The sequence below is a fragment of the Neopelma chrysocephalum genome, unplaced genomic scaffold, assembly GCF_003984885.1.
Source record: "Neopelma chrysocephalum unplaced genomic scaffold, ASM398488v2 Primary Assembly neopelma1_147, whole genome shotgun sequence".
Taxonomy (NCBI): Eukaryota; Metazoa; Chordata; class Aves; order Passeriformes; family Pipridae; genus Neopelma; species Neopelma chrysocephalum.
Window position 1 is genome coordinate 14,527,566 of NW_020897809.1, and position 288,358 is coordinate 14,815,923.

Sequence of the window (288,358 nt, forward strand, 5' to 3'; positions counted from 1 at the left end):
ACAGGTGGGATGGCAGTGCCATGAGCCAGGTGTGCTGAGCTGTCCATCTGCAGGACTTTGATTCCTGCCAGATACTTGGCTTGCAGGAGGGTCATCAAAGCTGTGCCTCCGTTTACTTCCTCTCATCTCTCCCATCTATTCTGAAGTGGGTTCTCTGCACGGCTTCAGAATTTCATACCTGGCTGCAAATTTTGGTTGGTGGTGCTTCAAATGTTGCTCATCAAATTATCCCTTTTTTTTTTATTGTGTACTGAAAGAGTGCAAACTATTTCAGGTGTCTTATTTGCAAGTCCTTCCAGCAGATGCACTTTAAGTTTTAATGACAAGCAAATGCTGAAAAGCATGCTGGGGTGGGAAGGAATACACAAAAAATGTGGTTTGAAAGTTCTGAATTGAGTAGAAGTGGAAAACTGAAGTACCCCAGCAACACACGATGTAGAAGCAAAGAATAGCCAAGATAAATGCTTTTTAATTTCTGCCCTCACTGGAGTCTGTAGAACTGCTCCTGTGCTTCAAGCTGCACATGCAGCATGAAGGTTTGTGTGACAGAGCTTTATGTAATGGGATGAGGCTCCTTTCAGATAATTATATATTTATTTTTCTTTTTTTTCCCTCCTGTCTAAAGCCACTGTAAAGGAATGTTGCAACACGAGCTGGTTGAGGTCTCTAGATAATTTCTCCTAGTATCCATCACTATGTTCTCAGAAATCTGTTTCTAGGTCTAGTCCTGATTCTGTATTTCTTGAATCATTAATTAAAATAAAGTGGTCCCCATGTATACAAAATGTAATAAATAAAACAAATACAGCACCTCTGAGTTAGTTTAAATGTATCCCAGGTAACTTTAGTATTGTTTAGATCATGTAGTTGGAAGTGTTTAAATGGTCTAATATCCTTTTATGCTACTGCACAATTTAAATGAGAAGCAAAGCCCGGGCTATTTCTCCTTTGTTTTTATTATTTTACTTGTACCTTTATGCCCCTAGAAAGTGATGGAAATGAATGCTGTACAGACCAATGTTTAATTCAACAAAACCTTCTGTATCAGTCTTTGTGAAAGCTGCTTAAAAACATTTCTGTCAGGATTAGAGCTTGCAGTTTGTGACTTGTTTACTTTTACAGCCCTTTATGTTAAGTTGCAATCATACTTTCATCTAGTATTTTATCTATTTTTGGTTCTCCTGACTCAAAAATAAACTCTGACAAAATAAGTTACTCTTGTTACTCAAAAGATTCCCTGTAGCTGTAACCAGGCTTGTTCCATAAAGTTTTATTTTTTGGGGAGTGAGAAAGGAGTGCTGATTTTTTTAAAAAAGGCTTGCTAACTTTTTTTTTGAGGAAATAATTTGATTTTGCAAAATGATCGTGCTTCTGAAGAGATGCCTCTTGCTGAACATACAGCAGCCAGTGACTGATCAGCAAAATTCAGCAGGGCTGTTTAATGAGGGATGAAGACAATACGAATGCAAATCCAGGGAACAGTTGCTTTTTCACAGTTGGTAGGCTGTGTTGCAGGTGCATTTTCTTAATGAAGGTTAATTTGTCTCATATTTTAACCTGACAACACTTGGCATTGTTAGTATATGGGCTTCCTTAAAGAGGTAAAAGGAAGGTTTTCTGACGTGAGATTGGGTGTTTGATTTTGAGTCATCTCTTAGTGCTGAATATTAACTGGAGTTATTCAGCAAAGTCCCATTACTTAGATTTTGATGAGAGAAAGGGCATTTTGATTATTTTGACAAATTGGAGCAAGGCCAAATCCAGCTCTTTTCTTGGATATAAATACTGAGAGACTGAGATGAGATGGAATAGACTGCTGCTGATCAAGATTTACTGAGAGAGAACCAGAGCCAAAAGCAGGCTCGAGTGTCACAAGCAATAAAAAGGGCTTGTGGTACTGTTCCTCTTCAGCATGTGCTCTTTAATACTAAACCCCACAATTAAGTAGAAGGAGAGTCCCTGTAACTTTTCCAGTTGAGCGAGGGGGAGGTCATCTGTTCTTTAAATGGGAATGCTGGAAATGAAAGGTCTACAGCCCCTCCCTGAGGAAGAAGGTGTCAGACTGACTCAGGCTGTGGGGATGGGCAAAACAAGCTTTCCAGACTCTCACTCATTTGCTACTGCTGCTGCCAAACAAGATGCACTCACAGGAAGAAATACCCTGTGCTGCTGGGTGACCTACTGCCACATTAAACCCAGAGTATGAGCTACTGGCCTGGCTCAGGTTTGCCAAGATAAAGTTTGCTGTGCAACTGTAAAGAAAAAGAAAAATTACCCTGGGCGTAGGCAAAAGAAAAAGCTTTTCTGCAGTTGCTTATTAAGCATCATGTGTAAATTATCCATTGTTATCCTACTGTACCTCGTAGCCTTTTAAATCTCTCATGCCTCTTGTATCGACTTGTTTTCATCCAATATGAGCTCTCATGAATGCTGGATGCTGAAGGACTGGCTCAGAAATCAATTCCAGCCTTCTGAAATATTACCTCGATGCCAGTGACTCCTGCTTCAGGGAATCTAGCTCAATATCCTATCTTACACTCATATAGATGACTTCTTTAGCTTTCCTATTTCTGGAACATGCAAAGGGGTATTTCTACTATTGTAAAGTAAATAACACCAAAAATCAATGTGTGAAAAGGGTCTGTGATATCTCTGGCAATGGGCAAAGGAATTTAGAGGGGGTTTTTTCCCCCCTCCCTTGACATGTGATCCCAGTGGATAATAACTGAAGGCACTATTGCTGTGATATTTATACAATAAACCAATGACTTTAGTTTGGTCCTTAATAGATACTTATGGAAGAAAAAGCACTTGAGTTGAGAGTCTTGGTGAGGAGGCAACAAAAAATTAGTGGAGATGTGTTAAGCTGTTTCTCACACTTTAGGCACAGCCCTTCTGGTTCGGGTTTGGTGCATCCACTGGCATTTTCATGTTACTACACTTGCCCAGACACAGAATTGCTATTGGGATATTTCTGTGGGTATTTGTCCAGGGTTGTGCTTAATTCACCTGACAATTTTTTTTTTCTGACTTACTCAGAAACATTTTTGACAACGATCCCTCACTTACATCAAGAGACTGGTTTGAGCATTACTTTTGGCACTTATGACTTCATCTATGTACTGTGTGTGTTCCATCAGTGGGAGTTACAGTCAGCCCTACTTGAGGAATCACAGGGAGAAGATGATGTATCTGCTCATGTTTAATTAACAACCCAAGTCCTCAGTTATGCAGGAAGAACCAAGACAGTTCCTTGGCAGAGTCAGGGCTTGTATGAAAACTGAGGATAAAGGGATTTTTGATCAATTGCAGGGATTAAAGCAAAGGAAGCAGTTTAATAAGGTGGGATTTTGGAAGCATGAATTTCTTTGAAAAACAGAGGCTCTGAAATACCCACATTTTCAGAGCTGGAGTTTCTCTCCCTCCTCAAAGACTCTGTTCCTGCAGAGTCCCAATGGCCTGTGAGGCCACAAGTCGAAGACTTAAAATTATTTGAGACAGTGAGGTATGAAGATATTTTGCTTTTCAACAGGAATTATTGATCAATCCAAATTTAACTTCAAAATACAATAAAGCAGAACAGCCACAAAGCAGCAGAGTTAAGGACAGTGAGTGCTTGTGGCTGTGGCTGCAGCTCTGATGTGCAAGGTACCACTGGAGAGGTGAGTGTTGTCAGTGCTGTGGGTTGGAGGGGATGCAGGGGCTGGTGGTGACAATCTCAGAAGCCAAAGGGTGGACTCAGAGAGGCCCAGGGCTGACAGAAGCACGACTGGAGAGAGGTACATGGTGATTATGTGAGGAATCAGCAGCTTTGCAGAAGCTGGTTTTGTATTCCCAAGTACTGTGATAGGTTAATTTATTTCTGTCTAGTCAGGGGAATGATGGGCACAAATCTCACCTCTGACTGAAACCAAATAAAATCATTACTCCCCTACAGCATCTGGGGTGCTGACAATACTTTCAAGAGGCATATCCATCAGGAGTGCAGCTCTAAAATCAGATTAGGATGAGGTCCTGCTCAGAATGGTACTGGAATTCCAAATAGAATACAAGTACTATGCTTCTGGTTTTAAATAATTTTGTAATAACCCGGGTGATCCTTTAGGTACTCCATTTCACCTGGCTTAGAGAAAAGAGGTTTGTTTCATAGACTGTGAGATTCATCTCTTACCTTTCAGATGTAACAGTTCATTTTGATGTGTCATACCAATGTTCTTGAAAAATGTGCTCTTATTCCATCATATTTTATGGTCATATATAATAGCTGATGCCTCAGGTACTACACATAACCTTAATGTTTCATGTAATGCACTTTTAAGCTACAAACTTGCTTTATATTCTGATTAAATTTCTGATAAACTTGCTGGTGAATAGTGATTAATTTTTTTTTAGCAGTAAGTTTCCAGAGCTTGTTTGAGGTGTGATTAATAGCACACTAGACTGCCCTACTGCTCATAATCTTGCTTATTTTGATTAAATGCGGAGTCAAGATTTCTCATTAAGCAAAGTTCTGTCTCTTTGAATTACAACCTGCTTAGCTGCTTTCTTTACCCCTTTTGTAGGAAGCTCAGATGTGCTTAGTGTAAACAGTGAGGGTGTTATCTGTAATCAGACACCTGTCTGATTCACCTCTTTACACCTATCTATTCCCATGGTCCCATCCCTTATAATGAAAGCTCTAATGCTTTCATTAACCCTTTTGAGGAAGGTATGACAGTTAGCTGATTAAAATAATGGGCTTTGGAAGTTTTCACAAACATGAGACCTCAGAGGAAATAATTCACTTTCACATGCAAGTTATCCTTAGAAATTAGGATTAACGTGGTGGGTGCTTTAATGTTCAATAAAGTCGCCATGGTCATCATGTGGATCAGGCCCTGTATTAGCCTGGGTATTTTTATTAAAAATATCTTCTTAAGGAGATGCAGTTCATGATATTAACCCAACTGTTCTTATTGTTGGAGGCAGAGGTTTTTATATACACAAATCTAGGTTGGTTGTTCCTGCAAGTAGAATGTTTCTGCAACACTATATTTCCAGGGCTTTTGTGGATCAGAACATATGAGATACTCATAGGTTTTTCTCATATGAGAAACTCCTGTTTGAGTTGAAGGGCTCAGTGCTGGGTTTGGTTGTCCTAACAGTGATATTTGAACCCAAAATGGCTGTTTGTTTTTTTACTGAAAGATGTTTGTTTTGAATCACGCTGGGCTGAGAGAGTTGGGGTTGTTGAGCTTGGAGAAGAAGAGAATCCAGGGAAATCTTAGAGTCCCTTCCAGTACCTCAAGGGGGCTTACAGGAAGGGACTTTTCACAGGGGTGTGCAGTGATAGGACAGGGGTTAATGGATTTAAACTGAGAGAGGAGGTTTAGATTAGATATTGGGAAGAAATTCTTGACTAGAAGGGTGGGGAAGCCCTGGCACAGGTTGCCCAAAGAAGCTGTGGCTGCTCCATTCCCCTGGAAGTGTCCAGGGCCAGGTTGGACGAGGCTTAGAGCAGCCTGGGCTCGTGGAAGGTGTCCCTGCCCATGGCAAGGGGGGTGGAATGAGGTTCCTTCCAGCCCAAACCATTCTGGGATTCTATGACCTATTGGGAAGCAGAGACTCCTTTTACTTTGGGCACATCCATCATGGCACACAATGGGAGTTGATGTTTTGGTGGGGGAGTTCCTGACCAGCTCTTCTCAGGGTGGTGGCAGGCTCTGTCTGAGCCTGGCTATTGTTGTGTGCCTCTTGTTTGCCAATTGAATTTATACAAACCTGAAGACTGTTCTGGTTGAAGCTTTTTGGAGTGTGATGCTCTGCACTCTGATGCATTGCAAGAGGACAACTGTTACACAGCTTCCCCTCACTGAATGCAGCTGGTGAGACTGAGATTGTAAATCTCCTGGATGACAAAACATAAAATCTATGTGGAAGATCTAATCTACCCTGTTCTGACTGATAAAAAAAAGGAGGGTCGCTGGTGGGTAGTAAATTAAGATGCACTACAAAAGTTTTACCTGGAGGTGCTAAATCATGGAACCGTATCGGGCTCATAGGCCTGTCCCTGTTAATAACCACAGAGCAGATTATCTGCCACTGGGGTGGGGAAGAACTCAGGGGAAGGTCAGCATCTGCCGAGCCTTTCCTGGATAAATAACGGCTCCTGCAGATCCTTGTGGATTACTTTTGTCATGTCTGTGATTATACAGTTTTTCATCAGGGTATCATCCCAGTGTTGGGCAGTGTGGCAGTGTTGCCTACCTCTAACAGCAAGGCAGTGCAGATGAGTGGGCAGAGAAGGGCTGGCTTCACTGGGGGGGGGGAACAGGGTGTTTTTGGTTAGAGTCCTAAACAGACAACTAAAATCACTGATATAAATGGAGAGTTTATCCATATATCTGAGCCTTTGTGATAAAGCCCATTTTGAACAATCTGGGCATTCTCTGATCATTCACATATAGATATATATATTTAATCTTTAGCCTTGGTTTGCAGAAACATGTCGAAGTGTTGGTGCCTCTGTTATAACCAGTGTCACAAGCCAAGCTCCCAAGCCCTTGTTGTGTGTGCAAATGCACAGGTGCACATGCAGCACACTGTTAATGGCTGCAAGCCTGGCTCTCGGTAGATCTTGTTTATAATTCTCCCTCTTCACTTTAAAACCGAGTTGTAGCATTTGTCCTTGCAATTGTATGGAAATCCTCACTGCAACAGACTGTTCCCTGCTGAGCCCGGGCTGCACGCGTGAAAGGAAAGCAGGTGGTGAGCGTGCTGTGGCTTGGAGGATTTAGGCAAAAGATGGATTATGTATTTCATTGAAATTTTAAGCTCTTCCTCCCTTCTCTTCTTTCAGAAGCTGAAAAGATCAGATGGGTCCTAAAACTAAAATCTTAAAGCGTACAGCTGAAAATCTCTGCTTCAGATCACCAATGTGGCTTTTTTTTTTTTTTGTATTTTACAAAGGACTTTGTTGAAACCAGAAATTCAGCTTCTGGACTGAGGAGGAAATTGGTTCTTTGTAAAACAAATAAGTGTGTGCAGGGGTTTGTTTGTTACATAAAGACCCAGTGTTTTGGGATGCAATTAGACTATGGCAGCTGAGGAAGGGTAATCCAAGCATTTTCCAAAATCTGATAGAGAAGGACCTGTGCAGAACAAAAGAGCTCTTCTGCTCTCTGGTACTTTGTGACTGAAAGAAGCTGCGCAGGTTAATGGTATTCAAGACCCTTCTGAGTTTGTCCCTGCTGGCTGAGTTAACTTAGACCTTGATTATCAAAGTAGCTCACGGTGCTGACCTAACTCTGGTCCTGCTGAAATCAGAAGGGATTGGGGTGAGGTCAAAGCCAAGTGCCTTTTGGAAACACTCCTGGACTCTGTGTGCCTCTGCCCAGCCTGTGAAAAGGGAAGCACTGTGCTATACGAGAGGCAGGTTACTTGGAATTGTTTGTCTGTATAGCGTGTTAAAGAACACCTGAGAAGAGATGGCAGGTTCTCTTCAGTCATCAGAACAGACTAAATATTCCAGTTTATTCCAGTATTGGTGGGCATTGAAGTTACCAAGGTAATTTTTACCAGTTGTTTTAATCGACTCTGCAAGCAGGAGAATAAATATTATCAGGCCTTTTGATTCATTTACCTGATGAAGGAAAGGTGTCCAGGAAGTGTGGAAAAGCTCGGCTTCATCCCATATTCTGATTCTTTCAAGGCCCAAAATGACATGAATAACCAATGGTAGCTTGGGAGTGCAGAGTGAAACCCTGGACAGGAATATTGCAGTGGGGGAACCCCTGCAGCAGGGCAGTGTTCTGTGAAGTTGTGCATGTTCATGGTGAGGAATCAGGCAACCAACAGCTTTGTGAGATTTTTGTTGGTCTTTTTTTGGACTTTTTTTTTTTTTCTGCTGCAAATGGAGAGAAAAAGTGAGCTGCTTCCCCTGCTGATCAGTGAGGGTGAGAGATGCTGGAACTCTGCCTGGGAGGTGTCAAGGATGGAGCAGAAGGGTCATCCTCTGGGAGCTGTGGCTTGGGCCACATCCAAACAGGCTCAATGAGACATAAACATAGTTTGTCAGGGTTCTTGTCCACAAATCTTAACTTAATTTGGGGTTGGCAACAGAGTGTACCAGCAGGAGGGTTTCACTTGGGATCAATATGAAAGGTTCAGATTGCTTTGGGGGCATCTTGCTGCAGAGGAGTTAAAAGCTGTGTCTGGAAATTCAACAAAGTTGCTTGAAATGTCCTGTGGAAAAAGAAGAATCACAGAGAGCGATTTTTGTATATTCAAAGCAGCGTGTTTGGAGTTTCAGTTTCTTGAGGCATTTCAGCCATCAATTTTTAAAAGAAGAAAATAATAAAATTTTTAAATTAGAATTAGTCAATATTTCATTGCAAGTGTGCTTGCATAGAAACAAAGGGTGAAAGCTATAAGGAGAGTGAAATTACTTCAGAATCCAATCTCATCTTTTCACCTTCTCAGCCCCCTTCGTTCTTCCGTTTGTTTGGGATGGGAGATGCCTCATGTCAGCTGCTTTTTTTTGAATGAAATCAAGGGGAAAGAAATAAACACCTACAAAATATTCAGTCAGTGCCAGGTCAGGATGATCACGTCACTTCATGCTGACACCTCTCCTGAAAAACAAAAGCAGTGGAATTGAGGTTGTCCTCGGCAGATGGATTCATCTGTGGCATCCAGCTGAATCCTGGCCTTCTATTGCCCCTCCTTCCCCTGCAGAATGTCGGTGTTTTGGAGCACCAGAAGAGTCAGTGCCAAGCCATGGCAGGGATTTTTCCAGCACTGGCAGTTGGAGGGTTCTTGGTCTCCCTTTGGCAGCCGAGCTGCTCCCCCAGGTCGGTTTGCAGGGCTGTGAAGGCTGGATGGGCTGCCCCAGGGCTGACTGGCCAGGGTTAGCCCCCAGAGCTCTGTTTCCCTTTGCTTTCTGGGTTGAATGGACTGGTATTTGTGCTGCAGCTCTGTTCTGTGCCCGGTGGCACTATCACAATGAAAGATCTGTCAGCATTTTCAGGCAAAGGTGCTAATTGCAGGCACTTACAACTCAGCAATAAAAACTTGCTTCAAGCAGGAATACGAGATACAAGTGCTTAGCAGTGGTGTTAATATTTATGCCCAATCTCTCATAACGAGGGCTTAACAATTTAAAAGAGATTTCAGCTTAACTCTCTTCTCTGACTGCACTTGAGAAGGTGATTTCCTTACTGGCCATACGGGCACCACGTATGTTTTACACTAAGGATGACAATTTGCCTACAGGGGACAGTCATTTCTGTGGCAGCTGAGAATCCAAAATTATGGATGCCAGCCATCGTGGCAGTAACTAACAATTCAGTGCTAGAACTCCTCACAGCTTTCAGCACCACAGGATGCCCCGCTGTGGCTGAGTGAGGATCCTTTGGGGGGAAAAAAAAGGCAAAAACCACCAACACACGCTACATGGAATAAATCCCTTGCTATTCCGTTTTTTAGTCCAGTGAGAGTTTGGCTGAGGCTTCCAATGCATTTGCTTTTTTTGGAAGTTTGCCAAAGGTTTCTGTACTTATCCTTCAGTTTGCATCACATTCTCCAAGTTGTAATGCTGATTTGATGTCTTTTCATGTCAAAACTGTAGTATTTTATTTTTTAAAAAAAGAAAATCTGAGTTTTTCACATCTCCCGCCATTTTGAAGCAAATGGCAGCAGTCAATCTTTGGGAGACTTACATTGTCAAGGACTAATTGCATGGACAGAATCTCAGCTTTGCTCCAGTATGGCTGTCTTGATTTAACCCAGCAAAGGAACCCTGTGGAGGATGCCTTCTCCAGCCAAGAGTGTCTTAAAAGCATAAGGAATCTTTCCTACCATGGCCATTATTTCATATTAGTAGTAGCAGAACCTGAATTTCAAATATAGCAAAATTTGGGTGAGTTGATGTTTGGTTACTTCTTACAGTAGCAAATATGGTTAAAGCTGAGATTTCTGATGCAGAGAAAGGGCTCAGCTCCCATGTGGTGTCACTGAGCCATTTCCAGTCACCCAGAACCAAAGATCCTCTGGCTGATTTGGAGTGATGGTCTCCCTTGGAGCTTCCTGGGTAATGATACTGAATATAAGCACACTGTTCATGGTCTGCTTTGCCCAGACCATCTGGGAATGCTTCCAGTGGTGGCAGCAGCACTGCACAAAACTCATCACAGAATATGCTGAGTTGGAAGGGACCCTCAAGTATCACCGAGTCCAACCCTTAGCCCTGCACAGGATCATCCTCAGGAGTCACACCCTGTGCCTCAGAGCATCAAGGGTTCATCTCCCAGGAGTCTGGAGGGACAACACAATTTACTGAGAAATCAGGTGAGTCTTGGCTATGATTTTCCATCAGTGTTGCTGATGAATATGTGGGATAACCTCAGAACTGTACAGGAATGTGATTTTTGTGGTCCCGTGTCTCATGTTAGAAAAGCAGGTCCTGCAGAGCTGCACTGGTGTGTGCTCTGTGTTCTGGCTCTGATGGGGTCACCTGCACAGATAAAGGCCTGTGGGGTGTTCAGGGTTTTGGAGGTTGCTCTCACCTCTATGAGCAACAGAGCAACTCCTACCTCTGTTATGGCCTCTACCAAATCTGGGCCTGGAAAAATATCTTGCAACCCTGTCTCCTTCGATATTTTCCTGAACTGCTTGGCACATTCCTTTCTCTTTACCTTTTCCATGCAGTAAATCTTGCTCTTGCTGACAGCCCTGGTAATTGCCTTATGTAGAATGAAAATCTTCCATTCTCTTTGTTTTTATAGCATGCAGCCTTCCACAGCTAAGTTTAAAAGGACAGAAAAATTCATGGTGTTTGCAGTAAGAGCATGTTTTATGCTTCCCTGCTGCTACAGCAAAGGGAATACTGCCCTGATATGGAGATGTCAGGGGCACAGGGCTGTATCTAAGGCAATAAATGTTTCTTTTATTTCTTATTCCTCTTTATGCTGGTTGCTATTCATTTTAAACTTTTCTTGGCATTTGCAGTAATAAAAGAGATAAAATCCTGAGGCTTTGTTCTTCTGCTCCTGAACCAAGCCTTCAAACTTCAAATGGGACTTGGGCATATTCTGCTTTCAGAGACAGCTGGGAACTCTTATAAATATATGCAAGCATTGGAACACCACTGCCTTCAGGCTGAAGGCATTATCTGTTTCTGATGAACTCCACACAGAACATGCCCAGTGTGGATGAATAGAGGCAAATGTCTGAAATCACCATATGAAAAAAATAAAACCCGTCTTCCAAACCTTTGTGACACTGGCCAACTGTGGTCTTAAGGCTGCTTTGTGGGCTTTAGCCACAGCCCTCTGATGTGCAGCAGCTAAAGAATGTGCCTTTGGCTGCAGGTCCCAGTGCAGAGGATGTGCCTGCCTCCAGTGTGCATCCTGAACTGAGCTCTGTGTCCTGTCCAGCACCCCAATCCCCTGCTCACACCAGAGCTGCAGCAGATGTGGGGGCAGAAGGTTCAACACCAGTCACCACCTTCGTGATGATTCATTGTAAACTTGTCCTGACTCTTGCAGCTCAACCTCGGAGCACCCAGGGGAAACAATGACACGCTTGCTGCTCTCACCTGTGCGGTCTCAGGGTTCCAAAGGCTGCACCTTGAGCTCAGGTTGAGGAATACGTGGTGCCTGGCAGTGGTCCACGGGGTTGGAAGATAAATTCAGTTGTATGCAACTGCCAGACAGATTTCCACAGCCTTTGATTTAATCACTGGAGTATTGACAGGAGGGTTTGGCCCAGTGCTTCCCCACTGAGCTCTGCTATTTGGGTACTGGACTGGAACAGCAAACAGCAGGTATTGTCATGTCAGTGAAAGGCCTCCCACAGCAAGTTCTGCCCTGGTACAGAGTCTGAGCAGAGAAGAAATAACAGTTCCTTGCTTGACCCAAGACTGTTTGTGATATTGTGCTTGCTGGAACACGAAAAGCTGTGTTGAACTCTTGTTAGTGTGCAAGAATCCCTGCACTGCTCAGGAGCTGGCACATGTGAGCCCACCCTGACCTGCAGTGTAGGCACAGTGTTGAATCCTGACAGTGTGAGTGAGACCAGTTTTGTGTTGTTCCTCCTCTACTATTTTATTAATTTCAACTCTTTAAATAAACATTTGTTATATAATTATGTAGCGCTGATGAACATGAGCAGCCTGGTCTAGTGGAAGGTTCTCTGCCCATGGCAGGGGGTCAGATTCATATTTAAGGTCCCTTCCAGCCCAAACTATTCTGTGATTCTGTGATTTTACTGTCAAAGTTTTCAAGAGACCTTTAGCCAAGATGATGCTCTGTTATGTCTTGGGGAGGAAGAAGTGGAACATTCTTCTTTCTGAAGTGAGATTTCCATTCTGTTCTGTATAAATAACCATAGAAATGCTCGTCCTTTTTTCTGATATTACACCAAAGAGGATTTATATGTGAAATAAATCTTTGTAAATCTTTGCAAGGGTGCCTACATTATTTATGGTGGTTTTAGTTTGGTTTGCATGCCATATTGCTCTCTTCTGTTAAACACTTTATTCACCACCCAGCTTTTCACATTAATCACTGCAGTATGTGCTCAGTTGTCCCAGCTGAAGAACCATCTATTACATTCCAGTAGCCACAGCCAAATGGCCTAATTTTTCTGTTGGTTGTTTTACCCAATGGTTCATAAACCCATGGCTGTTATTACACCAGCAAGGATGTTTTGTTATATCACACTGATGCATTTGTCATTTTCCTGATTTTGTTACTTTCTTCTCTCTTTTCACAGAAGAAATCATGGTTGAAATGGGAGCTTGTTCACTCAGTGGGTGTGGGCCCTGTCCTGAATTTCTTTGTCTCTTTATGTGTAAATAGGTCCCTGGTATTGCACTTTAGGCTGTTTTCCAAACCAGGTGATGACAGGTTTTTTTTTTGGGGAGAGTGTCCAAAATCTTACAGACATTGCAACCCTTTCTCATTTTGATTGGAAAAAAAAATAACCTTGAAAGAGTCACGTCTTTTATGGTGCTATTGGCACTGAAGTGTGGAGACTGATGGAGGTGACATCAGCTGCCTGGGATGAGCTGCACTAGAATTGGCCCCAGTCCCTAAATCTGACCCTGTCTGGCCCAAACTCTTTCCCTTGTTTGATATTTAGGTAAGTCTTCCTATGTGTCTCTAAGTGCTATGATACCCTGAACCATAAATTGTGCATTAATCAGCATATGCACACAAAACAGGATATACAAGGCTTTATTGTCAATGTGAACTCCTGGAGATGATTAACAGGATGAAGATGTGCAAGTGATGAGGATTTAGAGTTGTACTTTCCTCACGTACAGTTGACAATGTCTTTGAGTGTATTTTGATAACCTCTCGGAAGACTGAATTCATTGCCTTTGTGAAACCAAACTGTTGGACCTTAAGGATAGTGCAGCTGGGAGAGGCTTGGCCCTCTTGCCCTCCTCCCATGGATGACAGTCCCGGTGCTTCCCTTCACCTGCAACACACAGTTCAGTCCTGATGCAGTAAAGCTCATCAGCTTTAGATCCCCCCTCAGCAGTGCCAGGGCTGTCTGACAACAAGGGAATCTACAAACACCAAATCAAATACAACTTTTGCAGGAACAGCCAAAATGATTCATGAAAAATACATGAACACAGATGGCTGTAGTGTAAGAAAGTCACGACTGTTTGCTCTCTTACAATTTTTAGGAACATGTTTTTAGCTAAGGTGCCTGAACCACCTTCTAAAAATAAGGGAGGGGGAGGCCAAGAAACCTCCTGCCTTTAGGAGAAAAGCATAACAGGAAATGTTGTTCTGCTGCAATTCATGGGGGTGTTACTCTAATCTGTAAAGCACAGCCATGTGTTCAGATCCCAAAGGGGCATCATTATTTCATGATAACAGCTCTCCCTAGAGTGGCCTTACTGGTATTTTAAAAGGCAATTCTTGTGGAGAAAACCTATATTTTTGGTGCTGACAGTTTTAAGAATATTGAAGGGGTAGTTGCAGCTGAGATAGTGGCTCACAGAGATTAATGCAGCTCTTCAGACTTCCTTCTTTCCAAGACAGAAGGAGGTGGGGGGAAGAAGAAATTCTTTACATAAACATTTATAGAAGTATAGAACTTTTAGCCCCTTCATGCAAACATCAGCACTTGCCAGCTCTAGAGAGGAATTATTCATGCTTTTCTTTTAAGAGGGTGAATTGTGGAGTTCTTTGATCCAAATATCTACACACCAGGGCTCTCTTAGAGTTTTCCAGGTGCTCTGGGAAGCCCGTGAGAGCAGCAAGCAGAAAGTGTAAGTGGCATTTGCTTCGTGAGGGAGGGGTCTTGATGAAAACCTGCTTTTTGTGGGAGGTGAGATTGCAGCTTTCTAAATAGCCCACAAATAATTGCAACACTGGAGTCTGGATTTGCACAGCATCTTCTGCAGACACTTGTCCTCAGGTGGTGGCAATACCTTACACAAAACTGGCTCAGCTCTTGGTGAGATGCTACAGAAGAATTTTACTTTGACAGGCTTTAGAAAGCACATCTCAAAGCTCAGAATTCATTGTTCTAGAAAGATTCCAGTGAAAGGATGTATATGAACATTTCCTGAAGTTGTTTTGTATTAATTCTTCAGTGATACACTTTTCTCCAATGCAAAGAGAGCATGTACAGAACTGAGTGAGTGGGATTCCCTTTGGCTGGGTAATCTCCACATTTCCTCTGTCCCAAAGAGGTTGGGATATAAATGCCCACCACGGTGGTCTTGGCTGGCTGGAGTCGCTCTAAAGGAGTCCTGAAGTCTGGAAGTCTTTCACCACTAGACTAAATTGCCCCTCCAGGTGGCAGGTGGAATATGATGTGGTGCAGCAATTGTTTTTGTTTGTTTTTAATAACAAGCTTTAAGGCAATAACAGGCAGGCAGTGTCAGCCTGATGTATTCTGGTTTGATTTCAGGCATTACACAAGGGACCAGACTATTTTCACATCTCCCCCTAGAGCTCTTTAGCAACAACAGCAGCAATAATAACAATCCAGGTTATTAAAAAAAGAAAAGTAAGGAGAAACCATCACATCAATTCCCTTAAGGAGCAGCACAAATCCATGGTGAAGGTGCATAGGGCTGGGCATCTTTGCTCCCAGTGTAAGAATAGTGCACATAAATAACAATTTCCAACAGTGTTGCACAATAAGCATTTCTGATGTTCAGGAGATACAGGTTTCTTTCAGTTCAGGAAAAATACAAGGCTTTTCACCAAAAATGCCATATTCTCAACCCTTGCTTTTGCAGGAAAACTAATTTTTTGTTGTGTGTTTGATCTCCTTAGAACAAACATTGAGAGAGCTTGTGGGGTTGCAGTGAGTCAGGCTGATGCCCGGGGTGCCACCTGGAAAAGAGCTTTGCCTCACCTGAAGTGCTGGGCCTGGGGGCTTGAGAAAGATCAAACAGCAGTAGAAGGAAGAGCTGATGCCTTTTTAATGGAGAAGGGTCGGTGGGTTGGCAGGAGAACTGATGAACTGCCTCTGCAATATGCTCTGTGTAACACCAAGGCAGTGCCACGTCTGTATTTTAGGAGGAAATGGCACAGACTTCCCTTTCTGCTGAGTGAATCTCAGACTTGCCATCTTGTACAGCTGCAGTTAGGCCTTTCCTTTCTGTATTTCTTTTTTTTAATCTAAAATGATTAAAAAGACAACCTCTAGGCTCTTTCGTTGCTGGAACTCTCGGAGGGATGCAATTTTGGATTTCCTGTGTGGTTATCAGGTGTGTTTGTGTGGTGCCAAAGAGAGGAGGTTATGAGAGGAGGTGAGGAGAAGGGGGAGCAGTGCTGGAGGGGAGAATTGTGCAAATGTTTGGTATGAACATTTCATCAGAGCAGAAACAGCAGAAATGAAACTTCTCTCTTATCAGGTTGGAGGAGGTTGGCAGCATTGCAAAAATATTAAGAGTGTCTGACCTTATTTTTTCCATTCAGAATCAGCTGTAGGGATAAACATAATCCTCTGAATGGGCAACCAGGTAGGAAGAGAGGGAAAACAATACAGTGGAGCCAGGTACAGAGCCATTATCTTCTAGGTTGTTGCAGACATGGAAGATTCCTCTAAGTTTTAAGCCATCATCTGCATCCTTGATGCAGGCAGAAGATATTTTTGCAGCAGTAGTTATCATGATTAATTGCATTAATTGCAAAGTTTTTGCATTGATTTGGCTGGGCTGACTGTCCTCAAAGCCTTTGAGGCAATAGTTAGCAAAGAGTTAACAGAAAAACCCTATTTTGCAGTGGATCCATGGTGGGGATGGCTGCACTGTCAGCTGAGAATTATGCTAATGGAGAGGACAGAAGAAACAAATGTGGAGTGTACACATTAGTGAGCACACTTGTAAATTAGTGTTTTAACATGTGCATTGTGGTGTGATTCAAAGGCCCTAAAAGATCTCTGACTGCATTTCCACTGCAAGGCATTTTGCCTTGTATGAAGATGTTTTAGAAATGCAGCTTCACCTAAAATAGCCACTGTAATTTTTCAGATTGAGAGAATACAAAAAAAACCCCCAACAAATCCTCTTTGTTTCTTTCTTGGTTTCACCTTCTCCTTGTTCTTCAAAACAAGGCATTAATCAGTGACAATAGAAACTGCTACTCTTAGTGCTGTCAATGTTTATAGCTTTGGGTTTAATAGCAAGGACATAAATATATACTTTTCATTACATTTTTGCTGTTATTTGCTCATCATCCACAGCATCTGATATTATCATAACTCTTTGGTTGAAGCTATTAAAGTTGTGGTTTGCAGCTCAGGCTGGCATGAAGCAGACAGAGAGCCATAAAAGAAAAAAAAAACCCTCACAGACTGAGATTCAGCTATTAGGCAGCATCGGCTGTTTGCTCATTGTTCACATAACAACAGCTCCAATCTTGGTGGATTGTGTTTTTAACCTTCCTTCCTTATCCTGCCTGCTCTCTCCACAGTAAAATTTCTCCTCTTCCCTTTCAGCTCAAGTCATGTTTGCTGGTGCAAGGTGATGTTTGGCTTGTGGTGAACTAACACAAAGAGAGTCTGTTCATCTGCTGGACAAAAGAACTTGATTAGGGCTTAGAGCAGAGTGGACTTAAAGCTTTGCTTGAAACTGGTCATGGTGGTGCCCACCCCAGTTCTGGGCTGGGAAAAATCTCCCCTGGGTCACTTATTTAGGAGGACAATCCCCAGTGGAAAAATCTTTACAGAGAAACTTTTTCTTTCTCTTTATTTGACTTTGCCTGGAAAATTTCTCCACTGGGGTTCCATCCATGAGCTTTTCATCTTCACTGGGAGGACTCCTTGCTGTCAATACTTTGGCCTGTTTACAAGTGAGTGGGTAGAAAGACAGTGAACTAATAGAACCAACTCATCAATTAAAGATGGTCAATGAGCACATACAGCCCTGGCTGAGACTTGTCAGGATAGGAATGATCTGAGATGGTGACTTCACGGGTATAAATCATTCATCCTCTGGCAGAAGATGCCTGGCTTCCTTCAGCTATGGTTTGAAATAACTAGCAAGACATTCTAGATGAAATTCTGACCTGATTTTAGCGATGCTGATTCTTGTAGTGCAGCCAGGCTCTGATAGCCAAAGTGGGAGGAATCCTCATTCACAGGGGCCTGATCAAAACTCACCTCTGAGTTTTGAACTAACTTCTAAGGACTCCCAGCCATTTCATGCTCTGTATTAGTTTAAATTTCTGTTTACACACTGTATTTCTGAATATAAATTTACAAAGAGTACCAATGCTCTTTCATCTCTCCCCCTTCAGAACTAGTCAATCAGCTGCTGGCAGAGACTTCGTTTTGCTGGGTTTTCCCAGCTTTCTACAAATAATCCAGGCTAATCCTTAAATAGCCTAATTCTGTGTCAGAGCGTTTTAGGATTTATTTTAGTGTCTAATATTTCATGCAACTATGGAACAAAATAAAACATCATTTAAAAAAACAGTCTTTATACAAATCTAATTGTATTTCTCCCCAAAGCGGCATCACATTTAACAGCTTTGGAACAAGTTTGATTTCTATTTCAAGTAAGGTTTATTCTTTATAAGCTGCTAAATGCTTGTAGTAGCTCAAAGAGAGGAACCAGAAGCGATTGCATTTCCCTTCTCCTTTTCTCCAGTGCACTTGCTGCTTCTTCACCTGAACCAATACCTTAAGGCTCTCTCTGACTGTGGGGTCCTTTTGTATTTGTTCTGTTTGCATATGTCACCATGGTGTGATGGCTCAGTCCTGGGACAAGCCCAAAATCCACATCCAGTCTTTTCTCTCTAATTACACCATTCAGCAGATGCTTTTGAAAAGCACGTGCAAACCAGTGCTGTAGCCTGGGTTAGCCCTCACAAGTTCAGGCAAGTAATGGTTTGGGAACTTCCTGAGCTGGCAGGTCTGTCTCCTCATGGAGACTGGCACTGAAGCTCCTCAGTAATGGTCATTGTTTGGGTGTAACAGCTGTTCTGCATTATTCAGGTTATTTTTATTTTTTTATAGAAACCTTTCCCTTACTTTTTTTTTTTATTTTATGACAATTCCTGTCTCATTGTCTTGGTAGCCCAGTGACCCTCATACCAGTTTTTAACATATCACCCCTGAACTCTTCTGCTGCTGCCTTTCCCTGGAGTTTGTAAAATGCATACTGTGACCTCGGGAAGGTGTGAGGGTAGAGGTGGAATGCTTTGCCTTTTCTCAGAACTGTCCTCTGAAACTTGTTAGGTTGCAACAGTGGGCAAGAATGGAAACTCTTAATTCACCTCTGTGGAGGTCTACTTATATGCCTCTCTGTCATGTATACTAAGGTGAACAGTGCTTTTCCTTAAAATACTTTTCTGTTGGAAAATGCTTGTTCTTCAAAATGGGAACTTCAGGCAAAAGGTGGGGAGGTACAGCTGTCTTTGTCTTTCACTCTGAAGATTTTAAGATTCAGGAAGGACTTCCCAGCTGAAGGGAGATGGTGAGAATACCTGTAAATAGCCTGGCAAGGCTGAGATTTGGAACTCAGTGGCTGAGTTTGTTGTTGTCTCTTTCTATCCCCTATCTTACCCTCAGCCTATTTTCTATCCCATGGAGATGAGAGCTTTACATTGAGCAAGACCAGAGCTGGTTTTACCTGTTCTGAAGGGTCCTCAGGACAGTGGTGTGATGCAGCTGGAGAAGGGGTTCCTCCTGCTGCTGCACTTTGGTGTCCAGGTCTCCTTTTCCTGTTCTCACCCATGGTGTCGCTGCAGAATTTGTGTTTCAGTACCACCCTGAGGACAATATTTACTTTGAAAGAGAATAGAAGTGTCTTGCAGGAGATGAGACACCTCACTGTGTGTCCTGGCACGTGTGGTGATATCTCTGAGGGTCTGATGTGTCAGCAGTTCCCTTTTCCTTGCTCCTTTCAATACCAATCAGTCACAAAAGGGTGGAATTCTGTGGCCTCGTGAGGAGCCCACTGTGGTGATTCCCCAGCCTGGAGGTCTGTGTGAGTGAGGGCCTTTGTGTCAGTGTTTAAACAAGCACACACTCGTGGCCATGTGTGTGAGGGAGTTTGGTTGTGCAGGGAGGAGCAAACAGAGAGTGACCAGGGCACTGTGATCCTTGGCTGAATGAGACCATTACAGATGTTATATTCAGCGCTGGTGTTTTTTTAGCTGGTCACGTCCTGTCCTGGTTGAATTCCTCTTGACATCTGACCACTGGCTGACAGTCCTGAGGATTTGCAGCAAGACCTCCCACAAGACTTCCACTCCTGAGAAAGGACAAATTTCAGATTGGTCCAAGACAAGAATCACAGACTAAAATACAGGGCCCTTGGAAGGCTTACAGTTACTGCCTTTTGCAATGTTCTCTTCTCACTATGGGTGTCATTTCAAACCCCCTTTAGCCCTATCATGTGTTGTAGCTTCACTGGGCACTAAACTGCTTTGTAACAGTTCTTCTACCCCTGCAGAGAAGGACAGTGCACCTCTGCCTGGGAATGGAGCATTCCCTTTGGCTTGCCACAACCATTTATGTATCTGAAGACCACAAGAACGTGATACCTGATGTATCAGTCTTCAAAGAGAATGGACTTACCTTACGCAGGAAAGTGCTGCCTGTGTTTGTGAGTTGTTGGAGTGAAGATTCTTAATTTGGTCCAAATGGATTTAAAAATAACTTCTGATACTTTTCCAGAAGAGTGATATGCTTGGTCACTGAACTTGCAGCTCTGAGTTATGTTCCTCTTTGTTTTTAACAAATGGTTGCTGTTCCCTGCACGGATCAACCAGGAAAGTGAGAGAGGAGTGAGAGAAGTTTGAGGGGTTGCTGGTAGAGTTAAAGGGGGAATATTACGAAGTTCTTTGCTGGGGTCTGTTGCTGCTGTTTGTGGGTTGGCACACGGGTAACCTGAGTTGGAAGCAGGTCTCCTCCTCCTCCAGAGGATGAAAATTTGAACTGCATTGTTAAGGCAACCTTGCTGCCTCAGATGTTGGTGATGACTAGAGGTTTAAAGCTGTGCTGGGAATACACAAGTCCTTTGGCAAGCACTTGTTATTTAGCAGAATTACTGCGTTTTGGGCTCGTGTGCCCCTGCTGATGGCACTAATCTCCATGTTAGGAGACAAAGTACCAGCTGTGCCTGGTCCTGTTTGTACTACTTTAGCCACATGGATGTTCATCCATTTAATTTGGAAATATTTCTCTGCACTCATCAACAGCCACATGCAGGCAAGTGAAATTGCCACATTTATTCTGATTTAGTTTTGAAAACGACAGATGCTGCATTACTGTAAAACATGGTGAAAGGGTTTTCTAGCTTTGGTTTTGTTCCTCATTTGTGTGAGAGTGCTTGATATATGAGCTATTAATTCTGATGAATGAAGCTACTTTTCTTCAGTGAGGTTGGCTCCTTCTCCCACAGGATCCAGTGAAGCTTCCACTGAGGGACTGATGCTGTTTATGCTTAGACAAAGGACTTAGAAACTGTGTTGGGACTCAGGAAGGAGAACAGTTGGCACACGAGTGACTCGCAAACACAGGCAGATGTGTTATGTGCTAGTTATTACTTTTTCTTAATAATGTGACTTTTTCCCCAGCCTGAATGATTCAAAGGCACAATTCTGTTGTGTGTACGCCCGAAGGCGCAGAACCTTCTCCATCCTCTGGGTGTGTGGGGTTTGTGCTGCTTCCAGCGCAGGTACTTTAAGGGGATAAATACAAAACCATCTGCCAAATCTGGTGCATCAAGTGTAAGCCTTGTACCACTGCTTCTCTTCTCTTTCAGGGCTGTGGTACAAATGTTTTGCAGCGTGATGCCAGCCTTGTTCCCACTCCTTGACCTCATGGACCAGCTGTGCTTGGGGTCACCAGTGGGGACAGGGACTGTGCCACTGTGCTCCTCACCAGGGCCATGGGACCCAAAGGACTCTGTTCATACAGGCACTGCCCTGTCCCACACCCCAAGGGCCACTTATGTCACTTTTCAAAAACCTGAGCTCCTGCCTTTGTTTGCATCGGGAGAGCTGGTACTTAAGCAAGGTGCTCAATGAAAAGTCTTGCAAGACCGGGCCATGAGGGCATGTTGTAGTGTCAGCAGAAAGTGCTTGTGGAGGAGAGAGAGAGAGCCTCTCTTGAAACTATTAACCCCCTTTTTAGTGTCTGGTTCATTGTGCCTTTGGGATTTGCCTTAAAGCTGCATTCTGTGGCACCTTATTTATTTATATTGTGTTTAGCAATCCTCGCTAATGCTGTGTTTGAGCAGTGAATGGGGTGAGAGGATCTCCAGAGGTCCCTTCCAGCCTCAATTATTCTGTAATGCAGATGCACAGAGATGCCTACAAAGACTTCTGGAAAGAATAAATGAAGCAGAACCTCTTGGCCTCATTGGAAAACACTGACACAGGAGAAAGCTCTGTGGTTGTACAGAAAGGGCCAGTCTTTGCTTACTAGAGATGGGTTTGCATGACTTTGGAATGAAATACTGAAAAAGGCTCATCAGTTCATTACTAAATGGTCATTCAGTGCTTGCCTCTGCCTTGAGCTCAGTTTGTGGAGAGCAGTTTGTGGAGTGTCTTTGAACGAGAGTTCAAATACAGGAGAGCAGAGAGGTGTTTGTGGAATAGCTTTGTAAAGTTGGCTTTGTGCATTTTTACATTTGGAATCTGTGTTTGCTGAACCTTATGGTGTACCTGAGTCGTGTTTCTTGTGAAAGTTACTTGGATGTGACCTCACTCCTTTTACCTGGGCTTACATCTTGAGTCCTAAGGACTTCAGATGTTGGATGCTCACATTTATTTGGAATGAAACAGAAATTTTACCAACCTCGGGTGCCTTCAATTTGCAGCCTTTTGATTTACTTTTATTAAACAATTATAGCTGGATTTGCCTTTTGGGGAGTCTTTGTTTACGGCATTCTGAGCTAACAAAGCCCAGCTAAGCCGAAAGATGGATTATTGAAAATCAAAGCTAGCTCTCCTAATTGGGACAATGGAGCCTCTCCACGACACCTGGGAGGCCCACGCTCCAATATGATAAAGTATTTTCTTTGAGAGAAGGTCACCAAAAGTTCACTTTTACAGAGAGGTTCTTATTCTCAGTTAATGGGGCTCCCCGTAGCATGGTCCTGCAGTTGCTTCACATAAAAAGGATGGATTGTCAAAGAAATTACCTTTAAAGTTCCTCCCCGGCAAACTGATTTGAAAGGACAGCCCAAGTGCTCTGTCCTGGCCAGCAGAGCAGCCCATGGCCCAGCCACACAAGCTGTTGTGCCTCTTTGCCCTTCTGCAGCTTAGGATTTGTCAGCAGTTTGATTGGGACCCCTTGTTTCTGGGCAAGTGCCACTCTTTGGGGTTGTGTTTTATAACAGAATCTCCTGCCTGGGTTTTAGAGCAAGTCATTTAATCTTTTCATGCTGTGGAAATGAAGACATTTCCAGACCTTTGGGGATATAATGTGCTTCTCATATCATATGTGGGGTAGGTCCTTTTTTGGTCCTGAAGAACTAAAGACAAAATCAAAACACATAAGCAGAGCCAGACTTGGCGCTTGTTTTGTGTGTGTTACGTGTGTAATTTCCTGCACATGTAACTGATCCCCAGTCATAGCTGGGCCCAGGCCCAACTGTAGAAGACTGTGGGGATTATTCTTTCTGATCCCTTTCTGACTTAGCTGACTCATTTTTCCCAGAGAGGGGAGAGATGGGAGTAGGGTGAGAGAAGTGTGTGACTTAAAATCAACATCATCTGCTGGCAGAAATAGGTATGGGCTGTTTGGGCTCGCTTTAACTTGATTATTCATAGAAGTGCTTGAAGAAAATTTTATAGAAATTAAGTTATCCTTTTAAAATTACTTCAGTTTTGCACAGAAGGAAAAAATAAGAATATCAGCCCAAATGTTAATTTGGGCTTTGGCTCCAGCGGAGCTACAGTGATTTTTTTTTATGCTATTGGCATTGTACTTTTGCAAATTAGAACACTAATTGGAGCATTGTTACCAAGTCATTATTTTCATTATTAATTGATTAGATTAAATCTCCTCTAAGAAACATTCTGTGTCTCAGAAGATGACACAGTTTTTCATAGGAAACTGGTAGAACTTTATTCCCATTTCAAACTTGCTCAGTAAAAAGCATCAAGTATGCTCTTGGATCCATGATCTTAATGTACTAATTTAGGCAACGGAACTTAGATGAATTTAATTCCCAATATTTAAATCTGATAGACTGAATCCAGTAGAACAGACATGTGGCTTTTTATTTAATTCGGGGGGGGGTGTTTCTACCTAGTTTTTAGAGCAGACAGTTGCATTTTTTTATGCTATAGAAATGAGGATGTTTCTAATGTTTTGGATGCTTAAGGAGTCCAGCAAGAAGGTTGGGGACCCAGCTGAGAGGAGGAGTTGACCCAAGAACACTCTGAGCAGTGCATGATAAATGGGAATCTGCTTCATGGTCAGTCATGCAACAGCTGCAGAGTTCATTTTGCAGCATGAGCTCGGACACAGATCTCCTGGAGCTTCTGGAGGAGGGCACAGGTTGGGGTGGCAGTGCATTAGCAGGGCTGCAGGATGATTTTTTAAAAAGCAGTGACCATTAGGAGGTATCTGGGAAGTGTGGTTAGCAGTAGAAAATCAAGCTGTGCTCTGATGTGCAAAGCTGGGATGGCCCTTCCTTTTATATGCTTCACTAATACAGTTGAGGATAATTAAGTATGTAAGTTAATAGACCATTTTCAACTCCTCTGGGACTGCTTGGAGTCTTTCAGATCACGTCAGTGGGCTTTGTGGCAGGCCTGTGTACTAAAGCCCTCATGCTTGAGTGTGAAATCAGCCCAGCCAGCCTTTATATGTGACCCCCCTTAGTTTTTTCACTTCAGTCCCCCCACTACCATTAGTTTTTCCAGTGGCTAGTTTTGTGTTTCTGATACCATAAACTGGGACTGAGAAGATTTCCCCACAGAACCCCCTGAATCTGGTGCTACTTTGTGCCATGACAGACACCTGGAGAAAAGGGGTGTAAATTCTGCATGTTTGCATTCGAACAGTGAACACATCTCCGTAAACCCTGTGTGGCTGAGGTGCTGCACTTGTGCAGAAATCACCCCTCTTCCAGCTGAACTCTGGCTGGGAGCTCACAGAAACTGTTCTGATGAAACCCCAGGCAGAATCTTTGGTATTTTGTCACATTAAACAATTTACATTCAATAAACCCAGGGGCCTTGGGATGGACGTACAGCATCTGCTGTGTCAGTCTCTGCCTCACTTTTGTTTTTTGAGTTTTCTAATTAGTTTATATCTTAATAAATCCTTAATACAACAACTGCTTTAAAACAATTGAAAATAAAACAAGGAGAGGAATTTAAATTGCTTATGGCTTGCTTTGTATGGCTTGCAGGCATTTGAGCAATTTTGCTTACAAGTATCCGGTAACCTATTTCCAAAGGCCACTAGCAGATAATTATATTTGGTTAATTTACATACTTTCAGTTTATAATCCTAATTAGTTCTCCAACCAGCAGTCCCTAGGCAATATGTAGTCTTACCTCATTTTATTTGCCATCCCTACTGTGCAAGTTCTTTTAATTTACAAAAAAATGCTGTTAGGTCTGGTTCAGGGCTTTCCCATTTCAGAGCACATCCAACCTGGGTGATTCCATGCCGATTTAGACCCTATTTGCAAATAAGTATTTTACATTTTTATGGATTTTACATCTGGGAGACATTCTGCAATTTAGGGAAGCTGACCCCGGTTTGACACAGAGCCTGCTTGCTTTGCAGAGAATCAGGTCAAATTCTGCACCAACCTGTACCCACAGTGTCCCATTGTCAGCTCTGGTTTGATGAAGGGAAATGTGCAGGTAAAGGATGGGGACTGAGGTGGTGGTCTGTAAACAGGGAGCAGGGATGGGTGTGGGACAGCAGGAATGACTAATGGCTGCATGAGAGTTCTGGGGAGCTGCCCACAGGCACTGCTCAAACCTCTCAGGCTGCTTGGCAGTTGCTCGTTCCCTTTTTGTGTATTTAGGATCTCTCTCTGTTTACTTATTATTCTGGGATCAGTTCTCACCCAAGCCTGAGATTGTGCCCAGTAAAGTGACTGAGGAGGAAGGGAAAAGGAAGAGGATGGAAATGAAGATTAATCCTTTCAGGTGACACTCTCTTTAGCTCCCATCAGGTTAAAATGAACTTCAAAGAACATGTGGAATGGAAGGAACACATCTCCCAGAGCTGATCCCTGCAGGAGTCTGAGTATCTGGGGCTGAAGCTGCGTTTCCAGCCAGGAAAACCCACCACACTGTCCCACAGCTGGATGGTGCCCCAGGACCCCATGCCCAGGTGTGAGGAGGTTCTGCTGCTCTGCAGGGGTGTGTGGCACTGGTGGATGGTGTGTGGGTTTGGGTACAGCCTGCAGTACTTCAGGAGTCACAATCTCCACTGTTCCCTGGAGATTTCTTGCCTGAGATGTCCTGTGGACAACTAAAACAATTTCAGTGTTACCTTTTAAGCACTGGGGGATGGACTGCAATGTCATTTTTAGAAAGCTGTTGGATGAAATATTTCCTCTTAGGTATCCAAGGCTGCTTTCTGGTCAGATTCACTGCACTGAAATGAGGCCAGGTTTGGACTAAACACTATGGTCATTTCCAATGTATTCTTGCAGGCAGTAAAAAGACCCCAAATCTCCCTTTTCAACACCACATTAAGCACTTTGATAGGGCAAATGAAAACTGAAATGATAACTGAAAAAGGAAAAGGAAGATCTGCAATTTGCAGAGCTTTTCTTCAGATTTCCAGGATAACTCATGGATTCTGTGAACTGATGCTAACTAATAAGTCATAGTGCTGGAGGATAGAGTTGATTTTTAACTGTCCAAATATAGCAACAACTACTTAGGGAGGAAAAACTCAAAAGGTGTGAGAGTAATTCTTGGCCAATACTTTTATTTCAACATCTTAAAGAATGTAAATTTTATACTGTTGATTCTTTGGTGTAACTTCTGCCCATCACACTTGAATTCCCAACTACGTTTCTGCTGTTACACACATTTATACAATGCTCAGCATTTATGTTACTGGTGCCATCAGCTGTGAGGTTGATCCAAAGGACCCTATTTTTATGAGGAACACCTTGATCATTCTTTATTAGAACATCTCAAATCTTACTCCAGTATTTAGAGTAGATTTAATATTTAAACCATCTAGACCAAGGATGGTTTAACTGTTCTTCCATGCTTGGTTTAAGGATTTTTATTCCACACTAATCAGAGCTCTGCCTGTGCTTCTGACTGTGTGCTTTAGTATTCTGCTATGACTCTCATGCCTGCAGTTGGGATGAACAGAACATGAACTCAGAGAAAAGCAGATTTGAGATAGAAAATGTCTTGCATTGAAAGCAGTGTGTGTGCAAATCCTGTATTCTTCTCACTGTACCACTTGTGATGATAATGGCTGGCGTATGTCAGGTGAAATCCTGGCTCTAACAAAGTCAACACCAAAATCTTTCACAGGCTACAGCAGGACTAGCACTTTATCCCAGAGGAAAATAAAAGAGTTTGAAGGTAAATTTGCAGAGGCTTATTGACATGAGTGCCAGATTACGTGGGCTGAAGGTGCATTTTTGGGTATGTAGAAGTTTACTGTGGAGTATGGCAGACACACATTCAATGGCAATTCAGTGCTAGTCCACAGAGGGAGGGGAAAAACCCCCGAAAAAATCTGTTGTTTCCTTGTTGGCGACAGACAAAACAGGCACCGAGAAGCTGTTAATCTCTCCCCTTCCAACTTTTTACTTCTATCAGCAAGATTTTAATTTTTGTTTTGTATACTTATGACAGAAGAGTCCAGAACAAAAACTTAGAAGGCTTTGGAAGCAAGTTTTCAAGGGAAAAGGGGATGGGGAATCTTGAAGCTATTCATGAGTCTACATCACCTGATCCAGCATGACATTCCAATTTATATCTGAATTCTTAATCAGAAAAAGAAAAAAAGAAAAGAAGTGTGATACCTCTTTGTCACCACTTTGTCTTTTTTCACCATCTCTTTTAATTTGTATATTTATTTGCTATAACTTATATATGCTTTAAATTATATATTGTCTGTTTTTAATGCACACCCACACAGAAGTCTGTAGGTGGGTCTTATATACTGCTAACCAACCACAAACCACAGCAAATCAGGAGAGTAGAAGTCCTATTTCTTTCTTACAGTTCATCTTAAATACCTTGTGAGTTGAAGACAAGCATTGCTTGGTTCTGCTCTTGGCGGTCCTTGCACTTCTTCCTTGCCTCTTCCCTCCATCTCTCCTTCCCTCAAGAAAAACCTTAATCCAAATTCCCCCCAAAGTCAGGATGCTGATTATTCCCTCAGGTTTGGCTCTACTGGGTATCCAGGCATTTCTGCAGCATGGGAGCTACGCTGAGAAAGAATATTCTTGGTGGTGAAACCAGAAGGGAACAAAAAGAATTTAAAATAGTATGAAATATAAAACAATAATTTATTTTACTTCATTTTACTTGTTAACGTTTGTAGCTAATGATGATTTCATGAAACTGCTTTTATAATTCAATACATTCAAATCTATAAAGCAAACAGTTACTACCATGGGCTTTTCAAATTCCACAAACTGTCGTATATAAACAAATTAGCTGTACATGCACGTTTCTTCAATAGGTTGCAACATTTGCAAACATGCTTTAAAATCCTTTAAAGCTGCAGTATAGTGTACTTTGCCTCAGGCTTTTCAGATGAAACCTATATACTTTCTTCAGAAACCTTAAAAAGAAAAATGTTTAAATGTTGAGCATAACTCTAAAAACTGCTGTTTGATAAATGTTAAATATTACAACAGAATGACTCTGAGTTTAAACCTTGAGCTAAGTATTGATAAATGACACTCTGTGTAGAAGTGAACAACAGCAAAATAATATCACAAAATATGGTTTCACAAAAAAAAAAATACATAAGTGCAGTTGCTCTTGTGGGTTTTTTGCATTTTTTTTAGGTAAAGAAAAGCACGGGTACCTTTTAATATGAATATAGTTTAAGCAAATTACCTGTGTAAGTATGGTTAATACATTTCTGATATTTAAACACTTCATGTAAAAGGTAACAAGTAAAAAAGTACAATCAGTATTCCAAAAAGCACTGCTAATATTGCCTTTGAAGGAGATGGGCAAGCTTCCTCTCCACTTTATAATGGAGATCCTGGCACCCACAGTTGCAGAGTTCAGTATTTGAACTATAAACTGGTGACTGTATCTTATATACAAAAATCTTGCCACATTGAACGAGGCATTGATTCCTACCCCAATGGTAGTGTTTTATGTACATAATTTAGCACTGGTGATTATACAGTAGTCACTGACAGGAAGGAATTGTACACCCGTGTGCCGCCCGGTGACTTTGTTCCGTGGGTTAGCAGTTCTTGGATTGTCATCCAATTGTCAAATATTTTTTTATTCCTCTTCTTCATCATTTTTTTGTGGCTCAGTTCAATGATGTTCATCTCTTTCTTTTCTTCCGCACCTTGCTGCTCCTTTAAGCACTCTAACCTGCTCTGCATCATAAACTCACGCCTCCTCCTCTGCTCCTTCGCCTTCACCAAATGCTGCTTCCGCTCTTCCTTGCTCCAGTAACGGCCCATCTTCATCTCACTTATGGCATCATCATCAGTGGTCATCCCACTGCGCTCCTCCTTGATCTTTATGGCGCGTTCCCTCAGCAGCCTGTCCCTGACCGGCCTCTTGGTGATGTACCGGGTCCCGTCGCTTCTGACCTTGACTTTCCACTCCATCCTCGGCTCGCTCTGGCCCGAGCTGAAGTCTTTGCACATGCTCACCAGGCTCATCTGGCTCTGGGCGTACTCCACGGCGGATTTCTGCTGGATCAGCTGCATGTAGCTCTGGTAGTGCTGTGCGTGGGCAGGGATATGAGCGTGTTTATACGGAGAGTGGTGATACGGGGACGTGTAGGAGCCAGAAGGCTTTTGACCGTGCGTTGGGCTTTTGCTTCCGTCACTGGCTTTTCTCTCCTTGCTCTCCAGCTGCTTGCCGAGGTCGGGATCTTTAGCGGAGGCGTGGCATTTACCGGCGCTGGATTCGTGGCTTTCCGAGCCGGCAAACAAATTCTTTTGGGAGGCGTTATGTGCCGCTGCCCCCTCGTTACCTTGACAGCTAATGCCTTCCGCAGTTCTGCGCAGGGAATTGTCGGGGGAGATCTCCAGCGTGAGGGGCGTGCTCCGGCAGCTCTCCCCGGTGTTGTAGGCGCTCGAGCTGTCCTTGTCGGACTTCTCCGGGAGCTCCGTGATGTCCGAGAGCTCGTGCCTGCGCACGTCGATGCTCGTGTTGTAGTTGCGGAAGCCGCTGTTGTGCAGCATCCAGGGCTCCCGGTACTGATCCTTCAGCTGCTGCATCTTGTGGGCCCTCACGATGTTCAGGCACTCCAGCTCGATGTTGCGCAGCTCCTCGTTCAGCATCTCCAGCTCCCTGTCCACGCTCTCCTGGTCGCTTTTGCTCATGTCCAGGGTGCTGTTGTGGTAGTACAGGCTGTAAGGGTTGGCAGACTTCACCTGGCACTTCAGCTCCAGCAGCTCTCGGAACCGCTCGCACTCGTCCACGGGGATGCCCAGGAAGTCGACGTCTGTGCAGTCGGCCGAGATGAACGACTCGTTGCTGAACTGCATGTCGCCGCTGCCCAGGGTGTCGTGGCTGTAGGTCAGCTTCTTCTGGCTGCCCAGGGTGTTGGAGGACGTGGTGTGATCGTCCCCGTTGTTCTCCTGCTCGGAGCTCTCGTCATTGCGGGTGCTGTCGTCCGTGCGCCCCACGCCGCTGTCCTTCTCGTGCTGGTTGGATAAAATAGTGGCTGTGTCTGTGGTACCTCCGTCCTCCTCGTGCTTCTTCTAACAACAAAACAGAAAGAGGAATTACTGCAAGGACACGAAATATTTCAGGGTGTTTATTTTTTAATAGTTTTCTTAATCTGTCGCTTTTTATACTTTTTGCATCTTTATCTTGTATGGAAGGAATATTATTAAGAACTCATAGAAATGGTGACCAAGCCCACAGCCTGCTGTGGATGCCCCTTTCAGAAGAACCTGAGGTCTGTGTTTCAGTTATGTAGCAACGATGGTAGAACACAAATTTTGAAATGTTTCTTCTCCCACTTAATTGCACAACAATATCCAGTTCCACAGCAGTGCCAAACTGAGAGCATGTCTCCACTAAATGTGGATGCCACAGAGGATGTAGAGTTTTAGAAAGCTTTAGAAAAAACTCTAGGCAGAAATTGAAAAACTGTTCAAGAACTGCTTTGATCATGGCACAACAATGGGGAATACAGGCCCAAATCTGTGGCCCTGCACAAACTTTGCTATGTAAAACCTTTTTCTTTGCCTTTCTCCCCTCATGTAGATCTTACTTCAGTAATTTGCCTGAGTTCTCCATTTGGATTTTCAGGTTTTGGGAGGCAGGCTGTTCTCAGTCTGCATGCACATCAAATAGGAAATTCTAAACCCCAGCTCTCTGCCTGCTCTGTCCACCATACACCCAGTACTTCTCTCAGTGACCACAACGAGAACAGTGGATTTCTAAGAACTGTGACTGTGTTTTGTAAGGGGCAAAGCACAAAAGGTAACATTTTAAAACATTTTGCTCCCTGAGATAAGAAGCTGTGGATAGTCATGTAATATTCTGATTTTACATGAAGTCCTTTTGCCTTGATCTTGACTTAGTGTCACTTGAGACACACCAAGTGTATTCAGTCAAGTTCAGTATTGGAATATTGAGTGCAGTGGGAAGTTTGACAGCACTGCACACCAGAAGGGCAGTACCTGCTGAAGCATGCTGGCAGTAAATTGCATTGCCTGGTGGTGCTGTTCCTCCAACATGTCCATGTGCAAGTCATCCAGAAAATCATTTCTGTCATCATCCATCCATCCTTCATCCAGCTACGTGAAAAGGGAGGGAAAAAACAAACCAATTGTTGTCAAAAGAATGAAGACTGACATAAATTAGATTTTTCTTTGTGGAAAGTGACTGGGAAATCTCAGGGGATTCCTTCCTGTGACAGTGCTGCCGTGTCCTGGGAAGGAGCACACGTGTCCCTGTGCTAAGTGTGGGTATTGACTGTCCTACCTCCCCCTACAGCTGCCTCCATCTCCAACAGCATGGTTTTATCTTCCACAGCCCTTTACATGTGGTAAAACTCCAGCCTCTTCATCCATGGAAATACTTCTAAGAGTTGGGGGTGTTTTGGTTTTTGCACAACTTGATTATGATGTGTAAAAACACTCCGAGCCCAAAGCTTGAACACATCGCTTGTCAGGCAGCATCAAGGGCCAGAGGGAAAATCTGGCTGGGGTCTGTAGGACTTTTTTACTCCTATCCCTGATTATCCCTGTGGGAGAGATCAGAAACTCCAGGCTAACAGGATAGTGATGATCCTGACCCTGTGTCTCCAGGTGCACTGGCAAGGGCTGCTCCCACAGCACCAGGAGCAGAGACAGATCAAACAATAATGCTCCTGGCTGTTTGTTCAACACCTTTGTTGTGCTAATCCCTGCTCTACAAAGGGATCTGGTTCAACCTTTTATTACAGCTGAGGAGGCTTCTTGACAGTATTCAACTGCTTTAAGAGATGGTGTATGCAGGGCTAAATAATAGGTGTTTTAATGAATGAATAATCGATGGCTATAGGAGTTAGAGTTCAGTATGTTCTTCAAAACTGTGGCTTAAAACCATCCATAATACCTTGCACTGATGTTTGTAATAACATTGCAGCACATATAAATCACTAAATGTCTTAGAAATTGAACTTTAATATAAAATATATATATATAAGTACCACGACTGCTGAATTCCATTATTTTAGACCATATATAAGTCCAGTCAAACTGGTCATATATATACTAAAATATGGTTTTAGATAGATTGGTAGATTTAGGTAGGTCAGAATTCTTTGAAAGAACTGCTTTCTACAAAATAGCAACTGTTTTAATTAAGACTCAAGTGAGGGTTTTTTTTTTTTGCTGTTGCTACAGTACCTGAATTTCTGGTCTTGCCACAAGCAAGGAGATATTCTTGCTCTCCTCACTGCTCAGAAGTGCCACAGCTTCCTCTCGGTTCTGCACCTCTATGCCGTTGATCTTGAAGGAAAAGAGCAACACCATGAGCTATTCTCCCAGGGACACTTGTGTGCTGCTGGGATCTGGACAGACCCCGGTGCCCACGTGCACATCTCCAGCCTTGTGCAGACAAGCGTAGGGCAAGAGTGTTGGTTAGGACACGAGATGCCGTTCCATCCCTTTGCCTGGCACGTGCAGAGCCTTGTTATTGAGGGCAGGAACTGGATTATCCCGTGTCAGCAGGCCTGGAACCCTCCCCACACGTACCTGGATAATGCGATCCCCTTCCCGGAGCCGCCCGTCCTTGGCAGCGATGCTGTTGGGGTCGATCTACAAAACAAGGGAACTGTGAGTGCTCTGGAGGTTTGGGAGCTCAGGATTTACTTCCCCAGTGTGGGTAACGTGACTGATGGTGTAACCAGTGTGCCTGTCATTGCTGCTCCACCTGTGCTTGTCACATCTGCCCCAGTGACTGCAGGACTTCCCCCTGCTCGTGTCAGACAAAGTGAAATGCAAATTAAAATGATCAAGTCAATCCCAAAACATTTCTGAGTATCCTGAGCCGCATCTTCAGGGAATGTAGGTTTATAATGTTTGCCTGGTATCGAGTTAACTCAAATTTTAACACTTTGCTTCACACAGTGCTTTGATTAGAACCAGTTTTTGCATAAAGAACAGGAAGGATTATTTGCTAAGTGGGCCATTTTAATGGAAGATTTTAGATTTAGTTATGAGTTTCTTTCCCCAAACTGCTGCTATTAATTTGTTAGAGATCTGCATGATAAAAAGTTGATGTATAAAATGCTACTTATTTCGTGGAAGGGAGCAAAGAGAGACAAATGGACCTCAAATATTTGCAAATGAGAATGTGTGGATTTTTTTTTTAATAATTTGTACTGATTCCGGAATAATTAAGAACAAAAACTAATAGGGAGAATATATTAAAAATACTTTGAAGGCATTATCTGAAATTGAATGCTGAGTCTGTGCTGGGGGAAAATGAACACTAAATGTTAATATAACCAGGTTTGACTTCAGTGGGTGCAGGACTTTGGAGAAAAGGAAAACAATTAGATTTCTTCAAATTACTGCACTCTGGCTGTTTTTTCTAACATGGTACAAACAGAAGACAAATGTCTTAAATGCCCAACAATCAAGTTTAAAAGACAAATCGTATCTTAGGGAAATCAGCTCAATCTTACCTCACTCACATAAATCCCCATGTCATCTTCATCATCGGTCCTGTAACAGACAGTGAGGCCAAGCTTGTCCTGGCTGTTCACTCTATGTAAATCGACTTCCTGGGGTTTAAAAAAGAGAGATAAAGGAAAAATACACTGTCAGTGAGACACCAGTGACTGATGGAAGCAATTTTTCAAATACAATGAAAATATTTTGCTTAAGTGATATAGTGGATCTCTTTTCATTTTGCTTGTAGACGAGGTTAACTTACTGAGCAAAACGCGATTATATGCAGACAATCAATACCTGGGGCATTTTTGACCCTTCAATCAATATGAAGTCATTTTGAAAATAGACCTTTTATTGATCTTAAGGAAGAAAAATTACCTATATTTCATGTCGTGGTAAGACTTCAAAGGCTAAAATACTTATAAAGTATGATTTCAATATTTGTCACAGCTGATACATATTTCTTTATAAGCAGGGAAATTCTCTGGCTTTTCAGAGAAAAATATAATGCTCTATTACCTTAAACTGTATAATTTTCATAAGATGATCTAATAAGTTTCTCAAAAGTATGACTGAAGATCAATATATTCTCAGCAAAGCATTTGGTATTGGTAATAGAAATATAATAAGCACTTCAATATCTTGCAAGGATTTGGTTTCAGCAGGTCATGGTGGTCTTGTTAGTCTTGGAGATGTTTAAGCATCTTAAAAATACATGTTCTTCCTCTATGTTTCTTTTGCCAGGAAGAATTCCTGAGGAGGCAGCTGTGGGGCTGAAGGGAAAAAGTGGGACCAAGCAAAGGACAGAGACTGAGGAAGAGGAGGATCGAGGGCTGCCCCAGCCCCAGGACAGACCCTCCACCACGTGTTTGTGCTTGGACCCGTTGCTCCAGTGGAAAAGTCCTGATAACACAACTCTTTATCTCTGCACGTCTCTGTTGTGACCCACACTGTGCCATTTGGAAGGGGCAAGACAATAAAACGAGCTGATGTGAATAATTTATCGGCGCGTCTGGATGACAGCTGCCAAGATCAGCAATCTCGTGTTATTTACTTGTCAACATGTGTAATTTCTCTTTTTTTTTTTTTTCCCCCCCTAAAGAAACGTAGCTGTAAATGTCAGTGACATTTCAGCTGGTATTTAAGTGGTTTCAATCAATAGTATCCATGGTGAACTGCTGCGCTTTTTCTCCCTCTTTTGTTACTTAAAGGTTTGAAGACAATGCTTTAATAGAGGGGTTTTTTCAGGTTTCTAGAGATGGAGATTCTTCAGAAGAAAAGATGAGATCAAGAGGATTCAATTCTGATCTCAGCTGATCCTTGGGAATGCCACTGCAGCCAATGTGTTCATCATGCACTTAATCATGGGGATGAGGTGAGAGTTTGTGGATTGGGCCTGATTCAGGTCTAGAATGATTCCCACGTTCCCTGCATAATTAACAAAAGTATTTCATGTCTTCAGGAATGTTTTTATATACTTTACTGATTTGAAAACACAGTAATGAAATGGTGGCAAGAAACCAGTGCTGCTCATTCTACTGCTTGTCATAGTGGGAGTGAAAAAATATACATGTAATGTTAACATTCCCCCCAGAACAAACAGAAAAATATGGTGACTTTGGCCATTATTTAAATAACCACAGACACTTGCCAGCACCTTTAGGAGCTGAAGGAAAACAGGGAGCAGGCTGTTAGTTTCATTTACCTGCCACCTATTTTGACTAAACAATAGGTGTTTTTCCAACAGTGTACAACTATAAAGGGTATCATAATTAAAAATAAAGTATGGATTTGCATTCAAAATGTACCCTCCGAGACACCACCTGTAATATACTGGAAGGTAATAAATCATCTGGTAAATTAAATAATATATATTTTAAAAGGAAAAAAGACAGTTGTTTAAAAACACACAAATAAAGAACAAAAAAAGCCAGAGCAAACAAAATATTTATAGAGCAGGTGTTTAGAACCTGAATTTTTATGAGTAATTAGATGACAGACTTACTCTTGGGTACAATCCCTCTAGTCCTTGGTGGGAATAACATAAGTGGGTTTGATGCTACCCAAACATGATAATTTTATGAATTCAAAGATAGGAACAGCTGCTTTCTACGGGTCTTTGTGTCAGTGAAGTTTTAATGCAATCGTAAAGGTTTGAAATATTTGAGAGATAAAAGTGTGCAATTCCAGTTGGAGTTGAAGAATCAACACCAGGGTCTTCAAAGCAAAGGTTTTTTTTCCATATTCCGAGGTGAGTCTGTATAATGCAGAGATACATGAAAAGGGGAAAACAGAAAACTGGCACCTACAAATACAGGTTTTATGGCAGCTTGTGTAAATGCACCAGGAAATGATTAAATGAGAGGAATTAATGTGGGCCTAGAGAACTTCGAAGGTGTGAGTTCGTGTGTTCGCAACGCCACAGGACCTGCCAGTTCTGACCGTTCTGTCTCAAGGGCTGCATTTCTGGGCAGCCCAGGGGCCTGATCCTGCCAGCCCACAATGGTTCCGTGCTCCTGCTGCTGGACTGCTTCCAGAGCCTCTGCCAGGCACCGGATTAGTCTGGAGATGAAAGTGTATTTAGTGCTCAGCCGGGGCTCAGATATTATTGAAATGAACTCTATAAACCCCTCAGCCACCAGCCCTGCAGAAGGGACACACTGAGGTTGTTCAACACCTGGTGTGGATCCACAGAAACCAGCTGGCAGGCAACGGTGGAACCCACCAAGTGTGGGAATGTCAGGGCTGTGTTAATGTGTTAAATGTAAAAACTTCATCTATGACAATTTTTACGTTCACAGATGATTCAACTCTGCTTCTTCAGATCAGGTAAAAGTGACATTTTGAGAGACGTTCCAGAGAAGGATTTGGATGCTCTTTCAAAATAGTCTGTGCAAGAGAACTGTCTGAAAGGTTATTGGCTCCACATCAAATGTGGAGCCAAGGAGGGCTCAAAGAGCTGGTTGCTGAAATCCATATGGCATTTGCACGAAGACAAGATGAAATGAACGTGCCCTATGACATTATACCTGCAACTACTCATAATAATGAATTAGGAGCAAGTGATAATAGTAAATTAACCTCTATAAGCTCAGAAGATCCTTCATTTGCAAAGGATGATTGAATTATTGTACTGCTGATTTAGAATTATGGCCTGCCTGCAAATTTATAAAAATCAAAGTCCTTTCTCTAACAAGACAGAAATGAGCAGTAGAAATCTGAAATGAGAGGACAGAGACGGGTAAAAAAAGTTCAAACATTGACAAAGCCTTATCCACAGCTTGCAGGGTAAGTACTCTGTCCCTTCCCTCTCTCTGTGAAATGTGGTAGGATTTTTTTCTGTGCTGACCTCTGACATACCTGACCAGCAGGGCCCACTTTTTTGCTATTCCATCGATAGGTTTCACACAGAAAAGAATGTCAGGGAAATAAAGAACTATTTCCTTTTATACTGTGTGAGGCCTTATCACCACTTTTTAGCAACTGACCCTGGTACAGCAAGAGGAAAAATCTTGTTCTTGCTGTCTTGAACCTAAGAAAGGGATCTTTACACTTGTATTTTCACATAAATGTGCTTTTCATCATGGGTAAAAAGCAAAAACCTCACTCTTCTGCTCTTCAGAGGAGAAAATTTTATGAACCACATTTTCTTTCCAAAATTCTTTGCCCTAGAGAAGAAGCAAAAATCCCTCTGGAGATTTCTGTGCCCACTCAGCTCTGTGATGGTAATTCTCTGACAGACCACAGAGACTGAACCAGCTTTAGTCATCAGTGGTGCTGGGAAAGGCTAAAGAAAAGTGTTTCTCACCCTGATGAAAAGATGTTTGGGACAGTAGGATAACTTGAAGGATGCCCAGGCTCTCTGCCAAGCAGATGGGCAGTGGTCCATGATTTAGACCTTTCTCATGCAGTATGAGATGTTAAGGCCAGGTTTAAGCCCTCCAGAGAACTAAGGAAGGACAAGCCTTTCAGTACTGGCTTGGGAGCAAGCTGAAATGTTTCACCACTTTTGCATTTGTTCCAAACAAAGAACATACAAATATTTGCCTTAGAAAGTACAGCTGTGAAGCTTTTTAAACCTTTACATATTCAATCACTGCCTGAAGCAGGCCTGGGCTGGAGTCCTTTGTATTCAGAGACACAGCAATGCCTTGAGAAGCTCCTGATCTGTGCAACTCCCTGCAGAGAGGGAGTTTTCATAGAGAAAAAAATGTATTCACATAAAAGATGCTTTGAAATGCTTTACAACCAGGATGGAATAAAAATTGCAGAGTGCCTGTGATGGAGCCTACCAATTCCCACATTCAGACAGTTACCTCCTCCCCTCCCCTGCAAACAGATTATTGGAGAAGTAAAAGAAAGATTTCAACCAAAGCAGCAAAGTGTAGCGAAGGGGAAAGCTTAAGAACCAGGTACTCAGATTTTATTTATGGTTTCCTAAAAGCAGCAAAGCATTAATTTCAGATTTTGAAGCACAGGTTTGGTCGCTTGGTATGTTCGTTTTTTGACTCATCAGCTGTTGTGGTTTTGTGCTGGGAACACTGGGTGGGCAAAAAGCTCTTTGAATGAATCTGTTGTCCTCCTTCAGCCTTTTGACATGAGCACTTCGTGTCTGTCCAAGGCTGAGCGAGAGCATCAGAAGGAAATATCTCAGCAGTTACCAAACATTTCGTGTTTTCATCTTCAAGCTCTACTGAGTCTCAACCAACCACTCAGCTGAGTTCAGTTCTCTGCTTGGAAAGAAGGAAGACCTACAACCTACAAGTTGCATATTGGAAAGGGCGAAGACAAAGTCAAAAGGGAGGGAACAAGCCCCTTTTTGATGTAGAATGTTCTCCTTTGTAATGTGAGAAAGTTACACTGAGAGAGCCCTCGCTTGGGCTGTGTCTGACAGCTGGCCAGACTTGTTTGAATAAACATATTAATGCATAACACTGCTGGGGAATCCTGGAGTGACATTATTCTTCCTTTATGAGCCTGAAATGACTTCTAGCTGGGCCTCCCTGAAGAATGAATGTACTTTTAATTTATAATAAAACAGGAGTTCAGGATTTAGTCCCTCTTTACTTGTGGCATGTAAACTTCCAAAGAAAAGAAAGGGTATTTATTTATTTTTGTAATAAGGAATATATGGCAGTTACCTCTGAGTCATCAATTTTAAGATAAATGTTGAGAGAGAAAACCAAGAATACAATTTTGGCATCTCAGCAATACTGCCAACATAAATTCCTTCCTATGGATATTTACATTAGAAGGTTGTTATGAACTTGGGTATTTCACCTTTTTTGTCTTGTTTACTTGTTACAAATCACTAACCAGTCAGCTACAGACCATAAAAGTTTAGATGAGGAGCTTCTGATTTAAATTCAAAGCACATTTTATGGACAGAGAAACCCAGAAGTCTGACTTGATGGCTTTCTTACTTTCGACATTCCTGCTGCAGTCAATGAAACAGTGCCTTTGTGGTCTTTTAAAACATATCTATCAAAAGGCAAACAAAAAAGCAACCAGCCAGTTGAGTCCCTGTTAGCACTTTGACCTTACCATTGATCATAGTCTTTATAATTTGAACAGGAATCTTTAGTGGTTTTTAAGAAATACTATTAGGGTACAGAGACTTTTCTAATGTTCATCTCCCTGTGTTACTGAGCTGACCACCTTTTGCCATCAAGTACTATATCAATGTCAAAATTATTAATGTTGTGGTTTAAGGCATATTAACGTTTGGCTACTGGAGTGTGTGTTTTTAAACTGTTTTCGGCTCAACTGGTTGACCTTTTAATGGAAGCAATATAACTTATCCACAATATCAGATTTCCTAAAAAACAGATTTTGGAAAGACACTGGTAGAAAACACTGATTTGTTCTACATTTTCCTTTAAGACTCAAATCTATACTGTATTTGTTTTTGTATAAGAGAAAAAAAGGCTCTTGTTTAAAAAGTGAGGCCTTGAAGTCTGCTAAGTAGCATTTGTTTTACTGGCACTTTGATTTCACCCTGCCTTTGATTTAGGTTTGTATACAGAGATGAATTGCTACCAGATCTGCAGAATCTGAAAACAGCTTGCAAACTTTTTATGGGGTTTTAGTCCTTGATCCTGCAAACACTTTTACAGGAGGGAACAACTTCATGCTCATAGAATGACTGAACTCTGCTCTCACTGAAGCTGCTGATAAATCCACCCCTGATTTAAACAGAGCTACAGGCAGGTCAGCATTGCCTGCTTTGACAAATAGGTGTTAGCAGGACCAGGATCTAAGAAATCAGAAGTGCAAGCCAGCTAAGGGTAAACTATTCACTTGATATCTTGGATAGATTAGCTGGGTCAGACATAGCTGGCAGTGTTTATAAGTATTGGGATATTTTACTGCTATTTATTGCAAATTATTAAAAACACTTCACTGGGTCAGTACTGCTTCAGTATCTTGCAGAACTACGGCCCACAATTTATGTGCTGTACTCTGAATGGCTGGGAGCAGGTTATTTAAGCATGAGACAACTGAAGATGAACTTCTGATGGGATACACAAGTGCTAAAAGCAAAAGTGACTTTTAAAGATTTGGCAGGAAAATGGACTTGCATACTTTAGTGACTGGTTCAACTTTTATTATCTGTAATTTCATATATATACACATGTCACTTTTAAGTAATGAAAAAGGGAGGGACAGCTTAGTATAGTGGCAAATCTATCCTGGTCTTGTCTTGTAAACTTAGCATACTTCTAAACTGTATGATCAAGAACATCTGTTTCTCAGCTGGGGAATATTTAAGAGAAACTCACACATTTTTGCTGTGGTTATGTGGAACAGGTCCTGCCACTCAGCAGAGTCTTTCAGAAAGCCTAAATCAGCACAGTTACACGGAATTTAATTAATGGAATCAATGACTTCATTATTTATGGTAATTTGTTGGCTGAAGACCATGAGTCCCTGGCTCACAGTTCAATGAACTGCTAAAGGTACCAGCAAGGTTTGCAGCTGCAAAGTAACTGGTGAGCAATGTTATCCCAAATATCTGCTTTGAAATGTCTTTTCACTTTAGGTGCAATACGAGGACCAAGATGTGCACATGCTAAACCATCAGTAAATGAAACAGTTACTCAGAGCAAGTACCTCTAATTCCAGCTCATCCCGGTCCATTTCTTGATGAATTCCTCCCATGTAGTCGTTTGGATCATAGTATTCATGCACTGATGGATGGCTGGAAAAAAAAAAGCTATGTTTTAGGACAGCACTCAGTGCTCTAATGAGCATGTTAATGCATTCCAAGCTTGTAAGGAGCAATCATGACCATGATGGACTAATCACCACACCAAGGAGCTGCATGTGCTTAATTCTAAATGCTACACCATCTACACCACTAAGTGTTTTAAACAAAAATTATATGTATTGCAAGAGGACAGCCTGCTGCTTTTTACAGCTTCAGCTCTCCCACACTTTCACTGTCTATACTTTGGAAGTTTAAGCACTGTAATGCTCTTGTGATCACAGTTTTCTGTGCTGGAATTCTTTTCTGCAGTGAAAGTAAACGCCCTTTAATTCTCTGTTAACTAGATACATCTCTGAGGCTATTTATGTAACAGCATCTGCTAATTGGCTAAGATACCCAAGTTGTTAGAGGCAGGGTAGATTAATCTGGATGGGATTTGGAGAAGTCAGAGGAAGCATTAGGAAAAATGACTGTTTGCTTGCACATGCTGGGTGACAGGATACTGGAACAGCTGCCTGCCTGCTCTCACACGAGATGGGCTGTGTGGGGAAGACCAACATCTCCAGCTCTGAGTGAGGATGCTGCTGATGCCAGGAGTTTGTATCTGTCTCATGATTAAGCAGCGTTATGAAGTTGACAGGGCTGAGCTGGAAGAATGCAGGCATGTTGCAACCTAAGTCATAGAACTGCAGTCTGGTTTGGCTTGAAAGGGACGTTAAAGATCATCCCATAGGCAGGGACACACACCTTCCACTAGACCAGACTGCTCAAAGCCCCATCCAACCTGGCCTTGAACACTTTCAGGGATGGGCATCCACCACTTCTTTGGGAAACCTGTTTCACGGCTTCACTACCCTCACAGGGGAAGAATTTAATCCTAAATGATTCATCAGGAATTAATATTTGCTGTTTTCCTAATGTAACTGGTTTTGAAGTTGGCAAGTTGGAGGTACTGAAAATCCCCCTTGCAGATGTGGTTGGGGATGTGCAGTGTCAGGGCTCTAAGAATAATCATGTCCTCTCCACAGTGCTCTAAGCCCTGCTGCTTGTTCGCTGCAAGAAAGCTCAAATACAGGCTTTTGTCAAATATTTCCACTAAATGGTGCTGCTGTGCTTGGATTTTCAATGGGCTGGGAACAGGTGGCCATGCAGGAATATCTGCTGGAACCATCTTTCAAGTATCAGCGGAGTCAGGGAAGGAACAGACATTGCACACGGAATCCCAGTTCCTGCCTGAATGTAGGAATGTTAACGTGCCATGAAAGTCACTCAGGAGCAGCACAGGATCAGTGCCTGTTTGTAGCCAAACCCTATTTCCTAGGAGTGCTGACAGGGATGTCTGGAGAGGTGCACTGGGGTAGTGTGTGTGTGTGTGTATTGATGGATAATTCCCCTCCCAGAGTGGTCCTGCACACCAGTCCTGCCTCTCACTGTGTGCAGGATCACCCCAAAGCCAGGTACTGCTGTGCCCTGACCACATCAGCCTCTCACACACAGCAACTGAGACAGTCAGAATCCTTTCTGTCCCTTGTTCCCTGTGGAGATGCGTGGCAGGATGACAGGCAATTTGCAGGGGTTCCTTGGGGAGCTGTTTTCCTCTCGAACAGCATTTGAGGGCGGGGGGTGTGTGCGCCAGGAGATAATTGTCATTTGTATTTGTAAGTACAAAAGCATCAAATTACCATTAACAATAATTAAAATTTGATTCTAAAACATCCTTGACAACACTGGTAAGTAATTTTAGCCCTAGAAAATAACTTATTTGAGTAACAGCGCTGCAGGGTTATAATAAAGTAATTAATACGCTGGAACAGAATGTAGCGGCTCTTAGCATTACACAATTTATGGCAGCCATAAAAAATAAAGTTAAAACATAAGCAACCCAAAGAGGCAGTGAGAGGAATTACAAAATGCAATAACTTTATCCATCAAATGCCAGCAAAAAAAATGAGCTTTATGAGGCCATGTTGTGACTCAGTGGCATTACTCATGTGAGTAATGGCTTGCTAATGTGAAGGAAAAATGAAAATGCTGTGAGTTATGGCTGAATGGTTGCATGAATCCTGGCTGCTCCTGGGAGCACACGTTCACCAGCCAGTGAAGGTGAGTTTGTGAACTATACTAAGGAACACAAGGGTTTTTCAAGGGCTTCACAACTGTGACTTACTCTTCAGGCAGGAGGTATGGGTCCAGCACGGAGACGGGAGGGGTGGGAGAGCCCATCTTGCTCAGAGCCATGATGTGTTCGAAGGTGATGTCTGTCTGGGTGCCCACATCCACCAGCTGGGAGTCGTGAGCAGGAGGGAAGGCCTTGGAGCGCGGGGTCCTCCTCAGCACCTGCACCATGATGGGCTCCTTGGCTGTTTTGAAAGCCTCCACCGCCTGCTCGTGCGTGGCCTTGGACAGATCCTTCCCATTGACCTGCAGGAGAGAGGCACCGTCAGCAAGAGCAGGATGCCCTTGTTGGCTTGGGCTGTTTATCTACGAGTCTCAGCTTTCAACTCAAGGTATCTGCAGCCAGTGCTAAGAATGACTTCTGCACTGTTGTGCATCTCTCATTTTCCCCTTTCACTGCAGTAACTTTACAAACCCTCTGCTCTGCTTTTTGTTTTGATAAGATTTTACCAGGCCTGCTCTTTGAGCTGAATTACAAGCCAGCATCCCATTTGTTTCTTGCAGATTAGAAATCCCCCAGCCCTTGTTCAAATAGAACAAGTTATTCATTCTCCTGTAATTTTTCTAGTTTTTGTTTGTTTTTTTTTTGGTCTTGTAACCTTTTTGCTGAACAGAACTGAAATTACAATACTATGTTTTTGTGTCTGATAAACAATTGTTCAGACGAAAGACGATGGTGGTACTCAGTCACTGCAATAAAAAACCTCTGTTCTAGGGTAGTGAACAGAAATAATACTAAACATGCCAGGCCTTGGAAGATGGGGGGCTGAGAAGAAAATTAGGACACAGGTCCCTCCCGTCCCAAAGGAGTAGTGAATCTTTTGTTCACAGGAGCAAACCCAAAATGAGACATTCAGTTCCACACACAGATTCAAATCTTTGGCAATCAGAGGTGTCATTCCTGATCCAGAGAGAGGCCTTGAGCCCTCCCAAATCACTGTGGCTTTGCATTTAGCTCACACTTCCTTCCTTCCTTGCATAGTTTCTAATGAATCCTTCCTTAAGTCCCGAAGTCTACCAGTGAAAGAGATGAGCTCATATTTGTCAGAGTTTTCATAAAGCTGCCAAACCATCATTCTCATTTTGAGTTTTGGTTTGTGAGAAATTTTATGTCTCTCTGACTGCAAGTTTTGTAATTTTAAGGGAGCTAAATGCAATGAACAGTGTGGAACAAACTCCAAAAGGAGTTCAGTCCTGTGTTTAAAGGACTGAAAATATGTTTACTTCTTGCTGTTTCCAGCCTTAAATGGAGATCTGGTTTGTTTGTTGAGAAATCTGAAAATCCAAAAACTCTATGGGCTTACATGCAAAAAAATATGCTACAGACATCGTGGGAATCACTGGTAACTCCAGTTTTTACCTCTTCTAACCTGCAAACTGTTGGCAATTTAACACAGATGGAAAAAAATAAAAACAAACAATTACAGAGAAGCTGCCCAGAGTAACCTGTTTGTGCAAGCTGATAGTGAAATTACAATCCTAGAGCATCAAGCTATGGTGGATCTGTTACCATGTTCTTTGGGCTGGGACAAGTGTTGGCTGGCACAGAGATAAATTGCAATCTGAGATGCTCCTGGCACTGACAGTGAGAGCCCCTGTGGTATCAGTCCTCCTCATCAATTCTTTATTTCACATCATTCATCCTTGTGAGGGTGGGGAGGCCCTGGTACAGGTTGCCCAGAGAAGCTGTGGCTGCCCCTGGATCCCTGGAAGTGTCCAAGGCCAGGTTGGACAGGGCTTGGAGCAACCTGGGCTAGTGGAAGGTGTCCCTGCCTGTGGCAGGGGGTGGGATGAGATGGTCTTTAATGCCCCTTCAACCCAAACCATTCTGTGATCAAGGACCATACTTTGCCTATATATCTTTATGAATGATGCCTCACATTGTACTCTTCCCAGTCAGACACTATGCACTTGATAATCTGTATTATTATATCCATAACCAGAGGTGTGAGTCTCACAGTGGCAATGATTGCTTTCTGCACGGAAAAGTAGCATATTTTTTCCAAGGCATAAAAATAATGAATTGCCTTGATTGGACACAGTTACAGTAGCCCCAGGTGCTACTGGTGGCTGCTGCTTTGTCATTTAATCATTTTGTACATGTCTGAAACGTGCACTAATGTGGTGACTCTGCCACATTAACTTCTTGAATATGATTGAAAACTCTAAAATACACGTCCAGATTCACTCATCTTTACTTGTATCACACTGCCCTTAGTTCACACTGTGCAGTGCCATGTTTAGTCTCATTAAAGCAAGTGGGACACTGAATGAGTAACATTACTCAGCCAGTAACTAAATTTAGCCCATACTTAACATATTGCCCACAGCAAAAAGCTGGGTGCTAATAAAGAGGGTTAGCTCAAGTGCAGAATAGATTGAAAAGGCTAAATTCCTGCTGAATTACCTTGTGCACATAACACTTCTTAGGCTGTCATCTTTGGTTTATCTTAGAGGGGTGATGACACCAGGTTTTTTGTTAAGCCAGCTGAGAGTGGAAGGTGTTAGCAAGGCATTTATGTTACAGAAACACTTGCACTGCACAGCACTGCTCACAGTAACACACAGCATGTAAAGTTTGGCCTGGTCAAATTAAACATCATTAACTCGCCCAATTGAGCAGATTACTTTAAAAGAGTTTGTACAGCTGTAAAATTCAGTTCAGCGTAATGTTTTCTCTGGAAAAAAGGAAATGCTGATTATGGTTTGAGTTTTATTATTTGCTGCAAATTAAACGTTGCACGTTTTACTGTGTGCATCCTATTTTTTTTTAACAACTAAATCCAACAAGCAATCAAAATAAAAGAATCTAAATTGCAATATGTAGCATTTTTCAGAAATGTGATCAGAATAACTCCTGAGCAGGAAACTATTCGTATGAGATGCTTTCTACATCTTTATGGTAAAACCTGGCAAAATCCTGCAGAGGACAGATTTCCAGTTTATTCCCAAACGTTACAATGAACTTGGATCACAGTTTAGTACAGGCCTGCATTTTAGTTTAGGTTCCTTAGGGCACTTTATTTATGCAAACCCATGGACTGGCATCCTCTTTGTGCTCTCCTATGTAATTGTTACATAAATAACCATAACTTTAAAGACAGGTTGATGTCATGCAGGGAACAGGCGGTAGTTGGACTGTATCATAAATTGTAACTACAGGAATTATTTCCAAGTAGTTTCCAGACTATGTTTTCTGCAGGCTGATAATGCCATGAAAAAGAAGTGCTGCACAGCCAGGCAGAAGGACACAGAACCAGATTTTAGAACTGGGGAGAAGAGCCAGCTAAATTTTAATGTAAACCCTCTCCTCCTACAAAGGGGACCTTGTGTAGAAAAGGTTTGTGACTTTTGGTTGGTAAATTAATAACTCTAAAAGCAGATCTATATTTGATGTGAATACAATTTTAAATCGTGGCTTTGGTAAGATGGCAATGATTAAAGTAAAATAAAAGCATAGCTCACTGTACTGCTGTTATTATGGGTTTCTTAACCCACTGCTAAGATATGGTTGGGGATTTTGTCTCTAAAATTAGTAATTCTATGAACTATGGCAGCACCCACATAATATCAGGCAAACAGTTCTCTGGGCAGTGGCTGTCACATGATGAATGGTCTTAGGGTCAGCCCGTGGATCCCGTACAAGCGACTGATTCCAAACTCCAGCTGAGTGGAATCCTTTTAGCCCTGCAGGTTCCCGTTGTGAGCAGCAGCCTTGGCCACTGGTGGCTGCTGACCTGTGAGGTGTGGTCAGAACTGCACTAACAGAGTCAGACTTGATGGGCTGCACAGACATCACCATTAACCATTTAGATCCTGAATGTGGAACGATGGAGGAACATGCAATGATGCAAAAATATGCTTTAAAGTGGTTTACAGCAGGGAATTACACTGTCTGAACCTGGCTCCTAAAAACCTGCAGGAACTGCCACATTATGTGGTAAATACTGAGCAGTGAATAGTTTGTAATTACTTTTTTTTCAGTATTTTCCATCCCACCGCACAAATAATACAATTTTCCATTGAAGGACATGAGGATGGGGGAGCTAAATATTTGGATAATAAAAAGCAGTAATTCTCAAGTCTGCTTATGTATAACAGAGAGAAATTGCTTTTTGGTCTAGAAAAAGCAGTAGGTATCAGTATTTTATTTTTAGCAGAAAAATCACGTGGAAGAAAAATATACTGGCATCATCTCAATGGTCTGATTTCTGGGGTCTGTGTACAGTTAGTACTTGTGGCTAATCTTGAGTCTAGCAAAGGGGTGATACTAAGATGTTTGCTTTCTATATTGAAAATATGTCACAATTGACAAACAATTACTGTCAGTGCTTAAAAGCCAATAAATATATCTGTACAGCCTTGCTTTGTTAAAAAAAGGTGGCTCTACATTCATAGACTTTACTCCTAATGCTGCTGAATTGTCCTCAGCAATTTTTTTCCTTATAGTTACATCTGAAATAAGACAGAAAAAAAAATTCATGCATATGAATGCTTCAGAAGACTGCCAAAAACTACAAATATGCATAATTTCTTAGGAAAATGCCATGTGACAGAGACAATGGGATCTTTCATGGCACAAAAGATGGATAAATTAACTTGTCTGAAATGGTGAAATGCTTAGCTTTTGGACCTTCTTAGCATTGGGAATATACTGAATATGGAGAAGCAGAGTGTGCCATTGGTATTCCATTGGCATGGCCAAACTGGGATACTGGAATGAAAAATGCTGTCATGGTCAATTAAGGTAATATGTGATTGTATATTTGTATTTGAGAAAAGGAGATGATGTAAGAAGGTAAAACAGACAGAAACCCAAATGGATGGTCCCACCAAACAGATAAATGGAAATGGTGTCTTAAACTCTTTCATTAATTGCTATCTCCAGGAAGTAAACAGTGAGAAAAAGAGACAGGAATTAATAAAAAGAAAAAAAAAGAAAATAACCAATATGCTGCATCTGACCCCAAGTGGATGCAGCAGATGGACTTCACTGTTGAACCCTAAACATGAGGTGGAACTGCTGAGGAACATCCCATGACAGTTTAGGAGGTGTGAACACAACAAATACAGTGTGACTATAGTTTAAGATTCAACTTCTAAAAACATAAAAGGCTGGAAATGTTTGAGTGCTACCTCAGAGATAACAGAATATGGGCAGCAGGATGTTGTGGGGTGTAGTGGTGGGAAGACCCAAGTGCCTTCTTGAGTCTGTTCTCGAATCTCTCTCAAGTTGGGAACTACATGTTAAGCAGCATTTCAGATGCCACAGCAGCCATGGCCACTGGAAAGGGGGAATGAACACATCAGTGATGATTTGTGATCAGTGATGTCCTTGTCAACAAGGAGAAAAGGGGAAAAAAAACCAGGAAAAATCCTCTTGTCTCTTTAGGCATGTAAAGAATCTGCACTGCTTTGCTAGGACGTGGCTTTCCACGCAATTTTCCGGTGCTGCAAGTGTGTAAGGTATTGGATATACAACGGCTCCTCTCCGTGTCAGAGCTGTGTGAGGCATTTGGCATCCTTCCTGTTGACATCTCCTTCTTCCTCTACTAATTCTGGGTATGTCACAGCGAAATACCTTTTGCAAGGACAGATTTTCTCATGTTTTATACCTTACATATGTGCTATTACCTTAACAATTATTCTGCTGAGAGGTTTGGGATCCTCCAGCAATTCCTGAGCCAACTGCCACTGTTTAGATGTAAGATTTCCAGCCAAATCATCCTGAGGTCAGAATTGGCACAGGGTTGGGAGGCTGGAGCCCTCCAGCCTTCACGCTGTGAGGACAAGGCTGGACCTCCTGTGAAATCAATGGGAGTTTGCAGCCAAGACTGGGCTGACAGAATTGTTCTCTGTTACTAGAAAACACACTCCTATTTTTATTTGAGGTATGAGGCAAGATAGTACACTGCTGTGCTATTACATAAATGTCATTTTATCAATAGCTGCTGTTTAATAATTGAGCAAGGTAAGTGATTTACATGTTTTATTTCTCTGGGAGGACAGAGAAGACGAATTAATTGCCACTTTTTAAGGGCAGGCATAAATTAGAGGCTTTCAGGTACATCAAAATATGTCACTTGTTTGCATGGACAAAATTTCCTCCTGGTTCCCACCAATTCTTACTACGTTTTCCTTCTGAAAATTTTCTGGAAACCCCACTATTGGTTCTCTCTCTTTCCCTGTGACAGCAGAACTTACACACTTGGGTTATTTACATGAGAAAGGTGTTCCTGGAACTGATTCCCAGTTTCCCACTTGCAGTGAGAGTAGGAGCACAAACAGGAGCCTCTGGGAGCCTGGAAAGGGGATGCAGGAGCAGCAGGACAGGGCTGTGCTAGGAAGGGACTGGCACAAGGGAATGAGGGGAGGATGCTCAGTGAATGGAGGTGAGGAATTCAGGAAGGAGCAAACAGCATCTGCAATAGTACAGCTGAAGGAACTTTGGACACTGGCAGAAGTAGTTACTGAAAGGATGAGAAAGCCAGAAAATCCCTGTGCATGAGTTTACTGAGTGTAATTATAATTATTTAGTACTTTATTTTTGCTGAAATAGTGTTTGCTGGATGCTGGTACTACACAGAAGAAACCAGAAACATTCCAGTAAAAGAAAATTATTTTCTTCCATCAAGTTAGACTGATTTCTATGAGTTTAATGCCATGAATGGCAAACATTTGTATGCATTGTACAGCTTGTTGGCTCTCCTATGCCTCACAAATGTCACAGAGAAAAAACTTTTTTTTGCCTAAGAATGAGTAAGCAGCTTTTCTTTGTAGAAATTCATGCAAATCCTTGGGAAGTGCCCTATAAAAATGCTAGTTCTGTTAGACTACAGACGTCTGTGCTCCATTTAAAACACTCTTTATGGTCTGATTCACTTCTTTAGCAAGTTCTTAAGAAGTCTGCATATTAAGAAAAAGCAGCAGAACTTTAAAGATTTTTACAGAAGCTAGAGCAGCAAAAAGCCCATTTTCTAAACCCCCTTTTCCTCAGGAATTGGAGAAAGAAGGTTCGAAATATAGGTTAATTCTTCTTGCAGCTCCATTTAATCCCTCTTTTATTTCCCTCATATGTACAGTCTCCCTCTCTTTCAAAAACCCAGAATTACATTGTTTAGTAATAGACTGTTTCCATGTGTGTGCATTTCCCTTCTGCCTTGTGAGCCATCCATGACAAAATAGTTAAGACCAAGGAAAAATTCTTTTACTTTAAGAGCACAGAATACATTTGTTCTCTAAACCGTTAACTTGCAAATGGAAAATCTTGGGAGAAAGGCCCTGGAAATAAAGGAATTTTTATTTTGCTAGTAATTAGCACATTTACGTATTAACAAGGCAGCACCAGTACTGCCTGTAGAATACTAAAATGTGCTGCTCTTGCTTGGGTTCTCAGGCTTTGCTCCTGTGGATCACAACTCAAAATAAAACCACGGGGAATTTTATCGTTTGCTTCAATGAAAACACATTTAGAGCAGTGCTGGGGCTTCTGAGACTCTTGCACTTTCTCTAAAAGCAAAGTTTTGTTGGAGCCCTTTTTTCTTAAATATGCATTAATCACGTTAAATGACTTTACAGCAGGGCAGAAATACTTTTCCATATTTCTGTTTTAAAACGATCTTTTGTGTATCTGTCCATGGTTTAATATCCCAGGTCCACCTAAAACACAGAAGTTTTCAGGCCTCCCCTTTTAATGACTCTTTCTGCCATTTCAGCAGCTTGACCCAGAGGGAGACAATCAATGGTATCTCTGAGTGAGGTACAAATGACAGCCATAAATAATCATGAATTACTAATGACTGTGATTCAGCAAGTGCAATTACCCCATTTCTCACATCCTGTAGCTTTGCCCACCTCTAACACTGCCCTTCCAGCCTGGCACCTCAGGCAATGCTCTCACCCTTCTCAAATGTGCTCCTCCCAAGAGGCCAAAACCTATCTCTAGGGATTAATTTAGGGCAGCAAATGACAGATTTTTATGAATGAGAACTTGTTAAAAAGCTGTGTATTCTATATCTATGCCTAAAATAACACACCACGAGAGTAAACAGCATGAAAAGATTAATCTGTTTAGTTGAGGGTGCAATGTTACATGGATTCAAGCTAAATTGGAGTAACATAAGGAAACCAATTCGTGTTCTGAATCAGACCAGAAGTCCCCATAGACCAGCCCCTTTCTCCCACAGTGCCATGAAGAGGGTGCTTTGAGAATGATCTAAGAGAAAGACACATTTGGAAGGAACTTTCCCCTTACTGTGGCCTTCCAGCACCTACAGCTCACACAGTTCAGCAGAGCAGTATTTAACACCACACCTCAATTAAAATCAGAGTAGTACAAGGTGGTGCACAGACCAGGCCTTCAAATAATAATTATTTTAGTAGCATATCAGACTATGTAAACACACAACAAAAGCCAGTGCTGCCTCTGGAGATGTGCTCCAAGCAAACAGACAAAAGGAATATTGTACAGATGAGAAGATGAAACACAGAACAAGTCAGTGACCTGCCTGAGGTCACCTGAAAGCATCTCCTAGACACCGTGTTTAAGGCCATTCTCATTCCCAGCATCCTCATTTCTGCACTGTTGTCCACTGTTTGTAGTTTTTGAGCCCATCCTCCCATTCCCTCCTTGTGGGTCCCTTCCAACTCAGAGCATTCTGTGATTCTGTCATTACTCAGAGTAAATGCACATGATCCATGAAAATGGACAGGCCAAACATGGTTTTACACTGAGTGCACAGTGACTCTTTCTGTGAAGAGAACTCTGACTTCCTAGGTGTTCCCAAGGCATCTGATGGATCTGATGGCAGGTTTGAGACATGGCATGACCTCAGCTAAGGTGCTGTCTCAGTGTAAAGCCAGGAGATATTTCAGCAATTATAAATGAAATGAAAGGCCCAGTTCTGCCCAGTTCCTGTGCCAGTGGACAACGTGACCAATCACCCACTGTCCCTGTCCAGGATTATCCCTGTAGGGACACAAGGAAGAAAACACTGCCGTGATTCTGACCACTTGTATTTTGGATGGTGGCATCTGGCTTTTTGCCTAAAGATACCCTGCGTTAATAGGAAGCTTTCCTTCAATAATCACCGACTAAAGTAGTGAATATTGCTGTATGGTTTAAAGTTTATGCTTTAAATATTTGATATTATTTATTCTGCCCCTCTCCTGTCAAATTCCTGACTTGTTATCAAGTTCAGGAGGGTCAGCTGGATCTGCTCCCATTTACCCACTGAGTCTCTGCAAGGACCAATCCTGGTGTACATGTAACTGTAGAGGTGTTCTGTCACAGTGAAAATGAAACCTGACCTTTTGTTTCATTATTAATCAACACAACAAAACACATTTATCAAATCTGCACTTTTTCATTACTCCATATGTTTCCTTTTTCCCAGCCCCTGTCTGACATGTGACAGTAAAGCCCAGAGTGATTGTCCCTGGTGCCTTCTCCCTTGTGACTTCTTGCCACCTGCTTCATAGGATTAAACAGATGTATAAGTGTAAAGCATTACAAAACTCATCCCTTCAATCATTTATCACTTCTAAAAAAATCCAAATAAATCCATGCTATGGCCAAGCATTTTATCTGCCCGATGTAAAGAAGAAAGGCACCATAGGTTTTAGGAAGATTATGAAGCAGTAAGACACTTCATGTGCAGAGTAGGTCAAATTATCCATTTATATCACAGGTGACATTAGGCACTTGTTTATTTCATATCACATCCTGTTTATGTTCCTTTAATGGCCAAAATATTCCTGTAACTTTACAATAAAGAGTATCTTCCAGAGAAGTCCTAACAGAGACACTGCATTATTCATCATCAAGTGATGAGGAAAATTTCAACTGCCAGTTTCTGGTAAATGTCTAATTAGGAAAGGGGACTTGTGAGCCACAGACAGGCGCCACGATCATTAAAGGGCAGTTTTCTGAAGATTATGAGTCTCCAGTCTGTCAAGCAGAGTTTTTCTACAGCTGAACTAATTTAGCAGCAGAAAACCCTGTCTAGAACAAAGCCCTTGGAATTAACATCTTGTTTAAGCAAACACATACCTACTTTGAAGTAAGTGTGATAGGTCCACGACTGTTATTGAGGTCAAGTTCAATGGTAGTGAAGTGACAGAACTTCAACACTAGTCTTAATTTCAGCTGCAGCACAGGCTGCACATACAGAGCACTTGAAGCCATACACTGTATTTCAAGTAGAGCAGTTTCCTATAATTGGCACAACCACTTTGGTCTTAACATGGAAAACTACTGAAATGTAGAGCAACTAATTCTCTGGCTGCCCAATTAAATTTGAGGGTGTGAAAAGCATATGTACAGAGGCAATTATTTCTGTTTTCCAAATCTTACAGTTTTGATTAGAATTTTTTTTTTTTTCTGAGCTGAATGTTTATTTTGGCAAGGCTTCATTTCGGCCCCGATTTAGGATAACATCATTGCTCAGTAGGTTTAAGTCTAGTTAGGCTGTTTCCTTGAATCAGACTTTCTTAATGATTGATTGCTTTAGTCTCGTTTTTGCAAGTCTGAACATGTGATTGGAATTCTAATGGAGGAGGGAACTGCATGGGTGATCAGCTCAGTGCAACTGGTTTTTGTGTGAGTTCTGCTAGAGAACTGGCTCCTCCCAAGTGATGCTGCTGGAAGCTGCCAGTGGAACATAGTGTGGGTTTGTTCCTCATCACCACTGACCTCTCATTAGCACAGCAATTTGTATCTGACCTTGGTGCTTATATAACCTGGGCCACATCCCATCCCAGTCTAGTTTAAAAGACAAATCCAGCCTGCCCACTATTGTTTTTACCAGCACTGTCATTTTTACTTGTCCCAGAGGTTGTGCCAGGCCAAGAACATGTGAGAGGCTTTCAAGTTACCGAAATGCTGAAAGGTCACTGCAACAACTGTTTATTTATATATGAACTTTAGTATTTGTGAAAGATGCCAGCTCAACAATCACAGAGCAGGGATCTTCTGACCTCGGCTCATCTGAACCAAGGGCAGTGGCAACATGAGCTGGTTTCCTGCCAGCATTTCTGTCCTTATTCTGGAGGGACAGCCTGGAGGAAGGGATTAGTCTCCACACTCACTTATTGCATGGTTTCTGAGCTGGAAGTGCCAGTTTTGATGGGTTGTTTATATGACATCTTCCCAGCGTGAGAACTGGATGAACTCCACCATCTTAAATCCCAGGAAAAAGCTCTGAGTGTTGCCCGTGCAGTTTAGAGTCATCTGTGATTTAAAATTCTGTGTTTGTATCCTCGGAAATTCTTCTAGTGGAAGGTGTCCCTGACCATAGCAGAGGGTTGGAACAAGATGATCTTTAAGGTCCCTTCCAACCCAAACCATTCTATGATGATTCTATAAAATACTGTGTTCATTTAGGAAGTTATTTTGCTGCGTGCTTTCCTCCCAAGGTATGTGTAACGTGCTTAATGCAAAATAGGTACTGAGAAAGTTACTTAAATTGAGAGCTTAAAAATTTTTTTCAGTTTATTTTACAAACACAAGAACTTTATCTCAGATGACTCAATCTTCTTATTTCTGCAAGTAAGTTTCCTTTAATGGAAGTTACTTTTTAGTCCCCTTGGAATTTTCCTACAAAGGGAAAAGCCCTTATTTCTGTTATTGTTTGTGTAGAAGCTGATGACATTGAGAAAAGCACGCTGGAAAACTGGTGTGAAACATCCTCCCACTTTTCTGGTTTTCTTCCTTTCCCCTTCTCCCTCTGTTTTCCCAATCTTTAAAATGTTCTGAAGAAGATTTCCATTTAACCCGAAACCCCAAAATCTAGTAGCATATAATTACAGCATTTCCTAAGCTGCATGCAGCCAGGAAGTAAATACATCTAAGACAGGATACACATCCCAAGTGTGCCAGGAGCACACTGACTGTTCTGCATCAGGATTCCAAGCTGCCACAGTCCCCTTTGTATTTGTACCACAAAGCATTGATATGCACAGCTACAACAGCCTTTAATGACGAGGTGTCTTAATTTGGTTTTTATTATGTGATTAAAGGTACAATAAGGTAAGTGCTCAACAAGAGGGAAGACCATTGTTCTGCATCATTAAGCTCACAGCGGCCCAAAAAGAAATTGTAGGCAATGTGCCAAAGCCCTTAATGAAGAGGATCTCTTTGAATTATCTATGGATGAGGAAAGGATAAAGCCTGAGCCCTGGTATATTTGATCCTCTTTGTGCTCACTGTTACGAGGACTTACAGAGCCAGCCCTACCGGACCTTCTGGAATTGTAATTTTTTTGAAGCATTAATTTCCCAGCCACGCTAAAGCTCTTGGAATAATAGAGAAAGTGAAGTTATGTACTATTATTAATTCCTTCAAGTGTTTTCTGAATTCCTATATCTTGGAGTCATGAACTTTTAAACAAAAAGTCTAAGGGGATTTATTTGTAATAATGCTCAATATTCCCTAAAACCAACTTATGCAAATTTTGTCTAACTTAGACTTCTTAAATGGCAATGTCATCTTATCACATGATATTAGGGTTACATGGGTGACAAAAAATAAAACCACTCTAAGAGGTATTTTCTACTGCTGGCATATTTTAAGAGTTCTATATTCTGCAATTTTAAATGACAATGATCCTTCATGTCCCTCACTGTTAAATTTTAAGTGATTGCTCCGATGTGTAGGTTACATGAGGACATATTTTTATAGTTACAGTGACATATAATTATCTGGATGTGCTCCATAAGCTATAGAATTCCCTCCCTCCTATCTTGTGAAACAGGGAAATCAAAGTAGTCCTGTTAAAATAATTTTGCACAGTTATTTATATTTTAGAATAATCAGGGATTATAGTCTTAAATAATTCAAGTTTTACTATGTTGGAAATCCCAGTTTTACAGGATTACATGCACCTTTCACTTCTGTAGAAACTAAGGCTATTCCAACAGTGGTTCCCTGAGGACTTCCATCCTTGAAGTCAATCAGGAGCGCTGGGCACTGTGCAGGTTGATTTCTAAGTCCAAACTCCTGCCAGGGATCTGCACCTGCAGCCAGCACCGGATAGTTCAGACATCTCAGATATCAGGGGGACTGTTCCTGGGACTGATTTAAGGACATGTATTTAAAGAATGCTGTCCTGCATCTGTCGGGAGATGTCAGTAAGTTGCAAAGGTTCTCTGTCACCTTTCTTTCACAACAAAAATTAGGCAAGTTTCCTAAACAATCACAACGTTCAGAATCTGTTGCTGCCTCACTTTGTCCTGGTTGTTGCACTCCTGAATGTGACTCACTGGCAGTCCTCAAACCCAGACTGCACCAAAACTTGGTGACTTTGGGGGATAAGGAATTATTAGCACAACCACTGCTTGATCTGAGTGGAGGATTCACACAAACCACCCCTGGCCCCAGGTGTGCTGCTGCAGCATCTGGGACCAGTGCTCAGCACAGAACAGGGTCCAAGAAATCTGATTACTTCTCTCTAAAATTCTTCCCACTATCACATGCACAGCAGCTTAGTGGAAGTGTGCTGGTATAAACAGAAATGACAGTCAACATGTCTTTCCATTTGCTCCCACAAGTTTTTTTTATTCCACCAGGCGTCAGCGTCCCTTGGGCGACCGAGCGAGAATTAGATCAGAACTATGTGGTTAAAATTTAATCACTTCCCTACCAGCATAACATACAGACCGCATCTTTTATTCACTTTGTTGTCGGTGCCATCACTATCTGGGATCAGCTGCAGGTGGGAAGGCACCAGGACACGGGATTGCTGAGCAATTCCCTCTGCCGGCAGCGTGGAACACGGCAGCGCTGGGAATGTCACCCAGCAATTGTCACTTACTCCAAACCACCTCAGGAATTGCAAGGGGGTAGAAGTACAGCTCAAAGGACCTGGGTAGTTTCTGTTTATCCAGAGCCTTTGTACAGACAACCCACTTCACCTTTTCAGTGTTAACTATGAGTATACAACCTTAAGAATATTTCCAAAGATTCATATTCTGCAGGAATACACCCTGAAACACCTAGCCATGGCTTTGCATGGTTCCATCCCGCTTTCTCAGTCCAAATCATACTTGAGATGTGCCAGAGTAAGACATTTCAGAGGCAGGCAGAAGGAAAAGCAGAAACAGCAGCTTTGTAATAGAGGTTGATGTGTTATTACATTTATAGAAAACTTCTCAGAAGCTTAATATGACTAATTTGGTGTGTAAGGATCTGTAGGGCAGTAGTTTTAATCAGCTGTCAAATCTAAGTGTCTGTTAACTGGTAATTTTACATGCCAAGGTGCAAAACCCACAACAACTAGACTTAAACTGACTGGAACAGGCACTTACAGATCAGACTGAGCATTAGTGAATGCACTGCACAGAAACAAGTGGCTGCAGGTGCTTATAAACAGGTACAAAACAGTCCCTGTGCATCCTTCCTAACTTGGGTAAAGAGTGTGTGACTTGTCAAGAAATTTTACCTAATATACACTAGATAAATGAACAAGAGTCTTATTTTGTGATGAAAGTTTTGTAAAAAGTTTGATGTATAACAGCTGCGTTTAAATATTTGATGCTCTGCAAGTGTAAATGGGAAGGTACATCCTAAAAACATAATCATTATCACACGCACATCAAATAAGGCAAACCCCCTCTCGTTTCCACTTTTACCAGCAGTTTTTGGTATTCCAGCTTCCCTGCCAATAAACAGCGCTCACAAGCCTAAAAGAGAAACGAAACGTAGCTCTTTACCTGACAAACTTCATACAGCAACTTGTACTGCTCCTCCTGCTTCTGCAGAGTGCACAAACTGCATCCCATGTTTAAATTAAAAGCGGCAGAAACGCTCCTCCCCACGGCCTCGGGCGGTGTCTGTCAGCCGGCACACATCAGGTATCCCCGGGACCCCCAGGTGAGGCTGCCGGACCCCAGCACGGCTCGGTGGTGCCGCTCCGGGGGCTGCAGAGCTCTCCTGCTTTGCTTTGCTCTCTCCTCCTTCCCCGGCAGCTCCTGCATTCCCCGCTCCCTCCCTCTGCCGCACTCCGCGCCCAGGCACACGCTATATAGTGCCACTCATGCATATTAATCAGCCCTCATTGACTATTCATAACAGACAGTGATACAGGAGCCATAATTGCCAGCTATGACAGCTGAAATTTCTCTAATTAACAGGCGAGTGCTTCAGTAGCAGGCGTAATAAAGGACACTAACAATTTTGTAAACCATTTTGTAGCAATTACAAATAAACACGGCTACGTCTTTGCTACGGTCCCCCAGGATAATTCTTACCATATTTTAAGCAGGGTAGAACTGCAGTTGAAATGGAAGGCACAACGAGATGAATGCCATGGCACAAAACTCAGCCGTGGCAAAGTTGAAAATGCTCAGTGGAATTTATTTCCCTCTCGGATTGTGGTGCTGTCTGTGAGCCTCAGTTTTACAGCAGGAGCTGACTGAACTGGGCATTTAACAAACACAAAAGAGAAAGGCATCTCTGTCCCTGAAAGCCTATATACAGCCTTAGGACCTGGCTTTAAAGCAAAGAAGATATATGAGAATATAGGTGGATTTAGGAAAAAAAAAACCAAACAACAAAAAGGAATGCTTTGTATTAATATAGATTAGCTTTAGATTAATACGTACTTCCAAGTGAAAAATGGCCATCTATGCTCCTGACTCTCACTGTGTATTTGAATGGTGCAAATGACAGGTTTACATATTCTTCGCTATATTAAAAATATAAACTTTATAGGATTATAAAAATACATACAATAAAATAAGCATGGCATTTATGGCTGCTCAGCACTTGAGTGCTCAGATCCACATTAAACCTGTGCCTTAGATGTAAAGGATAAAACATCAGTGAACTGCCCAATGAGCTAGAAAAGTACTCCTAAGTCACAGGCTTTATGGATATTTTCCAGCCTGTGGGAAACACTGCCTTGTGTTATGAGTGTGGATTGACCATAATTTTCTCAGTTGTTTAGGCATTCAGGGGGTGTGCAATTTTATAATCTTATTTCCATTCATTCTGCTATAAAGAAAACGACAGAATAGTCAGGAATGAGACCAAAGTTGCCATTCCAACCCAGGCAGAGTCTGGATCCTGTGCTATGGTTTCCCAACGGGTTTCTGAGCGTTTGCTTAGTGAGTTTCTGTGGATCACAATGAAAATTGTTGTGCAAGGATCATCTTTTTTGTCCCAACTCTGTACACAGGTGCTTGCTGTAGGTATCTTGTAGAATACTCAGCTCTTACTACATTTGTAGTGACCCACAGTGTGCATTAAAGTGTTAAATTACTGCAGTGCAGTTGATGCTGGCCAGGTTTTAGCACAACTTTAGTAAAGAGACACTGACAAGAAGGGATCCCTTCACTCTGAGACTTTATTTTGGTAGCAAAATCTGCCTTCCTACAGGAAAAGAAAGAAAGGAGACCTCGTTTCAGTGGTGCCCAGTGACAGGGCACAAACTGAAACATGAGGAGTTCTATCTGAATTTGAGGAGAAATTTCTTTACTTTGAGGGTCACAGAGCCCTGCAGTGGGCTGCCCAGAGAGATTGTGGAGCCTCCTTCTCTGGGGATATTCAGAAGCCCCCTGGATGTGAACCTGTGCAACCCTGGCAGGGGGGTTGGACTGGATAATCTCCCGAGGTCCCTTCCAACTCCATCCATGACTGAAATCCCTGCCAAACTCCTGAAATGAAAGCAGGGACTCCATCCCTGTGCTGTGACCGTGGTGTCTCCCTGATGTGTCTCCACTGCTGTGATGGTGGTAGAACCTGCAAATTTAGAGCAAGGCAGAGGTAGTCTGGACCTTAGCCCTGCTCTCTAGGCTGAGGAATGATTCAGGCTATCCCTGGTTAGAAATGCCAGTCACATACTACGGCTTTTCCAAAGTTGGTTGACAGCCAGTGACTGTGGATCTTGAACAACTGGAAAAGTTTTTGCATGAGGGAACTTGTGTTCCCTAAGAGCAGAAAAAAGATGACGATGATAACTGAATTAAATAAAAAAAAGACTCTATGGAAATTGTAAAAAAGTTTATGGCTTTGATTAGACAATTTTTGGTTATGTAATTTAATTAAGCAACTTAAGGTAAAACTTCCAAAGATGCTGTCCATGATTTTTTTTTTTTAAATGCAATTAAGTTTCTTCTTGAATACTAGATGCCATTTAAATGTTATTGTTCTACTCAGGTGGCTGAGGTCAGTCAGGAATTTTTTTTTTTAGAAAGAGCACACAGCTGGGTCTGCTTAGAAAGAAACCAGAAACACGTGGGATATTTAATTTCCATTTTCATCGGAAACGCACCTATTTGTTATTTCCCTATAGCAACATGATAGACTGCATGAGATAGTGTTTCATCTGATTCCAAGAGATAATCCCTAAATCAGGCCAGGAGAGTAAGCCCAGCAGAAGGCTTGTTTTGATGTACACGTGGAGGGTCCCATAAACGTGATGTTTCGGATTCTTCAGCTGACACAGCCCCAGTGTGGTGCTCAGCAGCAAAGCCTGGCTTAGCGGGGCTGGTGGCTTTGTGGAACTGCTGCTCTGGTGAATAAACTGCTCTGGCAGCCAGGCCAGTGCTCATCTCACTGGAGATGGTTTCCATTATTGAAATCTAATTCGTATTTCCCTGTTCATCTCACAGGCAAAAATGGTAGCACTGCCTCAGGTTAACAGAGACCAGTTTTCACAGTATTTTGCCAAACTTTAAACATTTGGGCTGCAAACTCGTGTTCTGGGCATTGTCCAGTGCTGATTTTTGCCTTTAATGGTACGTTTGAGGCCAAGTGTTTCAGTCATTTCCAAGAGTAAGATTACAGGAAAAAAACCCCTGTTGTTTGCCCATGTTAAGAAATTCTGGATATGTTTTGTTTGAGAGGGTTTTAGTATCAACATAATATGAAACAAGGATTTGAAGTTTGGCACTGGGATGCTTTGCGTTGTCCCTGTGAAATCTGCTAAATTTGGTCAGCCTCTAAGCTGCTGCAGTTTGCATGTTCTCAGCACAAAGTTGGTACAAGTCTTCAGTTTTAATTCCTACCAGACTTCTTCCGTGATAAATGAGTTCGGTGGGTGATGCCAGAAGGTCTGATGAGGCCAGCTCTGTTCTCTAATTGCCCTTTGTGAGGTTGGAGGACTGATATCAAGAACAAAGAGATGTTCTCAGCGCTCCTCACTGCTGGACCCAGACAGGCAGGAAGAGCCACGGGAGCTGCCCGGGATGGGGTGGATGCCAACTGTGAGACTACACTTGTTCTATAACATACATTAAGACAAGCCTGGTGCCTTACAGGAGCCCTCCTCAGTGCCTGCTGTACCTGGTGCAGGTTAACTGGCTTCCTTTGGTGTGTCCAGATAAGGCAGCTCCTTACGGGATCTGTCATCTGCGTTAACAACGTGTCATGTGTGGTCTCGCCCGTGTGCCACAGATAATGAGCTTAACAAAATGTACGGGAGTGGATGGCTTATATCACGTGTAATGTGAATGTCAGAGTGGTCCCAGCTGAATCCGAGCAATCCAGGCTGAATGGGAAGTCAGCGAGCCAGCTGACTGGGAACAATGGGAAATAGCCTTTGAATACACAAGGTGCCAGCAAGAGCTTTCATTAGCATTTATCTAGATTACTCGCTCCCCCACTGGCTGCATGAGACCAAGTCTGCAAAATCCCTTTTACTAAGATACCTGGCTAGACAATCAGACATTTGCTTTTGTGTCCAAAAGCTAATTCCGAAGGTGGGAAGCAGCCAGACTGCATGGGTCACCACAATGGGGAGGGAGCTTCCCCGGGAAGCTGGAGATCCTGGACAGAGGATGGGTGACACTGAGGAAGGAATCCTGCCACAGACCACAGGCTGGTTTTGCCTTTTCTAGCTGTCTTAGTCGCAATTTACAACCTCTCAGCTTGCAACTGCAAACCTAATACAAATTTTGAGGTTTAAATGTTTGATTTATTCCATGATTAAGCCTGCCAGGTGCTGGCAGGTAAGGGGGGAATCCACGGGAGACCGACGCACTTCAAGTGTCCTGCCCGTCTGCACGGGACGGTGAACCAGAATAAAGAGGGGAATAAAGCACTCACGAGGGACCTGCACCCTGGAGGGGATCATTATTAGGGAACTCAAAGGCTAAAAAGCACTCGCTGCCAGCTTTTCAAGGCTGGGGGCTGACGCTGCCAAGGGTTGGCTCTCGGACAGCAGTTCCCACCAGCAAGAGTAAACTCGTGTCCTTTGTGCGAGGAGCAGATGGCTCACAGCTCCTGCACAGACCTGGCCAAACACCAACCCCTCGGTGCTGGGAGTTCCTGGTGCTGGAGAGGCTCCTGTGACACCCCTGATGGCTTGGCATTGTTTGTTTTGTTTCTTTAAATGCAAGCTGGCTTGCCTAGTACGTAGTAACTATTTGACATTATATTTTTGTACATATCCTTAGCAGGTTCTGTTTAAACAAATGATCCCTATTTAAGCAGCGCGAAATGGGAAATGTTTGCTTAATGTATCAATACTTTAATTACTTTTCTTGTTTTTACAAATATTTAAGACTTGTGAGAAACAAAAGCTAGGAAGGAGAACAGCTGTGACTTTATAAATAATTCTTGCATTGGTGTGTAAAATAAACAGAAGTCAGGGACAGATTATGGTTACATAGAGTGGTGCAAAAGAAAACTGTGTTACACAACTGTATTTTAAAGTTAAATATCTGGGATTTTTCAAAGTGTGTGATGGTGCTTTTTAATTATAGCCATTGGGTTACTTCTATTAAAGCTCGAGTGCCTCTGTTGGGAATGTGTTCACAGTGAGTTCTGTTTCCCTGTGTTTGTTTGCAAATGTTCAATAACACAACCCGCTGATAGCTCTGAAGCGTCGGGTTCTTAATAATACATGTAATTAGTGTGGATTTAATTTAAAAATACCCTTCTGAAAAGTCCTTTGTTTAATATGTGAAAGCAAACCAGGATTTTCTATGGCATTGTGCAGGCACAATAATTAAATACATACTCTAAATATACCAGCAAAAAGATCTCAGTTCTGGTGTTTTTTTTTTTTTTTTGCATGTGGGCATAGCAATCTGCCTATGCATTGGAAGCTTCAAGACTGAGCCAAAATATTTAAACTAAAACATACCACAAGGGAGGATGTGAAAGCAAATGTAAAACTTTGGCTTTATTCCCATCAGTTAATGTCGAAGTCTTGAGATCCTTATTTGCTCCACTTAGCATCTCTGAAAGAGTTCCAATCCTCAGAAGTGACTTAAATGAAATGATACTTATTGTTAAACTGCTGAAGGAACTGTTCTGTCCTCGAAGCTCTTTAAGGAGTCTGGTGTCTCTTTAATTTATGCCACTTGAGAAAGACAGTGATATTTCAGGAGCATCAGAGCACCACCACTGCAAGGCCAGCAGGCAGGAGAAAGCTATTGTGTTAATTCAGTCTTTCATGAAGCAGAACGATGAGGTCAGAATAGGGTAAATAACTGTTTAATATGCCACTGAGACCTTCTGATGGGGAGAATCAGGATGCTGAGAGCTGACCTGTGGACCACGAAACTCCTCCTCCCGTGGGCTGCCCCTCTGGGTGTTGATTACAGCAGTGCCAAGAGGTCCTGGTCAGAGACGAAGACAAAAGGTGATCCCTGAACCTGAGGATGCACACGCTGGATTTACAGCGATGACACTGTGATGGAAGTGGGTGAAACAGGGTTTTAGCTGCTGAGGCCAGAGAATGAACTAATCAAGGAGGGAGTGCTCTTTCACCTGAGCATCACCAGCTCCAAAGCCCCATCTGCCAGCTGCGACACACCAAGCCCAGCAATGTGGGCACATCACACTCTTCAGCTCAAATCCCTGGCTGTCCTCGTCCATTTTCCTGTTTGTGACACAATGCAGGCAGCCACTACAAACCACAAACCCAAAAGTACGGAAGACTGGCAAGGAAATGAGAAAATTGATTATGGGCTGGATTTGTGCTCTAAAAGCTCCTTCCAAGTCAGCTGAAACCTCAGCTGCCTAGCAAAAAAAGCATCTTTGACTTCCTGCTTTTGATGCTGGAACAGCCAAGCTCATCTCTGTAAATTTTACAGATTATTTAACTGGACAGCTTCTGTCCAAATTTAAGTTTGCACAAATTATCAGTTTCTACATGGTAAAAGTGCTTGGTTATTGTTAGCAATTACAAGAACATACAATAGCAAATTAAGAACATTTAAAGGAAGATAGTTGATAATGAAAGCACGGGAGTGTAGAGTCAAATCTTAGTTATACACTTGTGTTTATAAGGCTCATATGCTCTCAAATCTAAAATTACTTACAGACCATCAATCCCCATTTTGATTTCGCTCTTAAACATCACTTTAGAGGGACAGTATTGGTAAGCACAGGCTGCTCTGAGTGATGGTTCATTTCAAAATTAGAATGTTTTCTGTAAAAGTGATAACACACTTTTAATAATCTCAGAGCAGCAAAATGACTAGGTGTACTTGAATGCTGCATAAAAACTATTGACATAATACTTAATCTTTAAAACTGGTAGACACGTGCCCAAAAGCTAATAAAGTTCATTCTAACCCAAACGAGTGAGTAAAATAGTATATCATAGCCTGTGATAGCTTTGGCTCCTGATCATATAACTGTAGCCCAGGGACAAAGAAAATTGAAGTGATTTAGAAAGGTGCCCAGTAGGATATATCTGATATTAGGCAGTTTGCTGAAGCAAAACAGTAATGTCAGAGAGATACAAAGGTGTAAAATCCATTTGACTGTGTCCAAATGCTTCTAGTGTCTGACCTTAATGTGTCCAGATGAACTCCCCTTAGGGTCAGCTGAATAATGCTTAATAACCTATGGCCACAAACTGCCAAGACCTGCTAAGGATCACACTCTTCACTCACTTCTGTATTTTAGCTACTGTATTCATATTAAAAATTCTAAGCCCTTTCTATTTGAAAAGGTATTAAACTTTCATTTCTCAGTTTTTACTACTCCACACTTGGCTGGAAACAGAGCAAAACAGGAATGCCATCTATGGTTCATTAGGTTTTATATTAACCATCTGATGAATAGGGTAAGTGGGAATATTAAGTATTAATGGTAAATGGCAGTGAAAATGAAAGGAGTTGCTTATGTGTTTGCCTTTGTCTTCCTTTCTAGGTTCAGGTGGACAGTGAGGGATCTGATTGCTAATTCTCAGCTAGAGCTCCTGTGCAGGAAAGACCCAGGAGATGAGCAGACCTTGAATGAAACGGGACTCGAGCCTTTTAGGAACAAAGGAAATGTAAGTGTTCATTTCTGCCTTTGAAGTTGGGAAAGATGTATTTCCACTGAAGGAGACTGGCATTAGCTCCAGAGCTGGTCTGTGTGATTAATCCCACAGTGGGCACACAGAGGGGACAGCAGTGACTGCAGGGCCCTGCTGGGAACGTGCAGCTGCCGTTGTCTCTGCTGCAGCAAAATGTAAAAATACATCAGGTGTGAGGGGCAGGAGAGGAGAAACAGGGGGACATGGGGACTCTGGGTGGTTTGCAATCCCAGAGCCAGGCTGTGCCTGTGCTGTGAATTCCCCTGTGCTCTCCCATGATGTAATTTTGAAACTCCGGGAGGATACAGGAGGTGGCTCAGGTCCCACCAGTGCTCTGGTGTCCAGGTTTCTGTTGTTTAGTGTATGACATACACTGACAATATGGAATCATACTTGGTTTCAATTTATGCTCTTTACAATATAATCTCAGCAGCCTATGGAATTGCAGCGATGCTGGTTCATCTCATTTCATTATAAAATCAATCCTATTGCAATAACATTGATTGGATAAAAGACATTCTAAGGCATTAATCCCCTTTAAGAAGGACACTTTTCATGCCTTACTTGGCTCATTGAATACAAATTCTAGTTCAATGAGTAAAGTCATAGAATCATAGCTTGGAAAAGACCTCTAAGATCATCAAATCCAACTGTTAGCAGCTGTTGGAGGACACACAACTCCCAGCTTTGTTCCTTCTCCAGGTCACATTTCCCAGCTTTATCCTCAATGGCAATGGAAGTGATTGCCACCTGTTATTAGCACTGTATTTTTGGGAATCCCTGTGAATCAATGGGAGGTGACATGTTTACCTTAATGAAAAAAGTAAATTACCTACACAGGTTATTGCATTGGCTGAACTCATCGAGTTATCATGTAGCTGTAATTCCTCTGCAATTTCTTCCCTCAAAATACACATTCTGATAACCAGTATTGATCAAGTAGTTTTGAAATGAATACACAAATATAAACACTTGATAAAAGAAATGTCAAAGTGCACAGGCAATCAGACACTGTGATGAACAGCAATAATAACCCAGAAAGGATTATTTCTATCTGAAGGCACATTCACCCACTAATTTTGTCATTTCTAGTGAAGCCCCAGAGTTGTAGGTTTTTTTTCCCTGTCCAGAAACTGCATTCCAGTTTTCCTGCAGACTCGTGTTTTTCTGCATTTCTCTGCAGCAATGGACCAATGTGCTTCATAAGAATTTCACAGGCAGAATGTAACTTACAAGACAATTATTAATTAATGAGATTTTCTAGTAATACACAAAATAAGTGGTTTTTGTTCTTCCAAAGTTATATTACGTGTCCAGAATTTTTGTCCTGATGGCTGACTGCAGCATGACACTGGGATACAGAACTTGAAGGTTTGTATGATTTATGGTGTTTGCAGCTTATTTTAAATTTTTATGTTTTGAGTTGTGGGTTGTCTATTTTGGGATATCAGTTGTAGATGAGAAATAAGATTTCAATGGCATTTCTTATTCCCTGTCTATCCTTGTTCTCCTCTGTTGTTCCCCCAAACAAGGGGACTGTTGCAGTGCTGTGCTTTCTATCCAAATTATTTTTGCCTGTTGTGACTACGGTGATGATAGAAAACTCAGATTTTGTTTTGGATAGTGCAATGAATGAATGTACTGGATTGCATGTAAATGTCTAGAGGCACAATCAGTTCATGGCTGGGGGGGAAGAGACTCAAGATTTATGAGAAATACACCTATGAGAACATTAATTAACTCACAGATAAAGCCCAGATGATGGGGGAGCCTACTTAAAATACTAGATTGGTTGCCAGTATGACAATCAACACAATTTTCTGTCCTGCTTAAATTTTTTTTCTGTTTATTGGCTGTAGTTAGAATGTTATAAACCACCAGGCATGTATCCTTAAGTCTTTGAAATTCAAGTTGCTGTCTGCTTTCTTTGAGTTTCATGTTCTTAGCGGAGGAGAGAAATCACAATAATTGCAGCCTAAAATAGTCTCATTTCATGGTGTGGCTAACAAGTGAAACTACAAGTAATGATGTAATCTAACATGTCAAAAATGAAAATGAAAAGAGGAGACAGAAGGCAGGATGGAGCCAAGGGATGCGATGTGCCATGTCATCTTCTAATTAACTAACTGATCCTTTAAACTGTCAAAATCAGCGAGGAACTCCATGGCCCAGTGTCTTATTAATATTCATACTGGGCCACGAGGAGCTGTGATTCCAGTCCCAGTGGTTATAGTTAAACATCAGAAAAAACAGCCAGGCCATGCAGGGCTGGGGGAGCATCACATTGACAGGGAAATGAAGGCAAGGCCACCCTGCTCCCCAAACCTCTGCTGGGGGAGCTCCCCGGGGATCCATATTGATTTCTGAATTATTAGGGGGGCTGTATATTGAAAAAAAAACAATTATTTTTCTCCTTCCTACGAGCTGCCACACTGTTAATCACATTAAGCTCCACGTTGTCAAAGGAGGGGAAGATGCATGGAACCTTTAGCAATATGAGCCCATTTTTAATTTGGCACACCAGAGGAATAGGCAGTTAATAAACCCCTGTCTTTGGCAGGACTGGGGGAATTCATTCTGCCACGCAGGACGCAATTCAGGATTGTTTTTGTAGAAATCTGGGGCCCACAAGAAAAATAATCTTCCATAATCTTCTTATAATGCAATTATTCTCTTACATTGCAGCCTGCCAGTCTCTTCCTACTCCCACTAAGCAGTTTCCTGAACCTTGAAGTCTAAGGGAGCAGCTGACATTTGGTTTCCCCATTCATTTTCTGTTTAATTCTTCATGGCAGGGCAATGCTTTAAAAAAAATAATAAAAATCCTCTCTGCTCTGTATTACACATTCTATTTTGGGGCCCAGTACAGATCTGCCATGGTCAGGGATGTGCCTGTGTGCAGTAGAAGGTGGGGATGAGGAGGTAATTCAGCATCCTCTGAACTCAAAGGGAGTTTTGACATCAGCCAGTAATTTTAAGCCCAGACTATTTTTAGGGCAGTTAATCCCATTTTATACTTGCCATTTCTAGCCGTGCATGACACAGTAGAAAGCCATATATTATGTAGCCCTTTACAGCAGCATGATCAGTAAAGGAGTAGCTGAGCCATAAATCACATGCTGTACTTCTCAATGAAAAATAATTAAACACTTTGAATCTCATTAATTGATGTCCTTTATTTAATTGATACACTAAAGGAAAAATATCCTGGTTTACCCCCTATTCTTTCTGTTCTTTTCCCTGCCCTCTGCCAGTTTCCTCTGATGTAACTTTTTACAGTTTGACACAGCACCTTGAGGAAATAAAGCTTCATCCCACCAGACAGACTTTGGGTTCTCACCAGAAAGTCCTCTCAAGATTAAGTCACAGCAGCCCAGTTTTTGGCAACTGAACTGATTGCCCCTGGTTTTCCATCCTCTGTGGTGCCTGGCCACGTCCCTGGAACAGCATAGCAAGGTCCTGGACAGACACCTGGGACACCAGAACTGCTGCTGTGGAGCTCATGTCCTCTTCCCTGACCATGAACACACAAACCCTGTGCCTAAAATGTGCATCAAAACGTACAAGCTGTGCCTGTGGAGAGCTGGTATTTGTCTGGGCAGCCTCTCACTGCTCCCCCCCTCCAAAAAAAATAAATTTATCTCCAAGCAAAGCTATCAACCCAAATATTTAACATCACATATTCTCTGTTGTTTAAGCTCTATTATGGATGAAAGGCAGGTTCCATTGAAGAAAAAAAAGATAAAATTAAATACTCTAAAGTGTCTATCAGCTGGGTTAACATCAGGCACCAAGCTGCCAGACCACAAATATGTTGACGCTAAATGTCTACTAGGAGCATATGTTATGGATCAAAGAACACACTGATTAATCCAGCAGAGACAAAAGTCTGTCACTTTGGTCATGGTGGCACGATACCACACAAGACAGGACTAAAGAAGCACATGAACAGAAAACAAATGCCAGTGGAAAAAACATAAAAGACACCAAAGAAGGTTGCAATCTAAAGTAACAGTTTTATCAGGTGAAATGCTTCCACCCATGGATGCAGATTTAATGCATTTCCTGTGTTTAAAAATCATAAAATTCTCAAGATTTTGGGGGGATATTAATGTGTATCTGTTTCCCTGCTATACTTTTAATTAAATCCATTCAAACAGGTTATAATTTTTATTGTGAAAAATGTCTACACGAAGCTGTCTATTTACATTGGTATTTACATAATTAGGGAACAAGAGCCTGGAATCACAGCAATTCTGTATTCCCAGCTAGATTGTTTTTCTCCAGCAATTTGTTGGCTTATTTTGCATTTCTGTCAAGCACTTCAGCAGAGCAGTGTCTTGTTCACGTGCAGTTTCACACCAATCCTTCACCTGAGAGTGTTAAAGTAGAACATGCTCAACTTAAAATCTACTTTAAAGGAGAGGAAGACAACTTTGGTTTTTTTAGTATTTTCCAATATTTATCCATATAATATCACAGGTACAGTCATGAGCACTTCCCTGTATCTAGCATGTCTTCCTTAATTAATGCTTCAGAAGACCTTTCCCACAACTTAAACAAGAACATTTGTTTCAAACATTTTCCATTTAGTTTTAGTGTTTACTTGAAAATGTTTCAAACATTTGCTGTCTCTGAATTCATATTTTCTTCCTCGCGGTAACATTTGGTTTTTAATTATAAAGGGAAAAAAACAACTTTGGGTAATGAGACTTTCCTAAACTCAAGCTTTAATATTAGAAATATTTCTTGTGCAGCAGGTAGCAGGGCCAATAGTCTGTGGGGATCCTCTACTTGTAATCTGGGGGATTTGCACTCAGGTTACATTCAGAGGCATCCGATTTTTTTTTGGAGGGAATGGCATTCCCAGCACTCCTTTCAGCTTCTGGTTGAGCTTTCCTTCAAGGCTCCCAGTTCTGGTGTCATTCAGTGGTGCTTTAATGTGTCCCCTACATTTTGACAAGACAGGCACCTCCATCATCATAATATCTGTCCATGCACGTGCAGTTGCTTAATGTATAATGCATGAACTAGATTTCTCAAAAGTAGTCTGTGAGTGGGTATATTAACTATACATGTTTTGTCAATTTTCCATCTCATTTTGGCAAAGGATAAGTTATTGGTGATCTCAGATGAGAGATATATGTGTGTGAGCGTGTGTGCATATTTTACGTTGGCAATATGTGTTTATATCATCATATCTAGCAAGCACGTCAGAAAGTACATGCACCCTCAATTTTACCTGATTTTATTGCAAAATGATGCCATGGGTTTTCTGAAGGAATAGCCATTGCTGTGTTCAATAGATCCATTTAACAAGCCACTGCTCCGTTTTATTTATCCTCAGCTTGTTCTTCTGCATAATTTAAAAGACAGCTGTCATATCTACATGCTGTCCTGCCTGAAACCTGTGCAGTGTTAAATAAACCTGACATTTGTACAGTGTTAAATAAACCCCATACTGGGCCCAGCCCTCTAAATGGGAGCCTCCCTGATCCCTTTCCCAGCAGCCGGGCTGGGAATACCCGTGCAGGGCTGTGGGACACAGACTGTGCAGGCTGGGCTTAAACCAGACACAGACTGAGAATGCTGGGCTTAAACCAGACACAGGCTGAGAAGGCTGGGCTTAAACAAAATGCAGTCATACTTTGGGAAAGGGTTAGAGCTGAAAGGTGATGCTCTAAGTGGTGTTTGGGGTGGGGTCTGTCTGCCCGGGACATGGCGCAGGTCTGGGTGGAGAACGGCCGTGCCATCACCGGGCTGCTCAGGGGGCAGCCCATTACCTGAGGTCACCCTGGGATGGGATAGGTGCCTAATCCACAGCCTGGAAGTGCTTTGGGAGAACAGCACAGAGGCAGGAGCACGGATGGAACAAAATGATGGAAAAACAACAGCGACAACTCATCACATCACCTTTCACTGCCGGAATGAGCAGGAGCTCCCTCAGAAAGAGAGTTAAAGTTAATTGCATGTAAAGACCATGAGATCAGGATCCTGGGACTCAGGAGCTGATTTATGCACTGCAAATGTGTATATCCTTTGCAGAAAAGGCCATTTCCTGTTTAAAAAATTTAAAAATACTTGATTAAACTCCGCGGCTCCCAAACCAAACACATTACACTATTTAGTCCATTAAAACCCCGCGAGCCCGTTATTATTGTGCCGTGATGGATTGATTGTATTTAATCTTTCCTCCTTCTGAAGTTGTTTTCATTTCCTGCAGCCCTGTGCACCCCCAGCAACAACACACCAGCAGTGTGTTCACTGGCTGCTGCTGATTATAAACATCTATTGTCACTTGGACAATATTTATATGAAAAAAGCTACATTGTATGAATCCTTATTATTATTATTTTTATAACAAAGCCACGCGAAAGCCGGAGCAGGACGTTATTAAGGACACCTGAGCAAAGACCACTGAAAATTCTTATCTTTTACCATTAAATTAAGCCTGTGTCATAAGCTCTGATACATTCAAATGATGCTGCACTATATTACTTTATGAAAAGCATTTTTTAACTGGAGCTAAACACAGAATAAGCATGATTCTGAAAGGGGAAAAAAAAAAGAAAGTGGCTCTTGACCTTTACTATAATTGTCCAATAATAGTTTGCTATTTACCAAATAACAAATGTAAATACTATTAATAGACCAACTTTCCCTGCTGTGTTGTAAATACACAGGGGCAATGGTGCCGTCAGACCTTTTCTTTCTCACACCTACTCACGGACTTTTCTTACAGCTGAGGCTCTCTTAGAAGTGCTAATCAGGCTGGTTAAAGGAATTTATGAAATAGAAACTCTCACCAAGTTGGAGCACAGTGCAAAGCCCTGGTGTGCAACATCAGTGTCATAGCTAATTAATTTCCTTAAAGATCAAGTTCAGGGATCTTTTTCTGTGGAGTTCCTCAGTCAGTGCTAATTTCATGGTTTAGGGCTCTGTTTGTCCTTACACTGGTGAACACACACAAGCTTCTCAAAGCTGTTTTCCAGGTCCCTGCTTCTAAATGATTTCCTTTCTCTCTGCCACTCTGACGCTTAAAATTACAAAGTGTAACAGCTAAAACTACAGTATTCATGAGCTTATCTAATTTCAAAATAATGGAATAATTTTTCAAAGCAGTGTGTGTTCTTGGGAAGGTGTAATACAGCACAGATCAATTCTACTGCAGACCATTTTATACTGGGGAGTGAAACTGCTTGGTGTTGGTTTTCACTTACAAAGTTCTTATTAAGCAGTGTCCACCCTAATTTTCCTTGTACCACCTTGTGTATAAATTCTGTTGGGAACTTTCTCTAACAAATTAGGGTGAAATGATGATGGAGAGTTACCGACTTCATAATTCACGGAACACTAAGTTTGGTGCTTTTTCCTTTCCCCTAAGCACAGAGATCTATCTAAACCTCAGGATTTGCATTAGTGCTTTTTCAATTTAATGTGGTGATCAGCAGGCAGAACTAATGGGATGGCTTCTGAATTCTTCTGTGGAATCTGAATTTGTGGGTTTTAGTTTTCAGACATCAAGAGCAGTGGTAAAGAAGAAGGGAAGAATTACTGTTCTTCCAACAAACACATGAATTCTGAATTGTGGGAGGCAAGAACTGCTGTTACAAAATATAATGCAGCCAGAAATTTCCAAAAGGTGTCGTGTTGGGATTTTTAAATGCCTCACATCGATTTTATTCAAAATGATGCCCCAGTGGAAATGGGATTATTTTATCTGTTAACATATCTCCAGGAATCTAAAAAGCTTTGACTCATCAGTCAGGTATAGTTAATGTTACATCTTTAAGTTCTTCAGTAAGTAATTTTTCAGATCAGACTGATTGTGTGGCTTTTAAAACTGACCATTTTTTTGAGAAAGTGTATCAGCAGAAAAAAATTGTGTGGATTTTCTTCCCACTGTAGCCTTTTGGTTGCTCTGGTAATTACCTGGATCAGACTACAGGACTTGTATGATTAGCCTGCAAACTTTACTCCAACCTGGAAGAGAAAGGATTAATCTTTTAAATCTTTCCAATTGTCACAGCACACACTGACATTGTGCTCTTGGTGAGGGCGGTAATTTCTTAAGTCACATGTTTGGGGTTGAAGTCTTGCTCTTGAGTTGCAGTATGTGACCAGGATTTAAGTATCTGTTTTCTGTGATTAAGAGTAATTCTGAGCAATTAAAGAAAACAGTTCATTTGTGGCAGGTGGCAGAAAGCTAAAGAAGATAATTACTCTTTTTAGCCATCTGTGTTAACTGCCATTAGCAGAATTAAACTGAGATTCACCACTTTGAAATTTGAGGCAAAGTTCCTTTCCCTTAATTACAGAATATAATATTGTCTGAAGTCTAATTACAAAAAAAAAAATAATTTCACCCTGCTTGCCATGAGGTGCTTGTTTGTTCATTTTATTGAAAATGTTGGCACTCCAAGATATGATAAACTGAACAACTGCTTGTACTAAATGTCTTTGAATTACGTGTTGGCTCTGAAAAGCTGTTCAACTTTGAGTGAGTTTATCCTGAAAAGCCCTGATCTGTAGCACCAGCAGCTGCAGTAAAGAACTTCTGTGGAAAAGAAGAACCATTTCCACCCTTCCATCACATGTCACAGCTCTGAAAGAACCCAGTGCCTCTCCCCAGACCTGCTGATGATCCAAGGGCTCACAGTGCTGCTCCCTTGTCAAGGGATCAGGCCGTGAGCAGTGCTACAAATATGTGTTGAGACGTGGAAAATACACATCATCAAAGCAAAAAAGGGAGCATGGGAAACCTTTCCTGGAAGGATGAACGCACAGCACAGGTTTTCCTGCCTCTTGGAACCACTGGAAGCCTGCTAGGGAGTACAAACCAGTTCTTTCCCTCTCCAGCTGTGCAAAGATAAATAGCACCAAGCACTTTGATGCAAACGAGGAGTGTGATTCTGGCAAAGCAGTTGTGTCTGAAGTTCTTGCATTTTTTCCAATTTGCCTATTTTCTGGAAATTAGAAGGAGGCTGAGCTTCATGACCATAATACCTGGCTCGTGTGTTACCTCCTGATATTTATCATTTGTGTCTACTCTGCCCTTTCCCTCTGGGTTTTAGGATTCTGGTATAATTCATGTCTCATGCTGTAACTACACAGAGTCACAGTCTCAGGCACTGTCCAGTATTATCTGGACAAAAGGCTATTCTGGAAAAATGGTAAAATTTTCCAAATGATGATAAAATTTTCCAAATAATGATACTTTTGAGTACTGAAGTATTTGGGCTTGGGACTTGTTTCAGTAAACTTTAAGGTTAATCACCAATAGGAGTTTTCATATTCACAGGATGATCCCAGCTAATTACTGAATCTTTCTTCCTGATTAACTCCAACTACATTTCATTTAAAAAGGGGTGGATTATGTTAAGGGAATTATATCAGACTTTAATGACTGTAATGACCAATTAGAAATCTGAGAATATACTATGATTCCTCCTGTGTGTTAAATACTTTACAACTGCATTTTTCAAACCCGGAATCGGTATTTAATGATGGTGCTTGTGTAATTCTGTGCTGCAATTATTCTTTAGCAAGGACAGAAACAGGACAACTATAAGAACACTGTACAACAGGTCTGGTTTCAGAAGGTGCTGCTCTGTAGAGGCAGAACAGAGCAGTCACCTGAGATGGTCTGTAAAGAAGGGAAACAAGCCTGACCTGAGGATGGGATCCCCAAAATCTTAGTTCTTACAAGTCATTTATCTCCTAACAGCAGTATTTGTGTGATGGGCTTTCTGATGACACCCTGGGCTACTGCAGCAGCTCCAGCTTTGCCAGAGGTTTTCTTCTTCTCCTTTTTTCAGCAGACTTGATAGGAAGGGAGTTATGGGTGATTTGTGAATACATATTCTGTGTTGGCAAACCTGGACCAACAAAGATGCTTCCTGTTCTCAAGAAATATGAAGTTTCTCCTAGCATAGTTCTAGACATGGAAATGTAGATATAAATACACAGAATAATATAAGATTCCTTAAAACATCCATGCACCAGGCAGACAGGATGCAGGGCTTAGGAGGACCTGCAGCCTCCAAGGCAGCATCTGGAAGCCAGACCTGACACTCCACAGTGCCTAAAATGCCAATAAACTTGAATGTTGAGGCAGCAAAATCCCAGTTCTGGCACTGCATGAATGCTACTGCCAAGCTGATCAGGCTGTTGGAACAAGCTGAGTTGTAGCTACATCTAGATGAATTAAATACACATTTGCATAGACTAGATGTTATTTTGTATAAAGTTTCTTACTCTGTTTGTTGTGCTTTGGTCTGTAAGTCATTGCCCTGTTCCTTTACTTAGTGAGATGTCTTTGTTTGAAATAAAGAAAATGTTTGCTGTGGAGGAAACATAGCATGTTGAATTATAATGAGTAGGTTTATGTTAAATGTACAGGACAGTTATTCACATCTCCTCTATGAACTAGAAATACTGGGAGTGATGTTGCTAAGCTTGCTCTGCTGTGTAGCTGCATGTCCTTCCTAGATATTTCTCCCTTCATTATTCCCTTCCTGAGCTGTGTTCTGGGACCAGTACAAAAGAAAGGAGTGGAAGGCAGAGATTGTGCAGGAGAACAAAAGCCCTTCAAATAACTCTTTTAGACACTTTTCACACTTTAATTGAATAAATTGTACAGAAAATCCCATGTCTGTGGTATACAACTCCCCAGGTGCTCTCAGCTACCATATCCACAGCTGTTTATATTCAAACTAGGTAATTTAATACACTTTTATCTGTATATATTGCAGGGCGTCTTTTAAAATCAAATGGCTGTGAGTTTTGACTTGGAACAAAGCAAACACCCTGTGAAGAGACAGTGCCTTTCTCCTTGGATGCTGCTGTTCATCCCTGAATATCTAAGCACTGTTAAAAATGGCACTTGGTGCTGAGGTATAAACTCTGTTTTCAACGAGTGTGTAATGTCACTAACATGACATCCATGCACAAAAAAATGTATGGCTCATGGCAGTTGGCAAATCAGCCACGGCCTGGTGTTCCCCAAGGGGAGGGATTCATGCACGAGGCTGCCAAAAGAAGGGTCATGATTCAGTTTGGCAGGGGCATAGCCTGGACACATTTTCCTTTAATTGCTGCTTGTCATGTGAGATGTGGTTCTGGGTGACACCATGGCTAGAATAACACAGAGAATAAATGCTTACAGTCTCATCTATGCCAGAATCTCTAAATGCTCTGTTTATTTGAAAATAATTAGTGTTTCATTTTCACCCATGTTTCCCCCCCCCTTCTGAGTGATATGCAAGTCGACATAAAGGAATGGCAGTACACAAAACCAGGATCATTTTTCCTGCCTGATTTCTAATCTTGCAGTCAAACTGCTTGTGCCTTACTTTGCAGCTTCATCAGCACAGGGAAGAAAGGCTAAAGATGTTTCTTAAGACTCCCTGTAAAGCCTGATGGCCAGGGATGTCCTACAGTTCATTCCCAGCAGGAAGCAGTGTAATTGTCAGCTCCGTGTTTCTCCCCTGAAGAGCTGCTCTCTGGTGAAGGGAGGGGGGAAAAATGTGAACAAGATTTTACAAATTTGGCATATGGCAGAGCAACTGCAAGGCTGGAAGTGACTCAGCAGCTGCAAACTACGGGGCAGAAGATCATTCTGCACATAATGAAACCTCTCCTTTTACACCTGGGCAATCCACAAACCAGGGCTGGTTTATCTGAGGTGCAGTTTCTAGAAGAGGGTAGACTGGGGATGAAGGAACTGCATCTACTCTGGAGTGGTTTTGCTGGAGATGAGGAACTTGATAGGGAGCGATAGAGATGGGTTTTTGACAGAGATAAACTCACAGGTAAGACATAATGATTCAGGAGGCAATCCTATGTTCTGTATATTATTGCAGTCATACACTGGGCTCAGAGCTCATAAAATAATATAAACTGATCGTGAATGACTGCAGAGGATTCCACAGTCATTATGGTCCTACCTGCCTGGCCTTGGGTCAGCTGGAGATGCTACAGCCCTGGGGAGAGGTTGTGGCAGCAGCAGCAGAAATTTTGGGGTGGCCAAGGGCGGCTGAGGGGGCAGAAACCCCGGGCAGAGCAGCAGGGCAGGCAAGCAAGGGGATACTTCAGACACAACATGAGCAGTGACCCAAAAAGTTGCCCAGGGGCTGGACACAGTGCCCTAAAGCCCTCAGGGAACCAGCACACAGAGCCAGACCACCCTGGCTTTCCAGCTGATCCTTTACAGGCATCAAGAGAAAAGTCTTTGTTTCACTTGTCCCCAATAAGCTCCTTGTGCAATTATCATTAAGAGTGTGTCAAGTGTTTGAAGGAATCGGCCATTTAATTGTATAAAAGCAAAGGTTTAACCACAAAAGCTGCCAGGCACTCCCACAATTATCATTTATCAGCCAAACAGAATGTCCTCGGGTTATGTATTCATCAAATGGTTATTGATTTAAGTTTTGGGCATTTTACAGGATTAGAAAGTATTACTTCGGATTTAAATAGTGTTTAGAGGACAGAAATCAAATACAAAACAGTGTGTTTGTGAAAACAACAGGTTTTTAAAGAATTGCACAACAGAAATGTTATAGAACAGGAGCCTCTTTCCAGTGCTTTGAAACTAAAGAATGGTCTTTATACACAGCAATTAGCCAAGTATTAAAAATACAGTGGACCCATTTTTCACCTCAAGAGTGACTTTGCTCTTCCCCACGACTGTGTTCAGAGTAGTAGAGGATATCAGACACCCTAAAAAATCTTTGGCATTAATGTGAAAACACAGAAACATGGAAAGCTTCTTCTCCCGCTTCTTACACTCTAATTATTTGGAAACCCCCGAAAAATGACAAAACTCCTTTTAATTACAAATGCAGACAGAAGTCATGGGTTGGGTATTTGAGCTCTACTGGAAACCAGTACCTGGTCACTCAGGAGAGGTGCTGACAAATTATGGGGGGAATCTTCCCCCCCCATTTCAGGGGAAGCTGATCACCCCAGAAACGTGGTCATCAGCACATGGTCTTACCCAGGAACGACGTGCTGCTTGGGGGAACAAAGCACTTGCAAGCTGGGTCCAGGATGTTGGTATAAATATATTATCTCTTGAACTATGTCTCTGAAGCAGCCTAATCATATCAGACTAATCATGCCCTGAATATGAGCTGATCTTTAGGCAGGGCTCAGCGGGGACGAGTCACACACGATGCTGAGGACGAGCCCCCAAACCAGCCCAGGATGTCCCTGCTCAGACAGAACTGCTGGGCCCTGAGCAGCCTGGGGACATTCAGTGTGTCTCAGATCTTCCCCTAAGGAAGCTCATTTAAGGGTGTGTTTATACATACAAAAGGTGCTGTCATTTAATGTTTTACCTTGGCCTTTGTAGGTTTGGCCTATAAAAATGTGAAATCTGTTTACAGCTGAAATGTGTTTTAAGTGAAGGGCACCTTACACAGCCATTTGTCAGTGTCTAAAGAGCCCGGGGCAGGGAGTAGACATTTACTTACAGAACCTTTGGACTATTTTAACCAGGCCTTTGGGACCTCCCTACTGACCAGCCTATAGCATGGCCTTGTGTAGCATCTCTCTGTGCTATTTCTTTTAATTGACTAACCTCAACAGTGGCTGTTCAAAATCACTTTAACCCAAACATGCCCCCGGTCTGAAGCTCCTAATGACCTTCCCCTGGCCCTAAACACATATGCTGAGACAATGCAAACATCATTTGGAAGATGAGTAAATTCAATAACTCAATTACCACTGCACCAAAATACCATTTATCAAAGCCTGGCCACAGTGGTTGGGATCTTTAGCTCGCTCTGTTTCGATGGCACGGCATTTGGGTGAAAGTAACTAATCGATTTAGGAATGATTAAATAGAAATTTGTAACACTTGGCATTATTAAACCTTCAATCTTCATTACGACTGCTTAACAATTACATCATGGGCTCTGTAAAATACATTAACAGTAGCTGGAAACAATCTCCTCATAAATAAAGACAGCAAAGGTATTAGACTGGTGTTCAATAGGAAGTCTAATAAAAATACATACATTGTGGCATTATTAGTAGGTTGTAAATTCTGAACTTTGGAGGAGCTTCAAGACTGAAAAATTTTAAAAGCCCAAGGAAAATCCCCCAGCTATTATCTAACATTGAACTCATTTATTTTAAGAGGTCTAATTTAGTGGTAGAAGCAGCAGCCTGAGGGCTAGAGATGAACAACAGGTCAGCCCTGCATCCTCCTCAAACAGAAAAAATGCTTCTTTTACAGCCAGTCTAAATCCCAGGTTCTTTCATGGGTTCCATGCTCTCATCCTTTGCCTGAAGTTCAGGGAGTTTGTAGTTGCACTTGCTCCTTTTGACATCCAGGAGGGCCTCTCCTTTTCCTCTTACAGGACCAAAACATTCAATGTTTTATGTAATTTAATTTTTTAAATAATTTTGAAAATCCTGTAAAATTCTTTTAGCTGTTTTTCCTCCCATCTTTAATCAAATACCTTCCCACAAACGTCCAAACAGGGCAAACCATTCTGTGTATGAGACACCTATTTTGGAAGCTTCACTTTTTGCTGAATGAAATCACAGTATTTAAAAAAACTTACCATGTCCAGCTATTAAATAGATACATTTGGTCTGTGAATCTGTTCCTGACTGTCTAATGAAGTAAACACAAAAATAGAAATAAAAATATTTAAACAATATTTGTAAATTATTCAGCTATATATAAAGTGTTATACAACATGGGGGGGGAGTTTCCAACACACAAACCTTTATTATTACAATGAAAAATGATTTATATCACAACTCCCCTGTTAAAACTGGAATGTAAATTTAAGTCACCACATACCATGACATATAAAAAATAATCAATTAATGTTATTGACAGTAGTAAATATAGTCCCTTGCTTCTTTTTCAGAAATGAATCAAAAGAAAAGATGGCTACAGTTAAATGGTTCAGACCTATAATTTTCTTCCAGTCCCAAGCACAGAGCAAATGCCCTTATTTTCAAAGTTGTGGGTTTTTTAAAGCTCAGAAAACAGGCCATTAAGCAAAAGCAATCAGCAGGGGATATAACCATCCAAGGCCATTTAATTTTTTTTTTATTTGCTTAAAGAAATTTTTCTTAAGTGAACGGAAAGGGCAAAAAACCCCCAAAGATGAATCTTCAGGAATGAAGGCAGCAAGCTGTGAAATGAGTTATGAGATAAACAAATGTTCATCCTGTAAAGTTACAGCACGAGTGTCTCCTGTTCCAGGAGGGAAAATGATGTACATGGAAGGCTTGAATTCAGAGTTTAGCATAATTAAACCACAGACCGTAAGGTTGAAATCACAGTTATGAACTGATTAATTGATTTACACTCGTGCATCACTTGATTAGATTTCTTGCTTTTTTTTACTTCCATCAAACTGTGCACAGGTATGTGCTCAGCTCCAAGTAAATATCTGCAATGAGCCCCCTGCCATGGGGGGGGAGCCCTTCTGTGAGCTCTTTGTGCTTTCCCACAAAGGAAATGAGTAATTCCTTTTTAAAGCGAGAGCATCCCCTTCAAACTGTTCAACTCCTGGTCACTACAAGGTTATTTTCTGTCCTATTTATCCCACTCCATAAAAATCATCTTTAATATGAAGATAAATAATATGAGGGATAGGCAAATGGGAAGCTGAAGAAGACAGAAATATTAACATGAGTCCTCAGGGAAGTACCCAGTGTTCCCAGTGTCCCACCAACAGCCTTGTCATTACACACACCTTTGCTGCTCCAGAGGCAAACTGGTGTCCATATAAAACCAGATCTGGGATAATGGCACCATTCTACAAAGCACCATTAATGCAAATCAAGGTACTGTAATTAATGAGGTGTAATGTCTAGCTCCCTAGAATTAGGTTTGTAATAGTTAATAGCAAAATAGTTTAATGTATATGTTTTAAATAGATTTGATCTAAAAATATATTTATGTCCTAGCACTTGGATGCTAATACAACAGACCTCAAAGTGAAATATTTGCCTCATTGAAATCAATGTAGTATTTACATTAACTTCTGTGTGTACTGTACTAGCCCTAAACCAGCTCCTTTCATAATCTGACAGATATATTATTCCAATAAAATGCCTGGACCCTAGAATATTTCCAAAGTGTGTTTAGGAAAAATATAGCATATTTTGAACAGCTAAAGTGAAATTTGGTATAAATGGTTACTCCCTGTATTTGCAGCCATTAACATGAAATACATAAACCACTCTTCCCACACAGAGGAACGTGTGTTCCACGTGTCCTTTAGTGCACAACAGGGCTGTTATTAAACTTCCACAAATATGATTTTGGGAAGTTCTGCTCCTCTTACAAGCCTGTTCTGCTAATCAGCTGTGAAGTCTCACATATTAACTGTAACAGTATTAAACCCCTGGATTGATAGTGGACTGGGAATTGGAAAGGTGTTTTATCTCAAGGCTACTGGTTTGATTTATCCCAGGTCAGTGGCTGCTGAAATTTGTTCCAGCTGACTGAGCGTCACTGTCCCATGGGAAGGAGCTGGGTGGGCCTGGATCAGGATTTGGGGAATCTCATTAAAATCCTACAGCATCAGTATCCTCAAAACACAGCCAAGATGCTAAATAATAAAATATTAGCCTATTGCTCCAAAGCAACAGGCTTCCACCTTGTACTGAAGTAATGGGGGAGGAAGTTTATTTTGTTCCTGGCTGTTTCATATCCCACAGTGTTTCTCTAAAAACAGACCATGCCCTTAAAAGTCAAGGAAAGCTGATGACACTGATCCAGAGGGATGAAGTGCATTTCTACACCCACAGCTTTAAAAGCCAAGTCCAAAGCTGTGTGAAGTCAACACAAGGATTTCTGTGGACTTCAAACGCCTTCACATCAGGCTCTGGGAGTACATGTGTCCCGTGAGAACCCGAAGAAAGAGAGTCTAGAGAGTCAGAAGCTTCCACTCAGTTTACTTTATGACCACACCACACTACATCAGAGATTATCTCTGTGACTGATATAAACGTAATTTGTGTAGGGCAGGGCTAATGTCCCCACTGCCCCAGCCCAGGCAGATCGCATCCCAGAGCTGGCATCAAACCCTGGTGTGACAGAGTCTGTTTTCATTATTTTTCAAAATAACATCTTGACCAGAAAATGTAAAATATGCCTTAACTTTTGATAGCCTAGTGAGGTGCATTTGCATTAACTCCCCAGGCTTGAATATAAATTTAGGATTCAATTGGTGGTCTGAACTAATTCCCACATCACTGTCTGTACTCCTCGGGTTTTGAACACTGGTGATGCAAACAGGGATTTATCCTTATTCATTATCTAAGATTGGTCCTGTTCCATTTATATGAGCTATACAAATAAACTGTTTAGGTCATACACCCATGCTTTGTATAAAACTTTGTACATGAAGGTTGTATCTGAAGTTCTGAATATTTTGGCCAAAATATTAACCAGATGTTATAAATCCCTCAACATCATGGCATCTACTCAATTCAGGCATTGAAAACAACCAGTGAGAAGCAGACAGCTCCTTTTAAATAAAGATTGCAAAGGTGCTACAACTGGGACTAAGGAACTAAAGCTGAGCCCAGTCCCAAAGCCTGAAATCGTGTGTGTTATTTAATCTCTGATTGGAAGGTGCTGTAACACTGAGTTGTTTCTACTTGGACTTTTCATTCAGCCCCAGGATGTCTGAAGCTTGGACAGACAGCTGAGCTTGGTTAGGGGTGACAATGACTGGGCATCTTTTCAAATGCATAACTTTGCTGAGCTTTGTTTAGCTTTCGCAGACAGTTTTAAGACCCGCTACTGACGTACATCCCACTGCGCTCTGCACTGGGCTGGAACTGCACATAACGGAGAGCAGATGTGGGAAATACTGCACCAAGCATGGCTGTCATGTTATCAGCTCATAGGACAGGACAGGATCCTTCCTGCCTCCTTGGAAAAAAGGCACTTTGAAACGATTCCCAAACCAGCAGCGTATCCCTCAGGGTGTGGCTGTAACGACCAACAGGGTGAAGTACAGAGTCTGTGGGATACTGGGAACAGTCAGAGCTCAAAAACAGAAGTGATGTTTGAGTCCAGCTCTCTACATTTCCCTGTGGCAGTTCCTCTGTTTTTGTTTATTTACGGAGAAATAAAGAGTATAATGGGGAACAGTAAAACTAATGTAAAACATTTCACTAGATGTGTTTGAGTTGGCAGGATAATAATAACTTTGTAATAATCTCACAACAGCACTGGGTGTCTCCGAGAACGAATCCAGCCTTCACTCATAAATGTCCAAGTGTTTATGGAGGAGGATAAATCCATTCCCAGAGTTCACCAGCTGCTACTGAGTAAGTCATCACCATTCTGTTTGAGATTTTCTGTAGGTGTTGCTGGGGAGTTGTGCCTGGTCAGACACTTAAATCATCTGGGAACAGAGTGCTGGCAGTAAGACATTGTGTGGTGGCTGCAAAGCACCATCAAATTGTCACCTGTCTGACTACCTGACACTGTTTTTATTATGTATAAAACCACACACCTACTCGTGCCACTCTGGTGTTTGGAAGATGTTAGCACAGATATTCTGATCACGTTGTCAGCTGGGGACACCCAAATGTCACCTCTGCTCTGTGCCTGCTCTGTGCTGTTGTTATTCTCTGACTTATACTGGGAGGAATGTTTGAAGATAGAGCAGGTGGGAGGTTAATTAGGACCAAAGAGACCCATTACCATGGGATACCCCAATCAGTTCAACACCAAAATTAACAAACTGATAGGAACAGGGGGAACTAATGGCTTTTCCTTGAGTTTGAGCCTCTCATGTTTCTCCTTTCTGAACACTTAAAGCTGGATCTCCAAAGAAACAATGGAGACAAGGACATTAATCTAGGTGCCCATTTAAGTTGGCACATCCATCTCGTTCATTTGCCAGAGCCTATATACTGATTGGTCTTAAAGAACAGAGAGCTCAAATGCACTCTTCAGTGCATGCTTAAAGTTCTGAAGACTTCATCTAAAGTTGCAATTAAATGAAGAAAAGCCTAGTGTGACCAGCTGCACTTTTTTTAAAGAATAATTTCAGTATCAAATGTAATTTTTGCATTGTTATCTTTGTGTGGCGTTCTCAAACAAACTCAAATTTCTAAAGCTGAATTACAGACCTATGAAAAATGCTGTTACCAACGAGGTACCAAACCAGCCATTCTTGTATTGGTGCAAATGATACCATTCTAACACAATAATCAAATGAGTTTCTCATATACTCTTCTGTAATCCAATAAAGTAACAGCCTTTTTTATAAAACCTTTATCAATCTCAATCTGTAATATTTACATACATATCACAGATAGGGCATGAAAGGGGACTGCAATAGCTGACAAGCAAACTGAGATAAATGGGAAATGACCATCATTACAGCAAAAAAACCAAAAGGCAGCATTGTGTAGAAACTTTATCGAGTAATTAATGATCTATCTGGGAATAATTACATGTGACTCACCGCTCCCATTTTCTTAAATGAATTTAAAAGCTATTAAATATCCCCTTAACAATAAACAGCACGGGAGACACGGCTTTGCTGCTTTTGTCCACAAAATTTTATCTTAATCAGTGAATATGGATAGTCTTGGGGACGAGCGGATGAGCGGATACAGCTGTCAGGTAGTGCAGGATGTGCATCCTGGAAAGGAAAAAGGCTGGGATAATGGATAGGGAGACACAGAGCCTTGGACTACTACCTATAGTGTATGGAATGAACTCGTAGGCTACGACCTTTTATGGCTGGTACAAGATGGGTAAGATGGGCCCAGTGAATTCCTGTCACAAACACTGTCATTTCTCATGTGCAAACACAGGATGATCTGGGAAAAGGTTGTTCCACTGTGTGCATGGATCCCAGAGAGAAGAACAGGATTTAAGTGGAGAAGATGCTCTACATACAAACAGCACATGCTCCCCTAAGAAGCTCAGTGTCACAGCCAGGGCATTGTGCTACCTTTTTGTTAGAAAAATAAATATAAATGATGATGAGTGTAACTATAAGAGATATGCAAGAGGACCCAGACTAGGAGGAATCAGACCCAGGGAGAGTCACAAGCACAGCAGGACAGATAGAAAATGCATTTTCATTCCCTTTTCCTATGCTAAAGAATAAAGTGTTAGTCTAGGTTGTGGACAGTGTGCTTTTAGGGACAGCAATGCATGTAGGTTTTGTACTGAGCACCCTAAAGACGGTGGGATTATTATGAAAGTATTAGTTGCATTATTTTACAAACAAACCAGTTCAACTACTTTTTAATTCACCCAGTAGAGATAGGGATGGAATGAGCCTCCCCACCAGACTGAACTGCTCAGGTTGGGTGACTCAAGCAAGGAACTGTTTGCTTTTGCAACTTGACTTAGGCAGAAGGAAAGCGCTGAAATCCTTGGGGCAGTGATGGCTATGTGCAAAAAGAAAATTTATAGCTCCTGGAGGGATTTTTACATTGAACTAAACAAATTAACCATTTCTATTTGACCAAATTAATGCTTTTGTACCAAGTCCTGTATCAGTTCTACTTCTTCAGCATGTTTTGGGATGAGATTAATCTGCCTTTACTTTAAGATTCCATCCTATTTCTCTGCCTAGACTGTGATCTTTCTGGGCAAATTCTGGATCTTATTCTGGGCTGATAAAGGTATGCATAATAGAGTCAGTGTTTCAGCTGCATGCTCCAATCATCCATAAAGAATGGAGCAAAGAACACACACACACAAACACCCAAGTCATCCTCGTGGAACAAAACTCACTCTTACAGTACGCAGCTGTTTCACTTCATGGCTACAGATGGTTATTTCTAAAGCTAAAATTTGCTTAAAATTGTACAGAAATCTCACTTATGAGTCTACTTTAATGCGATTCACATACAAACTAAACATGCTGGAATGAATAATTCCGTCAAAACATCAGCAACCTTTAAATGCTCTCTTTCAAAAGACACAGTCTTTGCCATTAAATTCTTTTTTTTACACCGAAAATACTACATTGTAGAAACAGGGTAAGTATATGAGATGGTTTAATGTCATTTTTTGTGTTCTGTATGAGTGCTAACGACCTTGCATAATAAAGCAGACATAAATTATTTTCACATATCATCCCTCGAGTAGCTTTATGGAAATGCCTGGAGTGATTGTGTACTGAGCTCTTCAATTAAATGCCAGAGAAAAAGTGACTTTGGTATGGTTTTGCAACTTGATTTCATGGGATGATCCCATTCCCCAAAGTGATAGTAACCTACTTTTATGCTAAAGGGCAGTGATTTGAAGGACCATATAAAAAATCTGTGGCTCTTGTAGTTAGCATTTAATTTCAACTCAATTAAATTGCAATTTGATTGGGAAGACATAGATTCTAAATGTCCAAATGCAAGCATTGAAAGACAATATTTTTATCTGAAAGGAAGAAAAATTAATACTTTTACTGTAAAATTTTACATTCTCCTGTATCAAACCACAGGCCACGTTCAGGTTTGACTTTTTAAAGCACACATGATGTGTATGAGATAGGCAGAAAACAGATGACTTAATTTGAGCTGGACAAAGTGACAGGAATGCAGTACACACACACATCTATTCAGTTTTGTAGTTACTCCCAAGTCAATGTATGGAACAAGGAAAAGACAGTTTTACACAGGCACTCTGTGTGCTACAATTAAAACAGATGTTTGTGTAAACATGTCTGTTTGTGAAGGGATTAGTTTTCGTTGCAACTTTTGGATCCAGATGTGATTTCCTGAGCTGGGGTGTTCCCAGCTGCTGTTCTGTTTTTGGCCATTTGCTCACCTCTCACTCCAGTGCTTTTAGAAAGTAGCTCCAACAGCACACCTGATGTGCCCAGAGAAGCCTTCTGGAACTAACATGCTGTGCTTGAAGTACAATCCATCAACGAAACAGAGATGCAACACAATGGAAGAACATGTGTGCAGGCCTGTTTGTGCAACTTCAGATCCCCCAGATGCCACTGGATTGAATTCTCCCACCTTCAGCAGTTTTTCTCAAAAAAACCCCCAAAAAACAAAAACAAAAACAAAAAACCCAGACAACAAACCCAGACATTCTACACTGAGTAGTAAATATGCAACAGCTTGATATATATTACTTTCACTGTTTTATTTGACAAGAAACATAAGAAAATAGTTGCATTTTCTGTTTGCAACACACTTCTTTGTGCAGTAGGCAACATATTCTGGCGTATCCTCACAGAAGAGTTAGTTTTCCTTAGAGAACTCTTTTGTCTGCTTATTTTGAAGGAGAGCAGCCTTCCCATGGGAAATAACACCTGGGCTGACAAAAAGGATTGTGCAAGCAGCTTGTGAGCTTCTCCAGCTCAAGCTGCTGCTTATGACAACGTGGAATTAAAACCAACACTACGCTTGGGCTGGGAATTAGTGCGTGGATGAGCTCCAAAGAGGGCAGCACTTCATTTAAGCTCCGTTTCATAGAAATATCCAAGCTCCAGAAGCCGTGTGGGGTTCAGAGCAACTCCCTAACGCAGCAAACCTCGGCCAAGGCTTCCAGCTCCAACCTGAGCACACGTCCCTGGTTCTCAGCTGACACAATAGCTCGCTCTGTTCCCAGTGCCAGGTTTCACCGGCCAAGAAACGCACGTGGAATTGCATCATAAGTAAAATAAAACAGAGATTATTTGATTTTACATCTATTTCTCCTGAATTCATCGCTTAGCAATTGTGCAGCGCAATGACTGAGCATCTCCTACATGCCTGGGCTTTTCTGTGTGTAGGGAATGAAATGACAAGCCTGGAACAATGTCACCTTTTCCAGTTGCCCAGCACATCGGGAAAATACGGGGAATTGTTATCTTTGGCCTCCTTATGACAATTTGAAGGCGATGGATATAAAATACGTTTTGACAGAAAGCTGAAGTGCCCTGCTCTTTTCTTTTTGATCATCTCGACTTTAAACAGCTTCAACTCCATGTAATTCTTCCTTTCCATCTAATTTGCGTGTTGAGGAAGTGAAAACAACTGTTTCCAAAGATAAACCCAAGGAATTAAAATTATATTGTCCTTTGGTTCCCTGCTTATATGCTGGTAAATTAATTCATAAATGGAAATATTAATACTTACGACGAAAATACATCCTATAATTGCCCTGTTTAATAGATAAAGACCCAAGAGAAGGAAAAAGCACAAAAATGAATTAAAGAAAATTAGTGTTTTCATTTTGGGCAAGAAGTTTTGAGTTGCAAATGAAGATAAGAAAATTAACCACATTTCCTGTTTATGTTACCGAGATTCTCATTAAGGTGTCTCCTCTCTGACCTATGTTGTTATGAGAAAGAAGCTAAGGCAAGTAAGCTTATACTAATGAGAGGCAAGAATATCCCTGTTTTGTCACAATTAGAATAAATGTACTGGGCAGCCAGATGGGGCCTTTAAAATTTTCCACAATTACATGCCTGTCGCAGATAATGGCAAAGACCTCACAATGCAACACTTAAATGAACAGATTAGCCAATTTTTTTTTTTTAAAGATGCATTTCCCCCCCTTTGGTTGTGTTTTGATGCTTGGTGAGTTCTGGGGAAGAGAGAAAGGGGGGAAAGAGGCAATTTACTGGAATGTTTTAATTTCAAATAATAAATTTCACACGGTATAACTAGGAACAGTTTTTTACTTGATAAAAGGAGAGCTGAATGAATAACAAACAAAAAAAAAAGCTTATGGTGGCTTTCATAAGCAGCAACTAATTCTGTCATTTTTATCTAACTAAAACACAGTGTCTTTGCTTCTACCACCACCTTCTCTGTTGCTTCTCTGCTTATAATCCCCCTGTGCTTTTCAAATCTCCTCTGGCTCTGCCACAGCAGCTCCTCCAACCTGCATCATTCCTGGGTTTTATGTCTTTCTCTGCATTGAGTGCCTTTTGCTTGCCTATGGTTCTGTATGAACGCTTCTTGTTGACCAAAGAATAGCCTTTTTTCTTCAGAATATGCATTTCTTGAGTTGGTTTATTTGTGATGTTTCTAAATAGTCGGGGAAACAGCGACAAAAAGAGTCAGAGCACTTGTGCTCAAACTGTGGTTCAGTGGCTTCAGAGGGACTTGTTCACGTGCACTAGATATTGGTAACCTCCAAAAATCAGACTCTTTCGAGATACCTGAAAGTGGATGTTACCATGTGAAGTGAAAAGAGGGGTCAATCCCCACCAAGGCTGACCAAGCATCGTTTAATTGTGCTGTTTAGTGTAATTCCAACATGTATTTCCAACCACCACACTGCACCCCCAAAGGCCTCACTTGCCCTTCTACTGGAAAGCCTGTGCCAAGAATATGTGGGAATTCGAGTGAGTTTGGTTGACCATGAGGAGGAGAAAGCTCCATACAAGGAGTTCTACCTCAATACAAGTACAATGGAAAGTAGTGAAAAGCTGCTCCAACATTTAAAACCAGTTGTGCTTCGCTTGATTTAAATCTGAAGATAATCAGGAAGCAAATAACCAATACCCTCAGTAAATCCCTCTGTAGTATATGGACCATGGGTTTATTTAACTGCACTGACTGCTGAAAACAGTCATTCAGGAAAACATATTTTGGCACTATAAACAAAGTCCAATTATTTCACTTTTACCGTGGCACTCCACAAAATTACCAATAAATAAAACAATTGGCAAGGCTTTAAGATCCATGAGAGTATCCAGCAGTGCGACAAACAAAACAATCTAGTTACTACTGTTATAAAGTGGGTAATAGACACAGTGGACCCAATTTCCCAAACTTTACAATAATTTGAAAAGCCCTGCAGAGTGCTTTTCACTTGTTCATCTTACTTCCTTCACTGGGGCTCATAATTAATTTAAACTGTGTAATTCACGAACAGTTGTTTCTTTGTATTGTCAACTTTGTGGAGTTTTAAAGTTATAGGATCACTTACTGGAAATAATGATGGAAAAAATGAAATTGCAGTTGCATTTACCTCGGTTGCTTGCACTGAATTAGCATTGCTTAAGGTCTGCTCTGTACTCGTGGCCCTGAGAAACTGCTTGGTGAGCTTTCTGTTTGTTCCCTCACATCTGGGGCACGAGGCTGATGGTTGATTAAATCATCTTAGTCCACCCCTCTGCCAAGGGCAGGGACACCTTCCACTAGCCCAGGTTGCTCCAAGCCCCATCAAACCTGGCCTTGGACACTTCCAGGGATGGGGCAGCCACAGCTTCTCTGGGCAACCTGTGCCAGGGCCTCACCACCCACACAATAAAGAATTTTTTTCTAATATCTAATCTAAACCTGCCCTCCATCAGTTTGAAGCCATTCCCCTTTGTTCTGTCACTCCATGCTCTTGCAAATGGTCTTTCTCCGTGTTTCTTGTCAGGTCCTTCATGTACTGGAAGGCTTCAGTTAGGTCACCCTGAAGCTTCTCTTCTCCAGGCTGAATAAAATTGATGTGGCCTTATCTTCCCTGCCCTCTGTCCTGTGACACAGCCTGTGTAGGCTTCACCCATAAACTGGAACAGAAACAGGCTTTTTCCTTCTCTCCCAAGGGATGCTGTTTGCCTGAAACGCAGCATCTCCGGTGCTGGTCCTGAACATGGGTAAGGGCTGTTTGCACAGAGCTCACACCAAGCACTCAACAAATTCAGGGCTTGTCTAAACTTCAGCAGGACGAGGGATGATCTGAAGATAATGGGGATGAAAAGATGATTGCCTGTGAGCAGCTGGTGGCCCTGAGCAGTGCAGGTTGTCAGAGCCTCACAGGTACAAGGCAACTCCCTGCAACCGTGGTGGGTGGGAGCTCATGGACAAGAAGTTATTGACAGTCAGCTGATGAATGGTAACTCATTAAGCTGTGGGAATATTATTGCTTGCAATGCTCTGTCCATACAGTTAATCAATTTCCTAAGTGAATGAAACTGAATTAAGGCTGCCTTAATTTCCAATGAGAATGTCAACACCAGCATTTAGTGAAGTTTGACTAATCCATTTAAAGCAAACTTAGTTTCTCTCGGTGGCTGTATGCAGGTAACTCTCAGAGAGGTTCAACACAGCTACTCGAGGATTAACATGCCAAGGAATTTTGCCATTTCTCATTTCTCTGGAAGTGTATTTCACCCCAGCATCTTCAAGATACAGCTTCAAGCACCTGCCCTTTAAGTCGATTTTGAAGATTTATTTCAAATCCAAAGGGACTACAGACTTATTTTGTCATCGTGGCAAATGTTTAATTTTTTTAGGAAAGGGTTGGATGGAAGCACGATGAAAATGAAATTAAAAAAAGAAAAATAAGGCTTAATGAAGACCAAAAGTTGTCATGTCAAGTAATCCACGGGAAACGTGGGAGAAGCAAAGCACAGGCATAGAATGCCACACAGAATAAATATCCCACTGAGCCCGGAGACTTGAGAAGACACCCTTGTCTCCTTGGAAGTTGATGGGAATTTTGCCACTGACTTAGTGGAGACAGGTTCACACCCACACTGTCTAAAGGGAATGCTCAGCTGCTGAGGCACACGATGGCAGCCACCCCAGAAAAACAGCAGCCTGCTGCACCACGACAGATGCTGACTCAATCCAAAACCTGTTCTTAGCTCAATGACTGAGTTTTTGGCATGACTTGGTACCTGCTCTTGTTTTATTTGCCACAGCCTTATGCAGGGTTGGCACAAAGCTCAGTCAGAGAAATCTTCTAACAAACATGAAATGGAGATCACAGGATGACAGAACAGTCAGGACATTGAACAGTGGCAGGACAAGAGGACTGGAAGCAACTGCTACAGGAAATATTTATTTTCTGCCCTGAAATATTCAGAAAAAAACCCAATTGATTAAAAATTTATTTCATCCCATGAAAAGATACTTTTTTGAAATGCATTTACTGTGTACAAAATATTTTTTATAGAGACTTAATTATTGTTTTGTATCTAGTTCCTTTCTGTGGAAGCAGTTATGGCACTGCACTCTATGTTCTGGTAAGCAGAAAACCTGGTTAGGGATAAATAGAACTTTATTGTAGTGACTGATAAGGGATTCTCAAAACATGATGTGATGTGGCCACTGTCCTAAGTCTGACTAATGCCTAAGTTACCTATTCATTCTGCTGGTTTAATATGGATCTGTTTAACAAAAGTATCAGATTATTTTAAATACTACCCGGCCTCCAAGGAGTAATTACAGTAACAAAAGAAGCAATCACCTGAACACAACTGGGTATCTGTTATCTCTTACTGGTCACCCCCGTGGCCCAAATAAACCACTGCAAAGGCCCTAATTAGTTCTAAGCACCTTGATGGTTCATCTCATAATAAAGCCTTTAACACACAACAACAGACTTGGTGCTCCACAGCGAAGAACTCTTCATACTTGTTAAAGAAACTCGGGTACCCAGGAAGGATTCAGTACAAAGAAGCCCAGAGTTCTGAAATCATTCTAAAGCCAATTATACTTTTTGCAATGGAAGAGAGCATTGTCCTGTGTGGACTGTGACAACTCCAGCCATGGGCAAAAAGGAAAGTTTCTCCTGAGAGGAATCCCTTAGCAAATGAGATGTAGTATGAAAGTCTACTGAGTGCTCTTCCCTTGTTTTTCTCCAAATCAGTCTCCACAGATCCCATCTCAGCAACCTTGTCACTGCTCAATGTGAGATGGCCCAAGAGGTGAACGACTGGTGCTTCGTCCAGTGGGATTGCCAACATACACAGACTATTCAAATGATCTCATTAGCTGACAACCCCACTTCCAAAGACCCTTTCAGATGCTCACAGAAAGACAATTCCTTTTAGGCTGGCATAATTTCCATCTGATATTTTCTTCTTCAAAAGAATTTTGCACATCTGGCTGAAAGCTTTTGATGCTTACCTGGGAGTAAAGATCCTGAACAACATAAATCTGGGGCTCAGGAATGTTCTTACCACCTATTAATGTTTATTTTGGTTATTGCTCACATGACAAAAGTTATCTAATTCTAGCAAATACCTACAATATATTTGATACCATGCATGACATCAGCCTACACCTAACCTAACGCAGGCATGAGAAGGAGTCAGATATTATAGAAGAAAAAACTTTGCTTTCAGGTGATGCATTACTTTTTGGACTAGGTGTTCCAGCTCCATTCCCTTGATGTTTTGGATGCTGATGAGCCATCCATCTCTGCACCTCCACAGCCCAAGCACATCCCTTTCCCAGGGAAGCCAATGCCATTGATTACTGAGAACTGCCTAGTTAGCCACCTATCCATTCTTGATCAGGGAGAGACCTGACCATGTGTTATATCCTGATCTCTGGTGTTACAAACAGGCCCTGCTTTGCCTGGAATTAATGGTTACAGACACATCGATCTGGATGTGAGAAAGGTCACACTCCCAAAAGCCAGACACATAAAAGAGAAAAATGGAGATGAAAGGGCTGCTGAGCTGCACAGCATCTGTCCAAAACTGCCTGCCTGCATCTAGGGCTGAGGGGGGCAGCTAAAATTTGCCTGAGCTACAATATCCCAGTTTGCAACATTCCACCTTTTACAAGGCTCACCGTGGTTACAACATTGCCATGTTTTAATCACAGAGAATGTCACCTTCATATTCAAACCATCCAGACAGTTTTCAGTGCATGTGGTTCAGCAGAGTCCTCTGAGGCTGAAGTGTGTCCATGGTATTAGTGATTGTTTTACACTGAATGAAGAGAGAAACTAATTCACTGTCCTTTTGTGCTGGGGATGGAATAATGCATGTGATTTTCCACTTTGAAAAGATATTTAATAATCCCATTTAATGTTCAGTTAAACATTTCATTGTTTGCCATGACTAATCCACAGATTTGAAGGGAAAATTCCACTTTAAAGTGTAATGGAGCTTCAGTGTTCCTTCACTTTTGAATTAATACTAACACAACTCTGAAAATAAGTACCAATTTGTGGAGATATTTTACAGCATGTGTCCTAACACATTTATCCTAAGTACAGTGAAATAGAGGGTGCTTTGGATAACGAATGCAAATTCGGTCAGACTGGTAAAACCAGTGCAATCTTCACATAGAGAAACCTTCTAATTAAATGAATAAACTTATTCTGAAAGATGTTCAATGAAGGATGCAGAATAGGATTATTCTACTCCATCAAGCACCCTTTTGATGTTTAATGAAACTACAACACCAGGTAAATTATGGGTTTGTGTTCACTGCACACTTTTTAATGAGATTATAAAGAAAAATCCAATATATTACAAGTGGGTCAAATAGATTTTTATATCTCTGTCTGGAAAGCCAAACTCCAAAATGATCATTTAGAAACATGCAGCTGACTATCGAGAGAACACTGAAATAAAACACTGTTATTAAAATACAGAAACCACTGAACTGTTGCTATTTGGAATCTGTCATGGGCAGTGAATATGCTCATAAGAATACGTAAATATTTACGGGTTCACAGTAATGACCTATAATAACAAATTCAATTACAGCATTTTTAATGAAACACAACTGCACCAGCCATTTTTGATATTCTAAAAACCACTGCAGGTATCAGGATTAAAGGGAAACAGGCACTCAAGCCTCAGTGGCGTGAAGCATGAACCACACTGCACGGGGTTACAGCCCTGTTAACATTTCCAGGGAAATGAGCCTTATTATTCAAACCCTTCAGTCATCCGAGCTCTTTGTCAATCCAAAGTAACTGTGTGTGTCACCCCTCTGTGTGTGAGGGTGATACTGGTACCAAATGCTTTCTGTTTAACCAGCCCTGCTGCTGGTGACAGCACCCATCAAGCTCCTTTTGACTTCCAGGAGAACACAATTAGGCTGAATGAAAAGTGTTGTGGAAAGTCCCACCTGGAACAACCCACAGCACTTCTCTGTCTCACCCGCTCACCAAAGCAGCTCCAAAAGCTGCCCAAACCCACTGAGCTTCCTCAGTCATGTGTGCAAGGATCACGGCCTTCTCCTGAGCAAAAGTTACACTGGCCTGTTGTCCAAAGTGGGTCAGTACCCACCTTAGGTTTAAAACAAACAGAAACATTTCATCACCTCTAATTTTGCCCTAAGGAGGAACCTGCAGTGGAGGAGCCCGAGCCCAGTCAATGTGTGTGGGAGCAGGACCATTTATCTGGCACTTCTGCAAGCCAGGCATTCTGAAGGGAAAGCCTTTAAATCCCGGCCAAATGGGTAAATCACTCCTCCCCCTCTTGTCAATGCTGCCTTTTGTGGAAAGACAAGTTGTCTGGGGAAGGCTGGCTGCATGTCTCAGCAGCCTGAGTTGGACATGAACTAACTGGAAACTTCAGTGGAGATGAACTGATGTCACCCGTGCTCTGCCAGCCCGGCAGCGGCTCCCAGTCGCTTTGCACCAGGAATCAAAGGAGAGCCAGATTAAAAAGAAGGGTTTGAACACCACAGAATTTGTGCTGCAGTTTCTCCTGAGATGATGGTGTTTGATGGCTCCAACTCGTCACACATTCCAGGACCTGCTGGGAGTTGGGACTGGAGACAGACAAACTGACACTCTCAGGCTCAGATTTGTGAAATCTGGGGAAAATCTCAATTCACTTGTCTCTAAATACTCCAGAGCTAAACCCAAGACTTGTCTGACAGCCATGTGACACCAATTGAGTACATATATTCAGCAGTGAGAATTTTCATAATTTTTTTGTTTTCCTTTACTCCTTCACTCCTTTATTCTAGTTGTCAATAACACCCTTTCCAATGCTAAAAGCATCTACATACAATGAAATCTGCATCTCAGGGAAAAGATTAACACTCTTTTTCACTGAATCAGCAGGAAAAATGTGATTACCAGTCTTGGAAACACTGGGAAAGCATTTTTTTTTTTCTGAAAAGAACAAGGTTTTGCTTCAGACTCTTCCTCAGCCCACCCTATGGATTTGCTGCTGTCTCTGCAGAAGGACAGCCTGCACAAGACAGCTCTTCACCCTTAGCTCGTGTAAAGTAGTATTATTGAACACGAAACGCTGCAATAATGTCACAAAACACAATATTGCAAATAATTCTAGCAACGAAATGGAACCCCTTATTTTGACTCCTTGTTCATAACTGATTAAAAGTTAGTTGGCGAGTTTCTCTAGGCCTTGTTATAGGCATGAAGACCCAGTGAAGTGAATGAGACTGAGAAGGTGCTCAAGTGTTTTGTCAGAAGGGCTGGATTGAAGCACCCATTCCTGCAGATCTGATGCCTTTGGCTCTCCCTGTCAGTCTCAGGCTCAGCTGGGGCAGTTATTCCTGCCCCCACCTGCCTGTTTTGTGTCAATGCCGAGTGCTGAGTGTGTCCATCCATCAGCCTGGCTCACTCTGGGATTTCACACTGCCCTCCACCAGCTGAAACTCCAGGCTGTGAACTGGGGCACTTGAAGTGCTGACACGTCCCATTCTGTCACCCTTCCTAGAGGATGCTGATGCTGGAAGGCAGAGAGGTTTTAGGTTAACAGCTGGAGGTGCTCACATCTTATGCCACTGCAGCTAAACCTGCCAAATCCCATCTGTCAGAGCACACAGTTTACACACTCAGCTTCATGTGTATGGAACCTTAGGATTACCAAATTACTGCTTTAAATACACTGCATTAGCCCGGGTGAGATCGATTAAAGAACAATGCAAGGAACAACTGGAACATCTGAGTGCTCCAATAAAACCCACAGTTAATGCAATTTAGAGAAAATACAGGATGCCTAAACTTTGTGCATAATTTAATAATATTCTTCAGGATAAAGAAAAAAAAAGATGTTATCTGCTTGCTTGATAAATGCTTCAAACTTACAGAGGTCTGATCTTCATCTGGTTTAACTCAGAGTGACTTCACTTAAGTCAGAGGAACCATGAAAGTCAAGAGCAGATGAAGAGCTGGCCCTACTTTGCTATTCACTAATCTTCAGGGAAATCGTAAGATTATGGACAGAATACTTTCCTTTTCTAAGATAAGGAAATATAATATCTCTAAACTACCTCTTATCTACCCACCAATTCAATCTGGAAAGCCTTTCCTCTTTTCCAAGCTTTCTGTAGAATTTCTGTTCTCTAAGCGTAGCCTTTCCAAGTTTACTGGCATTTTTAATGTGTTAAAGCTGCCATTCCATTTTTGGCCACAGCTCCCTCTTTTTCTGACTCCTCTCAAAAATCTGAAACCTGTTCTCTTCCTGCTCCTTTCACTCTTCAGAGAAGTTTCTTCCCCTCTTTTGTGGACGGAAATACTGGCTCCAGTTACAATTCCCACGAGTCTCTCCATTGTGTTCCAGCTTCTGACCTTCTCCTTGCAATGTGTTCGTGTCCACGTGTGGGACAGAACAAACCAATCGAGCAACAGTGTTTGCTTCATGGCAATACTCACCATCATCACACCTAATATGTATTATAAAAGTAAACTGGATTCCAGATAAGCTCAGGCACAGGAATGGAACATGTTCTTCCCATGTTCCTGGTGCTGTAGTGCCATCTAGTGAAATATTTACAATACGACTTAAGTACACTTTTGCATAAATAAAACCATTTATTTTTAAATATAATACTGAGTATACATCCTGCTGTTCTCTACGAGTGTGCAAAATTCCATACAAATCAGATAAAGTAAAATTTTTGCCCAATGTAGTTTCTTAATAGCGCTCTGAAGTGTTGTGTTTCCAAGGCACTCGGGTTGCACGTGATTTAACATTCCACTGCACATATAAAACTTGAATCTTTGATAAAGCCATTCCAAGAAGAAACAAAGGCGCTTTAGTTAATGGTACCCAGCTTGTAGACTAAACATATCCCTTGTATAATCTCAGAAGTCTCAAAAAGCTGTTTGCACTGTTTGCCACACTGGCAAAGGGATGTGTAAGGGCCTGTTATTTACCTCGAGTATTTTCTTGAAATCTTAAATCTTGCACAGCTTCTTATTTGTAGAAGATGCTCAAGACTGCCTAGAAAAGTGGCTGAGTTTGAAGCCAGTGGCTTCATATGGGAAATTTTCCATTTAACACTTCCCATCTCTCCAGCACTTCTTTCTTTAGGTCTTCCCCTCCTTCAGGAGATCCCACCCTGAGCCACACCTGGCTCAGCGGTGCCTGGGGCTGTGTCCCACCCCGTGGGGGACTCCAGGACTCCTTCATGAGGGTGAAGAGTTTTTGATGCTCCCCCACAGCACTGAACACCCCTCAGAGCCCAGCGGCTCCGTGTCCAGCTCCCTGCCAGCCCAACCTGCCTCCACTCCAGAGAAACGAAAAAACATTGTCCACCTGCTCTGATTTGATCCTGGATATCATCAGTCTCCAGTACAAATGGTTTATAAGAGTCAGTGAAATCACGCAGGCATTTTTTAAAGCTCCATCACTGTGTCATCTTAGTCTGTCTTAAAACTCCTGTAAAAAATGTCACATGATCAAAGCGCTTTCTTTTGTCTTATCCATTTCCATCTCACCTCTACTGTTGCTGCTCTTTATGATGCTGTAAAAAGTCAGCCCAGACCTACAAACCTGCTTTTCTGTGTGATGGGCTGTCACAGCTGGAGACAGGCTCTGCCCAAGGGATTGCAAATCACCCATCCGATCCCAAATCAGCTAATGAACATCTTTTCACCGATCTCAGAGGGGTCTGAGCAGGTCTAACAGCAAAGATGTTGTCTATTAAATTGAATTTTCTTTTGGATGGCATTTTGGAACTGTTAGCACAGTTCACATTTCAGTTTCCATTGTTTGCAACCAGATTAGCTTAATATTTTACAACAGTTCTACGTACAGATTGGAAATCTGATTTTAGTTACTCCTACTGCTGCCCTATTTCATTTAAGGAAATTGGTATTAAATTGTTGGATATACTGACATGTCCACATTTGTTACTACTTTAGCCTGTCTGAAGTACCCTGAAACCTCCAATACCTCATTCTCACCATTAATTAAAACTCTTACAAGGTTAACACACCCAGGAAGGAGGATTGGGGAGCAAGCGTTGTGTAACAGATGAACTCATATAAAATCTCAATGTGATTTAATTAGTTGATAATGGATCATTATTTACAAAGCTAGTGGAATGAAACACATTGTTGTGGGAACACATAATGGAACTATTGAGAAATAATAGATTTGTTTTTACTAAGTACTTGTCTGCTAAGAAAACCACCTGTGCAAATAACCGGCTCAAATCAGATGACAAGCAGATTTTTTATTGCACAAGAAAGATTTGGGTTTCCATGACAACGCACCTAGGTCAAAACAGCAAATTATATATTTTTCTGCAATAAACATCTCATTGACTCTAAAAGGTTTAACATCCAGGTTTATTATGTGTCTAAAATATATTTATTAGCTAGCCATTATTTAATACAGCAGCTTCTGCCCAGAAATGGCTGTCCAGTGACTGGGGATTCAGCTCCAAGTGTATGGGATCTATCTTAAGCCTTTTGGCATTTTAAACAAATGCTGTAATGCTGTTTGGCTCACAGTAACCTACTGTGAGCTCTGGGGAGAACTAAGCAAACAGTTTAAATGTTATACAAAAATTTTTATTTAATTGAATTCAAGCATTTATGAAATTATATTACATTAGGTCATATTCAGAGGTTATCCAGTATTTAACATTTTCACCAGTAATTGCCCGTACATCGAATTTAAAGTTTAATGACATTATTTAAGAAAAAGGTTGTCTTGATCTGAGGGCAAATATGCTTTATTTATAGGCCCTTTCTCAGCCCGAGAATGGAAAGTACAAATGTGTTACTCATTAAGCCCCACGTTGTTACGTGGCTGGATGACTAAATCACTGCTTCCCCAGGGTGCCTACACCAAAAAAGCACTGGAGTCAGCGAAAAGAGAAAAATAGGTGTTCTCATTTCCAGGGTTCTGAATCAAAAAAACCCATTAGTAAATCTCCAAAGTAACAAGGAGTTTTATTCACCAGAGCTGCCTGGAAGCAGCTCTGAACTCGAACTCTGACCACTCGCCCGAGATCTGACGGAATTACATCTCACCTGGTGAAAAAACCTGCCCAAGGTGGTCAGCTTTGTGTTGACCTGACCAGACCTTGACTGATGTGCCGCTGTCTCCTGCCTTCTGGGATGGTTTTGTTTGGCTCTGGCCAAAACTGAGCAAGTGGGGAGTTTGCAAGAGCTCAGAGCCACGGCTGGTTCTTGGGGGACTCTTCTGGCACCTCCCTGCTGCTCCTGGGCAGGCACAGCAGCCCTGGCTCTGAGCTGGGCACGGGGAAGCACTTGGTGCAAAAACCAAGGGACAAGGGCTGGAGCTCACATTTGCATCAGGTATGACATTGTGCCTTGCAAGTGCTACTACATAAAATACTCCCCTTTCCCCCCAAAATGTTCTGCTTCCCACAGGGAGAAGGATGAGCCTCCTTAGTGTCCAGCAAATGTCTTCAGGTCCCTTTTAGCCTGCGGGGAAATGCAGCTTGTCCAAATGTGCTCTCTCCAGTCTCCTCCCTGTAACTCCTGAAATTTTTGGCATGATGGGAAGCCCTGAAGCTCTCCCAGCTGTCCTGAGAGGGGGCAGGGGGCTGAGGAGCACATGTGCTTCTCTGGGCAAGCCACAGCACATCCAGGTACTGCTCGTGGATGGGCTACAGCGACACGAGGGAGGGCTGAGGCTCCAGTGGGAGAGGGAAACAAAGGAAAATCCTTTAGGAAAAATGGCTTTAATTTATAAATGGCTTGATTAGTGTTTCTGGGCACAGAAGAACTTATTTGCTTAATGTGATCAGCCCAGGCTACATGGTAGAACACACCTAGTTCTACCTACATTGGTCATAGTGACACTGCTGACATCCTCAATCAGAGACCACTTCTTGAAAACAGTGTTTCTTTCACAAAGATTTTCTTGTTGCTTTAGTCTGAGCGGAGTTCAGCAAAGGGGTAAAACAGAGAGAGGTGCTCCAGCCTTGGTCTGGAGCTCTGAAGAGCATCTGCACTGTGCACACACACAAGGGCCAGCTGATTTCCAGTGTCAGTTCTTTGTGTAAAATGACACCCTGGGCTTTTCCCTGCATGATACAAGCTGGATCTGAGGATGAATTAGCACAAAGGAGAATCCCTGCAGCAGCACTGGGTGGGAGAGCAGGGACTGGACTCCAGCCACAGCTCTGCAGTGCCTGGGCTGGGCTGGAACAGTACGAAGCTGCTTAACAGTATTTTATGGTCACTTTGGAAAATAAAGTGTAATAATCATCTTTGAGCCTGCAATTCAAAGGTGGATTGTTGTGTAGTGAGTGAAAATAGGCAGCTGGATCAAACACCCTTTAATGCACGTATTTTTTTGAAAAGGCTCTCTGAAGGTAGCCTGGGTCAGCTCTGCTGCTTTTTCCTAAACTTTCAGCTAAAAGAGATTCAGAAAGACTTTCTCCTGTTTCAGGAAGAGAACATAAATACAAGTCACACACTCCTGAGACTTCTTTAGGACAAAAACTGAATACAAAGTCCTTGACAAATGGAAAATTATGCTTTACATAATTCTGCTCCCCATAGCCAACATTTCCAAGTGGAGAATAACAAAGTAAAGTTTATAAGGTGAGACTGAGAAAGAAGTAGTGAGAGGTGAGGGCTGGTGGAAGTTAAGAAAATCTCAGCATGTTTAAATATTAGATATGTTGCTTCCCACCCTCACAGCACATCTTTTAATCTGAACAGCCCTTGCACCAGTGAATGGGAGAAAGTGTGGAAGGAATTTATGGGATTAGCTATGCCCTGCCCATACCTCCCATCCCACCTATATAAGCATTGCACAAAACAATGGAGGGACCATATTCTGTTTCTCCACTCTCTTGTCTTTTATTAATATCTATAGCCAATATGTTAATTACTATTCAAAATAAAGGTTAGACTCAGGGAGCACTGACATGCAAATCATCAGAAGAACCAAAACATTTACATGCATATCGGCTTCTAGGGCTGAACGCTGACTCTTGTGACAACTGACTTGACATTTCCATGTCCCTTTATTTAGTTTTGGGTGTAGCTGGGTAGTTTTTAGGTAGGTCTGAGCTGGAGCAGTGACTGCCAGGCTGTCCCTCTCCCCATGCAGAGACCAGGCAGGCACTAGATGGCTCCCGAGTGACGGGCTTGGCTTATTTAGAAACTGAGCTTTCTAATGATATCTTCCCTTCCTGGCTTAGAACTTTGTCCAAAATCTCTGCTCCCTTCTCCTCACAGAGTATTTTTTGCAATTCAGCTTTACCTTCCCGGGCACTGTGGAGTTTGTTGTTTCTTGAAGTGGATGGGAAAAAAGCAGGGCTCTGCTGTGCTTTTGGCATGGGGATTAGGAAGAGCTGGTTGGGACTGCCAGAGCTGCCCTCCCACCACAGAGCTGTGGAAAAAGGAAGCATTTCCTCACTTCTACCAAAGCATTCATGAAGACCTGCAGAACTGAGCTAGCTTAGCTGGGAGCCAGCTTAATTGGCACTAATTGGCTTCCCTTGGCTGGTCATGTCTCTTTGGAAGTGATTTTCATGTTACTTTTCATGGAGAAGTACTTCTGGTCCTTCTGAGAACGTGGCAGCAATGTCAGCACTTCAGAAGGCAAACAGCCACCATCAAAATTTGGTTTTCAAAAAAAAACCCCAGACTTTGTCAGCAACTGAATGCTCTTGAGAGTTGAGATGTGGTGATCACACAGAAGTACAACTGCTGACAGCAGCACAGCTCTGAGTTCTGCAGAAAAGCTGCAGATTGAGAGATTTAGTAGCCTTCCTCCAGTAAACAGAAACAAACAGAAACCTAATTTCCTCCCTGTGAAAACAGACAGAGGAGCACACTTTCCAAACACAGCACGCACTTACAATCCCAAGGTAAAGCTTTCCATCTGGGGAACGTGTCATGGAAAACTAGGTCAGTCTGCCTGTCATTGGATTTGTGTTCAGTGGCTTGGACACAGACACTTGTAATGTGGAAATGTGGGAGAGTCCAAGCTCTATAATGACAGGTTTCAGACATAAGTAAAACTGTCTGAGATTACAATAGTGGGAACGCTGAAGTTTCTGGCCCATCTCATCATGGCTGTGTGACAAGGGTTGGCCCTGGGAGCTTTCCTGCTCCTGGAGAAGGGCTGCTCCTGCTGCTGAGCCTCGGGACATCACGGGTGTTATCCAAGTGCCTATTCCCTACTCCCACTCCTATTTCTCCTGGAAGGAAAGGTGCATGTGTGGGCAGAGGGGGCCCGGGGATGGGCTGGCAGCAGCGCTGCAGGATCCTGGCATGAGCTGCTCTGCTCATCTCTGCCATCAGGAATTACCTTTTGCAATTTCACAGTTGTCTGGGTGAGCAGAAGTGTATCCCTGCAATCTCCTGCCGCTACAACCATAACTAAATCCTTTCTGGATACGTGGATAGGGTCTACTTAGAGCTGCCTTAATAGTCTTGAAACCCTTTGCTGAGATGTGACCTACTGACCCATCCAATGTGCCCAGCTGGACTGCTCAGAAAGAACAAAGCCCCAAACTGAGACCATTACCACCAATCATCCATGGAATTACCATCAGCATAAACGTCATGTGGAGGCACAGCATAGAAAATATCAATTTCTATTGAGTTCTTCACTTTCCCCTTCCCTGTTAGAGAAACACTTCACAGAACCACAGCAGAGAAGCTGGAATAAAGAAGGATGGCAGTTCCTTATGCATATTAAATCGATTTTCTTGGGCCCATCTTCCACATCAGATTAGGCAACACCAACATTTAAAAATGTGAACCATTTGCATTTTGAGGGATGAGACAAAGTAAAATCTTGCTGTGCTGCACATTAAACTTCTAAAAGCATGGCTCAGTATCCGATCACAAGCCAGCAGCCTTCCAAGCTCAGACAGGAAACACCTGGACTTCTGTGGTCAAACATCACTGGGAGTGCGCTGTACATTTTGGAACAGATCATTTCGAATTGTTAATAAATATTCATCTTATTGCAGTAAAACACTGTGTGTCCACTGCTATAAACACTGGTGGAGCTAAATTAAATATGTGCAATGTTAGTCATCTTTTTTTCCTCATCAAAAAAAAAAAAAGAATACTTGCCTTCCCCTCCAAGAACATCTAAAGTTTTAAAACCTTAAAACCCCAGAGATAATTCTATCAGATACACAATTTAAATATCTCCGTTTCTGTTATATTTATTCTCTGTTAACACATTCTCCCATCTTTTCTAAAGGGCTCATTATAAAGCTCACTAAAATGAAGCCTTTGTTTCCTTTCCTGGGAAAAGCCTTGCACCTTGGCAAACACAGCCCTGCAGACTCATACAGGAGTTCACTGTCACTCCCCTCATGGTCTCAATTTGAAAAACAAATCTAGAGATGTCCCTAATTATGCAAGAGCCAAAGGGCAAAATGCAAATTGTGTACAAATCCTCAGACCTTTCCTCAAGAAACCTCACAAAATGTGCATCTCTATTTTTGCTGCACTGGTCTAACTTATATCTGTGACAATGGGCTCCAGAATCATGCCCTGAATTGAGATTTTCCTAATTTTAGGATTAATCATTTAATTGGTGCAAATCAGCCCTGAACTGAAGGAAGACCTGAACTTTCTGCTCCTGCAAGAGCCGGAGATGGGGCTGCAGGAGACACAGTTGACAGATGATCCAGATTGGACTCGGTTCCAAATCACAGCACAGATCTCTTCAAGGTCATGATAAACAAATCTTGCATGCTTCCATATGCTTATACAAAAGGTTCATCCTTTATAGACAATTTGCTCAGATTTTGGGGCTGTTTCCACCTTTCTCTCCCCTAACTATCTTTTTTAAAGTCTGCTTGATAATACTGTATTTCTGTGTCCTGACAGCTTGCATTGTTTAGGTTTAACACAAGCATTCACCAATTTTCTACTGAAATATATTGCCCGTGGAAAATTAATATATTTTTCTGTCTTTTCTCAAAGCATTTTAATACTCAGGAAAACAAGATATCATAAATCTAAGGAAAGAAAAGCTGCTTTCAATTGAGCAGAAAAAAAATAAAAGGCAAAGTCTGTTGTGCATGTGTGTCAACAGCTTTCAAAGCTGCGAGCGGAGAACAAAAAGCAATCACAAAAATCCTACTGCTCATACAAAAAAAATTTCCCTTGGTGAGAACTCCACCAACACTGAAGCAGCCTCAAAACTTGGCTTATTGTGTCTGTCTGTAGCTCTACAAAGAAGACTACTTGTTTCTATTTTCTGAACGTGTTGAAAACTAGAACATGGCAGCTGTAATTCTGCTGCAGAGCTCCCCCAAACAAACACCAAAACAAGCCTGGCCACCTGTTTTGAGCAGACTTCAGCTGTGGAAAATGCCTCTCCAAAGGGAAAGTGTTGGGGAATATTTATGAGACCCTGAAAACGAGTGGGTTCTAGCTGAGAATTTTCTCTATGCACAGCACTGCCTTATTTATTAAATATCTGTTGCTTTGCCCCCTCTGCCCCGGGGAGGTTGTTTATTTGTGCAATCATCACTGCTGGGAAGAGGAGTTTTTCTTTACAGTGAGATGCATGATGTAGGTAGAAGAGAGATTTCAGGCTCAGTCGTTACTGCTGTCCTATGGGATGGCAGAAGGAGATGCTGGACCTCTTCCAGACCTTCTCTGGACCTCCTCCAGGGCTGCTGGCACCTGAGCAGGGCACCCATCAGGCTGCATGACAGCTCTGTGCAGAGCCTGAGGGTGGGTGGGCAGAGCATGCTGAGCTGGGGGCAGGAGCCCATCCCTGAGCATCAGCTCTTCCCGAGCTGGTCCTTGTCTGGACACCTCAGGTGTATTAATAAGCCTGGTCCAGGTAACCAATGGAGATTCCTTCCTTTGTATTTGTCTCCAGAGGGAATGAATGGCATCTGGAATACTCAGCACTTTGCACTGGCACTGCTTACAGACTCCTTTTAAACCAGTCACCCACCCTGTGGAGCATCCCCTGTATCCTACAGCAGTCACAATATCCAGTAGTAAGATAAACAGCTGAAACTGTAGATGCAAATGGTCATCTTTGCTCATGGCATTCACAGGAGTGATTTTTTTAACTGCACCTTTACAGTGCTGTGGTTAAATGATGCCACAATCCCCCTCCTGCCCGGCTCCATCAGTGGACAATGCCTGAAGGAAGCCATGGAGCTGCTCCTCACTGCTGCTGCTCCCAGCACCCTCCCAGCTATTGCCACATTCGATTTCCTGTCTTCTGTTGACACAAATAAGCTTGCAAAATCGCAGAATTCTGGAAGGCCATTGTGCTCCACAGATATTAGTATTTCCATAAGTAATCAGGCAGTCTGGGGTTTAAAGGACACAGAAAACAAACACCGCGTGAGACGCCCAAAGTGTCCAAATAAATAAATCCTTACAATGAGTGGTTCAAGAGCTTGAAAAGGTCCATGTAAAACATTCTCTGCGAGTTTGTAAAGTTCTGTTTGGCAGCATTGTCTACAAAATAGTAGGGCTGAGTAACAAACCCCGATACTCAGCTTAAAGATGGACAGAGAAAGGTGGAAGGGTGTCCTCAGGGACTGAGATGCTCCTCCCTAAGCCATCTAAACTGAAGTAATTTTCATGTAATAAACAGATCATAGATCATCTGACATGAAGACTGTTTTTCCTAAACAGTAGCTAAGCAAAGCATTCTTTTTTTTTTTGGCTGACCATGGCCACTGTGATGGAAATTAAATGGATGGGATGGGAGATTAGCTCATCCACCTTGAACAGATTTAACAATCCTCATTATCTTTCTTTTTTTTTTCCCCTCAGCAACTCCCTCCTGTAACTAGCAAAGAAGGAGAAGCTTTCATCAATACCAGACCACCTCAGCATCATTCCCTGGAATACCCAGCTGACTGTCTCCACTGCTGGATATTCCTTTTGCTCTGCTGTCTAGAGCTGCTGCCAGGGCTCGGGGGTGACTTCACCGCAGACATTCAAGCAGAGACCAAACTTTTTCCCTGCGACGTTCAAAACACTCATGGTCTCACTCGGTATCTAGAGACCTTTCATTTTAGAATTTATTCCAGCTGGACTGCAGAGCTGGGCTGAGATTTCCTCGCTGGCCTTGCTGAGGAAAAGCTCAGACTATTCACGGCCTCTCCCGCTCCTCATGAATGGCTTGTTTGTACGGGTGGTTTTGCCACCAGGCTTGGGACTATGAACACTCTCACTGTTACTGTTTAACTACAGTAAATCAGTTAAAGACTAACTGTGGTGTTCCGGAGAAATATTTTATTTCATGCAATGAGACTGGTCCACAGTCATGGATCCGACTTCCAGACTGGAAAGACTATAAAGAACAATGATTCTGAGCTTCGCTGCATAAACAGCACGCGGAGTAAGGAAGAGGAGGACTTTGTGCTTTAGAGAGCTCAGATGTGAACACATCTGCCTTTTCAGATACTGTACTGGCTGAGAAAATAGTCTACTGGGTCTAAAAAATCAGCAAATAGGTATAATTATGAAGGTATTTGTAATGAAAGATTCCACTGTGCGTTTCTCCAGCGAACTGAGGAGCTAAAAGCAGACGTTATTATGATAACTCCTAAGCGACCAGTTCAAACAGGGCAAACACGGATGTTGGGTAAATGCCTTTCCAAGAAACTCTCCAGATTCTAAACTACAGCATTTTCATTTTTCCAGAAGCCTCTCAAGTACGACCACGTGGATTTTCAATGGCAGAAACATCCTGCTCCCAGCTGATGTTTTGTCAAGCTGTTTTCTTCCCCAAGCCAAGTCAGGAGAAAACACATAAATATTCTTCCAAGCAGGTCATTAATTTCCCAGCTGACATGCATTTTGAATTCCACTATTTTCACTCTGTTTCCTCCCCCCCCCCGCACCATATTGTTATAGGAAAAGCAGTTTATATGAGAACACACTGGCCTGGCACAGCTTAAATTCTTCTACCAAATCTCAAGTGTGGGCACTCTTTTCATTGGAGATTGGAATATTTTTATTTAATGTAAAACTGCCAGGAAAAGATTCAACTGAGCAAAATGAGGAAGTTTAGTTTGAAAATTGGAGGTTGGCACCAATTGACTCTTTTGCGTTTTTTTTTTTTTTTAAACTGATTTAAAATTGTTTCAGAGACTTTTTCCATGCAGAGAAACCCTTAAACTCTCTATCATTTTGAGAGCCAAAGCCTTCTGCAACCAAACTGCCCAGCTTTTGGATACAGAGAGGATGGTGTGTTTTGCATTATTCACCATCTGAATAGGGACTAACCCCACTAAAACATGCAGCCATAAACCAGTGAGGGATGAAAATCGACTCAACTGATAGGTAGGATGTAAGAGGAAAAGGAAAACCCTTGATGCAAAATATTAGAGAAAGTGAGTTTTAAATCCCTGTATGAACAGAAAAACTTCTGACATCTGAAGCATGATTTAGTACCACACCAGGTGTTGATTTATTTTGTGTTTTCAGAAAAGCATATGACAATTTTGTACAGAATTTTTGCTTTAATTATCAGTGTGTGAAAACAGCATTAAGGGGGTGATCACAGTAAGTCTGAAGCTTTGCTCTGATTAACAAATTAGCCAGTTCTAAACAGATCAAGTAACAGTCAGAAAAGCTGATGACCCTTGAAAGCAGGCTTAAACTTTCATTGGGCCACTTATTACAGACCACTTGCTTTGGATGCAAACCATATCAGGTGTGCCCCCTTGGACCAGAAAATCTCTTTATTAAAAATGAAAGAGCGCTCGGTTTTCACTGGTTGCTTTGAAGTAACAGCAGTTATTCCAAGTAAGAGGGATTTTCAGGACCCAAAGAGTCTGTATTTAAAAAGAGATTGCTTACACTGGCATGCTCCAATTTAATTAACTCAGATTTATAAGCAGAAGATCTGTGTTAGTTGCATTTGTAATAGGAAATACAAAATTAAAAAAAAAGAGTTTATAATCAAATGGAATTTGTAGAAAGGGGACAGTATTTTAAAAGAAGAGAATATGATGTTGAATGCTGAATAATTCCTTTTTCAAATTTGGGTAGACCCCTTTGGAAAACTTTTGCCAACTGCTGCACATTGTGACATTCAGAGGAGGATTTTCCTGGACTCCAAGGGATGCTGAGCTGGGCAGGGGCACCCTGAATAACTAAGCTTTTTCCTTTTATATCTTTGGTTTCTCAAATTTTAAAATGTTAAATACTTTAGCTGCTCTTCAGCCTTTAGAGGTGCTATTTGTCAGGAACAGAAATTACTTCTCTGCTGGAGTAACTCAGTGTAGCTGAGGACCTGCATATAGTGGATTTACTTGGTGTTCTACACTCATTTAAATGTTGTATAAACTAGGTGGATCTCACAAACTGGGTCACTGCATTGCCTTGCAGTTCAGCATTAATAAAGTATCTAACAAACCATTTCAATGATTCCACTTACGAAAAATTCTATTTATGAAAAATTCATTTTTTGGCACAGAGTGAGACTAGAACAGTACAGCAAATAACTGATTTTACAACTGTTGCAGAGATTTCTGATCATTATCTATCTCATCCATTATAGATTCCCCGTGGAAATGGCATTCCTCTTCTGAAACTACACTACCATATGCTATAATATTAAGTCATGAAAGTGGTTTCAATATTAACATGCAGCTCAGAATTGCTGCTGGGAGAAAATGTAGGGCCTGACCTTGCAGGTACTTTTGCATGAGTAACTTCATAAAGGAATGTGTTGCCCACAGAGCTCTGGAAATCCAGAATGCCTTTCCCTAAGATTTAGAGAGTGGTTTGTCAGTAAATATTTTCACTAGGGAAGGTTGACATCTGACAGAGGCACCAGACTTGAAGCTGAAAGCACATCCAGAGTTCATCTCAGTAGGACACACATCACAGAATGCACCCTGGGATGGGCAACCAACCCAGTGAGATCTGAGTTTATTCAGGAGTGATGTTCAGAGATCAGAGTCCAGAACATATTTTCTCAATCTCCAGGTTTCAAGCTGCTACAGAATTTCAGTTCCAAAGTATGATCTAGTCTAGCTTGGGAATTTCCATGTGAAGGCCGTTAGTGCATCTGGTTTGATTTGTTTCTAATCAACCACTGTGGATTTTAAAAATGTATTCCCTTGGAAAGTTTAACTGATATTTTCAAGGAAAACAATAAAGGAAATTCAGCTTTGACATGCACATTTTTTTTGCTTACGCAACAAAAACTTTTGCTTTCAAGTCCGTGGTGTTCCAGAGGCACTGGGGAACAGAACTATTTTTTCATGCCAAAGTATGCACTTCTGTTGTTAAGTAGATTATTTAAAGAAACCTGTCCTGTTAAATTAAAATCCTCGGTGCACCAGTTCACAAATGAGTGTTGTCAGTATCAAATTAAAAAAAAAAAAGTCAGAATTAATCAACAGAAGAATTATTGCAGATCTATGTGTTTTTATCAGCTACTGAAATTACCTGTGGGTCTCTGAATTTTCTGAGAGTCGCATCTGTGCCTCAGCAGGTACAAGACCCAAGGAGGCACCAGGGGTGCCAAACCCAGGTTCTGCAGGCAGCTGCTGACCCTTCACCCTAAGTCTGTGCCCTGGTGGATTCTTTGCCACCTTCTGCCTGTGTTTTCACTTGGCTTCAGCATCAGTTTGTTGGTTTCCTGCTCTGTGTCGTGTTCCAATTCCCTTTTTTGCCTGGATATTTATCTTTCTCCTGGTTGCCCTCCAGTCTCAGTTGACTGCTGTAATTAATGGGTTTGATATCCATCTTATTTCATCTTTACCACTTTCTGGATCACTGAAATACAGCCCTTGGGAATATCTACCCACTTCCCCACCCTTTGGTTGATGCCTGGCTGCAGAACATGCACTGCTCAGTAGAACTGCCATTCTTTCTACATACAGTCTGGAATAACGAGGGAGATTTCCTAAACAATAGTATTTCACAGCACCCTCTTATATATTATACATTTGAGATTGGTAAGAAGGCCTGTAATTAGTCCTCCTGGGCACCTTTTCAGACCATTTTTTTGAGTTACTCACACTCGACCAGTTTTATCCAGGAGGTTGAAATTATCCACACTGGATATCTGCTTCACATTTAGTTTTGTGGAAAAAATGCCAAGGAAAAAAAAAAAGAGGCTCATGTGTTTCTGAGGGTGAATATTGGGGAAAATATGCTGTTTTGCACACAGTGAGTATTGGGACATCAAACCCCTCCCTTCCCACACAGGCTGTGGTGTCACGTTGCTTTGGCAGGTGAGGTCACCTGGGCACAGCTGGGAGCTCCCAGCTTCCCTCTCCCACCTGGAGACAGGAGACAAGGGGCTGGATGAAGAAGAAAGAAGCAACCTGGCTAAAACCACAGGGCAACAGCAAAATCTGGGGTTTGCAGTGGCAAATTGTTCCACTGTGAGCCTGGGACTGGCTGGGGCAGGAGATTTAAATGACAGGGTCCAGCGCCAGGGAAAAGGAGCCAGAGGGACACAGGGAACTGCAGAATCATTAAAGTTGGGAAAGGCCTCCAAGGGCACGACATGAGAGAGTTTTGGGGGAAGTATGGTCTGTTTTTTAGAACAGTCAAGCATTGCTGTGTGCTGCAGATCACTCAAAATGAGCCTTTTGCAGGTGGCCACAAGCTGGACGTTGCCCAATGTGTCAATGCCAGAGTGAGGCCCCTCATCTGGCTGATGAGCTGGAGCGCTGCCACCCCACAGCCTCAGACCACAGCAGTGTCCCTTCTCTAAACCTTCCAAGTGATGATGTAACTAAATGCTCAAACAGATCCAGTCTAAGGCTTACAACATGTCAAATCTGGCCTGTCACCCACCATGGCATTTTCCCTGTACTTCAGGTTTTTACCTCTTAATATCTCGCTTTGCAGTTGGGAAGATTAATTAATGCCTGGGGAAAAGCCACAAAAAGGGACAACTTGGGCAGAATTAGCAATTCTGTCCTTGCAGAGCAGTTCAGCCCGTGCCAGCGAGTCAGTCGTGTGAAACAGCCACTGAACAATTTGGGGAACACAAAAGTCCTGCAGAGCTGCTCGTCCCAGCCAGGTTGGTCCTTGTGTGCCCTGAAGAGACCCTGGGGGGACAGCGTGTGATCACAGGGGGGTAAAAAAAGGACATCCACCTGCCCTGGCCGTTGGGCCTCTCAGTGTGCAATTTAAGCACCTTTTAACACGATTTGGGTGTGTAACGTGCTGTCTCCACCGGGCTGGGAAAGCCCTTTGTACGGAGCACGTTACGCTGTTTGCTCTGGAAATTCCGGAGGGCCCGGCTGCTGCAGCCCCGCTCTCACAATAACCCCCAACAAATTGCTCTCCCTGATAATCAAGGTGGCAAGGGCCAAGGTCAGAGTTCAGCTCCTTGTGATGTCAAGGGCTCTCAGCAGAGCCCAGGCACATGTGATGCAGGGCTGCCCTTTAATGCAGCTGCATGAAGGGCTGGGCGTGTTCACGCTCCGCTGGAGGCTGGGGGGACACACACTTGCTTACAGGAGTTTAAGGCTCCTCTTGGTTAATCCCTCCAACGGCCCAGTGACTGCTTTCATGAACTCTGGGAAAATTAAAACTGCCTGATTTTTTCCTTTTTTTTTTCCCCCGCCTCCAGAACTGCCAGTGTAATTTTAAAAACCTGCAAGAGCACCTAAAAATGCATTTGAAACAGAAGCAGCCCTAAGAAGGATGTGGACATTGGAGTTTCATGGTTTCCAGACAAGTTTCGAGCGATTATTTAAACACAAATTATCCAGAGCATTAGGACAATATAGATTATATCTCCATTGTAGTTGGGGTAATGCTACAAAGCTGGGGGGAAAAGGCAAGTCTGATTATCAAAGCTTTTCTTCTCCTCAGCCAAGCTTTTTAGTTCCCTAAGGAAAGCTGGCATGCCTAAACAGATTACAGGGGAATATCTGACACTTTTATTATTGCCCTTTCAGGAAGAAGCTGATATTCAACATGAAACAACACTTTGCCCTTCAAACTCTGAAAACCTGAGTGTTAACTGTGACAGTTATAATTCCAGCCTCAGCAGTGAAAGTCACACTGACATGTGTTAAAGGGTGAAATCATGAAGAGCTGGAAGGCAGTGTATCAATCCATGTTCAGCTCTTCTGAATGCTTAGGTGCTTGGGGATCTGGATTTCATTAGGCAGCAGGATCTTCACTGGGGGCTGTGGAGCTCAGGTTTGCATCATTTCAGGTCTATTTTTGAATTTAAAACAGGATTTGGCCATGGCTGTGATATTATTCCTTCTCATTTGAAAAGTACCCCAATGTTTTCTGTGCTGTGACTCCTCCCTGTGGCTGCATTCCACATGAATTGGGTATTTTCTGCTTTAAACACATGTTATTTTGGGTAATCTTTTTTTCTTTGCAGAAAAACATGTTCTTTGTGTCACTATTTCTTATGATGACCAAGAACCAATGCACCTTATTCTCATATTTCCATTCTCTAGATAATCCAAACACTTTTTGCTACTAAACTTGAGGTTAAAAGTAACCACAGGAAAAACAGGTTGTTGAACTTCCCATTCCTTGAAATCCTCTCTCTGCTTCCTTATTGCTTCAGCCTGTGGGACAGGGTACAGAGTAAGTTCAGGAGTACAAATCAAGATGTGTGATTATCTGCTTAATTTCAAAATAATGGTCTCTATACTTTCTAGCTGATGTTTCTTAGTCCTTACACAGTGTGTCTTCTACTGTGGGGGTCCTGCTCATGGAGGAACTGGGAACACCCTTGGAATCTGCATCCCACACTGTTACTGCTGTTTGGATGGGAGCTTGGAAATTTTACAACTTGCTTATTCATCCTTATTTGTAGATGGTCCAGAGAAATCAGCCAACTTCTTACCCACACATTGGCCATTCTTCTGAAAGTGTGAAAACATGACAGCGTTTTTTCCATCTTAATAGAAAATGTCTTTCTCAATGTAAATATTTGTGGATGAAATGCACTCCTCATTTTCTACACTAGCAGCTTTTTCTTCTTCAAAACATGACTTGAAGTATTTATAACTTGAGCTGATTACAAATGGCACATATTTTTAGTTGTAAGGAAATTTTCTCACTACCAGTCAACTTCTTTTACCACTTGTACTCCACTAATACACTTACTAATGGTATAAATAACTAGGAATGAAGAATTCATAGGTATGCAGAACAGATTAATGCAATTAGAGGATAAATTAATGCTGCTTTTCATACTTAAATCTCTGACTAGTTCTTCTAACAAAATTGTATGGAAAGGCAATCTGATCCACATCTTGCCTGTTCAGAATTGTTTACGGTACATGATTAGCCTTCAATAAGATAAAGATGTGAATTTATATTTTCTTTTGCACCCAGGCAAGGCTACAAGTAAATATTATATGACTTCAGAGGAATTCAGTATATAATAAAGCAGATCAAAAATCCAGCCAATTGACTAGGCAAATAAATAGTATCCACAACTCCACAGATCTTTAATTGGAATGAGAAAGTAAACAGTTGTGGTGGCTTGACCCTGGATGGATGCCAGGTGCCACCAAAGCTGCTCCATCACTGCCCTCCTGAGCTGGGAGGGGAGAGGAAATACAACAAAAGGCTCGTGGGGTGAGATAAGGGCAGGAAGAGACCCCTCTCCAGTGACTCACAGGCAAAACAGACTCCACTGGGGACATCAGTTTAATTTATCACCAATCAAATCAGAGTAGGACAATGAGAATTAAAAACTAAATCTTCTAATTCCTTCCCCTGCTCCAGTGTGGGACCCTTCCCATGGGGTGCAGAGTCCCCTGGGAACAGACTGCTCCAGGTTGGGTCCTTCGACAAGGTGCAGTTCTTCCCCTTCTCAAATATGTTATCCCAGAGGTGCTCCCACTGTTGCTGAGGGGCCTGGCCTTGGCCAGCAGTTGGTTTGCCTTGGAGCTGCTGGCACTGGCTCCGTTGGACATCGGGGAAGCTTCTGGCAGCTTCTCACAGCAGCCACCCCTGTAGCCCTCCACCACCCAAACCTGGCCACCCAAGGCAACAGTCAAGCAGCTTTCAAACAACTAAGTCATGTGAGAGATATGTCTCAAAATTCACTTATAACCAAAAGGAAAGGATGAAAAGAAAATTGAATAATAGGGCACATCTTCTGGTGTTCTTTTTCCACTGAACACGAAAAGCCACGATTTACATTAACTATAAACCCAACCCATCATTTTTCTAACTGACCATATTTTTTCCAGCACACTGATGAGCTGATGACAGCTGCTCAAGGCTTTCCCATAAATGACATTCCTCAGCATTTTACCAACTGAACTGCTACAGTATTTCATGTGCATGAATTAATCTCTATGAATTAATGTTATGGCTGTGCTGTACTCATTTACTGTTACTTACATGCACATATATTCCATGACTACTTGTAAAGGAATAAGGTTCACATTTTCTATATAAATACACACTCTTTATGTCTCTCCTGACTTGCTCTCATTAGCCATATACTAAATGATGTTAGTCATGAGACTGAGTTAGTATGTTGACTCTGGAAGGCAGCAGTTACACGTGGTTGACTGGCCTCTTTGCTAAGGTTTATAGTGTACTTTTGTAGTTCATAATACAGCCAATCTTCACAATATAACACCCCTGCTAATAAAAATAAAATTGTTACGTAAGGCCACTACTAAATAATGAAACCACTACTATGTTTAATTTACCTATTAAATTGTGTGTAGCAGTAAATGCTGTTATAGAGTTTGTTATTAATGTGAGTAACCTCAAGATTGCTGCCAATGCTGCAAACACAGTATTTCTATAAAGATGTTGAAAACAAATGATACAATGCAACTTACTCTTTATTACAAAGTCAGAGTCTCAGTAATTGTATGAGATTCCCAGTCATGTTATGGACTGCACTGGAATGGAGCAATGGATGGGATGCTGAGCCCACTTGCCAAATCATCCCAGGTGTCTGTTCCACAGGATTTCAGCTTGTTAGATTGCTATTTGTTTCTGGATTGACTCAGTTAAGCAATTTATGTTCACCTTTTGAGTAGAATCATAGAATCCCAGAATGGTTTGGGTTGGAAGGGACATTAAAGATCATCCATTTCCACCCTCTGCCGTGAGCAGGGACACCTTCCACTAGCTCAGGTTGCTCCAAGCCCCGTCTAACCTTGGACACTTCCAGGGATGGGGCAGCCACAAAACACAAGTGTGCATGAAATGCAAGGAAGCATCATGATTGTGAAGATTTGTTTTCTAACTTCCACTTATTTCCATTAAGTAGGAGCTCAAAAAAAGATGTCAGTCCTTCTGAAAACTGTGAAGATGCTGCTACAGGCTGGGGACAGCCCACTCACAGAACACAGCCCTTTCTAGCCCCAGACTGAATGGATGATGGAAAACAAACAGCTTTTTGTTGTAACAAAAAAATATGTAACTGTACAAAGGAATTATTATTCACCTTCATAATTAAGGAACTCTGAAATAAAACTCCATAAATAACTAAAAGAAAACACAGCAGCTTCAACAAAGTTCTGCCTTAACAAATCTTCACTGTGACCTCAGGATTCAATTTTAACAAGTTGGTTTTAATCCTGTTAGTTTAAGATCAAAGAAAAAGATTCATTGGCAGGGTTAAATGGAGCAACATTGAAGGATTTAGAAAAATAAGGCCAATACCCACACCAGTCCTTCTGTCCTAATTAAGTTTATATTCTTTCTAAGTATTGCTGGCAGGAATTAATACTTAGAGACCTAAGCCAAAGTAGCTCATTTTAACCCGAGGACATTTTTTCACTTACTCTGACTGTAGTTTAAGTTTTCCATTTTGAAGTATTTAGCTTAATTTCCTACTTGAGAAAGCAAAGCTCTTCTCAGGAACTCTTCAAGTAACTACTATTTTCCTTTTACACGGCTGAGTCCACACTGCTAGTCTGAAAAAATGCTACAGGAGTTGCAATTTTGATTGCCTCCATGATCACAATAAGATGAAGGATAGTTTCCATTCTTAAGTGACTTTCCTTGGCTCTTATACAGTGTAGTACATGATGCCAGATTGCCCTAAGACAAAATGGAAGAGACCAAGACGTGGTGGTAAAATATCCAGTGTTGTAATGTCAGTTCTTTGTGGCCTTCCTGGAAACCAGGAGACAAAGAGTTAACTCAGGCCATCCATCTGTATGTGCACATGTAATGTACAAACTTAATTAAAAACAATTGGAACTGCTGAAGTGTAACATTACTGAGCAAAACATGTATTTTGTCATGACTTCAAAATGAAAATGTGCCTTTTGACTTGTTATGGAAGTCTTGCTTGCCAGACACTTCTAAATAAAGCCCAGGAGACTGGATTTACATCTTCCCTCTCTTAACCCTTCTCTTAATCACTTCCCTCTAATTCCACTTTTTTTCAATGTGTGTGGCTTGAGCAAAGCCTCTTCTCTGTAATTGTCTTCTAAATTGGCAAAAGGACAGTGCAGGGTGTGACCCTCCTCCAGTTTCTGTGCACAGTTGTATCCTCCTGGGCCCCATTCTCCTAAGAGCTCCCCCACATCTCTGTTAAGTAGCCAAGATTATACAAAGCAGACAGATTCCTGTTACACATCTGTGCCTTCCTACAGCAACTGGAGCCATAAAATGAGTTGTCATCGTGGTATTTGATAATATTCCGAGCCAGAGGTACTGTATTTTCACATCTGGGAGTGAGTGGGTTCCCTCTTTTAGGTGCAGAGGATGGTGCATCTCACTGCACTACAAGAGCAGGAGTGGTAAGAGATGCAGCTGAGGATTTCAGAGGAGCAGAAAAAGAAGGAAAGTGTTCCTCAAAATGTTCCTCTTTGTCAGGGGTTCATTATGAGCTATTGCTTTACTGTATATTTTGCAGCCACTGCTAAGATTTCCCCGAGTGAAGGTGTCTCTCAGCTCCTGTGAGCAGTTAAAATGCTTTTTTTAGCCCATCTGTTCCCTCAGGTCCACATGGGCACACCCCACTCCCTGCTCACTGCCCTTATACCCAGGATGAGCTGCCCAGGGTTAGGGATGAGAGTGCTGCTCCCAGGCAGTCCCAGCTTGTACACCCAGAAAAGACAAGCCCAAGCAACAGTCAAGACTGTGTTCTTGAAGAGCAATTTTACAGCAAAAACATCCACTGCATGTTAGTCTGACATCACTGCTCTTGCCCTAATTCTCTCCTGTTTTTAAACCCTGATGTTTTCGCCACCCAATGTTCAGTGTGAGCTGGGCTGACAGCTTTTGGCTGGTTCTTTAATAACTACCATCCCCTGACATACTTTAATAAGTACCATCCCTAGGCACACATACCAGAGATGCAAACCAGTTTTATTAAATTTAAGAGGAGGCACAAACTATCAAAATTATTTTCTTGCTAATAAAAGACAACTGTTTACATTTATTGACACTACTCTGAGTTCAAACTCACATGATTGGCTATTTTGCAATACCTCCCACACCAGTTTTTGTGGGTTTTCAGAACAGGATTTTCTTACCAAACATAGTATTTTCCAACGTTTTGACTGTTCCTAGCTGCATTGTCCTAATGAGATGCAGCAGCTGCCCATTTTACATCCCTGGCTCAGGCACCACTCCTGCCCTGGGGCGAGGTGTGGGTGTGTCACCTCCACCTCCCAGCAGGGCTGGGTCACCTCGGTACAAACCCAGCAGTGCTGGGAGCTCAAGCTGTTCCCTTCACCTGGACCATGCCCCATTCTGTCTCCTGATAATCCAATTTATCACCTCAGTGACTGAAATGAACTGTCAACAGAAGGGAGCCAGCACGAGCTGTGCCCTGCAGCTGATCCTGACCACTTGGCACTGGTCCTCTGACCCACCAAAGAAGAAATACTCATTACTTATCCCCAAAATGGTTCAGTTTCTGTGCACAATCCTTTGTTCCTCTTCTACAACCATCTCTACAACCAAGAGGCCAGTTGCTGGGTTTAACTGCATTTTAACTGGGTGAGTTTTACTGGAGTAATTTAGTGTACTAGACTAACAAAACTGTACTCGTGGCTGCCTTAGGTGTGTGGGCTGTGTAAAGCTGTGCAGGTGAATCTAAATGAACCTAAAAGTGAATCTAAATGAGGATGAATCTAGGCCCTTGGCTATTTAATTTTCTTCATGGCATCACAACAGCAAGAAGAAAAGCTTACAGCCTTCAGGATGCACAGTGCAACTTAGTTTTATTTCTGTTCTCTAGGAGAAGCTTACAGGAAAAGGAAAAAAAGAGATTATTATTATTCTTCACTATTTACTGCTCACTGGAATAACAACTCTATCTGCTTTATATGGAAATTAATATTACCAGCTATTACATACTTTTCCAGCAGATGAATCTCTTCAGAAGAACTAGCTAGGAGAGTGTGCTAACTACCTAAATATTTAATATGTCATGCTAAACAACAATAAGATATGTGAAATGCATCATGTAATATCTGGAAATTGCTATTGTTAAAAACAGAGCATTCACAAAACCACCAAATTCTGACTGGTGTATTTTAGTATTTAAGAGTAGAGACTGGCAGAACTATACTTACTTAAACCCTGAAAGTAGGGCACTTTTCAGCAGTTTCTCTCTGCAAATATGAGTATTTGGGAATTATCTCTGATCAGTAATCCTACCAACAATCATATCTAATCCCTCCCTTTTTGCCCCCTTCTCTCCTTGTAAGATTTCTGGACCACCAGGCAAAAATGGGTAAAGAACACGAGCCAGCAGATCTCTCAGCATCACTGACAAAACAATTTTCACGCTCCAGTATCACCGTAGTAAGAATGTTATAAAATATACCAAGAGTTCCCACTGGCACATCCCCACACCTTCATGCTGTGAACAGCACTTGGCTCTGAACCACTTGGTCACACTGCAGATGCTGCTGCTCCAGGGGAGATAGGATACAAAAGTATGGAGCATTTTGCTACTTCCTGCTGCATTTTTTTCCTGGAGTTGTGTGTGTTTCTTTTGGGTAACGTGATATCAGGTTAGTATCACTATCAGACTACATATCTCTAACAAACTGCAGTTATTGAAGTCATAAAAACATAAGATTTATCTGTAGGTACTTGTACAACCACACTATTGTATCAGCATTTTATAGAGTATATCTGGAATTCCTTCTGATTTCTCAGATGTCTTTAATTTTCTGCAGTAATGTAGGTAAGATTAAATGCAAATCTTGGCAAACAAACCTCTGGAATTGCAATAACAGAGAGACACGGACTTTTCCTTTATTGTTCTGCTAGAAAAACTTACAAAGTGCAGGTTTATTTTCTCCCTAAACTCTTGCAGACCCACTCTTTTTATTTTGTGCGAGATGTTTATGTATTAGAAATTACAGTTCTGTGGTGAGAGTCACCTGGTTCTCTCAAAGGATGTGACATTCCCATGACTGCACACACATGGCCCCAGGTGTGCATAAGCAGAGCTCTCAGGGTGTAATTCCCAGAGAGAAACAGCCCTGAGCATCCTCTCCCATGTCTCTGCAAAGAAACTGCAGTGCCAGCTTGTTCCTTGGTGGGATTCCTGCAGCTCATTTCCTTTGGCCACAGAGGGAATGGGAAAAGGAGAAGAAATGGGTTACTGTCTTCAGAGGGCTGGTGTGAATCAGGGAAACGCTGGGGTGAATTCCCAGTTGGTGTCAGTCCCTCAGCCCTTCATGTCAGCGGATCTGCGCTGGAGAATTGCAAACTTGAGCGTGTTTGGATCACACGCTGCTTCTTTATGGCTCTAGAGATGTGACAGATTTCCTGTCGAGTCCCAGCTGCTCTCACTTTCCTGTCTCATGGACCAGATCCTCAGCCAGGCTAAAATCACGGCAGGCCGGGCCAAACCACGACTCTGCCAGCTTGCACAGTGCAACAGCCCAACTCCCTGCGAGTTGTCGTGTGAGGGTGAACGGGGCAGCGCCGCCCTGCAAAAAGCAGGCAGCAGATATTCCAGCCTTGGAAACGTCTGGAACGAGCTGCCGTGCGTAGATGGCCGGAGGAGGCTGCGGAGTGCTTGGGCTGACTGTGATTTATGTTTGCTTCCAGGTGCATGTAAATTTTCCATCCCCCACATAGACTCGAGCACTGCGCTACACAGCCACGAGAGATTAAAATTCCTGCACATTTTCTGGAACTATGGGCCCTGCTGAGAAAGGAGCAGGGGAAGCACCGTTTGCTTTATGCCTACAAGAATCCTTCACAGATACAGATATTTTTCTTAGCGTTTCGTATTAACGTGAATTAAAATATTCCATTTGGGCGAGATGTTATTTTAGTTAATTTCCTGCAGACTGTTTTCGGCCCGTCCCTCAGTGAATGGTGAATAACTCCTCAGTGGAACCCAGCGCCTTCAGCCCCTGCTGCTCAGAATAGCTCCCTGCTTCTCAAGTATTAATTGTATCTGGTTATGTTTAAATGTCATTAAAATATGCAGCAAGTGATCTACGGGGATTCATATTTCTCCCAAAGATCGAGCCTGCACCTTAACTTCCCGCTGCAGGAATCTGGGATGGGTTTTTCCCGCTGCGCCTGCTGCAAACATCTGCCACTTCTGAACGCTGAATAGAGCCCTGGCAATCCAAATTCTAACATTGTAACCCAACGCTTTTAAGAGAGAATATTGCTATTTTATTCATAAACTGTTTCAAGAAAGGAAAGGGGGAGCACAGGCGAGGAAGAGAGCCAAGAGCGCTTTGACTTTCTTTCTGTTTTCAAGTGTCTCGGGGAGCGCTGTGCCAAGAAAAACACAGTCCAGAGCAGTGAGCAGCGGGGAGATCCTGTTACAGCAGCCCAGCACCTCGGGAGACGGGGCTGCCTCCGGCAAGGAGAAGGGAAAGAAGAGGAGGAACAGGGACCTGGCTGCCTGTGCACACTAACAGCTGCCTCTTTGGGGGGGTTAATGACAGGGACCCCATTCTTCATGTGATGGGGGCTCAGCAGGTCATTCACGTGGGCAGGACAAGCAAAACCTGGCCCTGGCTGGAGTAGAGCTTTCAGGAATGGGTTATTTGGGAAAGGGAGAGGGCTCATTATTATCAGAATAATAAGGAAAAATAGGAAAAGTGTAAGTGAACTTACACATGGGACTACAAACTGCTGCGCAGCCAGTGTGGCCAGCTCTGGTGTTTAAAACTTTACCAATGAGCTCACAAGAAGAGAAGGAAAACAAAGACACCTCCTTCCCAACACAAATGTGCATTTTCTCTGGGTATATTTGTTAGTCTGATCTGAGACAACAAGTATTTTTGTCTAGTTAGGGTTAGGATGGTGGCAAATTGCTAAGGACAACTCAGCAACTTACTCATCCTGTACGTTTGTACAGGGAGTTAGGACAAGCCTACAAAGATCCTATTTATCCCCCTTTTAAGAAGAAAGAGGGGCTGGAAGTCCTTCCAGGCTGGCAAAGAGGGAATGGGAAAAATGCAGAGCACATACCAATCAGTCTAAAGATGGAGTCTCTTACTGCCAGGGATCAATGCCAGACTGTCCCCCACCTTACACATGGAGCCTCTGTCTTTCAGAGGGATGATAAAACGGAGTTAAATTAAAAACAAAACCTGTGGAAGCAGTCACACCAGACTGGCCAGTGGCACAAGCCGTCACTGAAATGGGCAGAGCTGCCTGTCAGGGAGCCCAAGGAGCTGGGCCAGACCTTGTGTGGTTGTGAAGGAACACTATTTTCTGACCTGTCAGGGATGGAGCAGGTGGTGTGTGAACTTTCACAGGGTGCAGTGACCCGCAGCAACCCCGCTATTCCTGTCCTTCAGTCTCGAGGGGGAACTGCCAGTGTGCTGGTGACATGGACTGCACAGGTTGGGAATGCCATCCATGGCACAGGCCACTGGAGAAAGACCAGCACCTTCAAGGGGTCCGTAAAAAAAGAGGGAGAACGAGCGAAGTAAAGCTGTGCTGCTTCTTGACAGCAGAAATGTGGCACTTCAAGGGTCTCTTACAAATGCAACAAACTCCCTCCATATTTAGACTGTGACAATGTGGCTCTGGGACCCCAAAGCCGCTCTGCCTGATGAACAGATCTTTGTCCTGCCCTGGGAGAAACTGGGACTGCTCAGGGCACTCCTTGACGGCCCTGACCAGCCTCACCTGTGGTCTCTGCCCACCCCACCCACAAGCCCAGACACCCAATTCAGCTCAGCTGGGGGGGTTCAGTCCCTTCCTGAGTGCTGAAGGTGCACTGTTCTCCAGCCTTTTCTCTGAGTTGTTTGGATTTCTTCCCTTGACCATGGCCCTGGCTCCTGCTTTGGCTCTGCCTGGAGGTCCCTGAGCTGTCGGTAGGACGTGTTGCTATCTCTGCTCTGCTTTATCAGCACTGGTTTTATATTTAATGGGGTGTTTTATGTTGCTATTGAAGTTGCATTTTAGTTGTATCAGGTCAAGATTTGCTGTCTGTTACTGGTTGAATCTTGCTGGGTTTTACTGCTTTGCCTGTTATGTTGGTTGCATCCTAGTGAGCCTCTCTGCTGAGGAAGACAAGCAATGGGCATAAAGCTGTACTGGGAAAGGTTGTGTGTCATTATGGATGAAAAGGCTTATTTCTGTGATGCAGCTCAAGGCCTACAGTTAAATCCTTATCAAAGTATTTCTGGTAGACATCTTAGGTCTGTTAAGCTGAGGATTTCTTCTGGAAGTGGAGGCTAAACCATCCTCCTTTGGTTGAGGAGACTTTGAGCTCTTGACAAAACTTGGAGCAATTCAGGTTTGCTCTAATTCGTGCCCAGCTGCCCACAGTCCCAAGGGGCTGTTCAAGTTGCCAGAGATTACTGGGGAAGAATGAGTGACAATTTGCTCAAGGCACTTCCATGAGGTTTCAGTCTGCAAACTGCCCCTTTGAAACTGCTAAAATCATCCTCTTCCTCCCTTCCACTTGAACAAGGGGAGCCATTATGTGGCCCTTGCCACTGGTTTGCAGATGAACCACTCTGTGGATGATAAAATTACTGGCAGCCTTGCCAAATACTCCCCAGAGCATCGAACTAACACACCCCAGCCTGAGCACACAAGGATCTTTATTGTGGTTTCCCTGCCATGAAATTGTTGGATGTTGCTGCTTATTTCTGAACACAGCAAAAAATAGCCAGTGCAACTTGAATGCATTTTGTAAAGCTGACTTAGCTTCCAACTAATCCTTTAAATCTATATGGAGACAGTAGAATCCAGTGGTTGGAGTGCAGAAATAAGATCCAATAAACTGGTTTCTAGCACTGCCTTCTGCCCCTTGCATCACCCTCCTCACCTACAGATCTCCATCTGTAAAAACACAGCCAACAGCACTCAGCCACCTTTATACCTGGCTGGGATGTTCTGATGAAAAGGGTTCTTAACATGTGAAAGACATTAATGAAACTGCATAGAGAGTAAAAGGCATCAGCCAAATATCCTGCCAGAAACACAGCAAACTGTAATTGCTCACTGCTGGCCCTCTCACAGAGTGCTTCCCAAGACAAGGTACAAAACACTGCAAGCAAGCAGTCCAGAAACCTAAATTTGAACTCTAATTATCAAGGGAGAATCCATTATTTGGAATTGCAGAAGTTAATATAATTCAGGGTTCACTAAGAGAAAGTTCTGAAAAAAAACCCCTCTGTAATTAAAAATATATGTATTTTTAAAGAGCTTTTCTTACTCTGAAAACCTTGTAATCCAGTAGTGGGAGGAAAGCTTATTGTAAGTGTGTACATACACTATCCAAATTCTGCTATCAATTACTGATACAAATCTGGAACAACTCCAGTGCTATTTGCATGTGTCTAAATTAGAACAGACTGGTTTGTTAACAAGGTATATGCACGTTCAGTGCTGTTCTGTGAAGGCAAAGACTTGTGGAAATCAGCTTTTCATTTTTACTGGTCATATTAGTGCTTATGGGATCTCTTCTGCTCTATAGCAGTGAGTGCAGTAAATCTCCACTTCCCAATTTTTAAAATTATCACCTATGAAAATTCTTTGGTTGTTTGCATATAATATGATGACAAAAAATTTGCGTGTGTAAGCATCACTTGGTGGTCAATCTTAGTATTTTTATTAATTTTGGACCAATGTCCCCACCTGTATTGGATTATTCATCCTGTTTCTTAGCCAACATTCAAGGTCTCGATTGTTTTCCATAGTAAAACTTTGCCTGACACAGGGTTTGACCCTAAATCACTGTGTAGGTTTTAGCTTATGTTTTGTTCAATAAGGTAATTTTAGAATTTGAATGATACACAATTGGAAACATCACCTATATTTTTAGACTCCTTAAGTCAGTAAATTAAGTAAAAGTAAGCACTGATGGGTGTTTGCACAAAAAGGCTTGATACACCTACGAAGTGCCTGAAAATGAATTCCTTATTTAAAAATAACACCAGTTGCTGCTTCCGTTTTCATTCCTTACATTCAGCCAGTGCCAGCTGTGCTTTACTACATTCAGATGGCACTTTACATACCACTAAAATAAAGTTTGACCATGTAACAAAATTACAGTGTAGTAACACAAAGAATGTGCAGCTATTTAGGTCAGGAAACATAAAATAACATTTTATAAATAATTCAGTACATCAGCTCTTAGAGGTGAGGAGAAAGGCAGTAATAAAAGATTTAAGAATTACTCATTTTTATTTTATTTTTGCTATAAAAATGTATCAATTGCTCAACTATTTTCTTGAAAAGGTGGAAAACCAGGATGGGTTAAGCTCTTCCATTGGTATGGAAAAGGAGCTACATTTCAATCATCTAATGGTGAAACAAATTTCTATAGTTCTTAAAACTGTAGTGTGGAAGAACCTTGACTCAGTGCACTTTCACATCATGCAGATTTTACCCAGAAATGAGAAGAGGCAGTTGACAAAGCATGTTCTGCTTAATAATCACAATTAAATTTTCTAACAGGCCAATCTTGTGTGATTTAGGTAGTGCAAGAAGAATAATTGACATGCCAAGGAAATGTTATTGGGTTTGTTAGAAAACACACAACTACACATGCACAATTGAGGACATCACACAGTGTCACTTAATGGAGCTTCAGAAGTGTAATTTCAATTTTTGTTCAAGCCTTAAGCTGCAATGGTTTTTAAATCACAAGTTCCCTACAGATAAATGACAGCTGACTCAAAACTAACAACACAAATTCATCCTTCAACATGCTCAGAGAAGAAAACATTCTGCTGATTTAAAGAAAGCAGCTGGTTTGCATTTATAAAATTTGCATTATCTTTCCTTGGAACCGGATCATCAGCCCTGAGTCAGAAAGATCTGGAAATATTTCACTGACTCTTTCTGAGCTGATTTCTGTCAGCGTGTTTCCTCACTCTGACTTCAGGAGGAAGATTGACCATGTGGTCACAATTTATCCTTGATTTCCACTAGCAGAGGTGAATACTGAGAGCAGGACTTCATTGGAAAAGCTTCAGGATATAGTTCTCAAACACTAACTCTGGTGGGAGTGTTCAGATCATCCTGGAGTGCCTTGTGCCCCTACTTAGAAAACAACGGCCACAGGATGAAAGGATTAGCATTTTTTATTCACTTGTGGTTTTGCTGTAATTTTTTCCCCCTTGTTGTTTACATTTTTAACTTTGTAAACTTCCACTAATAGGGTCCCTTTCCCCTCTTAATTCCTGTTATGAATCAAATCCTGATTGCTGTTAGGTCAAAACCAAAACAAAGGCAACATAAAAACCCTTCATGAAATGATATAACAAAAAAATTGGGAAATAATTAGTTAGAAACTGAAAAGATACACTTGTGTATCATTGTTGTATCAATGTAACTGTGGTCTATTCTTTTGGGGCATGGGTTGAGGGGGTTTTTGTATAAACACAGGTTTATAAGATCTGTATACTGCAAAAGCCAACCTCCTGTCCCAAAGATGATTTTCTACTGACACAAGTGGACTTACAAAAGCAAAGGTTTCCATGCTCAAAGTCCCAACAGTTACAGTGATTATCATCAATAATAACATTTACAAACTTCATTGCTGTTTTCTCAGATTTGGGCCATATATTTGCTGTGCACCTGAACAATTTAAAATGAGGGAGTCCTGATTTGCAATACAAGGCTGAGAGCTTCATGTAGTAGGAAAGTTAACTGGAAATTCTCCAAATCTCAAAACTTTGAAAACTTGAAGTTACATGCATTAAATCAAACAAACTGTGTTCCCATGTCTCAAAATTAATAACAACACCTACTGGGGAGTATGTTTAACCACCAGGAGGACGGGATGGGTGGTAAGAGCTGGGTTGAAAGCACAGTACCCTGGGCAGTAAATGAAAGGGAAGGCTGAAATGTGCCATTACTTGCTGTTCTGGGATATCTACCTGGCAGAGTAAACCAAGTTACTATGTTATCTAGCTGTAAACTTTGTGTAAATTGCCCTTACAACTGATAACTCCTTTTATTTAACACCACCACCAATTGTTCCATGACCCTGGTGGCACCATGCAGAGTCCAATCCCAGCCCCACTAAACAGAGGACAGCCTGGCCATTTACTTTCACAGGAGCTGGATAAAAGCCATAACTTTTACTTCTGAAAACATTCTGGCTGCGTGTCTTGATTGAGTCAAATGGAATGTTCTTACAGCAACAAACTCCCTTAAATATTTCAGCACAATTGGATTACAATTATTTTGCTGCGCTCAGCCCTGGAGACACTCATGTATCCATAACAAGGTTGAGTGCAACAAGATCCCAGAATAGGAAGGACTCTCTCTCAAAAATGTGGCACAGTAATAGGTATTTTTTAAAACTCCTAAGGGTGAGATGTTTCAAATGTGCATTTTGGGAAAAAACTAAATCATAAAAACGTTATGAAAATGATGCTCAAGATGTGTTTACCCACACTTATCTTCTTGTCTATGAGTATTATTTTGCAGTCAATGTGATACATCTGGTGGCTGATTGCTGGTTTATGTGGGGACAGTCACTCAGGTATTTGAGAGACTCTGGAGCCTGATGGGAAGCAGACTAACCTCTAATAATTAAACCTAAACTCACCTCATGCTGCTTCCAAGAGTCACAGGGAGTGTGAACACTAGAAATCTTATAGCTGTGCAGGTGACACCTCCATGAAGCATTTTAGGTGCACAGTATTTTTGTCTTGGGGGTATTTCTCCAACTGGCCACATCTAATGGCTTTGCTTAAAGGGAATGTAAATTATCTTCAACTGGCATTTGTTACCAAGGGAGAGTTTGAGTAATTTTGCCATTCACCTGTCTGGATTAAATTTGTTTTCCAATGTATTTTCTTTGGAGGCTTAATCATTCAGTATTTCCAGATTTTGATACTCATAAAATATTACCATATTTTGCAGCATGTAGAAATAATAGAGGAAATGGGGGTGGTTGGTAGTTACATTCCTTCAGCCCCGAAATACTTACTGTTAGGTCTCCTTATCACAGGTATAGTTATATAAAAGTATGCCTTATTTGGTCAGTACAGTTCTAAAATCCTGTACACCTGAGGATCAACAAACCCCTCATTGGACTGTTTCATTTAAAACACTCCTCTCTTGAAATAAACTGAAATCCTTCTGTGTGTTAAGCCTGACAGGTTGGTACCACCTGTCTGGTGCCTCAGCCAAACAGATTTCAGATGCAAGTGTGATTTTCATGAATCAGTGAACTGTTGGGAACCACTTTTTTTTTTTTTTTTTATGGTGTTGCTGAGAGCACAGAGCTGCTGTTCGTGATCTGTTGCAATATTATATTGATTTTTCATGCTTAAACTTTGTTTCTCTAACACTCTTTGAGTTCTGCTTATTTTAATGATGACTGAGATGTACACAGGAGATGAAATGATTAAAAGAAACTGTGAATGTTCTGGATCATTAACAAAAGTATCTATGGCATTAGTCTAGCATATCTGCAAGAGAATATCGTGGTGTTATTCATTCACTACAATGCACTGCAGTCAGCAAATGGATGAAGAGAGTGACTGCAGATCACTGTGACTATCAGATTGTGTGGGCCCACAAAGTTTCACTGACTTCAGGAGAAAATTATTTCAGTCCCTGCTTGTTGGGGGTTTGCATTTTCCATTTCAGTGCACCTTCTGTAAATAAGAGATACTCCTGTTCACACAGGGCTCCATAGAACTCCCTACTCTTGAGAGCAGGACTTGCTACATGGATTAGCTCCTGGATCTTTCCCCCTCTTCCCTTGACCCTCCTGTCCCACAGTACACGTATTTTTCTCAGGTTCTGTGAATATGAAATGGTGCAGATATTTGAGTCAAATCTAAATGTCTTGGGGTGGGGTGGGGGGCAGTTACATAACTGCATTTCTTGCTCTGGTACTTTATTTTTGCATGAAAATCCTGAGCTTTATTGAAGCTGGCAGCCCACAGGATGAATGTGAGTGCCTGCTGTGCCCTGTGAGGGTGGTACCTTTCCCTGTATTAGTTACTGTATCAGAGTTTGATATATCCTTTTGTCCAGTAAGATCCTTTATACACTTGCTGGGAAATCAGGACTTTTCAAAGGCCAGGCTATTGCCTTGGATCCTTAACAAATGGTCAATGACTTCAGTAGTTGTATTTCCAACCTAACAAAAGTCAGTTGGGATGAGCAGAGTCAGAACTGCTTGACATCACTCAGAGCAGCAGCAGATGTGGCCTAGGCAGTCATGCAGTAGGGCTTTTTACTGAGTCTTGCACTATATGTGGATTTAAAAGGAAAATCTATTTTCTCTATTAATGATGAATACTTTTATTTCATTCTATAAGGGCACTTTGTGTTTTTACACATTCCCTGCTTGAGCAGGGAGGTTGGACCACATTGACACACTGTGGTCCCTTCTGACCTGCCCCATTCTGTGAATTAAGTATAGAAATACATCTTTTGTGCTGGGATTGGTTCTGTTCTACTGCAGGATTCCCCGAGACACTTCTCTGCACCAAACCCAAATAGAATAATTAGAGGGGCTCCAACAAGACACATGCGAACAACAAACAAAACATAATTCTCCTCCTCTTGCATTATATTGTCATAGATTTCTTGAAGCTTGGAGTTATACTAGCACAAACTTTTGCAATTAATGGAAAATCATCACCAAATACTTGCAATTAAATAATATCTAGCGTTGTGAACTATTGTAGCAATCAAAGCTGTGTTCTGTAAGACTTCATGCAGTGATTTACACTAACTGCCTGGCGAGGGCTGTGTCGATGCCTTGGTGCCTTTTGAGGAGAGCAAAGAACAATAAATCAGGCTACTTTGGATTCGATTTTACAACTGGAAAAGATTACACTGGTCTTTACAGAACGGAGAGGCTGGTGCTCTGATGCACAACATTTGATGGTTACCACTCATTTTTGTCAAGGAGAAGAAAGGAGCAAATTGTCCATATGCTTTTAAATAGTACTGTCAACATACTGTATTTCTAAATCAGCCTAATCCCTTTTGCTATAAATGGAAACCATGCTTTCAGTATTTCTGGTGGGAATTAGTTAACTAAGTGCTAAAACTTGCCAAACTGCATTTTATATAAAAAAGGAGCTTCATGAATCAAAAGCAGTGTTCAGCTGCATATAAATAGGCTTCCAGAAAAACGTACGCCTTGTAATCACATCTTGATAAGTCTAATACCTTGTATAAAATCCAGAAACTATTTTTTGCATCTGACAGTGTTTACAACACGGAGCCTGAAGTCTGCCCTCCTATAGTTACCATTGCATACAACTTTATTTTTGGCAAAAGAGTGAGCAGGCTTCCTGTTTACAGCTTGGAGGGTGTATTTATCTGACAGGTGAGCACCAAGTATCTAATTCCAGCCCCCTTTTGTGGGAAAGAGGATGTGAGAACAAATGTAATCTGAAGTAGAATGTAATACCTGTGAATTTGCATCAGGGTTAGAAGGCAGTGAGGACTGTCCCTCAGAGTTTACACTTTCTGTGCAAGGAGAAAGCTTTGTTTATTCCAGTGTTGCCTTGTTTTATGGCTGTGGAGGCAGAGACTGCCTGAAACCAGAGAAAAATCTCAGCTGCACACAGAGCAGATGCTGGATCAGTGTTTTACTGCATTACCTGGAGCAACACAGCAAAGTAAACATCGAGGGGAGGGGTTGTGTGGAATTAAGTTTTAAAAGTCTGGATAAACTGTTTCCATTTGAGGAGAACTTGAAGCATAATGAGGAGGGGATGCTTCTGTCAACTGGGCTCAGTTGGACAGAGTACCCTGGTGTTCCAGCCTGTGGGCTCCCTCTGGTTATTCTGGCCTGACACACTGCAGGTATATTTATATCCCGCAGGGTTTCCAGTGGATTATCAGGTGCTTGTTTTGCTTTCAGCTGGAGAGGCCCTTTAGGGGGGAGGTACCTTTTACTATTGGCTTGACAGCAGTAGCTTTGAGGGATGTGATTTACAAAGAGGGGGAAAAATGGAGTGAGTGCTTGGAGCTGACTGACAGACGCAGTAAATCTAACCCAGCCTTTGAAGATAAATAACAAATGGTGGGGCAGATGCAGCACCGTCCTTTCCCTCTCTGTTGAGGCATTTCAGCTCGTGAACAGTGCCCTTGCTTTTTTCATGTGTTGTTGAAAACCCAACATGTGGTTCAGCTAAATGAAAACAAGTTGGAATCACTGTCAGATGAACCCAGATTAAAACCATAAGAGAAATGTGACCCACTCGGATGCCGTGGCACTGCTGCCCTCCCACTCCGCTCTGAGCACCAGCACCTCATTCCCTCTTGCAGGCTTTGCTGGGAGCACCCTGGCAGCAGGATAGCAGGAAATCTCCATGTTAATGATGATGTATGATTTCCAAACACTTTCCACAAGAAAGAAGTCGGTATTAATGTGATTATTTGCTGTGAAGGATGTGCTATTGCTGCGTGGCTTCGTGCCCAGCCTTTGTAAGGGAGGCAAGGTCCTGGCACAGCCTCTGTTCTCTTCTTCAGAAATCAGGAGCTGAAGTTCAGCAGCTTTCCTGATAAACAAGCAACCCCCATGTAATGCAGTTTGTCTCCTCTTTCCCTGCTGGCTTTCCTAGGACTGCAGGCTTTCCCAGACCTAGCCAGCATTCCCTGTAGTTCTGAGCTCCTCCTGCCAAATACATTAGGTGGGAAGGTTGACTCTTTTGCAATATTCGTATTCCAACTCCTCTGTTTTACAGGACAAATTAAAGACTGCACCTCTGGAAACCTGCAAAATTCATCCTCAGCATGGATTAATTTAACCAGTAGAACACAGAGATACCATGGATAACATCAGGTGTTGTCCAATCCAATGGCTGCAGCTTTTACTGAGGTGCTAAGCTTTGTAGACACATCTAGAATTCATTGGAACAGCTGCAGCCCTTAAATCCCACAGGAAGCTGCCTTGGGTTTCAGGATAGGGTAAGATCAGCCCCTAATAGGTGCTGACCCCAGTCTCCTGAGAGACCAGCTCCTCACAAAATGGACCTTGTTTGTAATAATAAATATATAAGGAGATTACTGCATTACAATCATAAAGGTTGCAGTGCTTGAATTATTGCTTTAAAATATTTAGAAATACCTTTCTTTGTATACATGTGCAGTATATAATGGATCCTAAAATAATCTCTAATCCTGATTCTGCTGTGGGATGTTATGGCAGAGAGCAGGGCAGTGGCCAAGATGATCAGTGTACCAGTCCAGGGCCAGTGTGGGGGTTGATGTCACCATCTGATATGTTTCCTATCTGATTTCCATGAGTCTGTGATATGTGATATCATCGTGCTTTGCTGTGTCAGATCACATGTTAGGGGGTCTGTCGCAACATCTGCGAAAGGAACCCTCAGAAATGCACCCATGCACTGCTAATGTTCAGCTAAACATGCAAAGCTGATAATATTTAGCAAGCACAGTTCCAAAACACAAAGGAAAGCAACGTGGTTGGTAGCAAATCTGACCTGAGAGTTTGCTTTTATGGAGATATTGCAATTCCCACTTAAAAGAACCAAATCTTAAAGTCTTCGCTCGTTTGTCCACATACTTAGAATTTATTTGTTGTAAGAGTAATGATATTATCTAAAAAAAAATATAATTATCATGGTTTAACAGATAAAGGAAGGAACACCACTGTTTTAAGAGAAAAATCCCAGGAAGAGCTGCAAAGCTTTTTTCTACACAACTTTACTCAGAAGGAGCTGGTGAAGCAGTTGAAATCCTTGGAGTAAAAGTCTTTAGTGCTGCTCTGTGCACCACCCCTAAAGGTTAAGTTGCTGGCTGTCAGAGTCCAGTTATCCATCACATTTCTGCTGGGGGAAGGGAGCATGAACTGCTCTCTTTTTCCAGCTCTGCAGCCAGACTCTCTAAACAATTTCCTGCGCTGGGTTCACGTAAGAGACTAAATTGTTTCTCATACAAGGAATGTAGTTAACCACAACCGATAGACAAATACCTTTTCTTATCACTAATGGATTACAACACTTGACTGCAAAAGCAATTTAAACCTTACAAATGGCATATTCAAACCCCCAACAGCAGTTTAGGCAGGGAGAATTGTTGTTACAGCAGCTTTTCATTAGATCTTTGAATGTTTGCACTGAAAATTGATTGTATTTAAAAAAAGAAAATCAGCAGCGTAGCTTTTTATCCACTGTATCTCTGAAAAATGGTAGTTTCATGAGACTGTTCTGTGGCTGTGGACAATATTTCATGCTTAGCAGTTCATATTGACACTCAGCAGCAAAGGAGTGATGGCTCAGGAACAGCTTAGATGCTTAGAGCGGAAAAAAAATCACTCTATTTATTAAAACATCTGAGCTTAGTGACCCAACGTGATAAATGTTATGGGTAAAAACTGCAGATGTGGGTGTATAAAACAGTAATCCCCAAACACATGAAAGTCTCACAGGTAAAATGTTATTTGTCTGACATTACTTAGCTCAGGGAACTGGGGAATAGAGACAAGAAGGGCAGATTCAGACCAAAAACTCTCCTTTTCCATGGACTACACACCTCCTAGTCAGGCAGCAGAATTACTCCTTCCTCTTCCTTTGGAGCTGTCATTTGTATTCCTGTGCAGACACAGTGTGTGTGAAAGGAATGATCCTGTGATGAGCAGTGGGATGGTCTGTGTCTGCCCCTTGCAGTGACAGCACCTACAGGTGGTTTCCTTCAGGCACTGTGGATTCCAGGGTGAATCACTGGATATAAGGGCAGGTGGCATGCTCTGGGAAATTTCTGGTATTAATGAAGTCCCATTTTTGTAGTGTTCTATACTTACCCTACTCAAAATCCTAATTATTAGCAGGTTATTTCTGTCACATAATTGCATCACAGTTTTACAGCAAATCTGCAACTGTGTAGACACAAATCAATACTTTCTAACAAAGCACAAACATCTCTCTTCCATCTATCTTATGCCAGTTATAACTTTGTAGGTTATAAGTCATGTCCCTAAGTTGAAATGTGTTTATTTCAAGCTTGGGAACACTTGCCCTGTTTTCCCTTGGAGACCAAGTGCACAATCTTTGCTAAGCCTGGGCTTGAAAGGGCTGATACCACCAGACTGTAAAACTCCTCAATGGAATTTAGGAGCTGGAGATACAACTAAAACCAGTTCTGTTACAATAAGTTACTTAATGAATCTCCCTGTCTCAGCAAAGCCACGGTAACTTCCAGCCTGTGCACTCTGTGTTCACCACGTGCTGTGTGGAAATACATTGAGCCAAAATCATCCTGGGAGTGATGACTTCAGCACTCTGGGGAAACAAAAACCAAAGCTTTAATCTGAATTTGGTACCTCAGCTGCCTGTTCAATGACTGTCTAATAGCTTTGGGTGAAATGAAATGGAAAGGTGTAGCCTTTTCTAGTTAGTGACGAGTCAAAACTCTGTTTAACAACATCTCCTGTGTTGCAAACCGGCGTGGATGGGAAGCATGGGGGTTTGGTGGGGAGACAAGAGTGTGAAGTGAGGAGATAATCCAGGGACAGGAAGCAGGAAATCAATGAGTATCTTTTCTCTGCACAAAATTCTACCTACACTGGGTCTCCTTCCTACCCTGTACCCTGTTCAGTCATATTTAAATTACAGTGAGTGCAAAATCAGTGAGAAAACAGTACTTTACACACCATTCACATTAAATAAAACAACCACACAAGGGACAAGATAATAGAGAATATGGCCCATGGAAAAATTTATCTGAAATAATGGTTTCTTCTGAGTCTGAAAATCCCTATTACATGTACAGCACTGAGATGGCCTGAGAGTTACACTTTGGTTTAGTGACTCCTGGGCTTGTGAGGAATATCTGGTCTGGATCTTAATTTTTCTGCTCTCCAGAATTAGTGCCCAGGAATGTGGGGACTGGTTATGAGCTGTAAGCTCATCTGCATTTTAGCCAGCATTCATCACTCCTCTACAAGCCATTTTCTCCTCTATAAATACTGCCTCCTCTGGGACTGAACTATCTTTGGTTAAAACAGCAATAACATGTCAGTGCTATAGATTATGTACATCAACAGCTCCTTACTGGGCAATGGTTTCGTGTTTATTAAAGACCCTCAAATACATTTCTTGAAAACATGTTAATGTTATTTTCATTTCACACTGTAAAAACTCTGGTTTCAGCACAAATGTCAGGCACAAGACTGGAGCCCTTAAACAAACAGCCCTTTGGGGGCAGTTCTGTCAAAGCCCATTTTTCAGGAGCGGGTGCCATTTGTTGGAGCTGCCCTGAACTGTCACATACCTTCCCCATCAAAGAACAGCTGCCAGACTGATATAGTCCTGCCCCAGAATGGGAACCCTGCAGAACTCACATGGCCCTGCCTTATCTCAGAAGAGTCTGGAGCTGCTGATACCAAATCACTAAAAATGGCAGCAGAAACAGCAATTTGGGGCTAATCTATAGCAAGGGCTGAAGGGAAGCCACAGTCCACCCCACCCTGCATTCCTTGAACGCCCAAATCTCCCTCTGGGAATCTTAGGTATACACAGAATAAATGCTTTCTCTATCTCTAACTGATGCACTTTTTGCCCTTTTTTTAAAGGAGTACTATTAATTGTTAGAAACAGTCAAATATAGCAAACTATAATTAATTACATAATTCATGGAAAAACTAATTTTTATTACAATTGGAATTTTAGGCAGCTGTTATTACTCTTATGGATGCTTCCCATTTATCATGGAAATGCAGGTATAGCTTCTTAATAGGGTACAGAACTGCAGGTATGGCTGTAGTTATGGCTCAAGAAGTATTTTAACAATTTAAATATTTGTTTTCAGGACTTTTCCGAAAAGGTTCCTATCTGTCTCAGACTTCTTACAGTTTTCTTACTCTCAAGATAATTGATTTATATTTAGAGGATTAGTAAAATCCTACAAAGCATTCTGTTATTAACGAAGACTTATTTTCCCAAATTTTCTATCTCTTCATTTTTCTGTTGCTTTATGCTATGCCATATCTCCATTGACTCCAATTCTGTTAGAACTGGTTTGCTAGTCTGGTCTAGTATAACCAAAAAAAGGTAGTGTAGGTGTGAGATATACTTTAGTATTGACTCAGTTGGTCACATTGAAAGTGATGCTTCCCTAATATTTCCCCTCACTAGTTCAGCATATAATAATAGATGCAGTGCCTTGTTAAATGGGTCATATATTGAATTTTTAGTATTATCTACCTAAATCTCAGTCTAGACAAAGGCACAGCAAAGCCACCACAAACTTCCATGTGTACCCAGGAGTGAGGAGCAGCACTAAAACAATGAGGAGCTGAGGATTACAATTGTCTGGGTTTACTCACCCCCAGGGAAGCTGCTGCCTTTGTGGTTGAGTCACTCCATGGATTAAAGGTCAGGGTCCCACACCTGGCTTAGCCATGAAGTTGGTAAACTAAGCTCCTGTGCATCAGCTGTCTGGCAACAATGATGACACAACCCTTCTTGTCTTTGGCCTCCTGTACATTTTTGAGTATTTATACTTCACTTTGTTGGAGATGAACACTAGTGTCAATGGGGATTGGATTCCTATTACTCCAGGCACTACTGGCGTAAAAGAAATAAAAGATGACCCACAGCCTTGGATCTCGTGTAACTTTTATGCTGTGGGTTAGAGGTTAAGTAGGGCAGAAGGTGCCTCCCCTCCCCAGTGCAAGCACAAAAATACTGGTGCTGTCTGATTATGACGTGTGAAACAGGCCCACTGAAGCCAACATGAGCCCCTACCTTAATGGGCAGCCTCATTTTGTATCTGGTGAGCTGCTTAAATAAATCTTGGGCTTCTACTGTGAGAGCTGAATAAGTAAATAACCCCTCAGATGCCCCGGTGGCATTAATACAAAGCTGTCTCTTAGCACTTCCTCCAGGCCATGAGCTGTTCCGAGGATGTGAGAAAGCCAGAAATGGAAAGAGCAAATGCTCTTTATCCCAACGCAACAGTTGTCAGAAATGACAAGCCAGTTGTAAAACTGTCAAATATTTGATGCTTATGTAAAATTGTGTTATTTACCTTCTGCTGCTAAAGTCTGTTCTGCTCCATTCATCCCCCTCACTGAATTTCTCCATAGCACTGGCAGTAGTAACACAATTAATTTTAGTAGGTTCTTGTTATTCCCAGTATTTGAGCATTTTCCTTTTCTAGCACTGGAGAAAGCAGAACTGATATGACTCCGTGCTGACTGCAGCAGGGAAGGTTTGTAGAGCTGAGCTGAAAATACTCTGTGAAGGCATTTCTTTTATACTATTACTTTTATAAATAAGCACAAATAACCCTTTTTTTTGATAAGGGTTTCAGACTTGGACACTCTGGGTTTCAGAACTGCCAGTGGGGACTGCAGGAGAGAGCCATGAAACCTCTTCACACGTGACAACTTCTGATACCTGTTTCTTAGAGTATATTCTTATATTCCTGTAAGAAATAGGAATGGAGATGCAGACACTGCAGAGCTGAGGGCCACCTTAATTAAATTTTTAGCCAATAGCTGGAGTCTTACTGGGTCATGGGGCCCAAATCTAGCCTAGAGGAACAACAAAGACAACAGATGTGGGAGCAAACCTTAAAAAGCCATAGTGTAATATCAGGCCCTGAAAGAAATTGGTATTAATTCAATGCAAGTGAGAAAGTTCATGTAAGACCTTCAGAACAGTCTGTATCTCGCTGTATGACATGAAGGCTCATCCAGTTCTATGTCAGGAATCCTTTGACAGACTAAATGCAAGTTAAACATCTTTAAAGTGGAAAAAACTTTCATTCGTGGGCTTGAACAAGAATGTTTTAAAGCCCAAAGAAGACATCTGGTTATCGTGCTCCCACCACATATGAGAGATGTTTGTTTGCTCACGTGCATTTTGAAGCAGAAAGAACAGAAATCACACTTGCCCTGAGTGCTTATTATAAAAAGCATACAGAAATTAGGTGCACAACTTACTGAAACTCCTGTCTCGCTAAATAAGGAATAATTCATGCAGCTAAAATGAAAACCTTGGAAAGACTACAGCTTTTATGTACTGCAGTTTGACTCTAACCACCTGTTGTAAGGATTCAAAATAGTTTCCAGTGTCTTTCCACATCCTAGGGCTCTATGAAAGGGGTCTCTTAAAAGGGGTGTTTGAAACAATAACAGTCCCCACCTGGAAAGTGAGTGTCAGCCTTCACAGCAGCCTGGCAGCTGCTCCTGTGGAATTCTTCCTTTACTGATTGGGTAGAAATGGCCTTTTTGATTTATAACTGAAATCTTACTTTGGTTCAAGTGTGTGAGGTGAGAAACTTGCCCTGGTGCCTCTTAAAATGGGTCGGGCATCACTTTGCTTCATTGAACTTCTGAGCCTTTCCAGGCTGATTGTACTGTAGAAAACAGCCACTACAGGAACATCTGTTTACCAAGAAACCTTTCAGTTCCACCCTGAAGAAAAATCAGCTTTTCCTTTCTCCTGCAAACTTCCCTGGTGTCCCCTGCAGCTGTTCTCCCACGAAACAATAGATCGATTCACACTCACCCCAAAAGAGGGGATCACAACCAAAATTCCATCCCCCTCAGGGTTACCAAGGCAAGAACACTCTCACTTCTTGCTGACTTGCAGCACATGGGAACTGGCTGTTACACCAACAAGGATGTGTCCACTTGGCCTCTACACTTGTGCTGTTGGATTCCCGAGTGACTGAGACCAAGATAAATGGGTTTGGGAATACAAGGTTTTAGCCCCCTCTAAATTCCTGCACAATGTTATCATGGAAGCTGAGCAGCCAGACAAACAGCAGTGAGGTGTAGCTGTTGTCTCTGGAAAATATTCTGAGCAAACTTAAAACTTCAGTTGACAGCTTTTTAATTTCTTTGTCATTTCAAGGTTTGCACTTTACACTAAACCAAACTAAACTGACTGTGCCTTGAGTTCAGTGGTCCACAACAATCTGTAGTTCTGCAATCAGATTCTCCTACTTTGGCAAAATCTCTCTGTTACTGTTCAAAATCCACCTGGACAGCAAAAAAGGGATCTTAAAAAAATGGTCCTACAGAAGAGTTTTTTATAACTATTATTGGAAGTCCCATGCAAGCCTGTACTACAACCTGTAGGTGAGCAGGAATCCCTGGGGATAAAGCTGCTCCTTAATCAGACAGGTATAGAATGCACTGTACATAATGCCTCAAAGTAAACCAATTTATTTAAGGGTGATTTTGAATAAAGTTAGGTAAATATTTCATCCAGAAGCGAGTTTTAAGTTCAACTTCATTCCTTTCAACAGCACAGCAGCTGCCTTCCCCTAATTTGTCTGTAACAGTGGTACCTGCACAGTGTTCACTTGATATCAGGTATTTGACCACTGACTTCTCTGCAGGACTGGTCTTTGCATGTATTAGCACAACTCTTGATGTGTTTACATTGATATCTTCAGTTTAAAGATCCAAATTTTTAACCCTCTGCATTAATTTGTTCAATTTCTGTTAATCTTTCCATAATTGTTTAATACTGTCATCGAACATCCTATAAATAACAATAAATACTTAATGCAAACCTGACTTTTATACTTAAACTGAAGATATGTTTTCAAGTGTTACAGGGAGGACTAGAAATACATTTTTTTAAATTGTGTGCAGTGAAAGACACATCTATAGTTTCTCACTAACTCCCAGATTGTATAAAAAAATAAATACTTTCTAGATAAATTGCTTTGCTGAAGTCCCAAAAGAATTAAAAATATCTTGCCTTTTTCTTTCCTCTCTAAAAAGCTGCTTCTGGAGAGATGCATGCTTTATTTTCTTTCCCTTCCTTATATATTTATTTACTTCCCCCTCTTTTAACTGCACAATAAAGGAATTATGTAAAACAACATCAGAATATACACAACTTTTAAAATAAGGCATTTAAGTGTATAAAATTATATTAGGTCTGACCAGGAAGTCTTTAAATGTGTCTAATGACTTTCCCCTAAGTGGCTCCTTTTGCTTTCTATTTTCCTCCATGTAAAGCCATTCCAAGTGCCAAACTGCAAACAAAATGGAATCATATTTTATTGTTCCTCTGATTTTCCACTAAGTTCTCCCTATTTGTTTGTTGCTGGGCTATGGCTTTTTTCCTCCTTTAGAATTTCAATTAGGCCCCACTCTCAGCCCTCTCAGGGTAGGTGGTCTGTAACACTAAACCACCAAGCAATCAGTTTTATGCTTTCCTTTCCAACTCCAGCTTTCTTTTCCCAAACAACGGTAGGAAATCCTCTGTCTGACACAGTACAGGATAAAGAAAAACAAAAATCAGACCCATTTGTGATCCAAAGATACGCTCAGTGCTCTTAATGCCTAAAATGCCACGTGTTTTGATAGAACAGAATACTTTAATCCAAAGGCAATTTAAATGATGGACAAAGTAATGGCTGGGAGAGAACAACAACAATAAACTGGAGCTTTAGAATCGCCCTTGATCTAGAATTTGTTGAATTTGTACATCCAACCAAAAGAAAACACTTAACTGTGGAGCTGAACTATAAACTTGAATAGAATAAATCTAGTTAGATCATGACACACAAAAAAATTTACATTCGGGGTAAAGTAATTTTAAATAACTTGGATGCTTGACAATAACCCAAGTCTGATCTCTTTAAATCATAAGGGGTGGTAGAAGTCAGAGTGTTTCAGTTGCAAAGTTATTACTACAGGTTCCAAGCCTAAATCTACTCTGAAATTAAAGGTAGAAACTCAAGTTTAAAATCAGGAATAGAAAATGAACGCATTGTAACAAAAATAAGGGGAATATTCTGAAAAGGGAAAAAAATAATCCAGCATTTTTCCATTTTCAAACAGAAAGTTAATGTTGCATTTCATTTTCTTAAACAGAATATATGTAGTAATCTGTAGCAGCAACATAACACATGGTGGTTCACTATCTCCTGTCAGAAATATGGTTTGCTGGGAGAATAAAAGCAGTTGGAAATGTGGATGTTAGGAACTGAAGCAAGCAGAAGTTGAGCTGTTTAAAACAACTGTGTTGTTATGAAGTGGGAAACTGAAGTAAAAACCTGCCATTGTTTTCCATGTAATTCTTCTCAAGTGTCAAATACCACAATTTGGATTCTCTGATGACTAAGGTTTTACACAGTCAAAGGAAATGGAAAAGGAATTTGTGTCTGTCATAGATCAGTGGATTTGCCATGTATAGAATATTTTTACGTGCTTATAGACTCTGACACTCATTCAGCAATACCTAAGACCCCAGTTTTTGTTTATCTAATGCATATATTTAACTTCCAGCAAATAAGTAGCTCCTTTGGCTTTAGTTAAACTAATTCCATACTTAGCTTGAACACATAAAACATCCTTAAGTTTCCCTCTGTGACAGACAGCTTATGGGGCAGCTTTATCCCCAGGGATTCCTGCTCCCCTACAGATCACACCACAGGCTTGCATGGAACTTCCAATAATAGTTACAATAAATAGTTCTAAATTTATTTGTTATCATTAGATTAGAACAGATTTTATGAATGTGGCCATCAATTCTCACAAACTCCCTCAGTGAAATCTTCCCTGCTGATTTCAGCGAGATGGGATTTCTGTCCTGGCAGTTATCAAATTAATCAGAACTGTGACCATTACTTCAGGTCAGGATTTATCTTTCCATTTTTACCAACTTTTAAAACACTGTCCCACTATCCTTGGCCACTTGCTTATCCAAGGCGATTTCCTTTGAGAAAGGGAATTTACATGGTTTGAAATATTGTGGTTTGTAGTTAACAACTGATTAACACATGAAGGACAGATATAAACAAATGCATTTATCCTTTCAGCGTGTTTCACTTACACACTCACTTTCACAGTCCTTTTTCCCCCCTGCAAAACACCAAGTACATCACCTGATTGCCTGAGAATATGAATGACTTGGTGTGATTATTAGTCTGGTGGCAAAAAGCGGTCAAGACCTTTCCCAAGACCTCCATTTATAGCCTTAATTTGCATTCTTCTGCAAGGATAAGTAAATTCTGCCATGGTTTATCGCTTCATTGACAACCCCCTTGAAGCAGCCATGATAATTGCATTTCTTCCTGAAAGTGCAGGAAAACACTTGCTAAGCAGTTAAAAGCTTTTGGGCTTAGTTGTTTTTTTTTTTTCCAAAGGTTTTCTAAAAGAGGGGAATTAAATCTTTGCAATCAGAAGCAAAAAAGTACCGAGAGCCAGGGTCTGCAATCCTTGTTCATACTGAACAGAACCTCAGGCAATGGAATAAACCCATGGAAAACAAATTATTTTTAGTTATTTGGCATAAAAGGGACAAAGTCAGTGACAAGTGTATCATCTTAGTTCTGACTGTGGGATTCTGGTTCCTTTGTTCTAGAAATCTATTCAAATTATAGCACAGCGTTCAGACCAAGCAGAAAGTCTGAACAAGGGGCTAACAGTGCTCAAATCTGCAGGGCTGGCAGGCACGATGCCTTTCCCTTAGATTATGCATGAAATCCATTTAATCTCAAAAGAAACTTTCCAGCATCTTCTCAGCCTCCCAACTCCTCCCTGAGACACATCAATAAAATGTTTCTTGTTAATCTAATGAGTTCAGGTGTCTAACAAAGAACCACAGCAGACTCTGGGGAAGGCAAGCTGGGAAAATGAACTGAAATGCAGTGTCAGCCCAGTGAAAGTAGCCTTTAATAGTCTGTAAAGCCTGGAGATGTGCTGGAGGCTAAAATATTACCTACTGCTTTCTCTGACACCCTTGCTCCTTCCTGGCTTTATAACTTGCTTTTAACATCAGCAGCTCTGCAAGTCTCAAATGCCTTCTGCAAAGAGACAGCCACAAACTGGGCAAACTATCTTGATTTCTGGTAAACTTAGAAGGAGAGGGAGAGAGGGAGAACGTTTTAATTAGCAGCAGGAGGTAAAACTGGCTAAAAACTGAAGGAGAAGGTTCTCGTTGCTAGAGAAAGGTTTGTAATAGAAACAGTCACCCACTCCCCTGCTGCAGAGGAAACTGCCTACAAAGCTTTTAAGAGGAAAGATAGAGGCCAAAATGAAGGGAAAACAGTGAAAGGTTATATTAAAAAAAAGAAAAAAGTGCATTGGTATGTACTGGCTCCTTCAAATACAGGAAGGAGTCGCAGAGCTGGCTGTGTGAACTTTTAAAATTAAAACAAGAGTTGCTAGCAGGACACTTATGAGCTGTAAACGCAGCTGAAGACAGCTCAGTGCATTCTGTTCCACGTGGTTTGATGCTCACCACTGCACAGGCAGCTGGAGAGGCCAGTTCCCCTTCCACCTCCTGCATCCAAGGGGCCAAACCTTTACTTCAAAATGGGAGTTAGGGATTCTCGACAAACCAGCAGGAAAAGGGGTGTACTACTGGCAGGGAAAATGGGAAAATGCAAGAGTGAGAAGTATACAAATTCAAATTTTATTCCAGTTTTCGTGTGGTTAAGACAACTGGCTCAACTCAAGTATGGGAATCCAGCTGTGTGCAAGGGAATGACAGTGGCCCCAAGAGGTGCCTCTCCCAGGGCTTCCCTGTGTGCCAGGAAAGCTCATTTTTTCAGCAACACCTCACAGAATCACAGAATGGTTTGGGTTGGAAAGGACCTTAGAGACCATCTCATTCCACCCCCTGCCTTGGGCAGGGACACCTTCCACTAGACCCAGTTGCTCCAAGCCCCATCCAACCTGGCCCTGAAAATTCTATGATGTTATTGCCTGGCTTTTGTTTGTTTGGATTTGGGATGAACTAAGCTTTAAAGAGTCTGACACACCTTTTTTTTTTGTTTGTTTTTCAAAGAACTTTCAATGATTTAAGAATTCTTCCTAACTACAGACAGGAGATTTCTTTAAGACTTACAAAACATGAACAAATTCTAAACTAACTACGAGGGAGACATAAATATATGGGGTCTCCTAATTTCTCTTTGTAAGAAATTTGCACCAGAAAAAAGCACTGGACAGTTATTTGGTTTTAGGTTCTGGCAAAGATGATAAACTTGCTTTCTTGCTAGAGGGAAACACAATTAGCCAGGGAGCAATGGTGCATCTCCACATGCCACAGAGGTAGAATAATTGGATCATTTGAACTTCCATCCCCTCTGTTTGGTGAGCAGGTTCAGTACTTTGGGATTTCCAAACAGGACCCAGCCTGAGTCAACAGTCTCTGTCCAGTTTACATGTGGTATGGCCATGGAAGCCTTGCCTTTCCCACTGTGACCTTTTCCCTGGCAAACCACAAAGCACCTCCATCCAAAACCAAGCTCCCAGAAAAAAAACCCCACAGTTTCAGCCACAAAATATTTTCTTGCTTATCTTCTTAAATATCATCCTTTTCTCCTGGCTTTTTATTGATAAACAGTAACAGACTTTGAAGTAGCAAAAATACAAATAATCACCTTATTCACTTAACTCATGAAAGCTCTGCCTACAGCCCCTCACCATTTGCTGTCAGATTTTGGGCTTAAGAAGAGAGGTTTGTTAAAAGAAAGGAGAAAAAGATTTCTGTTTAGAAATCAAGTTAGAGAAAACCACTTTGGATAGTGCTGCAAGGGTGGAGATCAGATGATCTCTATGTGTTTCTTCAGGAGGAAAAAGAAGTTATGCAATTCCAAGCAGTCATGTGGTATGGCAGCTGCTAAAGTTACTGCTAATTTTTATTAGAGCTGGCCAGAGCCAGAAAAAGGTCTGCTTTATAAGCAAGACCTTTTAAGAAATAAACTAAATCTTCCTGAGCTGGGAGGCCTGCAGAATGGAGAAAAGAAGAAAAAAATAGCCCTAAAAAGTTCTTTTTTTATTTCCCCCCACCCACCCCCCAAATGATTCAGGAAACATTTTCCCTCTCCCTTCCTGTTGCTGGTTTCTTTCTCATATTCATCCAATCAATCCAACACAGGTATAATATTTACTAGTTTTCAGCTCGAATTCATGCTCAGCCCAAAAGGACTATTCACATGCTCGATGTGTGTGAGCTTTTATTCACCCAGAGAAGACACGTGGCCCCGGGTACAGCTTTAGCTGACCCTGCTGTGAGCAGGGGGCTGGACCAGCTGCTCTCCAAAGATCCTCCCCAACCTCAGCCACTCCGTGATCCTCTGAAACATCCAGAGATTTTACTCTCCTTGTTAAACTTCCAGGACTGAGCACCTGTGGCTCACGTCTTTGAAATCAAACTGGATCCTGAGCCAGGCCCCATCACCAAAGCAGTTCCTTGCTTTTCAGCTCAGCACGTTTTTGGTGCTTCTGAGTCGTGTGGATGATGGCAAAGAAAAGAAACAATAAATGCAAACACTACCCAGATAAAATTCACCACACTAAAGAGAGCAGACATGGCTCTTCATATGTCATCTAATCTCTGTTCCAACAGGATTAATTTTGTGCTGCTGTTAAATGGAGCATATAATTAAGCTGTGGATGCCACACTGGGGTTATGGATGATAACTGTGTCAGTGTAAAAGGGTATATGGGACCAGTTTGCTGCAGGGAGGCTATTCCTGAGATCCACAGGTCAAGTCCTACAATAGAGGCTGTATAAATTATATATAATTTTTTTTAAAAAAAGGTTATTTTAATACCAGGCTTTATTAGACTATGAAAAAGAGACTTGCACCAACAAAAGATATTGTTTTCCATGCTCTGACTCTTTTTCCACCTGCTTCTCGTAACTGAGGTACATTTAATGCATAATTTAAGTTGCAGATAAGACACTTGCACCATTTGAAATATTTGGGAGTAGGACTCATCTGGCCTGTCACAGAAGGGAAGTCTCTTGGCATGTTCATAGGGATGGGATGTTTGTCTCCATCAAGTGCTCTACCCATATAACCCATCTCTATCACTCCTCCTGCACCCCTAACAAATCCTCAACTTTCCTTTTTTGATGTAACATTTCCCCCTCCCCCATCCTTAAAACTCAAATTCCCCTTTCAGAGAGAAATTCACTTTAGAGAAACAAGACTTTACTGATAGAAGCTTCTTTAAAGATGTTACACCATTATGTGAAAGCCAACATAATACAAATTTACTTTGGATACTAAAATGCATTATAAAAGCAAAACAATATTTTAATTTAAAAGCCCCAGTGGTGAAGCAAAATTTTTCAACTGCTATTATTGTCAGACCAGTACCATTTGTATTCATGAGAGTCTAAAAACTTTACAAGTCCTGTAGTTGTACTTTGTAGTGGAACATAAAATAGTCAAGTTACATTGTTTTAAAATTTAACAAAACATGCATAAAGTAAAGCAACAGTCAACAATGTTGGAATTAATTTCCTAACCCTGATAAATTGTCACCTCTCAGTGTTTAAAGCCCAGAACTGCAGTTAATTGTGAATGGTTTCCAATTTTTCAAAATGTAAAGAATTTATTAATCAGGCAAAGGAAAAAGCCTTATGTCTGAAGGAGGATATGAATCTAAAGCAATTATTGCTATAGAATTTGCTGTAGTAAATTTGATAAACTTCTAATTGAGCACTCTCGGTTTCCTGTTTAATGACTCACCATAAACTCTCATTCAGCAATTTTAAATAAACAAACAACCCCCCCATACCGAAATATATCTGTTTACTAACAAACAGTAAGACCTTAATTGCCATTAAAACTACAAATAAAAGTAAATAAAAGTGACTTCGTGCTCCATTTCTCTTGCTCTGAAGACAAATCCCTCCACCAGAATGAACCAGGGCTGAGCTGCAGGCTCAGGATTTGGGATCCCCAGGCAGATTTGGTCATTCTCCCACATTTGGCATTTTTCACACTCGCTGAACAAATTCAATTTTTAATTCCAAATGAAGAGTTATGCAAATGTGACTCAAGTGCCTTTTGAATAGCGATGGTCTGAGCTTGCTCTTTTTGTCAGATAATTTGCACTTACTTCATGCATGTCTTTAACCCAATTGGCACGGAAATGTACCACATATGTACTAAATTAAGGATGATTGTGCCTGATTGCCCAATTATGATATAAAATGTGTGAAAATAGTTGATAGGAAATTCTGTGTGTTTTCTCTAAAAAGACTCATCGCGTTCAAAAATCTAAAAATAAAATCCAACAGTTAATCATAATGGTTTGGCTTGAAATTTGGAAAACTGAACAGGAGATGATTTAAAATGCAAGGAATTGCACCACATGTGAAAACATTAAATTGTCCCATTGTTATATGCTCAATGAGCATCCCTTAAAAAAAGCATTTGTTTGGAGTCTGACATGTTTCTCTCTGATTAGCTGCAGAGAAGGAAACAGCTATTTTTCACTTGTTTGAAAGAGTAATAATTCCTAAAAAACAAAATACGGATTTTTTACGTGGTTTGTATTTTTGCTTTATCATGAGTGTCACAGCCATGGTGCCACACAAGGCTTGGAACAACCTTCCACCACAGTGTTGGGAGGAGGGAACAATCTCTTTTTGCCTTGCACAGGGGAGGCACCCACTGATAGCTGGTTTATACAGATAATTAGCAAGGATTGGTTTAGCAGAAAATGGTAAACACAGCTGAGGGATAATGGAGGAGGGAATTCATGAGCTCTGGGATCAGCAATACAGGAGTCAATGGAGTGAGTCCCTTGCTTCATGTGAGATTTGACTGGAAACTATCACAGCAGTTTGCATTTCCTTCCAGTCTCGCTTCTTGTGGTCCCAAACAAGTCAACCAAAGAGAAAGAACTCCTAGAGTCAGGGCATATTCTAAATAATCTGTGACTTTCACTGTGTTTTGAAGCATTGCATCAGTAGGATCTTTCTCCCCCTTTTTCCATCCCTATACTCACGAAAAATCTGATGCAAGAGACTCTGACCTGGAAAGCATTTTCCTCATAATCACTTCTCCTTTTACTCAAGAGCAATTTCCTGTTTAACTGCGGTTCCAACACAAACATGAACATTATTTAACTTCTCTTCAAGAACTGTGGGTGCCACATCCCAGCTCCCAGTGGCAGAGCAGCCTGGGCTTCCACCCCCAAGAGATGTTTCCCCATGGTAGGGACGTCAAAGGGTCTCTCCAGGGTACAAGTGTCAGGAGAGAGCAGCGTGTGAGAGCAACAGGAGAGGAAAATGGGGAATGGGGCTGTAGGGAGAAGGTGCTGAAGGGTGGAAGTGCCAAAGCACAGCAGCAAAGTCACACATGAAACAAATGTTGTGGAAAGCTGAGCAGCTCCAGGAACCACGGGCAGGTCTGTGCAGGTGTGGGACCCACCACTGCCAGAGTCTCCAAATGAGACCAATTCCCACAGCAGGCTCTATAACCCCCCTGTTCAAATAACTCCTAAGTAGTTTGTGTGAAACTGGAATGACTGCAGCCATTCTGCAGGGACCCTTAAGGACAAAATCCTACATTCAAACTGTTACCCCCCAAATTCAGTGTGAGCAGGGCAGGGCTGGGTGAGGGGTCTCTGAGTGCCCTGGACACCCCAGCAGCACTTGTCTTCTGGGCTGGGCTAAAGATTTGCACTGGTCAGAGGCAGCTTCTTCACAAATATAAATACACCTTTCAAGAAAACTGATATTCCTCCTAATTCCAGTAGTGGCAGTTCTTTTCCTGATTTGTGCATAGTTGTCATGGCCCTTAACTTGAAAGCACTGATGGTTTTACAGGACATATTTCATGTGCCCTAAAGGCTGATACAGGTTGTTTTAAAGCAGACTGTGTCAGTAAGGAAAGCAAGAGCAGAGGGAAATGCAGGTAAAGGACTGTGTGCAGGGGAGAAGGGGCTCTACACCATAATCCCATTAAGAAGTGTTACACATAAGGGATCTATTCCTGAGTTTAAGAGAGCTTTTTCTGATGATTTAATTACCTCTTTTTCATTCAGCACGCCCATGAGAACAATATTCTAAGCTTCCACAGATTCAGAATTGCCCACATTACACGTAGGGTCAACATGCTGTGGGCTTCTATGAAAAGGAATGGCTAAGGAGGTGTGGAAATTTGAGGGGAACTCACGCAGGACCTTTTCAAAGTTCCAGCATGAAAGTGCTCATAACCTGAGCTCTGCAGTCTACTGCTCAGTGAAGAGGCAGAAACCATAGGTCATTAATACTAAAAACACTATTTCTTTGTTTGCAACACTTATATTTTTGTTCCATCCAATTTATTTTCTTTTTTGTTCGTGGGAAGAAAAACATTACAGTAGTTAGTGTAAAAATCCTGTTGTACCTCTTTGGTTTGTACTCTGGCTCATCCCTCTGCTTCCCACCTCCCTGCCACAGCTCAGACTGCAGCGCTGGTATGAAATCAGGGAAATAAATTTATGAGAGGAAAAAATGCAGCGATAACCAAGGCCAACTGTTTTCATTTACATTTTCCTCTTAAGGTTATTATTATTCCCTCTTGACCGAGCTGTGGGATCTATGTTTTAGCACAGGCACGATGGTGCTTTGTAAGACACCATTAACAGATAGGGACAAAGGGCTTGGAAAGTTTTCTGTGAGCATAAACTCCAAAAAGAGCTGACTCTGCTGGAGCTGCACTCACTGCCCTGTCGTGTTCGCTCTCCACAAATACTCTCATGTGCTTGCGTGTCCTGGCAGGAACTCGAACAGCCAATTTTAAGTCACTGTCTGAAAATGTTTTCTTCTAGAAAATTAATTCCTAAGTGTATGTAGCTGCACAGTAAATCTTGTTTGCAGAGCTGAACTTTTCCATTCACGACAATGAAAAAGTTCTGTTTAATCTATTTGCTCGTCAGAGTCCAGCCAGCGCTGGCACTAAGTGTCCTGCCAGCAGCTACAGGCTCAGGTTTATCCCACTAAAGCTGACATAATTTTAAAAAGTTCCTAGCAGCAAATCAGAAGTTTAAGGCTGTGTTCAGCTAATAATTTTATTTACTGATTCTTTGTGGAAGTTTCCTGTGAGCGGTGATAAGTGAATGGGGCACACAGGGTGGGACGAGTGTGTACTGACAGTGCAGCCAGAGCAGCAGCACACTGAGCCCTTTCAGCCCACAGACTCAGTCTGGTGGAAAAACTAGACCCATCACGCACCAGCAGACCACAAGGAATGTTTCTTCTTTTATTCATTCACTCAATTTTAGAGCCATCCTTGCCTCAGCAGCAGATGGATGTGTCAGTGGCAGGGAAAGGTACACCATGCTCCTGTTAGAGTGTCCTGTCTTGCTCTTCCTCTGTGGCTGATGGACTTGCTCTGTGCTGATCCCACTTGTCAGAGGCTACACTGTTAACACAGCTACCAAATTAATTTTGCTGAAAGCCACCTAACCTCCTCCTGCGAGCCCAAAGTGGCTCTGCCAAAACAGCTCCCTCGCTGCAGGGTGAAAAATGGAAAAATGGCAGCAAATGGCAAGTTCTGTTTGCACATCCACAGTGGAAGATTCCCTAAAACGTTTCATTGTTCTTCTGTGTAATCTGTGAAGAAATCCACGTCCTGGAAAAGCAGCCTGTAATTTGTAGCACATGAGTGTGCTTTGGGGAAAATCAATCAAATTCACTAAGACGTGTTCTCAACTCCTAAACTAATGATCCTTCCTGTGAGCAGCATGAAACACCGGGCGAGTCCCAGATGGCATAAATCCTCCAGGTTTCAGCAAAGCTGTGACAGTTTATACTACCTCAACAGTACCCTAATTGTGCTTAAAAACTTTTTAAGGTGGTGAGCAGCCCGTGTTTCAAAAGCCTCCTTCTTTCCAAGCAGTCCTGGAGCTAAACAAACAAGTTTACTAGTTAGTGAGAAGAGAATGCCATATTTAATTTATAATCTTTCAGAGCTGATGTGCTTAAAAATAAAAACTCTGAAAATCTAATTTTGTCTTAAGAAATGCCAAGCAGCTGTGTGGAGGCATTCATGGCTGGGACCTGAACCAACTTCTGGTAAGAGAGGAAATTAGGACCATTTTGTTACCCTGACAAAAATGAAATCTCTGAGAACAGTAATTCCTTTGCAGAAAAATCAATAGTTTCAGCATGTTTTTAACGTGGCAATTTGCTATGGAACATCTGAAACAATACCTCAGTAAATCACTAGTCCTGCATGAAATCAGCTGCTTGCTTTGAATGCAGAAGTGCATAAAAAATGTGTGGTCAAAGCAGAGGAAATCTCCCAGAATCACAACTTCCTCACCCCTAAAGTAATTGTGAATGATCTGAAAGCAGGCACACATAAGAAGCTTTGGTTCTTTGGTTTACATAGAGAAGTTACAAAAAGATCCAAGTCTTTAACCCTAATCTGAAAAGAACTTCTAGAATTCATTTTCCTCTATGCTTCAGATTACCTGTTTACAGAGCGAGGATATTATTAAACAGTGAGGGGAAATTATTAAGCAATTAATAACTATAACATGATCTTCATAGCCCTATGTAAGCACTAAATATCATTATTTAACAGATTCTGTAAAGCACAATACAAGGAAAAAGGCTATTTCTCTGCTCTGATGACTGAGTAGCACAGACCATGGAACATTCATCTTGATGTGCATCATTTAGCAGCAGAAACATCTACTTCACAGTGGCATTACTTATTTCAGTGACACAGAAAGGGCCAAAAAAACTGCTTTTACAGACAATTCTAGTCAGTTCTTAAACCTGATTAACTTTGTATTTAACCTTCTAAAAATGTAGAACAAGAAATCCAAATTACATAAGGAAAACGTTAGAAAAATTATCTCTGAAATGATTCCAAGTTTATCTCTGTATCAGTTTGTCAGGGGATGGAATTTGCAAGCAAACATCAACAAACCAGTACATTTTCTATCAGCTATGAGCAGTACCATATATGTGTCTGTATTTTACACTGCCTAATCCCTGCTCAGTAATTAGAAATGTTGTGGCAGTTCTGAAAATGAGAGATGACACTCTCATTTGATATGTGCTCCAAAACACATCCACCAGAAGATCTGCAGCAAAGAAACATTTTCCAAAAGGAAATCAAATGATTCATGTTTTATTTCATTGTAAATTCTCTGTGATGGATGCTGGAATTAATTTGGGAGATGTTATGCTCAGCAGCTTATATTGGAATAAGAATTCTTTGTGAAAGAGTCTATTTAAAATCATGCTGATGACACACAAAACCTTAATATTGAATGAACACGGCAAAGAAGTTCTAGATAGTTAAATTCAGTCCTAAAAATTGAAGTTATCATCTTTCTTTACCGTTTTTTAAGCTTTTGAAAGCAAATGTGACCCACTAGGATGCTCCATGCTGTGCCAAGTTCCAAGTCCTCCAGCTGTGTCCTGCTAGTTACAGCTACATCTGTAAATGATTTTTCAGCCAAACTGCCAAATCAAAACTTTGGCAGCGTGAAAGTTATTAAAAAAAACCCCAAAAAAACGCCTCTAGAAGGACACTCTCACTGGACATTACCTAGTGTTCAGCTAGAGAGCTGACAGGGTATTTGAGTTAGCTAAGATAATTAGACATGAGTATGACAAAGCTTGCTGAGATGCCTTAACCCAAACTAAGGTTAGACATAGTGTGCTAAATATAAATTGCAGAGAATGCAGAGAATACAGGATGAAAGAGCTGCTCTCAGGAGCTGATCTCCACACTGTGTATTTTGAGGGCTCCGTATGAGAGCACTGGAGTCTAGTGCTGTGAACTGGATGACTGCAGTGGTCGGGGTGCATTAAATCAATTAATTTTATCTAAAAAGGAATCCAATTAGCACACTTGGAGACTGCTCCACAATGGGAGTCAAACCGCATTAGCCGGGCACCGCTCAGAGACTTCCTTCAACAGGACATTCCTGATCCAAACCAAGATGCTGATGTGGAGGCACCCAAAGCCAACTCTTGGGAAACAATGTGCTCAATTTTCGTCAGCCTTTTGTGTATATTTAGAGGTGAGAAGAGTGAATATGACAATGAGTTTGCGGTCAGCACAACAAGAGTTGTCAACACACATCAACTCATGTCAACACACGGGTTCTTGCTACCCTTGGCGTGTTATTAATGCAACAAACTGCTCTAATGTCTTTATTCTGGGCTTTTCTCTTATGTGGAAATGTAACTTGAACTGTGGAAAAGACCTTGCACAAACACTGCTCCCACAGGCCTGGCTCTGCTCAGGGAGGGGACACAGCCAAGAGGCACAGCAGGAAAGCTCACCCAGCCTGTCCTCTCCCAGCTCCCTCTCAGTCTTTAGTTTGCTTCCAGCAGAGCTGGATTTAGGTCCTTAACCTGGCCAGCACTAATGCTGCCAAATGCTAAACTCAGGGAGCAACTGGAGCAGCAAGGAGGGAATAAAAAAAGAAGGAGACTGGGCTCTGAGCAACCTGGTCTGGTGGAAGGTGTCCCTGCCTGTGGCAAGGGGTTGGAATGAGATGAACTTTAAGGTCTCTTCCAACCCAAACCATTATATGGTTCTAAGAAAAGATAAAAAGCAGTAAGGAGGGAGCAACTGTGGGCAGATTTTGGTAGGGGGAAAAAAGGTTGGCTGCCCTTGTTCCCTGTGCCTTGGGTGACTTCCACAGACAAAAACACCACGAGTGCAACTGCTGATGGAGTTACAGGGTTGGTGCTCCAGGAGACTGAACTGGGCTTGCATGGAGAGACCAGGACATTTCCCAACCTTGGGGTATCTGATCTTACAAAGTTTTGGTTTTCATAGGGTTGTTTGGTTTATGTGACTGAGCACTCCTTCACAAATGGATGTCAGCTTTCCAAATCCGCCGTGGGGAAATTTGGGCTTATGAGAAAATTTTCAGTTCAAACAAAATCACACAGTTCTCACAAAACTGTCCAGATCTTTCTGCAATTATGTTACATCACATATATAGTTTAAGCAACTCTGGATCATTTCACAGCTCAGCTTCTTATCTTTTTATAGTTCTGCTACCGTGGCTCCGTTCTTTCCCATATGAAGAAACTTAATTAATATTTTATATCCCTACTAAATTGTGAATACAATTTACCATAACAGTACAGAAAAAGGCAAATACACTTTGTCCCCTGCCAACAGAAAATCCTTAACAGCTGTTTATTGCTCATTTGCAAAACATAAGAGCAATGGAATTCCATTACTTAGAGAAACTGGCTGTTCCATGATATCCTTGGCAACAAACACCACACTTATCTTTTTGAACAATAGACTCTCAAAGTTTCTCCAGCCTACAAAAATAAGACAGTGAGGAATACTTTTTCTTAACTGCAAAATGCTAAACAATGGGAACTGACTCACCATCAACTGCATTTTGTTTCATCAAAACTAACCTTTTTCTCAATCTGTCCCCCCAACAAAGAAATTTGCTCACTGCAAATTGTGAGAAATGTTTCATGCAACCATGTCTTTCACAGGAAGGACTTTTTATTGAGGTCAAGACTTTGGCAAAATGAGAAGAAATTCAGACTGCAATCTGAGTAATGTAAGAACTTACAAGCAACATTAAGGGAGTGACTTTAGGTTTATAATAAACCAGACAGAAATTGCAGGGCAGAATTTTTTCTGACTTTTCAAAACTTGGAAATACTTAGAAAAATAATATCGTGGTTCACACCACAGATATTTCACATATGGTTTTAACTAAATAACTTACAAGTTTTCAATAGCTTAAAAAAGAACTATCTATGGCATACCAGATAGATGCTAGCTCCTCAGAAAGTCAGGACACGCACATACCATCCATAATCTGGTTTCTATATTTAGGTAAGAACTATACCTAAAGCCATGGAGGTCAGCACTGCACCAAGTCAAGCATGTTTTAACAGACATATCTCCTAGACAGTGTTTACCACGGTGCATTTCTCCCAAACCCACACCAAATATGCCATTTGAAGGCCTTGCACTATTAAAAGACAGCGTGTCCACATACCTCAATAATCCTGTCATGAATCTGCAGCCCTCCTTCCTTAGCAGCAGGCCCTGTGTCGACTATTTTCGATACAAAAATTCCTTCGCTCGACGAACCATCTTGATTGTCCTTTAAGGATGAAAAGAAAACCCCATTATTACCCCAAACCAACTCTGATTTTCCCTCAGCTGCAGCCTGTCCATGTCACAGCAGTGCCTGTAATTTGAAAGAAATGTTCTTATTGATGTCTTAATATGGAATTACTCTGTGCTAATGAGAACACCTGATACTCCCGTTTCAAAAGATTAAACAACCAGGGACGGGCTTCCATTAGGTAAATTAGTTGTGTGATAATCATTTTCCTCTGACTTAGGCCAGCTCAGTAGTAATTGTCATTACAATTATTCTCAATATAAAATCCAGTGAGACACAGCCTGTTTGCACATCAAACATAAGACAACGCTGCATTTTTATTTTTAGTTGCACGGTTCCTTCTCTGGAGATTTAAAAATAAACCAAGAAAAAAATTTATAAGGTATTTTCATGCTCCTGTGTATTGTGTCACTGTCTTCTACCAGTGCAGAACAACATCTCAGAAAATGGAAAAACTCTAACTGTAAAGAATAACTTTCAAGTGAATTCACTAGGAATAAATCGTGATTAATGTCAGATTTCTGAGCAGTCAAGAAGTAGTTCTGAATACTTTCCAAATTACTAGGACAAGGTATAATCCACTCCTTGATCTAATTAAAGTCATATGCAGCAGCTCCAGCCAACAGGCATCCAGAAAAAATACATTAGTGAGTGTATGGTGCAGGAAACATCTGCTGAAATCATAGAATTCAAAAGTAGGTGGTTTGAGTTACATCCCTTCACCTGCACAGAGGGGCTGCTGAACCTCTGGTGGAAAGCAGAGGAAATAACTTGGGTTTTTTTTAATGAAAGGGCCTAAAGCTGTGGGCCCTCAACCCATAATCCTCACAGCACTATGGTCTGAGAGACACACCACGGGTCTCATCATTTTGGGAGGGACACTGCACCAATATTGGTGTTGCTGGCTGCGATGAGATGCAGGAATAAACACCCTGCGAGAGAAAAGGCAGTGGAGTTCACAGGCATCCGACACAAATCCCAGTATGAGATCTGCTCTGAAAGAATCACAAGAGAAGCAAATGCTTGTCAGCAACATTTTTCCTCTAAGTGTTGACCTACATGCTTTTCCCAACTGGAAAGGGCAAACATATTTTAACAATTAACATACCACGCACGGTCGGCCACCAATAATATTAAATCCAAGAGAGCCAGAGTCACGATGGAGGACGAGAGTCAGTGCTTTAGTCTCTTCCCCCTGCAAGGAACAGATAAAACACATTCAAAACATTTGTGTGCGTGGGTAAAGTAGGACAGATAATACTTCCATCCGGGTCTGTTGGGTCGGTTTCTTATTTTTTTTACCCCCGTGTAGTTCGGAGAAAAATGTTTGGAATAACTTCGCAGGAGCAAAGTCAGCAGCTCCCAGCCCCTGCTCCAGCCACCCCACTGAGCTCCAGCAGCAGAACCACCCCGAAGATTTATGTGTCTTTTTTATTGAGATCTACAGTGAGACACTTAACAGCAACAGAACGGTTTTATATGTAATACTGGTTCCTGCAACTACTTGACCTAGTCATATGTGATGTGTTATGTAAAATACTCCATGTTTCCAGTAGTCAAACTCTTGACTTTTCTAATGCTTTTCTAATCTTAGGACTGGATTCTTACGTTGCTTCTCTCTAGTGCTGGGTACGTGACATTCTTTTAAACAGCATCAAACACAGTGTTACACAACAGAAATTCTCTAGCGAGTTTGAGAAAACAGTATTAAACAAAACTGCTACAAATTTTGCCAAAGGCCTAGAATGGCAATTGCTATTCACAGCACCTGCCACGCATAATTTTTTTCTCTGGAATTTTAACACTAGCAAAACAGAGATCTTCCATCATTGAAAATCATGATATTAATCCCCTAAAATACGAAATTCTGCAGTGAACAGTTGTCTGGACAAAAAATGTACAACAAAGATATACTGGATGGACCTGTAGTATTTGGGTGACTGTGTGAACATGCTCTGTTATCCTGCTCTCCTATTCCATAGTTCCTAACTATGAACTCCTGTAAAATGTTATTTATGACACAGTGATGCTACTTAGGTCTATTAACTTTGATAAAGACAAAAGTAAGGGCATGTACTGTTAAAGACAACTAAATCTTCACAATGTTCTCTCTTCAGTCTCAATCAAGTGGCTGTTATTTACAGCACAACACTACAAAATTATTCAACAGACAACAGCAGAGCACTTACAAAAAGCCATTTCAACAACAGTACATTTTTTAGAGATCAGAATAGGATTGGTATGTTGTGCATCTAGAGATACAGATTAACTTTTCTACCTCCGAGACCTTTTCCTTTGTTTTATCCACAGGGTGAAAAAGTTATGAACACAAGAAAGGTTGAGGAAGTTATCTTACAAGTCTGGTTTTCATAACCAATTAATGACAAAAATTACAACAGTTGCATTGTAATTTGATGCAGATGGTTTTAGTTTATGCATTTTTCTTCTAACATGTCAATTTGAAGTTGTCAATCAAATATTAATGTCTATTAAACTCATAAAAAATGTCAAAGTAATCCTGGATTACTGAACTACTCCTGCAGATTTGGGGATGATAATGAAGCCCAATTCCCTACCAGTGTGAACTGGCAGAGCTCCACTGACCACACACTTCACCACAGGGGAGCTGCACTAATACACTCCACCTGAAAATGTAGTTTACAACTTCTGTGTCCATATTTGATCATTATCTTCACTGCAGGTCGAATAATAAATAGAGGTGGACCTGACACAGAGAAACATGAATAAACTCTGATTTTATTTGAATTTGCCTGCACTCAGCATCAGTGAGAACCAGGTACCCAGAGGAGGACTGAAAAATGAAGTAAAAGCTATTTCCCTGCAAGTCTACAGACCCAGACCTCAGACAGGATTTCAAGGAACAAATTTCCAGTCCTGTGAGACCACTTTCAGGGACGAATGATTCAGGATTTGAAAGACAAGAACGTGTTAGCCCCACTGTTCCCTTCTCCTATTATGCCTTTTTAAGAAGGCAAATCAACTAGAACTATCAAGAAACAATTATGGCATTGCTCTCAAGACACTTTCAGTAATTAAAATTGAACGTTTTCATTAAAGCCTCCTTATGTGGCTATGATTTGACACTTTTATACCTGGCTGAATCAGCATGAAAGCATTCTACTAAATCAGTCAAGTTGCGGGGAAAAAACCCAACTAATAAGAGTTTTCTGTACTTCTGAAAAAGCACTTCTGTCCACAGGGGCTTTAAAGAAACTTTCCAGCCATTTCTGGTGGATTTGTGCACTGTCTCCATCTTCCCCATGGCAGCAGAGGTGTCACAGAGCACAACCCACTGCAGAGCACTGATCCCACCACCCTCACGGAACTGCCCCGGCACCAGGGAGACAGCAGCACTTTGCTTCAACACTTGAGTCACTTCTGCAGATTCACATCCCAGGTCTTAACAATTCCTTTAACAACCTTCTTGGCTTCATAAGGGAGCCACGATGCAAATGACTTTTCCAGGCTCTGCCTTTCCCTTCCCCTCCAACGTCTGGCGTTCCAGCGGAGCAATCATTAAACAGTGAGGTAACTGTGGAAATCGGTGGCCGGTGTCCAGCCCTGCCCCGGCAGCTGCTTCGGCAGCAAGACCTGATGGTTACTGGCATGTTGTATTCCCACAGCTGAACAGAACTCTTAAACATAATTCTTGAAATTACTGTACTTCCCAGCTGAGTAATGTGGAGCTAATAGACTGCTTTTCCCCTGTAGATAGGGGAAGACTAATTTCTTTGGGAGTGCTGTGGCTGAGAAGGTCTGTCTTCGTCAGAGGAGGCACTTCAGCTCCTTGTTCTCTGGTGAAAGGGCTGCCAGGACCAGCCTTGTGGTCCTTGTGCATGCCTGGCACATCCTGCTCGGGGACAGTCTGAGAAAAACACATCATCTTGTTTCAAAGGACTTCATCTGGCTCTTGAGGAATTCAAACCTGTGTTACCACAACCACAGAGGTATCAGACCAGAGGTCCTAAATGTCAGATCGTATCTGGTTCCTGTCTGGCTGATATATTTAAAGTCAGTCCCTGTCTCTGGCTGTCAGGACAGCGGAAGGGTTTCCACCGTGAGCTGCAGCCGGCACTGCTTCCGATTCCCCCTCACTCCCTCCTTCCCAAAGGACTTTGTCGGCTGTGTAAACAAGGGAACGACCAGATCAGCTTATCAATAGGTGTGCACAGTGGTATGTTTCACCAAGGATTAGGCCTTGTTTGAATAGTACGGGGGTTTTTTTGATTGTTTAGACTTTGATATTACAGGATTGACATCTCTGATCAGAAGAAATACTAAGTTTGAGTGAGACACACCACCTTCCCTACCACTCCCTCCTCAAGCTCATCCACAATAAGCTTTACCTCTTCCCACCAAGGAATAAACAGTCACTCTCTGAATAAACCTTCAAACTTTTCTTTTGGAATAAACACATCAGACATCCAGTAAATACACAGTAAACTTAGTGTTCCCTCAGTGGTAAGGAATATACATGGGCAACAGAACTGGGGTCACTTAAGGCACATCTACCCGCTTAAGGGGCTTATAAAATGGTGAGATATTTACAGATGAGTTTGTGTATAAAATATGTATTTTATTTGTCTTCTCTTAATATAGTTATGGTGGTGTTATAGAACTCACTTCCGAAATGGTAGATGAAAACACAGCAAAGCTGTGGTTCATCCAGTCACAAAATCTATGCTAAGGTGAACCCAGAGCTGGTCTGCCAAAAGATCATGAATTTGGGTCTTTCATGAATGACCTAATGCTGTATGACTAAGCATTTAAACAGAACTGTACATGGCCATTCCTTCTGTTTTGACTACAGGATGTCATCTGATTTATTCTAGATTGGTTCTGCATCTGTGACAACAAGCAACCACCAGGCAGGGAAGTCAGAAAACCCTTTTTCTTCATCTCTACTGAGGAGCCAGAACACCCAACAGTAAGTTCTGCAATCACCACATATAAACTATGAACCCATATTGTTAGTGCTCAGCCTACTTGCGTTTGACATGGGCCAAACGATTACATTGTATAAAAATACATGAAATATGAGTAATGGTCATAATTAAGTAATGATGGAAAATCAGCTATTCCACATGATCATACATTTAATCCCTGTGTTCAGGGACCTAATCCTTAGACAAGGATTCGACAAGTCTTGCTGAGTGTTCCCGCACAGTCTATGCCAGTGTCTCTGAGAAAACAACCCCAGAGCATAAATTTGTCAGCATTCCACAGCCCAAAATTTGGTAAAGCATCCCCTGCACTAGGGGATTACCATGGGTCTTTTAAAAAACTCTCTAGTGCACAAAGATGCAAGTTTCCTGATTGTACTTCTCTGGGAGCAGGGCAATGGAAAGCTGTTGGTGTTGGCGAGCTGCCCAAAATGCTGTGAAAGACACGTAATTGATTGACCGCTGGCCCACGAGTCTGTGGTGACATGACACCTTCCAGCTTTCTTCAGATTCGTGGCTGCTTCAGAAAACTGCATAACAGCCTTTTGTAACAGGGCTGAAAACCAGCACAGTGGTCCTGGCCAGCTGTATCCATAAATCTGATAAAGAGTACAGCTAGAAACTACGTACCACGAGCACCTCTCAGACTCAGTGCAGCTCACTATCATTTACAGAGCTAAATAATGCAAACCCAACATTATCAACACTGGGAAATGAAGGAGGGGCAGTGGGAGAATAAAGGAGAGCAGAGATGAGGAGGTAGGGATTTGGTGAGATGATTTCCCACAGCAGGGCTGTGTGGAGGGGCTCTCCTGTCATCAGCAATGGACAGGGAGCAGAGGCAGCTGTGTGCCAAGCTGTGGGAGCAGAAAGCTCTGCAGCATGCCAAGGCAAAGTCCTGTAGGAAAGGGAGATGGAACTGTCCTGATTCTTGATATGAATGTGAACCCCCAATTTATTTTAATAGTTTTACTAAGTTTTTAACCAGCACCACACCCAGTATCGCCAGAAGTCAGAACAGTACATTTAAGATTGAAGTGTTTTCTGTTTTGAGTTAGGAAAACATAATGAGTTCTAAACAGGAAAAAGGAAGGGGGAAAAAAATAATATGAAGTTTTATTTCCTTTACACAACTTTTAGAGCCTCAACATTACTAAAGGTGTGAATACAGATGTCTGACAGTTTTGAACAGTTTAATACTGCTGTGTCTGTGGTAGCACATTCCAGGTCACTGGGAGGACTTTGAATGTCTTCATTTAAAAGATAATTGGCTTCTAGGGCTTCCCTCGCTGGGGAGCCTCATTCCAATTAAAACTTGAGTATTGTTGTAGCTCTGGCTTTTGGTTCTGGTCATTTTATAAATGGTCTAATTCTGGGGGGGCTGAAGTCAAGTTAATTTCTCCTCTCCTAAATTGAGGTTTTAAAGAACCCTGTGTGATTCTGGGAAAGAAATCACAAGTACACAGCAGATGTCTTATATTTGGAGGTGGATGTTACAGAGATGGTGGCTTCAGATCAAGAAATAGCTGGCGACGTGTCCGAGTTGTGAAATAGTTAATCCTAAAGTCAGTGTTTTGTAGGAAGCCCTATTCTGGGATGCTAGGTGAGCTCAGGGTCTGGAAAGCATTGGGTCACAGCAGCTTCTTCCAATTCACTCCACTTTGTGTGACTCCTGGGAGTCAATTGCTGGCGGTTTAATACCATTTCCAGCCCTGGAAATTCCAATTTTGCAGTTCAGAGTTTTCTTCGGGGGAAGAGAACCAAGAAAAAAAAAACAACAGCAATACCGCGATCCCGTTACTTTTGCTGCGAGAGCTGCCATATGGGGTCCAGATATCACTGACGGTCACGGCCGAAAAACACGCACCTAAGGAAACCGGTGCGTTACGGCTGTTAACGCCCCAAAGCGCAGGTATTCGGAAGGATTTTGGGGCCGCGTGGGCTCTCCAGGACAACACCACCCCCGTCCCGCAGAACCCGCCGGGACACGCGCAGGGCAGGACGCGCATCCCAGGGCGCACCGGGGAGCGCGGGGCGGGGGTCGGGCCGTCCCGCCGTGACCCCCCCGCCAGCGGGGACACCCCTCCCGCGTCCCCCCCCAGCCCTTACCTTGCCGGGGGAGGCGGCGCGGGCGCGGGCCAGGGCGTCCAGGCGGGCGCTGTACTGCGTGAAGCGCTTCTGGTACCGCAGCGCCGTCACCTGCAGCTCCAGCTGCGCCGCCGCCAGCCGCGACAGCAGCGACTGCTCCCGCTTGCCGGCGCGCAGAGCCTCCTTCTTCAGCGCCTTCTCCAGCGCGGCCGCCCGCGCCTGCAGCGCGGCCCCGTGGGCTCGCAGGGCTCGCAGGCAGCCGTGGCCGCCCGCCCGGCGCTCGCCGTGGGTCAGTACCAGCCCGCAGCCCTGCTCGCACAGCCCCGCGGGCCGCGCCTCGCAGCGCTCCCGCATGTGCGACTCCACATCGCGCAGGTTGAGCACCTGGCGGCAGCCGCGGTTGCGGCACTTGGCCGGCGAGAAGTCGCAGGTCTCGGCGTGCTCGCCCAGGTGCTGCAGCGGCACCACCGCCTCGCAGCCCCGCGCGTGGTTGTCGCACTTGATGTCCAGCTTGAGGATGAGGCTCTTGAGGGGCAGGACGTGGTTGAGCTCCTTGGTGGAGATGCGCTGGCAGTTGACGGGGCAGCTGCCCTGCTGCACCACCCAGGGCAGGACGCAGCCCGCGCAGAAGACGTGCCCGCAGGGGGTGGTCAGCGGGTCCTCCAGCACCTTGTTGCACAGGTTGCACTTGAAGTCGGGATCCACCTCCCCGCTGAAGCGATCCAGCTCGAACCCCATCCTCCTTCCGCTCCGCCGAAAACGGCCGAAAACAGAAAAGAAAAGAAAAAAAAGGAAAAAAAAAAAGCCCAGAAAAAGTACCCGGAGCGCGGAGACGGGACAGGACGGGCGGAGAATGGAAATAAATAAGTATCAGCCGCTCCCGCCGCCGCCCGAGAGGGAGCTCAGCCCCCCGCCCGGCCCGCGGCCGTGCCCCGTCCCCGCCGGTCCCGGGAGCGCCCGGGAACGCGCCCCGCGCGCGCTCCCGCCGCCGCCCGAGCACAGGGACCGCCCCGGCACCGCCCACCGGCACCGCCCACCGGCACCGCCCACCCGGGGCGCCCCGGGGTCCCCCCCGGCCGGGGACGGGGGGACAAGGGGGTCTTTGTGTCGGGGAGAGGCGGGCGGGGCGCGGGGTGGGCTCCGGGCTGGTACCCGCTTCCCCCCGGGAGGCGGCAGGTAACCGGGAGCCCCGGGATGCGGAGAAGTGCGGGGGGAGCGGGAGGGACGGGAGGGGCGGGGAGGAAGGGGCCAGTGATGGGGAAGCGGTGGGAGAGGAGGGGAGCGGGGAGAGAGGGCGGGGAGGGGGGAGCGGAGGCGGGAGGGTCGCGGCTGGGTGTGACAAGGTGAGACGGGGCGGGGAAGGAGCAGCATCGGCCGCCGGGACGGACGGGATGGTTGCTCGGAGAGGGGCGATGGGGCACATCGGCTGGGCGCAGGGACGGCAAGGTCAGGCTGGTCCTACCTGGACTAGTGGAAGATGTCCCTGCCCGTGGCAGATGGTTTGGAAAGAGGTGGTCTTTAAGGTTCCTTCCAACTCAAGCCATTCTATGGTTCTGTGATGACTTTTGGAAAGGGCATGCATGGAGCCGCCTCTGGGATCGGTCTTGGACAAGCTGCTAAGAGGTTGGATTGAGTGTTCAGTCCTCAGGTGGGAATTCTTACACTACTGACCAGAAAAAGGGCAAACAGAACAGTCTGCCAGTGTGTGAGAGACTGAAATGTTAAGGGTTAATGATTTGCAAAAGCAGGAGGGTGCTTTGCTGAGGTTTGCCCCCCCGAACCAGAAAGGGAAGAGGAAAGTTTTTAGGTGTGTGATGGCAAAACCTCTGGTCTGCATGAGAACAGCCCAGTACAGAGGAGGGGAGCACCCACCATGGGAGGATGACCATGATAAACCAGCCTTTGTTTAGCAACAAGCTGGGTTTTGAGCCAGATGGGGGAGAAGGATGATAAGAAACACATCCTGCGGAGGGGGGATATTGCTTTCTCTCATGGCAATGTCCTCCCTTACACAGCTGGCTCAGGTGTAGCCCCCCTCCCCTGGGGGAGATATTGGGACATTCACACATAGGCCGGAAGGTTTTCATCCCTTCTGAGAAGGCATAACTGGCTCAGCTATGCTGATGTTGGAGGCAGCTGTCATGTCCTAGAAGGGGTCACAAACCATCGAAGACCCCCAAAGTGCCCCCAGACTCATTTCTGGGGCCTTCCACCAGAGGACTGCACATGATCCACAGTGTTATATCACATAGTGTAAAACTGCTCCTCACAGGGGAGGAACCTGGGCATCCCCACCTGAACCTGAATCTGAACCTATATTAACCCACTGAAATTTATGTGTCCTGGGATTCCCCCACTCCTGACAGATCAACATTGGGCCAACACTTTGACCAACACACATCCAAATTGCAGCAATCAGGTCTCATTGCTGGATCTGTGGGTGGGGATACATTTCCAGTATCTACTGTTATCTTTCTTTCTCTTTCTTTCTTTTCCTTATATATGTTCTTAAGTGATATCTTTACACATATATAAACACCAGTCATTCAGTGCTGTTTCACTCTATCCTGAGGGATTTATTAACAAGATCCAAGGGATCTGTTAACTAGAACCTCAGTTACCCCACCTTTGGGGGCGGGTCATACCACAGTGCTGCCCGTATCCTCATGGAAAAGGGGTAAGTTTTTTCTATATTTGTGTAGCCTGTTAAAGCCCCGTTAATGCCACTTGGATGTAAGTGATGGAGGTCGTTAAAGGTCACCACTTTTGATACTCGTTTCTGCCTGGTGATGATTTAAAAGCACTCCTGAATTATGCTATAAAAAGCCAGCCAGACCACACCTGAAGCACCAGACATAGCATTAAGCAAAAACAATTTCTCTTACAAGGCTGATATTCAAATACTGAAAAAAGCAATAAAAGAGACCAGCTTTGTTCATTGTGGATGGCGGCACAGAATTCTCACATGCACCACAGCCACACACCAGCTCAATTGTTCTTTTAATGTGTTTTGCTTTATGGCAAAGCAGAAGCCAACTAGAAACTTCAGTTTCAAGTGACCTTTGGTGTATGTCTATTATATCACAGTAAAACGACTTTCTGAATGCCTGGGATGATTATTTGTGTGTTAGTGACCTCTAGAAGGTAACAGATTCATGGTTACACAACTGTGCTCCAATTTCAGTCTCAGGCAAGGAGTTTTTAGTATTAAGGGTTTTCACTTTTCAAATATGAATTCCATCTGTGGTGCTCGTTTTAATTATTAATGTTCCATAAAGCTTAAGGTAGCTTTTGGCTGTATTCATTGCCCTGCTGAAGAAAGTGTGCATCATATATTTAGGGTGATATACCTAGCTAAGGAATTTTTTACAGATTTGTTCCTTAAAAAAGAAAAAAGTAAATGTTGTAATATGGGACTGTGCATGTAGGTTTCTGTAACTCCATCTGAAGGCCGTGCACACTCCAGGGCCGTGGTGATAAAGTTTAATTAATACATGTATATTGCTGACTTTTGCATTATTCTATTTAAACTAAAGTAACGATTCTCATATTTTCTTCTCGCGCTTCACTGCCTTTTGCATCTCTCTTCTCTTTCCCTTCTCTTTCTCTGCTCACCACCCTCTCCTGCCATTCCCCTTGCTGCAATGCCACATCTCTTTCCTCCCTCCACCCACTGGGATCACCAGCCCTGCACTGCTGAGTCTCCACCCTTTATCTGCAATGTCACTACACACCTCGCTGGTAGGACGCTGTTGTTTTGCAGTTTGTCACAAAAACTGGAATAGCTGTTACTAATCATGACATCTGTTTTTCCAGAGGCATTTTATGTGAGATAAAACTTCGGGTTCCGTGGGGATGCAGCTGAGTGACTTGAACGTTGGTGTTCACTGTGGTGACTGCTGTATCATCTGATGGTGAAATCCATCAGTACAACTAGTTCTGAACAGGTTGTTTTAAGATAACTGCTCTAAATTAATGACCACTGTCTTGTGACCTTCTTTACCCAAGTTTTTAAGGTGCCTCATGCGTTCAGGATGGTTATATACAGAAAGAAATTAATTCCTTCAGCAACAGCCGTGGCAGTTTGGGTTTAGCATTTCAAAGCTGTCACTCCAGGATGCTCGAGGCCACTCGTGTGGAAGCCAGAGGCAGAGCTTTTATTGATTTCCACGAGAATGACGTCAGCACCAGGTTCCTTCGGCTATTCGAAACTACACAAATATTTGGATGGAAAATACAGGCAAGAACTGGAATAACATGTTCACTTGGAGTCATGGCTAGGCAGATGGTGTGCTGAATTCTGTGATACGCTTTAATGTGACATTTATGTAGGAATAGATACTTTATTTATAAATTAAAACTTTTGAAGGCCACTGAAGGCTTGCACTGAGACTACAGTTTGAGTGCTGACAGGGAGTTGAAGTTCCCCTCTCCCTGCTGCTGCTGTCCATGGGAGAGGGCACATATGGAGCTTTCCCTACTGGAGACACATTTCAGTTCTCCCTTGAAAAAAAAAAAATGTTTAAAAAGCAGCCTCTCAACATGAGCCTTTAATGTTATTTTCAAAGCCTGAGGTTTGTGACTGAGGAGAGGTTTGGTTTCCAGGGCTGAAATTACACTGCCACAGCTCAGGAAGGTCGTTTTTATTTAGTCAGTTCTCTCATCATCAGAGGTAGTGCTGGGGTGGGACCACTGCTGAGCCATTAGGGCTCTCTCATTTAACTTTGCTGTCCTGTCATAAGGAGGGTGAGGGCACGTTTGGGATGTAGCACAGACACAATGCCAGCTCTCAAAGGGCTGCAAAGCTGAGGCTTTTGCTGCAGGTTTCAGTCAGTCTTAGTTTTTTTCCCTGCTGCTGTGAAGCTTCCAGTCTCACAGAAAATCAAACGCCATTCATCTTAACCTGCCTTTTGTCCATAAAGGTTGGAATCATTTTACAGTGGATGATGATGTCTTTGAAAGAAACCTGATTTTTTTTGCATGAGTTTACCTTTAAAAACGTGGTAATTATTAGGTAATGCAGATAAAGAGTCAAGTCCTTCTCCATGTCAATCATCTGTGTCATTCTGACAACCCCCCTAAGGTTAATAGGACACTTCCAATGTAACATTGTCTTCCTTGTGCACTTAGTTTGAGAGTTGAAGCCTTTTGGAAACTGCAACTCACAGTGGTCCTGGACATACTTAAAATTTAGTGTATCTAGAATATGTGAGATATATTAAAATGTATCTAAAATGTTAAGATCTTCTCAACCTTCTGTTCACTGTGAAGCACTGACGCACTGCACAGAGTTACAAATTTGAAAGATTCTGTATTCTTTGACATTTTATGACCTTTTTTGTACTAATTGTGTCTTCCATGTATTTCTTTATCTGTCTGTGTGGCTGCTATCATTAAATTTCAAGTGAACTTGGTTCGATCCTTTATTTTTACTGCTGGCAGAAATGTAAGTTTGCATTAATAGAAGGTGCACAGAAGAGCTGGGGAACGTGGACCAAATAAAATGTCAGACTTGCGATGGGAGAACTATCAAGCACAGCAGAGATGGTTTGCAATGATAACAGTTTATATGACATTTATTTTAAGTATTTTGCGAAAGGTTAAACTCTGACTTGGCAGCTGATCTGGATTTCAGGATTTTATGTGAGCAGAAGGTCAATACAATATTAAAGTGGATTCTTAAAAGTAAATGGTGTATAAACAGCAGGCCAAGAGGCATCAAAAATCCAAGTCAGATCCCTCTGTTCCAGGAGGAACATTTAAGCAGGAAGTAGGAGAGAGCACGAGAGCATCCTTTTCTGATGTTCCACACGTATTTTTGAGTCCTTGCTGAAAAACCACTTCACTGCCTCAGAAATCTTGCTGCCTTCAGACAAACTTGAAGGACCAGAAACATTTGAGCCTCTTTCATAACTGGCTTCTTTCACCTCATCTCTTCACATAGCTAAAGTCATAGTAGAGTTTATATTATATTCATGAGTAGTTGAGAGGAAAAATCCACAAGAATTTTGGCTCTAAGTACACATTCCTATATTAATATGGATAGAGAAAAATATAAAATAATGTTCTTTCTGGGGCTTTTTAGGAAATTTGATCAGTCAGCCGTGTTGACTTTTGTTGTTCTTTGTCTGAATAATTACATTATTCACCACTACAATATCTCAGAGTCTTGAAGTTATTTATTATACATTTTATTATTAACAATCCACTTTGTGATAAGGGAGAATTAGCCAAGTTTTAAGACCGGGTTTAATGAAATGTGGGATAAAAGAAGTGCTCGTTGTAATTCAGAAAATCTTTAGCTGAGTGCTAAAAATTGAATTCTGCTTTTCTTGAGCTGTCCTTCACGGGGTATTGGAGCCAGTTTTGGTGAGCAGTTGCTTTCTGTGAGTAAGCCTGTGATTTGAGTACAAGGCTGAGGCCCAGACCTGACCACTGCTTGCCTGAAACTACACAAGGATTCCAAATTTCTGTGGGGGCTACATCCCAGAAAGCATTCAGTATCCAGTTTATAAGGCCACAAATCTTTGAATTTCCTCAGCAGTACAAAACCACGCAGTAGGTATCAAATTCTGATGTAGACACCACATTTTGTACTGTATAATTTCTTTGTCTTTTGCTCCCTTATTTAAACAATTTAGAGAGAGAGAACTGACATCATACGTGCCTGCTTCCCTTTGACACATCTTACACGTTGTAAGTAATGATAATGTTTAAATCCAGACTGTAATTAACTCAATGGTAATGGGTGGGACATAAAACACAGGCCATAATTTAGAGGCACATTCTCGAGGAGTTTGTGTGATGAATTCAGCGATGGTGGAGGTCAGAGAATGGAGAGTGCTGACTGAACACAAATTGCTGAGCATCTTCTCCCCGTTTTCCATGCATATGGATGTTACAGACCTGTCAGGTTGTACTCGCACATGCAGCATTTCACATGAGTAGGTGTGTTTGGGATTGTATTGAGCTGACAAATCTGATTGCCCTTAATTGACAGTCTGGCCCCATGAAAAAGAGGTGAAGCTGCGTTTATCCGTGACTGTCTGTTCGCATGGAAGCATTTCCTCGAGTCTTTAAGTCCAACCCTCTTCTCTTAAGACGTGAAAAATATTCCTGTTTTCGAGAACAGGGAATGGAAACTAATTCAGTTTTCTTGCCGGCAGGATGATTGTGAATAATGTGGAATGTTCCGGTTTTTCCACATCAGCAACGCTGCTTTATCTCAGGATGCTTTTGTTCCGCTTCCAAAATAAACAGTTGTTAATACTTGCACGAGGTGTATTTGACAAGCAGGCTTTTGAGATCATCCACTATTCCTTAGGTAAGCAGCCGCCCTGCTTATGTATTTACAGCTCTGTTTACATTTGTATAAACTAAGCAAAAAATCCCTTTTAAAAACATATGTCAGTTCAAACCCAGAAGCCTTATGGAAAGCCCAGGCTGTGTAGTAAAAATTCTTAATTTCTGGGTCAGGTGAGCCTCAAGATGGAAAAGAAAAACAGGGTTAGGACAGTGCTGGTTTTGCCTGATGAGGAGGCAAAGCCCAGGGGCACTTATGGGTTCAGGGAGGGCCTAGAGCATCTTTGGAGGATTAATCCAGCTGTTGGTACTTACCTCTGTCTCTAAATTACTGGTTGCCAGGGGCTAGGAGAGAATCCCTGCTAACAGACTGTGCAAGATGAGTATCCCCAGCTGATTGCTCTCAGACACAGGATTCTGGGCTTGATGACCTTTAATTTGATCCTAATTGAGCTTTTGGCTACATTTTTATTCTTTTTCTGATAGTCAAGTTGGTTTAGAAAATGCTGGTGGCTTAAGGCAGCCTTTTAATTCAGTGCTCTTGGATTTTCTGTGGAGTTTATATTGCTTTAAAACACAAGTTTTTAAAAAGGAAGTTCCAGGACTTAGTAAGCACAGGTTTTAAAGAGTTATTTCTTTATTTCTTGTTGGGAGGGGGGTTGGGATAAAATGAAGCCACGGGTAGAGGGGTGTAACAGGGCTTTGTGAGGTTGTGAGGTTACACCAGGTCAAGCCATTGTTTTTCTCATTAATAAGCATCAATATTTACTCTGAATTCAACACGGTGCAAGTGATGGGAGTTGTGTGTATTCTGGAGCCCAGTCCCTCAGTTTAGAAGAGGAAAGAAGGTACATCCCACCTATTAAACTTGCTCAGTTTTACTGTTAAGAGACAAAAGGTCTTTTTTGAAACATGAGGAAGTTCTGTGGTTTTTTTCTCTTAGAAAGAGAAAGATCACACTTGAAGGTAAGAGGACTCTTCCTCTTTGCATCAGCAGAGTCCTTTGGGAGCTCTGAATTTCTTTAGGATTCATGGCTGAGTGGGTGCAGAGACCCCCAAGGCCTTTCCAGAGGGGCTGGTTTATGTAACTTTCTAATCATGCAGTGATGTGGAGTGTCAGGAGCTTCTAAAATCCCTGTTTGTGCTCTGAACACCCAGGACTGGAGTTCAATCCTCCTGCTGTGCCAGATCCATTCCAATGACCTCCTTAAATATTCATATTCAGAGCTATCTTGCTCTAATGAAAAACATTTCATGCAGCTCTTATAACTCTTTCACTTTTAGCCTTATTTCTGTTTTTTGAATGTCTTGATCTAGGCAGCTTCCAGCTCCTCTCTTCTTTTTTTCCTTTCTCCTTTTTTTTCCCCCTTTGTGGTTTTGCAATATTAAGTATGCCCTGAAATTTCATTAACATTTTAGACGTTTAGCTTAAAAGTTGGTGTTCCTAAGATCTTTTCTACCCTTTGACAAAGGTTCTAAAAGGAAGAAAAGTAGTATCTTTCTATTTTGGCAGGCTCTGCTCCATTTGTCAGTGACAGAATGTGAGCCTCTTGGCAAAACAGTTTTTAATATAAATACTAGATCTGACTGCAAAAATAAAAGCAGAGTTTTCTGAGAAGTCCTTGAAATATCAAGTTTGTTGTCACTATATCAAACTGGAAACAGATCATTATAAGGGAATATTCTCCATGGGTTTTTTACAATTTCTAAATGCAAAATGTAAATTTACTGTACAAGTTTTTTTGGTAAAGTTGTATTGAAATAGATACAGAGGGTTTTTTTCCCTTTGAAACAACCAGTCTTGAAAAAGAAGTTATTTTGTTAACCCAGGATGCCACACAAAAATGCAAGAAAACTGCTATCTAAAAAATTAGCAAAGTAATGATAATAATGCAGTTAATGCTGTGTTTTAATTAACCACAAAACAAGGGCAATTTTCAAATACGTTAATATAGGCATGATCTTAACTTTTACAACAAGATCTAATAAAGGACAAGTCACCAAGAGCAGGAAGGAGACTGTTTCTTATTTGTTTGGGTTTTTAGGAGGACTTACTAATGCGGCTGAAACTTCAGATTTTGGAGAACAGAAGATGGTTTGGAGCAGAGGACCACTGTGGATATCCAAGTAAGTCAAGGCTGGAATGAGCTCTGTGCTCCATTTTCAGCATGGGGATAACTTTCCCTCTGCAGAGCTGTGAGTAGGGTCAGCAGCTTTGATAGTGAGGGGGGTGGAGATGAGGATGGAGATTTTTGTCCCAGGAAGTGCTGTGGGTGTGGTATAGAACAGAGAAGGAAACAAATGGAGGCTCCTGAGGGAGCAGCTGACATCCTCTGGGAGGTGAGGAGGCTCCTCTGGAGAGCAAAGCTGGTCCCACTTTGTGGGGAGCTGTGGGAGCTGTGGTGTGTTTGTGCCCTCGGAGCTCTGGATTTGTACCTGGGTTAAATGGTTCTCAGGTCACTCTTTCTCACTTGTGTTTCGTGCTTTTACAAGTTCACCTCCTACAGAGGTTGTTCCCAAGCCTGGTGTGTGCATGGAGGGGTAGAAGGGCCTGGAGCAGTTTGTGACTGCCCAGCCAGACACGTGCCAGGCATGGGGCTGAGCTCCTTGAACAAACCATGCCAGTCTCTCAGGTCCACTGTGTGGCTCCTTTGGGCCAAAGCCTTCCTCTGGGAAAAGAGTTGGGAGTGGGACAGGAATCCTTTTGATGTCATATCCCTATGTTTTTCTAAAAACTAGCTCCAGGATGAATCAGGATTGCTCCACTTTTATACCTCTCTGTAAAAATTTCCATTGACATTGCAATGGGAATAAAACTTTGAAAATGGTCTCAATAGCAGTTCCAGGGGTATTGCTTCTCTTCTCCTTCTCTTTCACTGCAGCTCATGTTTTCACCATATAGTTAAACTGGGAGGCTGAAAGCTTAGCAATTTATTTAGGATCAAGGCTTCTTCCCAGACTGCAGAGAATCCTGCTAAACATCAGGAGAAGGTCTGACCAGTAACAAGTACTGAGTGTTAATGTTTGGTAACAGATCCTTTTCTGTAGCTGCTTGCTGCTGCAGGCTATTTTAGGAAGATGATTGTTTTCAGTATAATGGCTTAGGCTGTATGTTTGTGTATTGCTTTATAACAATGAGACTTTAGGAGATTGCTCCCATACCTACTCCTCCTGTTCTGCTAATTCATTTTCCATTAGACAGCATTTACAAAGACTACAGCAAGGTTTTTCCATACCCCAGTTAAAATAGCTGCCCTTTGTAAAAGCTCTCTGTGCCATAAAGTCAGGGAGACCTCACTGATGGTACTCGAGGCCAAGGCAAACCCCTCTCACCATGTGCCAGCTGGGACTGCACCAGCATCCTGCACACACAGAAATTTGCTGCAAGGCCCCTCCTGACATTTGCTATTGAAACAGCTGTATATTGGGGGTGGGAGATGCTTTTCCTACCCAGTCTGTTGTTTGATCCTCAGGACTGGAGCTAAGAGACATGTGGGAAGAGAGGGCTGGTTGTGTCTCCCCAGACATGTTTATATAAGACCCTGCTTGCTCTGTGCTGTGTTCCTGCCTGTGTGCAGTCAGAGTGGAGATGTGCTGCTACAGCCCCAAGCAACTCAAGCTCCAAAGCCCGTCCCTTTAGCCCAGTCTCTGAAGACTAATTTATTTGGTTCTGAAGGCAGGTATTACCTAAAGATATATTTGTTTATTCTGCAATAGCTTTATGCCTTCCAACACTTTTTTTATTACCCACGGTGGAAATTGACTTTTTTAGCCCCTCAATGGAGAGAGAAATTCAGTAATGTTTGTAAAGAAAACTGGGCTTACTGGTGAAAAATCATAAAAAACCCATGGTACAAATATTTTTTTTATAGATTATTGGAGCTTGATGAAGTAGACCCTAGTGAATGATTTAAGTCATTGAATAACAAGATAGAAAGTAATGGAAAAAGCCAAAGGTAACAACCTCGATGGTAGAGTTAAATGATTTATCTGACTATAGCTATTCTGAAGGCAAAGGTTAGTGTACTGAACTGGTGTTAGGAATTATTTCAGGAGGCATGCAAAGCCCTTTCAAGTTGCTGAAATTTGTTTATGTTGTACATTTGCCATTCCCTTACCATTAGCCTCAGTTATTTTATAAAAGTACTGCATTGACCTCTGCTGTGTGCAGTGAGCACACGTGCAGTTACCAGGAGTTCACTGAAGACAAACAGGCTGAAATAGGAGGGCACCAGGCAAAAGTCAGGGTAAAACTGCAGATAAAAATGGTAAGGTCACAGGTGGTTTTTTAAATAGGGTAAAATGCTATAATTCATGATTTCATATTTTGCCAAACCCGCTGCCCATGTCAGTTCTCTCCCTGTTGCTCTTCTTTTGTTTCTCCTTTCATTTCTCCTCTCATCTCCTTGTCCCCTCCCTGTTTTCTCATCTCCCACTGCCTACCCGTGTCACTGCCATTCTGAATCTATCCAACCCACTGCATCTGGTTTTACTTGGCTGTCCTTGGCAAGCCTGTTAAATTGCTCAAGGGGTTGGCTTCTTCCTGGAATATCCACCCTTCTGGGGCCTTGGCTGGTAAATGTTAATGCTCAGGCTCTGTCTGCCGCTGTTGGTGGCATTTTGCAGTTGTTCTTGCTCTCTGGAGGCAAGTCTGTCACAAGGACAAAGACCCTGCTCTCAAACACTGAGGTTTCTGCACAAGAGGGCAACATCACAGGGACCTGGAAAAAAGAGTAGAGCAGAACAGGCTGCAAGGTATTGTCTACATACCTTTCAAAGTCATGAACTTATGGAGAAAGCTTTAAAATAGAACAGTGGAGGGGGGTGGAGGCAGGGGCTGTGCTGGGGAAGCTGCTTCTCCTCTTTGGTTGGAAAGACTATCCCCCACGGGGCAGGACAAGGGGAGGGGGGTGTATAATCCTTAAAATGATGCTGAAAAAGAAATATATCTCAAGGGATAAAATCTGAGGAGACAACTACAACTCTAGTGAATATAAATTGCTTAAGTGACACTCGGTCCTGTGCAATGCAAAGCAGGCTGTTTTGGTTAAAACAGTGCCTGTATTCTTGAAAATTCACAAAAGCTGATTAAAATTAATGGTAAGCCAAGAGGGAGGAAGGTGGGAGACTGGCAGATTTCTTGATGTGTCTCTCATCTTGGTGGGAGTAGCAACGAAGGGAGCTCATTATAGAAACAACACACAACTTAGCCTTGCCCTTTCCTAGCAAGAAATGCTGCTACATGCAGTGTATTTCTGCTTTAGCATTGATTTATCTGAGGGATAAATCAGCTTCTTTCATTATTATTTGCTGTTGATTTTTTTCATATGGCTCTACTACTTGACTGCTATTTTCCCATAGCATTTTCCCAGCATGCCTTCAGAAATATCAGAAAATGCTCACAAACGCTCCAGAAAAGTGCCAGCTAAATATTCCACAAAGTGCTTGCAGAGCTTGTGCAATGCTTCCCCTGGTCTCTCCCAGCTGTTTTTTAGCATTGATCTAATATTTCCCCCGTGGGCAGTTAGCATTTTTGTGACATTAAACATGGTGGGAAGGTTGTGTTTCCACGTATGAATAAAGTGGCTGCTCTGATTTTTCAGAAGAAAATAAGTGTTCAGTGTTCCTCCTCAGCAAAAATCGCTGCTCCAGATTGCTGCTGAAGGGTTTGGTTTCTTCTGGTCTTTTGGGGTTGCCTGTGGCTTCTCCAAAGGAAATAAGGTACTTTTAGTATTACAATTCAGACTACTCAAAATACATAGCATGTGACACTTTGGTTTTCTTCTGGCATTGAATCAGGCTCTTAATGTTCTATATAACATTTAAGCAGATTACCTGAAGTATTTTTCAATAAACCTGTGTGCTAAAGAAGAGGGGGCTATGCCAGCTGCCTGCAGCATGAGGAGTTTAGGTTGTGTGGATGTACAGTCATACAAGTCCTACCCATCTCATGAAATACTTTGCATTCACTTCAGCAACAGTTCTTCTCTCTTTTCTTCCCTGTAAGTTGTTTCTAAACAGCATAACCCAAAGAAAGGCTGACAAAACCCAGCACAGGTTTCGTGCTGTTGGTTTGATGGTAATTGGTTCATCACGGGTCCAATCCTGAATTTAGCATTGCAGTCATGAAGCTCTGGACCTCTTTGTGTGAAACTGGGACTTTGGGAAGCACAAGAATCCTTATGCAGAATCAAGCCTCTAATCAGACTGATAAAATCTCAGTAATGCATAGTTGCTTTAGCAGGGCAGGTGAAATCCATGTTCCAGTTTGCAAAGCTCGTCTTTTGAGGATACACGTTTTAAAAAAAGTGTTGCAGGCTCTTCAAATCCATTTATCTCTGGTTATAACTGATAAAAATCAACTTGTACCATTTTTATAGAGCTAGTGGATGTCTTGAAAATGTTCCAGGTAGATCTTAACATGGTCTTCATGCAACATTGAGAGAAACTTGTCTCTTATCTGATATGTTGAGCTCTTCCTGCTAGAATTCAAAAGTGTCACTTAGATTTGGACTACACAGGTATAAAACTAGATAAAGTCATCTCTGGACAGAGCATTCCATGCTCTGGCATCTGCTGGATGGCCACTTTTCATAAAACATCAGAACTATGAGAGTTAACCTCACAATATTTCACAATTTCAATGCATTGCCTATTAGGAGCATTTTATGCCACCGGTAAATTCTACATTAGACTTAAATTATTAAGCTCTATGTTGGTTTTCTAGGCAAATACACATTAGTGGGACATCACACTGTACAGCAGGAGTTGTGCTGTGCATGCCAAATTCACATCCATTCATGGTTTCCAAAGGCCTGGAAGCATCAGTGCTCAGCATCTGACAACTGTGCTTAAGCAACCATCTACCATGAAAATTACCAAGTTTCCCCTCAGATTACTAGTGGACTATTTTCTAGTTTATTTTCAGCAATTCTGAGGTGGGGAGGGCAGTGAAATCTGATGCACTGATGCTCATAGAAGCTTTTTGATGGAAATACATACAAACACAGTAATACTTCCTTGCTGCACAGAAGGCACATTTCAGGATTCATGAATTTTTAAAATGACGAAGACAAACAAAGGAAATTTTACTGCCTCTGACCCAGATTTAGCAAAGGAAAACTCTTGTTACTTTTCCTGGTGTTTGTGGACAGCTGCTGCTCTTGACCCTTTCCTCTGCTGTGGCTCTTGACTGTAACATTTTATCACATTTATGGGTATTCTGAAGAGCATTATTTGAACTTCATCTTATGCTGGGGCTGAGTCATGTTGGCATAAATGCACTGATGTTACTGCTTATCCAAATATCTGCTGGCTGTTTCTGAGGAGAAACCCCTGGTACCTCTTCACCTGTCAAAACATCCACAGTTTGGGACATTTTGTAAATCCAAATTACATTTTAGCAGGAATCTTGTCATGCTCTAAGACATGTATTGTAGAAGTGCTTTCATGCACATTCAGAGTGTTTGTTTTACCTGGGAACCTGATAAAATCAAGCTCCTTGGCAAACTCTGCTGTCGCCTCTGGGTTTGTCGTGTCACTGCTCAGGTGAAGTGCTCGGTTTGCTGTTCTTTAACTCCCCTTCCAGCCACCAACACTTCATCTGCCCTGAAAATAAGACCCTCTTCACTAGCAGAGTCACACAGCTTGTGAAAACCTTTCCCTTGCAAAAGGCAAACAAAAGGGTGCCTGATTTACTCAACAATGTCTGCTTAGATGAGTCAGCTTCAGCCTGTGCAGCATAGATGGTGTCGCACTTGGGCTTGGAGGAAAACCAAGACAAATAAGTCAGGCTTTTTTTTTTTCTATAACCTTGAATGACAAGATTTTTCTTAAGCAATTTTTAGGATGAAAAAATGTTGTATTGGAAAAGGCATCAATGGCCCAGAACACAGCAAAGGACAAGTCATCCCAGCATTTCTTGTCAGCTACAACAGTTCCTTCTACAACTGACAGGCCTATTCAAAATTACAACAGAGGGATGGCTGAGATTTTAGGATATAGCTATTAGTTTCATATTTCATGTGAAAATATTTCATATTTTATTCTAAGACATTAAAAATTAAGGAAAAATCCAGAAAAGCATTATTATTATCTGTTTTTAAAATGAGCAGCAGATGCTGGATGTCAGCCTTCACAGATTTCAATTGCAATGCTCAACATTTTATTAGAAAGCAGATTTTTGTGCAAGGTGATTGAAATGACTTCTAAAATCATATGGTAGTTGAGTGGAACACGGTGGTGAAGCCCCAAATTGCTCACGTCTACTTTTTTATTTTAGCCATTTATCAACATTATCCCTAGCTTTATTGGAAAATGTAAATCCAGTAGGCATTAAAGGCAGAAATTGTAGTATAAACAGCACTTTTCTAGGTGTCTTCTGCAACCAAGATGCAGAAACACCCAGTTTCAAGAACTAGCGCTAAGAATTGCCATTATTTTTTTCAACAATAGTAGCACCCAAGTGAACATGGAGGTTGATTTACTTTCTTAGGCCTTATGTGTATCCTGTACCTCTAGAACAGGGTGTGGGTGGACATTCTGGATAACAGTAACACATAGAACTGATCCTGTTTTAGTAAGAATGTATGTATAGAAGTTTTAAGAAAAGTTCATACTATAAAAAAGTATATGCTTGTAAAGCAAGAAGAGTAAGAGAAAGGCAGAGAAAAGAAAGCTGATAAGTAGAGACTGAAAAATTTCACACTGTTGTAGCTGCAGTGCAGCACTTACACAAAATGCAAGGTTGGGGTGGGATCCCTGGCTGTAAGAAACATCTGCAGACTCATACAAAATCTATATGAAGAAAAATTATTGCTGCCTTTAAAAATTACTAATATAATCCTTTTTCCTGGTGATTTGCTTATTTGTTTCCAGTACTGATTAATCAGAGAGGAACCATAACAAGGCAGGCTTCAGATCTCAGCTTCTGAGTTCCTTAAATCAATCTAGAGACACCACTGCTCCAAATCAAACTGCTTGTATAAATATACCATTGAATAAATGCTTGAGAGATGCTATTGGACTGGAACAATATCCCAGACATTACTTCTGAGATTTATTGCCTGGGAATCTGAATAATATTCTGTAGTATCTCCACTATCAGTATCAGGTCATGATCCACTTTAATTGACTGGCAGTTTACACTGCAGCATGTTATTCTTGCTGTCTCCTTAATCCTAGCAAGAAGGAACTAGTCTCTGGAAACAGCAGTCTTAGGAGAGAAAACATCAGACTTTATATAAACCAGACTAGAGGTTCACAGTGAGGGGGGCCACATCCTCACTGTGCTCAGGAGGAACAACCCACACTGGCACGTGGAGAACCTTTGTGTCTTTGCTCTGTGATGAGCTGAAATGAGATGTCAAAGTCCATTTGTCTCCTGCTGTGCACAAGCCAAGGGAAGGAGCACCTTTCTGTGCCCCCGTTTGAATGGCCCTGGGCTTTCAGATTCCGCAGCAGTCGCTCTGCGTTTCTTCTTCAAGGTTTGATTTAGTGCAGTTTAGTGGCTGTTTGCATGTTTTGACTTTTAATTTAGTCACTGTGGACATACAGCTGAGAAAAAGAGCCAGGTTGCAGATGACATTGGGATGCCTAACTAAGAAGAGTGTTGTGTGCTGCCACGGGGCGATGGCAACTGTGTGAGTTCACAGTTAGTTTTCACATTTCACATAAGGGAGTTTACATTTAAATCCTTCCTCAGGGAGCTGTTTGGCATCCTTGTGTAAACAACAAGGTCTTCCTTGCCCAGAATAGGTTTCTATCCCAACCTCAGCAGGCATCTTGTGAAATCCACAGGAGTCAGAACTATCAGTGTGGAGGACTTTCAGCCCCACATGACTCTGCTTCCCTTGCTTACAGCAGGACACCTGAAAGGTTTTGGTGCCTGGACTCCTCCAAAAGTGGTTGAAGGGTCCCTGCTAGTCCCAGGCAGACTCCTATTGGGAAATACTGTCAGGTGGTGCAGGACATTGCAGACCCTGCTGTCTCCTTAAGCATTAGGATCAGTGTGCCATCCTCTGCCATCCCTTTGGGAATGAGCTGTGGCTGTATCTTCTCCCTCCTTGTTAGCCATGAATGCACTGGAAACCAAACGATGACTGGTGATGGGTCAGAGTTCCCCTAACTAGTTAAGCAATTTAGTTACTTAATAATTAACTGGCTAGACTTGCCCTAAGGAAAAAACCTGTATGACTATTTTTTTTAATGGAAAAAAAGTACAGTTGCCAGGAAACAAAGGCAGTAGTTGGATGGGGGTTGCCCTTAGCTGATGGATTTTAGGTGGATTGAAAAGCAAGAGGCAGAAACCACGTGTGTTCTGGTTGTCTTGTCCCGTGTTCATGTACAAGTTGTGTGAATACACACACACTCCTTCCTGAGCTGTTTGGGGTGTGGGAGGGAGTTGCTTGTAATTGGGTTAAATGTTGTATCATTGTCCAAATAATCCATTTATCTGGAGTGGAAAATCTTTTGAGGCAGAGTAGTTTTCCATCTATTATTAGATCAGTTGATTTAGTTAGAAATAACATAAAGTTTTCTGGCACTCAAGACACTTTTTAAAAGATCTTATGGGATTCTTAAGGGGTTCTTCACTGACACGAAGAATGAATTATCTGTTCCAAATCTGAGTATTTTTTTCACTGTATCATTTAATCTACTAAACTTTATTACATGCTGCAGACCTCGCCTCCCTTCTGCTCTTGGAAACATTGCAGTTTGAACTCATAAACCTTCACTTGGGAATTACAAAACCTCGCATTGCATGCCTGATTCATTAAGGAATTTTAAAGGAATCCCTGGAGTCCTATTTGCCACGTTTTCATAATACTTAAATCTGATTTGTTGTAAAATTATCCAAAGCTTAATTGGAATAGTTTTAAATTGGGTGGAGGGAAGATCCAGGGATTTATTTTTTAATATATCATGGAAGTTGCTTTATCTACCTATAAGAAAGACAGAAAATTGTGGTTAGAAATGAGCCTGATCTTTCAAATGTGGTGCCTTTCTGCTGAGTATGGTAACAAGCTCCTGAGCTGGTGTTTAGTGACCGTGGTGGTTAGAGGTAGCAGAAAAGATCAACTTGATTTTCCAGTCATTTTTTTAAATTTCTTGTCTAATGCTTAAAAATCTGTCTTGAAATAACATTTTTTTTTCTTTATCCTTTCAAGTATTTTTCCGTAATTTGAAACTTCTTTGGACTAATAGTCCAAATGTTCTTATGGCTATTTTTTTTTCCTTTTTTTTTAATCTGAGACAAATATGTGCCATGCTGTTGTGACCACTCCAGTCACAGAAAGCTGTCAGCATTTCCCAAGCTGCCAATGTTAGAGAAGAGTTAGAATTACAGGGATATTTAAGGACATTATTTTTAAAAATAGTAAGACATGAATGGAGTTGATTTGCAGAAATAACTTAGAAAATTCTTAGAGAACTTTCCTCACATCAGAAAATTCAATGTATGTGGACACGGACGTGTGCTAAGCTCTACAGTCAGGATAGTTTGCATCCTGGTATTTAATAAACCCACAAGCTGATGATTATATATAAAATATATATATTGTGTAAATTCTGCTGATTTCCTCTTGAGCTAAGTCTAATAGCATAAGCCTAACTGAGATCTGAAAACTGCAGGAGTAATTTCAAAAAGTTTCCATTTTATTCTTCTTTGTTGCTTGGCAACAATGGTTTTAGCCCAAGTAAAATCTAAAAATTATTATTATTTTTTTTTAATTAGAAAATAAAAGCATTCAGACTAGAAATAATCCCAAGCTCCTTGCATAACTGCATCAGTTTTCCCCAAATGCTGCAGGGAAAAACTCTCTCCCCTGGCTTCTTCCAGTGGAAAATGCTTGTGGAGTTTGCATGGGACGTAAATGAAAGCAGGAGAAAGTTGTAGGGAAGCTGACAGCAGCTCGGGCTGCTTTAAAGAAAACAGAGTGAGAGTCAGTGGGAGCCTGGCTGCCCTGGAATGCTGCCCCAGTTGTGAACTGTGCAATCCAGATGGTTTTCCTCCAGGAACAGGGAGCGCAGCCTCAGCCCGGCCAGGCCACGGCTCTGCAGCTCTTATACCTGTGCCCCTGCTCCAGAGCCTTGGTGGAGGGTGGGTTTGCTCCATATCCATACTCCTGGATGGCTGCAGGCTGGGGGGAGCCCCTGAAGGTTTCAACAGCGTGCAGGGGAAGCAGCGGTGCCCATCCCTCTGGACAGGGTGAGGAGAAGGAGGAGGAGGAGGAGAAAGAGGAGGAGGAGGAGGAGTGAGATGTCTCAGCCCTGCTTCATCACGCAGGGACAGCACATTGCAGCGTGTGCCCCAGACGTGGTATTTTAAATGTATAAGTAGCTGCACTGAAATATTCCAGATATTTCCTAGATGAAAATGCCCCGTGTTCTGCAGAAGACTGTTCCTATTCAGGAGCAATATAAACTTCCCTGTGTTGCCGGGGTGAGCGAGCTTACTTGGGTTTAACAACCGAAAGGAGATGATTCAGACTTCCCCAGTATCAGTAACTGGGTGATAATCACAGTGTTTACTTCGGGCCACACTAAGCCAGTGTCACTCCGAGTGCAGAATCTCCGTGTTAAAATCACCGAATTCCAAGGAGGGAGGGGCAGGTCCTGCCTGGAGTGTGGGCAGAGTGACCAGGGGGTGCTGCACAGAAGGATCTTCTGCTCCTTGGTGGCAAACTGCACACGGGAAGTAAATATATGATTGTTTTCAGACACATGTCAAGTCCAAGTGTGTGTCCTCTTTACTGACAGGGAGTGGGAGAGCAGAAAGTAGTTCCTAATTTTGGAGCCCTCTGAAATGTTAATGGTGCTCATATCATAACTGAAGATTAAAGAACACTCTTCATGTACTTGCTGCCTCCTGCAACCACCAGGGACTGCAGTGCTGCAAGGTCACATCTGATGCTGGAGGTTTTCCATTATTTTTTCTGAGGAGTTGGTGTTAATCAGCTTTCAAGGGCAGGGTGGCATGTCTAATGATAATGGAAGTGTCTAATAGTCATGCTTTTCCTGGCTATCTCTTGCCTGCCTTCCTTCCCACCCATCCATCAAGATTAACAGGAATTTATTATGTTCAGCTTCCTTTCAAGAGGTGTCATTAGAGGCGTATAACCATTTGTAAGATTTATTTATTCACCTCAAGGATGCTGGAAAGGTGTGCAGGCTCTAAGAACAGACACATAACTTGATTTGGGATGGGGTGAAGGCTTCAGCTTATCAGGATCGTTCCTTAATGAGGAATAAATATCAGCCCAGGGAACCATTCCATTCGACATCAGTCTCCCTCTAAGGCAGATGCTATCTGGTCCTGATGTAGCTGTGTTTATACAACTGCTTTTAAAGCAGGTTTGGTTGCCACCAGGAGGCTCAGAATACCCTCAGTGCTGCCTGTAGCACATCTTTAACTCCTCTGTGATGAATCTCTTCTCAAAACTCGATCCACCACCTCCCTGACCTGACTAGCTCTCACTCCAGGAGCGGATGTGGAATCCCAGAGACATCTCTGGTTCATTTGGGGAGTGAACACAGACCAGAAGTGATGCTTCTGTAAAAGTTGGAGCTGTGATATACAGTGTGCTGCAGAGATGATTTGCACATGCTCCATAAATCCATCAGGATCCCTTTACCCACTCATACATCACAGCCTGGCAGCCCCAGCAGCACCACACTCCTTACAGGTGCACGGTAGAGCTGATCCATATGTGTTCAGACAGGGCTGCTCCACATCTGGAAGTGCCAGACAAATTTACAAATCCTCTTTTTTTTTTTTTTTCCCCCCAGTGACATTTGTGGGTGGGAAGGTGAGATGTTGCCTCATTCATTCCTACACTTGTAAGCAAAGCCCAGGGAGGCAAATGTGTCAGAGCAAGACAGATTTGAGCTATAATTTGTGAAGCATTTCAGAAAGGGAAATTCCACTGAAGGGAATTATGGAAGTGGAATATTAGTAGCTGCTTCCTTTGTTTCCAAAACTTTATAGAGGACTGAATTCAATACAAGATATTTGAGTAAAGTAATGACTTCTTTGCTCTGTTAAGGAACTCTGCAATTAAAGTGTGGGGAAGTCACGGAGCACTTAATATCTGCATGACTGATTGGAACTGTAACATTCACGTGCTTCAAACCAGGTCATGGCATTGGGAAAATTAGGTCGGGCCCTTAGTGGTGCTATTGATATTCCTGAGCTTGAAAATCCACTTACCTGAATAAAAATTTGGAAAACTTCAGCAGTGTCTGCATCAAGACCTCAAGGAGGTCGCCTGGAGCCCATATGTAAATTATTAAATACTACATGTAATGGAACCCAATATTCTTGGAACATGAAGCAGCAGCTCAATGGAAACTTTGGCTATTACCATATTCATGTTTCATGCGAAAATATTTTCAAGATCAAAGTTCTGTTATTAAAACAATGGGCATGAAAATAACAAAATTGCTTTTTGTAAAACAAACAGATTCTTTGTATCTGAGAGGCTTTTCACAGAAATCTTTATTTTGAAACGGTAATACGTTACAGATTTCTTTGCTGCACTACTTTGATTCATTCATTAAAATAGTTTTGATTTTGGCATGTTGCAAAGGTCTAAATAAAAGCATTTTAGTTACATAAATACAGACTTTGTGGACTCAACAGTAATATAGTACGTTTGGAAAAGTGTCATTTATTCTGAAAATACACAAAGACCAAGCCACAGACAGAATTTTCTGTACATTGTAAACATTCTCACAGTATGGGTATAAATATCCCCTTTTTGATTCATTGCGTGCCAGGTCTTCAAGCAAAGAGATAGAAAAAGAAGCTAAAGAAAAAGGGATTATAAATTTACTAAGATGCTTAAAGGCAGCAAAAGCCAACCAAGAAAAGAGCTTACAAAGTTTTAACTCGCTGTATACAGACAGGCCCATAAAATTACAATAACAATACTAGATAATATAATCTCATATTTACAGCCCTTTCATCCACCGGGATCCCCACAAGCTGTGGCATGTTTGGGAAGTTGTGGTGGGTGTTTGCAGAGCTCCCAGTGTCTGGTGGGTCCTGGGCAGAGCTGGGCTGTTGTTCCATCTCAGAGGGATGTTTAGGAAGAGTTTAGGGAGGTCAATGAGGAATCCTCTCCAGTATGGTGCATTTGCAGCCTGAAGTGTTTTGAGCCCAGGTCACCAATTCTTCTCCTTACTTCCACAGCAGAGGTTTCCCCCTCCTTCCTTTTGAAATATTTGCTGCACTGATTTCTTTCTTTGCTTTATGGACCATTTTTTTGCCCAATATCCTTCTTCCAGCAGAGCAAAGTGTCACTTGCTTTTCAGGGAAGGAACTCCCCCAGCTGGCAATGATACCATGGCAGATCTCCCTCACTTTGGTCGTGCAGAACCTACCAGAAAGCAGGAGCATGTACAACATGATCACATTAAACCTGCCTAACTCAGAGGCAGATGGTCTCATTGCCCACACTCATATCCAGTTGTGGATTTGCAATACCATTGATACTTCTAATTCTGTTATAACTTGTATATATTTGGTGTTTGGTGTCCAGCAGCACTTCATTTTGTCGCTCAGGGGGTAACAAGCCTGTGGAGATTCCTCCCCCTCTAAACAAAACCCTATTTAAGGAGAGGGTAGAGATTTGGGCCATCCCCCAGACCACACCACCCAGGAGAACTGGGTCTGACCAGGCCAGACTGTTGGGTTCCCCATCCCACTGGGAGCAGGGGGAGTGGAAGGTCCTTGAGCCACAGGGAGGGAGCTGCTGAGGCTGCCAGGCAGGGGAGCTGAATAAAGCCTCATTTTACATGTAAATGTATGTAAATTTTGGTGGGTCTAAAGTAAATTTAGACTTCAGAAACTACCTATTTTGGTGCCTTTTGTTTATTCCTTTTAAAAACACGTTTTCATTGTCCTTTAAACACGCATTTTAAAATGCATCAGCTTGTGCCCAATAGAGCAAATCCTGAAGCCTTTCTCCAGCTGAGCTCCTCTTAGGAGCCTTGTTTGCTCTTTTCCTGGCAGAGCTCCCAATGCCTTGATAGCAGTTTTATCTGAGTAAAGCCCTGTGTATTTGCATGACACTGAAGAGCTAAAATTATCTCTAAATGGAGCAAAAAAAAAAATTGCCAATAAGAATTGTTTCTAAGAAAGCTTGCTCTTTGGTGGGGCCAGAGGGGACATATTGTAAATATGATTTAAAAATGTCTCTGCTACTACTGTCTGATCTTATCATCAGATGTTGCTGTGGAATTTGTCTGTGCAGACCCTAGAAAGGAAAAACAGATTGAGAACATTAGCCTGTGCTGTGAGAAAATCTCTCCAACTCACTTTGTCTGGCACAAAAAAAAAAAAAAAAAAAAAAAAATCGAACCCAAACCAACCAACTCTGCATTAGAAATATGCTCTAAAAAGGGAAACAAACATTGAAATGCTGCCTGTCTACTTTGATCGCTCTGAACTCAAAATGTAAGTGCTGCTTATTGATTCTTTGATGTCAGGAAAGCAACATTTTTCTCCTGTCCTGTCTCACTGTTGTGATGAACTTCAGGTTTTCATCCGTCTTCCTGACACTGAGGGTACAACATGCCCTGAGCGGAATCACTGCCTGGAATCCGATTACAACAGCAAAGCAACGAGCTCTTTTCAGGGTTCTTTATGTTAAAAATCTTGTATTTGTCCAATAAATCATTAGTTGTCTCGCAGACTGGTCTAGAGAGAGGCTGACTTCTTGTCAGGAGGGTTTTTTTCACCATAAACCAGCAGCGTGTCACACTATGTGTGTGAGGATTGTTTGGGTTTTCTGAGGAGTAGCTCAGTAATGCAGCACTGGGAAATGAGGATGACAAGGGATATAAATGTCTGAAACGAAATGCAGTTTAAGAACTGGAGTATGTTATCAGGCAGAGGTCACAATTAGTTTTACAGAGCCAAAGCTTCTTACATTTCATCATTTTCTAAGCACTGAAACACGAAGTAGTCCTGGAAATAATAGAGAGAATATTACTGAAAAGAATATTTGAATTTTTGAAGTTGTTTTAAATGAATCTAGGAAGGATAGGAAAATTATTAGGTATGAGGGAATATGTACAATAATCTGACAAGTTCACTAGCATGTCTTCTATGTAATTCATACCTTGGGGTGTCTCTTTATAGATACCAGTGATTTCATAGGTGAAGGGCCTGAAGTTGATATAATTTCTGTGGGTCACAGAAGCACTGAAGGCAGGATGGAGAGAATTTCAGTGCTGTGGGTTTGTGGGTAGGCTCAGAAAACTGATAACCATCAAAGCCCATTGTCTCACGTCTTCATATGACACGGACTTGCTGTGGATCAACACTAACAGGAGTTTGCCTGCACTTGTCTGCAGTCAAACCTGCAGCTGGAGTGGAGAAGCCAACTGAGATCCCCCCCTGAGGCCAGTTGTAATTAAACATCTAATGGAGATAAATGGAGGAAAAACATGGCCATTTTTCTGGTTCTTTTTGCATTGAAGGATACTTGGTGCATGGCCATGTCCATCCACAGCCCACGTGTTGTGCAGAAATCCATAGGGAAAAGCATTTCTGCAAATATTCTACTTAGAGTAGGGACTAGTGACCTTAGAAAAATAAATCTTGGACGAGGACTTGGATATATTCCCAACTTTTCCACTTTTCCACCAGGTGACCACTGGGATTAGCTTGGTTGGGTCTATGTATTCTTCAAGCTCCTGATTCTAGCACAGACACAACTGAGCCAGAAAAAAACTGGCCTTGTCCTCCTCATCTGTTCCAAACATCCCAGCTTAGTGAAAAGTGTGCTCTCCATACCATCCTTCTCCTTATTTACATGGACAGCCCTTCTGGCTGCACAGTCTTACCAAACAAACCTGATCAATCAGGTCATCAATCAAGGATAATATGGGAGCACTGAGCACAGAGAGAGGGAGCTGGGGCTGTGTGAGACCTGCAGGGACACGGGTTGGGCTTTGCAGGGCAGTCAGAGTGGTGGGTGCAGTGTGTGGGAACAAACAAATACACAGAATAATACGTGTTTTAAACTTTAGACTTCAAACTGTGCCACAGGAGAGGTTACCAGGAGCTTCTCTGACTCAAATTGTGGAATTTTGGACAATGATCAGCAGAAGGTGTCAGGGTTAGAAAAAAAATAAAATGTTCCCTACAGGAGCTCTGAGTGTAATCAAAAATAAATCTGAAGGTACATGACTGCATGAGGGACAATAAATGGTAAGTCCTTCCAGATTCCATGTAGTCCTTATATTTTTACAGAAAATTATTTATGGTTGAAGGAGTCGTGCACTTGTGTAAATAGAAGCTTCCACGTGGTAAGAATACTTGAGAAGGAGTGAGGATTGTCAATTTTGTGTTGTCTCAGCTGCCTTTTTGGCTTCTGTGGCTGCTGCTGCTGCATTCTGTAACTCAGCTTTTTTTTCTGACTTTATTTGGAGACAAAGGTGGGATGCAGTCGGGGCATTATGAGGATGAAAATGTTTCTGGAGTGTTTCCCTGAAGTGTTATTATTTAAAGGAAACTTGTATGATCAAATACTTGGAAAAAATCTGTCATCCTAAAATATTTCACATTTTGGTAAAAAATTTCTTTTCTTATTGTTATTGTTTTATTTCAGCAAAATGGCAGGAGTCAGTGAAGTTGTTCTGATTTCCTCTCAGAGAATAATCAGACTAAAAAAAGTCATAGTGCAACAGTTAGTGTAGGGGCATTAAAAAAAATATATCTTCCCTAAATTCTGATTTGGATTTTTTTTGTTTTTATAAGGGGAGTTAAAAGAAAAATAAGAATAAGTTTGTCCCTAATGAGGGCGGTTTTGAAGTCAATAGCTGTGTACACCTACACTCTTTTTCTCTGATTATTTTATGTATTTTAGAATGCAGAGCTTATATATAGTATATCTCAATAAATACCATTAGAAATGTCCTTTCTTTTACCCTTGTGCCTGTTCTGGAGCAGACTGGAGAATACCAGTGATGGGAATGTGTCATTTTGCCTTTTGTTTTTCTGACTATTTGAATTCCAAATAGAACATGACAGGGGCAAACTACACTTTTGAACTCTGACCTCTACTTTAAATTGAATGTGAAGTCTAAATGTCTTCCTTTTTGACTGTATCCAAAGAGAGGGTTGTCAGAGACATCTTATAACCTTGTGGCTGCAAGGGTATCCTCTATTAATTAAAAAAAAAAGTTTTCTGAAGAAGTTCTGACTCAGTAGAATAGACAGGGGGCCAATGTGGGGAAGAAAGGCACATTGTTCCCACAGACAAAGACAGAGGATCCATTTTCATAAATCTGCATTCCCAAGACAACTGTTCAAATCTGGTAAAAGGTCCATTTCTTTGAACTTACATACCAGAAAGCTTTTATTCCTGTGCTCCACAGCAGACAGGAGTCCAGGTTAACTGTGGCTCATCAATGTTATGCTTTAGATGATTCAGTGAGAAATTCTTTTGGTTAATGATGGGAGGTCCTACCTAGTTCAAGAAAAAAATGAAAAAAAAAGGGAAGAATCAAAGGGTTACCTGTGGTGCCAGAAAATGTTTTAGAAGATTCAGTTTCTTTGAGTTTTCAAAGCCCAGCTTTTAAGCTTCATGGTTTTAAATTCCTAGATGTTTTAATTAAGGATTTAACATTAGTTAAAAAATGCTTATTTATGCCTGGAATAGCACATCCCAAAATTCTAACCATGAGTGTCCTGCCTAGCCTAAAATCTTTTGCTTTGGAGTTCTTATTGCTATTTCTTCTCTCTTTGGGACTGAATTACAGTCTCAAATGGACATTATTTAAGCACACTTCACTGCTAACACAAAGTCCACACCACTTCACAAGTTCTCAGCAGCATTGCATCAGACTGATGTGCTTGGCCACTCATGTAGAATAAGGATATTTTTATTTCCAGTGGTCATGAAGCATAAACATTTGCCTTAGTATTTTCTCCAATAATATTAATATGTATTGAATGTTTTTGTTAGAGGAGCTTCTGGACATCCTGAGTGAAAAGAGGCCATGGGAACCTACATATATATATGACAAGCAGTGCATAATCTAAAATAAAATCCCAGTCTAAAAAAAAAATTAAACAAAGGGAAGAGGAAAAGAGTTATTTCCTGGACTGAAATTCTTTCTGTCTCATATATAATGCTTATTTTTGTCTCTATATAATGCTTGTTCTGTGGTTGTGCAGCACCTTCTTTCTTCTCCTGGACCCTTGGGTACAGGGATGATGGACAAGGTTTTAGATAGTGGCATAACTATCAAAATAAAGATGATACTACTGCTGCAGTAATAGACAATGAAGTCCTGAAGTCCTTTTACTTCTGGCCACCTTCTTGTTTTCACTATTTTTAATTTTTTTTTAATGTTTTCAAGCTTTTGCCCCCCACCAGAAAGGCTAGGAATATATTTTTCCTAAAATTGTGAAGAGTCCTGGCACAATCACAGCACTTGCATGACTGGGGCCAGCAGACAGGAAATCCACGGAGATTGGAGCTATAATTGAGATCTCTGCATCAAGTTGGTCTGTGCCAGAACAGAAAATTGCCAGGAGCTGCTCTCAGGTTCACAGGGTGAACAGGCAGACAGAGCCTGACTGGAAGTTAAAACACCAAGAACTTAATTTGAACACCAAGAACTTAATATATAAATTTCCTGGTTTGAGTTTATAGGCTGCATAAATACTTGCATAAAGGGAATGCAGCAAATCCATGCAGGGCATAAAACCTGTGGGGAAAAAAAATCTGCTGAGGTCTAAAAATACAATTTTTTTCCCTTTTTCCTTTCTTCTCCTCTTCTCTTCTCTAACTACTTGCTCCTCATGAGCTCTCTCCTCAGCTATCCAGGTGATGGTTCTGCCAGACTGTAATGAAGAAGCTGATACCACATCACCTTTGGATCTGTGTGTGCATCTGAAAGTGTCCTTTTCTTCTCTAGCTACAGGCAGTCACACCAAGCAAATTGTTCTATGTTTTTTACACATTTTTAAAATGAAGACAAGATCATATCCAGCTTCTTTTGAAATGGATGTAAAGGTCTGCAGAGGAAAAAAATGTGTGGCTACTTGTTTTTAATTACAGTTTGTAGGGGGTGTATGTGTGTGTATATATATATATGTGCACTTATGATTTAAAGACTTATCTGACAAACTGAATAGCTGATCAGTCTTTACTCTTTTAAACAGGAGAAGCTTCTTTGAATTAGTGAAATTTGGGCCAATTACAGAATCAGCTAATTAGACCCAGGGCTGATAAAATGATTTGCTATGAGTATTAGTTATACTCTGAATGTGTATTCCTGTGTACCTGTCCCACACTGTTGATAGTTGCACATGCTCTTTTTTTTTTTTCAAGGATAAAAAGGTACAGGATGTGGTGTAGATAAAACTGCACTTCTCACCACTTTAGCCATTTGTGCTTTGATCTTTGTATCATCACAGTCCTTTGAGGAATCATCTTAACTCTCAGAAACTATTCTTGGGCACTTATTCTACTGCTTTTTCATATGCATTTTGAAGTTTCTTTAATCATACCCTATCACTGCCTTACAGCCCCTGTTTATCTGAAAAATCTACAGAAACTTTGAGGGATAAATTCTGTTCTTTGTGGTGAATTTTGCACTCTGGTGCCCTGACTTGTGCTCTTGCTCTCCTTGGCTTTGGTGAGAAATGAGCTTGCACAGGATACTCAGTAATTATCAAAACCTAAATAGACTGTCAGTTCAAAAGGATCATAATTTCCTTAGAAAGAATTTGAGTTAAAGAAAAAACATCAAGGAGACTATAACCCAGGTAATGTCTGGATGATAGAAAAGATTTGGAATATTCCACAGGAAAGAAGAAACTCCAAAGCAGAGGATTTATACTGTCTGACTCCACTGTTTGTATGTGGAACTATTATAAATGTTTTCTATCAATAGGAAGAGTTGAAATATGGAATTAACTCCTAATGAATTGGAGATGGGTATGCACTCCCAACTGGAGAATGAAACCTAAGCTGCAGTGGCCCCTTAATCTTCAAGTTCATAAAATAAGTAATGTATTCCAAGACCTTCTATGCTAGGTCATCTGGAATGCAATGATTACTATGTTTTTCATTAGGAAAGACTGAGGGTGATAAGACTAAGTGAGATAAAGGAGATTCACAGGCCTTGTAGACTTTAAACAAACACAGAACTCATTTGTTAAGGGAATATCTTTTGCTTTCTGGACAAAGCAATAAAACTGCAGTTAGTGAAAAGGAAGCACTGGACTCAGGAAGTGTAGGATGTGTGAAATGGGAAGGTTTTCACTCTAAGAAGGTGGAAGATAAGGGTGTACATGGTTGCCAATTATTTTAATGTGCTATTGGATTTCATTATGTGTTGTGCCATATATAACAGCTACTGATGGGTTATTAAAAGAGCAGGAGGTTTGCTGGCAGGTCTGGGCTGTATTTATGGTGTGGTTCTCATAGAGAAGGCCCCAGATAAGGTGCAATAAATAACAAATAAATGGGATTGCAAGAAAGGTCATTCATGTATTGTTGCCCAAGGACTCAGTATGAGTGGATGGCCAGGGCTGGCACTGCTCACACAGCACAGGGGGAAGGTAGAGTGAGGCTCCAGACTGCTCCAGGAGTTATCCCAATGGGATAACCACTGGGCCAGAACATGGGAACTTATAAGCATCACAACAGCTGTTGATGGAGTTTGTTGTCACTGTGTTTGGTGTGGAGGGGCAGTCTGGGACTGGCACAGCTGGTCACAGGTTTGGTCCTTCACCCACACACTGGGTCTGCTGGGCAGAAATCCCAGGCTCTTTGCAAAAATTGGTGTTACTATTATATAAATGTATTATTTCATCCATTTCTCAGTTCAGCCTGAGCACACAGACTGCAGGCTCTGCAGAGCTCAGGGAGCTCCCTGGGAACTCCGTGTGTCCTCGGGGGATGGTGTGAGGTCAGCAGGGTCAGGCTTAGGGCACATCTTCCCTCTCCTCTTGCCACTTTCTGCTGCTCCCTGTGACGTTGTGGTTTGATTCTGAAAATGGAGCCACACCTGGCAAACAAAGCCCCAGCACTCACCATTGTCCTTATGAGGGTGTTGCATCACGGGTATGTTGAGAGTGTTGGGGAGGGAGCTTTGCCTCCAGACAGAGACAATTGAAATGTTGAAGACGTGTTGGAAAACATCTTGAGTTCCTAGTACAGATGTCTCTTCTGGGCTAGAAGTGGTTACAAATATCATAATACATATACAAAATATTTGATTTCCAGGAGATCTCTGTTCCAGGGTTCTGCTGGGATCCTGCTGAACCCATGCTCAGCACACACCCTTTCATAAAAGGGTGATTTCAAATTTGAGAGACTCTAATACAAAGGAGTAGATATCTTTAGGGAGTCTGATGGTATTTTGTTGTTGAAAATGAAAGCCGCAGTTTTTGTCATCGTGTATTTGCTTCCAGCTGTTGTTAAAGAAGAGAAACTGAGGCACAGTGTGAGCTGAGACCATGGCAGCTGTGGGTGGCTGGCATCTCTAAAGCTGAGCAACCATGTCAGAAGCCCATGGTGAAGGCAGAGCTCTGACCCCTGAATGCTCAACAGCATCACTGATTGAGAAAGAAAAAAAATAACTATGGTTTTAAGTAGATTTGACAGAGAAGGGTTAGTGTATGGGTAAAGGAAGAGAGAAACTGTGGGGTTTGAATAGATAAAGTGTCTATTTAAATGCTGTTTATGGTTTGGTTGTGTGTGTGAGTTCAAAACTGATGGCCAACTCAGTGCAAGTATCATCTACAGTGGAGTCCTCTTTGTCCCAGCAGAGTGAACTCCAGCTAAGACTGCAATAACCAACCCAGCTGGCTGCTGGAAGGGCTCTGTTCAAATTCCATGATCTTAACTTGTTTCTTTATCACTTAAATTTATGGAATTGATTCATGCAAAATATTTATACCAGAAGATTGAGGTCGCCATAGCCTCCTTAAAGAAAGGCTCCACTGACCTACTACAGTTATTAATATTTCCAGAGTGAAAGAGTTATGAAAATCCCCATATTTTCAAGTGAGGTTTCCTTGGTGGGATTTTGGAGACACGCTCTCCATGTTTACAGAAAACTGAAGTTTTAGAAAGTGATTTCGTAATTCCCAAGGAGAACAACAACATCACGCTTCTGTCCAAGGGGAAATGGATCAAAGGGGGTTTGTTTAGAGAGCAGCTACATTTCTTCACATCACTTCCAGTTGTTGCTGGGCTGTTGTTGCCACATCATCACTCCTAGATGTGCATCAGGCTTGGAATGTCATTAAACTTTGTGTTGTGGCTTGCAAAAACGCATTCTGCCTTCTGCTCAGCGTGGAGGGGAGGGGGAATTTCACTGAATCCATTAAAAATATGCTTGAAATGATATGAAGAGGCTTTCAAACCGAAATGTTTATGCAGAAGTGAAAAGCAGACTGAGTGGCTTCTCTCTGTCTGTCTGAGGTGTCAGAGGCTTTAGGTCTCCCTGAAACAGGGCAAGTCTCACTGCTGTGTGAAATCCATGCTACCTGAATGATGAACAAGCACTTTCTTTGCAGAGGTGTTAGAGAAATCCTAAGGAAGCACTAACCCTGTGGCTCTCCTCCTCTGCCCCAGCTCCAGACCATTAGTCACAGCCCTGGAATGCAGCTTGCACAGGGACTTGGACTGCCTGGGTCTGCACAGCCACAGAGCCTCTGGCCTGCCTGTGGCTTTCCTCCCTCAAGCACACACTGGCAATTTGTGCCAGCCTGTTCTGGAGCCAGCTTGGAGCCCCAGCTGTGTGATGTGGGACTCTCCTTCCATTGGCTCTGCAGGACACAAGTGCTAGGAAGGCTTTGGATCAGGTTCTGCCCTGTGCAGTTTGTTCTGAAGATCAAGTCGGTTGAGCAGAACTGCTGCCAGGTGGGCTTGTTCCACCCGAATTTCATTGCTGGCTCCTGCTTCTTTCTTTGCAAAAAACCACTTTACAAGGCTGTATCTCCAGTTACGAGGGATTCTGGCTTGTAGGTGGGCTTGTAGGTGTGGGTAGAGAGGTGAGAGGCTGCTGGTGCTCCACTGGATGCGCCCAAAGAACCAAAACAACACTATTTACCCTGAGAAGGCTGGGAGTGACTTCAGTGACACTTGCAAGCAGCATTCAGATTATGTGGAACAGGGTAAGCTCTGGCCTGAGTTCTGCTATGAATGCAGCCAAATGACATTTTTAAAAATGAATTAGTGAGGATTTCTACTTTTATCATCCGTGGAAAAATCTCTTAATAATTGGACAACAGTGGGTTTTGTTTGCTGCTTGTTTCACAAAACCTTAGACTATTTTGAGAGGCCAATAAGGATTCACTGACGTCAAAATGGAATATTAAAGGCAGATGTTTCTGGTTAGCTTATTTATCCCTAACTACTTTTCCTGATTTTTTTTTTTGAGAGATAAGTCTAGACTAGACAGAGCACATTTCTAAAGTGCACTTTTTAACTGACTCGTTGTTTTTTCAACAGTTTCCAGTATAAGCCTATCAATTTTATTTCCTCTACCTAGTGTCATTATTAATTAAATTAGTGAGTGACATTTTGATAAGCCAACAATAATACTGTGCATGATACAGAAAAAAAGCCTCAGTAATGTTATTAGATACAGATGAAATGTACCACTGCTATGAAAGCTCAAACATCTGGAGAAGATGGATGTTCAGGTAAGTGGTACAAAAGAGTTTTGAGATTTAGTTAAAGCAACAAGATTAATATACATGAAGAATGTTGTCTCAGTGAACTATTTTTGGTTCATTCCCTGCCATAACCCCAAATATATTGTACACAGATTAGTTTCTCAGAGGAGGCAAACTTGGGGTTGGATGTTGCATCAGATGAGAGTGAGGAAAGCTGTGCAGCAGCACCAAGATTCTGCAGCATCCAGTGCTGATCAGAGAAGAAATATTGCTCCATTAGCTCTTATGGTAAATATGCTCTGGATCAGGAGAGCAATAAATATAAATATAGACAGTGGTTGCTGGAACCAGTCTGGTCCCCATGCAGAAGCAAAAGCACTCAAGGCTGCTTCCAGTTATGCCACCTTTTTTTAGGCAGCTGGTATGGTCCTGTCTACATTTCTGTTCCACCAGAAAATGGATGTTGCCTCCAGCAGAGGTTACAAGAGATTAAGGCAGCAGACAGAGGGATGACAGGCTGCATACTTGGCCTTGGCTTGAGGAGATGAGGATCAGCTGTTGCAGACTGAAATGTGTGTCCCTGCCTGTGCTGTCCTGCTCCACAGCCCTTCCCTGTGCCAGGGGGCTGCTGCAGAGGGAACTGGAGGATGGAAAGGAAAAGCAAATGGGAGAGGCACAACTCCCTGTGCTCACAGCCTTCCTGAAACACCTCTGACTCTTCATGGTGTTCTTCCTAGCCCTCAGCAGCCATCCCTTCCTCCTCAAGGCCTTATTACATACCCAGCCCCTCCATCTACTTTGAACCTCACTGGCCTCTCCCAATCTTTCTTACTCCTTTCACCTTCCCCAGGAAAACCATAGTGTCAGCCAGATTTTGTGATCAAGCCATCTATACCCATCTCATCTCCCACACCAGAATTTGGGCTGAATTGTGCCTGTATTGCTGAGCAGCCTCAGCACTGCTTCTCTCCTCAAAATCCTGTTGCCCACACTCAGCCCCTCTTTGCTCCCAGCCTCCTGACACTTCCCACGTCTCAGCTGCTCCTGCCCATCCTCACCTCTTGCTGGCTCTTTGCTGTCCCTTCTTCTTCCTCCCACTGTCCCCAGACCTGATCTGTGACCAGAACAAAATTAAACTTATGCAGTATTTCTTGGAAGCCTTTAATTAGCTCTGGGAATAGAAACAACAGTGTCAGCCTGGGAGCAGCCAAGGATCCTTGAGCACTTGGCTCCAGCACTGCTCGTGCTGCCAGGGTGCTACAGCAGCACCCCGGATTTGGCTGAGGCTGTGGCTTGGTCATGAGGATTTTGACCTTCTTCCTTGCCTGACTTCATGCTATTTTTAAAATTCAGCCAGGATTTTTTTCCCCTTGACAGCTGGATTTGGCTCAGAATTTCCTTATGGTTCCATAACATCTTTTTACAGTATTATCGTATTACTTATTTTCATTTTTAGCCCAGGGCTTCATTTGAGGGCGCTGAAGGAGTTATTGTAATAACTAACATTCCACCAGATGTGTAGCACAACAGCCAATAGCTTCAGACAAATCTTTTTATGGTTTTTCTATAATAATAAAACAATAAACTTTGAGTTTATGTGAAGACACATTAATGTAACTTTCCACATGTAATTCAGCTTATAGGAATCCTAAACCTTCCAGAAAATAATGCTTAACTAGATTACCATGAGCCTTACTGGACATTTGAGGGAATATATTTATTAAAGTGTACTTTGGTCATGAGAATGTGCTTGACTTTAAACATGTAATTGAAACCATATCAGACTGGACCCTGCCAGCTTGTGCTCTTGGACTGTGTCTTATTCCAGCTGAAATCAAGAGGTGACTTCTGGAAGAGACCCTAATTATTTTATCTGAATTGGGGTGGCAGGGCTGGGTTCATTATTTAGACAACTTCTTATTAAGAGTTATTTGATTCTGTGGTGTGTAAGCAGTTGTGTCTAGAAGTCACCTACATAGTTCAGGTGATGTGATGCTCTCACAGGACTCACTCATTGATTTGCCTCGAGCTCATTGCATGGGGAACCCTCTGCCCCATGGGCAAACTGGGGATGGGCCATGGCTCTCAATCACAAGTTTTGTCCATTTTTCCCTGCCTCGAGGGTGCATTTGCTGTTTCAGAAGTGAGTAATGCACACTCTTCACTTTCCCATCCCTTGGTGCATTTTACTTCTTAAATACTAGGAAATTCCCCCTCGAAACCTGCTACTTTACAGCCCTGCACATCCTCTGCTCCTCAGTTTATTGCTCATTCCACTCTGTGTTCAGTGTTCTTGCACCTCTGTCCCTTTTCCGTCTCTAAATCCTCCAAAGAGGCTGTCTCTGCTCAAGCAGTACTTTCCAGTATTACTCCAGTTTTGTAGCCCTTTATCTTCACATCATGAATGCCAAAATCTGGGAAAAGTCTACTGTTAACTGGAGCAACAAAGAAGCTTTGATTGCAACAGAGCTTGAGCAAAATACATAGCATGAAATTATGGGATGATCTGAATAAATGGGAATTTTGCCATTGGCTCCAACAGAGCAAAGGTTTCATGCTTGTTTAAATTTGAAAGCTGAAAAGCTGAAGGAAGTGAAAATGCCATGAAAGCTACTGGGAGGGAGAAGAAAAACCACTTGAAAAGGGCTAATTTTGTTTGAAGCTCATTACTTGATAACTAAACTGGGCCTTGGATGGACATCAGGATCTCAAAATAAGTAGAAGTTGGGCTTGATAGGGGAAGAATCTTCCAACAAACACAGAAGAGCTTGGACAGCAGAACATGAACATTTCTGCTCCTTCCTTTGTTGATCATTTATGATTTCAGTTGATTCCCCCACCACATTTTCTCACCTTGAGCTCTTCTAAAAGGAGCAAATGTGAAAGATTGATGCATGTGAAACAATAATGTCATTGCACAGTTGCTCCATTGAAATCCAATACATTCCTTCACATTTCTGGTGATTTCCTTGAGAGCAGAGTTTGGTTTTACTTTCTAATCTGTCATGTCAAATTCTTTGGCACTTGCACATAAATAATCACTCCCAGGCAGTTGTTAAAAGTGGCACTGCACAAAATACTTGCTTATCCAATACTTCCACAGAGCCTTCTATTCAGCTGTGAATTATTAGGGCAGAAGAATGGATGTGATTAGCTGTGATGGCCATTTCAGCCCAGTTGCTGCTGTTATTTCACCTAAGTTTTGCTCCCCCTCCAAAATCTAAAGGCCCTTCAGCAGCTTGGCAGCTTTGTACAGTTTGTCCTCATGGTTTTTCATCCATCTCTTTTACTATTGGTAGTTCAGATTAGGAAACCATATGTACTTTTTCCTGTTACCTGCAGAATTTCATCAGCCCTGAAACACCTCAGTCTTGCAGTTTGTATTCAGCTGTCTAACCTGTGCTTTTCCAGGTTCTTGTTGGGTGTGGGAGCTGAGGCTGAATCCAGGGACAGCTATGAGGGATTGGTTCATTAAAGCAATTCTGTTTGGATCATATTCCCAGCCTGGGGCTTTGCCCAGGCTCAGCTTTCCAGGTAGAGCTGCTCAACAGGAGCTGCAGGCTGGGTGGTGTTTTGTGCATCTCTTTTGTCTGACCATCTCCTTTCAGGGGGGACTGTGTGTGGATAACCAGCTACTCTGGTGTCTCTGATCCCTCCTGTGCAAACTGGTTTTGATGCAGGTTTGATCAACCTGTGTCAGCCTGTGGTAGTTTCAACCTGACCAGCTTGAAAATGGGAGAGATTTTACACCTCTCTCTTCCACCTTCAATTATGCAACTTCAAAGAGAAAGTTTGGTGGTCTGTTTTCTGGGTAACTTTAAAAAAGTCAGAAGTCTTCTTCCCCATGTTCCTTCCCTTTTCAGTGTGAATATCTCTAGATTTATCAGGAAAAATTATTTAGTCTGTTTAGGTGGGTACTTTTTATCCCAAATTGTCCTGTTTGAGGGCTCCTTGTTAAAATCAATTGTGTTCTCTCTTCTTTTTCCATTCCCATCATTTTTGCTTACTCCTATTTCCACTATAGACTTCATCACCCCCTGCAGCATCCACTCTGCCTGTCCTGGGATGGTGTTGAGCCACAGGAGCAGGAAGAATCTCTCTCTCTCTCTCCCAGGTCAGCAGAGGGTGATAAAGCTGCAGCCCAGTTCCCTTCTTATCCTGTCAAACCAGCAGGATGGAGAGAAGGAAACAGGGAGTTGGGGGGAGAGGAGGAGTCCAGAGGAGGTGCTCCTGAAATCTGATCCAATCTATATGCTGATCTTTCTCATCTCCATTCCTGCTCCTTTCTTGTCAGCCTGGTATTGGGTTACTGATGGGAGCAGAGAGTTCCCTGCTTTTGGGAGAGTTGTGATTTCTTCAATCCTGGGAAGCAGACACTAGGATAAACAGCTTGTGAGACAGGTTGGCTGAAGTTTCCCTTAACTTGGCTAAGATTTTTGAGGAAGTTGGAGGTTCTCATGTGATTGGGAGAGCAGCTCTTCCCCGGGGTCAAAATCTACCACTTGCCAAAAATTCACGAGACTTGGCAACCTGGGTGATGGGACACAAGTGTAGAAAGAATGAAGGCTGGTACTGTGCTAGGTGTTGAGCCTGTAGGATCCCTTCTGGCTTTGGAATCTGGGAGTCACTGGGGCATTGCCAGGACACAGCCATTTGTTTGCTGCTGTGGCTGGTGCTCACCAGCTCTCTTGGGTCAGAGCCAACAGAGCACGAGGAGCAGAACGGGGGCAGAAATGTCTCAAGATCCTTCCAGCCCTCCCAGGTCATCACATGGTTTTAGAGTATCTCCTGTAATTAGCCCTCTGGCATTCTCACCTAGATATCATGTCCAGGACTCTACAGTGTTGTAAGGATTTCAGACCAGATGGACTGTTCTCCACTGGACATTTTGCTCCAGTTGTGAGTTTAACTGAAAGCAGTGAAGCTGTGTTGGAACAGAGGGTTCCATTTCACTGGGATTTCAGAGCACTTTCTATTCCAAAAAGAGGACGTAGCACAGTTTTGGATTCTTGTGGCATGAGTTTCTTTTGGGGGAAGTCTTATTTTAATGCAACAGAAACTTTTCAGCTTAACATAATTTTGATCCAAAATGGATTTTTCTTTTTTATATTGTGTAACGTGAGATTAAAAGGATTGAAAAAAACACCATTTCAAAACAGAAAAGTTCCACTCAAAGGAAGTCTAAATGTTCAATCTCAACCTAAGCCCTGTTCCAGCATTTTTCAAAACACGGTGTCACTGGAGCTGACACATTTCTGCAAACATTTTGGGTTCAAGGAAACCAAATTTCCTCCTGGATGAATGTCCTGCTGGAAAACTTCTCACCATCTCCATCTCATATTACTTGGCAGATTTCACATTAGGCATTGCTTGTTTCCTTAGCCTTATTTAATACTTTTCTTGGAAGCATTGCCAATTTTTCAACCTGAATGCGGAGAACTGTAATATGTGATGAAATTCTCATCAATAAAAACCTCCTGGCTGCGCTCAGATTGCCTGTGGCAAGTCACAGGTCACAGCTGAAGGATTGGAGCCCTGTGTTGAGGTAGCTGAAGGCAGGAGGCTCTTTGCCTCACTCCCCAAAGCACACCCAAGGTGTGTGTCTTCTGGCACAGCAATCTGTGCCCCAATTTATTTAGGGCACTGCTCATTTGGCAAGTAGTTATTTCAAATCTCTGTGTACAAGGATGCTTGTAGGACATTTAGAATGACATTGAACTCTGGAAAGCACTTAGAAAGTATTTCAGTGGTATGGGTTGTTCAGCTGGGAGAGGGGGTAAAGCAGGGGCTGAAATGTGCATCTGGTCACCCAACAATAGCAGAGCCCTTGTGCTCTTGGGACATAATCTGTTGGTTGTTCTCTTCACCTGTAGTTTTTTCCCATCATTAACCTGCCCTCTCTCACAAAACAATCCATCTTCTGCCTTCACACTAAAACACCCATAATAGACTGAAGCTGATCCCCATCATTGCCCTGAAGACCACTCTCTGCAAAGACTCCTGTCTGGCTTAAGCCAGAAATCCTTTCTCCTGCCAAGCTGGAGACATGGAATGAGCAGAGGTGAACAGGGAACTCTGCCTTTCCCTGCTCTAGGGTAAACCCAACTTGTGCATGTGGACTTCAGTGTGCAGCACAGATCATCCCACCCCTGTGATGGTGTCAGGACCATCTACATCCCCCACGGTCACCTCTGCCCTGGCCCCTGGGGCTGCTCTCTCATCACAAGGACAGGCCTTCTTTGACTTCGGTGGTCCCTGCTTGTCCCTTGCAAAATTCCAATCAGCTGGCACGCTTTGAGCATGCCACAAACACACACAGGCCATGGAAGATTAAAGGGAACTCTCGTTCCTCCTCTCCACATGAAAAGGGTTTGTAAACTCTTTCGGTGCCTTTTTTTTTTTTTTTTTAATAAATTTTTGGTAAGGAAATGAAGTTGAGTCAAATAGTTTTCCAAGATCTGAGAAAGAGGGCTCAGGGTTATTTTGCACCCTGCCTTGGGTAACAGAACTCTGATTTCACAATACGTGGTGTTGTGAGAGGGGCACAGAGAGCTGTTGTCAGGGAAGTGCAAAGAAATGCAGGAGACTTCAAGAGACACCTTGGAGCAGAGCTGTGAGCTTCTCAGCTGCTTCTTAGCCGGGCTGGAAGTGAAATTCTGCTGTGAGTGTTAATGTCATCACCTCCACAGACTTGGCTTATTGTAAAGTGACACTTCCTGCAGCACCGGCTGTAGTTGTCTGCCTCCATTTGGGCTTTTAGATGTTTGCTTGCTCTTTTTTCTTCAGCTTTGAAGTCATGGGTTTGATAGCTGATATAGTTTGGGGGCCTTTGGGTGAGCAGGGCCAAGCAAGAGGAACAAACCTTGCAAGGCCTCTCTAAACCACCGGATATAAAACAATCCTCAGTGAGTTGGTGTGAGCCCTGGGGTGTTTGGGATGAGCACATCTCCGGGGGGGACAAGCAGCAACATCCCCTGTGCTGGTTGCTGAGTGCTCTGCAGCCCTGCCCACAGCAGAGAGTGCTCCCCTCCAAATTAATGTGCTGTCATGTGCTGAGCCATTAGCAGCAAATGCCGTGTTGGGAGTCGTATAAACACCCCGAGCAGCTTCGGTGCTTGGGTTCTTTCGCTGTGATTTTGCTCACGGGCTGTGGCACAGGCAGGGATTTGTGGCTGAAGGTCCACTGCTGCAAATCCTCCTCCACAGGCACAGCCGAGGTGTGAATGTGCTCCCCAAAACTCCCTTTAGATTCCAACTGCGGCAAACATCTGACTTCAAAGATAAACATGCTGTGTCTTGTTTAAAGGAAGCTTTTCAAGTTGATTGTTAAGCAAAATTAATCCCCCCACTATGTCTTTGTGAGTTGAAACCAAAGGCTCTTGCAGTAAAATGGCTGAAGGTTTTAATCCCTTCTTAGAAAAGTTACTTTTTCAGACCAAATAAACAAACAGAGAAAGAGGAAATGTAAGATGATTAAACAGATTCTGCTCTGTTCCCCTATGTTTGTCATTTGCTGTTTCTTTAGGTCATCAGCCACCATGAAACCAACATTTCAGTCACAGACTGATTGCAGCAGCTGCCTGAAGCCCTGCTCATAACCTCAAAAACCAAACTAGAAAAAAATATATCCAGATGAACTTAGTCTAATTTGCTCAATGTATTTGTAGCAGAACACAGTATTGCAGATTGGCATTGAAATTCCAAATTTCATCTGCGTTAGATAAGGGAGGAAAGTGCTACTTCATACAACAGAAACTCTTCTGGGTTTAATTCAATAAATTGTAATCATGTGCAGTGTACTCGTGTTCACAACAAATGTCCCAGATATCCTGGAAAGGAAAACATAAAAGGCTCCATGTCTTTTAGCTTTTGAGTTGTTAATCTTTTTGAATTCATTTGTTTGGTTTCCCTTGGTGTAGCACTTAGTGTATGTAGAGCATGACAGTGGTTCAGTGAGCATGACTGTTGGGTCACAGCAAACAGTGTTTTTCTAGTTTAAAGAACATTCCCATCTGTCTATGGAATACAGGTTCTGCCTGGTGAAGGAAAAATTCCCTCTCTTCCAGCTTGTGTTGTTGCAAGTCTCCTACATTAGTAATGTGTCTGCAGTGGGGTCACTTTGTTATTGCAGTTTCCGAGCACCTTTGTGTTTATTTTAATAAAAACCAATCAAAGCACAACCAAAGCACTGACTGAAGTAGCAATGGAGGGGGCTGAGGTGGAGAGGGATGTTGCAGGAGGTGTGTGTGTGACCCACTGGGGTTTTTAATCAGCCTCAATCAGACTGGCTGGGCCCTTTTGTCTCTTGTGGCTGGGCAAAAATCGGGTGGTGATGTGTTGCTAGTCATCTTGGAAGGAGAACAGAGCTGGAGGACACAGATGGGAACCTTTCTCTGTATTATTCTAGGAGAATAAAAATATACAGGCTCTGTGTGCTAGCTGTTGGACAGGAGCCATAAAAAAATCCTTAAATGTGTCCCCTGTCTTATTGATATTTTCCAGGATACCCATCTAGTGAAAGTAGCCTTTGCCACTCATCCTTGCAGGATCACAGAATCACAGAATTGTTAAGGTTGGAAGTGACCTCTAAGATCATCAAGTCCAACCATCAGTCCAGCACCACCACCATGTTCACCACTAAACCATGTCCTTAAGGCCATATCCACATGTTTTTTGAACACTTCCAGGAATGGTGACTCCACCACTTTCCCAGAAAGTCTATTCCAGTGCTGGACAACCCTATTTGTGAAATATTTTCCCCTAATATCTAATCTAAACCTCCCCTGCTGCAACTTGAGGCCATTTCCTCTCGTCCTGGCAAACCATGCAGTGGATGATGCTGAAGTCAGTCTGCATTTGGGCTTTGGGAGCTGTGCAGTGGTTTGGAGAACCAGTTTGCTAAAGGCAGGAATGTCCCTGTGACTTGGTGGGTGGCACCCTGAGCCCCTGTCTGCAGAGCTGGGTGCCTGATCCCCTCGGAGGCTGAACAGGAGTGGTGTGGGTGCTGTCCAGGTGGGGAGGCAGCATGGATCAGCGTGCATAGGAAGAGATTCCCCAGCTCTGCTACCAAGGCTCAGCCTCCAGCAGCTGCTGCTGGAAGAGCTGCTCTGTGCTGAATCCCCTCATCTTCTGGCAAAGAGGTGTAAGAGCTAAGCTGCCTTGGAAATCTCCTCCTAAAAGTCTTCCTGCCCTGGCTCTGTTACAGGCTGAGGTCATAGCTGGGCTGCTGGACTCTCTGGCTCTTTCCTTAAAGTGAAGATTTCTGTAATTAGGACGATTCCAAACATTTCTATTCGCCTCATGTGCTTTTCATTATTTGTTGTTTATTTTCCTGCATGAAATTGTTAAGCTGCTCATGGCAGGAAACATTTGCATGAACAAATATTTTGCTAGTTGTGCTCAGATCAGGCAATCCCCCAGCAGGGATATTGCCTTTAGTTGCTCTCACTCTTTTCTTCGAAAAAGCTCATTGAGAGCCCCATTACCCAGCATGGGGCACCAGTCATTGGCATTTCAGTGAGAAATTTCTTATGATCACCAAGTAGCAGTTGGCTCGCTATTGAGAGTCATTGAAACATCCCACCTGTCACAGCAAATTTACACATTCATATGCTAAAAAGCTCTGAATCAGCTGGTGTTGTGTTTCCTTTCCGAGCCAGATTGTTGGCCTGTCAGGAGGAGCAGATATTTCCTCCAGTATTTCCACTGGGCTGGACACCAGTGGGTGAGGGAGCGCTCACAAGCTGGTCCTCGGTGATCTGCTCTTTCTGATGTGCTGTGAGGCAGAAGTTTCACCACCTGGACGTGGCATCCTGGGGTAGAAGGGAAAACGCTTGGGCTTCTGTGCAAACCTTGCATGCAGTGTGAATTTTGGGACTGATTGTGCCAGATGGTGAGGTCCCTGGGCTCACACTGTGGCTCAGGTTTTTGAGGATACCTAAACAGGGTTCCATTTGCAGTTATAAGACTTAATTCACTTAGGAAAATATATCTAATTTCCTAATTCCCGAGTCTGCTGGCCTAAGGCATTGCACCCTTCACGCTGTGTGAAGGCATCTGGCCAGACAGGCTCTTACACTTGGGGTGGGTAGATGGTTGTGTCCAAAATAATGCAGTTCCCCCCTCTGTAGGGCTAAAACCCCGTGGTGAGGCACCTTTCAGTGCAGTCACAGGCTCGAGCTGGCCCCTGGCTGAGTATGTGTGTGGGCAGAGGACACACTTGTCTGCACCCACAGCATAGTCAAAACTTATTCTAGCAGAGTCTGAGCCTTTGAGAAGCTGCAGCACTTTTGCTGTGGCTGAAGTTCTTCATAACCCAGAGCCCCTCAGCCCTTTGCTTGGTGCTCAGCACTTGCAGGGCCTCTGTCTGACACAGCATCTCCCGTTTGCCGTGAGGTGTCCAAGGGATGGAGCATCCCCATGGGACACAGGCTGAGGTTACTGTCCTATAATCCATCAGATTTATCCTGGAGAACCTGCACCCAGAGAAGCAGAGCCCGATGCCTGGGGCTTTGTTTTGGCACCAGCCCGTGTGTCCCCGTGTCCCCAGCACTGCAGCCGTGATTTAGGTGTTTTTAACAAAGCAGCTAATTCAGAATTAAGGGGTTTGGCTGTAGCCACCTGACGGGGGACGGCTCTCGACATGAATGATGACTAATTGAGCGGCGGATGTGTAATTTGTCATTATTAAGGCTGCATTTGTGCCGGCAGCTGCTGCTTGTGGAGGCTGGGCCGAGGCTGGAGGCGATGGTGGGTCCAACACTGCCACCTTCTGATATCCCGGCGGAAGGGAGGGAAGGGAAGGACCAGTTCAGGTCCTCCTGCCGTGCCAGACCCTGCGCATCCATCCTATGCTGAGACTCACAAGTTCATCCTCCAAGGCTGCGCGTTTTAGGGGAGCACTTCAGCGCTCCTGCAGCTCCCCGGGTCAGACATCACCTTTCTGAAGTCCCGTGTCCTGCAGCAGGGCAGTGTGCTCAGGCATTTGGTGTTTAACTTGTGAGGAAAAACATTGGATTCAAGCTTTAATGTGATAGGAATAGGAGTAATTTGTGATGTTACTGTTGATGAACTGCATCAGGGGATACACAAAATCTAGTTCCACACACAAATCAGTTTGGTTTGCACGGCAAAGTCACTGAATAAAGCAAAACAATTCTAATGAAAATGTAAAATAAAGTGGGACATTTTCATCAATTTGCAGTGTTGAGATAAACTGCTCTGTTGTTCTGGCAGCAGTTTATATTTCTTAGGGCTAAATTTTAGCACAAGATAAAAAGACCAACTGAGAAATGTTTGTGCCCTGATAGAAAATACAGCCTATAAAGTGTTCTTGTGGTATCCTAGGTGGTGTACGTGGATAAAGTGAAGAATTTTTTACTGTCAGTGCTGACAGGTCCTCAAAGGAGTGTCCTCCAAGAACTGTCATGGTCTGGACTAAGGAGCTTCTGATTTAATCCTGGCCTGGGTAGTGCTGGCCTGAGAAGTGTGAACCTGCATTGGCTTCCATATGTGCAAGGCCTCTAAAGGGCTGGTTGCACTCATGTGCTTTTGCACATGGACCTGCAAACCTAAAGATCCCAGTGCAAGCATTAGCACCTGAGAGTGTATGTAAATTTATGACACTCCCCAAAGGATTTGGGGTTCTATAAATTTAAAATACTGGCAGGCTGGGACAAATATCATCTGAGTTCCATATGTTTCCTGGTATATAAAAAAGAAAATAAGCATATTTTCCTTACCCTCAAACAATCAAAATTCAAGCCACTAAAACATCTCTTTTCCATTTGAAGGCCAGCAGTTCATCTGATATGCTCTGTTAACATCAGGATTCTGGGATGAGAAGGACCAGTGCAGCATTAATTAGTCCTTAAGATTACAAGCAAGATGAGACCAGTGTCTGATGTCGAGGAGAGGGGACAGTTGTTATCTTTCTAGATTTCTCATTGCTATAACTCAAGGTATGATGCTCCCTTTCTGCCTGAGAAGAGTCCTATTCCAGGCAGACTTCTTTTCAATTCCTTCCCTTCTTTTCAGTTCCTACCCTTCCTGGTCTCTGTTGGCTCCAGACCTGCTCTGATGGCACAGGGAGTTGGTTCAGTCTGTTCCACTGTTGTTGATGAGTAGCAATGCTCTGTCCACACTGGGCACGGGGAGGAAGAGAAAAAGAAAAGCGAAACCAGGACCTTCCCTTTTCAGACAAAATAAGCTATTTATTAACTTATAAACCTGAAATGAAAGAGCACCCTTGGCATGTTTTTTTCACAGCATCACATTTTGTTTAGGTTTTCCTGACCTTCTAGTACCTGCATCACTCTCTGTCTTGTCCTTCTATTGACATCCATTCACTGATTCCTTTCCCTGTCATATCACCTATAAACATCTTGCCTTTGCTTACCAGGTGCTGAGACCCAGTGTAGCCTGTTCAGTTGGTCATTTCACCATGATTGCCTAAACACTGACTCCCAAATGCCCATGGACATGATGCCCACCTTTCTTCATGCTTATACTCATGCACAAAATGTATATATGTCTTCAAAAATTCCATAGAACTCCTGTGGTTGTGTGATACTCATCAAAAACCTAAAGATACTGAGGCACAGCTTGGCTGGAGGATTGGCTGGAGGATTTCTTGACTGCCCTGCTGGCTTCCCTGTATCCCTGAATTGTTTCTCATCTTCTTTTAATTGCACACTGCCTTGAGGTGGGTTTGTCTTCATGTCTTTGCACAGTAGATCAAAGCACTTGACCAGAGCTCACAGGTCCTACAGTAGCAGGACTAATAAGAACATTCTGGAGGTCTGACAATATTTAAAAGGATCACTTTGGACACAAAACATCACTAAAATTGCCTTCAGAACAGCAGGATTTTGCCTCTCATGTTTGCTTTTATATCATTCAGTTCTTTGGAAATATTCACTGTGTTTGGCAGTGATTAAAGGAAAGGATTTTGTCGGAGTCTGGTTTTCCCTCTGGATCCCTGTGTTATTAAGGCCAGCCACAGCCAAGGAGGAAGGCTCAGCCCAGCAGAGCCCTGACACATCTCACCTCTTCCCCGAGGTGCTCTACAGCTGAGCACGAAGCTGAAAAGCTGCTCTTGGCTGTGAGTTTTAAAACACAACCAGTGGTTCATTCTTTTTGTCCAAAAAGGGCTCAGCTGCATTTTTCCCCACCCTGGAAAGGCAGGATGCAGTGCCTTCCCATAAATACAGCCTTCAGAGTTTGCATAATTTGAGGCAATATTAGCAAAGCCAATGTGATGTCAAGACTATAATCTTGTTGGGGTTTAATTTTTCATATTTTCTGGTATTCTGATGCTTGAAAATAGGCACTTAATGACTCTGTGGGTGTGTTAGGAGGACTGTGGGACTGAGGGGATGAAATGTTTCTCCTAAGCTGACTGTTTGATGGTTTCTCTGACATGAATTGCCCCAGCAGAAGGGAGTACTGTGATCTCTACCCAGTGGGCAGTGATCTCAGAAAGCCTGTCTGTCTGCAACTATTGCTTTTGGCTGTCGAGGTTCAGTCACATCACAAGGGAACTGGTTAATGAGAGAGCATTGCTGGTGCAGAACTCAGATACACTCAGTCCTTATGAGCAATTACTCCATATTTACACAATACTTACTGTTTTTTCTGAGCAGAACTTTTGTTCTTTTCACCTGGAATTTTCAAGGACTGCAGTAAAGGTGCTGTAACCAGCAAGACTTGTCAGCTCCCCAGTAAGTTGCAGTTAGCAGAGAATACACCACAATATTTGCAGCACAGGCAGTTCTGACCAACCACCCTCCAAGGGCTGCCCTCCAGCTCCTCCGCGGGTTTGAAATTCAAATCTCTTGGATGGCCCTTACTGCTGTTATTCATCCCAAAACCTCAACCCCCCCAGTCCACATCTATCCATCTTTGAAATTAGGAAGGGTGCCTGGGTCTGGGACAGGGAGAAAATTGCCCTGAAATAGCACTGGAGGGAGTTGTTACGTGCAGTGGGCAGAGCCAGATATTTGCTGCTCTCTCTCTGTCCTCACCTCACCTCCCACCCAGGGCTCTGGACCATCACTCACAGGCAATGGCAGCATATTTTTGAAATTATTGGGTTTTGCTGCATTGCATTTCTGAGGCCTATTTCCCACTGCTCACAGGATGATCAGCTGTGGAGAGGGAGGGCTCTCCTATAAAAAATATAACAAGTTTGTGTAGCTCCAGCCGAATGCACTTGCTGGCCTAAGCCAGATGCAAAAAGATATTTAAAGGCATGAGACTTTAGGACTGAAATTGGGCCTAAATGTTGCTTTGGGACTTTGAAAATTTGACTTAAATTTCTAAGGCACTTGGGCATTATTGAAGACCTTCCCTTGGAGCAGTGTGAATCCTGTTTCTGGCCAGCTTTGTGTTTAATTTTCTGATGGTGGTTGGAACATGTATTACCGTGACCTGGAAAGAGAGAATTGCATTAAATAATGATAGGGGCACTGGGGCTATTTTTCTTGCTGTATGCCAGAAGGTGTTTGAATAAATTGACAGCGTATTTTCTTTTTGTTCTTCATCTTGATTTATTTCCATTCTTGAACTTTCCCCCTTTGGAGAATCCAGTTGTAGGTTTTCCTCCTGAGCTGTACACAGAACCAGCCTTCTCTGAGCGGTCTCTAAACATATGTCAAGAGATTGAATCACTGTTTTTTTCCATTTGTGTGGGACAGATAAGACAAATAGAGGTTACTCTGAAACACTAGATTTTGGAAAGAGGAGGGGAGTGAATTCAGAACGAAGACCACCCAAAATATTTCCAAGTTCAAGATTCCAGTGAAAACAAACACAACAAAAATAATGTGCTTATGATTAGTTACATAAATTAGCTGGTATTGTTCCTCTTCCCAGGGCAAATGATTTATTGGTTTATCCCACACAGTGTTAAATGTACATTGGAAATGTGTAAAATTACATTTGACTGTGGAGCACACAATGTGTACACAGTTGGTAAGCAAAGGCAGCCCCATATGTTCTGTACATTATGGGTACATAGTTACAGTGTTATGGCATGAAATGCCAGCTGTTGGGCCATGCTAGGAATGATCTGCAGATTGAGGGCTATCAAATGTATGAATCTGTGACAACTGAATAATGAACAGATTGAAAACATTGTGACATTCGTGGACCAGCTGTAGGGTGCCCAACTGCTCAGTTTTCCTGTTTGCTGCTTAATAAAAGCAAGTTGTGTTCCCGAATCCAGAAAGAGTAAGGAAAGATGTACCAAGTAAAGAAAATTTTGGGGGAGGTGAGGTACCAAAATTCAGAGTGGGACCCTCAAGTCTCCCCCTCCAGATCCTCCTGCTCACCTGAGCAGCTTCAGCAGCTTCTCCTGCCCTGGGCTCCTGGTTGAAAGGGAGATTGATGCCAGTTCCCTTCCGACGCTGGGTGTTTTGGGAAGGGGGGACAGGGCAGCTCTGAGAACAGCTGGGCCAAGATAAGCGTTTTTCTGCTTTTTTTGTGAATCCAGACTGGCCTTAGGATGCAGGGGACTTTGCCTCCAGGGGTTAGTCTGGTTCAGGAGTTCACTGTCCCTGCCCATGGCAAGGGGTGAGGAACTACATCTGTAAAGTCCCTTCCAACCCAAACCATCCTCTGATTCTGTGATTTTATGAGAGGCTTCAGCCAGTTCCCACCAGAAACTGGTGCTCTGGTGTGTAAAATAGACCTTCACATGCTCCTCGAAACCATCCAGGAAGGCAGAGGGTGTCCAGAAATGGGAATTTGTTGCTCAGCACGCACCCATCACACCGCACCCTTTTAGTTTGAGGTCAGATTTCTTTCATATGTTAACACAAAACCCTGTCACCGTGATGGAGGCAGCTTTGTACCACCCATTATTCCTTTGTTTAGCATTGGACATCAGGAGTTTGTGGGCTGATGTTATTGTGTGTGTGTGCACGTGTATATACACATGTAGGAGAGTGTGTACATTTGTCAGTGGTAGCTGAACAAGTCCCACTATTACAACAGTGCTGCCCAGCACCTGCGTTTATGCAGGATGTTTACTGACTGGTACTGACAGTTTTCAAAACATTTCTCTTTCCCACGTATTGAATTTGTGCTGTATTTGTTTATTTATGGTATAATTTGTCTCCCTTCCAGTTCATTCTGTCTCGTGTTTTCCTTATCGGTGTCAGTTGTAGTCAATTACTTGTGAAAAAAGATTGAGGGCCTAATTTATGGCATGATGACATACAGTAGATACACTGCTCCCATTAGAACCTGATGAAACCTCTCTATTAATTTTCTCAGTGTGCCAAGTCACAGAGGGTAGACCTTTGATGAATAAAGCATATTTTCTTACTTAGCTCCACTCCTAACTAGCTCAACTTCTAGAAATAACATTGGTTGGCCAATGAAAACACTTCTTTGATAGTGGCAGGAATTTAAGATAAAAAACAGCTGGGTAAGTTTTTTTAGACGAAAGGAAACAACTTTGAACTCCGCAGACAATGTAGTTTAAACCCAAACAGATGTGGTTCAATCTTGTTTTTGATCCTCTTGTAGATTTTCTTTTAAAATGCATGCATGTGCACAGAAATGATGACTTTCAGATGGCTGGACATAATTTGTTAGAGTATCACCTTGGTGCATAAATCTTCTATGCCAAATGCTTCACGTCTTTGAACATGGCCTGAAAGGTACCAGAGAGAATTTATGTTTTTCTTTTGGTGCTATCCTGCAACTGTGTAATAGGAACGTAAAGTCTGTAAAATGAGAAACTCAGATGTGTTTTTGTGGTTCCCAATAAATCTTTTTACCATGAGGGCCTAAAGTAACTCTAAGACAGAAAAGACAGTATCAGTCTTATTCCAAATTAGCAGAGCCCTTTGATCTGAGCCCAGCCCTGTCTTACTTTGATAGCAATTAGTCACATCTGGCATTTTCATATGCTAATTAATTTCCCTCTCCTTTCCCTCTGTATTAACAGAAGTGGATGTAAACATATAAACAGACTTCCTTTCAATAGATAATCAGCTTTTCATATAAATGTGGTAGTGACACTGTCTTTCAGCACATGTTCCAATCACCATTAAACTTCAAAGCTCTGTGCAATCAAGACCTGCTTCTTCCCTACAGCCAAATCAGAGGATTGAATACAGGAGGGCTGGCTACAGATGTGCCTCTACACAGATGTGAGCATCTCGTTCTCCCTGTCTCCTTTCCTTACTAAAATCAAGGGGTTGGGATGAAAACCACCATAAAGAACAACCTCTTTTCTGCTTTGCAGAGGTAAAGAGCACTCTGAAAAAGAAATGATGATTTCTTCCTACCTTAAACTGAGGTTTGAGATCTGCAGCAAGTTCTGCCCATAGCTGGGAAGAATTTTTGCAAATGGGTGCATTTTTGTAATGAGTCTCATACTTGGTTCCCAGGTCTCAAACATATTTAGGCCTTTCACACAGATTGAAACCAAGGGGAATTAGTCATTCAAATACCTTTTGAGTGTCTGAGCCGTGCTGTGTTTTCCTAAAGTCTCTGTTTCTGGGATGAAGATATTACATGAGACTTATCAAGGGAAAATTTGTTTTTTCTAATCTTCAGGGTGGAAGGAAAAATATCAAAGGTGTAATGGAAATGTGTCATGAAAAAAAAGAAAACAAACCAGGAAAAAAAGGCCGAATTCATTACGCTGAAACAACCAACCAAATGTTCTGATTTCTGGTCATTCTTTTTGGGTGGTTGATTTGTGATTTCAGAACAGAATGCAAATGCTGTACTAGCACCAGGCTGGCCCTGTGGCTGGGATGTGTTGTGCTGTCTTGTCAGCACAGCTCTGAAACGAGCCAGGCTCTTCCTGCCTCACCTCCTCGAGCACAATCACTCCAAGGCAGCAACCCTGAGGTAGATCTTTTTAAAGCTGGACATAAAGCCATCACATGATTTCTTACAAGATTAAAACCAGAGCTTTTAGTAGAATAAATACAGCTAGATATCCTGGCTTTTTACCATGACCTAAGCAGTTGTTGTTTTAGCAGATAGCAGGAAACTATGAAACTATTAGTACCCTGTTCTCAGAGCCTGGTGGAAATAGGGGCAAAGCTGCTGTAGATCTCACTCTTAAAAGCTCATCTGGACTCCTAAGTTATTATTAGCCTTGCCAGAGGAGGCATCTGCTACTGCTCCATTTCCTTCCAAATCTTCAGGGTGGACCTGTATTTTCTCTGTATTTTCTTTTTCTTCTTCGTTTTTTCCTCTATCAGCAATAGGAGGGTTTTGTATACAAACAGATTTATGTTAAGTGACATTTTAAAATGAATCTATTAAGAAATTTCCTTTTTTTTTTGCACAGATATTTGCTTTATTTGCCACAAAGGGGCAGGGTTATAATAAAAAATTCTTGTTGTAGAGAGCTGACAGCCCAGTGCCTGTGCACAGATGTTGGAATACCTGGTGTATGGAATCCTGTGAATAAGAAACTCCAGGTTCACACTACAAGCTGATACTACAGCTGTGCTTTGTGAGTCATGGCCCTGCATGGCATGTGTGAGGTGCCAAAATACCCTCAAGTCAGCAAGAGACTGGTCTCAGAAAGAAGGACGTGGCTCTGTGCCCAGAGCACTTGAACAGCACCGCGTTTAATCATCCTGGATCTCCATCTGAGCATCCTTTTTCCTTATGTGCCTGCAAATACGAATGCAGATCATGGAATCATAGCATGGTTTGGGTTGAAAAGGACCTTAAAAATCACCTTGTTCCAATCCCTCTGCCGTGGGGATTGCCACCTTTCACTAGACCAGGTTGCTCAAAGCTCTATCCAGCCTGGTGACCTTGAACACTTCCATGGAAGGGGCAGCCACAGCTTCTCTGGGCAGCCTGTGCCAGGGCCTCCCCACCCTCACAGTAAAGATTTTTTTCCTAATATCCAATGTAAACCTCCTCTCTGTCAGTGTGAAGCCATTCTCCCTTGTCCTGTCCCTCCAGGCTCTTGTAAATAGTCTCTCTCCATCTTTCTTGCAGCCTTATTTCAGGTGCTGGAAGGCTGCAATTAGGTCACCCCAAAGTCTTCTCTTCTCCAGGCTGAACAATCCCATCTCTCTCAGCCTTTCCTCCCAGCAGAGCTGCTCCATCCCTCTGATCATCCTGGTGCCTCCTCTGGACTCGCTCCCACAGCTCCATGTCCTTCTTGTGCTGAGATTCCTTCTGGTTTCTGACTTCTTCTCCCTCACGGTCCCAGTTTGTCCTGCACAGCAGGATTGTGTCGTGTTATGCTTTTTTTTTTTTTTCACAGTGTTTTCCAAAAGAGCCCAAACCCCAGAGAACATCACACCTCCCAAATGTCACCATCACACACCTGAGTGGCCGCAGAGCCGCTGTGTCTCCTCTGAGCTGTCATTTGAGCTCCGTCGCTCCACAAACAGCCCGAGGCTGAAATGCGGCTTTGGCATCACCCCCAGAAGATCTGACAGACAGACAGGTGGGAAAGGAGGCAGCAGTGAATGGCAAGAGCAGTCATTTGCACAGATGACTACAGGAAACCTGTAATCAATTAATGATTTGCATGTTCAGAATAAAGACGAGTTGAGCAGTAAATTAGTAACTGCAGTCTAATAGCTCCAGCTAGATGATAGCAGATAATTTGCTATGCTTACATTAGCAAATAACTGAGGCAGTCAGGATACATCAAAATCCAAAGCTGCTGAGTGGAATCAAAAATGCAACTGTACAGCTTGAGCTAAACTTCTCTATTGGTGTGTGTTTGGAAGAAAAAGATTGGTTTTTTCCATTAAAAAAAAGTTTTCACCGATTATTTATCTTTTACAAAAAGTTTTTTCTTCTTAGGAAAAGAAGCCAGAAACCTTCAGCCTTCCTCCCACATCTCCACTCCCCCAAAAGTCAAAATAAAATAACAAAAAAAAAAGATGATACCCATCCCCCCGAATTTTATAAATAAGTTCTTTAATTCTACTGTTATGTTTTTCACCCACATGGGCATATACAGTAAAGTGCCACTACACTCAACAGCTGCATCTCTGAAACATCCTGCCAGGCTCACCTTAAAGCCTGGAATAAATCTGGTGTGGACATCAGTGAGACTATTATCAGACCTCTCATTTTCTTAGAGGTGGCCAAGTTCTCAATGATCTGCACCAAATGCTGTCTAGTAGCACAAATGTTTGTGTTTTTTAATTTAAAGCTGGGTACAAATGGCAGGAGAACTAATTTATTGCAAGTATGAAAAGTCAATTAAAAATATTCTATGTGAGTAAGGAACAGGATTTCGAGTCATGGCTTTTCTTCTTTTATTTTATATTTTCGGGGCCATTTCCCTTATTGTGCTGGTCTGGGGGTAATTCAGTTTTGTGAGGCACAGTATAAAAGCATAAAAATTGGGATTTATGAAATAATGTGAAGCATTTAACTATTGAGCAGCTGCTGCCTATATGTAGCAACATTAAGTACATAAAGGGAGCCACTTGGTCACTATTATGGTTAAAAGACCTGCTTATGGCTTGTAATTTGTGTATCAGATCCACTTAAAATTGGTGCTTTAAAGCTTGGCCCCTCAATGGCAGGCAGCTCTTACCTTGTGCCTTGCATTCTCAAGTTTTTTAATGGTTACACAGATTTATGTCAATGAGACCCAGAGATGTTGGAATAGTCTAAGCAGCCAAATGGTGAATAAAATCCTGGGACTGGGATGCAACGACCTCGTGCTTTTCTGATAATAAGAATTTATTCTGCATTTTTTTTCTTTTAATTCACCTCTTCCCTGCCAGCTAATCAGAGCCAGCAGAACATGATTTCTCAGATATAAAGGGCATCAGGAATTGCATTTCACGGGTGGAAATTTCTTTAGCAGGACTTTCCTGTCCCTGCCATGCCCTCAGGAGTTTTGCTGCTGCACAATGTTGTCCATGCATCCTGTTGTAGTAACCTTAGGATAATTCTTGGATTCAGTGAGAGCTGAGCAGATCTTACACTTCTGAACTGGTTAAAAAGTGTCTGTGTGTATATATATATGTACACATCCTCTTTTTCAGGTGGGTGATATCACCGAGCCAGAATCCCAGGTTCATCCTTCTGCTTTCAATCTTTTTGAAAGACAGGAACTTTAGCCCAACTCATTATCCCTCATTTACAGACTTCCAAGCTGAACCATTCCATGATTCTTCCTCTTAGGGAGGATTTCTGCACAACGTTGGCATGGGTAAATTTGCCTCAACCTGGAGGGTGCAAGTCATACCAGCCTGGAAATTACTTCCCCTTCATGTCTAAGTGGAGAGGAGAGAGAAGTTCTGTCATTTTATGGAACTGCTCCTGATTTGTGTCAGTGTTGAGTAAACGAGCCAGCTCGCTGTCCCACATCGCCTTGTCCTGCTGTTGTCACGGTTCACAATGCCTTGGATCACATTCCTGGCCCAGGCATCGTCCCTGCTGCTGCCTGATAGCACAGAGCATCTGGGAATGTGCCTGGTGGGAGCATCTGGGACTGTGCCTGGTCGGGGTGTTGGCTGTGCCACCCCTGGTGACACAATGCTGGCACCGCGGGCTCCCGGCTCCCGCTGCTCTTCCCCCGGCTCGAGGAACACAATGAGTGGGCCCTGCAGGGGCTTGGCTGGGCTGGTGTCATTGTCCCTGGGAATCTGGCCTGCTCCAGGTTTTCTGTGGATGGCTGCAGTTGTGTCTGGAGTGTTTGTGTGTGTGTCGGTGCAGATGCAGCGTTCGCAAACAGGAGAATATGAACAGCGTTCCAGAAACAGCCTTTCCTGTGTTTGGGAGTCAGATCCCAGCTGCAGGGATTTTTAAACTCAGAGGGTTTTTAGGATAAGGGTGTTGAGTTGGAGATTGGTCTGAGATACCTGCTTGGTAATGGCATGGCTTTAGTGCGTGTCTCTGCAGTGCAGTTTATGCTGTTGAAAACATATATTGGGAAATATTGTCAGTAAAAGGTTCTGGATGTGCAATTCGGTTTTAGCTCAGAACTTTCTTATGATTCAGGCAAGTTTGGAACTGGAGGAGAATTTTAATAAGCTCCTAAGTGACCTGGGAAACAAAGGAGTGCTGGGATAGTCACTGTCTGGAGTGTTAACTTGTGCCAGGCACTCACCCTGCATCAGGGTGAGACACCCCTCCTCCTTTGTGGGTGCCAGCACTGTGTGTATGTGTGAGATACATTCCCCTGCTCTCTGATATTTAGTGTATAGTGGTCTATCTGTTTACTGGGTTGAAGAGAAAAACATCATTCATTCTCTGGAAATGTTTGTTCCAGCTGGTAAAGCAGCCACGGTGTATTGTTTTACTTTTACTGATTACATTTGGCACAATTTCATGTTGAGCTAAGAAATGCCAATTACTTGCTGCTGTAGTGATAATATTTGTGAAAATTCTAATAATAATATTATGAGATAATCCAATATGCTTCATAATGTTTCTTTTTCTCTACAGAAACTTCGGGATTTTTTTTTTCTGTATTCAAATTCTTTTTTTCTCTACATCTGTAGTCAAAATTGTTTGTCCATATATATCCCTTTATCCAAATTCTGCAGTGGGTTGATGTTTTAAATAGCAGATGTTCCTGCAGCCCTCTGGAGGTGCAGGTACAAACCCAGTTACCACCTGTGCATTAATGCAGTTGTATCTGGAGCAACACAGATCAATTTGGCTGTTGGAAACTTTAAATATATGGCATACTTTGGATGTGAAAGTCCCTAGTGATAAAGCTCTGGATTCCCTTAGGCCACTAAGAGTAATTGTACAACACCATTTACATTCCAGTTTGGAGAGCCACAAGGAGCCAGCAAAGGGAGGTGCACTGTTTTTTGCTGCACTGTGAGGGCTGGAATGGCTCAGGACCCAGAGTTAACTCAAAACCAGTTAAGGGTAGCGTTAAAAATCCTGGTTTTTCTTCAGCTTTGTAGCACCAGCCTCAGTTTCTGGCCTGTGCCATAACCACTGGGAACAGCGCTGCCAACTCTGGCTGAGTTGATTCCATCGGTTACAGTTGGCGGGTTGTTTAAAAGCAGCAAAAGGTTGAATCAGAAAGTGCTGGGAGATCATCAAAGCTGATTCTAGAGGAAGCAGAGGAGTCTAAATGCAGCGGGAGGAGAGTCACTGAGGGCTGTAAAGCAGAGCCAAGGCTCCTCTCCAGAGCTCAGCCTCGAGCCCAGCTGCTAATGTGGAAACTGTCACTTCCCATGAAGGGCCATCAGATCATGTTCATTAGGCTGGAGCACGAGCTCACGAGGCCTCTCCTCCCCCGAAAAAGCTCTTACCACTCCTGTGATTAGTGAGTGTAATTAGAAAGTCTGTGTTCTCTGGAAGGAGCTGCTTTGGTCTCTGCTCTGGTATGGATTAAACGGAAAACCGAAACATCGTTGTGTTTTGACTAATTGCTGTTGAAATTTCAGCAAAATGTCAAAATGTGAAGCGAGGCCACATCAGAAAATTGAAGTACAGTAAGTACATGGCTGGTATATTAAAAAAAAAAAAAAGGAAAATCAGATGGATAGATCTAAGGTAAAAGGAATTACTAAACAAAGTTGCTTGGGTTCCATAAAATGAAATTCAAGTTCTGTACATTAAAAAACATGTGGGCTGCATTTGAAAACATTTTATACAAAGGCTTGAGAGCCAAAATGGGAAAGATGGGGCTGCAGATAAGCTCTCATGTTCAGAACAGAGCACAGATCATGGATCAGGCATGAAAAAGGAAAGCTAAAGGCAGGATCAATGTATGATGGACTTCAGTGGATTCCAGAGAACTCACAGTCTTTTTTTTCCCAAACTCACTAAAGGAAGGTGAGTTTTCAGCCTCGGTGAAACTTAATCCAGAATTACACTGAACAAGATTTATGGGAGAGATGGTTATAATTCCCAGGTTCTGCTAATTTGGAGAATATGGGAAATTTTGGAGCTGACTGTCAGCAAAAGGTATCTCAGCAACGCTTTCCAGTTGCATTAGTGAGACAGTCAGCTACAACTCCTGAGTTTTGATTGCCAGCTCAAGTGGAGACACAGTACCTTCACCACCTTACTGGTCTGCTTGAATGGTATAAGCTGGATCAGTGGTACATGCCCTAAAACAAAGCTCAGTTTCTCTTCTCTGCAGATCAAGTTTTCCAAAGCCACTCGGGAGCTTAAAAATGCAGGCACAAAACTAGTGTTTCCAAAGTATACATCCTGCTTTGGCACCTGGTGGGTACCCAACTTTATCCTGGGCAGTTTTTTTTGCAACTCATTAAGGGCTAATGAAACACAGCTCTACATATAACTAACAGTTTAATTGGAGGGAATTATTCTGTGATTGACTGTGCTGGAGACAGGGAAGGGTGTTCCAATCTTTTCTGCTGGTCTCCAGGGATCCCTTCTGTTAGTCCTTTGTTCACACTCCTCTTCTCCAATATCTGCCATGACGGCTGGTATTTTTTTATTCCTTTGCTTTACACCTGTTTTGTGTTAACAACCAGCAAAAGCTGAAGCATGACGGGGAGAATTTGTCATATTATTGTGGCTGTGCCACAGCCCAGGCAGGATGCTGATCAATCATGCACGGGTGGCTGGCTCCTCAGACACCACAGGCCATGCACACGTGTCTTGTTGCTGAAAGCAAGTTAAAATCATCATTGATTTGCAGGTGGATTAAGGGAGGCAACAGCATTTCTTGCTGAAAGCCACAAAGTGACCCCTCAGCAAACGTGGGCAGAGGGTTTCAGGGGGCTGCTCTCAATGGCTCCGTTCCTTTTGTTGTTATAACCTGAGGAAGGGAAAAGTATTTCAGATACCACCCAGGACCTTCACTTATTTTGGGTTAGAAAGTGGGCACCAGTGTAAAACCAGTCACAGTATGTCCACAGGAAGAGATTCCCAGACAAACAAAACAGCTCCTGATGTTTAATTGTTTTGTCCTTGACAAAAGTGTGTCTATTTAAGGATTTCATTTAACACTCCTTTTCAGATAAGAACTGACCCTGCTCATGCTGGCACTGCCTGAAAATTACATCATTTTAATAATTAACTGTTTCCAATATCACTGTACTTGTGTTTCTCACAAATGAATTGTTGTCTGTAGGTGACTGAAAAGCAGATCAGCAATTCGTAGAATCACAGAATGTTTGGGATTGGAAGGGACCTTAAAGCCCACCCAGCTCCACCTCCCTTCCATGGACAGGGACACCTTCCACTATCCCAGGTTTCTCCAAGCCCCATCCAACCTGGCCTGGGACACTTCCAGGGATGGGGCAGCCACAGCTTCTCTGGGCAACCTGTGCCAAGGAAGGATTTATTTGTAATATCTAATCTAAACCTGCCCTGCTTCAGTTTAAAGCCACTATCCCTTGTGCTGTTACTCCATGCTCTTGTCAAAAGTCCCTTGTAAAAGGAAATGGCAGGGAAGGACTCAGAGCCATTCTAGTTGTGTTTTTTGTTGTTTTATTTTTTTAAAAGCCAGCACAATTTCCATCTGATGTTAATTACGTTGTGTGCTTTATACGTTTTTGTTCTAAACCAGCAGCACTAAAAAAGTTCGATTCTAGCAGATTCTTATCTTATTTTTTCCATGTGCATTATTGTCTCCCAATTTCTGAAGGAAACCTGGAAGGATTTAAAGAAAACTGTGTAATAGGGAATAAATAATACTCATGAGATGCCTTCTGTCCTGTAGTGGAGTCAAAGAATGCCAAGACTCCAGAATAATTCTTAAAAATAACTGATCAGCATCACAGCCTGCCTTATAAATGATTTCTCCTGCAGGAATTGAAAATGGGAATACTCTGTGGGAGCAGCAGGAACAGAAATCTGCTGTAGCATGAGGCAGAATGAGCGTTGTGTTCTTTGCTTCAGAAGTTGGGGCTGCATTGAGCTTTGCTGCTGGATTTGAGTTACAGCTGAGCCTTTTGCACTGACCAAGTTTCAGTGTTTACCCATGTCAGTGAACACTTGTCCTTTGAAATCTGTGTAGGCAAGGCCTTGCAAGACTTCTTGAACCTCTTTGTTGGTGTGTGTGTTCAAGCACTACATATTCTTCCTGGTACAAAGGAAAAAAAAGTGCTTCAACTACTAAAAAAACATTAAGAGTACAATATTTCAGCAACTGATTCGGAGTGGGGAACAAACTGGAAATGCTAACATTTGTCACAGAATAGAAAGTTCTGAGCTGTCAGGATGCCTTAGAAGAGCCAACACCCCCATGCTGTGAAGCACTGAGCTTGTGGGCCAGGCTCCTGGGGGGCACTGGGCTTTCCAGGAGATGCTTCCCACAGGGACATGCAACGGGTGATGCACCATTGGGTTTGTCTGGCAGAGGGGACACACCCTGGGAGCAGGAAGGGTGTGATGGGGTCCAGGTGGGCACAGGGTAACTGATACCAGGGTGCTGGAGCTCCTACAGCTGCAGAGAATGATGAGGAGTCCCACAGCTGTAGGGAATGATGAAGAGCTGGGCAGGCACCACCCAGGGCTTCTCTGGGCTGAGCTGCTCAGAGGTGTCTGTTCCTGTTGGAGAGTACTCTGAAAGTTTAATACTTATTTCTACCTCCATTATGTCAAGATTATTTTTTTCCTGGATGCTGGTCTTGTTCCTTTCCTCCTGGCTGGGTGAGTACAAGGCTTGTGTGTGTTGGATGAGCCTTGGGGTGGTGTGTAGATGTGGGTGTAAACATGAGCAGTGCCTTTGCTTTAAGAGCAAAAGGTCCTCAAAGGCCTTCAAGAACTAATTCTTCTGTAAACCCAGCTTTGATTCCAGCTGCACAGAATATATTCTTGTGGATCTGGGAGCGAGAGAGAAGCTTAATAATCAGTGTTTAAGTGCCCACCTCTACAAGTAGTGTGAAATGCTCTTTCAGCACAGAGGAACTGAATAATTCCAGGATTTGATATCTGGAGGTCTCTCAGCTCTGGGAGTAATACTAATAGGAGCTCTTTCCTTCTGGGTTTTTTAAAGGGGAAAATTCCTGAGTTAAGGGTTGAGACTCTCTTATTGGTACAGGCCTGAAATCTGCTGTTCTTGGTCTTAAGCCAATGCATTTTTTTTGGGGGGGGGGGAAATACCTTTTCTGTGCAATAGAAACTACCATTTTTCTCTAGGGAAAACAAGAATAATTTCTATGCTGAGCTGAACTGGAGTATTTGAGCACTAAATATAATCAGAAAACATTTAACATCTAATTTCTGTAAAAGTATAATGATCAGCTTTATGGCAGTACTTCATCCCACGCAGGTGGATGGTGATGTAAGTGGACTGGTCCAGAAGAAGGGGGGATTTATTTAACATAGTTTTAGGCTTAGCACCACTACATGTGGCTCTTCTGTCCCACTGCAGTGCTTGGGGTGCTCAAAACTGAGCCATCCAGGCAGAAAGGCCTCATGTTTGCCCTTCAAAGCCCTCCTGCCACAGGTGTGGCCACTGGTAACTGGAGAGCAAAGAGAGGAGCTGTAAATTGCAGGCTTTTTTCTGGAAAATCCAATTGGATGACTACAGATCATGCCTGTACTTAACTGGAGGCTCTTTTGTAGAAGTTTAGGAGAATGATGGAGGTGTGGACCTCAGCCTCAGTTTTTTCTAAAGCTTCAAAAGCATACAGGTTATCATTATCACCTGGCAATCCTGGGATGATTATCTTGGAGGAAATGTTACTGGGCTGATGTAAGTTCTTTATCCAGCACACACTCATGGCTCTCTTGGAGCACCATGCAGAGCTCTTAATAACACTGTGAATGACTTATTTGGGAAAAATCTGAAGAACCACATCTGAAAGTCTAGAGGAGGAAAACTTTTACTTTGGTTTGCTGGTGTTTCTTGGATTTGATTGTTGAAAAGAACAACAAGCAGTGCAAAAACTGCTTCAGCTTCTCTGTTCTTGGATGAGAAGCAGCAGTTGTGGCACGCAAAGATTAGAGCATACAAGTGTCCTGAAATTGGAAAGATGCTTTACTCAGGTCTGAAGAAGCATTTGGCTGCATTTAGTAATTTTTATGTGCCTTATCATGACCACACAAGGTATTCGGTCTCTTAAAGCTTGAGTGTGGAGCTGGGATCCTGCTGCTGCAGAAACAAAGGGTGTTCTGCACGGAAAATCACTCTGCTGTGATTTCTGGGGGCCAGCATCAATGTGAACATGGGAGATAAACAAGAAGAAATAAGGTATCGCAAAACCTTTTCAAATTGGAGTGGCACAAGGCTTGTGCCTGTCAGCTGTGCTCTGTGTGCAGCTCAGGAGGGGACAGTCCTGCCTGTTTCCAGCCTGGTCAGTGGGACTGAGGCTGTCAGAGTGATCAGAGCTCAGGGGTTCCACAGGCACAGGCAGCAGAGGAAGAGCAGGGCTGGAGGAAGGCTTGCAGAGGGCAGTGCCTGGTGTGGGTGGCATGTTCTGGGAGTCAGGGCTCTGGAGCAGCGTGAATTTTGGGAGAGGATTTCTGGCTTGTGTTTCCAGCTCGCTGTGCTGTTATGGGTGCTCTGCTCTGTGAGAATAGAGCAGGGACAACTGTTACTCTGGCTCAAGTGCTGCTGATCTTTAGAGCTTCTCAGCATTTTTGCTGTTATTGCTGTTATTCTGTTGTTTCCTCCCCGTGGCTCTGTGACAGCAAACTTTTGTCATCCAGCTCCTCAGTTCCTGTTAGAGCAGCTGGGGAGGGATGTGCTGCCACAGTGGGATTCTGCTGTTTGACTGAGCTCTCTCAAAAGCACAGTGTGTGATGTGGGAAGAAGTCATAGAAAGCTTGGTAAAGGTGGAGAGGAGCTTTTGCCTTCCTTCATGAGCCCTTGAGCCAAACTGGCTCCCTGGTAGTTCCTGTGCAAACTATGATTTTTCCTCCAGACTTCTCCCACTCTTTTCTAGGTCTGCCCTTTTCCTTGCACTTCAAGGTTCTGCTTCTCCCCAGTTTCTGCGCTGCTCTGCTCTTGCTTTGCTCCCTTTTTAGCATGAGAATCCTCCCAGTGTGGAAGAGTTAACTGCAGTGTTGTGCAGCTGCCAGGCAGTTTGGGTTCTTGTGTCCTTGTTAAAGTGGAGACATTGGCTTGTAAATATTCCACTCTGAGGTCTGATTGTGGCTCAGACCAGCAGCTACAGACATCTTCCTACAATATATTTTGGCAGGGCTGGGTTGATTAATGAAGCTTGAAGCATGAGAAGGAAAACTCTGGGAAACTCCTATGCTGCACTTAAAATATCTCCTGTAAATTAATATTTCTGAAACATGTTGTCTGCTTTAAACTTGGACCCAGGGGAGCAAATGTGCTGATATGTATGAGTAGTTTGATTTCCTTCCCAAGCTCAGCAAGAGTCTGTGCCAGTGAAGGGCAGCAAGAAGCTTTGAGCAGAGAAAATAGAAGTTTAATGTTTCTGGCTGTTGAATGAAAGAATTGGGCTGTTATGGAGATGATTGAAGGATGGAATATCAGCATCTCAGAAGCCCTGCAGCCATGTCTAATGCTGTCCCTCTAAAAAGTGCTGTGTTGATGTTACAAGTACTTGAAGTAATGACTTTTTAATGTCTTCAAGGGAAACAAGACCACCCTGATTAGCTCTAATTTTATTTTCCAAAGAGTTGTGATTACTGAAAAGTTGCTGTATGTCATGAATAACTTGGTTCTGTGGCCAAGGCACCCCAGGTTTGCTACAAAGCCATTAATTTTAGTGGTTAGGCCTCAGTTTCTCTCTTGCTTTGAGGTAGTTTGGCAGCTGAACCAAGTTTAAATGCATTTTTTCCTACTGGAATCAATGTCCTGGTAGTGTCAAGGTAAAGACCAGTCTGAAGACCTGACCTGAAAAAAAAAAGCTGCCTGCCTTTTTTTCCTCCTGTTTTTTCCTAGTTGGATCACTTTGGAAATCCTCTTTGTCATGAGCCTGGGAGAATTCATGTGTGAGAAACCTCCCCAGGAGCTGTCTAATACATTTGTGGGGAGAGCTGTGGAGCATTTCTGTCTCAAGGAGAAGTGCCCAAAGCATATTCTCTGATAATTCTCTTGAGCAAACCTGTGTAACTTGTCACAAAATTTTGCCACTGGACATGGATGTTCCACGCCCTGAAAAAGCTGCTTTTGAACTTCATTGCCAGTGAAAATCCTTCATGGTTGAGCTGTAGCTTTTCAAGATTGTTAGGGGAAAAGTTCTCCTTTCCGTTTTGTTCTGTATTTATGTATCTACACACAGGCCAAAGACAAAAAAATGGGGGTCACTGAAGTGTTGTGTCAACGCATATAAATCTCAGGGCAAGTGTGAAGGAGTCTGTGATGCTGATGTTGGAGAACAGCCCACTGCACACTGGGCTGAATTTTTTTAAGTGACTGGTACCTGCAGGAGGACATGATGTGAGTTCTGATTTTTTTTTTTTTAATGTGGATAAGTAATTTTAAAAGGCGTTTCAAGCTGAACACACACAATTTAAGCCCCCTGAAATACTAATTTTCAATTTCTTCCCCCCTTGGGGGGGTGGCACGTGAGTGACCACACCTGCACTGTGTGGCCACCTGGCAGTGGGGGTAAAATACCTTGTTAAGAGTTAAATGATAAGTCATTGCAAAACCTTGGCAGTGAGATGCTATCTAGCTAAAATTACTGGCTGAACTTTAATTCCCAAGACGGGCACTGCTTCGTTGTTTGAAGCTGTTTGTAGCTGTCGTGATCAATACGAGTCATACTTTTCATGAGTCTTCATATTCTGCTGTTCTGAGCACTCTGCTGGCTGTGGATTTCATTGGCAGTCTCCTTTAACTCATTTTCTGTTCTCCAGCATTAATCTTCGCTTGTCAATGTTTTCTAAATCTAATCCAGCAGAGCCCCAGGAAAATAAAGCAATTGTTTAAATTGATGGTTTTGAACAAAATAAATCATAAATCAGTATATGGTCTTTGAAACCTCTCTTTATCTAGAAAGTGTTTTCTTTTTTTTTTTCTTTTTTTTTCTTTTTTTTTTCCTCTCCCTCTTGGAATGTGATTATGGAGCCTGGATTAGAAATGTGCAGGAAGCCCGTGCCACCTGCAGGTGCTGGGGAGAGGCTGCACTTCTCAGCAGTGTCCAGTGCTGAGCTGCCTCTTACAGGGCCTGCAGGTGATCAAAATGAACCTGCTCAGCTTTCTTTCCTACTTCAGCAAACGGAAAACACAGAATATAACAGAGGGTGTTGTTCCAGAATCCCCATGTTAATCAGTCTTGACTAAATATAAGTAGAAAGGGCTCAGATGAGGCAGGATCAGTGGGGGGTTGTTTTCTTCCTGTTGCCTTCACAGAAAGCAGCTGGTGCAGCTCTAGGTCTGAGGACCCCAGGGGCCAGAACTCTCCTGCTTTGGTGTGTTGGCTTCTGTATTCATTGATATTCCTCTCTTAATGAGAGCCTAATGTCTGTCTGGGAGGTAAAAAGATGGAACTGTGTTTCTTCTAAGGATGAACTGGTACGAAGTCAGGTTTCTGGGGGCTCATTGTCAAATTTTAGCTATTTGGGACTTTGTTCAGCCTGAACCCCAGGTGTGCTCAGATGCCACCTCAGTGGCATTGCTGGAAGCCAAGCTGCTGTGCAGGTTTGAAGCTGCCTACAAATAACCCTCCCAAACAGCAAGAGAGAGCACGGATGGGGAATGATTTAAGGAGAACAAAACAAAGTAATGGAAGACAGCATGTGCTGCTAATTACCTGCCATTCTGATTTCTGGGGTGATTTTTCATCCATGAGCTGTGTGGTCGAATTCAGCAGCAAACCAGGAGTACGTTCTGGCTTGTGGGCATGTTAAATACTGGGATTGACATTGTGTCATTCCTGCTCCAGGTCTTCCATTTAGGCTCGTGCTGTAGCTTGGGGAGTGCTGCTGGAGCTGGGTAGTTCATCATAAGTCGTAATTGCATAAAGATGATGTGCAGGAGCTCCCCAGACTCAATTTCCACTTGTAATTGGCAGATGAAAGAAGACTCAGAACAATTATCTGATATTAATTACGTCAAAGACTTTTCGGATTTTCCTCATCTTTAAAGTCTCATTTATTGACATGACCAGGGAGCTTTGTGCAGGGAAAGAGGGAGGGAGCCTATGACTCTTTCAGCAGTTCTATCTGAAGCTGACTTGTGCCCCTTCATGGTAGAACATCTTCAGCAGCTTTAGCTCTTGAAGTCTCGTGGTCTCCAAATATCACATTGGTGTAAAATGTCAGCAACACCTCAGCCTGGAACTTGTTGCTTGGCTTTGTGGAGGAGAAAGCACAGGGCTCAGAGCTGGGCATTCGCAGCACCCAATGCAGTCCTGCCTACCTGTGCCTCTCAGAAAATTCAAATATTTGTTTCAGTATTTATGCAGAGTGGGCTGAAAACTGTGAGCAGGGACTGAAAATTCAACCCCTGAAACAAAGTAGTTGTGCCAAACCCATTTCAATGGAAGAGGAGCTTTCTACAACCAAGACTTTTATTGGATAGTTTATCCTGTGAGGGGAAGAAGGGAGATGTGGCTTTAGTGGACACCTCTAAAAAAACCAAGAACTGAGTTTTAATTTTGCAGAAAAAGCATCTATGAAGTTGTAGCTACTCTTGCAGGTGAGACTGGACAATAATTCCAGACTTATTTTTGGAAGAGTGCTTCTGTAAGGTAATGGGAATGTTAAGGAGGAGAAATTCTAACGTAGCTGTGCACTCTGATAATACACCTGCTCTCAGCCACACTCTCTGCAGTTACTGAGTTCTGTGCACTGAAGGCAGAGAAGAGTTCCATTAATTCCAGAAAAATGCTGGATCAGAAAACTCTCTGCTGGAGGTCTGTTATACACAGGTTATCTTCTGAGCTTGTGTGGACTGGTCCTGTGCTCTGACAGGCCTGATTTTGGTGGTTTTTTTTGTTTGGTTGAATTTTTGTTTTTGTTTTGGGGGTTTTGTTTGTTTTTTGTTTGGTTTTGTATTAGTTGGGGTTTTGTTTATTTTGTGTGGGGATTTTTTTGTTGTTGTCATTGGTTGGTTTTGTTTTTTTTTTCCTTTTCCTCTCTGGTGTTTAGTCTTGTGGCAGCTGTATTATGGGATGGCAAGGGAAAATGACAATTAATAGTCCCTGCCATAAGGAACTAACCTGCAATCTGTGTGTGCAGGGGGGAGGCTTTCTGTCTTGTTCCAGAGTGTGTAAAACCCACTGGAGGGTATCGGTCATCTGGTGTAAAACTAGAGTAAGCCTGCAACCAAAAATGGACTTAAATAGAACTCAGATCATGGGTGGAAGTTACAAACCATGGGTGGAAGTTACAAGATTGAGTTTTGTTGGATTTGCAACCCTGTGGTTCCACCTGTAGCAGGTGTAATGACTGAGTTGGTGTCTCAGCTTCCCAGCACATGGGGAGTCAAATTTGCTTGCTTTCATTTCTTGATGCCTATTTTTACAAATGCTGTCAGCATGTTGTGTGTTCCCTGCCTCTACTTGTCCTTCAGGTTTATGTGATCAAATATAAACCTTGTTTTCTTAGGAATCCAGGCAGGAAAAGCGAAAGTAGTCAAATATAAATACATACCTCCCTTGCCTTTTTTGATTGAGCATCCCAGTGTCTGTGGGACTGTGGAGAGGAACTGTCCACTGAGGGTAGCATGAATAATGGCCCTCACTCCCTTTTAAAGCAGGGTAATAATATGCAATATTTATTGTATTTGCCTGAATGCTCAAAAATTATGTTTGGGCTGAAATTTATACCCAGCCAGGCCCCTGGAGGGCACCAACGGCCAACATTACAGATTTTTCACTCTCCTTTTAGCTATTACCCACTGACACAGAGCACTGTGAGAATGGCAAATATATCCCCACGTATAGATTAAAGTGAACTTGCTTTGCCTTGCATAATTTGAAAATTCAAAAGACCAATTTCTTAGCGTAATTGAAAACCGCTACATTTCAGGCTTATTCATTGAATCAGTATTTCCAGTTAGAATTCAAATTAATCTTTCTACCTTTAAACAAGATAACGAGGGTGTAGTTATATTTACTCAGCCTTTTAACAATCAGGTTCAGTGTAGCTGCATATGATTAACTATACAGCCACGACTGCAGAGGGTTAGTGTGGGCATGGCTCGAGTCATGAGGGAAATTCATCTCTTAGGGCTGAAAATCTGAACTGACAGTTCAACACTCAGCCCAATGCCCCAGTCCCTCTGGAAGAGAAAAGTAAAAAGGAAGGAAGGAAGGTGAAATGACCAGCCCAACATAAGAGCTGTGTCAGCTTCTGCATGTTCCCCCCGGGATTATTTTTTTTTTTAATTCAGCCTGGAGTCCTCTTGCTTTAAAGCTGTGTTAATGCAACTTTACTGAGTTACCTCCAACACCTGTCAAAAAGAGATGTGACATCTGAGAGTGTTTTTGGAGCACATCTGTGCATCTGGGTGTTCTGTGGGTTGGTCAGCTGGAAACACAAGTTTGAGGTTTGTGCGTGGAAACCTTTATCTGGAGCACACCCTGCTCTGCATCTCAGGTGTCTGGTGTGGTGGGTAAATTGGGTGGTAAAAATCCCCAATTCTGTGAAATAACAATGGGTGGGTTTTAGGAGCTCAACTCTACAAAGAGAAGCCAAAGGGATAATTTTACCAGTATCATCCTAAATTTGGGCACCTGAGGCATTGTGGACTTCCTTGGTATTTGGAGTGGCTTGGACTGACTTTTTCTTAGGTTGTATAAGGAAGCAGAGCTCCTGAAGTTCAGGAGAATTAAACTGAACCACAAAAATAACCAAACTTTGGCAGAAGAAGGCTTTTTAGTCTTAGTGGTACAAGGCCCAGAGGCTGAATGTCAAAAAAAGAAGTCAAATCTGCAGAGAACAAAGCAAGGGAGCAGCTGGTCACAGGCTCTGGTGGATCCTGCGTGACTTGCAGTGTCCAAATGGAGATGAGTTACCTTTCTGAAAGCTCAGCTCTAACTCCAAGATTAATTCTGGGAAGTCCAACCTGCCCTGTGACATACAAGAGGTCAATATGAAGAATATGGGTTGGTTTTTTTAATGCATTAATAAAGAAGGGGCTGTTGCACAAGGTCACAGCAGACAGGTTTGAGGGCAGGTAGTTCTGCCGCGCTGCATTTCTGCGGGGAAGTGCTGAACACGTCCGTGTCCCTGTGGCTGTTTTCCCAACACCTTACAAGGGACTGGGTTTCCTGATGCTGAGAACCTTCCTGGTTGTTGGTTTGGTGCTTGGAGGTGTGGTGTGTAGGTGGGCACCCTGGTTTTCCTGCAGGGAAGCACATCACTGTGATGGCTCAGCCGGCAACAGCCTTTGCAGAACGTGAGAGGTTTCAGGGGATTTTTTCGTTCTTATTTCTGGGAATGGCAACAAATAAACCAGATTGTCAGTAGGAGTATTTGACCCTCCACATAGTACATCTTACCTGCAGTGGGCTGTGGTCTCTGGCAATACCTGTCCCCTGTGTGAGCTGATGCTCTTCCATTGAGGCTGAGCTGTGTTTCCTTGCACTTGCAGTGTCTCAAATCTTGCACGTGGGCAGCAACTGCTTGAGCTGCACTTGCTTGATTTGTGTGTGAGAATGTGCAGAGGGCACCCCTCAAAGTGAATGTTAATAACCAGTTGTTACAGCATCCTGAGCAACAGCTGTGCAGAGGTACCTGGGGTGGGTTGTAGGTGTGTGTTCAGGTTGCACTGTCACAACTTCTGAGCTGAATCCACCTCCCAGCTGGCTCCTGCAAACAGGCAGGAGGCAATTTTTCTCACAGGCTTCTACTTTGTGCTCTATCAAGCAATCTGTGGCTCGTGCTTCATTATCTGAAATTGCATTATCATTTATACTTGTGCAAAAAGGGATTATTCAATTCTACCTGTGTTTAAATATAAACATCAATGTAATATAACACCCTGCAGAAGGGTGAAGTACTTCTTTGTTGGCTGCTGTGCTAATTGTCCTCCCTGTCACTCATTTACAGGTCTGGGCTGGTTTAGCTCTGCATCTGTCTCTGCTGCACTGTCTGCAGGCACAGGAGTGCAGACTGTTTAATTTGCACTGGGGACTCCCTTTGACTCCATGAATAAGAAAGCACCTTTAAACACTCCCCACCTCTACTGAGCTGCATGTTCCTGGTTTCCAGCTCCTGTGTGCACTTGGCCAGCAGGATCAGAGCTGGGCCTACAAGGTAAGTGTGAGCAAACTTATAACGAAGTTGTTAAATTAATGTAAGTTGTTATTTACCTGTCCAACATCTCAAATTGGACCATGAACTTGATATTTCCAACACTATCATTACTCTACTGTTGAACCAGCATGGTGATGGCAGGTGGGACTTACTGGTTCTTCTGGCATCTTTGTGGGCCCTGAATCTGTCGAGGGAAATCTGTTTTGCATGTGAGAAGACAGGGATTGAGGTTACCTGGGTGATCCCACCTGCAATCCTTGTGCTACTTTTAACCTGTAGGGACTAAGTAGACAGTCACCTCTCCCTAGTCTTTCCCCTGATTACTCTACTGTGCCCAGCATACACTGGAAAGAGAAGAGATTGTGTCCTAATACACTATTTTTGAAAGGCTGGCTGTTGCTGTGTGAAATCTCCTCTTGAGTTACTAAGGGGTTTTATTCTGGATGGCGTCCTGCATATGTTTTTCAGTCACAGACTGGAATAATTCCAAGGAAGCTGCTCTGTTCTGTTGCCTAATTAATAATACATTTCTTTAAAGAATAAATAAAAAAAAAATCAATGCATATTTAACTGATAAGCTAGAGTAGCTTCAAAAGCACTGTTTTGGTCCATGAGCTGCATAATACTGAGTGCTGTGCTGTGCTACTCTGAAAACCCTGACTAGAACCAAACTTCGGATGTGTGAGTTTGCATCGCGTCTAAAGTTGTTGGATGGTTTAATGTGTTGACTTTCATGACTTCTGTTTCTTTCCTCTCTTGGAGAGAAAGGATGAAAAGTACAATTTATTGAGCTAAGTGAAGTAGTAAAAGAGGTAAAAGCCTCTGTTGTTGCCTTTCTGAAAGGGATTTGTGACTAAGATGAAACCTGCAGCAGCAAGGTGAAGTCATAAAGCCACTGCCCAGCATCACCCCATCCTCAAGCAGCTGTTAGTCAACAAGCTGCTCTGGAAAGCAGCTTATGTGGCTGTTCCCTTCTGTTAAGGAATGAAGGGTAAAATATGGTGTAAAACTAGGATTTGGGAGAGGATTTTTACCTACTACTGTCACTGTCCAACAGTGGCCAAAGCTTCTCATTGTGCAGTTGCTCGTAACGAGGTAAGAACGGAGATTTTGATATGAACTTTTGCCACTCTCACTTCTGCTGAATCTTGTAAAAGCTGCTGGTGCCTGGTTTTGTAAAACCTTTACTGGAGGAGGAGAAAAACTCATTATTGCAAAGACCAAATAATTGTGTAAACCAAGTTGGTTTTGATTCTTCCATGGCAGTTATTCCTCACCAACACAGACTGTTGACATGGGGAGAGTAAATGAGGAGGGCGTGGAGACCTGATGGGAACATCCCCAACAGACAAAGTTTTTCCTTGTTTTTGTGTGCGTAAAAATCTTTAGGTTTATTTTCCTCTGGAGATGTGCTTTCAAATAAAGAAGTTTCTTTGGTTTCTAGAACAGTCTTTTGCAGAGTTGATAGGCAAACAAGCAGAACCTTTCCCTCTCTGCTGCTCTTGCTCCCCGGCTGCCTGACCTGGCACTCTGGGTGCATTTCCCAACCTCCTTTTCCAGAGCTATACCCCAAAACTCCCAGGTCACAGGGGATTTCCCACTGTCTCTGCCTTTCACATGGTTCAAGGAGTAGCAGCCAAGATAAAAAAAGTCCCTTTTTTTCTGGTGATGCTCAGCAGTACCTCCAGGGTTGGCTGTAACCTGGTGAGCAACACCAGGTACCGCCCGTGGCATTTGGGATTCGAGGCTGGAGCTGCAACGAGATCAAACTACACACCTTGCAACACAAAAGAGGATTGCTTTGATGAAAGCTGAGGCTTTAATTTAATTTGCATGGGATCTAGATGGATGGCCTGTGTGATCAAAATGGATGGTGTTGTAAATAGGTTCAGGGAGTAACAGAGCGATGCCAAGTGACAGGAGCTCGGTCATGGGCTCAGAGACAGGACCTCACCCTGACCCTAAGCAGGAGAGTGCAGGGCATGATGCAGCTTTTCATCTCCTGGTCGTCAATCATGAGCTTTGAAAGCCTGGAGCCAGCTGAGCTCTGTTATATTTTGCTGGAGGGCAGAGGTAGAGCAGTGGTAACTGCATGGCTCGTGAGATACAGAAACCTCATGTCGTGCTGTCTGCACCTCTGGAGCTGGAGCACTGCTTCCTCTTGGCTATCTCACTGTAAGTCATTTTTAGCCCCAATTAACAAACAAAACTCATTCATCTTGAGGATGTCCAAAATGGAATATATTAAGAGTCACAGAGGCCATTAAGGAAACTTAAACCCTCGTTTCTTCCCGGTGTCTGAAAGATTTATTAAGAGAGTTCAGGTTGGAGATGTGCAGAAGCTCAGGTGGTCAGTTGTACACTGGACAGGAATCATTAGGACAATATATTCTTTAAAGTCATTGCCAGCGTTTTTTAAAACATTTTTCTTGACTCCTACAAGCAGAGGTAGTCTTTATTTAAAAGATATTATATTGTCTTATAGCTGTGAAATTGAGCTCAGAAAGGCCAAAGATTCCATTTTTCGGTGATCTGGTTCCTGGGAACCATCTGGCTGCATTAAAGGTGAGAATTAACTTACTTAGCTAGTAAGTTAATTGATCCCTTCCAACTTGAGATATTCTATATTAAGCAAGAATGATTTGGGACCCTTGCCAGTGAATGTCTTGGAGGAGATCTTGCATTTTAATTCTCAAAAATGGTGTTTAAACTCTTTATTTGTTTCCCTGATATCTCCCAGGTTGGATATCAAGCTATGTTAGTTAAACCTTTATCACTTCTGCAAAAATTAAGTCTTTCAAAGGGACAACTTTAAAGATTTAAAGGTCTCTGCCTTTCAAGGGTGCTTTTAACAGATGTATCTTTGCTGAAATGCTCCTTAGCACAATTGCAGTGCAGTTAATCTACCACCCTTTGGAGCTGACTTCCAAACTGGATAATGGAAATTACCCCAACTTCTGTGTCAGTTCCCAACTGCCTAAAGATGGTGATTGCAACAGCAGGGAAACAAATAGCTCTGTGGTCCCTGAAAATGAGATTTATCTTGTACTACTCATGTGTTCCTGAGGAATCTTGGAAACAGTGTTTTCAGTTATCAAATCCAGCTCCTGATTTTGTGAGCAACAGAATCAGAGTGAAATAACCTGGGAGGATGGTAGAGAGGTCATGTAACTCATCCATCAGCCCCAAGGCAGGATCAACTATATATTAATCCTGACAGATATTTATTCAATGTGTTCTGAAAGATCTCCAATGGTAGAGAGATGCTCTGCTAATCTGTTCTGTCTCCTCATCCCTGCCCTTAGAAAGGTTTTCTTGACATTTACCCTGAACGTTTTTTCTTGTAATTGGGCAAGAAAACTGAGTGACTTGTCTTATTTGTTCCAGGTATGGAAAAAAGATTACATTCTACTCTATGTATATGAAGGCTTTGAGGTCCCTTCGTGGGTTGTGTGCTCTTTAGGGTACACAATCCGTAATGTTTTAATGCTTTTAATCTTTCTTCATGTCACTGCAGATCTCCCATCTCATTGCACTCCTGTTGCTCTGCCCAGTCAGGCTGCATCTCTCCTGATCCAGAATATCTTTCTTAAGTGTCTCCACTAGCATCCACCAACCTCTTTTGATTCAGTAACTGTTTGAAATATGTTTGCTATCAAGATTAAAGTAAACAAGGGCTATTATTTAAACATTATTTCCTCTAACTAGATCAGTCTTCCATAGTAACAGTAGTCCTGGTAAAATTAAACCTAATGCTAAATATCAATATGGAACTAAACGTGCATTTTGAAGTGACATTGGAGTTCTAAAGCAGGCTTCAGCAATATTCAAGCTCAGTATTTTTGCCCAGTGATTTAGACCCAAACAGCTTCAGTCTTTCACCTTTTTTTAAACAGATGTTTCCTATCCCCTTTAACTCTTTGCTCTTCCCTGAACACTCAGTTGCTATTTGTGTGTGTGTGAAGTTCTAGATCCCTCTTGTTGTGGAAGGTATTCTCATTTGCACACACTCTATGATGTGACAACTTATTTAGTAACAAATGGCACTTGTTGCTGATTTTTGTCACATGAAACTTCTGCAGAGCCTTTTTTCCTCCTGCAATTAAACCCTGCATCTCAGTTGCTGCCTTTGTTTCCTTTGAACTCATCAGGGGAGGAATATAATCAGATATTTGAAATTACAATCTTGGGTAAGAGGCAACATTAAGGTGTTGAGTACCACAAATCTTTGTTTAGCATTTCAGAGCAGGTAAGCAGACAGGCCAAATAATCTGCACTCATTTCTGAGCAATAATTCAGATTCTGGGGAATCAGATATTGCCCTAAGCAGTTTTGAGGAAATAAGACTCAGTTGATCAAGGTGGGAGAATAAAGCTGCAACAGCAGAAGCTGCAGAGATTTAATAGTCACTCCCAGCTGAGTAATGCATCTATTCTTCATCCTGCTGGAAAATTCGGGGTGTGCAGAGACGGAGATGGCAAGGATAAAATATATGTAAAAATTTGGGATTAAAGGAGTCCATCTGATCCCTTTAAACCAGTCCAGAAGGCTCCACAGAACCTCTGGCTCTTGCCTAGTAAGCCTCACCACCTGCCCAGGCAGGCACAATAATGAACTGCAGATCTCTAGCATGAAAGGGGGAAAAATTGTGATGTGCCAGAGGGGAAAGCAAGACATGGGAAACTCTTGCTGGTGTCTTGAACTACTGAATTAGCAGCAAATTTGCTGGCTAAAAAAAGTCCAGCTGGTGTTAAGAAACAAGTTGCTTTCCCAACTTCAAAGCCTGCACTGGGCTGTCCAGGGAGGATAATTCCTTCTCTGAACAGTCCATTTAACTCCTGAGCGCGTGAGCTACGTGAGCCCCTGGTAGAGGTTTCTCTTTTTTTTTATATGTCTTGCAAAAAAAGTGTTGGACAGTTTGTGCTTAAGGTGAGAAAATACCTCTTTGGAAGGTTTTTATGGAAATTGCTTCTGTAACAGGGTCAGAGAGAAACCTTTGTGCTCTGTGGCTGCAGGAGGAAAGGACCATCTGAGTTACAGCTGAAGGAACTTCGCTTTATTTTTGAAGCCGGGGTGATTTCCTTAGAAACTTTGTTCTTTGGGATGAGTGCCAGGGGCTTCTAGAAGAGGTTTTACTTCTGAGCAGAGCTTGGATCTTTCTTGGCACAGTCCTTCTGTCACGAGCCTGTTGGGAAGGGGGGAGTGGAGTTTAATGGAGTGGGTTACAAAATGCGTGTGTCAGTTTGGATGCTCCAGAGCGGGCAAGGGGGGGGATAACTCACTGGGGATTGGGCTCAGTCTTGTGTTTATCCCCCTGCTTTGAGTGTGTGCAAAGGCAGGAAGGTGCTGAAGTCGGTAAAACTTTGGCTAATTTTTGTAACAGTGAAGCTTCCAGAACTGCTTCATCTTTATGCAGACTGGCTTTGTGAAGCGTTGCCATTCCGTGACATTCTGCTCGCTGTCCTAAATTCAGCAGGGCTTTTTTCATGTCAAAGTGGAGCTACAATAATTTCTGAGCTCTGTGCCTTGTTTCAATTATTTACCTCTGCGAAAAGATTTTTATAAATCCTCCTCTCCCTCTCATATTATTAACTTTCTTGACAAACTTTTATTTAAACCACGGAGACAAAGATGGATCTTTTCTTTATAGCTCTGCAAAGTTAGATTTACTTCTCTGACCTGCTTTGGTGTGATTGAAAGCTAATCTGTCTCTTTTATTGGCTTTTGGTAAAGCATGTATTTCTTTGTTTCCCTTTCTCATTCCACGTTGTCTTGTGAAAATATGTAACTTCAAGCTGTAAAAAATTATCCTCCTATGGGAAAGGAAAAGAAAATGACAACCCTTAATCCAATCCAAGAGAAGGTTTATGTCTTTAATTAGCTGCTTGGATTGTGTTCATGTATGATTCAAATAAAATGAACTATGAGCATTAATAAAGGTCCTGTGGTCACCTCTGACCTTGCAGAGAAGAGGGCTAAAGCCAGAAAGCTTTTTTGGCTCAACATCAGTGACAACCACTCGAATTTGTCTTTTTTTTGGAGCTATTTTTTGCCATTAAAAACATGTGGAATGCTCCCACTGCAGTTAACACACTTGGCCAAGGGTATGATATGGCTTGTGGGCTGCAAACACCAAAGACTGATATTTTAAATTCTGTTCTCTCCACTTTATAATTAGTCCACTTTATAATCAGTCCTTTCAGAGCTCTAATCCTACAGTATATGTTTCCAACCTCTCTGCAAGAGTTATTTACCTTTTTTTTTTTTTAATGCACTTGAGGACATAAAATTACTTCTGTGTTATGCTACAGTTTTAAAGCTCATATTACAGTTTATTGAGTTTTTATTCATGTTTTGCCTTACTCAGGTGGATGATCTTGTGATTATCTGTAGTATTGGATTAGGAGAGAGAATTTTTCCCCATGTATATGTAATTCTTTCTGCCTCTAAAGAGCTGAATGGGCATGAGGGAAATGTCCAGGGATATTGATCCTGGGATTTATTTTGCTGACTCACAGCAGCCACCCCAAATTGATCAGTGTTCCTCCTGTCCAGTGGGAAGCATCTCCAGGGTGTCTCTGGCAGCTCCTGACCCTCTGCAGCAGGGCCAGCACTTCAAAGTCGTGTTGCCAGACTTAATATCTTGCTATTTGTGACACATCTGCAGAATTGCAGGGAGGGAACACCAATAAAATCTGCACAGTTGCTGCTTGGAGTAGTTAAATTTATCGAAGTGCTTTGCCTCATTTTCTATTCAGTGGCTCCCACTATGTGAGAGTGTAAGTGCTATTTATGAGTGTAAATAAGTGCTGTATATAGGTGTAAATAAGTACTATGGCTGCTTTTCTCTTGTCTTTGGGAATGAAATAGCATTTCACTGGCATGCAAAGGGTACGTTCAGGTGTCTCACAGAACAGTTTATATAACATATATACACCATCCTAGTGTATATATATATATTAGTGTGGCTACTGTTCACTGCTGCTCTGTTGAAGGTGTGAAATCACATTAAACCCAACAAAACTGTAAATAAAATACAATAAAGGTAGTTAAAATTAGCAGCTGTTCAGTTAGTGATAGAAAAATCTTCAAAAGACCTGTGTTTCACAGTGTTTTGAATATGATTGACAAGTTCTGTACTTCATAGTTTTGGGCTGAAAGCAGGTGGATTCAGGTTTTCATTGATGTTGCTCTTCATTCCTTAGGCATTTTTTGTTCTGGTGTACCTGAGATATTTAATGAAGCATCCTGACATTCATTAAATATGTGCCCTTTTTATACAGACTGTTAGAAATAGTTGTAAATTGCAAATTAATATAGTTTATTTAGCACTTTCACCTTATTTATGAAATAGTAACTTATGTTGGTACATTCATTATGGTGCTGTTTACCTGTAAATCTGTATTTCAGTCATCAGCCCAAACATCCTTCCAAAAAAAGCCTCTAAAACCAACCAAAAAACCCCCCAAGCCCCTGTTTAAACCAGGCATATTGATGTAGAAGGCATCTGAGTGATACAGTAACCTTCACCCTGAAATCAAACAGCTGGATAAAATAACCTTGAAGAGCTGAAAAATATTTCAGAGCACAGTTGCACATTTCTGAATGAAAAGCTGGGTTCAGAAAGCAGTTTTGACAAAGTTCAGCACTCAAGGTTAATTCACGAGTGTTGAGGCAATCGTGGGGTAAGTGGAAACTTCAGCTTTGTAAAATAGAAGGCTAAGGAAATAAAGAAAAGAAGAACTGCTCACAACTGGGTGACAGAAGAACGTAAATATTAAAAAATGAAAAAGAATGTGTATGGGGTAAAGTGCTACACAGGGAATTCAATATTTTACTGGCTAGAAATCCCAACAAACAGAGAATTATTTTCTGTTGTTCTCATCTGACTGTGGAATAATGGTGATGATCCACATACTTTTTTAGTGCAAGTATTAATTTGTGCCCTGCCTTTACTCAGATCACCTCCAAAAATGAAAATACCTGTGGAAACAATTCCCTGATTTAACATCTGGTCCTTCCTCAGAATGATGGCATAATTCATATGGTGCTGCACTAGGAGTGTACTAAGGGTATAAATACCTTTATTTGCTGTAGTGTGGGGACACACATTTGTGTTTTAATTCATGGACTCCAGGGGTCACATCCATAAGATGGTGTGGTTTATACAATGGTTTTGTTCAGCTTCGTGGATTTTGGGGAAAGGGTAGTGATTTGAGGACCTTGTTTAGTTCCTGTTTTCCTAAGGTTCCTTGATGTGCCCACCTCTTTTTTTCCTGTCTGGTTGGTGCTGCTTAGTGATTCTAGATAAAGGAGCATGAAATGAGTAAAATATTTGGGCTGAGGGTAAGGAGAGCATTCCCTGGAAGCTGGTTGTGGTCTCAAAGATAGTGGAGACTTCTCTGTGCAGCAAATCTAAAATGTTATCAGTCTGTTACTTGTCAGAGCTGATCATCTGGGATATAATTTTAATTAATTGATGGGCTGGGAGCCGACAATGCCAAGTGCTACATGAGGACACAACCCTGAGTATAATAAAAAGCCCGAGATGGGTGTGGACTTGGGAGAGGAGAAGAAACAACAGTACTGGGTGTGCTGAGGAAATTTCAGCACCTTGAACACCTTCTCTGACACAGAAGAGTTTTGAGGAGGGACTTGAATTTAGGGGCCATGTAGGGGAAGCTCTGCCCAAGTATTAAAGGCAGTATGGAAGGAAGTCCAAATGAAGGTGCTGCTTTGAAATCTGTGAATGAGCTGTTGGTGGGTGGGTTCATGGGACAAACTGGCTGCTGGGTGAAGCCTTGCACTTTAGGGGCTGGCATCAAAGGCCTTGACAGTTGTCTCCATTGGCAGATCCTTTTTCAGCAGAAGAGGGTTTGCTGCAGCTCAGATTTACCTGCTTTTAAAAGAGAGGAACTATTATCTCAACAGCTCGTGTTAATTGAGCAACGTGTGCATGGGCAAACTGATAAATCCTGGAGTTGTGCAAGGAAAGGCTTTACTGTAATTCTTATGAATTAAGGGGAATAATACCTAGATGGCTGAGGTTGAGTGACAATTAGCTACGCTAATGGGTGAAAATTAGATTCTTTTTTAATTGACTAACCTCTGCTTTTCTGAATAGTAGGATGTTGCACTGTAGTCACATCACCAGCACACTGACTAATATGACTTGGGGTTGCCTTGGCTTTCTGATTTGATGGCTTTTTTTGGTAGAAAAACTTAATAGAAATAAAAATGGCTGACTGGGGAAAGGAAAGAAAGAAAATGAATGCAGCCAGATAGAGCAAGTCTTTGATCATAGATTACAAAGATTATTTTGGTGCATATAAATGTAAGGAGTAATGATGTCTTTGAAGAATTTGTAACACAAGAGTCCATGTACATCACAAAGTATAAAGGATAGAGAAGGGTGAAGGATTAAGAAAGGGAAAGACTTTGTGCATCACTAATGAATGATGAGGAATAGAAAGACAAATGAAAAATTCCCCTGCATAGAATGACGACTTTGATTCTTTCTGTTACTGAGCTGCTCATGTAACACAATACCAGGATTTAAAGAAGAGAGAGAGGAAAAAAAGGCACAAAATTACTGTCTGTATATCACCACGTGTGAGGGAATGGTGGCAACCGTTTCCAACAGGAAAAGGAGCCAAGAAGAACCTATTAAAAGTGATAAAAGTGATGAATGTGAAGAGAACTGTGACTCAGAGCTGGAATAAGGGCAGCAAGAGATGCAAGTGCTGATGTTGGTCTCCGTCCCAGGGCAGATTTCCCAGTGGAAGGGCAAAGGGGAGGAGAGTTTTGGGTTTCTGCTGATTTGGGCTGTCAGCTGGGGTGTTACTAGGGCTGGAACTGTGCAGGAGCTGTGTTGGAGAGGGGGAGCTCGTGCTCCTCGTTTCTAGAACAACACGATGTGCAGTGTGTGTGTGGTGCTGTGAGCTGGGCTGGGGTTGCTGCCAGACCCTGGGCTCACCTGGTGCTGCTCCAAGGCCAGCCTTTCCCTGTTCCCATGGTACTGTATTCCCTGCCAGGAAGTTTCTAGGCATAGTTATCTACCCTTATTTTCCTGCTTCCTATAGGGCTGTCAAAAGTAACAACAACAACAACAAAATAAATTTAAAAAAAAATGCAGAAAGCCTTCCACTTGCATTTATTAATACAGGAGACTCCCAACACACGTTCCAGCTGTCCTACATGTTCCTACCTTGCAGAGATGATTTCCAGCTGATTATTTATCTGTGGTAGTGCCTCCTCTACCATATATGATGTGCTACCTTAGAAATATAGTTACTTTTCAGTTGTGTTTCCCCCCCTCCACTGGGGCAACTTCAATTATTCAAAACAAGGTTTGAATAATGCCATTGCCTATTTTTTGCCACCTCTTTTCTCTAAGGAGCTTTACTGCTCCTGTTTGAGCCAAGCATGAGAGAAGTATTTTTTTTTTTAATCTTTAGACTGTGAATCATTGCTGGAATCAATAGAATTTAATCCAAAACTTCTGCTGAAGGTTTTAAGGGGTCTATAAAACACATAGTGCACGGAGAGAAAGGCACCAAGACCCCTCTGACTGCCTGAGATACGAGGTGGGCTGGGCTGCCAGCTCCATCCGAGGTAGTGGCTGCTCCAAGTAGAGGCTGAGTTGGATTCTGGTCCATTCTCCAGCTCCCAGGGGACCAGAGGGAGCTCCACCAGGATCCAGGAGCTCAGAGGGCTCTGTGTAAGTAGCTTTCCACCAAATAATCTCTCAGTTCTTGCAGCAGAGGGGGAGAAAGGAAGGGAGTGACTGTGCACAGGGTGCTCTGGGCTGGTGTGGGTTGCATGTGCTGGTAGCTGTAAGTGATCATCAGAGAGCTTAAATTTCCAGATTGTGGAGTTCACAGTGTAACAAATGAGCAGTAACTACTTTCTCCTCTTAATATCTGGCACCCAGAAACGTTAAGTCCACAGTAATGTGAGCTTTCTGTAGAGCTCTAAAGAGTTTGAGGGATATGAATGGTTTAGCTGTAGGCATTGAGATAAAGGAGTTGTGAAATTCCATCTGCCTGTTTGTAATGTGTCTCCTCAAACAGCAAAGAACTCGGTTTTGCTGAGGTTTATCTTCTTGCTTGTGGGTCTTTTTTCTTCTTCCAGTAGTTGGTTTTTTTGTTGTTGTTGTTGTTTTTTTAACTCCATCTTTAAGCTTTGCTTTCAGCACTGCTCTTGGTTGTATCTAAAGGCAGACACTGAAGGTATGTGGACAAGACACAGCCTTCTATTCCACCCAGTGAACTTTAGACAGTTTGAAATTATTTTTAGATATAATACTACATAATAAACATTTGACTGTGACGGGAACAGAAATGAGTAAAGTTTGGGCAGAAACTTTTTCTAAGTTGCAGAAGAACCTTAAACTGTACTGCACTGCATCAGCACGTATGTTTTGTGAATTAAAAAGTATATTTTCTGTGATGATCTCCCATCTGCTACTACCTCTGATAAAGTTAATGCTGGCTCTTGAATACTGAAACACAGGGATGCTTTATTCTGGCATGTGCTTGACAAGTAGATCTTGTATCTGACCCTCTTGTGGGTGGCTCCTGATGAAATATATAAAGAGGTTTGGTGAAGTCAAACAAGAAAAAGGAAACATGGTTTATTTATAGTTTAAAAGAATCAAAGCCACGAAGAAAAAAAGCCCCCTATTTTCTGCCAGCCTGTATAATAATTCTCTCCTGTATTAATTTATTTTAAAGCAATTTTTTAGCCGCCTGATAGGCAGATGATAGTTTAGCTTTAGTGAAGAGAGCTGGCTTTTCCATTTGCCATTAAATCACTGCAGAGCTTTCTCCCGTGACTACAAACCCCAGCTGATGAGGGGAATCTGCTCTCTCCTGGTTTATGGGGGTCTGATCCAGCTCCTGGTGCTCCTGGCTGAAAGGAGGGAAGGATGAGCTGGCAATTCCCTGGAGAGGAGGCTGAAATGAGTATCTTCCAGTACAGGAGAAAAGAGAATTAAAAAAAAATAAAAATCAAATCAGTTATTATTTTGAATACAGAGCTTTAAAATGTGTTTGGTTGATTTTTTTTTCCCCTGATCCTTCCTCCTTAAAATTGCCAGATTACTTGATGCCCTTGGTCTAATCCCAGTTTGCAGAAACCCCATTGATGCCTTCATTTTGTCTTAACAAAATCTGGAATAATTCCATAGGATATCTGTACAAGTCAAATCTCACTCTGGTTTTGGATCATTAAATAGCTGCTGCTTGGGGTTTTGGTTTGGCTGAAGTCATGAAATAAAAAATTTCAAGTCTTTGGCTGATGTCAGAGGAGCAGCTCCAGCATTTCTCTCACTGGGGTGTGGAGTGTTCTGGGGAGATTGGTGCTTCCATCCTGGGCGATGCTTCAGCCAAGAGCAGCAACTGTCCTAAAATGTCTCTGATGATCTATGAGGCCAGAGAAAATGCACTGATATTTTTCATTTCTAAAAGCTGAGCCGTTCTCTCCTCCAAAAGTGCTTGTGGATGGGAAATGACAGTGCTCAGGACACAGCTGGATCAAGGATGTGATTTCCCTGTGTCTCTATTTCCTTGTTTCTCCATTTTCATGCACTTTTGCAGTCATTTAATACCTTGTAGGCTGATTGTAAAGTGATTGCAAAATAGAACAAGCAGGTGGTTCTGATGGTTTGAGCTCATTTTAAACTCTCTTCTTGTAGCACCAAATGAAGGCAAAGCAGAGCTGAATCAGAGCCCCAACATGGTTTGTTAGAAGGGTTTATTTTTACTGTGTATCAAAAGAAAAATAATATTTTTGAATTATAATATCACTGAAAAATCCCTGTAATGCAATGAGCAGCCCTGTGACTTTTTCAGGAAGGTTCAAGATATTTAAGACATCCCCATAATTGTCCTGTAGCATCTTTTTCTCCTTAAAATGCTACACAAAAATGCATCCACAGGGTCCATGCTGGCACTGACCCACAACTGTGGGTAAACAGGAGTGAAATGTAATGCCAGTGGAAAAAAAACACATGAGGAAAGTAATTTTTCTCCCAAGTATTCCACTTGATGTGCATGGAAGAGGTGAATTAGTACCTTGATGATAATTATGGCCCATCATCATAAACACCCAGGTTCTTTTCTTGCTGCCTGGAAGTAGCAGTTGGAAAATGTAGTTGGACAAGGCCATAAAAGTTACTAAAGAGTCCAGTGGTCTTTGTTTGTTTTTGTTCTGGAAGTAATTATGGTTATTTGACAGGACTAACCAGAGAATAAAAAGATTCCTTTTAATCTTTCAACTCTTATTAACTGGAAATCATCAAATTAAGGAAATTCCCATGAAGTGTTGTCTTGCCTATGTCAATACCTCCAGACATGGTCTAGTCCATCAATATTTGACTAGACATGGATGCAGCAGCAGTGCAGAACTTGATACACCTGGGTACAAAAAATTACTTTGCCTTCAGCAGCCCCAAGAGCAGCAAACAGAAAATGGTAATTTGGGAAGTACAGGTAAAGTGAAAATTTTTAACACCTGTGGTAAATGGGTTCCCATGGAAATGAAGCATTAGAAAAACTCTAAAATACCTTCCTTTCCTGGAAATGATGATGGTAGCTTGGGGCACTCACACAGCTTAAGGGAAATTCATCTGAATAAGGTTGTAATCCTGGGCAGCCATCAACAAAATCAGTGCTTTAAAGGAGTAACTTTAAAAAATAAATCCTCTTAATGGGCTTATCTTACCACAGGATGCAGTGGGCAGAGGAGACATAGACTGTAACTCAGACAGTGTGGGAATGCACATTTTTACCTTTCAAAAGATTTGGGCTGTGTCTGCTGTGGAGTTTGTGCTGATGCAGGTACAATGTACCAACCACTGCCTGTTTATCCCATCCTTCAGAGCCCAGTCCAGGCTGTTTGAAAACATGACACAGAAATTGTGTTTTCACACAGTTCTGTCAGTGGTGTTGACAATGAAGTGTCCAAGCTGGTCCTTTGGAGTGTCTGGTTTTTCTCCATGAGATAGATGGCAGAGGATGGAGCTGCCTGGCAGAGCTGGGTAGTGAGGGCTGAGCCTTAGTTATCACTGGTGGGAGGTATTTGGGTCAATACAATAAACATATCTATGATGTGGGTACATTTCTATATGTCTTACCCACATAATATTTCTGTTTCTTCAGCAAAGCTCAACTGAGCAGTTCCTAAATCAACTCAAAAGCTTGTGACAATTAGCCAGTCTTAGTTGTGTGAAAATGCCCCAAACAGTTTTTGAGAGCTCAGAAGTGCTGCTGAAGAAGAGGTGCAAGACGTGTTTCACTAGGCTTGGGGAGAATTTCAAATAGTGCTTCAAATAAAACAACAAAAAAGTCCTTTTAGGAAAAGATGTGGTGCTGGGTAACCACATGGATCATCCACTGTGCCTGCTCCAGCCTGGCACAGGCTGGTGTGACTCTCCAGAGATGAGAACATTGGTGCACAGAGTGAAAGCTGGGTAAGGGCAATTATTTTAATTGAAAGGGCTTAGCAATCCCTCTTGACTCAGGGGGTACCATTAGAATTGCCTTTCTCCATCCAAACAGGTCTGGTTTCACTGATTTCACCATTCCCTTTTGTTCCAGCCACTAATAGAAGAAAAGTGAACTCTGTTTTAGAAAGGCAGCTGGGAGAACTGGATGCTAATGTGAAAATTTTCTGTTACAAGATGGTTTTCAAATGATGCAGCACCTGCAAGAGGTGCTTCAAAAAGAAAAGAAAAAGGAGAAAACCCCTCTGATAATTTTACTGCAAAATGGATACTTCATCTCTATAGAGAATAAAAGTGTCATTGATCTCTATGATAAATTGTATCTTGGTGTCTGAAAATATAGACCTTGTTTTTTTCATTATAAGGATGACCTTGCCTCTATTGTAAATCAAAAATAACCAGGGATCTGTGGCTCTTATAAGATCTACAGGAGGGAAAAAAAATTACTCTGAAGCTGCTGCTCATTTTGGAGCTGAAGGAAGGTAAGGGCAGAGCTTCCAGTTCCATCAGGCTTCCAGTGGGATGGATTTCACTCTCTGTTGGATGGATGCTGTGTGCTGCTGCTTTCCAAGGGGTGAGATGAAAGGAGGAGCAACACGGGAGAGTTTGGTCTGTGGCCAGGAGAGGGTAGAGAAGTGCTGATTCTTCCTTAATCAGAAGAGTTTCCGGAAACTTTTTCCAGCCAGGGTTCTTGTGCCAGCTGTGTCCCGTCGAGCAGCTCTCTCTGTTTGTTCATAAATACTCAGTGATACTTAAAGTTTGATTATACAAAGCATTCCTTGCTTTGCTCCTTTTAGACTTTGCATTAAAAACTGAACAGTAGCACCTAATTTCTTTTTATAAAAGAAGGGGGGGGAAGCACAGCAATTTAAGAATTAAATGGTTTTAAATTGTAGCAAATTTCAGAGCACAACCTCCTTTGCAGAAGCCCAGAACTGATGTTGCAGAGGGCCATGGAGATCACCCTCCAAACTAGAGCCCTAATTGGAAAACCAGCCTTTTGTGCCTTACAAAAAAATTAGCTATTTTAATTATCACTTTCCCATCAGCTGTCTCAGATCTCCACTAAAATATGTTTTGCCTGTCCTAGAGATGGATAATGGTCAGAGCTGGGGTGGGTTACAGACTGATGAGTCCTTTTGGTGCTGTGGGGCATTGGTTGAGTGGACACTTTAGGCCTGGCTTGGAAGCAGTTGTCTGAGGAACACTGAGGAGAAAACAGTCTTGGAAACAGTTTGCACCATTGGAAAGAAACCTCTGGTTTGAGAGTAAAACCTTCAACAGCATCAACCAGAACTTCACCCATATTAAAATGTGCTGATATCCAAACGGTGGAGCTGGAGAACCATCGGACTCAGGGCATGAGGAGTAGGGAGTCTGGGAAATTCAGGTGTGTGATTTTTGTCAGGGGTACCACATAAATGTCTGTTGTGTGAGCCTCGTGACTGTGGAGGGAGCAATGGGGGCAAAGAAAGGCTGGAGTTGTTCCTTTAATTCCCTCCTCAGGGTGTGGAACACCTTTGATACCAGCAGATAAACCATTTCCCTGCTCTCATTAGTGTAATGTCACGTGGGGTGTGGTCCTGCAGACCTCACTCCTCATCCATCCAGTTGCTGAACGAGGCAGGATCCTCAAACTGGAGTTCGTGTTCAGGTAATTAAAGACCATCTCATTATGCACAGGCACGAGGGGGCAAATTAAGGTTGCACAGTCTTAATTCTGGCATTTCCAACTTTGAAGTAGTTGACTTGGCATCTTTAACAACAAGGAGAGAATGTGATTGCTGCTGCTCTCTCCCCTTTAAGCTCAGTTAGAGGAGAAGCTGGATTTCTTTAACAAACCCTGAGATGGTAGTGATTTGTAGGGAAGTTTTGTGGGAACTTTGCAACGTAATATTCATTGGAAATAAACCTTTTCTATTTATTTTGAGAGTTCGGTTCTATACAGCTGACCCCCCAAAAGTGGAAACATGCAGTTTCTTTACAAATCTTGGCTTTCAGACAGCACCAGCTACTGGTTCAGCTATTTAAAACCTTTGTATCAGGAATCCTTACTGCCTGTGCCATTACTGTTTCTCTGGGAGTTGTTTTTGTGTTTCTGTCTTCTTCAGAGGTACCAAAAGTACTTCTGTGCACTTTAAGTCAAAGGGGAGTGAAAGATGCAGTGAGCCTTGATTTATGTAACTCTCAATCAGGGATTGAAAAAATGCTTCAGTTAAAGGGGAAAAATATGTCCCAGAGAGCAGGGAGAGCCTTGCCAGCAATTTAGGTGCTGATACTGTGCACACTATTATATTGCTATAATATTACTGCTGTTGATTCAGAGTCTGCACAAGGGCTGTCCCTACAAAAGAAACGGGGATTTGCCCCCTGTTGTGGTGGTGTCAGCAGAGGGGACTCTGGTGGCACTGCAGGAGGATGAGGGTGGCTCACACCAGCTCAGGGACAGGTTATTCCTCCTGCTAAAGGAGTATTTGTTCACGGGTTTGGACCTGAAATGCAGAAAATCTAAAGAGATTTGTATTCAATGGGTGTTTTTATTTCTTTTTCAATGTGTTTCTGAGCTGGAAGGTTGGGCTGTACCAAAAATCTTGGCAAGGACCTCGGTGCAGAAATGGCTCCTTGTTTCACAGAGCCTGAGTGCAGCAAGGATGTTATGATTGTGTTCAAGGCAAACGGAAGCACCAGCTAAAAGGTGTTCCAGACAATAACTCTAGTTACAAAGAAGACTAAATCACTATTCTTTGAGAGTCAGGTCATGTGTCATAATAAAGAGAATAACAGTCAAACAAGAAGGCCCTTCCCAGGCAGTTAATGATGTATTCTGGGAAACTGGACGTGTTGTTCATCCTTTAATTGCATTAGAGGATTTTTCCTTCAGCTGGCTGTTGTTAAGCTGGTTAATGTTAGCAAGAAATATTCATACACAGATCACAAACCTTTATCTTGAAGGAGAAGAGAATAAGCCAGTTCTTCTCTGCTATTCTCCTATTTAAAAGATCCTTGGGAATGGTCTCAGTTCTTTCATCCAGGAGTTAACTCTGTGCAGGGTGACTTCCCTGCTCCCAGTCAGGATGCAGGACTGGGGAGATTGAGTGAATATATTATTTTTTTTTTGTTTAGGAGCATCGTTGAGGTGAAAAAAAATGGTAGAAAAGGAAAAGTTCTTTAATGTTTTCTCTGAACCTCTTCTGACGGTGCATCCAGGGATGGAGGGGGCTGGTACCTGACATCCTTGTGCTGGGTGTGGAAATGGATAATGTCTGGGGCTTGAGCACAAAACAACTGTCAGGAGGCCAACATGGATAAAGCACTTTAAGAAAATAATTCTAACACTTCGGTGTTAGTTTGCTTTTATGATGACACCGTGTAAAAATCTACTTCGAAAATTTATTAACTCATGGCTAAGGGAGTGAATATTTTACAGGGCTTGCATTTAACTCTGTTTTTTATAGGAGGATTTGTAGTTGTTGAATAGCAATGCTTCTTTTGGCTTATTCCTGAAATGTTGGTGGTTTAAGCCATTTCTTTGAAAAATGCAGCAAACTAACTCAGAGTTTGTCTCCTTACTGGGAAAAATACCCCAGTGGGTGTTGGAATATTTATCTGTATGAGCTAATCAGTTAGGCATTGTAATTTTGGTTGATGGCTATGGCAGCTTTATCATAATATACTTTTATTATGTTTTCTATCTGAGGGATCATATGCTTGAGTAGCTGTCTTGAAATACCTGTCATACAGAGCAACCACTGCACCTGTGCCAGTTTGTTCTTTGGAGCCTTTTAGGAATATCAGGGTGGATTTTCAGAACCCAGTTGAACAGCTAACCCCCAGAGTGCAGTGAAATAACTTTATTAGGCAGTATAAGTAGTGCCACTGAGTTTGTTTGGTGTCTCTCTTCTTCAATCAGCTCAGTTAGCCATCTCTTTTGAATCCCTACAGCTATTAAGTCCTCACTCTAGAGCAGAAACAATCTTGTATTTCCAAGACTATACAAACAAAGTTTCAAAAGTTCAAGGCAGAGATGCTGTTGGCTGAACTAAGGTCTAATTAGGTGTCTGAGCATCAGGCCTGGTTTGCTGTCCTGGACTGATGCAGGGAATTCCTGTTCCAGCTGTTCCCCTCCCTGAGAGTGGCCCCAGCACAGTGACCATCAGTTGCTGGTTGAGGTTCCTGTTGGCTGAGGTGGCCAGGAAGAGATTTCTGAAGTGATCCTGAAAATCATCAACAGGAACGCCCTTCAGAAGGGCATTTGAATTTAAAATACTCACGTTTTATCAGGCTAACAGTCCCCAGTCTCTCTGGTGGGCATCTCTTCACCTCTGAGGTGCCTTCTGAGCACTCTTGGACGTGACTTGTAACCAAAATTTTCCAGATCAAGATGTAGCAGCATAGCAGAGAATTGTTTTGGTTGTTGGACCCACCTGCGCTTTGACAGGGTGTGAGCAGAGATTTGGGGTCAGTGGTGAGCAGTGTGGGAAGGAAGCAGGTTGGAGGATTCACAGGATGTTTGACTTGTGCATCTCAGATCAGTTGGAGGTTCAGCAGTTCCACATGGAGCAGCTCTCAGCAGCCCCTCTCCTGCCCTGCAGGTTATTTCACATGTGGGATGTTTGTGGATGTGGGAATGCTGAAGAACTGTTGATGTTTTTTGAATATTCAGGACACCCCTTTAACGAGGCAGTAAAATCAGTTATGAAGTGTGGACTAGTAATTTCTTCCTTTTTTTAAAGTAACTTTAAATCCCATGTTTTTTAGGAAAGTATGGAGTGAGTTGAATTTCTCTTATTGAATGAAATAATTTTTTCCCTTGAAAACTAAATGTAACAAGAATTTAATAATTCATGAATTGAGCTTCAACATCTTTTAAATAATAGATGGACTGTCATGCCAAGTTCAGCTGAAAACTTACAGAGCATACATTTTTATGTTTTTCTTTGGCATTTCGAGGAATTACAGAACTACAAACATTTATTTTGTATTTTTGCTCATTGCAATATTTTATTCCTTTCAGGTTGATTTAAGAAATAAAAACAACAGTTAAAAAAAAAGTGAGTAGCTTCAGGTTCTGATGGGAAAAGAGAATAGAAGGGAGAGAAGCTGTAGGTATACATTCATAAATGATTCACTGGACTTTTGGCTGACAGATAGAATGGTTTCATAATAACTTTGTTTATTATTTTTCTTATCAGTGAAATCAAATGTTAAATAGCTTTACTGGAAAGTGCTGTAAGGTTGACTAACAATTACACTTCTGTCACCTCTGCTGTCTTTGTCCTTTTCAAAATAATCAGACTGGATTTATTTTATTGGTTATTTCTCCCCCCCTCTATGAAATAGAAATGATTTTCAGAAGATGTGGCAAGCTGCAGAGGCAGGCTGTCACTGCGTGGTATTTTTGGATGTGAGGAGGATGGGTAGCCTCTTGCTTAAAGCAAAAGGAACCCAAAAGTTGTCCCTGCTGCAGACTTTGTGATTTTTGGCTTTGCTGTGTTATAGCACTGGATGTGAAGTGCCCCAGGAGAAGTGGAGGTGAAGCCTGTCCTGGTGTATGGTGGCCCCTCTGCCCTTTGTCACAGCTCTGTGCTGTCCTGGGTCTTATTTTCAGGGGTACAGGCAGCCCAGGTTGGATGTTTGGGGTTGTGGCACCGTTCCCTGAGGAAGGACAATGTGTGAGCAGCCTGTGTCTGTGCTGAGTGGAGCAGGACTGCTCTGCTCCTTGCCAGTACTGAGTCTGCAGGGTGGTTTTGGCCAAGAATAGCAGGGGAGGTGGAGCTCTCAGACAATATAAACTCCTACAGTTCTTCAAAAACTTAGGATTTTAGGTTTTCCACCTCTAGGATTTCTCTGCTCTTTTTCCATGTGTACCCCTAATCAGGCAGAACCCTGGCTCACCTACTGGACAACAGGTAATCTGCAGCTGAGGGTGATGCTGTAAATGTTCTGGGTGCTGTGATCCAACAGAAAAGCCCAAACCACAACAATTGTTAGGTCTCAGAGCATCCAACACTGCATCACAAACCCAGGAGGCATCACTTCTGTGATTCATGTCCCTACTCTGTAATATCAATTCTGTGGAGGAGCAGCTGACTCCAAGGTGATGGATTGCCTCATCTATCTTGGCAAGACCTTCTGAAATCCATGGAAAACTACTGCAGATTTCATGAATAGGTAGCCTGTTCTCTCTTTTTTTTTTTTTTTGGAAAGTTCTTCAAGTTCCAGAAATGAAAAGAATATTTTATTCTTCTTTTATTCCCATGAAAGCGCATCTTTCTTTCCGACTCCCCATTTTCCCGTGCGATAAAATTTGTTACTGAAGTTGGTGAGAATAAAAATATGTGACTCTTCAATTAATTGCAGTAAATGTATCTTTTAGTGTGTCCTAGTGTGAGTACTGCTTAGTTAGAAGTTTGAAGACTTTGAAATAATGTTGTTAATTTGTTCTGTTGCACCAAATGTGGAATCAGGCAATGGGGGTTTGTTTGAACAGGCGCAGTTGCCATTCTGTGGAGTTGTTTATAAAAGACTTATGAGATCTCTAGCAATAATTTATTTTTATTATTTTACCCTTACTGTTTTAATCTTCTTCTCTGTGTGCAGAAGTGAAGAAGCAGAGGGGTCAGAAGTACTTAAGAACCACGTGCAGATTATTTAAGTGGTAGCACTGTACCTGTGCCTTTGTCTCGCACTATTTACAAACTATGAACTTGTCTTATTAGTCAAAGGGGAACAATCAGAATTTCACAGGAATCATTATCTTCCTACTAGATATTCCAAGCGTAGAAAGAGAACATTGGCACTTGCAGGGTATTAACTGGCAAAAAAAATTCACAACTTTGCTGTGATAAATGTTCCCACTTGTGAAATTACAATGGATTTGTATTCAGTTCCAGCTTGTTCCACCCCACGGAAATACTTGGGTAATTTGGGTGGGTACTTGCAATAACTCATCAAGCTGATAATAGTGTTTAGTGCACCATATGTTATCACTTAAGAGTTGAACTGTAACTTCTACAATCTCATTGAAGGGGAGCGAGGTGAATATTGAAATCTGAAGAGCTTGGCTTTGCTTTCTTTTGTTTTAGAATCTTGAAACTATTTCTTGGAGTCTCCAAAAATGTAAAAGGATTAGGGAAAATCCCTAATCCTATTAGCTAATTTTTGCACCAAGTTGTATTGATCTCACATGGCTCCTTTTGTAGAGGAAGGACAGAAAAAGTGATTTTTTAAATATTTTGTTGTTGTTGTTTGGAGCAAATAAATAGGGGTTTTCTCTCCATTTCCTGTAGTTTGGTGCCCTGAGAGAAGAGCCAGCTAAGTTTAGTTCCCAGCTCCATCAGAGGTTGGGCTCTTGGCCCATGGAAAACCTCACAGTTAGGAGGAAGAAGGCACAGTCTTCCCTGGCTGGGTATTTTTAGCACAGTTTCACCCAAATGCTCCCATTGTTATCAATAGTCTTTGTAGCACGATTATACCCAGGAGCATAATTTCTGGCAAAGATTTCTTGTACAAAAGGCTATAAAAAATTCCTTATTAAAAGGTAATCTCTGCCCCAAAACTTTTGTAGCGTATGTAGTTTAAGGTGCAAGTTGTGTTATCTGGCATAATACCATTTTGTTCTCCTTTGTAATGTCATTTAAAAGCTGGGCCTCTGTGTTCATTTCTGATTTTCCTTTTTTTTTTAGGTAAAAAAATCTGTTAAAATGAAAGTTTTTCCTCAGTCAATCTTTCATCAAGCACCTTTTCACCCAGGTTGTTTGGTTTTCTCGTTGGGAACATCTCAGGCAGCTTAATCCCAAGGGGAAGAGAGTGCTCATATTCAGTGGTGGGAGAAAATAATTTGAGTGGGGTAGTGCAATGGTAGGAACATTTTGATTAAAAATGCAAGAATATTCAATCATTCTATCTAGCAGACCATATGTACATGAAAAGCCCATCTTCATTCTTATCATTCTAGGTGCTCATCTTCAACAGGATGATTGATTGGCAAGATTCCTATTTTTTCACCTTTCATCTATCTTCAGTACTTTCATAAATGTTGAATTAAGCAGTTTTTATGAAACTTATCATAAACTGGAGTGTTCATTGAAAGTGACTGTGACAAAGTGGATTCCCCTACTCTTGAACTTCAACAGCAATATTGCACAATACATTCATTTCTGTCTGGTTAAAAGCACAGGGTTTTTTTTTTTTTCTCCTTACGCATTTTTTGCCCTAAGAAAAATTAAAGAGAGGGGAAAACTGAAGGGCTTTTGAGAAAAGGAACAGACAGTGTGTCTTGACTGAAAGTTTTGCTCCTTATTCAGGCACCTGGAAAGAGAAGACTGAGCCTTTGTGAAGTTGACTTCTTCCTTTTGTTCTTTACATCATTTATTTCGACCTGTTACCTCTGTGATTGCCTTTTTATGGAGGGAATACCTTGAAGTCCTTGTCTGTCTTGGATTATTCCGTGTCTTTGGAACTGGTGCAGTGTTACATTCAAGCAGATTATTTTTGGTTAGAACTAAATTGTGTCATATTAACTCTTGCCTTGTAGATACCCCATGTTGGCACAAAATGGTTTGCTGAAAAAAGTTAAATTTTTTTGTTACCTGTGGCTGATTTTGGGCTTTAGGAAGTGAAGGTGCTCTCTGAGGAGATCTGTAGCTGGACAGAACCACTGACAGCTTATTGAGCTGACAAATTTTTCCTCTTGAGTGACCCTCGTGAGTCTTCCCACGTTAGAACTGGGCTAAATTTCCCACTTCCCCCACAGCGATGCAAGGCCAGTGATGTTCAAATGCTCTATTTTATCAGGACTATTTTTTTTTTTTCCCTCTGGAGATGTTGGAGCCACATCACATCTGCTGGTGCTTCTGGTGCTGTGATGTTCCGTTAAGTATCTTCCAAATTGGGTTTATGGTTTTCCTTGGGGGGGGGAAGAAGTTATATAAATGCTTGATTTATGGGAACACATGGCATTTGCAGATGTGTCAGTGTCACTGTTTCCCCCAGTAACTGAATTAAATGGCTGGAAAAGGACAATCAAGGTGGCTGTCACATGCCATTGCATGGGAGTTAGTGCAACATCTGCTTTGCCTGCTGTTCCAGAAATCACTGGTGCGTGTCACAGTCAGGAGTAGAATCTCTGGCACTTCTTTTCTTGTTGGTGAAGAACGTGCATGGGAAATGTTTTAAGTTCTGCTGAGAATGGCCTTTTGCAAGTTACAGCAGCAGGTTCACATTTTTACCCTGTTCAGCGTTTAAGTTACAGGAGGCTCAGAAAAAGGGCATTTCTCTTCTTCTGTGCTCCCTCTGACTTTTATCTTTCCAGCCCCTGATGCTCCTCACGTCCTGCCCTGGGAGTGCCCCCGTTCATTGCCTGATGAGTATTTTTGATACATACAGCGAGTTAATTGTAACTCTAATCACTGGCAGCCGTTGATGTTTTGCTGTTGTAATTTGGTGTTTTCTCCCAGAACCATTAGAGGCAGATGAGATACAAACTGCTAGTTAAAAGCTCTGTGATTCATGGGCTTTCTGGAGGCAGCAGGGAAAACGAGCTATTGGTAGCAGAACCTCCAGTTAGAAGCGTTTATGTGGCTTCCCTTAGGGACTATGATGTGAGAGTAAAACTTTTATACTATCAGATGCTTGTAAGCAATTCTCCATCTGGGACTTTAGCTTGGAATAGCTCTATTATTCATTTGTACCCCAGAACTCCTTGGATAATAATCTGCATCATCTTCTAGCTGTGAGTGGCCGTAGTCACATGGGCTGCTGGTGGAGGCACAAATGAAATGCTGCTTGCTGGACTTGGAAAACACAAACTGTAGTTCCTGCACCACCAGATGCTTCCTGCATCATCTTGGGCAGTCTCTTGCTGATAAAATGATTTTAGATGCAATTAACTCACTGCACACATCAACAATATTTTAGCGACTTGTTACAGAGATGATTTCTGTGCTTGAGTCCACACCCATGATTTGGGACGTGACTCCAGGGATGTGGCAGAGGTGGAGGGAAGGTGTTGAACCTCATTGTCCCTGCCCTGGAGGTGCAGTTCTGAAATTAGATGACCATGTGGAAGCAGGAACACAACTGCCACCTCTCTTTTCTATGCTTATGTATGAATTGATTTATGCAGGCACCTGATGTGTCCATTTTCCAGGGGTTCAGCCTGCCCTGGAAGAGCATTTCTGAAATTAAATAACCATGTGGAAGCAGGAACACAACTGCCACGTCTTCTTTGCCGTGCTTATGTACAAATTGATTTATGCAGGCACCTGGTGTGTCCATTTTCCAGGGGTCCAGCCTGCCCTGCTTTTCAGGTGGGCTTACAGCAGGGAAAGGAGGCTCACTGAGAGCTTTAGGGCCAAATCACACTTGCTGCATGAGCAGAGGTCAGGGATAAACTCTCCTTCAAGTATGGTTTTTATCATCTTTCATTATTTGGATGGAAATATAGTGAAGGAATCGGTCAGTGCTGAGCATTTTTGGCTCAAGGAGCACAAGAAATCTCCTGTTAGTGACTACATGTCTCTAACAGCATAGCTGGGCACTGGGGAGGAGTTGTCACTGGCTATTTAGTTGTTGTCTTTGACCTATTGCAGGCTGTCTTGCCGTTTTCTCATTATCCCAAATTGGATTAGTAGATCAATGAGCAGCAACTGGAAAAAGAAGCAGAGTTCAGTGTGCCTTGGGTTTGGCAGCCCTGATTCCAGCTGGTAGAACACAGCAGCAGGAGCTGGACTTGCCCACAAGGTCCCCAAATTGTCAATCAAGCCCAGGGTCAAAGAGCCAAATCCAGTCTTGGTGTGTTGTGCCATTGACCACAAGAACCCAGAGACTGCTGACACCAGGGCTTTGCAGCAGAAGGAGTTTTAGGAGAATTAAGTTGTACTCAGATTAGCAGCACCACAATTCCTTGTTTTCTGAGGGTACTGCCAGTGACTGCACATAGTGTCTGTCACAGCAAGTGCCTTTGAATTATTTATAAGTGGCTCCATTTGCAATCCTAGAATATTTTTCCCACCTAAAATTAGGCTGTTACTGCCTCTCCTGGAGCCTTTCCTGGTTATTAGAAATCATTGCTGATCACCAGTCCCAGTGTGTTAAACACACTTTGCTGCCAGCTTCTCTAACCCACCCAAACACGGGACATCTTGCTGCACCCTCCTGGTCAGGCTCCCAAATTCTGGAAAATTAGGTGTCCCTGCCCACGGCATCAGATCATTAAAGAGATGATCTTTAAGGTCCCTCCCAACCCAAACCATCCTGTGGTTCTACTCACAGCTGTGTTGGACTGCACTGGGCAACTGTGGCTGGAAAGGGTCCTTGACCACCCAAAGGAAAAAGTGATGAGATTCTGAGTGTTGCCTCGAAGCCTGATGCATTTTAATCCACAAATACCGACTCAGTTGATGTTTTTACTTACCTTTTGGGTGAGGATGCATTTGTGAACCTATTAGCTTAGGAGCTGAAATTAATTTGCGAGTTTTTATCTTTTAATGAGTTTAGCACAGCAACATCAAATAATTTTTCTCGCAATTTAGCTCAACATTGATTCCTCATTTAGTTAAAAATTTCAAATCTTACAGGCTACACAAGAAATTAGGTTCTTAATGACTGTTTTATTCAATTATTACAGAGATACTTGTCCTATCATAGTTAATGTTCCATTGTGAAATTGGCTTGAGAGGGAGTGTAAAATGTTATTTTTCTCCCCAATATCCTCATGAGTAATATCCTCACGTGATATTTTAATGCAGTTTTTAACCATATTGGATTTCTTTGTGCAGTTTTATTTTGTTTCTGAATTTTAACCAAGAAATCATTAAAATGCAGTTTAAATTGGTTTTTAAAAGCTTTTTTTTTTGACAAAGATTGTTTCTTACCAAGTTTTTAGCACTTTTCCAAAAATTCATTTAAAAAACCCCTTCAGTCCTGCTTGTATTAGAATAAAAGCCTCCAAATTCTTTATTTAAATGGCACTAACAGAAACTTAATGGTTATTGTAATCCTTTCTGTTGATAGATAAAATTCTTTGACAGCAACTGATTTATAGGAAACTTCTAGATAAATCTGACAGGAGATATAACCCAGCAAAGAATTTTCCATGGGAGTGGGGGATTTTTAGGATAATTTTTAGACATTATTCATCCTGAGTGAAAGCTGGTGGTCAGTAGTTAGATGAAGAGATAACATCTCTAGGCTTTCCAATTTCCTCACCACAGATGACTAATGGGCTTTTTCTGACAAAAGGGAAAGATCTGATGGCATAATGAGAGGAGCTATTGATGATGAGGAGAGAGCTCCAGGAAAATGGAAACATGCAATGAGATAAAATGAAAGGATATTTTGGAGAACTGCACTGGCTTATTTTGCAATCCAAGAAGTGATTTCCATTTAAACAGTGAGACTGTACAATTCAAATAAATTCTGAGCAGTGAGGTGGCAGCTTAAACACATTATATTTGGGGATAGTGGGCACTGCTAAGAATAGTTTCTTTTAAGGACTAAGTAGTAAAATGTATGGCAAAGATTTCAATGTTTGCCACAACAATGAATAAACAAACTGCTCTGCAGGGGGATATGTCAGGGAAGATCCTTCAGCCCCAAGGTGTCACTGTGTTGCCACCTGTAGATGGAGAAGTGGGCAAATTATCCATGTAAAGTGGTAAGAGGGGAAAAGGTGAGTCCAGAGAGTTTGATTAAACCCACAGACCAGTCTCTGTGGTGCTGTATTTAAACCAGTTTCCAGGTGGAACTGGAAATTTGGCATTGGGTGTTACTTTGGGAAAAACGAGCAAGAACTGGCCTCGGATGTGGCTGTCACAGGGTGTGAAAGGGGAGCCTGGGCAGGAGGAAAGGGCTGGGAAGGTGGTGGCAGGTGAACAAGAGGGCAGGTTCTTGCATCTCCACTCTTCTGTCCTTTCCAAACTAGTATCAGTCATTCTTGACTGTACAGGTCAAGCTTTCTGTGCTGTATTTCAGGTTTATCCCTTCTGTAACTGCGCAGGAAATATTTAATATTTAGTCCCTTGGCTGCAGGGCCAGTTGGCCTTTTTTGAATGGGTGGTTTTTTGTTTGTTTTTGGTTTAGGGGTGTGTTTTTATTATATATTATTGTTTTGCATTTTTGTTTATCATTTCCCCTCCTGTTTAACACCCTGTGTGATCCAACACACTCTGGAGCAGCCTCTCTTTCCATTCTGTGTGCTGGAATCCTCCCAGCGTGCTGAACACCTGGAGAGCTGCGTTCCTGTGGGTTTGTAACCCATCTGACAGCTTTTAGCACAGGCAGCCTGCAATTAAAAATCCACAGGACTGTTGATTGCTAATTAGGGTCAGATGGACAACTCAAAATTACCGGCATCTCCCCACCTGATCCGGTGCTTTGCAACAGTCATTTGTCTGCTGGATCAAAAGTCGTTTGTCCCTTGTAATTACACTCCATCAGAGCAGTGTCTGCAAAGAGGGGCTGGAGATGGAGAAGAGCTGGGGCAGGGGAGGGCAAACACCTGGAGCTGCAGCCAGAGGGCCTGGAAAACACAGCTCTGCACATGCCAAGTGTTTGTTGCACAGTCACACTAATAACTGTTTGTGCATCCAGACCTGTAGGTGTTGATGAGTTCTTCTAATTCTCTCATTCTTCCTCCTGCCTGTCTTTAAGTTATTTTCTGGGTTCTCTTTACCTCTTGTCTCACTGGTGCTGTTTCTTCAGCTCCCACCTAAAGAATCAGTTCTGAATCTCTCATGGATAAAACATGCTGTAGTTCTCGCCCTAAAAAGTGTATCTGTTGTAAAAGCAAATAGCTGTTTAATTCCACTTAGTTAGGACAAAAGCCGACCTCTTATACTCTTCTCATGTGCAAAGGCTCTCCAGGTTGTCCATTCCATGCTGGATTCTGGCTCCAGTTCCAACTGTGCTATCCAATCACATGCTTTTGGGAGACAGAATTGCCAAGACAACATGCTAGTTACCACCAATTAAGATGAAAAAATACAGACTAAGTATAGATACATGTCCTAATTCCTTCTGAGTGAAGTCCTAAGAACTTCTTTATGCTCTGAGACTGGTCAAATATCTTATGGAAAGTAATAGTTTTGACATATATGCCTTAATGTGCCAAATTCTGTTCTTCCAGAATTATTGTTTCTGAGTTCTTTTAGGTTGTAAAATAGAACTTGGACACTGGCTTTTTTTTTTCCCCCCATAGTATCTTTTTTCTTTGTCGTCTAGAATTTAGGAAGAATTATCCAGACATGAGTTTCTAAAGAAACTCAAGTGGCTGATGCATTGACTTGAGTGCTCTCCCAGGGTTTTTAAAAGCTCCCACAATTGCAGGTAGCAGTGTTAGTTCATTGTGTTCCCATCCCATGCAATGAACAGGCTTTTTAAACAGGAGGCTCACTGCTGGCCTATTGATTTAATACATCTTTTACTGTGGAGTATTGCCTTGGCCACCAAGGTGGCTTTGATTGGTCTTACCTGTGTAAGAGTTGTAAGATAACAAACCTTTTTTGTCACAGCTTACATGGCAATTAGTATTAAAGACTTCATGCAATCATCCCATCCTTATTTCAGAAGAAATTAATGCTCATTGTTGAAAAGCACTTAGGAATGGAAAGGTGAAAAATGGCTTTTTTTTTTTTTTCCCCTGTACCATTTGCAGAACTTGGTGCATGGACACCTTTCTTTTTCCTACCTGTTTTTATTTTAGATGGAAGCTGAATGATTCTGTTCCTCTGGTATTTCTTTGATATGCATCATATGTATCCCTTTGAAGGGAAAGATAATTCACAAGTTGTCTACTGCCTGGAAATGCCCAGCAGAAGTGCACATACATATTTGATTATGTATTTCTTTCCATCTCTACGGGGCAAAATAAAGGCAGAAAATGTCAGAGCTACAACAAAGCAGAGTTCTCTTCTAAGGTGAGATGTTGTGTAGCTTTTCTGGATGAGATGTGGTCCAGGGAAAAGGTAGAGAAGTGGTGGGAATAGCTGTGGAAGAGAGAAGTATGTCCAGTGCAGAGCAAACCTTGAACATCTGACAGCACAGATCTGACTGTAATCAGTAGAGGGTTATGTTTCTTTTAGTAACAATGATTCTTGGTATTTTATTTGGTTTCCCAAATTGTAATATGGGTCTAATAATGCCTTATCAACCTTATAAATGTTGGGGTTGGTCCATGGACGTGTCCCTTCTGAATTCATTACAGTTTGCTTTGAGTGACCAGGCAAAGTACTGGTGAAACTGTTTGTTCAGTTCAGTGTAGTACCTCTGCTTCTCTGAGTAAATCAGCTTAGTTTGAAGTTTCCTCTTTTAGACCCAGAGCTCTCAGTCTGGCAGAAGAATTTAAATGTGAAGTCTGAAATTAATCTGAGCACTCTGCTCTGTACCCTGTGAAGAGTAATAATGTGTTTATATATTTGCCAGCACCAAACAATGTACACAAGGATACAATAATCAATATGTACTGTAGGAATACCAGCTCTTTAATTTACTGCATATTACACTGAATTGGATAACAGTCTGCTTTGTCTTTTACTGTGCTTTAGTGCAATAACCTTTAAACCCTGGTTTATTTGTTCAAAATAAATCCAAATCTTTTTTTTTTCCTCAGTAACCTGCTTTATTTAACAGCCAATTCCTATTTCTAGTCTCTTTGCTGGCATTTATCTGCTTGCAAATGGATTTATCATCGAGTAATCCCAGTTTTGAACAAAATGTCTTTTGCTATCTCAAAACCCCAGGCTCTTCTGTGTTTGCTCTGCTACCAATTAAGTGGAGTGAGTCAATGAAAGCCTTCCTGAGAGCATCATCCAAGCAGGTTGTGTGGAATGGAATCCTGATGGCTACTCTGGAGCTAAAGCAGGTGGTGTATAATGGCTCATTTGCACACAGGGATTGGGAGAAGCAGGGAGGATGGATATTTCTGGCAGTAGATTCCTTTACTCTTTCTGCCTCTTTTCCAATGAGCTGTTCCATCCCATACATGTCTGAAATGCTGCAGCAAGAGATCTCTGCAAATAAGGGGGATATTTAATAGCCAGCTGAAGCAGAACCAGGGTCATCATGATGCCATCACGACTGTGGCAGCACAATAAATGGTATTTAGTTGCTATGTGTCCGTTCAGAGAGGGAGGGTGATTAAAATACAGTAATAAAACATCAACCAAAAGGGGGGTTGTGTGAAGTTGTATGGTAAATATGCTCTGACAAAGGAGAGGGGATGGGGATCACTGGAGTGGGGAATGTGACAGAGCTACCCTTTTTAGCAGTAAAGTCATTTTAGTTTAGCTTAATCCAAGAGGATTGCTATGATGAACTTGCATTTTTGTCAATGACTCTGTGTATCTGCAAATCCTGTCTTGTCTTTCTGTGCTGGAAGGTGTGTTAGGTCCCTGTGAAAGGAATTCTGCTGACTTCATTGCATGTTGTATTGAACAAATATAAGACTGTAGGTATTTTAATTAATTCTGTCTTTCACATTTAACTGTGACCTTCTTCAGCTTCAGGATTCATCACACTTCACAGAGATGAGAAAGTGTCCCATTTCCATAAGAACATCTTTTCCCATGTATGAGTTGTTACAGCTACATGTAAATACCAACAGAAGAATAATTGTAAGCAGGAATAAGCAGATAAGAAAACTATCAGCCATTTATTCACACTCTGGTCAAAGGACCTGCATCTTTTATCCTGGGATAAGTACAAAAGTAATCTCAGCCTGATAGCCCTGATACTGCAAATCTTTGTGTCAGAAGGTTGGGAGTGAGGGACAGAAGATAAACTGAACTGTAATCTTAAAATTTAACAAAGAGGTGAACAAACAACACCCCAGGAGAATCTCTATTTATTATTTGTTTTCAGCAAACCTGGAGTGATGCTTATCTTTCTCTTATATATATGCAGGATGAACTCTACGTATTTGCATTAGTTTGAATAGTATTTTTTGGATGCAGATATTGTGTGTTTAGGTGTGTGAGGATGTTACTGAACTCTCTGAGGGAGGTGGAGTGAATTCCTGGCAAATGCCTCAGCATGCAGCAAACTCACTTAGCTGTGCTTGCCTGGCTTGATTTAGCATTCAGGGAGGTAACAAGCATTTAAGACACTGAAAGGTGCAACAGAAATTGCTTAGCCTTACTTTTTCTACACTTTCTTGGCCAGGGTGATGATAAGAATTTCACCAAATCAAAGCTACTGCAGATAAATTTGGAACCAATGAAAGAAAACCCACGCTGATCTAGGGCCAACAGTTGCAAGATCACATATACAAGGGAAAAAACCAAACAGTTGTGAAATAAAGACACCTGAATTTGGGTCTGTTCATTGGGAATGAAGGCTGCTAAAACCAGTTTATGCCTGGCTGTACCCTGAAGTACTGTATACACTGGTGCCTGAGCACAATCATTTGTCAATATACGTGCTCACTTTCCATGGGGTGGGAAACCCTTGCCATGGAAAGGGTGTTGTTGTGCTGTTGTAGCTCTGCAGTTCCTGCTCTCAGGCTGTCAGTCCCCGCTGCTGCTTCTTGCCCAGGCTGCTCTGTGTGCACCTGCAGTGCACAAAATCTTTCCAAGCTTTGGAATAGTCTCAGTTGCAATGACTGAAAAGATGATGGTGTCTAATTGTAAAATCCTAGAATGGTTTGGTTGGAAAGGTCCTTAAAGATCATCTGGTTCCTGCCATGGGCAGGGACACCTGATCAGCACTGCACAAGTTGTTCACTTCTGCTCTTTGTATTCACATTAGGAACACAACTGAGAGAAATATTCCTCTCCAGCCTTTGTCAGAGTGAACAGAACACCATCTTCACCTTATATGGTGATGATGTATCATTACAGCATCTTACTTCTGGAAGAATAGTGAGCATATGTAGGATGTTCCTATGTTGTTATGAGGAAAGACAGTCACGAATTGTAAATGAATCCCAACCTAAATATATCATATAATAAACTTTGAGTAAAATATAATGACTTGGATTACACTGTGCTCCCAGAGTAAGTATATAATGACTTGGATTACATTGTGCTCCCAGAGTAAGTATGCAACACAAACAGACCCAATACAGCAGCATTTAAATAGTTCTGAAAAACCTCCCTGGTCTGTAGTGCAGGAGGAGAAGTCAGATGAGGCTGGAAGGATCTGCCAATAAAGTGACAGGTGGGCCAATAAAGAAGAGGGGCTGAGGCTGAGTGTTGGTCCAGGGTCTGGAGAATTACCTGATGAGGAGGAGAGAAATTCATATTTTAGGACTATTCATCACCATTATGGCAGCACGAAAAGACAAAGAAAAGAGGTGGAGAGCAGTAGGCTGGGACACATAATGTTCCTTTAGTGGTGCTGTGGGTTTGCTCTGATGAATCTGTCTCGTGTCTCACCCAGAGAAAAGAAGTTGGCTAATGATGTGCTTTGCAGATGGATCAGTGCTGGCACTTAAACAATCCCGTATCTGGTGCACAGGTGTTTGATTTTGTTTTTGTTAACGAGCCAGTAGCAGGCAGATTTAGGGAAAATGGACCACAGTAACTGTGCAGAGACAGAGTTTCTCTTGCTGCTTGTAATCTAACTCCACCATATGTTCAGCACATGAGCCCAAGCCATGACACATCTTCCAGTCAATGGGCCAAGCTCGCATCTGGTGGGAGATAAGAGTGGAGCTGCCCCTACCCGTGTTCCCGAGCCCCTGCATCACTTCACAGTCCTGCTTTGCTTTGCTGAGTTAAGCCAACACCTCTGACAAGTCTCCCTGATTGTTTGTCTTGTCACAAACTCCTTTCCCTTTTGTTGCTGCTTGTATCCCTTCCAGAAAACACTCTGCACAGCAGATGTTGGCTAATGCAGGAAGTGTTGGAGAAATACTTGTGAAAAGTAGATTTCACTATGGTTTTTTTATGTACATACCAGGTGCAGTTATTCAATATGAGGATTAAGTAGAGAAGTTGCTAGCATTGGAAAGTTTTCAGGTCTATTTAAAATTAACTGTAAATTTTCAGGAAGAGTAAATCAACACAGTGTCTGCCAGCAAACCTAACATAGGAAATGCAAGGAAATGTCTTGATGGAGAGTGTAGGGGACAAGAAATTGAGGCAGCATATAGATGCTCCATTGGATTAAGAATATATAACTTAAGAAATCTTTGCTGAAACTATTCATGGAACTTTAGTGGGGGGATATTAAGAAAAACTCATGTGCCTTTCGAGGTCAACTTGTGAAGAGCATGGGAAAACCAAAAGGAAAACACACCCTGAAATGAGTAGTAGGTAAGATTTTCTCTCCCATATCTACTGATGCTTGCAGGTAGACTTGGTTAAAAGAATTGTATGTAATGCAATAATGTTGAGCTTTTCCAAATATAAACCCTCCAGAATATTGTCCACTGCATGTTCTCTTTACAGGAACAGTTTTGCCAATAGCAGCCTATTTAATGCTGGAGAGAAGACAACAAGTCCTTGTTGTTACTTACCCTGCTCTCCTCAAGTTGTCTTTTTTTTTTTTTTGTTTAGACTTTTTCCCTCCTTTTCTTTTTCCTTTTTTTTTTCCTCCTGGTTCTTTGCCTTTTTATAGGAAGGGCATCTTTGTTATTTAGTTTGTCACAATTGGAAATGAAATTATGGAAACACTCTGCATCTGCAGTGTAACAGAAACTGCTCCAGAGTGGATGGTAGTCACTCCTTGTTATCTTCCATCCATGACTGATTTACAAGGCAGCCAGTGCCTCTCCCCAGCCTGCTGACTCTCTGTTAAAGTACATGCTAAACCACACACATGCAGTTTGAGCCACAAGGGAATATATTGTAAGAAAATAGTGCTTTGATGCTTTTCTTTGGTGGTGTAAACAGGGTGGGTGAACAAATATATCTGGGTACTTTGAAGTCATACAGAGCTCTAGGGAGAATGGAGAGGGGATGCAATAACAAGCTGGGGCAAACTCTTTTAAGAATGACCAAAAAAATGTGCTCTGAGAAATTCAGAATTCAACAGTTCTTGAACTCTTAGACTTTTAACTTGCTGGTATCATTTTATCTGGGATCATCAGAGTTTATTGTGAAAATAGCGTAGTGTAGGAGTCAAGGGATGTGTGGCCTGTGTTAGTCATATTTATGATTATGTTGTGAACTAATATCTTAAATTTTTATGAGACAAAGTGGCATTTATGAATAATTCATTCATGATATGGTAAGCTGAACTGCAGCAATTTCTTCTCAAGAGTTATTTGGAAGAGCCGTTGACAATAAGGAAAACAGACACTTGAAATTTTTCTGAAAACTCTCCGGAATTATTGGGATGGGTGGATAGAGGGGTGGGATGTGCAGACTGACCTGGCCTAACCTGGTGTCAGGAGAGCTGCCTGTGGCTGTAGAGCTGAGTCAGGAATAGGTGGAATGGTCTGGAACCATTCCCAGCAGTTCCCCAGCTGCTTGCACTGGGGAAATGGCTTTCCCGGGCCCTGGTGCATGTCAGGACTGGGGGAAAAAATGAGTCTGTTTTCTTCCTTTTTTCTATAAATGCAATTTCCCATCATTTTTAGCAAGCCCGCTGGCTGCACCTGCTATGCCCATGCTCTGCTCTGCCTGGGTGCAAACCTGCTGCAAACCAAGTGTGTGCAGCTCCGGCAGTGGCAGCACAAGCCGGGGAGGGAAGCGCTGCTGGGAAGAGCTGCTGGGAAGCCCTGGTTTCCCTGGATCGCTGCAGGTCCTGCACAGCTCAGTGTGGGAGCAGAGCAAGGCTGTCACCCGACAGCCTGGTAAATGAACCCCCAGAGGCAGAGCAGGGGCTGTCACCCTGCATTTACCACGTCACAGGAACACGGGTTGCTCCCGGCCAAGTCACCTGTGCTGCAGCATCCGAGTCCCCGATGCTGAACACGCTCCAAATCCTGCCTCAGTGTTTTCCTTCCAGTTGACAGTTGTTTCCTCTATTATGTGGCTGCTCACGAGGGAGCTGTTTCATAGGGATTTCAAATGTCTTACTTGTAAAATCTGCAACTTCTCTGTGCAGCAGACAGGGCGTTTTATTCCTCTTGCGCCGTTTCGCTTTTCCTAAACTAAGCACTTTGCTTCAAAAGGATGTCCTTGTAAATCTTTGTCCTTTTAAATTCAAAGGTCAATGATACTTTCTATATGCAAATTCAGTTGTTAAATGTATTGCACATTACTACTCCTGGCAGATGGGGAAAAACTGCAAATTTATCATGGTGATGGCTTCAGGAACAAAGTAAGTAATTATAGACACAGTATGACAACTAACAACAGTCTCTTTTATTCTCTAGTGTTCTCAGTAGCCTCTCAAATGATAGAAGAGAAATGGAAGGTTACCTTAGCTGTGTGTCTGAATCTGAGACAATATTACCAGAAACTGCAGTGTATAGCCTTTATTATTACCCATTAGAAAGCAATTTAACTTCTGCCCCCTTAATAAAACTCTCTCCATACATGCATTAATAAATAGAAGTTTATTCCGTGTTAAACTTTGCTTTTGTTTCTTGTGCAGTATAAGGAGTTATAGGCAGTTGGAAGGAGGATATTCTGCTGAGAGATTTTTTTCTTGTTGTGTTCCATGTTCTGGATAATCTTTGCTAATACTCAAAATAAAATTTTGAGTGTTTGGGTTGTTTTTATGTTGATAATGATGGTGGCTACAAGTTCTAAGTGATCACAGCTCCGCTGTGACCACACAGTAAGTGCAGCAACCCACAATCCAAATATAAATGTTGATAAAGAGAAAGAGAAATGGAGGCTTGTGATCCTTGTGGTACAGGTGAGACTTTTGAAGAGCTTCTGGAGAGAACAGAGAGGGACAGCAGAGCCAAATTACTCCCTGAGGATGTGTAGTTCCTGCCTGACCAGGCTGGCCAGCATCACCCAGCCTTCCTGCTGCTGGGCTGAACTGGTTGCCTCCCTTAGAGCCATCAACAGCAGATGCCTGGGGGCAGATCCTGTTCCCTTGTCTCCCCTCTGCACCCTCTCAGCTCAGATTTGAGCTCCAGCTCTCCTTCTATACTCAACCATATTTCCTCACCAGCTTGCTGTAGTTACTGTATATTGATCCTTGGTGAATGCAGTGATCTGCACTCCAAATGACTAATTAAATATGCCATAAATCTGCAAGGGAATGTGCTTCAAGTGAAAGAATTCCTTTTTATGCCATGAAAAAATCTCTTTACAAAAACCCCCATGTTCCAACCACAAGTGATTAAAACCAAGTTTGAAGTTATTTTGCCGCCGACAGAACTGTACAAACTCCTGTGCAGTGATGTTTACAGAGCTACAGAGATTGCACAGGAATTCAGAGGTCAAAAGTCCAGTGGATAATATTCATAAACACCCAAAGGAAGAGATGGAATGGGGCTAACACATTATGTACCTCAGAAGTCACATCTCTAATGTTTTGGAAAAATCAAACTAATTCCTTTGGCACCAATGCTATTGGAGAAGACATCAGGTCATGCTTTCTTGGGTGTAGCTAAAGAGGCTTTTTGGGCCATAATCACCTGTGTTACCCCATGCTGACAAGTGCAATCCTCAAGGAAAATCACAGTGTGCCAGTGCCTGTCCTGCCTCCCCTTGCACAGTGAATCCAGGTGAGCAGGTATTTTGCTTTCTCTCCTGGAAGGAGGCACTGATAACAGAAGTGCCATTTAAATTATGCCTGGCAAGCAAAGTGCCTTGTCCCTCCCCAGGCAGAGGGAAGGATTTTCATGGAAATAAACTGTCTGATATTTAGTGGCTGCAAGTTGCCAAACTACACTCCAGTAGGCCAGAGACTCCTTTAATACTGATCTAGGACTGATTTATTACTGAGGTGAGGGGCATGGTCTGTGTATCTTGTGCCTGCAATGAGGCTTTTCTTAAATCTCTGAGCACAAAATATACTGCCTTCATCCTCCTTTTCCTCCTCCTCATCTCTGGCAGCACAATAACCTCTGTTTTTCCTGACATGCTGAAAGAGAAGTCAGTTCCTAAACTCCAGTTTTGAGTGTCTCCCCCTGTATCTTCCATTTGCATATCCAGATATAAAATGATACTGGCTGTTATTCTAAAACTTATTGAACATTGCTGTAGATAAGCAGAAACATTTAGGTAAGCAAACAATCTGTTTATAGGGAGTAATTTAATAAGCTTTACACAACTCTGTTGATTAAAAAAAATGAAGTAAAAAAGACCAGGTTGAAATTCCCTCATCCAAAGAATACCTTTGTATTCCCATTCTAGATGCTCTCTGGTTTTTCTCAATATTCATCTTACACTAACCTTTTCCACTCAGATATTTGGGAAATGGCTGCAGTCTTCCTTTCACGTAGTTTTTCTTCAGTTAATCATATGTCATGAACAAATGGCGTTGCAATATTTAGGATAAAACCCCAAGTACTAATTCACACATGGTAAGCTTTCTCTCAGGTTAGAACTTGATCATTGGAGAGTTTCAATAAGTGTCTTTTATCCAAAGGCACATATCTTCTTCTTTTTTTAACTGTATGATGTGGGTGCTCAGGAAGAAAAATAATAACTCCTCCCCTTGAAATAATGAAATAATTAACTGTGGATTGGCTATTTCAGAGCTGCTTGTGCCCTGGATGTTGTCTTCACTTTCAGAAGCTCTCACAGGGAGGGTTCAGTGCCAATTTTACCACAGGTATGCTCTGGCATAAAATGTGTTGCCATAGTCAATACTCACTGAATAACCTCACTCTGACTTAAAGATTCTGCCTCCATGTTTAACAGCCAGGTTTATGGAGCAGTAAAGAAAAGAATATGTAAATTCCATTCCAGGTCCTGGAACATTATTAAAATTTCAGCAACATGTAAAAAATCCCAGGGATCTCTTAAAATGAAACTGTTTCCTGAAGTCATACGTGGTTAAAAATTGAACTTCTCAGGTTCAGTGTATGGTAGTGCAGGCCTGGAAGAACTTGTATGTAGAAAAACTTATTAAAGTGTCCTCTTTGTTACAGGAATGTGATGGCAACTGCAGCAGACTGTTAGTTAAAATCAGGTGGCTTCAGTGTTCAGTGGGTGGTGTTGTGGGCTCTGCAAACAGTCCCCAGCAAACACATTTAGAAATATATTTAAATAATGCAGGTAAATGAGTTCTAGCAAATATAATAAATTTACAGGAAATAATATAAATTATGCATAAATATGCATTCCGAAGTATGTGGCAAGCATAGATTTATGAGATAAATAATTAAAACTGTTATGAGTATATATTTCTCTTATTTTTTTGAATATTCCAGAAAATACCTGATATTCTAATGAAATTATGGCTGTTCCATTTGCTTCAGTAGATTGTGGTGATTTTATCCAGGTCAAAAAAACCATGGAGTCGAGACCAAAATATATCCACTGCTATATCAGCTGTTATGATCCCTGATCTTTTTGCTCTCTTGTTTTGGCTTGGGAGATTTCTGTCTTTCCAGTGACATTTCAGGGCCCATTTCAGTCGATGCACAAACGTGGAGCTCCCAGTGATTGATGCATTTTTGTTACAAAATGTCATGGGCTTCAGTGGGAGTTTTAGTCGAGTATAGATTAGAGGATCGAGCTATCTGAAGCCAAACAGCGCTCCCAGAAACATTTACTAAACAATAGAGACCTTTGGAGGGTGGCCAAGCCCCGTGTGTGGATGTCAGCACTGCCCCTTGGCCGAAGAGAAGCTGCTCCTTCGTGTCCGTGTCGCCCCCGTTCCCCTGTGCCATGTCATGGATATAATGCCCTATAAACACAGAATTGGAGGCTCACAGAGTTAAGGCTGGAAAAGATCTCTGAGATCATTGAGTCCAACCATTAACCCAGCACCAGGTTTGCCCCTAAAACATGTCCCCAGGTGCCACAGAGTCGAAGGGCCGGGAGGGGTGAGAGGAGACCCCCCCCTTGTGTGTAATGGAGAGAGAGATTCCAGCTACAACAATCCAACTGCGACTGCTGCACTGAAGAAGAGAGACATTGCTGCTCTGAAAGTGGAAAGGATCTTTCCTTCTTCCCCTCTGGACTTTTATTGGAGGGGGAGGAGACTTGATCCAACGTAAATATTGCTTTACCATAGGAGAGAGAGTTAAGATTGTGTATATAATGTATTATAATATTTATTTGAGTACTAATTGTAACATAAGTCCCTTCCCCCCCATATTGAGTCTTGTGTTATGTCTGGAAAACCCCTCTCACACTGGGGTGAGTTGTGGGAGGGGGACTTGGACTCGGAAATTGGATTTCTGGGGGTCTCAAACCACCACACACATCCACACGTTCTTTTGAACATTTCCAGGGATGGTGATTCCACCACCGCCCCGAGCAGCCTGTTCCAAGGCCTGACCATCCTCTCAGTGAAGAAATTCCCCCTAATATCCAACTAAACCTCCCCTGGCACAGCTTGAGGCCGTTTCCTCTCATCCTGTCACTTGTTACCTGGGAAAAGAGTCCAATCCCCAGATATTCTTTACAGAGAGGGTTATCAGACATTGGAACGGCCTACCCAGAGAGGTGGTGGATTCACCATCCCTGGAGGTTTTTAAAAAGAGATTGGACGTGGCCCTTAGTGCCATGATATAGTAATTGGAGTTGGATCAGGGGTTGGACTTGATGATCTTGGAGGTCTCTTCCAACCCTACCTATTCTATGATTCTATGATTCTATGATATTAAGTCTCAGCTGGCTGGAGGTTGAAGAGCTGTTAACAGGTGCTCTCTTCCCATTTGAAACGTCTCTGGCAAGTGAAACAATGATGGAAGGAAGTGTCAGATTTTCCAAAGTAAAATTCGGGTGCCGCACGCGGCGACGGCGGCTTTGATTTGAATCACAAAGATTCCGAAAGGAAAAAAAAAAAAAGAGCTTTGAAGTTTTAGGAAAATATTAAAATTTTCTCTCCCGTTTCTTCACCGGCGCGACTCTGTCTGTACGTCCAGACTTAAAAGCTGTTTTGGACATGCACAAATCTCCTTTCAAGTGGCTGATCATCGCTGTGGCTGTGCTCTTATGCAAAGCAGGGTGGAATATAGCTTTTAAAAAATGACCCTACATGAAAGGCAGTTCCCCCCCCCCTAAAAACCATTTGGAACAAAGTGAATGCTGTTCCATCTCATAAAGACAGATGATTGACGTTATATAGTGCATGAAATTTTCCTTTTCAGAACCCTGACGTTTTATAATAAAAGTTGAGATAATGCTGGGAGCTAGTAATTACACTATATCCTCCCCCAACAAAAAAAGATCCATGGGGGGAAGAAATGAAACAATATGTCTTTACAAAGAATGCAATTAAGTAAAGCCAGATTAGAGGAACCACTGAGGGTAAGCGACATGCCTTATTATCTCCAATGTGTAAATTTAATTTTCTTTTTTCCCCTCATAATTCTTATTTCCCCGGCATTTTTTTCCTCCTCGCTCCGTGGAGATCAACTTGCAACAGCTTCATTTTCCTATTGATCTATTTAATATTTTTCCATTGTGCATAGTAAAATGCCAAACAAAATTTGCTCTCAATGTGGGAGCAGCCTCTCTGTCTCGGAAAAGAAAGAGATAATATTGTTGCCAAAACGTTCTCCCTGGGGTAGATGATGACATTAACATTTTTGTTAGGGAAGGAGTGGCTCAAAATTAAATCTCGAAATTACCAGTATTTATCAGAGTCACTCACAGAAGTGGAGGGGAAAGGTGAAATGGCTGAGTAAATATCATCATCTCTGCATCTCTAAAGGCAACACTAAAAAGGCATTAAAATAAGGATGGAAAGACTCCCCTCAGGAATATTTATCAGAGGTGCTTCATCTTGGTGGCAAATCTAAGACAAGACATGCATGGCAATATCTGTTGATGTGAAGAGATTTTTAATAACAGGTTTGGTTTTCTAAAAGTGGTATTTTGTCCCCGGGACAAAGAATATCTGCTTTTGTCAATGGAAAGATGCATTGTAGATTAGTTCTGCACGACTGGACAAGGAAAGGAGTGGCACCATCTGCTAAATAAACCACTTTTAGCTTTGAATTCTGTGAATGCCTTTTCCTTGGTAAAAAGGAGATTGTAGCCAAAGTGTTTCAGGAAAAGTGTACAAATAGGGTTTGTGTAAACAGGGATGTGTGAGGAATGATGCTCTAATCAGTTGTGCTCACAGCTAATTCAGGTTGTAGGAAGGTTGGAAGATTGTGTTCAAAGAGCTACATGTGTGTTATCGTTTTTGGTATTGTCAGAAACAGAAATCTGTATTTACAATAATCATATTCCATAAAAGTGAGATTTAAATGAAGAGAGATTGGCAGAATATAGTCATAGCTCTGACTGTAATGGCTGGAAGCAGTTTGAGGTGCTGAGTGATCCCCTCTTCTTCTGCAGGGCAGACACAGTGGATATGTCTCTGGATTTGGAGTAAGGAATAAATTTTACTTTTGACTACAGTATTTTTCATTGTACTTGTTCATTGTGCAAGGAGGAAAACTGAAGTGTTGGAATTTATCTTGCTTTATCTCAGCTGTCCAAAGTGTGGGCACCTGGGCAAAGCTGGCCATCAGGATTCCTCTGTGAGCAACAGGGAAAGAGGACCCTCCACAGGGGGAGATTCCCTTTATGCCTTCCCTGTCTGTGATGAATCACCACTGGAGAAAAACACTGAGGGCAAATATGAGCTTGAGAGGAACTGAGCCACTCCTTTCCACTGTGTACCACGTTTTTTACATGACTGAAGGTAGATGAGGTGAGTCCTCACGTGACTTAGAGCTCTTACAAACATAGAACAGACCTTGACTTTATTTATATTATTTATAATTTGAAGATCATCGATGGATCAAGACTTGCTGTTGCTGAAAGAGGTGAAATATTTTGAATGATGAGTCCCACTGGGACCATGGCAACCTGAGCATGGGCAGGAAAGGGGAAATTACTGGTTGTGAGTTCCTCCCTGATTGGTATTTGATATTATTGTCCTTGAGAGCCCAAAAATGGTAAAGGGTGGTGACTTTCTGCCATTACTCTACTTGTGCCACAAAAATACCTGCTGTGGGAGAGGAGTCTTGCACCTGAGTTCATTGCCATGGAGTAGATAATAACAGCACAAATAAAAACTGTGTAATTCGTGATGTGTGCCCCAATTGCACCAGGTGCATTTCCTTGTCCTTCAGTTTATCTAGGAATTGTTTTGGTGCTAATTATGAATGCTGCACACTGAGCCATGTCAGCCATGAATCTTGGCACTGAAAGGATAAGACAAGGCTTTATAAATGAGATTCGTTTAGGCAGCATGTCATCAAATGACCTGATAAGTAGGGACTCATCTGAGTAATGATTAGGTTTTATGTACTATTACAAGGATTGATTTGCTAGAAAGACAATGAGCAAAAAAACCATATCTACAGCAGATTTTATCTGGCCGAGCAAATTACCTGACAAGATACGCGGGTCCAGACCAGACTTTTAATTTCTGAGAGGGCAAGATTTTGACTCCTTATCCAAAACACTGTGTGTTCTTTGTTATGGATCACTCTGCTGATTTTGAACATGGGAATTCTTACACACTGTGATAGGCCCAGTAGTTGTGATCCTGGTAATGGCCTTGTGGTGGCTTCAGGGAATGTTTTTAGAATGTGGTCCTTTGCTCGTGAAAGCCAAAGGCAAAATTTTGACTGATAGTTTTTCTTTATGATGTGAGACTTAATTTTCAACCTTAGGAAATTTTCCATTTAGGTGAGCAGTTAGTATTATCATAATGCAGATATTTTGGAGGTAAAAATTTATTTAGGTGTAGATGAGCCACGAAGTTATTAGTGATTGGCTTTCACTTTCTTCAGCTTTATAAGAGAGTAAGCATTAATTTCTCTGTTTTCTTTTTGTTGTTGTTGTTCCAGAGTCATAAAAAAAAAGGCATTGTTTCCTTTGACTTTGGCAAAGTTTTATTAACTTTTTTCTTTCATGTTTGTCCTTACTTATCAAAAAAAAAACCCAAAAACCACTAGTTTAAAGAAGAGCTGAATGAGAATTAATGAGTTTCTGCACTTGGAATTTGTAAAGGTAGAAGAAAACAGCCATTTATTTTGATGCAAACAAAATTATAGCAACATGCCATGTCTTTCAGACCCCACTCTATGTTTCTTTAACAGGCACTATTGGTATGTTAGGAAGGCTGGGCCTTGGTATTTGAGTCTTCATGAATCCTGAATTAAAACCAACTTTGATCTGGTTCCAAATTTCTTGTAAGAAATTTGGCTTGTATGTTATAGTGAGTGTAATTGGAAGTTTGTGTTCTCACCTTATGGACTGATCTAAAATAATGTGAATGAAATAACTTCCATTAACAAATGCTGGTTCCGTGTTGAAATGACAGTATATACAATGTTTATACACACTGTTCTAATATTCAGAAGTTTTATACTTTCAGGTGTCCTCATTCTTTTTGCATTCTGCTTAGGGATACTGCCTTTGGAAATCATGGATATAAATGTGAATCCCATGCAAAAAACCCCCATATACCTATAAACCCCCACAAATATTCAACTGGTTGCTGCGTGGCTGCACTCTGATCCAAAAATAAGGGGTGTTTTATTGAACCAGCTCCTAGAAGTCCACAGCTTCTTTTTATATTACTTTATTTTGGAAGTTATGGATACATGAGTCCTGCAGTTTGTAGATTTATGATTGGGCTTGGCAGAATTATACAAGGAATTATTTCTGCAGTGTGTATGTTGTGATGAATCATATTTGTGCCAACTTCTGGGCAGTCTCTTTAAAACAAAAGCCAGATCTGAGGCTGAGTGTGTGTCTTTCAGTGCATTCATGTAAATGGGTATTTTAGAAATCAAATCTTACTACTGAATTATTCATATAGGAGGGGAACTTTTATTTCCACTGCCACTGACCTTTCCATGTTTTTCTCCCTCTTTCATTTCCCTGGTTTTCTCCCTAAATTTGCCCAAATACCATACCTGTTTGCAGGCAGGGTGATTGCCTTCCCATTTCCCACCTCGTGTCATTACCTCAGTAATTTGAATTTATCACAACCACCTGAGCTGTGTGACACGTTTTTATGGCACCGAGCAAACACCCCTGGAGGGAGAGGGATTTCCCATCACACCCATGGATTTTTAAGCAGTTTTGTAAAACATTCTGACTAGTAAGGCCATAGAATGTGCTGACAGGTAAGAGGGCTCCCTGTTGTGTGTGCTGTTTTCCCTCAGCTATGATGCTGACTTCAGTTCTCCCAGCAGGAAGGAAACACTGAGAAATGACATGACTGTGCTACCTGGGCAATATAGGAAGGGTAAAGGTTTAAACTCAGTGGCTGGGGCTGGGATCAAAGGTTTAGACTTAAAAATCAGTGTGGTTTGTGGTTTGTTGGTTTTTTTTTTAAATTGACTTTTTATTCTGAACCATCATTTGATCCAAACTCTTTTGTGGTACTGAGGACCATTTCTGTTAAATTCAATAACATTTGGATCACGTTGAAAACGTTAATTCAATAAATGCAAATTGAAATCGTTGATAATGAAGTTTTTCAAAAGCTCTAGAACAGGAGCTCAGTGCCTGAATTGCTCTTTCTGTTGGATTCAGTATTGACTTTGCCATCTCATTTGCTTCAGTTCAACTCGAGTTCTGGAAAAGCTGCCTTGTGTTATGATAGTGTTCTTTTTCCTTTTTTTATTTTTCTTTCCTTGCAAAAAGCTGAAACAAGCACGATTAGTTTGAAAGGATGAGATCTATTTCAACAAACCAGATATATTTGAGACCACTTGTAAAACAACTTCGAGGCCTGGAACAACGTTAATGGCCATTGCAAAGATTCTTTGTATTTAAACTAGAAGACTAGACAGATATTAATAATGAAAAAGGCCAATAAATGACCTTTTCTTCACTTTTATAAAGTAAATGCAGTATTGAATTTTTCATCTGTTGTTTTCTTTTGAAATGTGAAAGATCACTCGAACGAAAGCAGGTGAATTAGATTGTATTCTCTATGGACACAACCTGGATGCTGTAGCAGTGTTTGGATACAAGAGAATTATTTTTCCATTTATTCTGTATATTTTCTTGATCTCCACGCAGTCTTAGTGCTCCACGTTTTCATGAGCAATATTAGAATGCGATCTAATTTTATTCATTTTTACAAATGTAATAACATTTCTTTTGTTGTTTTCTCTAAGCTTTCTGTGCTGTCATGTTTGAACTCTGAAGAAGTTCATTTTTCCAGTGGTCAGTGGGGCACCATTCTCAAACCATCCTGATATAAATCAGGACCAACCCTGAGCGACCCTAGAAGAGAAATAAGTTTATGTCTGGCAAAAAAGGCTTTTATTATGCTATTACCTTATAATTAAAAACCATAAATCTGTGCATTAAGAGCGGTTGCAGGTTAAGTTTCAGCACTGGGGAGATGCAGGGTGGGATCATGAGTCGGATGAGAGTGGGAGAGCAGAAAGGACGAGGATTTGACTGGTTTAAGTCACAGAATGGTTCGGGTTAGAAGGCACCTTTAAGGATCATCCCATTCCAATCCCCTGCCATGAGCAGGGACACCTTCCACTAGACCAGGTTGCTCAAAACTCCATCCAGCCTGGCCTTGGACACTTCCAAGCATGAGGCAGCTACAGCTTTTCTGGACAACCTGTGCCAGGGCCTCCCCACCTTCATTCTAAAAAATTTCTTCCTTATATCTCGTCTGAACCTCCCCTCTTTTTTTATATCCTTGGGGCTCCTTTTGCTCAGACCAGTTTTACACTTCCCTGAATTGTTTGCCTTGGAGATTTATTCCTGAAACTTGTGTTATTCCTGATGCTGCTCCCAAACCCTCTGTGCTAACCGGTGTGTGCAGCCCCTCACTGAGGGAGGGGAGGGATGCAAAGGAGCAGCAGCAGAACCTGTGGTGCTTTGGCCAATGAAACCATTTATATTCTTGCAGAATAAAGGTTACAGTGAGAAGCAGAGTTTGGAGGGAACAAACCTTTGCTTGGGGATGGGTTGTGTGGCCCTGCAGCATCCGGAGTGCTGTGGGCTGGGGGCAGAGCCCTGGGGTGTCTGACACGTGCCCCCACATCAGCTTTGCTGCCTGGTTTGTGTTGTCTGGGGGTTATGTGACATGGGCCAAGGAGCTGAAGGGGACCTGCATTAATTGGGGTGAGACAGTGGAGTATTTTAGGTGGTCATTTCCCATGGGTGCAGGCTGAGTTGGCCAAAGGCTAAATCTGCTTCTGCCTGGGGCAATGCAGGGGATGGAGTTGTCTTAAAAACGCCCCATCCCTCCAGAAATAGCCCTCATTGCTGGTGGGACACCCTTAAGACAGTGGGATGTGACCTGAGCCCAGCCAGCTCAGTTTTCCAGGCCTGTGAGGCTCATGTGTGACAGATCACTGTGCTCTTCCCCAGCACAGGGCAGGGCATTCTGCCTTTCTCTAACTATTTACAGAGGAGTTTGCTCAGCTTTTAGCTCTTTTCATGGCTTTGTTCACTTCTGAGGCATTAAAATGCTCATTAGCATTGCTTTCCTTGACATGTCTGAGCTTGGCTGTTCCTGTGGGCATCCTGCCCACCCCCCTGCCAGGGGAGGGGGTGAGTGGGTGAGTGGGCAGCCCCTCTCCCAGGCTGTCAGGCCGTTCCTGGGATCCCTGTCTCACGGTCCGTGGTTCCTCAGGGCTGTGAGTGCAGCAGGGGGGGGTTTGCTGACAAGGGCTGGTCAATAGGTGAGGAGCTGCTGCCCTTGCTGAGAGGTGTTGGAGAGAAACAGGGAGTGACTGTGCATGAAACCCCGTGCTTATTGAGGGGGAAAAACCTACAGAAAAAGATTTGCAGCCTGCCCGTGTCTGGAAGGCTAAAATCCTCTGAAGGACAAGGTAGTAACCACAGCTTAAAGCTTGTAGCTGTGGTGTGCTGAAAGGCTGTACCAGGAGCTGATGCTGATTTCCCTGCCCCTCCTGCAAGGCAACAACACGAATCCCCGGGAGTTTTATTTGTTACAGTATTTATTTATTTATTTTTTATTTTAAAGCTTCAGCTCCTGAACTGCTGGAGCATCGTTGTCCGTGTTTAAAAATACAATTCAATGCACAATAATCCTTTGTTCACCAGGAGCAAGAACTGAGTTTGGTGAGATGGGTTTGGGCAGAGCTGTGTGTTGATAAAAGGGGAGTTTGAGTCACTGCAGAAGCACGGAATAGTATGAGGGGCCAATTTCTTGGTTTCTTTTAGTTTAAACCTTGTGTCGTTGGTGGTATCTGGACTGAGGAAGTGGAGCAAAGTTGGGAAGTTTAACAGGAGAAACACATGAGAGAAGCAACAGAGCCTTCAGGTCTCCATGGCTGTTTTAGCACCTTGTAGGACTTGCTTGGCTTTCAATGGATGTGAGGGATTCTGGAATCAATGTATTCTGTAGTCAAAGGAAAAAAACCTGTAGCAGTGGCTAAGAAAAGCTTTATAAAGATACACAATCTAAACAACAAAATGAGAAGTTCTTATTGCAGTGGAATATGCATATTCATGAATCCAAACCCAAATGAAGCCAACGAAATCAGTCTCTGGGCTTTTTTTTCTTTCTGGGTTTTTCTTTTTTTCTGTGCCTAACACTACATAGTAACTTCCTGAATTTTAATGGCTGAATTCCAGTATCTCTGTTTACACCAGCTGATTAGATTCCCTGCTCTAAGCTCCACTGTCAGGGATAAGTCTGCAGAGACCAGTATTTGCAAATTTATCGCCTCTCTATTTATTAGTAGGTAAAATATTCTCCAGTGATTCATCTCATCACTAGAGAACGCTTTTCCAAATAAATTGCATTGCTTCCTAAAATTTAATTCCTATTTCATATTCCTATTGTTTGCTTAGTTTACATCCTTTATCAAATGGCTTTCAGCAGGTTTCTTACAGCCTTGAACTTTCGTGTCCCCTGATATCACTCATACATTTCCATCAGTGGGAGTGTGCCTGGCACCTCCTGTGCCCTCTCTGTGGGTTGAAATCCAAGGATGGGATTCCATTTTCTATCATAAATATTACATTTGTTGGAAAAAACTAACAGAAAGCCGAAACTTGGGCATGGTGAGTGGTTCTGATATACAAGCAGAATGGATATAACTGCTTTTTGTTTTAAACTCACCCCCCAGCAGAACTTTGAACTTATTGAAAATCAGCTGACTCAGCTCATTTACAGTGTCTGGGAGATGCTGGAAGACAAGAGGTTTCCTTCAATAGTTTAACAGTTGTGGGTTTATTCACATTAGTGTTGTATTTTGAGTTTCAGTCACACACCTTAAATGCTAAGGAGCTTCAGAGACAGATGAAAAAAGGAGCTCTTGCTTCAGAAAGTTAAAAGTTTTATCAGAATCCAGGAGAGTGCACAGATTACAATGCACAAGAGACACCATGAAGTAACACTGGTCAGCATGACTTCTGCAGCTTCACAGCTGTGGAGTCTTTTAATGAAAGCTCTGTATGGGAACAGATATGTTTTACTTAGATAGTGGCTTTTGTTTCTTTGCAACTTAAACCAGACCCCTTCCTTGGAAAGGAGGCAGATTTAAAAAAAAAATCATTAATTTTTGGGTCTATCAGGTTGAAATAAAAGCTTTTTTTTATTGTGGTTGTGCTTAAAATTACGGTCAAGAGAGAAAGTGTTTCTATTGTATTATGCTTTATCAGATATCTCTTTTATGTAATTACAAATGCTACTCACAATTCTGAACATCAGCAAGTTAATTTTAACAGCCCAAACCTGCCCAGAGGTGGGGGAGGCTCAGACCTGCAGCACTCAGAGTAACTCTGGAGAGTTTGCTGCATACCTGGTGAAGTTCTCCTCCCTCTGCCATTAGAAATAAATTGCTTGATCCCATATAACGTTTCTAATACCTTGTTGAAAAACAAAGCTCTATATTCTCTGTTAGTTATTAGTGCTTTGAACTTTAAAAAAAGATGTAATCAAGTACATTCCAGTGATAAATGGCCTCGTACTTGGTTTTATGATGGCTGAATTATTGGAGGAGAACAAAGTGGTGGGAGGATTCTAGCAGACCTTGTCCAAATTGCTGCCCTTCAGTTTTCCTGTGCTGTAGAGCTGTTTGGTGTGGGTGGAACTGGAGAGGCTCTGTCTGGTCAGGGAAGACTCAGGAAACAATAAATTTGATTTCTTTTTTTTTTTTAATTATTTTTTATTATTTTTTTTATTCCCACACAGACCTTCTAATTAAAAATTATGAGTAGAAATGCTACTGTTATTTCAGAGTACGGAAAGTGCTTTATTTGTAAAGCCAAGACCTCCTTTTAATTGGAGGGATTGTGTAATGATTTGTGAAAATCTTCAAGAATTCATTGTGAGTATATTGCCCAGGTCTCATGGAAAGGTCAATGGAGAGAAAACACATTAATGCTCCCTGTGTTTATTTGGCTTTCTGTGTTAGGATTAGTCCCATTAGCTCTGATGAGGTAAGTGGGGAAGCATATGGAGAATTGGTGTCTCAGCTGGAATCAAATGAGTTTATGAGTGTTGATAGTCTCAGCAATGGGACTTGACTTTCAGTTTTACTGTGGCTTATTTACACTGTCGCATCTGTGAAGAGAAAAGCAAAGATAAAGAGGGAGCCTTTGCCTGTCTATGGTAGAGCTGCTGTGAGTTCTCAGGGCTCCCTGGTGCTGTCCCCTGGACACAGGAACTTTTGAGGTGAGTTACAAACTTTCACGGCTCTGACCAAGAAAAAAAGCTAAAGGGACCTTGCCTAAGCTCACAGCAGCCAATTCTGTCATTCTTTCCTCCATTCACTGAATGCTGCAAGATAAAAGTCTGCTCTTAACATCAGCATTAGCATACTCCTACATGCTCTTTCATCTCATACATAATCAATCTACTTAGCCACCAATAGCAGAAATGAAAAAGCAAAAGCTTTAACTTAACCCAAGGATAACACCACGCCAGCCCCAGCTGTAATCAGATCATTGCAGTGATTTGTGCAAATAATGATATTCTCCACCTTGCCCAAAGCAAACTCCCTGAACTTGGAATCATGTTCCCCCTACTACACCAGGAGTAATTGAATGTCCAAATGTTTTGTCAGCAGTAGCTGTACAGCTATAAAGAGGCCAGTTGTAAAGCACTGTGAATGCTCCCACTCCTGATGAATGCTTCCACCAAAACCAACCCCGTGCCAAGAGCAGAAAACTAAATATACATCCCTCCTGGATGTGCTGGGGGCTCTGCCTTTGCAGCTTCTGCTTCACAGATGAAAGGAGCCTTGAGCAAAGTCGTGCTCCTTGGCAGGATGTCGCCATGTGGAAGTGACGCTCCTGGGAGGACAGAACTGTTTGGAGACACCAGCCAACATTATGACATTTCCTTTCACTGAGAGCATCTGCTGTCGAGGTGGTACCCGGCCTACATGTGTTGTTTTCTGAGGGATTTGGAGTTGCTCGGCAGATTCTTGGGATCTGAGCCAAGTTGTTCAAAGTTTAGATCAAATAAGTTCGAGTCCAAAGCTAAAATGTTGACATCGATTTCTCACGCAACACGTTTTGTTATTGTGCTCACTGAAGGATGGAATGGTGGTGGGAGAAAAAGGGCTGTGCATATTTTCATTGTTATTGCTGTTAAACTGAAGAGAGAGGGTCCAAAATCTCTTTTTTTGTTATTATTATTTCTAAGAAGAAAAGACGTAAATGAACAAAATTGGTAGCTGTTTACAGCTTTCCATGTTAGTATTATCATTTTGGTGCCTAAGAAGATGGTGCTGTTATTTATTCACAGCATTTATCTTCAGGTATTCATGTTTTTTGATGAGATATCCCAATGGGGAACTAATGCTCTTATGAGGAAAACTTTAAAACCTTGAGAATAACTAGAAACTCGAACCCCAGAGTACAGAGGTGTTGCTACACTTTAGTGAGAACAGGAAAAACCTCCAAAGATCTTTATTGTGAGGTAGCTGGAATCATGTGCCTATCTGGCTTGTGTCCTGGGCAATTGAACCTGCCAGTCTCAGCATCAAGACCAGGATGGATGCCCTGCCCAGCCCAAATGCAGGTTCTCTGTTCTAAGTGGGGTTGAAAAAGTTCTGTATTCTGAGGAGTTTTGAGCTAAAGAAGTCCCTGCCTACGCATATGGGTTTGCAGCTCTTCTTTCTCGAGGAAAACACACTCCTGAAAAGCTACAATGCAGGCATCAATGCTCCAAGATGTGTTGAGGATAAAAAAAATGCTGGGATGTCTGTGGTTCCAGGTGCAGAAGCTCTTGGCAGTATAACAAGTGGCTGGGAAAGGGGGAAAACAGAAGGATGATGAGAGCACCCTGCTATTCATTCATTATGTGGAGCTGGTGAGACTGTCTCCGAGGAGGAAGGAACTGCAGGAAGGCCAAAGGACTGATTTGTTATTGCCCTCCTCGCACTGCCATCTGTTGCTGCCTCTTTACAGGATGAAAGGGAAGCATTCACAGTTATTTTTCCACCTGAGAGCTGTGCTACACCTACCACGAGCAGGATAATCCAGGTGTCTGGATACGCTCCTCGGATGTTGCAGTGTGAGACCACTGTGCAAACAAAGCAGGGAGAGCTCTCTTCTGGTTGAGGTGCAAGATGAAACCACTCACAGGGTTTGTAACAGACTGAAAATTTAGCTAAGAACTAGTAGGTAGTTACTGAAACTGCTAATTCTTGAAAATTTCTAAGGAGCAGTAATTTATTGTGGAGAGAGCCACGGAGCAGGTGGCATTTTACATACAGGAAAATTTTGCCTGTGTCTTACGTATTGCTGATACTGTCATGTCTGCTATGTTTCCAATTGCTTTCTGGCACAGTGGGTCCTCAAAGTCCCTGTAATGCTCCTATTTATTCTGGCACAGAAGTCATTTAGTGTTGCTTATCTGCCTTGGACAAGTGTCATGAGTCATAACAACAAACAATCCTCTGTGGCATAAACGTCTCTGTACTGGCCTCGTTTGCAGGTAGAGCTGCTAATTGCAGAGAAGTCCTTCAGGGCTGCTTTGATTTCAGCTATACTCACCCTGGCCCTTCTTAATTTTTCAAGGCAAACAAAGAACAAGGACTGATAATATTTTACATTCATTCTTTACACTGGTTTGTCTAAATGACATTAGAGAAGTGCCTTATCTGATATTGTTCTCCTTCTGGTAGAGCAGCTGCCATGTGTGCTTTTGGCAGGCAAAGCTGCTCCAGTTATCAGGAAAACTGCAGGTGCTATCAGAGAGTGTTTCTCTACAACTGATGACTGATATCCAGAGATTTAATGTGGAGATCCTTCCCTGTGCACCATACGGTTGTGGCCCTGATGAGAGAATCCTGCCAGGGCTGAGAGGGAGAAGGTCCTGTGTTTATTGTACAGAATCTAAGCCAAGTTTCAAGGAGTTAAATGGGGGCTAGAGAGGGGGCACAGGTGTAATAATTAATATAGAATAACAATTATATTATGGGTTAGATGTTCTCTCTAGCCTGCATCTTCCTACTACATAGCAACAGGATTCTGCTTTTCTCCTTGTGTGCTTGCCTTGAAAATGAACAGTATTTTTGTGCAACAATACAACTGAGCATGGGACTGAGCAAAAATATTGGCAAATAGCACTACTGAGTGTATTCAACTCCTGAATACAGCCTCACATGTTAGCAAAGGGATGGAAAACTGGGAGGGAGCTGTTTGGCTGGGAGAGGCGCCGATGCTGGGGAAGCGTGTGCTGCCTCCTTGTCCTTACTAAGCAAAACACTTTTTGTCCAGTGGGAGCTCTGCCTGGACAGGGATTGCAGCATCCAGACAGCCAGGAGTCTGCAAGAGCTGCAGATGCCTCTGGCCCCAGCACACAAAGGCACAATAGTTGCTCCTACATGTTTTAATTTAATTCATTAATAATTTAATAAGCTTTTACGGTAGCTCCAGGACACTGGAGCGCTTCAACTCTCACCATCATGTGAAATGGCAAAGTTCCCTGGGCTGGGATTGAAACTGGTGGCATGGGGAGAGCACAGCTGTGTTTGGTACAGGCTCTCCTGGTGGAGCCCAGCTGCATGTGCTTGGAAAGTCGCCTTTCAGGCTTCTGGGGACCATCTCTGGCTGTGAGACAGCTCAGCATCTACAGCTCAGGGTATGCCAGGCAGCCAGTGTGCCTGTGCTGTGTGTCTGCTCAGGGCAGGGAGGGGGCAGCCCAGCCCCATTGCCTTCCCTGCTTGAGATCCTCATCCTGGGACCCTCCTGGTCCTGGTGCTTTTGGCAGGGGAGGAGATTTTCAGAATGATTCTACACAAGGCCAGGTTGGACGGGGCTTGGAGCAACCTGAGCTAGTGGAAGGTGTCCCTGCCCATGGCAGGGGGTGCAGCTGAATGGTCTTTAAGGTCCCTTCCAACCCAAACCATTCTGTGATTCTATGTCTGCTTTTGTATTGATCTGTGCCAAGGAGATATAGTAAGAATTACATAGTAAGTGTGATGACAGCAGCTCTATGCAGCAGTAATTGTCACCTGATCTGCCCATAAGATCTTTATAACCCTTGTTCCCTGGGTTTTGCATAAATTTTGTAACCAGATAATGAATTATGCTCTACAAAGCAGACTCTGATATACCTGAAGGGTTTGGCAGTTTGTGATTTCCTACAGCATTAAACCATAGAAACAAATTGGTGTTTAATGTAGATTTTAGTTTTATTAGCTTCCTTCCCCACTTCAAGAAACAAGTGTATTGACTACAATAAATCAGGGGTTTGAGACTTAAAATATATCTTTTTTTTCCAGCCTTTTCTATTGAGGGGAAATAAAAAAGACATTTTCTTGCAAAATATAGCTAGTAGAGGATGGAGGGAAAAAATGTGATCTTCTCCAAGTCCATGGGAAAAATTCACAGCATTAATGAGGCTGTTCCTCTGAAGGCACTCTGGTGCTGTCTCCTCTTCTTCTTCACAATTTCCACTGCAGTTTTTAAATGTTGTGTGTGTCCTCCATCACAAAGTGTTTTCAGGGGTGGAGCTTTCTGTACCAGTGATAACATCATTAATCTTCTTGATTTTTGGGAGAAGTTGAGCAAAAAACCTTTGTGCAACAGCCCCAAACTGGTATCATTAATCAGTGATCATTTCAAGGTATTAATTAAAGCACTGGGCTTTTTGCCTAAAAACATACTTCAAGGCATTTTTTTTTTTTACACCGATAAAGTAAGTAGTTTCCATTAAAGGGCAATTAGCAGAGACACAAAAGCAGGGAAGTGCTCCATCTGATTCATCAACCCCATAAACAAGGTGCTGCCACAATTTCTTCAGCCTTAGATGAAAAAAGGCTTATAAATGCCTCTATTATCTGTATCATCTGTTATGGAAATCTGGAGGTGCTTTTCCTGTTGAAGTTGAGATATTTTCCTGTTTTTCCCTGTATTTCAGTAACATGCAGTAAAAAAGCCCCTTGTGTTGTTTATTCAGAGTTTCTAAAAACATTTTAATGGTGTGAATAGAGAGAGGAGATTTTAAAGAAATGCAGAGTTCACAGTCAAACAATCCCACTGAAGTCTCTTACGTGCTATTAGAGAGGGACTGCTGTGCATTTTAATTGTGTTCACCAAAACAACAAACCTGGGTTTCTTTTTGCCAGCCAAGCCTCCACAGGCCGTTAGAGATCCTTTGAATTCAATTATTTCCTTCTGGATTAGGAAGAACTGAAACCCCGTAGTTCAGAAGTTGCTTCAAAAAAACCTTCCTTCCAGATAACATATATGCTCCAGCTTAAAAAAAAAACAATGCAGGAACTGGAGAGTTGGTGAAAACCAGGGGTGAATCTGGTGTTTTGTTCTACAGCTGCTGTGAGCAGCATCACTCCCACCCCGTTCCCCTGATGCTGAGGGTGCATCTTCATCCTCCATCCAGGCACAGAGTGAGGCTGTATCCTGTGCTTTGCACAGCACTGGGATGCAGGAACATTTTACCCAGCCTGTTTTGAGTTTCAGGCAGCTGTGAAGGTGTTCATTTGAGCCTAACATTTCTCTGCTTCTCGGGTAACTTCACCCCTGAGACTGACTCAATGTGTCGTTAGCAGACATTGAGTTGCACTCACAGCAAAAAAGCTACACGGGAAAGGAGGGAAATGTTGGTTGGTTTTTGCCTTTGGGAACCCCTATGCATAAGCTACTTCATGACAACATGTATTAAAAAAGCAAATTAGCTTTGCTGGAGAGGTGAACAGTATCCTCAGTCTGGGTTTAAACTTGGGAGATTTCCCTGTAGGCACAGCAGAAGGGGCCAGGTCTGGAGCAGGGGATGGAACACAGACTCCTGTCTCAGCAGTGATATTTATCTGGGAAGCTTTGGTGCACCAGCCCTCTGTGCACAGGAGCAGCCAAATTTCACAGGTGCCCTGGTTTTGATCTTTAATCTCCTGCATTTCTTCTTGAACATCAGCTTCTCTGCATGTGTTGGAAGTGCTTCCATCCAGACAGGGCTGAATTGGCCAGTGTTGAGGACACAGCTCCCTGACATTCCTAATTAGCTCTAAATTAGCATTGCTGTGATTTAGCACTCTGCTCTCTCTCTGTGACTGCCTATTGATTTACTGGATTTTGTTCTGCAGCTCCTAATTCAGACCTTTGCAGTGGATGAGGAGCCTGGCTGTCTAACAGCACTGGAAATCACTCCCTGAAACACAAGCAGTGCTGTAGCAGCTGTGTCCAAGGGGTATGTTTTGGCTGTTTAAGTTTTGACCTAGTCCAAGAGGGACCAGGAATGCCCCTGTGAAGATCTTTGGATAGTCTCCATGCTTTGACTTATATTGCACAGCTGTTTCTAAGTGCAAAAGCTCTGTATTCGTTGAACAAAAGCCAGAAGAACTTTAACTGTTAACAGGCTGTGGAATTACACTAGAAACAGGTGCTGAGTGGGTGCTTGGCCAGGCTGTACCACCAGTGTTGCTCTGTAGATTGAGTCCTGTTGTGCTGCACTGCTTGCCAGGGTGGAAACAGCCCCTGAGACTCTCCAAAGAGCCCTTCAGTTTGGGGGGATGTGACAGAGCAATGAGTGTCCCTCAAAGCAATAACAGTAGCTTAGGGTGTAGGAATGAATTAGACCTGGTTTAGTGGTGGCCTGGGCAGTGCTGGGTTATGGCTGGACTCGATCTCGAGGTGTTGTTGAATGCAAACAATTCTGTGATTCACTGAACGTGAAAGGAGAGTTTGACCTCTGTGCCAGGTGTGGTAGATGATGTCCCCAATCAGGCTCAAATCCTTATTTGGGTGGCACCTCTACCACAATGCACGATGGCAACACCTCACAGCAAGCCACAGGTTTGGCTTCAAGTCCTGTTGACAGAGCAGTGGCTCAGTAACAACACCTCACACCTCTCTGCAGCTCCTCAGGGAGCTGAAGCAATGTGAGAGGTTCATGGTGCATCATATCCTTAAGGGATCATTTTTCTTTCTAGCAAGAAGATTTACTTCACGCGAAACGAACCTGGATATTTCCCGTTAT

General features: G+C 42.2%; 1 protein-coding gene and 1 long non-coding RNA gene across 3 annotated transcripts; one reads left to right on the top strand and one right to left on the bottom strand.

Moving 5' to 3' along the window:
- Positions 1 to 27,223: 27,223 nt before the first annotated feature.
- PDZRN3 (PDZ domain containing ring finger 3) lies at positions 27,224 to 163,356 on the bottom strand. 2 transcript variants are annotated; one of them, XM_027700605.1, is made up of 10 exons: positions 162,486 to 163,356; positions 156,521 to 156,607; positions 155,281 to 155,388; positions 43,132 to 43,385; positions 40,868 to 40,955; positions 33,766 to 33,864; positions 32,831 to 32,893; positions 32,483 to 32,584; positions 31,271 to 31,387; positions 27,224 to 30,340 (listed from the first exon to the last, which is right to left on the bottom strand). In XM_027700605.1, the coding sequence occupies exons 1-10, from the start codon at positions 163,200 to 163,202 to the stop codon at positions 28,790 to 28,792; spliced, it is 3,186 nt and encodes a 1,061-aa protein (XP_027556406.1). In that variant the 5' UTR covers positions 163,203 to 163,356; the 3' UTR covers positions 27,224 to 28,789. The 2 variants fall into 2 exon arrangements, with proteins under 2 accessions (XP_027556406.1, XP_027556407.1); XM_027700606.1 differs by lacking the exons at positions 155,281 to 155,388; positions 156,521 to 156,607; positions 162,486 to 163,356 and adding an exon at positions 57,849 to 58,013.
- A 2,718-nt stretch (positions 163,357 to 166,074) lies between these two features.
- Positions 166,075 to 231,463, top strand: LOC113975959. The gene is made up of 3 exons (XR_003536967.1): positions 166,075 to 166,205; positions 171,812 to 171,893; positions 231,262 to 231,463. It is a non-coding gene; the product is annotated as an uncharacterized LOC113975959 (long non-coding RNA).
- The last annotated feature ends 56,895 nt before the right edge of the window (positions 231,464 to 288,358 follow it).

Coding starts and splice junctions, on each gene's coding strand:
- PDZRN3 (XM_027700605.1), bottom strand. CDS start 163,202: ATGGGGTTCGAGCTGGATCGCTTCAGCGGGGAGGTGGATCCCGACTTC. Junction 155,389..156,520: donor TTGGTGGCCGACCGTGCGTG/GTATGTTAATTG, acceptor TCATCCTTAAAG/GACAATCAAGATGGTTCGTC. Junction 32,894..33,765: donor TGGGGATTTATGTGAGTGAG/GTAAGATTGAGC, acceptor CTTGTTTTGTAG/ATCGACCCCAACAGCATCGC.